General features: G+C 38.2%; 1 protein-coding gene and 2 long non-coding RNA genes across 13 annotated transcripts; 1 reads left to right on the plus strand and 2 right to left on the minus strand.

Annotated features, from left to right (window-relative positions):
- Nucleotides 1-21,682: 21,682 nt before the first annotated feature.
- Nucleotides 21,683-23,464, minus strand: LOC122242058. Its single transcript, XR_006222221.1, has 3 exons — nucleotides 23,409-23,464; nucleotides 22,634-22,708; nucleotides 21,683-21,880 (listed from the first exon to the last, which is right to left on the minus strand). It is a non-coding gene; the product is annotated as an uncharacterized LOC122242058 (long non-coding RNA).
- A 15-nt stretch (nucleotides 23,465-23,479) lies between these two features.
- Nucleotides 23,480-231,988, minus strand: LEKR1 (leucine, glutamate and lysine rich 1). 11 transcript variants are annotated; one of them, XR_006222220.1, is made up of 16 exons: nucleotides 231,251-231,896; nucleotides 230,527-230,633; nucleotides 228,172-228,261; nucleotides 214,228-214,442; nucleotides 157,879-157,998; nucleotides 152,745-152,920; nucleotides 144,240-144,425; nucleotides 109,404-109,485; nucleotides 100,408-100,485; nucleotides 99,870-100,073; nucleotides 79,155-79,248; nucleotides 66,619-66,783; nucleotides 63,399-63,698; nucleotides 49,216-49,915; nucleotides 35,677-35,775; nucleotides 23,480-23,527 (listed from the first exon to the last, which is right to left on the minus strand). XR_006222220.1 is itself a non-coding variant. In XM_007086270.3 (14 exons), the coding sequence occupies exons 3-14, from the start codon at nucleotides 228,217-228,219 to the stop codon at nucleotides 49,502-49,504; spliced, it is 2,082 nt and encodes a 693-aa protein (XP_007086332.2). In that variant the 5' UTR covers nucleotides 228,220-228,261; nucleotides 230,527-230,633; nucleotides 231,907-231,974; the 3' UTR covers nucleotides 49,125-49,501. The 11 variants fall into 11 exon arrangements, 9 of the variants coding, with proteins under 9 accessions (XP_007086332.2, XP_042855158.1, XP_042855154.1 ...); XR_006222219.1 differs by lacking the exon at nucleotides 23,480-23,527 and adding an exon at nucleotides 32,457-32,663; XM_007086270.3 differs by lacking the exons at nucleotides 23,480-23,527; nucleotides 35,677-35,775; nucleotides 231,251-231,896 and adding an exon at nucleotides 231,907-231,974 and having other exon boundaries at nucleotides 49,125-49,915.
- Nucleotides 231,989-234,859: 2,871 nt separating this feature from the next.
- LOC122242055 lies at nucleotides 234,860-238,595 on the plus strand. The gene is made up of 3 exons (XR_006222214.1): nucleotides 234,860-234,907; nucleotides 236,193-236,275; nucleotides 238,073-238,595. It is a non-coding gene; the product is annotated as an uncharacterized LOC122242055 (long non-coding RNA).
- The last annotated feature ends 49,763 nt before the right edge of the window (nucleotides 238,596-288,358 follow it).

Here is a 288,358-nt window from a genome sequence, read left to right on the forward strand (position 1 = left end):
TCTTGTCTCTGTAGTGCCAGGTCCCGTAACCCTGTGTAAGTCTCGCCCAGTACCGCACTGGGGAAAGTACCTTCCCTCTTGTTCTGCCTGACTTCCGTCTGGAAATGAGTATCATGTTTGTCTCATGAACGCCTATGTGCCTAGCACTTTTACCTCTCAAAATATTGCACGAACATTTATTTGAATGCCTTCCACGTGCAGTGACCATGCTAAGCAATGTGCACCTTATCTCATTTAAACTCTGCAACCTAGCAGTAAGTCCTGTTTTATCTCCTTTTTTGCAGACCGGGGAACTACAACTTAGAGACCTTAGCCAAGTATCACTAAGGCCATCCAGCTAGTGGTGTAGTCCTGCAAATCATCAAATCAAAGCCAGGTCTGTCTCATTCTATGCCCAAGTCTGGAGCAGGCATGGTTACACTGCTTCTGATGCATTCGTGGCTCTCTTTCATACAATGCATACGTTTAGTATATAGTATCCAGGAGCTTGATAAATGCTTAAGTACCTAAAGCAGGCCAATAAGAGCTGGATCTGGTCGCAGGTGCCAGAATTCAGAAATGCAGCTTTGGTCACTTCCCATCGCCTCTTTGGCTCTATTTCCTCATCTGTAAAATGGAGGCATGAAACAGATACTCTCTAAGGAGCTCTAAGCATTCTGTGGCTCTCTTCCAATGCTGCAGTGTCCCTGAGGTGCTGCCAGGAAACAGACAAGGGCCTAAACCAGAGGAGCTCCAATCTCCGCGGACAGCCCCCGGCCCCAAGGCTGGCTGGCGCATGCGCCGCCACAGGCCGCCAGCGCCCGGAGCCTCTCCACGCATGCGCTAGCTCTGGTCGCCGGGGAGGCTGTGCAGGGATCGTCCGCGACTCCCCCCCCCCCCCCCCCCGAAGGAATCAGTGTACCCCGCGGGGACGGGGTGCGCCTGCCTGGACCGAGCCCACAGGGGAGGCGCCTGGCCCTCATTAGGAAAGGCCAGAGCCTCTCCCCAGGCCCCTGGGAAAGCTGTGCCCCGTGCGGGAGGGCGTGTTCCGGCCCGGACGCCCTCGCGCTGGACGTGCCGGGAGGCACAGAGAGGCCGTTATGTCCGAGCACAGATGGAACCGCTCTCGCGGCGCTGGGGCCTAGGGCGTGGAGGAGGGGAGCTCCCGCCCCGCCGACGCGGAAAGCGGGGCGGGTTTTCTTCTCCATTAAAATGAAAATTTCTAACGTCACGGAAGACTTTTATCTGGCGAGGGGTGGGGACTGGGAGTCGTGAGGCGTCACCTGATAGTACAAGCTACTCAAGGGCAGCAGGCAGTGCAGGGAGAAGCCCGCCCATCATTCCTGCTTACGGATGAATAACAAAACCCAGGCAGCTATTTTTACACACTGGTTGAAGCGGTGTTGGGGTGACAGGGGACAGGACGTGGGGGAGAGAACACGTGCAGCCTTTTCCCTACTCATCCTGTGATCTTATTCCTCTTCCTGCTGCAGAGTCCCTCCTCAGAACTTAAGAATTTTTAGGGGTTTTTTTTTTGTTTGTTTTTTGTTTTTTGAAATCAGAGAAGGAAAAAGGATGCGAATCCAAAAGTTACCTGCACGGCGAAAACAAATGAGATATCAGCATTTTGATTTTGCCCTTGTTGATCCCCTCCGTCCTTCCTGCACTTTGCTAACTTTTGATGTCCAAGTCGGAGGTTATCTGGCCTCTAGGCCAGTTGCAGGTGGGATGGCCTCTAGGAGGTTTGGATCAGTGGGCTGGAGGGGGCAAGAAAGTGGGGCCCTTCCACCAACTGGCTCTTCAAGTTGTCACTGTTAAGTGAATGACTTTGTCCTGCTAGGACTTAAAAGTCCTGCCTCCCCAGACAGGAATTTTCAGGCCATGCTAAGTGCTGGAAAGGCAGAAAGTTGTCCAGAAAGGGTGGTTGCCTTGGATTTTCAGCTGGTCTGAGCCAGCCAGAGTCTGTGTGTTCGCTCTGCTCTGTCAGAATAAATGCAGTGCTGAGCTCACTACTCCCGGGGGATGTGATGTGGGAGAGAGCTGCTTGCGGAATCGCTGCTGACATCAATTCATTTCAGATTACTCAGTTTACTTTGATTTCGTTTAACTTCATTCTATTTTCTGGAAGTCTGGAAAAGGAGATACTAAAAATAATTTTAAAAGTTAAACTGGGCATGAAATAACCCCTAAAATTAAAGCAAGGTTGTAGAGGTTTGCTTAGGTGACTTAGTTTTCTGTTAAAGAATTATGGAGACAAAAAAAAAAAAAAAAAGCAAAAGAAAACCTTCATGGAGGAGGAGAGGATACCTGGAAACCTCTTTGTTTAATCTGTCACTTCTAAGATTCACCAGATCAGAATAAGTATATAGGGTGAGAATGTGTGGAGCTGGTGAAAGGGGGTGGGGGTTAGTTTTAAATGTGCTTCATCTGTGACTAACTAATGTCTCCAACAACGGGAAGAAAGTACTCTTTGCCCTTCTGCAAAGGGAAGTTAGAATTCAAAGTTATGGAGAAGCCACCTCCCCTGAAAGCCTCCACCGCCTCCTAGGTTCCAGCACAGCTGGGCTCTTTGATATCCGTCCACATCTTCCAATGGCAGGTTCTTCCTTGACAGGAAGATGGTGTTTTATTAAGGAGATAATACAGTTCAGGGCTCTTTTGTAACAGAAAACCCCCAAACACCCACATTATCTGCATGCCAGTTCCTTCTTAGACAAGTTTGAGGGGAGACCCTCGAGGTATCATTATTACTGTTTTCACGTATGTGTGTTAATTTTGTTTTTGAAAATCATAGGAGAACTTCCATATTTGAATGGATGCAGAATGGGGTGCCTTGGGTGGCTCAGTTGGTTGAGCAGTCAACTTCGGTTCAGGTCATGATCTCGCGGTTCATGAATCCGAGCCCCGTGTCCAGCTGTGTGCTGACAGCTCAGAGCCTGGAGCTTGCTTCGGTTTCTGTGTCTCCTCTCTCTGCTCCTCCCCTGCTCACATTCTGTCTCTTTCTCAAACACAGAGTGAAAAAATTAAAAAAAAAAAATTAGATGGATGCAGGCCTGAGAGCTTTCAGATGACCAAAAAAACTGGGAGCAAAGCCATCCACATATATCTCAGGGCAAAATTCTCTGCTAGCCCTCTCTCCTCCACCATGCACTCTACTTCAAATGTGGGCAAGTTGCTCTCCTCTCTAGTCCCTTTTACCAGCCTGTCACTCTGTCCATAACAATTAAACCGAGGTCTGCAACTCAGGAAACCAGGCTTCTGAAAAGATTAGGTCTCCCGAGAGGTTAGTGTCAGTAATCTGCCCTTGTGGAGAGTCTGTCGGATATCGCATTTATTTGTAAGAAAGGAAACACAATCTAAACCGTCAGAGTTAAAAAAGCAGTTTCTGTTTTGCAATATAGTACCGGAGAAAAGGGTTCCGGAAGTGGCAATTTAATTTGTGTCTAATTTCAGCCAAGTAATTGCAGACTGCTTCCAGCTTGAATGAACAGTGAGGTATAGCTCCCAGTAGTTACTTATTTTAGTGGCACTCCCTCAGGATGAATGTTAGTTATTTTCAGTTGCGTGTGGGAAAACCAAGGTCCGCGGCCAAGCTGTGGCAAGTTGGCTCCGCGTGTGTGAGCTGTCAACCACGATACTTAGTTCCACTCAGATTCATTTCTAATTTTCAGTTGGCGTGTGACCTTTTTCTTGTTCATTCTGGGGTCCCGATCACTTCCTCTCTCTGCCTCCCCACCTTCCCACCTCTCTCTACCCACACAGGCAGCTTTGGGCTGAATCCACGTAATAATAACGGCGTGAGTGCCAAGTGGGTTGTACAAAATCCTTAGGGAGAGATGTGAAATGAAGCACATTGTTCTTCAGGGCTCTTCGGGACCAGAGTGTACCCATCAACAAAAACAACCTCATAGGCAGTGAAATTGTATGTCTCTCTCTATAATTTATGCAGAATGGGATGATGCTGGGATTGTGTCTTAAATAGCTCTCATGTATGTGGTAGGCAGCCTCTAAAATGACCCCAGTGATCATCACCTGCGAGTATTCACACCCTGTGTAAACCCCCTCACCTGTGGGCATGTGGGCTGGACCTGGTGAGTCTCTTTCAACAGAATGAACAAAAGTGATGGGATGTCATTTCTGAGATTAGATTACAAAAAGACCGTGTCTTTCTCTCGACCTCTCTCCCTGTTTCTCTGTCTCTGTCATCTGTCTTTCTCTCTCTCTCTTTCTCTCTCTCTCTGCCAGCTGCCAAGTTGTGAGCTGCCCTATGGAGAGGCCCATGTGGCAAGGAACTGATGTCTCTAGCAAGCAGCCAGCGAGGACCTGAGATTGGCCGACGGCCAGGCAAGTGAGCCTGGAAGGTGATCCTCCCCCAGTCGAACCTTGAGGTAACTGCAGCCCTGGCTGATACCTGGATTGCAGCCCGTGAGACCTTGAGTCAGAGGACTGCTAAACCATGCCTGGATTCCTGACCCGCAGGAATGGTGAGAGAATACATGTTTGTTGTTTTAAGCACCTAAGTTTTGGGGTGATTTGTCATGCAGGAAGAGAACCTCTAATACTAACACCAGTACCCAAAGCAGGTAGTGAAGGGCCTACGTGACCCACCAGTGGCGTCTCCAGTCTCACCTCCTGCTATAGCTCCACCATCACCCGTGGGCCATTACTTTTTGGTCACACCTTATTCTTAGGTGTCTTCGTGTCTCTGTATAAGCTACTTTTTTCTGCCCGAAACAACCAGTCTCCTCTTCTCCAGATAAATTCTTGCTTACCCCTTGACACCTGGCTTAGATGTGCCTCCTGGAAACCCTTCCTGATTCAGTCAGGCAGAGCTCCTGTCCCTTGCCTTGGGGACACGGCACCTTGCCCCTGCCTGTGCTGTAGCACACCGCACTGTGCTATCCTGATTGATGGGCCTGCTAGGCTGCAACTCCTGGGGGGAAGGACACTTTCCTTCACCTTCCGGTCCCTAGTGCCTAGCATAGCATGGTGATAAAACACCGCTCCTGAGATGGGCCAGTGGCTGTTTTGTAGAAGCCACGATCCCAGCAGGAGGGCATCTGGTAGCTAACTGAATTCCTAGCTGATGCGGGAATCTTATAATAGCGTCCCCCAAGTGTGTAGTAAAAGAATATGTGGATTAATCGGACAATACCTGAATTTTGAGCACTCAGCACATCCAATGCTATGGCAGCTCACAGTGTTGTTAAGCCCTCTTGGTCTTGTCCCAACCCTTCAGCCCTTCAGTTAAGGTCATGGGAGCTTGGAAGTTGACAATCCTGTAATCTGAGTTGTTAATCACATTTCAACTCATGACCTTTGAATTGATATGTTCCAGGCATCATGGACGTTCCTCCACTTCATTTTTAGAGAAAGCTAGAGAGAAATCATGAAGGCATCCATAGGGACAAACCTGAAAAAGAGAACGTTGTATTTGTATCTCAGAGAGTAATCTAGCCCATGAAGAGAGGGCTTATTGCTGGGGAGGTTGTTGGAAGATCGTACACGTGTGGAATACACTGTAAGCCTATCTGTTCCATCACCACGTTGTGACAATTGTTGGTCCTAAATAGAATTTTGCCCCTTTCTCTCCTTCATTGCTCTCCTCCTAGTCTTGAACTCACCTGTAATGGCTTCCTAACTGGTCTTATGACATCCACTTAGGACCCTTTCCAAGTTTTTCTCTACAGGGCAGCATTTTGAAATGCATATTTGATCACATTGCCCATCCACTTAAACACTTCGGCACCTCCCCTGGCCAGCTCTGCCTTGAGCCCAGCCTTGTGGTGTATCCTGCCCGCCTTGCTGTCTGTGCTCTGGTCACACTTGAGTCTTTTCATGGCTTTGAAGACACAGACACCATCCCACCGCAGGGAGACCCAGGACCCACCTGGCCTAGTTAATCCTATTGTTCCTTCAGATTTTACTTCACTCATCATGTCCTCAGAGATTTCCCTGACATCTCTTATGAAACCAAACCCCTTATTACAGTCTCACATTGCAATGTCACATTAATTCGTGTAGGTATTTGATCAAGGTTTCTCCTTTTCTATTGTGGAAGTTCCATGAGGGCAGGGACCATGTCTGTTTTTGCTGACACCGTATTTTTGGTAGCTGGCCTGACCCGGCAAAGGGCAGGCGTTCAGTTAGTATGTGTTGAGTGAAGAAATGAATTACGAGTGCTACTGAGGGTGGGATATGGGGGAAATGCGGGGCAAATGGGCATTTAATGGAACCTAAAGCTGGGGCACAGGAAGAGAATTTGAATGTACACCATCCTAAAAGAGGATGTTGGAGTTTCTTTAGACTAATTATAAAATTTGCAGAGTGCACAACATCTGTAGTTGTGTGTAACTCCCCTTCCCCCTAGGCCGAAACAGCCTCAGGGAAAACCACAGATTTCAGGTCAGTCCTCGCGCCCTCCAGCCACACTGCTCTGCCTCTGGGGGTGGGGGGGGGGGTGAGGGGGGGGTGGCATTCGTGCCAGCTCTCCTTTGCCAAGGGGGAAGGGCTGACTTGGGCAGAGACCTGTCAGGCCCCCTTTCTTAGGGGCTCCAGTGTTTGCACCCTTTCTTGAGTGGCATCTCTCCTAGCACATTGGTAGCAGGTAAAGTCCCTTCACCTTATTCCTGAATCTTCAACTGACAAGCGTAGGGCCTGCCAGTGGTTTCATTTCCCAACTCCTGTTTCTTCCAGAGCCCAGGCAGCTTGACAGGACTCACTCAGGGCGGCAGCCATTCTTCCGACAAATATTTACTGCCAGAGAGAGAGAGAGAGACAGAGACAGAGAGACAGAGAGGGAGAGAGAGAGAGGAACAAGATGATGCCCTCACCCCAGGAGCTTGTCATCTTCTGGGTTCTTTTCAGCTACCTTCACCTCGGCTGTCAGGCCCGGGCTGAGAATTTGTCTTCTCTACACTAATTTTTGCCAAGAGGCAGGAGTTTAGAAGAACATTAATCTGTTTTCCTTCCAGCTTTGCCTACACAGATGACAATATTATTACTCTCAGGCTTTTAAAGTGAAAGTCAACACAGAGATCACAGAGTCCAGGAGGGCTCCTGAATCATTTGAGATAATTATTTTATTTTATTTTTTTTCTTCTTAGGTCCTCCATATCTGTGAATCAGCGATGTGGGAAATGGGGGCTTCAGAAAAATTAAGGGAGGCTTGAAGTGAGCAAAGCTGAGCAGAGTGTGGGCAGCAGCCGAGGGCTGCCACAGTGGGAAAATCAGGCAGTGCGTCATGTGAGGGAGCTCCTGGCGGTGTCTGCCTCTTTTAGCAGCATCCACATAGGCTGGGACAGTCAGATCACTGTGCCTTGGGCAGGGATGAAAACACCCAGCACTGCCAGAGTACTCCAGAGGGGTGTGGTATCAGGATGGCCTGTGTCAGCCTCATTTATTTGCCTCAGTCATTTGAACAAAGCAGTTGCTGGACTAACTGTGCTGTGGCAAAAACCCACGACAAATCCAAATGTCTCTTTCCTACTGCCTTTGCTCCCACAGCACAGCGCTGATACCTTTTTAGTGGAATGGACCTCATCCCATGGCAATTGATGGATGAGCTGTCCCTTCCCTGGGCTGGGGGTTCCTCCAGGCAGGAATCTTGGCTTGGTTTCTTCCATGTCTCCAGAGCCCGGCACAGGGCCGGGAGTCTAGTAAGTTTCTGATGAATAAATGAATGGCTGTATGGACATATGGGATGCACATGAGGCTCCTGTAGTGGGAACATGTTTCATAGTACAGTAATCTGTTGGTTCCCTACAGCGTGTAGGACCCAAAGAATGAACAATTTGTCCTTTCTAGGAAAGGCATGTTTCCTGTGGGGACTGCATAAGGGAAGGTGACTGCAAGTTGAGGATCAGGGCGAGCAGAGGTAGACAAAGGCCCCTGGAAAATGGCACAGAAATGGAGGAGGTGTTCATCCCAGGGAGACTCCAGGGCATCCAGGCGGAGCTCTGATTCTCCAAGAAATCCACAGACAGTGCCTGGGAACAGGGCTGGGGGAGGCGGGTTCTCAGGGAGCCATATTTCAGTCTCCACAAAGACCCCCAGGTGGACTCCCACGCTTTCCCTCGTCTTTCCACTAGGGGGCAGGCAGAGGCAGGAGAAGAGGTGAGATGGTGGCCAGTCGGCTCCCAGGCTGGGCTCATCAGGCAGCAGTACTCCCAGGCTCACGTCCAACACACTGGGCTGTTTGTATTACTCAGACAACAAGGCCAGGCCTCTCTTCCTGCCTGTCGTGGCCTCTGTGATTTTATATGATGTGGCTTGTGACATCAGATACCACGCGACCATGGTAACCAAAATATACAGCCTTGGTGTGAATGTTAATAAACAGGAGAAAAAGTGATCCCCGGTTTACTTCTTTTACTGACCATTTGTGGTTTTTCTACTCATGTCTCATGTATCCTTTATTATCCAGAACAATCAAGGTGTACCTGAATTCCACCACTTTTTAAAATGAAAGGGTAAATGAGGAAAATGTGCCCTGGTCTCCTGTTCATCTAGCCTTGAAAATAGCAACTCATTTCCTCATGTGTGAGCGACCACTTCCTCTTGATATCCTGCCCAGCCCTCCTCTTGTATACCAACACACCATTTCAAGGGAAAATTATTTTCTTGATAATTCCCACATGCCTTGGAAAGTCACTTCCTCCTAAGAAATTCCAGGTGATGGGAACCCTTAATTGGTTTAAGTTTTTTCTAATCACCAAGGATTCAATAAAAACACAACTTTCCTTCTACACAAATCATCCTCTCATAGAAATTAGTGGGTCCATAGATACGGGCCTACAATAACCAAACTGAGCATAAAGGAATACACATTTCACCAGGCCAGACCATAGAAATGAGAGTCTCTGTGTAGAAAGGAGAGTTGCTTCATACAAAACCGGAGGATTTCATAGTAGCATTCTCCTGCCTGCAGAGAATGTCTGATTAGAAGCCCACCAGTGCCGGATAACCTTAATAGAAAGCTTTGCTTTAACGAAGTTAAAGACTCTTCAGTGAATCGCATCTTTAATTGGAATGAGAACAAACCAACCATGAGCCAAGGCGAATGGAAGAACTGGCCTAAAAGCAATGGTTTTCCAGTGGAGTCAGAATTCTTCTGCAAACCTTTCATGCTGCAGTCTTTTTTGAATGCTACCCCTGATTTCATTCCGATAGTAATCACAGTTGAGAGATATCTTCTGAAGATAAAGCATGATGCCGAGTTACTTTAATGGTTTGCAAACTGCTCTCAAGAATTACGTAAAAAATATGCACTTCCAACGATACCATGGATTAGTTCATCTAAAATTGTTGGATTTCCAATTAAAAACATAAACAGGCTTGGATATATTTGGACACAGATGTTGCTGGAGTTTCCAGATTCCATTGTTTAAAGGTATTCCATAAATATGACAAAAAGAGTGGAGAAGGCATCCATCTGATTGGGTATTCAGGCTTACAAAGAAAGTAATTACAAGGCCAGAGCCTGGGAGTTGGCCCCCATTCATCTAAATTCCCTTTCACATATCAACATAGCTTGACCTTGATTTTTTAAATGTAAGTAAGGGACATTGATGTAGCCTGAATAAACCAGTCTTTCAAATATTCTGAGGAGTCTGGAATCAGGAATGACATACACTTGAAGGAATACTCTTAAGTAAATATGGTGGTTTTAAAAATAATGTCTTCCCTTCCTACTGAGCTAAATTTTGATCTTCTTTCTAGGGAACTTTTGTTTGCCAGGTCCTTTGGAGAGTGCTGGCTCTCCCTGCCCTCCTGTTTCTGAGTCTTCCTACTGACCTTCCCACCAGGCCCTTGGTGTCTCCACGGTGGCCTCTCTGGTCTGCCACCATCTCTGCTGCCCAGGCGACCTCCAGCCTTCCTCGCCTTTCTCTGAGGGCAGGGGCCTCTCTACTCTTCCTGACAAAGCACTTTCAGTCAACTCTTGGATTTCTTCACGGGTGATTAAACTGTCTGTGTGTATTCAGGACCCTTCTCCTCTTTCTGTGTCCGGTTGCTGACCTCTCTCTGAGTTCATTGTCAGAGGAGAAAGTGCACAGGGCAGTCCATCTGACTACTTGTTAGTAGCTCTGGTAAAGATTTGGTCCTGGAGAACATTTGGGCTGTTGAAATATTAGTACATCTTCAAAGCATCTGACTTTTCGCCTGGGTAGTTTTCTGAGTCGCTGTTACCGAGTGAGGCAGACGCACCGGAGAGGAAACAACACCTGATAGCCTGTGGGTTGTAACCACTAGCATCTGCCTGGAACCTCGCCAATGTGGGTAGTTTCGCCATTAAGCTCCACAGGGCTCCTCATAGCCCGTGATTCCTCATAAGAGTAGGTATGGTCTTTTTGCTTGGAAATAGGAAAGAGAGAAAAATGAAGCACAGGGGGTTTTGTTCAGTGACCAGAAGACAAGCCAGGACTAACGCTTTAAGCCCAAACCCTCTTTACAGAGATTTTGGCCGCAGGACACCTAACCCCCCTGTAACTCTGGACTCCCGGGGCAAACTCACCTCCCACCGCAGGGCGCATGCTCCAAGGCCCAGGTCACGTGAGAGTTCTGCCGCATGCAGGCATCACCCCTTTCACCGAACATTGTTGCACGTGCCTGCTGTGCCTCTCAAAATGACATTTTCGTCATTTGCTTATTTGTGCACAATTCCTAGCACTCTCACGTGACTGCAGGTGTTTGGAGCACGGGGATGGTGCCTTCTGTGTCTGCATGCCCCGAAGCACGGGACACGGTGAGAGTTTTAGTGAAAGTACGAGGAAAGGGAGGCGTGATGGATGCTTTCCTCGCCTTCTCTTACATCCTTTGGATGCCACCTTACTTACCTATGATAACTGTATCTCCCCCTCCCCAACTCCCCCCCTCCCCCAGCATTTCTCAGCATTATGCTCAGCTTCCGCCTGTTCCATAATGTACCATTGGTGTGGCCTGTATTTCGGTTTTGCTTTTTGTGCATCTAACCTTTAAATGGCTGCTGGGTCAGGGCGCCTGGGTGGCTCAGTCGGTTGAACAGCTGACTCTTGATTTCCGCTCAGGTCATGATCCCAAGGTCACATTCGGCGTGGTGCCTGCTTGAGATTCATTCTCTCTCTTCTCTCTCTCCCCCTCCCTAAAATTAAAAAAAAAAAAAAAAAAAAAGGATCTAGCTAGCTAGCTAGCTGCCCTGTCTTTGCTATCTGTCTCATTCTGTAAACTCTTAGGGGACCGAGGTTCCATGGAACTCCCTTGACCTATATCACTGGACAATAAAACCACCAGTGGCTGGACTCTTGAGGGACTTCTGGAGATGGTGGTCTTCTTTCCTGGTGGTCAGAAAAGTGAATCACTCACTACAGCTGATCGTTGATCCTCTTAGAACTCACGGTTACCGGTCTGGGAATTTGTGTTTGTTCCCAGACTACTGCACCCTCCCTCGTTATGAATCGCCCACGTACATTTTGAATGGTGTGGCTGCAAGTGGGTTGCCGAGAGACCAGAGAATCATTCTCTGCAGGCGAGGTTTCTCAACAGGGGCACTTGGAATGCTTTGAGCCTGATGACTTAGTCGTGGTGGCTGCGGTGCATGTGTTCTGGAAGCTGGTTAGCAGCAGGCCTCGTCTCCACCCTCAAGATGCCCCACAAGCGTCCCCCAGTGCAGCCACTGAACGTGTCTCCAGGCTTGTCAAAGGTCCCCTTTGGGAGGGGAGCAAACACGCTGGTTAGGAGCCAGTACTATGTGGGATGAGGACTGGAGGGAAGGGAATGAGCATCATAACCAGGGGTTCTTCCTCTCTTCCCAGTTTTTATTGGTTTGTTTTTGCTTCTGTTTTTTAATGTAACCAGCGTGATGTTCTGCCCTAGTCATTTTGGGGCGAGTCTCCCAAATGCATTTAAATTTTACACTACTTCACCACTTTGTCCCCTTTTTCCCCCTAAGGGCCTTTTTTTTTCTCCCCCCCCCCCCCCCCCACTATTACCACTGGGCTGAGTCCTGCTTTCTGTGGCTCAGTCCCATCTTGTTTGGGGAATTCCAGTGGCTTTCAGAAAACTTTGAGGGGCACATGAGAAACTGTTAGGAGGGACAGCTAGTCGGAGGTGGCAGGGCCACCTGCTGTCCCAGAGCCTGGGGGGCACTGTGCCTGGGGGTCTGCTCCTCCACTTCCCCCATCCATGAACTAGATTTCTGTCTCTTCCCTGGCATTAATAAGCTGTTGGGGCAATAATTCACACAAACTGAACTTACCAGAAACTAGGCTTACAAGCCAGACAATAGTACTGCTTTAAAATGTGCATCTTTCTGGAGCTGTGACTGGGGTTTGGAATGCAGGGCGGGCAGCATGAGATGTGGTCCAGAGTGCACGTGGGGCCCCGGGGCCAGTGGGCTCCAGGCCCTGGCTGAGTGTCTGGCCCCTTCTGTCTGCCTCAGCTGCCAAGGAGATGACCCCTGTGGGCTGGCTGGAGAGAGAGCTGGCAGGCGGGGATCTGAGAGGAGAGAGAATGGAGAGACAGCATGATCTTTAGAAATCATTTACAGTTTCTGCTCCATTTAAATGTCAGTGTCCTGAGGCCCAGTGCCTGTTGCCTGTCCTGAGTGGACACCTTCCCAGCATTGCCTCCAGTTACCAGGATGACCAGGAAACTGCAATAGGTCTGGCAAATGTGACATTAGCACAGAGGGAGTGGAGTGGGGCAATCTCCTGAGATATTCTCTCTGGGCTGTGGAAAAACCTGATGAAATCGCCTGGCTTCTGAGAAAAGCTCATCTCCCCAGAGATGGGAATTGCCCCTTGCTGCCCTGAGAGAGCTGCTTTCTTGCCGAAGGGGGCTGAGTGCCCCGGCAGGCTCTAGTTCCTCAGACTCCCCTGCCCTCCTTCCCTTTCGGATCCCCCTCTTCCATCCTCACACAATTTACTCGGGGGTCTTGTCACCCACACTTGCTAACACTGAGTCTCCCCGGAGTGCCTCTTGGCATTCTGTGCTCGCTTAGCATAGCTTCTAGAACTCAGTGATCGGTAGGGACTTCTAGCCACGCAGCTCCAGGCTCATGGCTGCCCTGAGCAATAACCCAGATTGGGTTTGTTCTCCAGGCTTGTCGGCTGGCCGTACCCTGCGGGATACCCCTTCTTTGGAGAGGTCTTCTCCTTGATTGGTGTCAAACTTTGATAGATATTTCTTCTAAGTGGACGGCGAATGCCTTTGTAAATTTGTCATTTCCCCTAACAGAGAGGAAAAAGTAAGGAACGTTGTGGCCTCCATGTTTTCAAGCGATGAAAGCAGAACACCGTCTCTTCTTCCATGCTGTCAAGGTTCCTGGTGCTGCCTTTTGAGTTCTGTCCATCAGAGGCTGCTCTGGCTCGAGTTCGGGTAAGAGTGCAGCCCCCGTAGGCCTGATGGCCGGCCCTCAGGGTGTGGAAAAGCATCGGCTCAACCAGCTTTCCTGTCATGAACCAAGCGGGGCCATAAACTAGCCACACCGAGAAGGCCTTCTTGCCACTGAGTCATTCTGGCTCCCATTGCTAGGCCTTTGTCAGACTCCTTTGTCACTTTTGAAACTGTTATTTCTTTGGAAATAAAAGAACAGCGTGGCCATGGTTAGTGTTGCTGGTAAGTTCTATTACTAGAGGCACATTTACTGTAATAGAAAAATATGAATCTGATCAGTGTGTTACGAAGCCTATTACTGCCACAACCGTCATCTTTGTCCCCGAACACCACGGTACCTGCACTTCAAAAGCATGTTCTTCAAAAGCCATTGTGCTGGGGAAACAGGATGAACAGTGCTTATATGACGCTGATTTCCTTTAAAAAGGAAAGAGAAGAGAATGAAAAACAGCCGTGCAGTTCCAACAGGGCTCTCTGCGAGCATTTGCACACTGGTCTGCTTCCTGGTTGGTTTTGGTCAGGGATGCTCCATATTTTCTCTGTGTGTTTAATTCACATGGTTTCATGTGAATTGTTCAGCCCTAAGTCAACAGTCTTCATGTCTGTTTAGGTTAAATGTGCCTTTGCCTCCTTACAAGTGTCTCTGCTTTGGGGGCCTTCCATATTTGGTATGAATATCCTCTAAGGACACGAAAAAATGTGGGATAGGGGCCCGGCAGTGGGGTCTTGGATCCCTAGGATCAACATGGAGCAGCTTTGTGGATCACTAATTTTACTCACAGACTTTTGGGAAATGTTTTTGTATTAAATAGTGATGTAACAATGGAGTAGAGCACTCCGTTTCATGAATTTAAAGGTAATGCACAACGCTTCAAAGACACGTTATGCTATGGCTGATGCCATTAGGTACCCCATCAGGGTCCTGCAGTGGGTAGTGTTATGGGTTGAATTGAACCCCACCAAATCTGTTGAAGTCCTAAACCCTACTACCTCAGAATGTGAACCAATTTGGGCAAGAGGGTCATGGCAGGTGTAATTAGTTTAGGGGGGTCATACTGGAGTAGCGTAGGTCCTTACAAAAAGGGGGAAATTTGGACATAGACACGCACACAGGGAGAATGCCATGTGAAGATGGAGGCAGAGATGCGGATGATGTGTTTACAAGCCAAAGAGTGCCAAAGATTGCCAGCAAACCCCCAGAAGCTGGGGAAGGGGCCTGGAATATATTCTTTCTCATAGGCTCATGAGGAACCAACGGAGTCAACACATTGATTTCAGACTTCTGGCCTCCGGAACTGTGAGACAATCCATTTCCATGGTCGAAGCCACTCAGTTTGTAGTACTTTGTTGTGGGAGCTCCGGACAAACAAATCCAAGGTATTTTAGTCTTTCCTCTTGCTGAAGATGCTGCACTGGCAGAGTCTGAGAAGTGCTGAACTGAGTTGTGGAAAGAGCTCAATGTTAGGGTCTGCTAGATCCAGCTTTGGACTCTGGCCACACCACCCACAAGTCACGTGGCCTGGGGCATGGATCCCAATGTCCTATTGTGAGCATTACATGCGAGGCCTCATGTAATAATACCAGCGATGCGACCGGGCAGCTCATTGGGTTCTTAGTAGATGTTATTCTTGTTTGCCCTTTCCACTTTGCCCTTCCTGCCCCCAGGGGTCATTTTGTCTGAGAGATGAGGAGCTCGACTTGTCTCCAGCCACACCGTGAGCTAGTGCAAGGCTGGGCATCAAATTCCAGGCCACTCGACTCCGTATGTGCACTGTGGTTCCCCTTGATGTTGTCTTTCAGGTCTCCCTCCAATAATAAACATTCTCTGCACATTGTCTCCCACAAACAGTTGCAAAGGTGATGAAATGGGTCAGCTTCTAGGCCCGGATGCTCTTTATACCATCTGGTGAGAAGTACCTTATATGGGAAGGTTCTCACACCACCCAGAAAGCCTTCTTAACAGGAGAAATGCCTCTGCTTTATTTTATTCTCTCTACATATTAACATGTAATGGTTAGCATGAGGTAATGACTACCTCATGAAAAGATTATATTTTGTTCAACAGTGTTTTGCAACATTCATTACAGGATAAAAGGGCTTGAGCCTTTTAAGAAGAAACCAATTAGGATCCGAGGGCTGATCCAAGTTGTAACAACTGTGGAGGCCTGTCCTGCAGGAACTCCAATGGTCCCTTTTAATAAGGATTGATAAGCAAGGGATTAGAGCAAATTAGTTGGTGGTGACTAGTTCCTGATGCAAAACGGCCTGAGTTACATTGTCCTGATGGAACAAAGGCATTGGGGACAAATCGCTTTGCGGATCTAGGAAGGTTGCCTAAGTTATGATTCAGTATGGATAAAGATCAAGGTCTGGAGTCAAACCTGCATGGGCCTTGCTCGCTCCAAGGAAGTTGGACACCATCTGGAAAAGCTACAGGGCCCCTTCCCAGAGCATGCCCCAGTGCTGCAAACATTTGTGGGACATTCAGTTTTCCCCTTCCACTCACTCTTAGGTCCTCCCACCCCAGGGGAAGAGACATCACTTTCTACCTTATCGGCCCTTAAAAAGAAAGCTAGCTTCAAGGAGTGTTCATGACTTCTTTTCTGCTTAATGACCAGAGCTCACTTGGGAAAAAATTATGTGGCTGGAGTGAAGAATACTTACCGGTATAGTCGTACTGGTGGGGGAAACTAAAAATCAGGGCTTACTGAATGCAAAGCACAGTCAGAGTCGGAAAGCCCTGCTGGGTTTTAGGCTGCCAGTGCATGGTCATGGGGTTTGAGTTAGTCACTGGGCTTCTCCCAGCCTCAGTGTCCTTGTGAGCACCCGTGGAAGTAATGGTGCCTACCTCACCGCTGCCTCGTGAACAGTGACAGAGATAACACCCTCCAGCTTCGTGCCCTGTGGAAACCGTCCTAGGAATAGAAGGCGATGTTAATATGATAAATTAATGTAGTGACAAAAATACCTAAGCATTTATATCTTTAGAACTTTGTTCTGAATTTTTGAAAATTTTAATGCATTCTAATAAAAAGTGCATTTCATGAACAACAACAAAAAAAAGGGGGTCCCGTTCTAGTCTGTGTTTGAATTTTCGTATCTAGCAGAAAGCCTAACCTATAAATTGCAAACCAGCTCACAAACGTGTTATTTCACCTGCAGGGTATTAAACAAGTTTTGTTTTGTTTGTGTTTTGCTTTTTTTTTTTAGTTTTTTTTTTTTTTTTTGAGAGAGAGAGAGAGAGAGGGGGGGGGGGAGGGGCAGAAAGAAAGGGAGAGAGAGAGAGAGAGAGGAAGAGAATCCCAAGCAGGCTTCTCACTGTCAGCGCAGAGCCTGACACAGGGATCGAACTCACGAACCAAGGGATCATGACCTGAGCCAAAATCAAGAGTCAGATGCTAACCTACTGAGCCCCCTAGGCGCCCCTGTTTTGTTTGTTTTTAAAATCAACTGTCAACATGTAAAACTAGAGGATTTCCCATAAAAAAAAAAAAAAACCCACTAAACCAAATCCTAGATTTCAGCTTTTCTTGGGGAAATAGAAGAAGAATTACTGGCACAGCTGATTGGCATTTCCCGCAGCCCACTGCTCCCCACCACCCGCTGGCTGTTTACCACCCCAGGCCAGCCACGCTCAAGGTTTCCATTTCCCTGGTGGCATCTTCCCACTGGGAGGCCTAGCATTTCAAATAGCAACATCCTTGAAAAATCAAACCAGTCAGAGAGCAAATGCTTGATGGATGCTCAAACGGGGTTGGGGAGTGAGGGTATTTGGTCTCTTATCCTAAGCTGGTCTACCTGGCCCAGGTGTGGTGAAGTGGAGTTTCTGTCTTACAAAACGAGCACAGGATCCTTGTGAGGACTCAATCAGGTGACATAATTAAACCTTGCAAGAGTCGACACTTGGTAAATGCTAGCTCTGAGCAGGACATCCCAGGCCGCTTGGGGCACTTCTGACAAACATCTGTAGTTTAAACTCACAGTCCAGGGGCGCCTGGGTGGCTCAGTCGGTTAAGCGTCCGACTTCGGCTCAGGTCATGATCTCACGGTCCGTGAGTTTGAGCCCCACGTCGGGCTCTGTGCTCAGAGCCTGGAGCCTGCTTCAGATTCTGTGTCTCCCTCTCTCTCTAACCCTCCCCTGTTCATGCTCTGTCTCTCTCTGTCTCAAAAATAAATAAACATTAAAAAAATTTTTTTTAAACTCACAGTCCAACATGAGGTCCCTGTAAGCCGCCAAGCACCTTCAAAGGATCAGGCTCAGGAAGAAAGGAAAACAAGGACGCAGGCTGCTCCCCACAAGACTGGAAACCCAAGGTGGACACAGATCCTCAGCATAACACGGACACTGTTTATTTTTGGTGAATCACTCCTGTGTCACCAGGAGTGCTAGAAAGCTGGGGTAAATGTGATATGCCAAGAGATGTCTCTTTGTTTTGACAAGGCCACACGTAGCAGATTTGATGGGTACCTGTGTCTGCTCCAAAGAAACATGAACCAGCGACAGCCCAGTGCATCTGCCTGAGTGCTCACCTCCAGTGCAAATACACAGCCAGCATCCTGCAGACAGCCAGCGACCGGGAGCCTGAAAACCTATAGGAAGGCCTGAGTTTCTCAGGGGTGGGAGGGAGGCAGCCGTCCAGCACCACTGTGACCCAGATTGGGGCTATCTCTAAGGATATCACCAATCCCTAGGAGCCATGCCCGGGAAAGATCTCACTGCTTTCTTCTCCCTGCCAAGGGTTCCGCCCAAGGCGGTTTTATAGGAAGGTGTCTTTCTTCTGAGAAGGAGACTATCCCCGGGTCCAGCAAAAGATGAGTAAATGATTACTGGATGCTGTAAAAGGATCTTATGAAGTATTTCTGTTGTCCAACAAAAAGGATCTGGTTTTTACACATCTGTCTTTTTAGTTCATTTGTTGCAGATAGAAGGCTGCAAACGCCTTTTAAGGACCAAGGGTAGGGCTTACTTTGGGAAATGGGGTGGCTAAGGATTTGGGATTTCCCCACTGTTTGTTTCCTCCATCTCATGACCTGACAAAAGCAACCGTCTGAGTCACACAGTGAGTGGACTTGCATTAAGGAAATAATCCATTTGCTATTATAAACTAGGGAGGCCCTTAGGAAGAAAACCAGGCTGTTTCCTGGGTAGGCCTGCCCTAAAGTGGGGCAAATGATACAGCACTGGGGATGTTGAAATGAAGAGGGGTGCATCTTTGACGGGGGAACTTGAGGTCATTTAGGCTTAAGCTGTAACCAAGGCAGAGATTCTGAACCAGGGTGGGAGGGTCCCCAGGGAGCTGTGGATTCAGGGAAGTTAGGGCTGGATCTCCAGATGTGTGTGTATATGCCACAGATTACTTGGAATGTTGTATGAAAGTAGGAGTGGCTGACTTGATGTCAGGGTTTCTCAACTTCAGCACAAGTGACATTTGGGCTGGATCATTCTTTGCTGTGGAGGGCTGTCCTGTGTGCTGTAGGGGGGTTAGCAGAATCCCTGGCCTCTACACACTGGACGCTGGTAGCACTCCCCTGCCTCCCAAGTTGTGACGGCCAAGAATATCACCACCGTCACTGTCCCCTGGGGGCAGAACTGTCCCTGGTCGAGAACCACTGAGATAGGAGAGTCCCTGAGGAGGCAGAGAGGAAGTATGAGGTGAGCCGCTCCCTGGTGAGGCTCCCTCACAGACCTACCCCTTGTTCCTATAAGTCATCACTGTTTTCATACCTCAGCATCAGGCAGCTACTTATATGTTCTGGCCAAATGTTTTGTCCTGACAGCTAGTCAAACATTGGAATTTTCTCTTTTTTTTTTTAAGTCTTTTTTTTTTTAATGTTTATTTTTGAAAGAGAGAGAGAGAGAGAGAGAGAACAAGTGGGGGAGGGGGGGCAGAGAGAGAAGGAGACACAGAATCCAAAGCAGGGCTCAGGCTCTAAGCTGTCAGGGCAGAGCCCGACACAGGGCTGGAACCCATGAACTGGGAGATCATGACCTGAGCCGAAGAAGTCAGATGCTTAACCGACTGAGCCACCCAGACACCCCAAACACTGGAATTTTCTTCAGTGAGGTGGGGAAACAGATAAGTGGGTAAGGCTCTTCCTCTGAGAAATATGAGTATCTTTTGGGGGGAGGTTGTAGCCTTGGAGACAGCACAACAGCTACTAGGAGGAGCCTGGGGTCATACCAGCAAGAGCACAAAGGAGAAAGGTAACACAAAATGAAACAAAAGACATATTTTTCCTTAGCGGGTTGTGTTCACTGCTTAATAAGCGAACACATCCAAACTCAGGAGAGGTGCACACCTATTCTGGGACAAGCCCCGGAGCCGTGGGTAGAGGTGGTTGAACAATTTGGTGTGCAGGGAGGTAACCCCCGTGTATGACCACCGGGCCTCTGGGTGCTGGGGCCATCCACCAGTCACAGAGCCGCCGGCAGACAGGTGGAGCTGTGAAGAAGTGCATTTGCTCAAACACGGCAAACGGTGTTGGAACAAGCCACCACTTTCTGAAGCTATTACACTCTGTCAAGTCAGGAGCTGAGTCTGGGGGATGCCCAGGTGGCCAGAATTCACTCACGGTCCAGGGCCTGGAGGAGCTGTGGGATTGTTGTTTTCCCTCATCGAGGCAGTAAAGATTGATTTTGGATGTGGTGACTGAGGCCCAGCGCGTTAATGACCGCAGAGGGACGTTCCTTTCCCACGCTGCACTGCACGCAGACAGTAGAACGTAACGTAAGGCCCCTTCGGGCATGACTCCTTCCTCATCACATCATTTACCGGCTGGGGCCCCGGGGCCCGTGGAGGGTGGACGGCTGAGCAAAGGCCTGGGGTTTGGCACAGGGCCTCTCAGGCCCAGAGATGAGAAGGTCTGCCTGCTACAGGAATAGCCCCTACCTGCTCTCACATTTGACGTCCTGCATTTGGCTTGGGGGAGCCGGCTGGGGACCTCTGATAAGCAAGTCAAAGATTCGAGGCAACAAGCAGCTTGTTGATATCCCACCCTCCTCTCTGACACCAGGAGAGAAACTCACTGGCAAGGGATGCAGCTGGCCTTTGCAAGGCACTGTTCCATTAGAAGCCAGACATCCTAACAAAAGCAAGAATGACAGGAATGAAAGTTTCTGCGCTGACGCACAGATACTGACTGAAGAGGTATTTCTCATGTTGGCTTTGCACTTCTGAGGGCAAATCTGCCAAACAGATATCAAAGGAGATGGGGACCCCAGGCGAGGAGGCACGCACTCTGCACTCAGAGCAGAGAGACTGAAGGAGTCTCTCTCCCAGCTTCACTTTTCCCACCTGCAAGGCACAGGTCATAATGCCCGTGGCAGCTGCCTTGCAGCATGGTTGAAAGAACCAGTTTAAACAGAGGCTCTTGTTTTGTTTTGTTTTTTAATGTTTATTTACTTTTGGGAGAGGAGAGAGACAGAGCATGAGCAGGGAAGGGGCAGAGAGAGAGGCACACAGAATCTGAAGCAGGCTCCAGGCTCTGAGCTGTTAGCATAGAACCCAATGCGGGGCTTGAACCCAGGAACCGTGAGATCATGACCTGAGCCGAAGTCATACGGTTAACCGACCAAGCCACCCAGGTGCCCCCAAACAGCAGCTCTTAGCTTAGTCAACTGCTGGGCAGGTTTCAGTGGAGCTGTAAAGCCCTGAAATTACTAGCACAAGCATTTTGCTTCTACATGATTATGTGCATCTTCCTGGGGAGAGGGTCACCGCTTTCACAATATTCTCAAGAAATATGATTACCCTGGAAAGATTAGAACCATTGGTCTGGATAATGCGTGAATGTGATATATAACTGTTATCAGCAAAGGTTTTGGAGGAGAAAGGGACACAGAGGAGCACCTACTCTGTGTCAGGATGTGTGGGGGACACACAGAGAAGTAAGAAAACATGATTCCTGGCCTCATGGAACATATGACAGATTTTAGACAGAAGACTAAAACATGAAAAATCAAAAAGAAAAGGTAACTACCAGCAAAGCAGCTGAGAGGTCGGAAGAACTTAAGTGCCACGTAAATTCAGAAGTGGGAATGGTCTGGGCAGGAAGGAGGGCAGGGTTGGGCTCAGGCAAAGGCAGAGAAGGGCCTCCGTGGAGGAAGGCTGGCCCCAGGAGAGCCCAGGCCCCAGAGCTTGAAGGGTGAGTGTAGAACACTCTGGCCGTGGGGCCCCCTGAGTGGGACTAAGGGTCTCAGAGCAGAGGTTCTGGGTGATAGTCTATCCCAGATGCCTCTTCAGATATCTAGCCAGTTCTTGGTCCTTCAGCCTTTGCCTCCTCAGAAGGGGCTGAGGGCTTCCCCTGGAGAATCCCCATGGGGGACACAGAGCCTGTCCAGGATGGACATTTTCTTCCCTGGGGAGATATCCTGGTGACTCACATGTGCCAGGCAGGAAACGCTTCATGTCTAGACTTACTTCTTGCTGTGATATATCCAGGCTGCCTCCTCACAGTTAGCAAAATCCCACTGGTCAGGCCTCATGGGGCCAGCACTTAGTTACCCCAAACACACAAAGCAAATAAAACACTGGAACATGGAGAAAAAAAATTAGAGATAATTTGGCATTTCAGAAAAAAATACTGAAGTGTTCCTCATGAGAAAAATCAGAACCTAAATGTCTTTGCACTTATCCTATGGTGTGGCAGTTTCTAAATTCTCCATATGGCAGGGCCACCATAACCCCTCCTATCCCCAGGGCTCCCTCTGGTCCTGCTGTGACCCTGGTCCCACTGACTGACTAGGCCACCCCTCCCCAAATCAGCAAGGCTGTCCCACAAATGACATCTCCCCACTCTCCTCAAAGGGGCTGAAAAGGTTTTCTCGGGAACTCTTGAGATCTTGCCACTGCCCTGCAGATGTAAAGATCCTATAGTTTTGTTTTTGTTTTTTTAAATATGCTTTTGAACATAGAAGTTGACTCTGGCAACCAGTATAGGACCACTCTCCCCACCTTGTACCCTAATACCCATGTCAAGGGAGCAGCTAATTATCTACCTTCCTGATGATGCAAAGGGAATATTTTAAGAAATCTGATCTGTCACACCCTAAGATGATTCCCCCAGTAAGGGAAGCAATGGGGATCTGAGACCAAGCAAGGCTCTTGGCCTCTTTCCAGAAAGAGTGGACTCTGCCATTTCCTGACCATCCTCCTTTCTTCATGGGTACCTCTTCCCCTTTATGACACTCTCCCATCCTAGGAACTCCTCCCTGACCCTGACTTTTCATATCCCCCAAGTGCAATCAGACTTGTGTTACTTTGCTTCTGTCCTTAAAACTTACCTGTCCCCTTTGTCATGCTGTCACTGCCTGGCTTGATGATGGAGGTATCTGTGGAAGGAATCTGTTCTCTTCTTCCTGTTCCCAAATACCAGAGGTAACTTCAGGGCCAATGGCCTCATTTTTATCCACTGTTAGCTAGCAGGAATAACAAGACTGGGAGATATTGCCCTAAGGGGTGTCCTCTTGGGGATAGCCAGCCTCCTAACATGACACCATGTCCTGATCCATGTTTGGCATCCCCCTCAAACAAAGCTAGGTGACAATCTCTTTTGGCTTCTCTCTTCTGCATAGGGCTTACCAGGCAGAAGGGGATCTCTAGCCTAGACGAAGGCAGTGTGCAGGGCCTGGTTCTGGCCCTCTATTGAGACTCCTTCCAGTCTGCTTGTTTCCTGGTTGCCTTTAATCAGGCAAAGACTGATTAACAAACAAAAAAGAAGTGGGGAGGGGAATAGGCTAATACTCTGGTAGCCTCTCAAGGTAGAACAGGATTATTTGTTTTAATTATTTATTCATCCTGCCTGCAAGCACCATGCATTATGGCTCATACTTACAACTTCCCGTTTGACCTTTAACCAAAGTCTAATAGTCCCTGGGTCTCTTGTCATTCCCACAGATTCCTACTTCGGTGTGGTGGGGTGTGGTGGGGTGGAGTGGAGTAGGAAGGCAGAGGTGGGAAATGTATTTGGGTTCAGGGTTAGGTATTGGTGTTCCCCCCCACCAGGTGACATGGTATCGTAGATAGTTTTTGGTTTGGGCTGGCTGTGCCCTGATTTACCTCTGGTAATTACCTCTCCCACACATGGGAAGCTGTTTAGTCAAGGTGCCTTCCTGTCCCTGGCCCCAGGGCAAGCGCTTGAACCTGGTGAGGTTGGTTGGATTTGCCTTCCCTGGAATCTGAAATTTGAGCCAAGTCATCAAAAGACGGAAACCAATTGGAGCTTATTCATTATTCACAGCAGTGTACCCAGGTGACCCTGCTAAGAGGTCATGTGTCTTAGACCCTCGATTTTATGCTGCTTCCTGCCCACTGAGTTTCCCAGTTCCTGTCCATTATGTTCTGGTTTTTGAGCCTGATTTCCCAGTCATTGAGAAATCAACTGTTTTTCCAGTAAATTCCCTTTGGGTTTAGCTTAGCCAGGGTTGGCTTCTGTCGCTTACCTCCTAAGGAGACCTAACTCACACCCACAATGAACCTAGGTTTCTGAGTGTCCCTGAAGTCACACTTGGTTTCAGAACATCACCCCAAAGCTGTGCTAGAAGCCGATGAAGCCTTTACATTTACCCTGACTCTGCAGTAATCATTTCCCAGAATTTATCTTCTTAGCTGCCAAGCCCATGCTACTTATTAGTTGACTGTGGTTTATAACCCGCCTCTGGTTTCCTTCAGTATTTTTTAGTTTAATTCAGACTGGGCCAAATCTCTCTACCCCATACCTAGAGAACAGGCTTGCTTTCCACATGGTCTTCTGCTTGACGCTCCTCCAACTTATGCTAGGGAAATGTAAACCAGGACAGCATTTTTGCAAACCCAATTGGAAAACTATAGTCAAGAGCTTCTAAAACCTTCTTTCTGAAATAGTAATTCAACTAATTTTGAGATTTATCCTATGAAAGTTATCAGAGGATCATAAAGATGAGTAAGCATGTTTATTACGGTATTATTTTGTAGTAGCAAAAACTTGAAGACAATCTGAATGTCCAGCAGCAGAGAAATGGTTAAATAAACAATGGTCTATTCATATGGTATATGCTACGTTCATTCAGGATCAATCACAGTTTTGCAGGATATTTAATACCACGAGGAAAATTCCCATACTATCTTGTGTATCAGGGGGAAACAAACAAACCAGGACACAAAAATGTATGTGCAGGATAATCTCAATTTGTTTTATTCAAATTGGGAAGGATTGAACCAACATATTAGTTGTGGTACCTCTTGATGGGGTGAGTATGTTTGGCTTAGTAGGCTGTAAACTCTTTGAGAGTAGGAATTATTTCTTACTTCTTATTATAGCTCTAATTTCTACCGACCTCAGGCACATAGCTTGCCTATCGAAATAATAAATGAGTTTCCTTATATTTTTCCATGGTTTTCTTTTCTTTTCTTAATGTTTATTTATTTTTGAGAAAGAGAGAGAGAGAGACAGAGAGAGACAGAGACAGAGAACCAGTGGGGGAGGGGCAGAGAGAGAGGGAGACACAGAATCTGTAGCAGGCTCCAGGCTCTGAGCTGTCAGCACAGAGCCCAACACAGGACTTGAACTCATGAACCATGAGATCATGACCTGTGCTGAATTTGGATGCTTAACCAACTGAGCCACCCAGGTGCCCCTCTTTTCTTTCTTTCTTTCTTTCTTTCTTTCTTTCTTTCTTTCTTTCTTTCTTTCTTTCTTTCTTTCCTTTCTCTTTCTTTCTTTCTTTTTTCTTTTCTTTTCTTCCTTCCTTTTCTTTTCTTTTCTAAAAAATTTATATCCAAGGTAGTTAGCATGTAGTGCAATCTGATTTCAGGAGTAGAATCCAGCGATTCATTCCCTACATAGAACACCCAGTGCTGATCCCAACAAGTGTCTTCCTTAATGCTCCTTGCCCATTTAGCCCATCCCCCTACTCAAAACCCCTCCAGCAACCCTCAGTTTGTTCTCTATATTTAAGAGTCTCTTATGTTTTGTCCTCTCCCCTGTTTTTATATTATTTTTGCTTCCCTTCCCTTATGTTCATCTGTTTTGTGTCTTAAATTCCACATATGAATTAAGTCATATGATATTTGTCTTTCTCTAATTTTGCTTAACATAATGCCCTCTAGTTCCATCCACATTGTTGCAAATGGCAAGATTTCATTCTTTTTGACTGCAGAGTAATATTCCTGTGTGTGTGTGTGTGTGTGTGTGTGTGTGTGTGTGTATGCCACATCTTCTTTATCCATTTATCTGTTGATGGACATTTGTGCCCCTCTTTTCTTTTAAATAATGAAAGTGCATTCCATGTGAAATCAGAAAAAAATTTTAGCCAATAAAATTTTGGTACATGAGGTTTGTTGAAATCCTGGTCATGCTTCGAGGTCGTGACAGTTTTAAAATGTGGCAACAATATTTGATTATTCCTTCCACAGAGAGGTGGAGTCTGTGTCCTGTCCTTTTAAATGAAACTGCTTCCACCAATGAGCACAGCAGAAATGTTCCTATGTGATTTCTAAGGGAAGGCCATAAAAGGCCACGCAGTCTCTGCCTTGTGTGCTAGGAGCACCAGATATGGAAGCCCTGGACCTCAGTGTAAGAGGTCAACCACCCTGAGGCTGCAGCACTGGAGAGGTCATCTGGGGGTACTATGGTTGACATTCTAGCTGAACCTGTCCTTCATTCCAGGTATGCGGCACAGGAAGCCATCCTAGAAGTGGATGCTTCCAGCACTCTGTTGTTTGAGTCACTCCCAGCCAACTGGGGTTCCGACAGTATGGAGAAGAGACTGCCCACATTGTGTTCTATCCAAATTCCTGACCCACAGACTCTCTAAGTGGCATAAATTGGTGGTTTTTCATGCCAGTAGTCTGGGGTGCTTTGTTAGACACCGATAGATACCAAAACAGTTTTCCTCAAACTTCTTCCTCTTTCTGAAACCTTCCCTGCTCCTTTCTGTCCTTCCCACAATTCTGACCCCCAAATTAAACTATTCATTCTTGTCTCCAAAAGCCCTTTCTTATAGCCTGTATCAGAGTACTGACTCATCTTGTCTTTCTCCAGATGATGAGAATTAAGGGCAGAAGCTCTGTGAGTCACTTTTGCCTTTTCAGAGCACCTAACAGCCTGAATCTAATGGATGGTTCTTTTATGCCTTGTGCTATTAGTATAATGCACAAGAGAGATGGAAATTGACAGAGAGGTCAATTTTGGTGTGTATGTCAGACTTCCATGGAATTCTGGCCTTTTCCTTGATCCGGGGCTACAACTCAATACCATAGTGGGATGGCATTATATCTGTAAAGTGTCCCAATGTCTTAGTTTATTTGGGCTGCCATAACAAAATACCACAGACTGGGTGGCTTAAACCACAGGAACTTATTTCTTCACAGCTCTAAAGGCTGCAAGTTCAAGATCAAGGTGTTGGCAGACTTGGTCTCTCTGAGGTCTCTCTCCTTGGCTTGCAGACTGCTGCCTTCTGTGGCCTCACATGGTCTTTCCTCTATGCATACAAACCACTGGTGTCTCTTCCTCTTCTTATAAGGACACCAATTCTATTGCATTTAGGGTCTCATCCTTAGGAACTCATTTAACTTTACCTCTTAGAAGGTTCTATCTCCAAATACAGTCATAGGAGGAAGTAGGGCTTCAACATATGAACTTGAGAGGTATGCAATTCAGCCATAACACCAAAGGATACAATGGATTCTTAGTTATTATTTGCACTCCCTGTAGTTGTAGGTGTCACTGAAAAGAAATAATGAACTCACGGATCCAAACTCGTTCCATAAACACTTTCCTCGTTTTAAGTTCCAGGCTTATACCATGCTTACTCTCATACCCTTTCAAATAATGACCTGGTGAGGTGATAGCTGTCTATGCTAACTTGTCCTTCTCCACGTCCAGTGACAAGATTTGATTTCATGGAGGTTTTATTTATTTGCTTGTAATTTTGTTTGATGCCCAAGGGAACCTCCAACAAATCTTCAGTATCACTGTCAGCCGCAAAACAGCGCAGATTGCGAAGGCATCCCCCACACTCTGCTGTGTGTAAGTGGGTGTCCTTCCGTTGCAACCCTGTCAGTTCACTGAAGCTGAATAAAGTGCATCAGTGAAGAGGCTGGGGAAAGAAACTGCTGAGAGTGATCCGAGAATGATTTAAGGAAATGCAGGAACGCCAGGAGCTATAGTGACTAGCAACTACTTTTTGGAATTTTTCTTCTTAAATTAATTCCATGCAACTTCCTTTTTGGTCAGCCCCTGTTTTTTGTGTTTTTTTTTTTTTTAATTGTTTTATATCATATTCCAAAAGTGAGTGTGAGAGAGAGAAGAGAGTGAGAACACAATCTTCCCTGAGTTGAACTGGATTTGGGACAATTTTATATCCCTCTGTGAACTACAGGTGCTGAATATTCAACATCACACATTTACCCTTTGCAATTCAAATTAAAGTGCACCTATCTGGCCATTTTCACCCTTGTTTTCAGCTGGTCTTTGTCACAGTACCTCATTGTCATTCCTCAGGCCTGGCCCACCTTCCTTTCACCACTTAAGGAATGAGAAGGCGGTTTTTGTTCTGATTCATACTATCACTAAAGCTCCACAAGAATCAATGGGCTCTCATTTTCACACAATGCGGCATGTTTACACAGTTACCACCCTGCCTGTATGGAGGGCTGGAATACTAAAAAGTTCTTTATGTGAACGTTGGTTCTGAAATGCATTTTATCTGCCCGTTGAAGCTGGTAAGAATTTTGTTCAATCTGTAAGAAGGCTTTATCCTTGCTCTACACTATCAAGCTCTCAAGATTTTATCTTTCTTGAATTGCCTACAGGTAGGATGAGATTCAATTTGCTAAGAGTCCTTGTTTTTGACACAAAGACAAATATGCACTCCTGTGCTACTTCACGAAGCAATGATTCATTTAAAACAAAAAAACAAAAAAACCTCTCAGGATCAGGAATTCTCCAGATAGAGAGAGTGAAGCCAAGTCATGCTTTCCTTATTAATTTCAGTATGCTCTCTCTCTACTGGTTCACTTCAGAAAAGAGGTATAATTACTCTCTTTATGAGTCAGACTCATAGCCCAGCACCTGTTAGAAAATTTAAAAAAATATTTTCCCCACATCACATTACAAAGGGAGGCCCATTGTTTTTGCGCAGTTGCTGGTATTTGCTCCTTTGCCAAAATGACTATTTTGGAGGCTTTAAAAGCCAGAGTGTGATAATGAAAAACAATGACTAGAGACATTTCCAAATGGCAATACATAAAGATAGTAACATGAACTTGATAAACTCTGATTTTCATTCCTTCTAAATTGTTCATAGATTAATAAGGGAGAGTCTGTTTCTCCCAGGCATGGCAAAGTGGCAGATACAGGCAGTTCAGAGCTGTTTCCTAAAAACACACCCCAGGTAGTTACTTATGCATTAGGTATGGAATTCAGTCAGTGCCAACTGTGGAAGGAGACTCCACACATTTGAGTATATTATGGGCATAAAAATTAAAGAATAATTGTAAGTAAGTAAAACGGATATCATGGCATAAAAATTATCTAGCTCAGGGAGGGGTAGGGTGTGATAAAAAATCTTTACAGTCCATTTCTTGACTAAATGTTGTATAAAGAGATAAAGGTCAAAATATTATTGTTGTGCAGATGATAGATGGACTGCTTGATCCTGATGCCAAACAAAAGACAGAGGGTTGACTCTCTCCACTTTGTCATGCTTCCCCAGCAACATCAAAGGGTGTCTCCGTACAAGACTAACTTGAAATTTACTTTCAACAAGAAATGCATGCTGCACAGTTCCTTATCACCTGGGCTACTGCAGGGAGAGCTCTCCCAAGCCTTGCACCCTGCCCAAAGCACAGGTAACATTTCCAGGCCTCTGCCATGTGCATAGTGGGGAAAAGCAAACAGAGCAGAGGCCGTGTGGTATGTGCCCTTGGCCAATGATGACAGTAAGTAAAATGCAAAGAGCTCGGATATGGATAAAACTTTTTGTCCTGTTTACTTAGGCTTTTTTGATTAATGTCATTTTTTTATATTCCTTTCCTTTTCCTGAAGCCATGAATCAACATTGAATGAATTAGTGAATTATTGGTTGAACAGGCAATATGTTCTTCATCTCTTGAAGAAATTTCTTATTTCATCTATTTCTTTACAAAATAATTATGAGGTCAACAGTTTATTAATGACAAGGTCGATGGAGCACCTGGGATTCATTCAACTGGAGAATTATTTAGGAACAATCTGAAACCAGGCCAAGAAACATTTTATGGTCAAATACTGAATTGTGATCTGTAGAAAAACAGGGTTTTTATCTCCCTAAATTTTTTTTTTTTACAGTATTTAGTAAAAGAAAATTAACCATCTGGTAAAGATGTTTCTTAATTCACTACCTGAGCATAATGACTGGAACAAAGAGCTTCATAAATGTTTGTTCAAGGAATAAATAAATGAACAGACACTGATACAAAATTAAAAATTACCGACAACCATTTTGTTTAAAAGTCAGCATTATTCTTCAGGATTAATTTTAGATAGCAATGTTTGTTATAATTTACTATGGACTAAAATTAACCAAAGAATCAAAATAAATAAGACATATATCCTGGGTTTCTTCCAAACAGAAAAATATTTTTTTCATTAAACACTCTATAAATTTGCTTCTCCCAGAAACAGATGACTAAAGGAATTCTCTAGCTTTGAATTCTTATATTAGAAAAAAATATATTTAAAATAATTATGCTAAACTTGTACCTTCACAAGCAGCAATGGGAAGAAAATTTAAAAACAAAATAAATAAAAGAAAGGTAATAATAAAGTTAAAACTCAGGTCTCCTGGGAACTAGACACAAGACAGAACTAGAAGTATGTGTAGTTTATTGGGGCAAACTCCTTAAAAGAGAGAAAGAGCAGGGAAAACCTTCAGACTACAGCGCAGGTGAGGCATCTGTGAGCAAGAGAAGACAGTAAGGAGCTTTGGTGGTACAGAAATGAGTAAGTCTCAAGCAGTCAACTGGGAGTCCCCACTGAGCAGTCCTGCACTGGCCAGAAATTACAACAATTCTCAGTTATTGCCCAGGGTCTTCCTGGAAGCATATGGCTTCAGCTTGGAAACCAAGGCAGATCTTGAAGGTTCCAATAGCTGAAGGCTGTTAGTGAACTCTTACCCATTGGAGCAGGTACTTAATTGGAGATGTGAATAACATTCTAATGTGGCTGCCACAGTTTGCTCCTTGTGCCACATGGGTTTACTTGCTTTATACATTTGGGGCACAGATCTGCCAGGGTTCCTGTATTTGTCATCTACTGCTGTGTAACAAGTTATCCCCAAACTTAGCAACTTAAAGAACACAACTATCTCATTCAGTTTCAAAGAGCCAGGAATCTGGGAGTAGCTTAGCTGCATGGTTCTGGTTCAAGGTCTCCCATGAAGTTGTAGTCAAGATGTTGGCCAGAACTGGAGTCATCACAAAACTTGACTGGGGCTAAAGAATCTGGTTCTGAACTCATGTGATTGCTGGCTGGCCTCAGTTTCTTGCTGGCTATTGGCCTGAGGTCTCCATTCTTCTTCACGTGGGCCTCTCTGAAAGCTGCCTGTGTGTCTCATGACCAATTGTAGGTAGCAAGTTGGCAAGTGATGCGAGAGAGAGACTAAAACAGAAGGTGTAGTCTTTTATAACCTAATTTTGGAAGTTACATACCATCCCTTCCATCATATTCTATTGGCTGCACAGACCAACCTTGATCCAGTGTGGGAGGGACCACACAAGGGTATGAATATCAAGAGGCAGGGATCGTTGGGGGCTGTCTTGGGAGCAGGCTACTGCAGTTCCCATGAACTTCTCTTCCTGAGGACAAACTCAGAAAAGGGAAGTAAGTGGGACAAACTAAAGCCCCTGCCACAGCAGTTAGTTTTAGGGTCACAACTGGTACTCATCATCACTCTCCTCCACTGTCCATTCCAAATTTCCCCAGTCACCTGCTATCACCTCTGCTAGTCTTTGTGGTTGCCAGCATGGTGACACCTTTTCTCACCTCCTGCTACCTGGGTGCAGGGAGCACAAAGGATCCCAAAGAGCCTGGTGACAGCTGTAGCTTGTAATTCGGTGGGACTCTCCATGTGTCTTGGGGTGAGAGTGCACCCCCTCTGGAGACTGGGACTGCTGACTCTGCAGGGCCCACAGTTGTAGAAACGAGATGGAAAACTTATGTCAGTGGGCCACTGGAATGACGGTAAGTGGGGCCACTTCTGTGTCCACCTTTTGGTTCCCAGACATCTGTTTGCTTCCAACACAGTGCTTTCCATAGGTCATCAATTCAGCATATACACTGCACTCTGGAGGATTTGGTTGAACTAGATATGCTAAAAGGTTTACCCAATAAAAATAACCAAAATGTCAGATAAAATAACCAAGAAAACACTTTTAAAAGAGATCACTGAGGGGCACCTTGGTGGCTTTGTCGGTTAAGTGTCTGACTTCGACTCAGGTCACGATCTCATGGATCGTTAGTTCAAGCCCTGCATGGGGTTCTCTGCTGTCAGTGCAGAGCCTGCTTTGGATCTTCTGTCCCTGTCTCTCTCTGTCCCTCCCTCGTTCTCTCTCTCTCTCAAAAATAAATAAACATAAAAAAAAAGACATCACTGAGATGGCACAAAAGTAAAGCATCAGCAGAGATCAAAAACAAGATAAAAGTAACAACTTTGGGAGAGGAGAACCAAAGCCAGCTCTCTTTGTGTTAGGCCCACACAAAATTGGAAATCTTTTTTTTTTTTTTTTTGCTACAATATGATTTAACAATTCTATACATACTCAGTGCCCTTAATTCTCTTTATCTATTTCACCACCACCACCCCTGCCACAACATTTGAAATCTTATAGAAGACCCCTACATGAAGCAGGAATCTCAAAGGGCTTTACCTTCAATTAAGGGTGAGTAAAAAACGACTGCTACACAGAAGGGGACAAACCACATCTGATTCTATTTTTATGCTGGGGGAGAGTGGTAGGAAATCTCACTTGGGAATTTAGAACTACAGCTTGGCCCTCACGTGGCTTTTTGCATGAATTTATGTTATACCACCTGTATCTGAAAAACTGAAAGAGAAGAATTTTAATTAAAGCATTCTCAGAATGTTTGTATAATCAACTGGGAGGAGCAAATGTAAATATTTTCTGGAAGAATGCAATCTCAACTGAGGCCTCGAAGAATTCCTATGGATAGAGTTCCAAAGAACATAAGCTCACATAAAACCACGCATAGGTATACTCTGCCTTCTCTCTTCCCCTGCAGGAGAATAAAGCACCGTGAATGAAAACGAGCAGACACAGGCAGCAAAATCAGATCTGTAAAGATGATAAGACACATAATATAAAATAACCATGTTTGGTATGGTGAAGAAATAAATATTTTGTGAGAAAGGAATAAGAGATGGCTTTTTATTTTTTTTTAAAGGTTATTTAATTTATTTTGAGAGAGAGACACACACAAAGAGTGTCTGTGCGTGTGTGTGTGTGTGTGTGTGTGTGTGTGTGTGTGTCTGTACGCAAGTTGGGGAGGGGCAGAGAGAGAGGGCGAGAGAGAATCCTAAGTGGGCTCTGTGGTGTCAGTACAGAGCCTGACTTGGGGCTCAAACTGATGAACCATGAGATCATGACCTGAGCTGAAATCAAGTCTGATGCTTAACTGACTGAGGAGACGGCTTTTTAAAAACATAATCAAACAGACTGATGAAGAATTGAATAAAATTTTCCAAAATGAAAAACTGCTTTATGCAGAAAGATTATGAGACCAAATGGAGGAAGGTCTGCAAGAAGAAACAGTGAGCAAAGAAAGTGATAAATATGTTGGGTATATTGAAATAAACACTGACTACATAATAATAATAATAATAATAATAATAATAATGTCTAATTTGTGAGGTTAAACCAACAAGATAGAATTCAAATACTGGTCAAAGTATAATATAGATTGGAATGGGGTGGAAAACTATAGTTTAAATAATCTAAGGTTCTTGCATTGTTTGGGCAGAGCATCCAGAAATGAAGTAAGTGTGTTAAAATGTCTAGGGTAACTCCTAAAAATAGATACAGAGATAATTAATTCCAAAAGAGAGGTAGGGGGTGGGGTGGTAATAGCAAAAGATGAAAAGAAAAAAGAAAACCTATTCAGAAGATGGCAAGAAAGGAAAAAAAGAGAGAGAAATGGATGGCACATGATAAGATGATAGAAATAAATCAAAGGAAGAAGAGCAAAGACAGTCTCAAGATCCTTTGCCCCAAATCAAAACAGTGGAAGTTTATACACACTCCACAATGATGGGTGTTAATTTCATACTGTGATTAACAATGAAAAATGAGCATAAATGACCTTTGAGAATAAAAGGCTTTATTCTACAAAAGAAACTTTAACTTCTGAAGACCTGTGCCACAAAAATGGACTTTCATAGACAATTTTTATGAGCACTCTTCTGATTACTAATTTTAGAACATGTTTTTATTCTTATAAATTTTGGCCTTTGACTTTATCTGGAGAGTTTTTCTTGTGAACAGCTATATAATTTGTTATATCTCTCTCCTTTTGTACCAGTTTTAACACTCTTTTTCTCCTTTGTCTGTATTTAGAAGGACCTGCTTTTTTTAAGGCTATAGCTAGGACATCATATTCTAGAAATAAATCAGAAAGCACAGGACCTAAAGACCTAATATAGACAATGACACATTTTAAAAAAGGAATGTGAGACCTATAATATTCTGTTTCCACAGGATGCTAAATAGCTTCCTAAAGGGTCCTTATAAGATTCTGCAATAGATCTTTTTCATAGATCTGTTTTGTCTTCTTTTTTTCCTATATGGTTTTCCCTTGTTTTATAATTTTTTCCCATAGTTTCTAAGCACCTTCTCTCTTTTCTTTTTTTTCTCTCTCTCTCTTCTCTCTCTCTCTCTCTTGCTTCTTGAATGTTCACCCTCAAATGAGGCTAGACTGTTATGTCAACAGAGTATAGAGACGTCACTCAAGTTTGCTCTGAAGTGAGGGTCCCATCCCTTTTCAGAGACACAAATGGAGGCAAGACAATGTGCTTGGTCCCCAGTCCAATTCCCAGTTTACATTGTCTATTTGCCGATCCAGACTTTGCCACTTATAAGCTGTGTGACTTTGGGTGAGCTGCTTAACCTCTCTGTGCCTTAGTTTTCTCCCCTGTGAAAGGAAGTTGATAAATATACCAACTTCACAGAGTTCTTAGGAGAATTAAATGAAATACTTCCAAAGCTCTTGGCACTATGGACTGCCCATCATAAACAACAAATATAACTAGCATTATCATTGTTACTCCTGCCATACTGTTGCTGTTACCGCTGCCACTACCTGCTCTGTAGGCAACCACGCTCTTCTGACAGGGCACACTCTTCCACCTGTGCTGAGTGTCCCGTGTGCTGACCCACGGCTGTACGGGAGAGAATTCCCCTTTCTGAGATCTAATGCACCACTGCCCATCTCTCCCTCCCTACTGCCACTCACACAAGCTGCTTCTTTAGCCTTTTTTCCCCCCAGGAGTTTGCATCTCAGAATGTTCCCTACAAAGTGGCCCAGGTGCTTTGAAGGGCAGCACCCATGTGGCCCAGCAGTGGGGGGTGGGGGGCGGTGGCAGGTTCTTGTGATTCTGTTGCCTGTGTGCTTTTCTTTTCCATCACGGTTTTTAACGGGATACTGGAAGGGACTGCATCAATGCCTGCTGGCCAGGTATCATACCATCTTACACCAGATATCTAGTTCCTGCTTTTAAACGGAACACAAAGTGAAGGCACAGCCTGATGTTTGTGTAGACGGCCCTTTCAGCAGGCAAGGTGTCCATGCCTTTTTTATTCATGCTTTTTCAGTAATGCAAGAAAATCTCTCTGACCTGCAGTGAGACCTTGATTTTAACCTGAGATGGATAAGGGAGTATAATAGATCCCTTTTTACACACATTTAGGTAAGTTAGAAGATCCGAGGTTAAATTTTCTCAGGAGTGCTAAGACTAAATGTAAAGATGGCCTAGGAAAACTGCTAAGACAGTATCCTGATCATGTTCCCAGGAAAATGCAGAACCTTTATGAGAAGATCTGTGTACTGAAACCCGTGGCATTACATTTGGAATGAGGTTTGTATAAGTCACCTGTAGTGACTGAGTTTCAATAATGTATGAGTCCACAGTTTCTTCATTAAAAATTTGGCTGCTTTTACAGTAAGAAAGGCCAGAAGAGGCATACATAATAACAACAAATAAATGAACAGCTCATAAAGTTCTTGTGGTTGAAATACAATCAGTATCATACACTCAATCAGGTCACATGCCCTCAGGCCCAGTTGGACACCTACCTTTCCCTGTGTCCTTCGAGAGCTGTCCTAATTCTGGAGGGGTGGGGATGGTTGCAGAAACTCTGGGTATCTGGGGGCCATTGAGAGTTAAGAATGTACCTATGAAGTAAGCATTAGAAACATTTAGGACATTGTAACTAAAATAAGAACAGCGATAGAGACTCTACACACATATGCTACTGAGATGCATCAAGCCCAATTTAAAGCACGAAATTACAGACAATTTGACAAACATTTCTAAGGCCTTTAATACACAAGCAAAACAAACTCTGATATTGGTTGTATAATTATATCTGACTCATGGATAATAACATCAAAACATGGAAAAACATCTCTTTCCATCCACCAGGGACATCTCTCCCTACCAGCATACTATGTCCAGGGCACAAATGGTAAAAATAAGCTCTTTCTCCACTTCCACATGAGTCATGCAGATACCAAGAATTTGATGACATTAAATAATTAGTGGAGCAGAATTCCAACCATGTTATTTACAGAAAATTTAAGCCCCAAACTTGATCCTAATGGCTCATATTCCTCTTTACTACTTCTTCTATTATTGCCAGGGACTGGAAAATTAAAGAACTTTCTTCCTGGAGATTGCAGTGTGCCTTAGACTGCATAAGGTGAATAGGGTTGGTCAGTTGTGGGGTTCCTTTGGTTAAGAGTGTTATAAAGAGTTCCGTTTGGACACGGTCACAGAGAACCACAGGGACAGCACCCATACTGCACTCAGAAATTTCCCTCTGCTGTGATCTGGGCCCAAGGCCAGAAGAAGTATGAATTGGCTCTCAGGGTCCTCTCCCTGACACTCTGTACCCTGGGTGGAGGCAGACAGAGGGAACGGGGCACAACCTCTGTCTTGGATCAGGAGTCTGGGAGCCCAACCCTCTGATCTGAGGTATTCTACTGAATTTTGCCCAGAAGGTGTAATGTTCTGATGCAGACAGGATTCTGGTTGATTTGATTTGCTAACTTAGAACAGTGGCCTTTGACATGGAGAACTTATACCCCAGGGGTATTTCAAAGGTTTGATAGTCTTAAATTCATAGATACTGTGAACCCGAGATTCTCCTATTTCCTTGACTTATAAATATTGCTATTCAAGCGTCATGCTAGAAATGTAATATTTTAGCACACATTGGGATTTTCTGGTAGATTGCAGAGACGGGAGTTAGGCAATTTTGGACTAATGATTCTCTTCTTCTGTGCCCTGGATTTGTCAAATATCCATGTGAGGGATGGTTTCATGAAAGCAAGGCAAAAATAATGTTAACTAATGTTGAGTAAGAAAGGTTGATTATTGAAAATGCCCCCTCCTGCAATGCATTTAAATATAAGCAGCTCTTTTCAGCTCTTCTCAATATTTATCCCTCAGACACATTATTTGCTAGAAAAAACTCCAGACCTTATATAGCAAAGCAGTATAGGTGAGTGTCCCTAATATTTTCAAATGTAATTAGAATGTTTTCTTAGACTATTAACCTTTTCAAGATATACTAAAGTTCTACGAGATCTTTCCACTTGGCACTTATTCTTCAACCAAGTAGTTAAAACAATTTTTATTAAATACTGCTTGAAATGTGGATTGCAATACAGTATAATCCTCATCTTCTTTCATCATAAAATGTTTAGTGTTTTCTACCTCCTGTTAATAAAAAGCAAACGATATCCTATGTACAAATTCTTTTAACGTCACCCATTTTATTTTTCATTAAATGTAAAAGGAAACATTATGGATTCACCTCATCAAGAAATGCATTGTCAATAAAATTGAACTTTCATGCTTAATAATTATTTAACAAAATTTGTAATATATTTATGTTGTTTACTTTTTGTATTTTTTTAAAGTTTATTTATTTATTTTGACAGAGAGAGCGAGCGGGGGAAGGGCAGAGAGACAGGGAGAGAGAATCCCAAGTAGGCTCCTCACTGTCGGTGCAGAGCCCAATGCAGGGCTCAAACTCACGAAACTGTGAGATCATGACCTGAGCCCAAACCAAGAGTCAGACACTTAACCGACTAAGCCACCCAGGCACCCCTATGTTAACATATTAATAATAGATCCTGGAAGGATCTTGGGGAGGTAGCGGAGTAAGAGGATACTGAGCTCACCTGTCCCACATTTCCAACTAGATATCATCCATATCCAAGTCAATAAACGGGGCAGCGATCAGAACAAAGACAGGCAGAACAAACTCCAAGACTACTGATAGAGAAGAAGCTGCATCTGAAAGGTTAGGAAGGTCAGAAAGGTGGAGGGAGGCTGCCTGCAGGAGGAAGGCAGCTGCACATGCAGAGAGGGCAGAGAAACGGGCCCTTGCACCAGGGAGCTCACATGGGGAAGATTAATCCCCATAACGTTTGACTTTCAAAACCAGAGGGGCTGAATTCCACGAGTTTGTAAAACCAGTGGGACTGGAGCCAGGAGCTTTAAAACTCAGCTGCCTCAGCACCAGGTGAGCTGGGAGGGCCATAGCTGGGTTGCCGCCCTTAAAGAGACCGCAGCCTGTGTGGAGCGGCAACGTAAAAATGGCAGCTTACACAATGCCAGGGGCAAATGGGACACAGATCTGTTCACAATGATTTCCGAGTATGTTGGGGGACTTCTCAGAAAACGAGGGAGCTAGCAGGTGCCATTTTTCTCCCCTGCCCCCAAGCATAAACACAGAAGTGCCTGTGGGAGGTGGCGCTGCACAGAGACTTGTTACCTAACCTGCTACCAGCGCACCAGGTCTACAAGTTCTCCTGAGGACTTGCCCCTTCTAAGCCTGCTACCCTCAGTCCTGGGCTCAGGGCAAATTTTGGTAAAGTCACGAGTGCACCCCATGCAGCCGCCAGGTGCACAGCTGCCTATGCGTGGTGCACACGTGTACTGCCCCAGGCCCAGCCACGTGCCCCCAGCCACCCTGACGCACAGCGCCCAGCCACGGCAATGCTTCAGGGGGATCCAGCATAGGACCAGTGGCCCAGTACAAATTCTGTTAACACTGTTGCGCCACTCTCAGGTTCACTAGTGGGCATATCCACTCAGAGCTGGCCTGTCTGGGTCCCACTAACACCACAGGGAGCAAGCACAGCCCACAACAGGCAGATGACTGCACTGAAAGGAAAAGTAACTCAGACACAATAGCAGGGCATAAGCAACACACACAGGATGCTCTCCTGAAGTGCCAGGTTCTGGTGAACGGGGGACATTGCACTGTGGGTTCTCCAGTGCCTCTTCATCATAAAGTTACTACTTTCAAGAGCAGAAGGCACAGCTGACTTTCTTAACACAGAGAAACAGACACAGAGAGGCAGACAAAATTAGGAGATAGAGAAATTTACCCCAATTGAAAGAACAGGACAAGACCACAGCCAGACACCTAAGTGAAACAGATAGTTTCACTAAGTAACATACCTGATAGAGAATTTAAAGACTGATCCCAAGGATACTCACTGGACTTGAGAAAAGAGTGGAAGAAATGAATAAGACCCTTAACACAGAGATAAGGAATAACATAGCAGAAATAAAGGGCTCAATAAACAAAATTAAAAACACATTTGATGGAATGAACAGCAGGATGGAAGAACCAGAGAAATGAATTACTTGAATTAGAAGAAAGAGCATGGAAAGTAATCAAGTTGAACAAGGGAGAGACAAAAGAATTATGCAAAATGAGAACTCAGGCTCATTCAAACTCAGACTCATTTAAACTCAGACTCTATCAAACATAATAAGATTTGTATTATAGGAGTCCCAGAAGGAGAGAGAGAAAAGGGGGAAGAAAATTTATTGAAGAAATAGTAGCTGAAAACTTCCTTAATCTGGGGAAGAAAATATATATCCAGATCTAGGAGACACAGGGAACCCTCACCAAATCAACAAAAGGAAACCCACACCATCACATATTGTAATTGAATTTGCAAAACATTGGATAAAGAAAAAAAAAACCATTTAAAGCAGGAAGACAAAGGGATGCCTGGGTGGCTCAGTAGGCTGAATGTCCAACTTCGGCTCAGGTCATGATCTGACCGTCTGTGTGTTCAAGCTCCATCTCGGGCTCTGTGCTGACAGCTCAGAGCCTTGAGCCTGCTTCAGATTCTGTCTCCCTCTCTCTCTGCCCCTCTCCCACTCATGCTCTGTCTCTTTCTCAAAAAATAAACATTAACAATTTAAAAAGAAAATGGATTAAAGACCTAAATATGAGACCTGAAACCATACAAATCTTGGAAGACAGCACAGGAAGTAACTTCCTTGACACTGGCCATAGCAACTTCTTTCTAGATATGTCTCCTAAGGCACGGGAAACAAAAGAGAAAATAAATTATTGGGACTATATGAAAATAAAAAGCTTCTGCACAGTGAAGGAAACAATCAACATAAAAGGCATCCTAGGGAACGGGAGAAGATATTTGCAAATGACATACCTCATAAAAGTTTAGTATCCTACAACTCAACACCCATAAATAATCCAATAAAAAATGGGCAGAAGATATGAGCAGACATTTCTCCAAAGAAGACATACAGATGGCCAACAGACACATGAAAAGATCTTCATCATCACTTAACCATCAGGGAAATGCAAATGAAAACTACCATGAGCTATCACCTCATGCCTGTCAGAATGGCTAAAATCAATAACACAAGAAACAACAGGTGTTGGCGAGGATGTGGGGAAAAAACACTTGCACGCTGTTTCTAGGAATGTAAACTGGTGCAGCCACTCTGGAAAATGGTATGGGGTTTCCTCAAAAAGTTAAAAGTAAAACTACCTTATTATCCAGTAATAACACTATTGGGTATTTGTCCAAGTAATACAAGAACACTAATTCAAAGGGATACAAGCACCCCTATGTTTATAGTGGCATTATTTGCAATAGCCAAGATATGGAAGCATCCCAAGGGTCCATCAATAGGTGAATGGGTAAAGACATGAGATACATATATACATAATATATAATATATATGTATATACATGTGTATATATAGTGTATATATATATAATATATACATAATATATATGTACATATATACAGAATATATATGTACATATATATACATAATGTACATATATATTACATATACATACATTAGATATATATTATATATATAATATATATAATGGAATATTACTCAGCCACAAAAAAGAATGCAACCTTGTCATTTACAAAACATGGATGGAGCTAAAGAGTATAATGCTAAGCAAAATAAGTCAATCAGAGAAAGACAAATACCATATGATTTCACTCATATGTGTAATTTAAGAAATAAAACAAGCGAAGGGAAAAATGAGAGAAATCAAGAAGCAGAGTGCAATTATAGAGAAAAATATGATGGTTATCAGAGGGGAGGGGGGTGTGGAGATAGGTTAAATATGTGTTGGGGATTAAAGAGGGCACTTACTGTGATGACCACATGGTGATGTATGGAAGTGTTGTATTACTATTTTGTGTACCTGAAACTAATAAAATACTCTATGTTAACTAACTGGAATTAAAATAAAAACTTAAAATAAAAAAGTAAATAAAAAGGTAATAAGAGAAATATTAAAAATAAATACTAGTATATTAATAATTAATAACATTAATCCATAAGAATGTTATAAAGTTATGTATATGTTTTGATAGTAATTTAATAACATGGGAGATCAATAAAAATACCTTTTGTAATCATAAAGGTATCTTAAAGTAACAGTTTTATTTTTAAATGCTGATTATCTTTACAACATCCTTTGCCACTATTTAAACTTATAATGAAATATTTTAGATGTCAACTTACAATGTACAATAAATAGTTTTTTTTATTTTTTTAATTTTTTTTTTTAAGTTTATTTGGAGAGAAACAGAGACAGTACAAGTTGGGGGGGAGGGGCAGAGAGAGAGAGAGATAGAGAAAATCCCAAGCAGGTTCCATGCTGCCAGCACAGAGCCCAACATGGGGCTTGAACCAATGAAACTGAGATCATGACCTAAGCCAGAACCAAGAATGGGGCGCTTAACCAACTGAGCCACCCAGGCACCCCTATAGTATTTTAAAATCACATTTTCAGGGTACACAGCTGAAAACACTGACTTAAAATCCTAGAGGGAATGAATCTGTGGATTAGGTCTTTACTTCATCACTTCTATGAAATAAGGTAGTGGATTCTTTTCTCCCTAACTTCATCTTTTCTCATTCACCTCAGTTCTTTACTGAGTACTGTATACCTCTTGGTAAAATAAAAATGATTCTGGTTTTGAGATGCTATGAGATTCCAGCTAAAACCTCAACCATTTGAAAAGTGTAGTAATAGAGAATGGAAATTTGGCCATCCCAGGTTTTAGGAAATTCTGCTTTAAATCAGTGAAAAGTAGTTAATTCAATCTTGGCAGTAACCTTAATTCCCTAGAAATTTAAGGTTCCAGATAGAAAATTACAACTGTAGAACTCATTCAGTCTAAGAAGACAGAAGACAGAAGGCATCTCTTTAGATTAATGTGTTAGACTGTATCAAGCTCACTTGGGAGAAAGTTGGATATATCTGACAATGGTGCACAATGTAAAACCAGATGTTCATACTTTCCAGAAAAAGTATATTTCCAGTGTTAAGTCTTATAAAACATCTATTTTAAAATGCTTCAATATTTTAAATTATATGTCTAATTCTTGGGCTTGAATTATTATTATTTATGAGATTAATGACAATAACAACCATAGAAGCTGAATATCAGCAGTAAGAATGTTAATAAAAGATATTAAAAACTTTTTAATGGCAAATGAAGTCCATCCTTTCATTATTTTCTAAATTCAAAGGTTAAAGAATGTAGCCATCCTGTTATATAATGACATAAGCTGATTTAATATTCACAGGCAAGTGAGCATAATGCCTTATTGCGTCAAGTACAGATTTTGAAACTTCATAATTCTTTTTAATTTTTTTTTTTAATTTGAGAGAGAGAGAGTGAATATGAGTTGGGGGAGGAGGGAGGGAGAGAGAATCTTAAGCAGGCTCCAAGCTCAGCACAGAGCCTGATGCGGGGCTTGAGCCCACAACCCTGGGATCATGACCTGAGTCAAAATCAACAGGCAGATGCTTAACTGACTAAGCCACCCAGGTGCCCCCAGATTTTGAAATTTTAAATATGAATCAAATTCTTATTCAATGCTGTTCTACCTTTAAAATAAATTGATCTAGGTGTATATTGCAAGTTATAGTTTTATACTTAAGTGGTTAAGAACTACTTTCAGGGGGAATAATATTCCAGTATCTCTTCTCATGATTCCAATAAATTATCTAAGTATTCTATGTTTCACAAGCCTCAAAGACAACCAGCAATACCAGATTTCCTTTGGGGAAATAGGTACCATTATGAGATTAAATTTGAGATTACCATTACGAGGTACCATTATGAGATTATGAGATTAAACCAAATATGTACCATTATGAGATTAAAATTTAAGATTATTCAATGAGGGGCACCTGGGTGGCTCAGTCAGTTAAGTGACTGACTCTTGATTTTGACTTAGGTCATAATCTCATGGTGCATGGGATCAAGCCCTGTGTAGGGCTCTGTGCTGACAGCGCAGATCCTGCTTGGGATTCTCTCTCTCCGTCTCTGCCCCTCCCCAATTTATACACACACACACTCTCTCTCAAAATAAATGAATTAACATTTAAAAAAAAAAGATTATTCAATGAGTTGCCAATGATCAAAATGAAAGCATTTCTATTGGGTTTTTTTGTTAATAACAAATCTTTAGTTCTTTGCAGGCTCAGAAACTTGGATCGTGACAAGATTTTATGAATATTGATTAAATATTGATTTCCTTTTACTCACTAGTTTTTCTGGAGAGTTTTCAAGATTCACAATCAATTGATGAAAAAAAAAGAATTTGAGTGCATTGGGAGCTGAGGTATTGAACATGGGGATGGGTGGTCTCTGAGAGCCATTTGTTTCAGATAGGCGTGAGGGAACTGAGTCTAGCAAGATTATTTCCGTTCAATACTAATGTATAGCTCTTAGAGGTGAAATATGCCAGGGCTTTAACATGTATAAGGATCACCTGCGGATCTCATTAAAATCAGATTTTATTCCGTAGGTTTGGGTGTGAGGACTGATAGTCTGCATTTCTAATAAGCTCCCGGGAGACATTGATCCTGCTGGATCACTTTGAGTAGCAAGAATTTAGAGCACTGATACTATTCTTCCAGCCTACAAATGAGATGTTTGGCCAAGATTTGGAGGCCATGGCTTTCTCATCAAGTCAGCTGTTAAGCAGTTATAAGAATTTAAAAGATTATTTAACCTCAAAGGGAACTATTATTTCCTTCTGTAAAATTATAAGTCTGGGCCAGGTGATGTATCAAGTCATTTCAGAACTATAAAACTTAAGGATTTTAAGATAACCCTTATCGTATTTTGGCTACTATCTCCTTTACTTTCCCTCATAAACAGTTAACAGAAGTCAGAAAAGGGTTTATTGTGCCGTATTAGTCCCTAAGGTCACCACTGAGTTGTGCTTTGCATTCTTTGAGGCCAAGATGATAGCTATTTTTTAAATGTCAATTTCCACCTTCCTCCTCCATAATTCTTAGAACACGATTCAGATTTGTATTTTTTTTTAACTTTAAGAATTCTTATAAGTCCTGAGTCTGTGGGATTAGTTTACCTGTTTCCCAAATGAAATGTAGTTCCCACGATTTCACATTTTTCAGACAAGCTGTAATATTCTTAAATAGAAGGGTGATCCTTTAATTGGACCGATCTCATACACGGCACCCCTGCTAAGTGGCAATAACTAGTAACAGTTTTAAAATATATTTAATAGGAAACAGATTCTTTCCCTTCTCTGAATAGAATTCGAGTCAGATCCTTCCTGTTTATTTCCGTTGTCAACATCTTTATTCAGAAACTTCATATAACTCTTGTCTGGACTACTGTACTAATCTACCAACTTGTGTTCCATCTCCAGCCTTTCCACCCCATAATTATTCCTATAAGCCTCTGCCAGATTTCAACAAAACGCATGCCTCTTTTAGTCAAAATGCTGCAATGGCCTTTATTCAACACCTCCATGCTATGGGGTCAGGTTCCCACTACTTCCCTTCACCAAGTATTTTCTACACTTCCCATGCCTGTACCTCTTTATACATCTCTTCCATCTGGTATACCTTCTTCTATAAAACCCTACCAATTTTTTAAGATCTATTATAAATGCCAGTTCTTGCTAAAAATGCTCCCTGATTTTTCCAGCAAGAAGATGAACTCGTGTAACACTTTGCTTTTGATTCTCTCCTCAGCATCTACTACCTGACATTATAATTTCTGTATATACGTCCTCTTGCTCTCTACTATACAATTCTCGGGAAACTGTAGTATGTCTTCATTTTTATAGCTCTCACAGTGCTTTTTCAATTCTCTGTATCTGTTGAAGAAATGAGTGAATGTATAATATAGCTTCACTGTTCTACAGATCAAGATGCTCAGAAACTGCAGAAGTTTAAAAATTATTCCTTGGTCTTAATCAGTATTCATTTCCAGGTAAATTAATCTCTGTGACACAGTATCCTCTTGTATATTTTGGGGTGGAGGTAAGGGATGTCTAGTAAATTTTTTTACTCAATGGATATAAAACATCATGCTGTATAAATGCTGGAGAAGAAGGAAATATTTTGACTTTCTGGATCATGGTAAATATTGTCATAGGATATGTGTGTGTTTCAGATTCAACTACAGTGTTATGAAGAAAATTTTATGTGTGAAAAAGATTATACAAAGATGACATAATTTATATTTAAGATTTTAAAGAGGCAACCCAACTATATTGGCTTCACAATTTATTACTATATGGGGTTAATATTTTCAAAAGGAAAAGTAGAATTTCTTCCTTAAGATACCATAGACAACACCTTAGGAATGCGACCATTATTGTCTATCATGGCTTGAGGACCATTAAAGGTGTTCTGAACAAGATATATTATTTTACTAAAACATGTAAGTGAAGGGGCACCTGAGTGGCTCAGTCAGTTAAGCGTCCAGCTCTTGGTTTAGGCTCAGGTCATGATCTCATGGTTCATAGTTCTAATCCTGTGTTGTTGGGCTCTGTGCTGACAGAGCACAGCCTGCTTGAGATTCACTCATTCCTTCTCTCTCTGCCCCTCCCCTGCTCATGCACTTTCTCTCTCTCAGAATAAATAAATTAAAAAAATAAACCATGAAAGTGGAAAAGTAAAAAATATATATCTATAATCATTGTAGGATTTGTGAACTTTGGACACATATTAAATTGATTTCCTGTGCTCCATAAGATACAAAATGATGGTCAGGAATTTTGAGCTCCAGTGCATTAACCCTCTCAGGATACTAGGTTGCTTTATCAGTGCAATACAGCAATTTTAAGAACCTTAAAAGATCCAGCTTGAGAAAACTTGTTCCACAATCAAAGCAATTAGCTATAATTGATCTGTAATACTACAAAAACTTTTTGAACTAATAGAACATTTTAAAAAATCTTAGTTTTACATAATTTTCTTTTTTTAAAGTTTCTTTTTGAAAGAGACAGAGCATGAGTGGGGGAGAGCAGAGAGAGAGAGAGAGAGAGAGAGAGAGAGAGAGAAATCTGAAACAGGCTCTAGGCTCTGAGCGGTCAGCACAGAGCCTGACATGGAGCTCAAACTCATGAACCATGATATCATGACCTGAGCTGAAGTTGGAGCCTCAACCAACTGAGCCACCCAGGTACCCCTGCATAATTTTCAACATTAACATCTCTTCCAGTCAATTCCATTGCCAGAAAATATAACTTTTAAGTAATTCTGACTAACTATAAATACAGTAATTGCATTCAAAAAGACTTTGAAAAAATCACTTGAAAAATCTATGTTAACTATAGAATTCTCCCATCTTTGTCTACCAATATTAAATTGAGAAGAAAAAAAAACCAGGGTTATAATTATTTGAGGAATATTTTCTGTGATATTCTTTTCTTTTTGCACCTACGAATCCTTCCATTGAGGTCATGGAAAACAGATGTATATAGAGAAATTAAAACTAATAGATTTATTTTATTTATTTATTTTTTAATATATGAAATTTATTGTCAAATTGGTTTCCATACAACACCCAGTGCTCATCCCAAAAGGTGTCCTCCTCAATACCCATCACCCACCCTCCCCCTCCCTCCCACCTCCCATCAACCCTCAGTTTGTTCTCAGTAAAACTAATAGATTTAAATTAGTATCCATTATATGCATTTGAGAGCTCTCTTTTGCCATAGTATTCACTGCCTCCCTAACACTCTTGATATGATACTGTTTCATGCCAGGAGTTATCTCATCAGTGAGAAAATCAAGGGAAGTTTATGTTCTTAACCCCCAGGTTACATACTCTAATGCGATTCTCTTTTCTTTAAGTGTCTTCCTCTAAAAAATCCCAGCACATAGCTTAGATGGCACCATTCAAGTGGTCTAGCTTGATACAAATGTCAATATTGTCTCTGTCGTGTATCCACGGAATAACCTCTCTAATATACTTGTGGAATATAACACAGTCTTACCGTGATTCTATTCTCAGAGAGATTATTTACATAATGACTTGTTATAAAGTGAGAGTATAACAAACCAAGAAACCAGATTTGCACTGATAGTTTTTATCACTTTAGAAAAGCTTACACGTGACCTTCTTTACAAATTTAAATGTGTTCATAATTTAGGGAAAAAAATGTATCCCCATGGTTCCTGAAGAGAGAGCTGAAATTGGGAGACTGTGGAAAAGCGTGTATCATATGATGGCAAAGAACCGCTGCCCCGAATTTTCCTGTAGGCTTTTTTTAAAGTTTTCTCTAGCTTCTGCCATCTACCTCACGTCACGAGTACTTGTAATTTAAACATCCAAATACCAGGTCAGAAACATTGAGGTCTGGTCCAGTAGTTCCCAGAGGGTGGCACGGGTACTACTGTCATTGTACACGATGATTTTAGGGGGTACACCAACCAACATTTTGTAATTTTAACAGATACATGTTGATTTTCAAGTATTAGCAAAAATATACCTATCAAATCAAACTCGTTACTCTACAATTATTCTTTCTTGGGCCAAGCTTTCTTTTTACATAACTTTAAGTTTAAAAAGCAAGGGCATTTAAAGAAAATATTAGGTAAATACTATGTGGGGCTTCTGACAAAAGTCCTGATGGAGGCTGGGGAAACTCTGATGAGTGGGAAAGTGAGTGGAGTGGTTGGGGTCGGTTAACGGTCTGGTTTTAGCTCTGTCACTAGCTGTACCTCTTTAGCAAGTCGGACTTATTTGGGTATCTATTCCTTATTTGTAAAGAAATGGTTGGGGTGACCTCTAAGGTTCACTCCAGCACCACCATTCTATTGTTTTGTTCTCTTGTCAAATGCCATTATAAGGAACATCGATCTCTGTAAAGTGAAACTAAGCATTCTAAGCCTTAACACAAGATGTGCTCACTTAAACTAGTCAGGGAAATCGGCAGAGCTAATGTGGAATTTTTTTTTTTTTTTTGAAGTTAAAACACACGATTGGTAGATTAGACTAATCCTTTTAAAGATTAGAGATAAACTTGAATTTACTTAGCAGCTTTACTTTTTTTTTTTTGCACATGGGAGGGATTCCAATTACCTTTGGATTCTCTCATGAACATAATAGCCAGACAGAGGAGAGTTTTATGTGCCATATTTGACATGTGCTACTAACATTCTCATCTGGGATTAAAAAGCTTGGATGTCCCTGATACAGTCAGATGAAGCATTTAAGTAAAGTCAGTGTTGGAAAAAAAAAATGCAGTTCAACTTGAAGGGGAAAAAAGATGGACAATCACTAGCTTAAGGTAAAGACTTACATTTTAAGAAACAGGAGAAGCCTGAAGCTTTATAACTTAAAATAGCTGGTTTGGTTTCTGGTTTTAATTGTTCACTATGAAAATAGAAAATATGTTAACCAATTGGCCATTTTAAGAGGTAATAAAACGTGAACCCCCAAATTAGCACTATGTGCCTCTATGAGACTGTCTTGAATTAGTTCTTTTCCCAATGGCTCAAATCAAAATCTAATCGTGATTACTAAAAACCATTCAATGTAGAAAAACTACCTCTACCAAGTAATATTTACATGGTCAGCCAGACTGTTTTTAAAAATAATCTCTAAAGTTTGAAAAGTAAACCCCCTTGTCCTTGAATTGGAGTTGGTGTCCCTTTTTCTAGAAGGTCCCAGGTTCACAGGAAAGACTTCTTGAAGGGTACCTACCATTACTTCCGGCCTAAAAAGAAATTGTATTAACCAATTAAATTGCAAGATGAAAAGAGAAGGTTTCTATGATGATGTTGAATTCTGTGAATATTTGAACTAAATATTTTGGAAGTTATCAAATTTAGGACTAACGTACTTCTATTTTCTATTTGGAATACTAATCACATCTATTTAATCTATTCAGCTCAACAAACAAATGAACAAACACCAACAAAACCAACACAATCTATTTTTGGTGGAAATATATCTGCTTGTAAAGGTGCAAAAAAAAATAGCAAAGATGCTATGGGTGAAAAATTGTACCTGTGATCTCAAAAAGGGAATATTCAGAGAACACATCTAAACATCCAATATAGACACATAGAAATTGGCCCTCTGGAATACCACCAACTTCATTATCTGTTGCAACTTCAAAGGCCTCTTGGAAAATATGGCTTCACGATTCCTAGTTTTTCCAACTATCCTATTAAAAATATCTATAACCATGCATTCTTGATCTGTGATAATAATTTGACCTCTGTCATCCTCAGTTACACTTGGTCTGGGAAGTACCAAGTGTCCTGCTTGGAGCTGCTCCTGGCTGGATCAGTCACTGCTGATTTAGTCTCCTCCTCAGAATGGCAGTCAGTCTTTGTCTGGTCTCATTTATGGAAGATGCTCGACCCCTGGGAGGATGGGGTTGGGGGAAAGTAGGCAAACTTGAGCTGTTGACCCTCTTGGGTTGAACTGAGGTTGGGGCAGTGGTGGGTTTTGACACTCCATGCAGGCTGGGGATTTTGATTCCTTTTCCAGAGTTCAGTCTTGTAAGGCTTCTCTCTCCCTGGCTGCTGACCACTGCAGCAGAGGAGGTTAGGCTGCCCTGGTTAAGGGAACACGGCGACAAAGGTAAACTTCCACTGAGCTTCCTGAGCTCCAGAAGCTGTTCTCTGGCTTGGCTCAAAGCCTCTGTCAGTTCAAAGCGTTCTTCACACTCCCTGCGCACTGTTTCCTGAAGAAAAGTGTTCTGAAATGAGAAAAGGTGGGGGGAGAAGCATCCCTAGCTTTAAACTGTACATTTGGATGGTAATTGGCAATATAAATGGAGAACTGAAATGGAAATCAGAGGCCCGTCTTTGACTGTCTTTGTGGCTACTCTACCACATGGGACAGACAAGTCAAAAACGCAAATGATTTGTGAAGCTGGAAAGAACTTTGAGAGGACATCTGGTTCAACCCTTGCAGTTTGCAGAATAGGAACCAAGAGCCAGTATCACTCAGATGGGTAGTGAGGGGCTGGCGCTGGAACCCAGAACTTCTAATGCTTACTTTAGTGGGGTTTCAGCTCATTGGCACATGTGATGCCTAACACTTAACATCTGCAGGGGCAAGTATGTTAGTTTATAACGAAGGTAAGCTGCAATACACAAGACAAGTAAAATTGCTTGAATTATAAGATTGAAAGAATAAAACATATCAGGTACAGCGCTTAAACAATAGAATCAGCTACTTTATATGACGCTTTCTCAACGGGACTTAAATATACTGATCGTTTGTTATTTTGTAAGATATATATCAAAATAAAGAGGAACGTTATTTGCTTTTAACTCCATTTGGCAATCATGTATCAAGTCGCCAGAAGCTGTAGTGGATACAATACCTGCCCTCAATAAGTTTGCAGCCTCATGAGTTTGAGCAGAGCTGTTTTTTATGTCTCGGTAGAAGTTATGTAGTTGAAGATAAGGAAGAACTTTTTAAAAGCCAGACTGTCTGGAGGATACCCTGAAGGGTTAAATCTCACTTGACTGGGATTGACTGGAGCAAACTTAAACTTCAAATGGGTGACTGAACTAGAGATCACTAAGGTCCCTTCAAATTCCGAGACTATAGTTTTAGTTAAAGAAGTTACTCATCTTTCGTCTATGGAATTCATCCAAATTATTTCAACGTCCATGGTAAGAATTAGCTCTTGGATCTTTCTAACCTCCTGACATGTCTGTAGAATGTCAAAAAAGAGGTTGAAAAGCAAACAATTCAAAGTAGTAAACAAATAAGGAAACAATTAAAATGATTGTGCTAGACCCAGCAATAGCACTGCTAGGAATTTACCCAAGGGATACAGGAGTACTGATGCATAGGGGCACTTGTACCCCAATGTTTATAGCAGCACTCTCAACGATAGCCAAATTATGGAAAGAGCCTAAATGTCCATCAACTGATGAATGGATAAAAAAATTGTGGTGTATATACACAATGGAGTACTACGTGGCAATGAGAAAGAATGAAATATGGCCCTTTGTAGCAACATGGATGGAACTGGAGAGTGTGATGCTAAGTGAAATAAGCCATACAGAGAAAGACAGATACCATATGGTTTCACTCTTATGTGGATCCTGAGAAACTTAACAGAAACCCATGGGGGAGGGGAAGGAAAAAAAAAAAGAGGTTAGAGTGGAAGAGAGCCAAAGCATAAGAGACTCATAAAAACTGAGAACAAACTGAGGGTTGATGGGAGGTGGGAGGGAGGGGAGGGTGGGTGATGGGTATTGAGGAGGGCAGCTTTTGGGATGAGCACTGGGTATTGTATGGAAACCAATTTGACAATAAACTTCATATATTGAAATAAAATAAAATAAAATAAAATAAAATGATTGTGCTATAGGATTCTCCGACTAAAAATGAATTTCCATCAGGTTAGTTTGTAAAACTACCCAAGGCATTGCCCAATCTGTCAGTGGGAAGTGTCTTCCCAAGGCTTTTCCTGACTAATCTGCTGTCAGTGGAACTAAGTAACAAAGCATCAGAGAAAGTAGCATCTTCCTGTATTTGAGTTTCTTGTAATTACGATCAGAACTCTATTCAATTCCAAATTTGGTCAGAATTGAAGAATATGGCACAATTCCAGATGGACAGTTGTTCTATAATTTTCTATAAAATCAGCAGCACGTCTGGGTCAAACAAAGCTTCATCGCTTTCATATATTATTAACATACATATGGGTCCATATAAGCATGTATATTTTTTTAAATAATGAGGGTTAAGTACTTGCTTCTAGTTAGGTGCTTTTGTTTTCTTGTTATTGTTTTTGTTTTTGTTTTGAGAAACTGGAGACCAAGGATGGTGTTTGTGGCTTTATCATCTGGTTTTCATTAATCCTACCTGAAATACTTGTTGAAAGGCAAGAGAGGAAGGGCCAGGGAAGAATATTAGTAAGTTGCTCTGTTAGATGTCATTTCATCTCCTGTTCTGACAAAGAAAAACTGTGAAGCCCTACTGCTTATGTGACCTGCTGAAAGCAGCCCAGCCCTGAATTGGTAGGTCCTGCTCCCAGCTGCCCATGCCTAAATGAATTGTCTAATTATATCAAGCATGCAGGGACTGCTTTGTTTCTGGACACAGAAGCAATTAAAAAAAAAAAAAAAGACACTTCATCTAGCTTTGCCCAAGTTTTCTAAACTTAATCTAAACTTTATTTTAAGTGGCACACCATCAATGCATTATTTCCTATTAATAGAGTTAGCTGGCAAAATATGTTGAAGTGATTAGATTCAAGGGGCTTTCAATAACTTAGTATAAAAAATTCCCTTGATTAAGAAAGTTATGAGAAAGAGTTAAGTTTATTTGAATATATAAAAGAAAAGAATGGATAGCAGTTAACTGATGAGGTCAATAAATTGCTGACATGAATAACAGGTGCACCAATATGGAAGGATAACGTAATGGGTGATGTGATGACAAGGGCTCTCATTAAAATAAAAATAAAATTCAATCCATTCACTAAAATTAAATTCACGTCTGAAAGGAAAGGAGTGGTGTTCTATGGAAAACATCCGTAAAGCAAGTCACCTAAAAGCTATTTTAGGCAAGTGACATTGCACTAAAGGAGGAAATGAAAAGGTGGAGTGAACTCAAAGATGTCCCCATAGCAAGTATAATGGGAACAAAGTGCCGGCCAACTCCAGACTGGACTTTGGAAGGGCTGCTGATCATCTTGGTCTGGGGCCCACTGCTCTGGAACTCATCCTTTTTCAAGCTATTAGCTTCCAGTACAAAGGACTATTTCTCTTTCTTCTGTTATTTCAAATCAGGAGGACCTCTGAACTGAAAACAGGCTCCAGAATTAGGACTTCTATTTTTGTATTTGCCATAAACACTGTGAAATCTCAGGTGAATCTCACAATATCTGCATATCCTCTGCTACCATTACCTCCTGTTTTAAAATTGAGATTATAACTCAGTTTTGTACAACAGGCAATTCAGATGTTATAATTTATTCAACCATGGAGTAACAAAATGGAAATAGAACACATCAAGTTTAGAGGATTGCTATTTCGAGGGTGGGGTGTGTGTGACAGGGCATGACAAGAGCACACATGGATGTGGCCAGAGCCAGTAAGGGAAAATTCCATCATGTGTGGAAAAGAATCACTCACTTGTGATTAGATTGTTTTCAGTGATTTAGGCAAAATATCTATCTTTTGGGGCTGTTTTTTTTTGAAGGTTGTTTCTTTGGAAGAATTTTAATGTGTGTTTTCACTGAACAACGTAGGAAAATGTGTAAGATGGAAATTCAGTAAGATTGAAAATCCTGGGCAAACATGAGACTAATCAGTGAAGCCCTAGCATTCTAAACGTTTCAGGTAAAATTATCTTTGGTCATATTTTAGCATGGTAAAATGGTAAAGAAGGGGCAGTGGGGTTTTCCAGGCCAAATGGGCAGTGAGTGCAAATGGCTGGTAGTGACAGTGGAAGAGGCACATCTTGGGATGACACATGGCTTAGTATGACTTGGATGCAGAATGAACAGGCAGGGAAGAGTGAGCAGGGTCTGATCGAAGATGACTTTAATAACATGCTAAATATTAGAGTTTTAACTTAATTATGAGGGTCATATGGAGTCGTTGAAAGGTTTATTTCAAGCATGGGGCTGGCATGGTCAAATTTGCATTGAAGGAAGATCCCTTTGCCAGCTCTATGGAAAATGGCCCCAAGTGGGGCAAGAAAGGAAACAGGGAGGATCATAAGAGACCAACATTTTCACAGAGGAGGTTCCTATCCCCTGCACCCCTTGATTAGGGTGGTCTGGGCACAGGAGAATTAGTGTTTCTGGGTCCTAAAGTTCTGTTGATGGTGAAGAGCATTACCAGTAGAATATGTCTATAACATTTTCAGATGAAGGCCACTTTGGGCTTAAAATATGGCTTAATCACACTCCCACTGGGTAAGTAAATGTCAAAATGAAAATATAAATTAGCTCTCCATCTGTTTGAAATTTCTAATATTAAAAAAATGGCCAATTTGCCCCACTCTTTACAATGTAAAAGTAGTTTATTTTTGTGTTTGTTTTCATTTTTTTTCCTTAGAGACAGCTGGATGGTTTTCAATTCCAAAGACAGTGGAAGAAGCAGGAGAAGGCTTTGCTGGGTAACCTGATCATTCTGAAGATGAAAATCCCATTTGTGATGGCAATCACTTGAATTTGGCAATTTGGGGGGAACATGCCAGGAAAGCAAGTCCTCAGTGAAGGATAACCACAGATGGGTGTCTTTTTTATGCTTTATGTCCAATGAGGTCTGAACCAGTCATGGAATGATCAGATTATAGTTTCTACCCACCCAAACGAGATATATCCCAGGGTGAGTAGATGACTGGACAACTGGGTGGGGAGCCGAGGCAAAGGGAAACTGGAAAAGGTGTGGAAACCAGAAAGATGAGTAGGAGCTAGCAAAGGATGTGCCCAAACTTCCATTTATGGCTTCTGTTCAACTAATCTGATCAGCCCAAAACACTGCAGAAAAACAGAAGAGATGGCCCTTTGGTAAGACAGGAATGAGAATCTGAATAGATTTCCAGGAAAGAAGTAAGATGGATGGTAGGCAGGCTGTTCTAAAATTGTATTTCTGTGCTCACAGATAATGGACACTGTGAAATAACTACTGCAGATATATTGAAACAGAAGTAGAAATGGGGAAAAATAAACAACCCCTAGGACTAATATGCCTCAAGAGCAGATTTTCAGAATGGGGAGGAAGAGCCCTTGAAGGCACAGTGTTCAGGATTCATTTGTCTAAGTCAATAATCTAAGATTTAATTAGTATTAATTAAATACAATGGAAACAATTTCTCCCTATTTTTTCTCATTCTGTCAATTTTCTGGCATCTATACTCTGCATCCGGGCAAACTGTCTCCAGCATGTAAAAGGCGGTCTTGCTTAGCTCTCCCTCTGCACTGCTGAAGCCTCTCAGTCTGACTGCCTCACTCCTGTCTGCCCCATGCCTCATGGTTAAGGTTCTCAGGTTATTTGTTCACCCATCCTCCCTGCCAACCAACCCTAGGAGTAGCCCATGGTCACTAAAAGCTTTCCCAGTTCTCTCTCTGCTCCCTGTGGAGCCAGAGGTTAGAGAAGAGATTCATATGTTCTAATTTTATTTGGTCCCTAAATTGAGAACTAAGTGGTTCCACTAATTAACTAACTTAATTCACTAACCGGTGCTTTGTTTTCTCATAAATGGAATTACCAGAGAAATGTGTGCCATTTTATCTATATCAATTAAATATGTAAATATAGAAAATGTATATCCTTGGAGTGGCTCAGTGGGTTAAGTGACTGACTTTGGCTCAGGTCATGATCTCATGGTTTGTGGGTTCAAGCCCCGCATCGGGCTCTGTGCTAACAGCTCAGAGCCTAGAGCCTGCTTTGGATTCTGTGTCTCCTTCTCTCTCTGCCCTTCTTCTGCTTGTGCTCTGTCTCTCTCTCAAAAATAAAAAATTTTTACAAAATGCATATCCTAAAACTAAGCAAATCCCTCCTGCCAAAAAAAAAAAAAAAAAAAAAGCTCTTTGCAAACACCATATCTTCCTCAAATTTAATCTTTGACTTCACACAAATCCATCCTTGCCAGATTTATTAGTAAGCTTTCCTAAATAAATGGGTTTTCTTTTTTTTTTCTTAAATAGATTTTACATTTGAAAAATATTAGCCCCACATTGGGCTCTGCTATGAACATGGAGCCTGCTTGAGATGAAAAAAAAAAAAAAAAAAAAAGCACTCCTTCACACTTCCAAGTTCTACCTCCAGGGAATAACTATTTTCAGGTTTTTAAGCTGTTTCTTGCGATATTTATTTCCATATTTCTATGTAATAACATTATGCAGTTATCTCATGGTTTTTCAATTTTGAAGTCATTATCTAATGGCTTCATAGGATAGAAGATGAGGATTCAGCTTCCCATTCCAACTCCTAGCAGGTGTTTCTCTTTTCCCCATGAGCAGATATTCCTGTTCCCTGGGAGAAATTTCTATCACAATTTTGTTGAAAAATCTTCCCAATTTCCATCACAATTTTCATTTTGCTTTATATGATTATAGTATATAATATTATGTAGACCTGAGCCATGCAGTGTACTATGATTACATTTCCTTTCTGGCATGGCTTCCTTTCACAGTTAATTATTGTCCCACTATTTATCTGCTTAGGTTTCCGGGTTGTTGATTACTTATTTTTCACCAAATCTACTTATAGAAGTGTAAATATCCTTTCAGCATGTTCGAACACTCCATGTAATCTATCAGCTTCTCTTATATTGGAGACATACTTCTAAAAACCCTCCATTCTGCTGAACCCAGCCTGGTTGTTCTCTAAATCTGTTGCCCTGCTGTAATTCTCAGATTTCATCCTTTCTCCCTCTCTGACCTGAAAACTTCCTAAGAACTTATGTTTATCCTTAAGGTATAGATACTTCATGATGAAATGCTTTGGTGGAATGGCTTTACCATTCATTATGGTGAGTGGACCCTTCTTCCAATATAGAAGTGTATGTCCTTCAGTACTTAGAAATGTTCTTGATTAGTTTCTGCACTAATCTTTCCTCCACTTTCTCTGTTCTCTCTTTCCAGAACTCCTCTAATTTTCTTTTCTTCTCTCCATCTCTTTGTTTTTCTCTTCTACTTTCTGGGAGATTTATTCATCTTTATCATCTAACCCAAATATTGAATTTTTTACTTCAGCTCTTATATTTTAATATTTATTCTTGTTCTTTATTCATAGCCTCTGCTTATGTTCCATGGATGCAATATCTTTTCTTTTCTCTCTCAGGACATTAATTGTACTCTTTTTTGAAGCTCCCTGCATGCATTATTTTGTATCTTTTTCTTCTGAGTTGCTTTTTTTTTCCTTCTGAGTTTTACTTTGATCCTAGCTTCTGTCTCGTATTTGAGGTGTTTCTAAAACATTTGATGATCTTTGGCTGTTGACATTTAAAAAGGAGTCTCCTAAATGTTACTGGAAGCTCTGTGTGTCTAGGTGAGGGCTTAATGACTGGTATACTTCTTAATGGGTAGATTAGACATGACTATTGCCATTTCACTGGGAGACCCCAATTGTCAGTATCCATAGATCTTTTTCCTCTCCTCTCCTCCTCTCTCCCCTCCCCTCCCACTCCCATTCCCATTCTCCTCTCCTCTCCTCTCCTCTCCTCTCCTCTCCTCTCCTCTCCTCTCCTCTCCTCTCCTCTCCTCTCTTCTCCTCTCCTCTCCTGTCCTCTTCTCTTCTCTTTTCTCTTCCTGCATTTCTCCAGAGAAGATACTTCCAATTTCCTAGCTGTTGATATATAAACCTAGTTGTCTATTCTGGGAAGTAAGTGGGTAAAGTGGTTCAAGAGGTCTCACTCTGAGGTACAGACTTTCATTCTAGCCTTATCCCACAATCTGCTCTTCTGTATCCTCAACTCCAAAGCCTCTTAAATTCAGGTTTTTCTAGAGTATAAACCTTTGGTATACTGCCAGGATGGTGGGTGAAGTTGCTTAGGGGTTAGTGAGGGCATCCGAGGATCTGTCTGTTCCTTTCACAATTATTCAAACAATCCTGTTTTCAGATCCACTCCTCTCCCTCTTTCAGAAGTATCTGGTGTCTCCAATCACTGAGTCTTTCCAGCATTGTGTCACATAATTGGATTTGTTCCTTTTAGGGTTCCACCTCACTTCCCCAATCCCCACAGGCATCAGGTTTCAATATCATACAGTCTACTAATTACCTCTCAACACTGCTTTCTCAATTTTCAAAATTTGGTCAATGTCTCTTTCATCTAGTGTCAACTCCTTCCTCTCCTGTTCTCTTTTCCTTATGGATATATTCACTTTTTATTAATTTACTGTAATTTTAGTGATGTTTTGGGATTGCATAGATAAACATACATATTCAATTCTCCATGTTTAACCAAGAGCATTATTATTATTATTATTATTATTATTATTATTAGTTTTACTGTTTTTATTTATTTTTGAGAGAGAGACGGAGTGCAAGCAGGAGAGGGGCAGAGAGGCAGACACAGAATCCAAAGCACGCTCCAGGCTCTGAGCTGACAGTACAGAGCCAACGCGAGGCTCAAACTCACAAAATGTGAGATTATGACCTGGGCCAAAGTCAGACGCTCAACCCTCTGAGCCACCCAGGTGCCCCAAGAGCATTCTTTTTTCTTTTTGAATGTCTTTCATCTTCATTAGATGGCTACAGAAACTGATATTTTAAAATTTCTGTCCCACTGTTTTCCTTACTGATAATCTTAAGACAACAAAAATATTGAGCTTCCTTTGGTAGTTCCTTTCTGTTTTTGTTTTGGGTTCCTTTTGGATTTGCCACATTCTTCCGCTGAATTACTGAATTACAACACGTAATTCTCTGTCAGTGCAGCTGGGCCACACTGTCTTGACAGGACTCACATGAAGCTAGTAGGAAGGAAAACTGGCAGCAAGAAGCATGTGACTATTTTAATCTGTTGTTAAATGATGTTCTATTCCCTAATATATTATATTTCTTTTTGAATTCTTTCTTCTTTTAAAAAAATATTCCCTTTTTTTAGGCGTGTCTTTTCCCTATGAAGGATTTTCATGGGCCCCCTTTCAACATTCACATTTCCCATACAGCTCTGCTTTCCATTTTCTCCCCTTTCACCTGCATCTTTTGTTGCTAAACCTTCTTGATCCTGGTGTTCCTGTGGATGCTCTCCAATAATCCGGCTCCATGCAGGAATGCCCATTTGCCCTTTAGAGGCTCTGGCTTTCCTCCTATCCTTGAGAACATTCTTCATACAATTAAAAACAAAGTCTACCCATTCTCTGGCCTCTTGAAAGAGAGCAGGGCTTTCCTGTCTTTAATTAGCCTCTTTATTAGACCAAAAATTTATCTTCATTCTAATGACAATTTGTCCTTCACTTTGTCCTTTTTTCTCCAGAACCTGACAAATTTCAAGTATCTGAAATGTGTGATCAAAATAATAGTGTTTTTCACTGTATAAGCTACAGCCCCTATTCTTTCTGGCTCATAAATCCTACCCCTTTTATTGTCTCATTCCCTATTTTTATAGGAATATTCTGGATTTTGGTATGCTTAACCAGAGAAGCAGCCTTAATTATTTATTCTTATAGTTGAGTGTCAATTATTTAACTTCAAAAGGAAAATCTAATCTACCTCCCCTCCTCCCACCCCAGCTAAAGGAAGTCTGTCCCTAGGCATGTCCTTAGGTAACTTTACTTTTGGAATGATCTCTTTCTATTCCCCAGTACTGATCAATGATCATTTAAGTGCCAACCCAGTGTTTTGTATATCTCAAAAGTCTACATTAAAGAAAAAATAAAACTTCATCTCTAAGTAGTTTCCTTTTACAACTACTGAGCAGAAAGAGCTCCACATGTAGCTCCTTTTGTCTGAAAAAGAAATTCATTCTTCACTTTTAATCTAGGGTCTCTTGCCAAAATTACCTCTAGTGGCCCGGCCCTGAGACTGGCAGCCTCTAGGATGGCCCCCAGTTATCCCCACCCTCTTGCTTATTCACATCCTTGTGCAATCTCTTTGCTTTGAATGTGAGCTGGACTTACTGACTCATTTATAATGAATAGAATTTAGCAGAGGCAATGGGATGTCACTTCTGAGATTATGTTACAAAGACTGTAGCTTCTATCTTAGACACCTCTCTTGCACTCTCATTCTTCCTCACTTGGTGCTCTGAGCCAATCCAGCTGTTGTTGTTCTACGTAGAAGTCCTTGTTGTAAGGAACTAAGGGAGTCCTCCGACCAACAGCCAGCAAGGTGCTAAGGCTCTCAGCCCAACAGCCATAATAAAATAACTCCTGCTAACAACCACAAAGTGAGTCTGAAAACAAATCTTCCTCTAGTTGAGCCTTTAGACAAAACTGTATGCCTGACTCCCTGACACCAACCTCACAAAAGGTCTTAAGCCAAAAGTACCTAGCTAAGTCAAATTCAGAGCCCTGGCCCACAGAAACTGTGAGATAGTAAATGCTTGTTGTTTGAGAACACTGAATTTGAGAATAGTGGATTGTTCAACAAGGGATAACCAATATAGGCCCTTAAAGCCAATTTTTAAGATTTCAGTCTATGCTTTTTATATAAGTTTCTGTTTAGGGGCGCCTGGGTGGCTCAGTCGGTTGAGCATCCGACTTCAGCTCAGGTCATGATCTCACACTCCGTGAGTTCTAGCCCTACGTCTGGCTCTGTGCTGACAGCTCAGAGCCTGGAGCCTACTTTGGATTCTTTGTCTCCCTCTCTCTCTGCCCCTCCCCTGCTCATGCTCTGTCTCTCTCTGTCTCAAAAATAAAACAAAAACAAAAACAAAAACAAAACATATATAAGTTTCTGTTTAGGTCATTCTTTCCTCTGGATGTCAATGTAATTACTCATATAAGATTTTCTTTTGGCACAAAAACAGACACATAGGCCAATGGAATAGAATAGAAACCCCAGAACTAGACCCACAAACGTATGGCCAACTAATCTTTGACAAAGCAGGAAAGAATATCCAATGGAAAAAAGACAGTCTCTTTAACAAATGGTGCTGGGAGAATTGGACAGCAACATGCAGAAGGTTGAAACTAGACCACTTTCTCACACCATTCACAAAAATAAACTCAAAATGGATAAAGGACCTGAATGTGAGACAGGAAACCATCAAAACCCTAGAGGAGAAAGCAGGAAAAGACCTCTCTGACCTCAGCCGCAGCAATTTCTTACTTGACACATCCCCAAAGGCAAGGGAATTAAAAGCAAAAATGAACTACTGGGACCTTATGAAGATAAAAAGCTTCTGCACAGCCAAGGAAACAACCAACAAAACTAAAAGGCAACCAACGGAATGGGAAAAGATATTTGCAAATGACATATTGGACAAAGGGCTAGTATCCAAAATCTATAAAGAGCTCACCAAACTCCACACCCGAAAAACGAATAACCCAGTGAAGAAATGGGCAGAAAACACGAATAGACACTTCTCTAAAGAAGACACCCGGATGGCCAACAGGCACATGAAAAGATGCTCAATGTCGCTCCTCATCAGGGAAATACAAATCAAAACCACACTTACATATCACCTCACGCCAGTCAGAGTGGCCAAAATGAACAAATCAGGAGACTATAGATGCTGGAGAGGATGTGGAGAAACGGGAACCCTCTTGCACTGTTGGTGGGAATGCAAATTGGTGCAGCCACTCTGGAAAACAGTGTGGAGGTTCCTCAAAAAATTAAAAATAGACCTACCCTATGACCCAGCAATAGCACTGCTAGGAATTTACCCAAGGGATACAGGAGTACTGATGCATAGGGGCACTTGTACCCCAATGTTTATAGCAGCACTCTCAACAATTGCCAAATTATGGAGAGAGCCTAAATGTCCATCAACTGATGAATGGATAAAAAAAAAATTGTGGTTTATATACACAATGGAGTACTACGTGGCAATGAGAAAGAATGAAATATGGCCCTTTGTAGCAACATGGATGGAAATGGAGAGTGTGATGCTAAGTGAAATAAGCCATACAGAGAAAGACAGATACCATATGGTTTCACTCTTATGTGGATCCTGAGAAACTTAACAGAAACCCATGGGGGAGGGGAAGGAAAAAAAAAAAAAAAGAGGTTAGAGTGGAAGAGAGCCAAAGCATAAGAGACTCTTAAAAACTGAGAACAAACTGAGGGTTGATGGGGGGTGGGAGGGAGGGGAGGGTGGGTGATGGGTACTGAGGAGGGCACCTTTTGGGATGAGCACTGGGTGTTGTATGGAAACCAATTTGACAATAAACTTCATATATTGAAAAAAAAAAAGATTTTCTTTAAATTCTTCTTTGAGAGCAGGTAATGGCAGCTGTCAGTCTTGTTCCTAATTGCATATATAGGGCCTAGCACCTGGGCCCTGGATAGATGCTCAATATATATTTATTGGATTCAACACTTCTATTTTTTTTTACATGTCCTAGTGTATAGGTTACTCCTCAGTTTCCATATTGCCATGTCTTTGGATATTTAAGAGTTAGAAAACCTGCCAGTCTAACTGCCTTGATCTCTCTTTCCTTTAACCAGTTGACCCTCCTTTAGAACTTAAACACTCCTGTCTCATTTGAAGCAACTCTGTATCACCTCTCTCCTTTGGGTTTTTCCAGCAGAACCAAGTCCATATGTGCTATCCTTTCCTACTCATGCCAGGACTGGTGGAAGCAGCAACCTTGATGAGGGAGGCTATGCTATTGTGTGTTGGCAGGAGATGCTCAATCAGCTGACTCCCTAAACATCTGGAGAAGCAAGTAGCATGTTTATTGGTATTTTGAAACAAAGAAAAAAGAAAGAAAGAAAGAGTAAAAGAAAGAAAGAAAGAAAGAAAGAAAGAAAGAAAGAAAGAGAGAAAGAGAGAGAAAGAAAGAAAGAAAGAAAGAAAGAAAGAAAGAAAGAAAGAGGGAAAGAAAGAAAACGAACAAAGGAGGGAAGGAAGGAAATGAAGCCTGGCGATGTTGAGTGCTAAGCCTGAGGGTCACTTTGAAACTTAGAAGCAGAATCACTAGAACTCAGGTTTCCTGAAACAGGAAACATCATATCATGGAGATTCAAATAGAATCTTGGCTCTGCCATGCTGTATGACCTCAACTGCTTAGCAGTTCTGAAATAAGAATTCATTAGAAAACAATTTCAAATCAAAATAATTCTATTTCAGTTTAAACAAAAATATTGCTGAAATAATCATGCATACATACGAAAGAAGACCAACTCATGTACATTATGCTATAGTTTAGGTTGACAGAAAGATAAAGCCCTAAAGAGAAATTACTTTCAGAATATATTGTCCAAATTATTTTTTGAACGTAAGCAGCAAGTGCTCTAAAAGTTTCTTTGGCAAAGACTGAATGTCAAAACCAGTAAGACATAAATATGCAAAGATTTCTAGTCTTAGAAGTTTTAAATGGTTTTTGCAACACAGTAGAACTGGGTGCTGAGGAAACCATAGAGATCTTGTAGTTCAGTGAATTTCATTTTACAGAAAAGGAAGCCAGGTGAAGAGAGGTTAAATGACTGCCTAGTTAAGGACACAGCCAGGATGTAATTCCAGGTTCCTGACTAACAGTCCTCGACTGCATGACACCAAGCTATCTTTGATGTTTGTTTGTTTGTCTACTTTTTGAAAGAGTGTGTGCTCTTTCACTAATCACAGCGGCACCATCGTCTGCTTCCTACCTGTTCCTGGGACTGGTTAAACTGCTGCATCAGTTGTGTTTGTGCCAGCATTACTCTATCTAGCTCATCTGACTTCAGCTTCATTTCCTTCCTCAAGTCCTCTGAAATGGAATCGTTACTGTCAGTTTCTTTCTTCAGGCGGGCTTCAAATTCTGCAACCAAATTTTTAAGGTTTTCAATTTCTTTCTCCTTTGATTCAGAATCTTCAGTATGTCGGATACAAGATTCATGGAGTTTTTCTTCAAGGGTGGCCACTTCCAGCTTTAGATCTCTAGTAGCACTTGCGATTAAATCAGATATCTGTAAGATAAATCTTGTATTAGTTTGTAGGCAATATCTTTAGGCAACCAAAGAGTCCTTATGGCTTTAGGAGGTTTATTCTAAATAATCAGTGTGCTCTTCTTATCAAATGAAAACAAATCCTATGACACTATGTAGGCCTCCAAAATTTTCTTTTTAAAAGTTAAGACTAAAACCTATTTTTACCACCTTAAATGGAATTGCATTAATCACTTGGGCATCCTTGGAAATATATAAATCTTTGTGTCCAGATTGAGCTACCAAGGACAGCTCAAGTCTTGATCCACGTACCTGTCTGGATTCAGTGTGGGGTGGCTTTGGGACCTAGAAATGCCTGATGTTTGGGGATGCACATAGAGGAGCACCACAGTTTTATTCTATTCATGCTATAATTATAGTAAGTTTTGTTTTGACATATATTTTTTCTTTCTTATATATGATGACTGGAGATGCCCTCAGGTACTATACCTCTAGATCAACAATGCCCAGTAGAACTCTCTGTGATGACACAAATAGTCTGTGATGTCCAATACGGTAGCCACTAGCCACCTGTACCTACTGACAGTAGTATGTCAGTAAATGTTTAGCAACTGATGCACACACACACAAAAAGCCAGATTTGTATCTAGTCTCCATGTAGACTCCGTGTGGACTGGGTGTAAATACTCTCACCACGGCCAATTCCAAGGTACCAAGGTGACATAACCAATTGCTGAGTTGGGAAGAGAGGCCAACAAAAGGCTCTGGCTTGCCAGTACTGGCTAGTGAGCATTTAAAATGTGGCTAATGTGGTTGAGGAACTGAACTTTAAATTTAAATTTTAATTACTTGAAATTTAAGTAGCCACATATGGCTAACATATTAGATTGTACAGCTCTAGAGAATACCAGAATACTTTGCAAATATACTATCTCTCAGGTGGTACTTCTAGATAAAGAGATGAGAGAATGAGAGATAAAGAGAGAAGATGAGAAGCTTTTCCTTAGAGTCATGAAAGTCTTTAGAAGGGAAAAGACTGCTTGTTTTCTTTCTCCTTAAAAAACAAAGAATAGAAAACAAACCAGGAAGAGCAAAGTTGCTTCTGATGAAACATATCCTTATTATTTGTGCTACAGATATTGTCCCATTATAAATATTAGTACAACAAGAAACCAGTCCATGAAGAATCTGGAAAACATTCATAGACCAAAGTTCCAAGGATTCTATGAACTATTATTTATGAGTAATGCATCCAAAATTTGTTTCAAATGTTAAATTTACATTAAGAATAACTTTTGCAAGAAATCTATTCACACTTAGTAACTTGAAAAATTAAATTAATATTCCATTATATTCAATTAATCCAGGAAGGAAGAGGATCATTGCTAGGTCTGAGCAGTCGTTTCTATCATCCAAAGGAGAGCTGACACTGAAATAGAGCAGGTTATCTTTGGGACAGGAGACTCACAAAGCCACAAATATGTTTTGATTTTTTCAAAACGGGAGTCAGCATTTACAAATCAAGAGAATTCAATTAGAAAATCTGGATTTATGACTTCTTTTAAAAAACTATAACTCTTGGCAAGTTGGGGCCTGCCTTAATAGGCTTCTTCTGGAAGAAAACTAGTATAGGAGAGGTAGAAACTTGGGTGAGCTGACATTCTAAGCTTTCAGCTATCAGCTTGGAATCTCTCAAGTGTACCATTGTCCCAACAGGATTTCACTTACAAAACACAAATTCAAAGATAAAGTTATTAAGAGTTTCAAGACAACATTTGGAGAGCATTAAACCCAAGAGGTATGAGGCATTTCTGACTGTGGGCCCTGTGACACTGGACTTGTCATATACTCACATAGCTGGCCCTGCCTATTGTTCACAGTGCTCTTGAAAAGGCTGTACCATATCTCCTGTTCACTGAAGTAGAGGCCATTAAGTCTCATTTGATGCCTAATCTACACAGACTGTTAATGAGTTTATTCAAAGTATGGTTTCCCCACTGGGTCTTGGTTAATATACACACACATATACATACACACAAACACATATGTATATACACAAACACATGTATATATATATATGGTGTTCAGGTCTTATAATAACAGGACAACCTTAACAAAACCTTAAATTATGTTTAGGGGGCACCTGGCTGGCTCAGTCAGAAAAGATGCTACTCTTGATCTGAGATTATGAGTTCAAGCACCACACTAGGTGTAGAGGTTACTTAAAAACAAAATCTTCAAAAAAATTATGTTTAGCACATACTGTTTCAGAAATTATGGAGGTAGATTACATTTTTAAATATTTCCCTTCAGGGGCGCCTGGGTGGCGCAGTCGGTTAAGCGTCCGACTTCAGCCAGGTCACGATCTCGTGGTCCATGAGTTCGAGCCCTGCGTCAGGCTCTGGGCTGATGGCTCGGAGCCTGGAGCCTGTTTCCGATTCTGTGTCTCCCTCTCTCTCTGCCCCTCCCCCATTCATGCTCTGTCTCTCTCTGTCCCAAAAATAAATAAAAAACGTTGAAAAAAAAATTAAAAAAAAAAAAAATAAATAAATATTTCCCTTCATTCAAAATGTCTAGAATTGAAAATATTTGCAATTAAAGGAGATAGGCTTTAGTTGTTGGGAAAATATTAATTACGTAAAACATCTCCTTATCATTTAATGTTGGATATTTGAAGTGCTGGAATATTTAGTCATGCTAATTATTAGTTATAAATTTATGCTGCCTAAAAAATAAGTTTATTATATGCTGATATGATTTATTTCAGCTACTTATTCTGGAAAATAGCCAAACCATTCTACCCATGTAGCTAAAACCAAGGCATAGTGACTATGAGGAAAGCTACTTGAGTTATAAATATTGTACAGTGTTCTTACAAGGAAATAACCAACATCTATAGTTTGAAACCCATTAAATAATAATGAACATCATAATGACAGACCTTCATTTTTAGTTCTTCTTGTTCTTTCTTATATTTACAGATTATTTCTTGATGTTTTTCCTTTTCAATATCAAGTTCCAGTTTAGCTTCTGCTTTAAAAAGCAGAGCTTGCTCCTCAAACTCAACTAAATGCTGGGCTCTTTCCTTGGCAAGTTCAGCTTCAATCTAGAAAATAGTATTTACCACACATTTAAAACCATTTGACCTTAAGATAAGGAAATTAAGCTTATTTTCAGACTTTAATTAAAACTTTTTAATTCTAATATTAATTATTTTATTAATTGAATTTTTTAATTCTAATATTTAAAAAGAATCTGACTCACAACTTAACCCAGAAAAAAAATGACCTTGGGTCAAATATTTCAAGATCTTCTAAGACCTTCTAAGCTTTTAAAATGAGTAGAGAAGTTAAAACAATATATTCTGACAGTTTTCAGAAATACTAAAGCTTAGTGTTCTGTACCTTTGTATTATAAACCCAGTCCTTGCCAGAAACCCTATAAGAAAAAAATAAAAAGATTTTGAGCCCTTTAGACTGAGGTCTACTGAAAGCTCAGAGGAGATATAAAATAGAAATGTTGAGTTTTTAAATGATCTTTTCTTGATGAGACCCCAGAAAGTTCTGGAGTCACAGATTATCATTTTAATGTGACTGAGGCCAGAAGGATGATTAAGGTAAAACACAGTCAAGTCAGTGATGCCTGTATCCATATTGGACCCAGATAGAACCATAGCACTGGAAGGGACCGTAGAAATCCCCTGGTTCCATTTCTCAAGCTTCCATGAATTGTGGAAAGAATCAGCAAGGGTTTTGGATTCAGATGGAACTGAGTTTAAATCCTGGCTCTAAACCCTTGGCTCTGCCACTTTCTAGCTGTATAATCTTAAATTGTGACTGTAACCTCTCCTGGTGGAGTTACAACCAGTTCCCTTGGGAATCATTATGAAGATTAAATGGGACAAAACATCTGTGTAAAGTTCTAGCATGAGCAGGGATTAGTCAGTGAAGATTACTCCTGTGCTGTGACCCTTCAATCTCTATCACAGAATCTACACTAACCATTGTCTGCTCTGTGCCTCAACACCCCTAGAAACCATAACTCACTCCTTCCCAGCAAGCATTTCCATTTTCAGACAGCACTAAGCATTAGGCAGTTTTTCCTTTAGTTGAGCCAACATCTCTCTCCTTGTGGTTTTTAACCATTGGTTTTGGCTCTGCCTACTGGAGCAAGAGAGAGAACAAACCTATGAGTACTGGAGTCATTCTGGCCTAGTCGTTCATCTAGTGAGATTAGAGAATCCCAGTGACAGGCTGGCTCTAGATTTACATTGTGCCATGATTATAAATTCTTAGAAGGAGTAAATGCCAGATAACTTAGGAGAAAAACTGTCAAATCTGACTTACTGTGACTCTGTGATTCAGACCACTATACAAGGAAGACAGAGGTCAACATGAATTTCTCAGGGAAATACTGAAACCCGGGTACCAGGAAACAGAAAATTTGCTAAGAAAGTTAACAGAAAGTCCTTTAAATTAAATAAAATGCAGATAGAAGACTAGCCCCAGTGTGGGGTCAGTTGAGTTTATTGCACTGGTTAGAGGGCTGAGCATTTCCTTTAAGGAAAAACAATTATGTTTATACTCAATGCAAGGAGTTATTCTGGTTCTCTCAAAGTAAGTTTGTGGGTTGTTTGGGGAAAAGGATGCTAAGGATCATTTAGTAACGTGATAGAATTGCTCATTTGTGTTGTGTTCACACTTCTAAAGACAAGGAAAGCCTCAGAGTCTCTCAAAAAAAGAACAGATGTTTTTCTGAATTCCAGGTACTTACATCCACCTGCCTCCTGCTAGCCAATATCTCAATGAGATATACCAGAGGTGTCTCAGATAAACTGAAGCAGAAACCTTTTTTTTTCATATATGAAATTTATTCTCAAATTGGTTTCCATACAACACCCAGTGCTCATCCCAAAAGATGCCCTCTTCAATACCCATCACCTACCTCCGCCCCACCCCCATCAACCCTCAGTTTGTTCTCAGTTTTTAAGAGTCTCTTATGCTTTGTCTCTCTCCCACTCTAACCTCTTTTATTTTTCCTTCCCCTCTCCCATGGGTTTCTGTTAAGTTTCTCAGGATCCACATAAGAGTGAAATCTATGGTATCTGTCTTTCTCTGTATGGCTTATTTCACTTAGCATCACACTCTCCAGTTCCATCCACGTTGCTACGAAGGGCCATCTGAAGCAGAAACCTTAATACAACTGTCTCCCCCTGCCCCCGTTTCTTCCCCAGTCCGAACACAGTAACCACAATCCATCTAGTTATTCAGGTCAGTAACTGGGGCATCATTTTTATCTTTCACACCTAACTCGACACCAAGTCCTATTCACCTCCAAAAGATGCCTTGAATTCATTCATTTCTTTTCATTTCCACTCCCGATGCTCTAGTCCTGGCCACTATCACCTCTTCGCTGGCTTCCTTACTGCCACTCCTGCCTCTCTCCAATCTATGACACACACAGCAGGGTGTTCTTTACAAACTATAAACTGGATTATTTTATTCCCTTTTAGTGGTTTCTCAATGCATTACTATAAAATCAAAACTCCTATACATGATTTTTCCACTGGGCCACCACCAGCCCATGCAACACTTTTTTGTGAATTGACAAAGCACCCCTTCCTCAGAGGAACACAACCTCATGCTGAGCAGAGCACTTGGTGAGCAGAGCACTGGCTGGATTCCAGCTCTCTTCTCTCCCTTGGCCTGTACTACTGTGCTGGGCACAAGGCAAACACTGTTTATGGCAGCCCTGAACTTCTCCAACCTGACTTTCACTTTCCCCATTTGATCATAGCCCCGTGCTCCAACCATGTTGGAATAGATGAGTCAAGAGCACATGAAAGGAGGATATCAAGTGCAAAACATTTGAAAAACTCGCAAGGTGTAACTTTAAGAGTTAATAGCTCACAAGATGCCTTGATACTATTTAAAAAAAAAACAACTAAATAAACACGTTTTGAGAAGCTGAAGAAAAATGTGTGCCAAGGTACTAAAATAGCAAGTGTTCAAAAAATTCCTTGTGTGGCTAACTGGTAGAGTTGAATTGTTATTTTAGGACAAAAAGACATCTTTCATAATAAGGACTGATTGCTCAAATTAAGAGAACAAAAAGATATCCAGACTAGGTGGGACAGGACAAACTATAAATTAGATGACAGAAAGACTTTAGGACTTTTAAAAAAATTATTTAAATTAATTATGGGAAAGAGGTCATTTAGGAAACCAGTAGAGTCCCTTGATGAAGATGGAGCATTAAGTACTCAGGGAAGAAAAGAAGGCAGCTGGTGGATTGAATGAGTAGAATGTTCTGTTCTGAGGCAGGTAGCAGGGAGATCTTCTTGCTCCTGAACTATTCCTTGGAATGAATACTTATAGGTAAAGAGAGAGAGAGAGAGAGGGAGAGAGAAAGGAAGAAGGGAAAGAAAGAGCATGAAGATAGAAGAGAGCAGAGTGATTTTACTATCACTGATTTGATTTTTAGTTTGCACAACCAGAGAGAGAGAAGCACAGTGACGAGCTTCAGGAGGGATTTCTAAACGTTTAAGGAAGCTTCAAGGCCATCTGAAAGTTTTGACACTGTAGCATAGAGAGATGATACTATTGGTTCCTTCATAATCTGAATAGTTTGAACAAAATGAGAAGCCCACAAACACAAGGATTTTCTTAAGCCAGTATATTGTCATTGAGAAGATGAATTCATGCCAAATTATCACGTTTATATTTTTTACATATTGATAGAAGCTGTTTAAAATATCCTAGATGAGAGGTGCCTGGGTGGCTCAGTCGGTTGAGTGTCAGACTTCAGCTCAGGTCATGATCTCACTGTGCCTGAGTTCAGGCCCCACGTCAGGCTTTGTGCTGACAGCTCAGAGCCTGGAGCCTGTTTCAGATTCTGTGTCTTCCTCTGACTCTGCCCTCTCCCCACTCATGCTCTATCTCTGTCTCTCTTTCTCTCTCTCTCTCTCAAAAATAATAAGCATTAAAAAAATTAAAATATACTAGATGAAAATAAATAAATAAATAAATAAATAAATAAATAAATAAATAAAATCTCTTAGATGAAAGAACTTATGCTTATACAAAATAAATGAATTTGGTGATGGTGCTTATATAAAATACAAACTACTTTATATAATAACTAATAGTAATTTTCATAATCACGGGGAAATTCTGATTTCTAAAACAATAGCACTGCTGGGGATTCACTCAAGGGATACAGGAGTGTTGATGCGTAGGGGCACTTGCACCCCAATGTTTATAGCAGCACTTTCAACAATAGCCAAATTATGGGAAGAGCCTAAATGTCCATCAATTTATGAATGGATAAAGAAGATGTGGTTTATATATACAATGGAATACTACTTGGCAATGAGATCTGGCCATTTGTAGCAACATGGATGGAACTGGAGAGTATTATGCTAAGTGAAATAAGTCAGTCAGAGAAAGACAGATACCATATGTTTTCACTCATATGTGGATCCTGAGAAAATTAACAGAAGGCCAGAGGGGGAGGGGAAGGGGGAAAAAAAAAAGTTACAGAGAGGGAAGGAGGCAAACCATAGGAGACTCTTAAATACTGAGAACAAACTGAGGGTTGATGGGGGTGGAGGAGAGGGGAAAGTGGGTGATGGGCATTGAGGAGGGCACCTGTTGGGATGAGCACTGGGTGTTGTATGGAAACCAATTTGACAATAAATTATATAAAAAAATAAAATAAAACAAAACCATGAGTAATATATGAACTCAAGAGTTACACAAAGAAAATAAATTGCTATCTGTGTAAACATTACAGGTTTGAGTTTTTCTGCTTTTTATTTATCCATATCCCCCGTTAGCTCAAACTCTGTCTCCTTGGTGAAGGCTTCCTGATGATTCCAGGGGCTTCCCGATGATTCCATTCTGAGTATGTTGTTTTTAAATTCCTTTTGTATTTGTGTTGATATGCATTATTAGTATAACACCTGTGTCTAATACTGATGTTCAAAATACCATCTTTTCACTATTTTCCAAGTGAGTTACTTGTGGTTGATTCTGAGATAATTTTCCGTCAATGGAGCCAAATAGCATATTGTAACATAATCACTCATTACTGACAATCCCTATAAAAGCAAGGGAATTTCAGATGCCAAAGTAGAAATTAGGTCATTTGTTTATATTTGATGTATCTACATAATTTTTAAAAATATATCTCCTATAAATAAATTTTACTATGTTCTAAAAGTTAAAACAAATGCTGGTTGAAAACTAATAATTCATTATTTATGAACTGACTACTGAGTAAATATATTGTAAAAGTAGATGATTATTCAAATACCCAGACTTTGCAGTAAAAAAACAATGCTAAGGAATAGAATATATATTGAAGCCCTGTCAGAAACTGTAAACTCAGGATGAAAGGAGGGAATATTCTCTTAGCACCAATACAAGGTAGGAAGGCTACTTATATTAGCTCATTTAATTCTTGCAACATATAATAATAATAACATAATAATTATTATTCCCACTATCTAGATTACAAAATAGATTCAGAGAGGTTAAGAACCATCACCAAGATCATAGAGTTACTACAAAGGTGGAGAGGTATGCACACTTATTTATTTCTGGTAGACCCCATGGTTCAGCATGTTTTGTTTTTCCATGTAGCCTGTCTCCCCACACATCTACATAGTGTAGTGATAAAGGGAATGGACTTGGTATTTATTTAGTTTTGAAATATTTGGTGATCTTTCCAGATAACTTTTTGTTAATAAATTCTAATTTAATTCCACTGTGGTCAGAAAAAATACTTTGTATGTTTTGAATCTTTTTAAAGTTACTGAGAGTTATTTATGCTCCAGAATATGATCTATTTTAATAAATGCCCTATGTGCACTGGAGAAGAATATGTATTCTGTTGTTAAGTGAAGAATTTTATAAAAATCAATTAGGTCATGTTTATTAAAAGTGTTGTTCAATATATCTCTTAAAAATAAATAATTATAAAAATTATTATACTACTTTACATACTATATATCTTTACTAATTTTCTAGATATTTTTATATCAATTATTATTGAGAGAGGGCTATCATTGACATCTCTTATCTAATTTTGGATTTGTCTATTTCTCCTTGCTGTTCTGTCAAATTTTTCTTAATTTTAAAATTAATTTAAAAATTATTAGGTGAATAAATATCTGGGATTATTATGTCCTCTTGGTGAACTGACGATCTGTTTAATAATATGAAATCAACTTCATAATCCCTGCTAATATTCAAAATATTCTAATATCTTTGCTTTGAAATTTACTTCATAAATATAATACATATATTTACATATATGTAATATACATAAATAAATATAAGCAGATACATAAATATAAACATAGTTCTAGCTTTCTTTTAATTTGTGTTAGCATATATTTTATTTGTGTTATGCATCCTTTATTTTAACTTACTTGTTAAGACATTTCTTTGTATTAAAGTGTATTTTGTTGGAGGGAAAATACAGTAGAGTCTTGCATTTTTATCAAACGTGACAATCCTATCATGTAATGGGGATAGTTAGACCAGGGCTCTGCAAACTATGGCCCACTGACTAAATTCAGCCATGCCCATTCATTTGTATATTGTCTATGGCTGTTTTTAAGCAACAATGGGCAGAGTTGAGCGGTCGCAACAGACAGCCTATGCCCCACAAAGCAAAGATATTTATTAACCAGTCCTTTATAGAAAAAGTTTGCACCCAGTTTAGATGACTTACATTTAACTTGATTATTGATATGATTAGCTTTAAATCTATTTTGTTATATGCTATTTGGCCCATCTCATCTCTTTTCCTTTTCCTTTTTTTTTTTTTTTTTTTGTCTTCTTCTGACTTAAGGTTTTTTTTTTTTTTAATTCAATTTTATTTCCTTTGCTGGTTTGTTGGCTATAATTCTTTTTCTACTTCTGTGGTTGCTTTAGAATTTATAGAATACATCTTTAACTTAATGCAGTCTATCTTCTAGTGATTTATCATGTCATGTATTGAATTAAGAATCTCACAACAGTATACTTCCATTTTTCCCTTCTTAGACATTGTGTTATTTTTGTAATATATGTTGCTTCTACGTGTTATAACTCTCACATAAGGTTGTTAATATTTTTGTTTCAAAGTTAATTATATTTTAAAGAAATTCATATAATTAAAAGACTCATATATTTATCCACATTAGAAGGTCCAATCTGCCATCAATACCGTTTCTGATATACTGCATTCCTTTGTGTGGATCCATATTTCCATGTGGTATAATTTTTCTTTTGACCAAAGGCCTTCTTTTAACATTTCTCATAGTGTGGGTGTGCTGGTGATATATTTGCTCAGCTTTTTCATTTCTGAAAGTCTATTTCATCCTCATATTTGAAAGATATTTTCACTTTGTTTGGAATTCTAGATTGGCAGCATGCACCCCCAGGCCCCTCATTCTTCCAGTACTTTCAATCCCACCTTCCTCTTGCTTATATTGTCTTTGATGAAAAAACTGCTGTAATACTCACCTTTGTTCCTCTCTATATAATATGTCTATTATTCTCTGGTTGTTTTTAAGATTTTCTTTTTATCACTATTTTGAGCAATTAGATTATAATGTTCCTTGGTGTGCTTGAGGTTTGTTGAGCTTCTTGCATGTGTGGGTTTATAGTTTTCATTAACTCTTAAATTTTTCAGCCATTTCTTCAAATATTTTTTCTGTCCTTTCTTCTCTTTCTTGTCCTTTGGGGATTCCAAATATGCATATATTAGTCCATTTAAATTTGTCTCATAGCTCCCTGATGTTCTTGTTTGTTTGTTTTGAGTTTTCAATTTTTGTTTCAATTGCTGTGTGTTCAATTTCACTAAACTTTTCTTTTGAAAGGTCTAATCTGATATTAATCCCATCTAGTGTACTTTTCATCTTAGATATTGTTCTTTTCATCTCTAGAGGTTCATTTTAGATCTTTTTTATATCTCCCATATCTCTACTTAACATGATCAATTTTTCCCCCAGATTTTGGACAAATGGAATCCTGTTATCATAACTGTTTTAATGTCTTTGTCTGCTAATTCTAATACCTGTGCCTTTCTAAGTCAGTTTTTATTAATTGATTTTTCTCTCATTATGAGTTACTCTCATTATGAGTTTTCCTGTTTTGTTTGTTTTGTTTTGTTTTGAATGGCAACTTTTGATTGAATGCCACGCATTGTAAATTTTACCTCATTAGATGCTGAATATTTCTGTATTCCTATGAATATTATTGAACTCTGTTGTGGGATGCAGTTAAGTTTATTGGAATCACCGTGAGTTTTTTAGTTCTTCCTTTGAAAATTGTTAGGCAGGATCAGCTCAGCATTTAGTCTAGGGCTAATTTTTCCTTACTGCTGATGCAAAACTCTTCTGAGAACTTTACCCAGTGCCCTATAAATTATAAGTTTTCCAGTCTGGCCATGTGTGAGCATTTGGTACTCCCCTTTAGTCCCCTTTTCATGGGTCTTTCTCTGCCTTTGAGTAGTTTCCCCACACATATGCATTAACCATGCATATACTTTATGGGAACTCTTCGTAGATCTCCAGCATTATTTCTGTGTGCAGCTTTCCCCTGAGAACACTACCCTGTGAATTCTAGCCACCTTGATCTCTCAGGTCTCCTCAACTCGAAGAATCTGCCAAACTACCTAGATTCACACTTCCTGTATTGTGGCCTTAAATTTCTTTCAAGGAACGAAGTCTGGGCAATCACAGAATTCACCTCATTTGTCTCTCATCTATAAGAATCATTGTTTGATATCTAGTGTCTTCAAACCATTGTTTTCTATCTTGTTCCCAATGGTTTACTTGTTTAGGAGGGAGGGTAAATCTGGTTCCTGCTAGTTCATATATGTCAAATGCAGAAGTTTTTGCATTTTGTATTTAGCTCTCATCCCCCACCCTGCCCAGGTTTCTATTGGTTCTCATTTCCTGGCTATATAACCTTGGCAACTTACATAAATTCTCTGAGCCTTATTTTTTTCCATGTGCAAATGGGAATAATAATTTTATAATAATTAAAATTACATTTATGGAAAGCATTGAGCACCAGGCCTAGCATATAGTAAACACTCTAATTAATGGAGACTATTTTTATTATCCTGATTAAAGGTTTAAGTCATATGATATTTGCAGGCTATTCCAGATCTAAAATTTTATGATTTCATTAATTCAATTTTGAAAATTACACGGTATAATTTTAAAAATTAAAGTGTGCTCTCACTATTGTTTTTAGTCATATATTTATAACACATAAATGAAAATTGATATTTTTACGACAAGCTCATCCGTGTACATTTTGTTATTTTATAAGCGATCCTTTTAAATTTCATTAATAGTACACAAAAACACATTAGGAATTATTCAGCCATTTGGCTCTTCTATTTGAAGAACTTGATATTTTTTTGGTTTGCCTCCTTTGATGCTGGAATCGCCTACTTCTTGAGGTAAACTACCCCCCTCCCTTGGGTTTTCACTATTAATCCAGTTGCTCAGCCAGGAGGTAAGGTTCTGTTTGTTTGTTTTAATATTGGGTTATATCAAGTTCTTATTCAAAACAGACGAGCCAAATGGCTGAATAATTCCTAATGTGTTTTAGTGTACTACGAATGAAATTTAAAAGGATAGCTTATAAAATAACAAAATGTACAGGGATGAACTTGTCATAAAATATTGGGTTTTAAATGCTTTATGTACTATTTAAAATGAGGTCAATGGTAATACAATTCTAAAATGTTCCTAAATGTGATGATATCTTAGTAATAATCTAAGAAAATATTTGGTTGGAATTTGTTTATTGCACTACAAAGTAATAGTCAATACATGACTATCACTTAATGTCAGCACTCTGGCTATAGGAAATTTCTTAATTACAAAAGTTTTAACTGAAAAGTAACAACACTGTTAACTTGGAACCAATTTTAAATGTTCACCATACACAATAATTTATTTTCTTCACATCAAAGAATACTTGAAATAAACAAAAATCTATGGCAATTGGTAAATATACAGTTATTTTAAAATGTGCCATCTTTGTTGCATAGCAACTATTGATTCTATTATGTGCTTTTTACATACTCTAAAATAATTAAGCAGAGGCACAAATTGCTATCTACTCTTTTTGAATGCTAAAAGCACTTAAGTTATGAAGTTTATTCTAATATGTGTATTATATATTTGTAAAGGGAACATTTCATTCCTACACAAAGGCACAGTGACCCAAGAAAGAGATGACAGTGTCATAGCAGTGATTCTCCTTTCTCATGAGAGGACTTTTAGGGAACTTTTTATTCATAGTCTCAATAACTAACACAGCCAAGACCTAATTATCATTCCTTGGCTTTACTGGTCTGGATCTGGATTTACTGCCAAGCTAAATTATAAGATTTATTAATAAGAAGTCATGTCCTCTCAACAAAATGAAATGCCCATTTATATCATAGAAAATTATACATGCCAAAATATGTCTATGATACAATTAATTTATGAGAATGATATCATGGTCTCAGTAGGAACTTAGAAAATCTTACATAGGTTTATTTGCATCATCAAATTAACAGCATGAAGCAAGATCATAATACTTTTTTATATGATCAGATGCTAACACTAACTTGGTCTACTTGTGTTAGCACCTCATGGATAGGGTACAGTAAGAAGCAGTATAAGAAGAGATCATAAATGCAGAGACTTCTACAGTATATTGTATTTGAAAGTCCTTCAGGGGTGTGACCAAGGAGATAAAGAACTTCTATACAAGCAAAGGCTGGAAGTTTCACTCTATCGGTCTAAGAGGAGCTCAGGCATTTGAGGGAAGGGAAGAATCTGTGACTCTCTATTCACACTAATTCCGTCAGTGAAAGTTCTGCAACAAAAGATGAGATGTTTACAATATCTCTTCATACATACTGCCAAATTGCTCCCAAAGGGTTGCTGTAACTTTCAGCCCGTTGAACAGTGAGTATGAAAGATTACCTTACTAGACTTTGCCACAATGCCAAAACCGCTCTGTCAACTGGATGGGTAAAAAAATAATCTCTCATTGTTTTAATTTGCCTTTTTTGGATTGCTGGTTAGGTTGATCATCTTTTTTGTATTTTTAAACATGGGTTGGTAAGGATGGAGGAAGTGACTAAGAATAGCCAATTGAGTACCCCAAGACTAATAAAAATTCAAAAAATGTGGGCTTTAGGAGATGGAAAAGAAAAAGCCCATACTTCAAAATAAGAATGAGCCACTTAGAGCAATCATTAGGCCATTCTTAAGTTTTAATTGTTGCCTCTATGGAGCTGTTGTTCTAGTGATCATTTCTCTTACAGCCTGAGTGTGCTATCCCTGAGGGACAAGGGAAGTGAGATTCATATGTAGAGGGCCAGTAATGCCTGTGTATGGCCAACTGAGTAAATATTGGAAATGAAAGTGAAAAATTTAGATCTCATCTGAGCCAGCAACGATATCTAAAGGGTCTAAGTTTGGTGGATGGTAGAGTGAAGAGTCCAGGTGGAGATGTTAGTTTGAATGTAGTCACTGCTTTTATTGCTTGAGGTTACAAGTTATAGGGTCTGGTCACCAAAGAGAAGAATCTGATATAACCAAACAGGTTGTCGGGGCTTAAGTCAAGCAATCTGAATTTCAGTAGCTAGCTCTAGTACTAGATGCAAATTTATAATGGTATCAAAAAACCAAGGATGAAGGCTAGTGCTAGGGATAGGTATCAGTTGGGCAAGAGAAAGAGTTGGAAAGGCTTCAGGACATTGTTCAGGATAAGGTCCAGGGATCAATCAAGGAGTATCAGAAGTTTATGACAGGGAGATCATGGTTATAGTCTCAATGACTAGAGTTGTACATGGCCTGAGAAGATAGGGACCAACAATTTTTAGAATATTATTTGAATTCCTTAAAATTATTAAATACATATTTATTACTGAAACTTTGAAAAATTTAGAGAAGTCCAAAGCCAACAATCAATGCATTTTTCAATCCTCTAAGAGAAAATATTTTCCTTATAAAGAGTGAGCTAAATACTTTCCTTTTACTTTGCCAAAAGTTCATAACTGAGTAATCCTGTCATTTTCCATTCTCTTACATTATCTTCTTAAAAGCAGAGAAATTACAAGAATGAATTAATATTCCCCTGCTTTTAAGGATGTGGTCAAAGGCAGATTCTGTCACTTTACAGGAAAAAGGTAAATATTTGAAAATAAAAATTAAACTTTTACATGAGAACTAGGGGCCATCTTAATTTTACAAGTTTTAAAATTCTGTTCTTACCTTTTTATTTCCTATTATGTTGTCTAGTATTATGGAAAAGACACACATTATAAGTATGTTTGGCCTAGGAAATTCCAGAAGGAATCAAAATGTGCATAGAAGCAAAGATATCCGGAATAGTCTCCTGGCAAACAGAATTTTGAAAAAGCAAATAAGACACATGCTGATGAAAGTTACATTATCATTACCTTCTCTCTCCAGTTATCATCATTCAGCAGCTTCTGTCTAAGGGTTTCCTGCAGCTGCTCGATGCTTTTCTGATGTGAAATCAGCATTAATTCCCTGAAAACCATAAACCCAACAAATGAATCAAGACTCACCCTGACACTCTTCCTAAATTGCAGTTCCTGGCTCAGAGAATAGTATTTCACAACTTAGTCTGTTTATTCTCTTTAACAATATAAATACTACCATTAGATAATATTTTAACCATTCACAGAAATTTACAAACACTGCATACAAGGTAAGTATTTTATCAGTATTTTTCTCCTAATTTTTGCTTAATAAGTTATGTTATTATTTTTGCATGAAATAGTAACAACATATGTGGAGTCATAAATATAATAAAACATCACACATCATGGTTCCAAAGTTCATGACTAAATTCTAACACTAGACGATATTTTGTTTCCTTAAAAAAAGAAAATATGTTGGGATATGCCATAAAATCAACACAGGTTGGTAGTTCTTGCTAGATTTATTTTTCTTTTACCTGTCTCAAGTACTGATAGGAACAAACCAAATTAAGGAGAGGGTAGTGTTTGAGAACTGGTATAGTACAAAACATATTAGAAAATTGGAAACAAAAAACATTTTAATATTTTAATCCATATAAATGGACCTTTTAAAAAAAAATTATTAGAGAGTGAGCGAGCAGAGAAGGTGGCAGAGAGAGAGGGAGACAGAGAATCCCAAGCAGGCTCCATGCTGTCAGCACAAAGCCCAACGTGGGGACTGAACCCATGAACCATGAGATCATGACCCAAGTGGAAACCAAGAGTCGTACACTTAACCAACTGAGCCACCTAGGCGCCCCCATATGAATGGATCTTAAAGCTTAGTTCATAATCCTCTGGGTGGAGGTAAGAGCAAAAGATTCATAAGAGCTTTTTTTTTTTTTTTTTAATGTTTATTCTTGAGAAAGAGACAGAGTATGAGCAGAGGAGGGGCAGAGAGAGAGGGAGACACAGAACTGGAAGCAGGCTCCAGGCTCTGAGCTGTCAGCACAAAGCCTGATGTGGGGCTCAAACCCAGGAACCATGAGATCATGACCTGAGCCGAAGTCGGACGCTTAACTGACTGAGCCACTCAGGTGCCCCATAAGAGCATTTCACAGGGAGGGGCACTGAAATTAAGTCTTTGGATATCACTAGTGGCAAAACTGCACCTGTTGATTAGGGTTCCTTCCCTTTTCTATAATCATGACCTTCCTTAGTTTCCGTACAGGTGATTCTTCTCCATTGCTTATTCCTCTTTCTAATCTCTTTGTTTTCCATCATCACCCTGTTCCTTTTAGTTCTGACTCCTTTCTCAAAACTGTGACTTTCATTTATTATTACCTGTTGGACATTGCCACACTAATGATCCATTAACACCAGATACATCAAAAAAACAAATTCACCATCACCTGCTGCAATCTTGCTTTTCTTTTTGACTTCTGAAAATCTTCAGGAGTCCAAATCTTTGGTTTGAAATCTCTGAGTTCTCTCTAACTCTTGCTTCTCCATGTTCTACTACATCCGTTCAAGACCAAATTCTATATTTTACTTCCTGAGCGCACCTCAAACTATTTCCTCTCTTCCTTTCCCACCAACAACTGCCTTAAGGTTCTTGACTTTATCTCTCACCTATAGTATTATTACAGACCTTCAATCTATGTCTTGTTTTCTTTTCTAGTCTCACTCTTACAATATTATCACACGTTTTTTACCATAATAAAAATAGTGCCTACATTTCCAGGCTAGAAAATTTTAAGGACACAAGCATAAGAAGACATGTTTGACTTGGTAACCAGGATAATGAGTATCATTTAAGGGAAGCAGATTGAAAAAAAAAAAAAAGCTCCCAGACTTCTCTTTCCAGAAGTATGTTGGACTAGGTAACTTGACAACTTTCCTACTTAAAATAAGTAAACATTTTTTGAGGTAGGGGGCACAAGTGGGTGAGGGGGCAGAGAGAGAATCCCATGAGAGGCAGAGGGAGAATCCCACAAGGGGCATGGAGAGCAGGGGGGAGAGAGAGAGAGAGAGAGAGAGAGAGAGAAGCGGGGTTCACCCAAAATGGGGCTCATGGTTTTTTTTTTCCTGAAACAGGGCTCGTGCTCACCCAAAGTGGGGCTTGTGTTCACCTGAAGCAGGGCCCAAGCTCACCCAATGCAGGACTCAAACTCACAACTGTGAGATCATGACCTGAGCTGAAGTCAGATGCTTAACCAACTGAGCCACCCAGGCGCCCAATTAAACATTTTTTAACTTCTGAAAAAATCTTTAAATTCATCAGTGAGCCGGACAAAATGTGGGAAGGATGCAAAGAACAAAACTCAAGTGAAAGAACAGAAGGATATGAGTAGAAACCTATTGAAATATGAATAAACTGTAGTTTAGTTAATTATCAACAATTAGCTAAATGTATTACACCAATGTTAGTTTCTTAGTTTTTACAGATGTGTCATGGTTATAAAAAATGGGCCAAGGAGAAACATAAACCCTCTCTGTACTGTCTTTGTAACTTTTCTATAAATATAAAACTATTCCAAACTAAACCTTAAAAAAGTGAAGCAAAAGGAAGAACCTCCAACTATAAGTAGAGCATTGAAAGCAACTCTCACCTTGAAGGTACTTTCCGAATCTGATGAACTTGAGCTTTAAATTTCACAACCATGAAGGGCTCAAGAGAGAAGAGTCTACCAGTAAACTCACCTGCATAAATCTCAAAGAGCTGCATGTGTAACATATGTGTGAAATTCACACCTAGCATGTGTAAAATTCAAATAACATCTCTCAAGGTACAAAAGGAAAATTACTGGTTTTGAATATGGGTGCTAGGTAGAGGGAAAGATATATATCTCTCACAAGAATCTGTAAACACACACTAACCCTAATGCAGGTTTGTATTGTGAATTCACACTACCTGAGTGGCTCAAAGAGCTTCACGTTGAAAAGATATTTTATAGTGGTAATAGGTTAACTTTGCCTCCAGATGCCTGGTAGGAAAAACAGGTAGGAAAAACACTGATATTTTCAGGAGCAATCTATCTTCAATCTGGGACTCAAAGATTTTCTACAGATAAAGAGTCAAAATCTATGAGATAATAATTTTTTTTAAAAAAATCACAAAACTGTAAAAGAAAAAAAAAGCCAGTAAGAGAAAGAATAAGACATAATGACAGCATAATTAAACTCATACTTTCTAAAGTTTTGAATTTTCAGATAGAATATAAAATCAGATGTTCAAAGAAATAAAGGATTGATTTAAATGACTAATGAAATATGAAAAAGAACCCAATCCAACTTGCAGAAATTAAAAATATAATAATCAAAATGAAAAACAGTGCATGGTCCTATAGCAGATTATTCACAGCTAAAAAAAATGAAGTAATACACTAAAAGGGAGATTTAAAGAAATTATATAGAGTGCAGTACAGGAAGTGGAAAATATAAAAGAGAAGTTGATATATGGTGGAGAGAGTGAAGGATCTAATATGTATCTATTCATTATTCAGAAAGAGAGAAAAGGGGGAAGAAGCAATATTTGAGGGGAATATTCCAGATTGATGAAAAACACTAACTCACAAATCTAGGAAGCTCAATGGATTCCAAGCAAGATAAATAAAAATAAATCTCCCATCTGGGCATCTGGTAGTGCACTTGAAGAACATCAAAGTTAAAGAGATCTTAAAAGAAGCGAGAGAAAAAAAATCCATTATCTTCAAAGGAGCCCATTCTCCAACACAAACAAAGGAAGTCAGACAGCAAAATAATATGTTCAAAATCTTATGAGAAAAGAACCACCAACTAAAGTTGGGTACCCAGCAAAGCTATCTTTCAGAATGAGACTGAAATAAAATATGCTCAGACAAAATTGGAGGGTTTACTACCAGCTAAAGGACCTTTAACTAAAGAACCTTCTAAAGAATATGCTTTACAGGAAGAGATAAGATCTCAGAAGGAAGGTGAGGTATGCAAGAAGAGATGGTAAGCAAAGAAACTGGCAAACTCAGATGCAAGGAAGACTTCTTGGGCACGTGATCAAGACGGTTGTACAGGGCCCAATTTCAGAAGGGGGTCCTGTGCTTCGGATTTAATGCTTTATGGTCACTCTCAAGAAATTCTTAATAATTTTATCTTTTAATTTTTTTTTATGTGAGGTCTGATGGGACAACTGAGCATGTACCAAGGTCATGGAGCTTTGGCTCACATATAGTTGTACCTCCTGCCACCTCCCTGCCTCTCCGGAATGGTTCTCCAGCCCCTGCTCCTCAGCCTTTGCCCAGAATCTGCTGCCTTCCTCTGCTTTGAGTGTGGGCCCAGGTTGAGGCACTGGTATGGGGAGAGTGGGGGTTGGCCACCCTGGGCACAGGGTGCTTATGAAAGCCTGCATCCACTCCACGATTCCCCCATGCCCAAGGGAGCACAACATTCACTAGTCATCAAGAAAACACCATGTCAGATTGAAAGAGAGACTGTGAAGGCAGGGACAAAGCTTCTTTGTAGCTTTTTGAACAAGAGCCCCACATTTTCATTTTGTACTGGGTCCTGAAAATTATGTAGCCAGCCTTGCGTGTAGGTAATTGTAAGCAAATATCTATATAAAAATAATAGTTTTGAATATGTATAATTAGTGGGGCTAACAAAAGGATAGAATTAGAACACTAGACAAAACTACATACTGTATGTCAGGATTCCAACAGTAAGAACTCAAGTGTTCTTTGGTCTTTGCATGATTCAAGGGGAGTTTGAGATATTAATTTTAGACTTTATTAAGTATGTATGGTAAAATTTCAAAAGTAAACACTAAAAGAATAGAAATAGAATATACCATTAGATGAAAAGCACAAAGAAAATAAACAAAACTCCAACAATACCCCTCCATCCAAAGGCCCCAAAGGTAGAAACAGTGCAGAAAAAAAAGTGAAAAGATGAAACTTTAAAGTAACAATGATAGTAACGGTAAATAAATTAAACTCGTAAGTTAAAAAAGAGAAACAGACTTGATCAACAAACAAACCTGAGCTATATGTTCTTTATAAGAGACATTCCTAAAACATAAGGACATGGAAAGATTTCCTTATTATTATTATTATTGTTTTGGAAAAGATGTAACAGGGAAATATTAAAAGAAAAGAAGTATGCAATTATATTGATATCAGACAGGGTAAACTTTAAGACAAAATCATTCTGGGCTTATAATAATAACAGGTTAATTCACCATAAATAGTCTAAATTTATATGCACCTGTTAAAACAACCTCAAAATATATAAAGCAAAATTTATAGGACTGTAAGGAGAAATTGTCAAAACCATACTATAGTGGTAGATTTCAATACAGGTCCATCAGACTGTAAGTCTGTCTCTGGGACCATCATAAAAAGCCACGGAAATGTATACCACACAACTCCAGGCTATTATGTGAGTGGCCTTCCTGTAATGTGTAATGCAGCAACCCAAGGTCAAGCAGAAAAATAATTCAATAAAAATAGAGGATTTTAACAATGCAAATAAGATTGGTTTAAGGTGTGTGTGTGTATATATATATATATATATATATATACACACACACACCCAATTAGTAGAAAAACACACAATTATTTTCCAGCTCACATGGAATTGATTACATCCATCCTAGGCCAGAAAGTAAATTGCAGCAAATTTCAAACAATTGTTGCCCGATTAACCTGATATAGTCCAATATGGTAGCCACTTGCCAGATGTAGCTTCTAAGCACTTAAAGTGTAACTGGTTCAAATAAGGATGTACCTAAACTTAAAATGCACACCAGATTTGAAATCTATGATATCTGTGATAATTTTTAAAGATGATTACATATTTAAACTATAATTTGGATATAGTGAGCTAAGTAAAATATATTAAGATAGATTTTACCTGTTTTTCCTTTAATGTGGTAATTAAAGTTTTAAATTACATATGTGTTTCACTTTATACTACTGAACAGCACTGTTACAATCCATATTCTCAGAAAACAAACCCCCATAACAAAATATATGTAAAATATGTCCACGTATTTGACAATTAAAAAATGTATTTCTGAATTACCCATGGGTCAAGTAAAAAATCATAACTGATATTTCAAAATACTTAGAATTGGACAATAATGAAATTGCTATATATCAGAACTTACAGAATACAGGTAAAACAGGAAGGATACTGTGGTATACTTTAGAATACAGATGCAGAAATGAATGCTTTTCAACTACATGTACCATAATGGACAAATCCTAGAAACATAACCTTGAGCACAAAGAAAAAAAAAACATTGGGTAATACATGATTTTATTTCTATGAAGATAAAATATATGCAAAGTCTAACTTTTTAAAGGAATATAAACATACTATGTTACTTGGTAAAAGTATAAAGTGAAGCAAAGAAACATCAGGTTTTATCTGTAGGTTTTTATAGATGTTCTTTATCCATTTGAGGAAGTTCCCTTCTATGCCTAGTTTGTTGAGAACCACAAAATCCAAGTTGGTGTTTTCCGCTGGGGAATGGGGCACTGTAAGTGGAATTGGGGAGAAGCACAAAGGGACTTCAAAGCTAACGGTAAGGTTCTTTTTCCTAAACTGTGAGTGGTTGATACATAGATGTTCATTGTATTACTTCTTTATACTTTATACCTATGTTAACCTTCTTTGTAGCTACTCAATATTTATAAAAACACTATTAGTGATAAAGCCTGAGCACAGCGTAGATTCAGTATGCAGAGGAAAAGGAATCAAAGGGAAAGACTAAGGTGAAGGAACGGGCAGGTGACTAGTAGGGTGAGGTTTACTATCAGCTATGCACACTAGGGACAAGGGACAGAGGTGAATTAGGAAGGCAGGATCCCTGTCCAAATGGTGCTCAAAATCCAGTAATGTAAAAGGAAGATTTATCTTTCAAAGTGTGGGGTGCACCCAGAAGATTCTGATGCTTGCTTAGCAATCTCTAAGCTGAAGCAGAAGAAACAAAGAATGAGGACAGCAAAAGATTACATTAAAAAGGTCATTTGTTCTCAGTCCTTAAGAGTCTCTTATGGTTTGCCTCCCTCTCTGTACCTTTTTTTTTTTTTTTGGTGATGGGAATTGAGGAGAGCACTTGTTGGGATGAGCACTGTGAGGTGGTGTATGGAAACCAATTTGACAATAAATCATATTTTAAAAAAATAAATAAAATATCTGGAAAGCTAAAAAAAAAACAAAAAAAACAAAAAAAAAAACAGCTCAATTGTGGCTTTCTTCCAAATATGTGGACATTCCTGTCTCCCTTACAGACTCATCTTCCTGTACTTGTCATTTAAATGTTCGTGTTCCTCAGCACTTTTTCCTCTCAATTCTTTCCCTACATGATCTTATCCATTCATATGCTTGAAATGCAGTCTAGATGCTGACAATTCCCCAATTTTATCTGTTGCTCACATCTATTCTCTGAGTATCTGACTCATGAATCCAACTCACCATCTGACTACTCTATATTTCAGAGACATCTCAAACATATCTGTAACTCAGAGGCTTAAAGTACTAGAGTATATTTTTTGCTCATGTTATGTGTCATCTGCTACTCTGCTCCACCTGGTTTGTTCCAGGATATAGTGCAAGAAACAACTCTTAACCCAGGAATGCTATTTTTCATGGCAGATGGAAAAGAAAAATCTCCAAAACATTGGATTTGTTAAGTCTTCTACTCAGAATTGGTGCATTCTCTCACATTTCAGTGGCAAAAACAAGTTAAGTGGCCAAGTCTGGTGGCAGTCAGGCGTGGATAGTATAGACCTCCCACTGGGAGGTGCACACGGGGTAGAGCCTCTCCATCACAACTCGGAAATCCCCCTGGAAGCCACTGTGAGGATCTCTACCCTGGAGGTGGGCATATCCCTTCTTAGATGGTGGTTCATTTTTACTGCTGAATAGTATTTTATTGTATTGATACACCACAATTTTAGATTTTAAATTTAGATCTATGATATATTTCAGATTTATACATATTTCATAGTATGAAGCAAATTTCATTTTTTTGTACATGCATATACAATTGTTCCAGCACCAACAGTTTCAAAATACTATCCTTTCTCCAATGAACTGTTTTGGTAGACATGTAGTAAACCAATTAACCATATATGTGTGCCTATTTCTGGGTTCTCTATTCTGTTCCACTGATGTATTTGTCTTTCTTAAGACTAATACCACACTGTCTTGAGTATATTTGTAGCTTTACAAGAAGTCTTGAAGTCAGACACTGACTTTGATCTTTTGACTATTCAGTTTTTTTTTTCAAAGTTGATTTGGTTATTCCATGTGAATGTTGGTGCATTTCCATGTGAATTTTAGAATTAGCTTGTTAGCTTCTACAAAAAGTTCTGCTAGTGTTTTTATTGTGATTGCATTGAGTCTATAAATTAATTTGGTGATAACTACCCTTTTAATAATATTGGAGTCTTCTGTTCCATGAACATTATATATCTCCCCATTTATTTAGGTCCTCTTTAATTTCCCTCAGCAATGTTTGTAGTTTTCAGTGTACAGGTCTTGCCCATCTCTTGTTGGATTCATCCCTGAGTATTTCATGTGTTTTGAATTATTTTTGTAGATATTGCTTTTTAATTTCAATTGTTATCTGCAAATATATGGAAATTAACTTGACTTTGGGTATTTGTCTTTTTTCTTGAAACCTTACTAAGCTCACTTATCAGTTCTAGTGACTTCTTTTGTAGATTTCATAGTTGTTTTTTTTTTTAAATGTTAGTGAGCACATCCTCTGTGAATAGACAATTTTATTCTTTCTTTCCAGTCTGATGCCTTTTTTTTTTCTTACCTGATTGTACTGACTTAGAACCTTCAGCACAATCTTGAATAGAAGTGCTAACAGTGGATATTTTTCTTGATCCTGATCTTAAGAAGAGAGCATTTAGTCTTTCACCATTAAGTATGATGTTATCTGTAGGTTTTTTTAGATGCCTTGTATCACTTTGCTGAGATTTAAAAAAAATCAGGAATAAGTGTGTTGTCAATTGTTCTTTTTTTTTTTTTGCTTCTATTGGCATAATAATTTTTCTTTTTTAGTATAATATATTAAATAACAGTGATTTGAGTTTTGATTGTTAACCCAATCTTGAATTCCTGGGATAATCCCCACATATTCACAATTTATTTTTTTATACATTGCTGGATTAAATTTGCTAAAATTTTGTTTAGAATTTTTGCATTTATGCTCATAAAGGATATTGACTTATTAGTTTTCCTGTAATGTTTTTGTTAGGTTTTATTATCAGGGTAATATTGGCCTCATAAAATATATTAAGAACTATTCTTTCCCTTTCGATTTTCTGGAAAAGTTTAAGTAGAAGTAGTATTATTTCTTCATTAATGCTTGGTAAAATTCACCAATGAAGCTTTCTGGGCTAGAAGTTTTCTTTGTGGGAAAATTTTAAACTATAAATTCAGGTTATCTATTTCTTCTTCAGTGAACATTGGTAGTTTATGTTTAAAAATCTTCTGTTTCACCAGAGTTGTCAAAAGTAGTGGCATAAAGTTGTTTCTAATATTCTTTTATTATTATATTAATATATGAAGAATATATGGTAATGTTGCCTCTCCATTCCTCATACCAGTAAATTCTGTTTTTTTCCTGATCAATCTGGATTGAGATTTATTAAGTTTATAGATCTCAAAGGAACTAATTTTTTATATTCTATATTGTTTTTGTTTTCTAGGTCATTGATTTCTGCTCTGCTATTTATTATTTAACTTTCTTATTTTGGATTTTGTTTGCTCTTCTTTTTGCAGTTTCTTAGGTGGGAGCTGAGACCTTTTTTTTCTTTTTTCACATTTATTGCTATAAACTTGCTCCCCAAAGTTTTGCTTTAGTGACATCCTACAAATGTTGATATTTCCATTTAGTTTAAAATGCTTTGTAATTTCCCTTCCAATATTTTCTTTTCCTATGTCTTATTTAGAATTGTGTTATAAAGTGTGCAAACATTTGGGGGATTTCCCAGACACTTTTCTGTTCTTTCTTTTTTTTTTTAGTGTTTATTTATTTTGAGAGAGAGAGACAGGGTGGGAGAAGGGTAGAATGAGAGGAAGAGAGAGAATTCCAAGCAGGGAGAAGGATAGAAAGAGAGGGAGAGAAGAATTCCAAGCAGGGTCCATGGTCAGCATGGAGCTGGATGCAGGGATTGATCTCAGGACTTTGAGATCACAACCTGAACTGATATCAACAGTCAGATGCTTAACTGACTGAGTCACCCAGGTACCCCTCTATTATTTATTTCTAAGTTAACTACATTGTGACCAGAGAACACATTCTGTATGATTTGATTTCTTTTAAACTTTAGTTTTGCTTCATTGCCCAACCATATCTTGGTGAATATCTGTATGCCTTTGGGGAAAAAATATATATATTCTGCTGTTGTTGGGTGGGATGTTGTATAAATGTCAATTAGATTAAGTTGATTGTAAAGCTTAAGTATTCTATAGCCTTACTGATTTTTCTACCTGTTTTATCTATTGTTGTGAGAGGCTATTGGAATATCTAACAATGATCATGAACTTGTCTACTCCTTTCAGTTCTATCAGTTTTTGCTGCATGTATTTTTAAGCTCTGTTATTGTATGCATAAACATTTAGGATTGTTATGGCCTCCTGATGGATTAACTTACCATTATGAAATGAATTTCTTTATTCCTGGTAATATTCTTTGTTCTAAAATCTACTTCATATGATATTAAAGCATTTCAGCTTTCTTTAGATTAGTGTCAGCCTGGTGTATATTTTTTTCATTCTTTTACTTTTAACTTGTGTCTTTACATCTAAAAGAAATTTCCTATAGGCAGTTTATAGTTGAATCTTACTTTTTTAAATACAACCTGATAATCTTTGGCTTTTAATTGGATTGTTTAGACAATTTACATTTAATTGAGTTGTTGATATGCTTATATCTATTGCCTTGCTCTTTGTTTCCTATTTGTCTCATCTGCTGTGTCCTTTTCCTTCCTTTTCTGCCTTCTTGTGGATTTTGCGTATGTCTTAGGATTCTATTTTATCTACTTTTTTGTCTTATTAGCTATAAATTTTTGTTTAGGTTTATTTTAGTGGCTCCTAAGGGGTTAAAATAGCCATCTTTAACTTACCACAGTTGTAGTAGACTGAAAACTGCTTTCAATCCTGATCCACAGAGTCTGTAAACACATTACTTTATATGCCAAGAGGGACTTTGCAGATGTGATTAAATTAAGGGTCTTGCGATGGGGAGATTATCCTGGATTATCTGGTTGTGCCCTAAATGTAATTACCAAGGTCTTTATAAGAGAAAGGCAAGATCACTAACATGGGGGAAGGTGATGATGTGACAAAGGAAGCAGAGATTAGATTCATGAGGCTAGGATCCAAAGAATGCCAGCAGCCTCTAAAAGCTGGAAGAGGCAAGGAATGGGGTCTCCCCTCTAGCCTCCAGAAAGAACCAACCCTAGTGACACCTTGATTTTAGTTCCTTAACACTCATTTGGACTTCTGACTGTAAGATAATAAGTTTGTGATGTTTTAAGCCACTAAATTGGAGGTTGTTATAGCAGCAATAGAAAACCAATGCCATAGTCTACCTTCAAGTGATATTATACAAGTTTAGGTATGAGATTAGAATCTGATAATAGTAAACTTAATCAAATAAGGAGCAGTAGCAAAGGAAACTGAAGCAGTACTTGACCTGGTTTTCAAAATGCCAGTATACAGAATGGATGTGGCTGGCCATCCACTTGTTAGAAGTAGCAGACAGCACAGTCTTGACAATTCACTCCATTTTATTTCTTAAGCCAGGTTTCCCATTTGAGAAGAGGTCTTACTGATTAGAAAATTCCAACGAACATTTCCAGATGGGTGCCTGTTAGTACACTAGAAGTTACCTTTATTGTAAAATGGGTGGTGCTGAGTATTTGAGATGCTCAAATTTCAGTCTCTCTGGAGACACTTATAATTTAGATACCACCAAAAGCAGAATCTATTTCATATACATTCCTCTGATGGACCCAGTACAAAACACCGGTGCTGTTATGTTTCCTTTCAGAACAAAAACTGAGAAAGTCTGGTAAATTACAGACGCTAAAAAATAACAGGCCAAGGTTTAAACAATGTTAATGAAGTGCTAATTATTCACTGAATTTTCATAGTTATGAAGTTCCCTATGACATTTCCAGAAAATACAAGATGTTTTCAGTGAACTCTTAGAAAAATTATGAACTTAAAGTCTGAAGTGGTAAGTTTGTTTGATATTTATGGCTATAGGAATGAGAAAGACTTTCAGATCTCTTTGATTCCTGCTGAACCTCTGATCCAGACTCTAAGAACCCTTGTATGATTCTTTAGTGGGACAAGGCAGAAAGAATAATCGTATATGACTGTACAAACACTTACTGCCCTTGGTTAGCATGAAACAGGCACTGACTAATGTATACGGAGATGATTACATGCGTGAAAAAGATAATTCTGATTCCAAAAATAAAAACCACAATTATGTGGTATACATGGAAGAGCTTATACATTGTTTAGGAATACAAACCCATTTTAAGACACTGATGAGGAAAAGACAAGCTTGTGTTGAAAGAAACTAAAAAGGATCAACTTTGACTCTCATGAGCTTTTTTGCTAGAAAACTAGCGGAATGATAAGAAATAAAACATTGTTAGATGCATATTCCATATTTTCCCATGTTATAAAAAGCTGCAAATGTGTAGCCATCTAATTTCTTCTTCAGAACCAGTTCTAGAGATAAAGATACTTTAGAGTTACAGGAAACAATGCAGATTTAGGTCCTAAATTTAGATTTTACTAAGAATCCAATAAAGAAGATTATCACTAGAACCCAGCTGTTTGGACTGTATTCCCACCTCTGATTTTGGAGAAGTCAGAAGTTCTCTGGACCTGAGAGAAACACTGGGTGCTTTTGGGCTTTAAATCCTGCAATCAGGGGCTCAGTTGGTTAAGCATCTGACTCTTGATTTTGGCTCAGGTAATGATCTCACAGTTTGTGAGTTCGAGCCCTGTGTCAGGCTCTGTGCTGACAGTGAGGAGCCTGCTTGGGATTCTCTCTCTCCCTCTCTCTCTGTCCCTTCCCTGCTTGCACACATATTTTCTTACTTAGAAATAAATACATAAACTTAGAAAAAAATCCTGCAATCAGTGGTTTAGTTGGGGTTAAATTAATTCTCATCCATACATCCATCTATCCAGCAAATATTTATTGAGTGTCTATTATGTATCAGGCACTGTTTTAGTCTCTGGTGAAGCAGTAGTTCTTTCTTGCCATTTTTTGATAATACATGAAGGCAATTCCCTAAGTTTTAGAAGAAACAAGATCCTGAAGTAGTAAATGACTATCTAAAGTGACACAAATCACAAGAGGCAATGCCAGCTCAAGCTCGTACCAGCCTTGAGCTCCCTGCAGTATGTTATGCTGCCTTTGCTCTTCATATTGGAGAGAGAGGTGTGGCTATCTGTAGCATTCTACCCTGCAATTTCATGAAATATTGTTTAAAAATAACATCTCCGGAGTTGGCACAATAGGCAAATTAGGATCTCTAGCAATTAAGAGCATTTATTTTTAAAATTTTAACTTTAAAATTCTTAGACCCAAAAGAAAATGAGAATCTAATTTCATATATACATGCAAAAATCTAGATTCCCTTAATTGCAGTTAAAAACGTAACTGCAAACAAATGTCAAACCATAATGCCAAACGACAGCTTTAAATTCTATTTCACAAGTTGTTCTTTTAGAGATGTCTTCACATTGTCAATCAAAGAGATAATTTTGATTTTGCCACAACTCTTGCCTTAGTTAAAAGCAGTTAAGTCTGTGGTATCATAAAAAGTTTGGCAAGCCTCTTGTTCTAAGAGCTGCCGATAAGAAATCAGAGAAAGAGGGGAATCTCGGGAGAAAAGCATGACAAGGTTTATTATTTTAGAATGTTATTACTTAAAACATTTTGTTTCATAATACTTTAAACTAATAGGATAGCATCCAAATTGAATCACTCCATGGACTAATCTTTACAACTTGAAGAGTAAAGCAGATAATATTGAATTCAATAGACATTTAATAAATACCTACAGCACTGGTGCAGGGTATAAACATTAATAAGATATGATGCTTTAACGGGTTATCAACATAAGGAAGAATGAAAGAGAGGGAAATCGTTTTCTGAGCCCTTACAACCTACCAGGTATAATACGAGATGCTTCAATCTTCATGAGAAGATGGTTATCATTACTATCCTCATTTTACAGGTAAAGAAAAAGCCTTAAAGTGGCTAAGCTGTCCAAACTTATCACTGGTAAAGTTGAGATTTAAACCTAAGTTTGCCTAACTCTAAAGTCCATTCTTTTATAGTAAGCCACAGTACCATGAAGTAACAGACCCTTTAAACACTCACTGCTCCTGAATCCTTTTTTTATATTCTATATTTCTCATTTTTTAACCTTCATGAAAATATGACAAGACTCATTAAGTAAACACTAAGTTTCTTGTCTTCTAAAATGTGTTGTGAGATGTTATTATTCTATTTTCATTTTGAAGATACAGCTCCACTTCTGATTTTGCCAAGACACTAGAGAATAGAAGACAAAAGTCACCATCTAATATTTACTGAGTGATTGGAAGAATCCTGAAAGATTGGAGGGTGGGGTAAGTGAGGAGAGGGGGTGAGGAGACACAAAGGGAGCACTCTGGGCTCTCCTGCTTTCTCCAAGGCTGGGAGTCCCCCGAAGGCTCAGTGTTACAAGATGAGAAAGAAGTCACACAGAGAGAAGTGACAAAACAGCCCTTCGAGACAGATGCTGAGGGAACTACGGGAAGTATAGTGGAGATGGTTAATAAGGTGAGACACAATGAGCTTGATTTCTGTCTTTGCCAATTATGTGACCCTGAGTGAGAGATATAGCCTTGCTTACTCTTTCCTCATATGGAAACTGTGGAAAATGATACCTGCTTCACAGGTGAAGGCCCCAGCTCTGCTAGCCAGTGCCTTTGGGCAAATTTGGAAATGACCTCCCCTCTGGGAATTAGAGGTGAATTGGAAACCATACTCCCTCTGGGTGGGGACAGACCTAGAGACTGAAGGCTTGGTAAGGGGAGAGGGGAATGGCATACTTACTTACGCAAAAAAGCTGAGCTCCTTCCCCTGTGGCAAGTGGCTAGGACAGCAGAGTCCAGATTGGTTTTCAGATCCCTTACTCCTTCCACGGAGTGCCACATAACACTGCACAGCATCTCGCTCAGGACATGATAACAGAAGCCCTTAGAGGGCTCCCCACAACTGTGATAACTATGGATTGTGTGTGAGAGAGTTTGAGAGGGAGGAAGGGAGAGGACAGGACGGGGAGAGGAAGAAAAGGAGGAGAGAGGGGAGAAAGAACATGAGGAAGCATCCATGTTTAATCGTGGGGTCAGTCATTTACAGAAAAGTCGGAAACTCCATGAAACTACCCCCCTCCAAAATGTGCTAGATTTTGTGTATACTCTTCTGGGGAGAGGGTTTCTAGCTTTCAATTAAAAATGAACAAACAAACACCAAAGACAAAGAGAGAAAGGAGAGAACCCAGGAATTGTAAAGAAGTTAAGGTTACATGTGTGGGGGAGGGGGAATAAAACCCTTCCCTATAGCCTAAAAGATACCTGTCTGGAGGAACAAGGAACACTTAAATAAACTTCGCTTAAAATAGATAAAGAGCTAGATAAAGAGATACAGACCTATTTATTTCACGGAAGAATTTACACGTAAGCAACCTCCACCTAACTTTGGTTGAAACTAAGCTTTTCCTTCAACAATGTTCTTCACTAATCCCATCCTGTTACTGGCAAGTCAATCACAGGAAGTATTTTTCTATTTTTGCTCTTGGAACTTACCAAGATGGTGCTAATACAGCTCTTGGGACTGCATAGAGAGCTGTTATAGACAGCTGCGAGTTTCAGCAGTATGGTTGTAGCCCACATGTTAGTGCATAAATTTTTCTAAGTGTTATATGTGGGCAGTCTCCAAGCTTAAACACATATGTCCTTATAGAACGTATCTGTAAGCTGGTTATAGGGAATTCCAAACACATTTTACTGTAGAAATAAAATAAAATTCTATAAAATGGAATTAGGCCTACAGGCCGGCCCACAGAACCCTACTTGATCCACTATGGTCCCGAGGCAGTGTCACAAATGGATGGCTCTGGGCAGAGTTCTGGGTCTGGCTGATAAGACCTTGTAACCCAGAAGCATGAGAGCACAGAGCTGCCTTTGTACAGAATTTAGAAAACAGCTGTACTTTTCTCTGGTGCTGCCCACTGTGCCTTGCTGCCTTCTTCCTCTTCCACAAAGGAGACCTCTCTCTCCAGCCTCAGTGTGTCTGTGACCAAGCTGGCCAGACCTCTACCCTCAGCATCTGTGATCTTGAAGCACCCACTTCTCTTCCTTCCAGTGGAGGCTCTTCTCCTAACAAAGCCTCCTCAGCTGAGTGGAGGGAAGGGGAAGAAAGCAGTACCTCATTAAATAGATTTGTCCTCTCCATCAACTATTTCCTAGTCACCAACTCCTTTCTTGTCTCAAATTCAGTTCTACCAATTTTTTTCTAGGGTCAGTTTTGGCTTTTTACCCCTTCCTTTTCTCCTCTGCTGAAGCTACATAGCTTCTGAATTGCACGTTTTTCATAGTGGTCCTAGGGGAGTTCTGGCAGAGCTTCTGATATCAGTGGGGTGAGGGAGGAAGGGTAGCACATACGTGAGACCGCCTGAGTCTACGGAAGCACACGCTGTCACTGGGAGCAACCTGGGCTTTGGCCTTCGGAGAGCACATCTGGCAGCCTGGTTGGCTGCAGTCCTTCCATGACGGTGGTTTGGGACGTTGCTGTGCAGCCCATTTCCAGACACCGCCCAGTACTACTGAACAAGAAGCTCTGTGAGTGTTATCAAGCACTTCTATTTTAAAAGTTTTTCCTGAGCCCAGCTTCTTGTTTTGGAAGGACTTTCACATCTCCAACTGCTTAGGGACACCTCTATATAGAGGTCCCACTGGCACTTCAAATCAAAGCTTTAAGAGAAAATGTGCTCAGCTGAGAGACAGTTTACTACTGAAGGGAAGAAAGTGGACAGTGGAAAACCAAGTTCATACATGAACCTTAAGGAATATCTGCTGTCAGGGGATCAGAGGAGGGAATGGGAAAGAACCAAAACAGAGACAGAAAAGGGGCAGGTTAACAGGTTGGCCCTGTAGTCAAAGGAAGACCAAGTTTCAAGGCAGGTTTGGACAGCAGTGTCAAAAGCTTTCAAAAGGTCATTTTTCTTCAAGATAGGCTCTTCACGGGGCTTTCATGTGTCTACCCTTTGGCTCAACACAGAGTAAGCTCTGGCTGTTTTGCCATCATCCATTTGGTACAGACATTTAAATAACCCAGCAGAAACTAGCAGGGTGTGGGAGCTGAAGGCTTTCATTTTTCTCATGTCTGTTAGGTTTAACTATACATAAAATCCTTTTATTAATATAAAAACAGTAAATTACCTGCCTTGCACCCACTGCTCAATTGCCACACCTCCACTCAGGACCCGAATGACTTTTCCACAGTGTCACTCCTCTGCTTAAATCCCTTCAATGGTTTCTTTTCATTGCATTGTAAATAATAGCCAAATCCATAAAGGCCAGAGAGATTCTGTCTGATTTGGCTCTCACCTGCCTCACTCACACTTGCTAGGCCTCCAGTCATACTGCCATTTCTGAGAACTCACCAAGCTTGTTCTTTGCTTATAAAGCTCTTCCTGGCTTTTGGCCTGGTAACTTTCACTTGGCTTCCTTTATATATCATCTCAGAAGTCACTTTTATGACTCCTTTTACAAATCAGGCCCTTTTTCTATCAGTCTCAGCTACAATACCCTTTTCCTTACTTTATTTCCATTGTCACAATCTGTAATTATTCTAGTTAGCACTTCACTTTTCCTTTTACTATGTGTCTCATTAGAATGCAAGCTTCTTGAGGACAGGGATGTTTCAGACTTATTGTTATATCCCCAGAGTACATAGTACCTGGCATATAGTCAATGCTTAACAAACAACTGTTGACTAAATTACCCAAAGCAAGCCATTCATTCTATTTATTGAGTGGATATGTGTCATACTCTGAGGATACAACAGAGGACAAGGAAGACAAAATTTGAAGGTGGCCTAGGACAAAGAAAAAGGACATTTATGTCTAGGAGTAATCCTATGATAATGTTAACTTACTGATCTATAAGCACATTTTTATTTCTGTTTTTAAAACACAGAAAAACATATACATCCAGGTGATTGTGTATTTCAAAGCAATCCCCCAAGAAAGTTCTATATTTAGTCTAATGATGCCGTCAATCCTCAAAACATTCATAAGACTGCCGTCTTCAAATTCCAGCCAGAGATAATTTAGTAAGCATAGAAAAAAAATTTAATTTTGATCCTACATGGTATTTCCCAGATCTTCCCTCCGTAGTCACTCAACGTGCTTTCACTGAACATACTTATATGGTTTTAAAAAATCAAATTCATCCCTAAAGGGCAAAGATACATCATACAGAGAATATTCTAAAATATTTGCACTTAAGTCAGTCCTCAGAAAAGTGTTCCAGAGACGTCTGAACAAAGACAGGGTCTTTTCAATGACCACTATAAAGAAGATAGCAGTCATTCAGATAAGCAATGAAATCTAATTAATCGGACATCATTAGAAATGGGGTATTTTAGATGATACAGGGATATAAGAAAATTATTCAGATAACCAAAGTTATGAACAGAAGATTTAAACATTTTTTATTTATTTCATGGTATCTTAGGATATATGATTCTGTACTTTTTAAGTAGAGTATATGGCTGATTTTTATCTTTATCACTCACGGTTATCACGATGGTCATCAGTTATAAACCCATGTTATAAATATAGAAACAATTACAAATGTGTGTAGGGTTGTTTCTATCGTATATTGGGTCAAATTGCAATGCTTTTAAAATTTTAGTCTGCACTTATAGTTTTTTTCTCTTCTATGCATGGTCAATCTTTCAGCTGCCATTCCTTCTTGTTATTAGTAAACCTGGCTCTTACAAATTCCCTGCTTATGAAATTGCTGCTTCTAACATGCTATGGGCTGAGCAACTATGTAATTGTGAAATGGTAGAGGTGGTGGGGTGGAATGAAGAGTCATTTAACTATAAGGTATATGATATTTGCAAGAAGCAGATTATTGGTATGGTTGAATCAGGAAGAAATGCTGGGTAGCAATCAGCACTGCAGGTGTTCATCTTATCCTGGGATGGACCAGAGATAAGAATTATTCCCCTGTGAACTGGACAGACTCCTCCTAGCCTGAAGCAGAGACAGATAGGACCCAGGGCAAAGAGTTAATGAGAAAGTTCTGAGACAATTAACTTAATTCTAAGCTGCTTGCTAGCCACTCCCAGACTCTTCCTCTGGGGGCAAATTGCTATCCTTGTAAAGAACAACAACAACAACAAAATTATAAATCTTCTAAGTTAGAAACCCAATATGCATAAAATGAAATTAGCAAAACAAAAAATAAACCAAAAAAATTATAGGAAGAATGGAAAACAAACAGCCAATTTTGCCTTTTGTGCACAGAGAATAATACAAGACAAAAATTCTTGCCCTTATGGAACTTGTGTTCTTTTGGAATATAATAGTTATATCAATAAATGTAAATGGGATAATATCTCCCATTAGACTTCTATATTTGATAAAACCTAATAAAATAAAGCCCCAAAATGTATGTTATATTATCAGATATACATTTAAAACAAAAGAATTCAAAAAGAATGAGTACAGACATACCAGGCAAATAAAAACAAAAAGAAAGAAAGAAAGCAGGGTTGAGATACGAAATACAAATAAGGTTAATTTAAAGACAAATTGGGGTGCCTGGGTGGCTCAGTCAGTTAAGCGGCCGACTTCGGCTCAGGTCATGATCTCGCGGTCCGTGAGTTCGAGCCCCGCGTCGGGCTCTGTGCTGACAGCTCAGAACCTGGAGCCTGTTTCAGATTCTGTGTCTCCCTCTCTCTCTGCCCCTCCCCTGTTCATGCTCTGTCTCTCTCTGTCTCAAAAATAAATAAACGTTAAAAAAAATTATAAAAAAAAAAAAAGACAAATTAACTGAGCAACAATATCCAGGATGACTAAATGAACATGCTTTTTAGTATCCCTTCACTACTTGAACACCAGATAACCAGAGTTATGTTTGTGGAGAGCCCTCAAGAAGAGGTACTGATAAATAACAGAGAAGAAAAGTAGGAGCTAATAAAAGGAAAAAGTGATACAAAAAGATGTTTCTGTGTCGCAAAGTGATAGAATCCACCAATTATTGGTCCAGGTGAAATTCGGTAGTATAAGTATCATACATGGTCTTTTCACACATTGATTCTTTTCAATAAAAATCTAACACTAAATACAATGTGGATTCCATCTCTATTTTCACTAGCTATATGACTTTAAGCATGTTCTTTAACCAATTGGGGCTTTAGTTTAATCACTAAAGGAGGTGGTTGGATGTGATGGCCTTTCATGTGAAATATTTCTTTAATCCTGTGATTCTACTGTTATTAGTATATGTAAGACTTTGATATTTCAAATATATGTGGAACATTGACTTAAACAAAATATTTTTGGAAGAAATTATTGTTGACTGCACCTTTCACTTTTCAGCATTACAACCTCTTCCTTTGTCTGATGCAGAAGAGTTTTGGTTATCTGTAGTTCATTTTCTGCAAAGTTAATTCTTCTTTTTATGTCTTCTTCTTGTCTTTCTTTCACAGTCAGTTCTTCCTGTAAAGTTTTATATATTTGTTGACAAGCTATTAAAGAATCCTCTTTCTCTTTAAGCAATCTGGTATGCCTAAAATGGAATAGGAAAAAAAATACACATTAGACACTATATTTTTATGTTTATCAAAGATATATGAAAATCTCATTTGAAACTAAAGACTATAATTTTAACTTAAAAATTTTTTTTTCACACTAAGAAAATGGAGAGTTTTGTGGTATTAAAACTTTCCCATCTAGAAAGAGGCAAAATCAATGAACTTCAAGATATTATAAACTTAAATTAGGTACTCAATGTGTAAATAATACAGTAAGAAAAACTAAGTACATTTCAAATAAAATGTTATTTAAAACATGATTTCAAATTTAATTATTAAAAATATTAATTTAAAATTTGCAGTGTATACCGTGACTCAGAAATAATGGATTCAAACTTCAGTTTTCTAAGTTCTCTTTGACAGTCATCAGCTTCATTGGATTTATTCCTAAAATAATATGAAAGAAGTTCAAATATTTTATTTCAAAATAGTTCAAGTATAAATGTTTCCCTTTTTAAAAAACATGTTTTTCCTTTATTAATTTTCTTATTATCTTTATATCCTATTTGTGGTTATATATGCATACTTCCTTGAAGTTAGAAATATATAGTAAGGGTTTTTTTTTCTTTGCCAAAAAAATTACCTGTAGTCCAACAATGTGTTTTTCTATATCATTTTATTTATCCATAAAAAGAAATTTCTTAGCATATTTATATTATTATTTCTTTAAAGAAATAAATATTCAGGCCACTGCTATAATTGCTAAGTAGGCTCCTATCAGACTGATCTGCACATAAATAAAAAGTCTAAGCTTTGGACAACATTAAAAAGAAAAGCCCCTATTTGAAAGCATTGAAAAGTGAACAAAAGCAAGAAGATTCTGGAGGGAAGTTGACACCTTGAATGAGGTGACAGCATGGGGGTCAGATTTTCAAACCTGAGTCCCCAGTCTGCACCATGCAGAGGAACTGACATTCTGATAGAAAACACACTCAATCTGGCCTAAAGAAGGAGAGTACAGTGTTAGGGTCAACCATAATTGCTAGAAAGTTAGGAGTGAATCAAAATAGGAGAGAGCCAAAGACAGAGAGTCCCAATACTGCATAAAGATGCTACCCACACATCTGGCTGAGCCCTGAACTAAAAATGCACAGGGCAGATCCAAGCAGCCTAAGATAAAAAAAAATTAGAGATTTGAGCTGTTGCCCTAGAGACAGAGTTTACAGTCTAAAGCCAATCAAATTAACTGCCTGCTTAAAGCAACACTACTCCTACTCCCACCTTTAATAGTATTTGGAGAAATATAACAGAATCTAGAATTTCTATAACATAATATTCAGAATGCCCGAATATAATGAAAATTACTCAACGCAGGAAGAAATAGAAAAGCATGACCTATTCCCAGGAGAAAAGACAGTTAATAGGGACTACCTCTGAGATGACCCAGATACTGAAATTAGCAGGCAGGGATTTTTCAAAGAGCAGTCACAACTCTGCTTAAAGACATAAAGAAAAATCCACTCTAATTAGTGAAAAGATGATAAATCTCAGCAGAAAAACAAACCATTAAAATGAACCAAATGGAAATTCCAAAACGGAAATAAACATATGTCTTCATTGTATATAATTGGGTTTTATAACAATACTCAAAAAGTTAATATATTAAGAAAGAGTAATATCCCAGTTTAAGTTTGTGTAGGCTGCTTATTAATAAGTCATTATCTGAATGTACCTTAAAATAGCCTATAAACTGTACAATGAAGTATGTTTGTTAGATTGTCAATAAGTTTGCCCTACTTGCAGAGTGACTTTAATTTCTAATAAGTAATTGTTTGTATCATGAACATAACAACATTAATTTATTTTTAAACCACTTTTATTATAAATATGATAAAATTATAAGCAATAGAGAACTGCATGAAATAATTACATAATAAATTGTTATAAGGAGAAAACTCCTATAACTACCATTCATGTAAAAACATAAAACCTGACCAGCTACCGTAGAAGCTTCATGTCCCTGGTTCCAATCATAGCTAACTCCCTCCTCTCCAAAATATCCATTTTCATGAATTTTGTGGTAATCACTTTGATTTTCTTTGGAGTTTTATTACCCAAGTTTTATCTTTGAGCACTATATTTTAGTTTTACTTTTTCTTTTGTAAAAATGTCTTTTTAAAACATTTTATTTCCTTTATTACCTGTTTTTGAAAACTAGATTAAGGTATTGTATTGACATACAATTAAGTGCATATACTTTGATATGTCTGACATATGTGTTAAGGCCATGAAACCATTACCAGAATCAAGCAGCACATGAGCATATGAGCATACTCGGAACTTACATCTTGGTCTCTAAGGCCATTCCTATACAAAGGAAACAGGGCTACTCAGAGAATGGCTGATTCCAAGGCTGGAGCAGAGTAAGTATATCTGAAATATCTTGTTATGCCACAAAGTAAGGAAGTGCTCATAAAAGATGATGAAACCAGGTTCCATTGTCACAGGAGGCAGCTTGAAGGGGCTCCTACTGGCTAAGCCTAGACAATATGTGTATCAAAATAATTAAGTACAGTAATAAATTATAAACCATTGAAAAAAATGAATGAATGAATAAATAAATATATTAATTATAAGAAGAGAGGCTCTTGTTTAAAATAGGATGCTGAGGACTAATAAATGGAGAGGGATGGCTGGAGTCAGAAAAATCATCATTTAGAAATCACTGTGGTAAAGTTTAGATAAGGCAAAAGTCATTAATGGATGCTACATCTAGGGATACATTTTGGTGAGGAGGAGAGTATTTATATGTATTTAAGATGTCTCTTATAGACACTTACTAACTGGAAGGGAACAAAAAAAACCCAGGAATAATACACTGAACAAAGTGAGCAATACCTTCACCAGGTGATCAAAATTAACATCACCAAATGAGGAGCAGGCAGACATTCATACCCTGAGAAGGACACCTCCCCACGTATGTCATTTTCTGGCTGAGAGTACATATTTTTAATCCAATCAAGAGGAAACATTACACCAATGTAAATGAAATTTTTTTATTTAAAAAAAGTTTGACAGGTTCTGCATTCTTCAAAAAAAATGTCAGTGTCATAAAAAGACAAAGATAGACTAGAAATATTCCAGAATTAAGGAGGTTCAAGAGACATGCCAAATAGGTTGACTCTACCTGGTCTTGTACTAGAGGAGAAAATGCTATAAAGACCAACTAATAAAATTAGAATATGGGTGGTAGATTAAAGTATGTAAATTTATGACACGGGATAACTGTCCTTATGTAAAGTATCACTGAAAGTGAGGCTGGAAAGGCAGACTGAAGTATTTAGAGGTAAAGGGTCATGTTGTATGTAATTTATCCTCAAATGGTTCAGGAAAGACAATTGTGTGTGTGTGTGTGTGTGTGTGTGTGTGTGTGTAGAGAGAGAGAGAGAGAGAGAGAGAAGGAAGGGGGGCAAGGAAAGGTGAGGAAGAAAGCAAATGGGTTAAAATGTTAATCTGGATAAAGGTCATTTGGGTCCTCTTTGTAATACCATTATGTTTATAACTTTTTGTTAAGTTTGAAGTTATTTCTGAATAAAACATTAGAAAAGAAAGAATAAGGAAAAGATTGACATGCCATTAGAAAGTGGGCAAAGATGATGATCAGGTGAGTCACAAAGGAAAGAACACAGAGTAGAATATGCAGGAGTACAATTTTTCATCAAACTAGTATTTTTTAAACTTATTATACCCACTATGAGCTAGGAAGAGGAGAAATGGTTATTTACAAACACTGCTGAGAATAAAATTAGTATAATCTTATTGGAAGGCAATGAATCATTAAGCACTAAAAGCCTTAACATTATTTAAGTTTGATTCAAGCAAAATTATCCAAAGGAAATACATGTGAGTAGAAAGATTTACCTATATGAATTTCAAAGTACCCTATTTATAAAAGTGAAAAATTTAGAAATTTTAAAAAACAAAAGCTTAGTAAGCAAGTTATAATTCATCCATAGATTGGAATACTATACAGCCATTTAATAGTTATCTATAAATGTGGGGTGCCTGGGTCGCTCAGTTGGTTAAGTGCCCAACTCTTGATTTTGGCTCAGGTCACAATGGTTTGGGAGATGGAGCCCCATGTTGGGCTCTGTGCTGACAGCACCGAGCCTGCTTAGGATTCTCTCTCTCATTCTCTCTCTCTGCCCCTCCCCTGCTCACATGTGCGCTCTCTCTCTCTCTCTCTCTCTCTCAATAAATAAATAAATAAATAAATAAATAAATAAAGGAAAAATTATAAAAAAAATAGTTCTCTACAAATGTATTGTGTAATGACATGGGTATATCACTAAATGAAAACATGTTAAAAATATACATTACTTAGAAAAAGTAGACTTTAAGAAAAAGTCCTTAGAAAAAAGGACTATAAGGATTTATCAAAATACAACTATGATTTTCGTTTTTGTATATTCCTGTCTTTTCCAATTTTTATATATTTGCTTTGAAAAAAAACAAAAATGTTTCTTTAAAAAATGCTTTGAGCACAGGGTAATGTATGGAAGTGCTGAATCACCGTATCTACACCTGAAACTAATGTAACACTCTATGTTAACTAACTGGAATTAAAATTAAAACTTTAAAAAATTCTTTGAGGTTCAGCAGCCCCACCATGAGATTCACTCTATGTTCAGACTCATGTACAATTTTTCAAATCCAGAGGCAAGGATAGTAGTTCTTTCAATGGTTATTTTGCTAACTCCGTGGACAATTAATCTAGGGAGCCTACCATCCCAAGGACTCCCCTCACCATGATCAGCTCTCATCCCCATGCCAGTTAAACCATTCTTTCTACGGTCCATCCTTCACAACATAATTGTTCTCTTCATCTCATTAGGATGGGGAGAGGGAGAATTGGAGGGAATAGAAAGAAAGCCTACATCTCTTTAAACACTGCATTCCTTCTGTTAATCCTTTCTCTTAAACTGCTTTGAATAAGCCTTTAGAAAGGCTTCTGCTACCCCCGTCAATCAACGTAAAGGAAATAAGGTGAAATTATTGTATATTTTTCTTGATTTGAAAGGCAAGTTTCCATACCATTCCACTGCTTCATATGAAACAGCCATTCTCAAACTGTTTCCTTGATACTTGCACTTTGCTGTCCAAAAAGCATTCCAAATCTAATACATCAAAAGCATAGTTTTTCTTATCTCCCTCACCCCATACCTATTTCTTTTACAGATTATTCCACTTCAACAAACGATACCAACACAATAGTGATATTAAAAGGGTAGCACTTATGTATCTCAGGCTACCTCAAGGCAGCCCTTACTTCTTTGTTACAGTTGAGAAAAGAGACTAGAGAGAGAAATAACATGCCCAAAGTAACATAGCTACTAGGTAGTAATGCTGGAAGCAGTCTGGATCCGGAGTCTAGGCTCTTAGTCACTACACTCTACTGTCCCTCAATTGTCTACCCTAATGTTGAAAAATCCCCAAATCTCACCCTTTATTCTTTCCTTCCCAGTCCTCTTGCTCCCCAGTCACATGCACTCCACCAATAAATCCTGGTAGATTAAGCCAACATATATTTCTCTCCATCTCCACACTATAGCCTTACAGTCAACCAGTCACTTCTCACTTGCGCGAACGTGCGCCATCCCACCTAGTCTCACTGATTACTCTCGTACCCCCACTCCAGTCCTCTCTCCAGGTTGCTGCCATGTCCACCTTTTAAAACAAATCACATCAGTTCACTCTCCTGCCAAACATCTTCTAATAGTTTCCCATCGCCCTCCACATAAATCCAAAATCCTCACTAGGCTCTGAACACACTGGTGTATTATTTTCTTATTGTTGCTGTAACAAATTGCCACAACCTTAGTGGTTTAAAACAACACAAACTGATTATCTTACAGTTTTCAGGTAAGAAGTCCTAACATCAAGACATCACAAGGGCTGTGTTCCTTCTGGTGGTTCCAGGGGAAAATGTGTGTCCTTGACTTTTCTAGCTTCTAGACACCACCATACTTCCTTGGCTTCTGCTCCCTTAGTCTACCTGCAAATCACAACATTTCAAATATTGCTTCCATCTTCACATCTACTTTTGTGACTTTGACCGTCTTGTTTTCCTCTTATAAGGACTTTTGCAATGACATCTGGCTTGCCTGAATAATCTAGGATAATCTCCCTCTCTCAAAATCCTTAATTTAATCACAGGTGCAAAGTTCCTTTTGTCATGTAGAGTAACATGCTCACAGATGAGGACATGAAAATCTTTGGGAGCCATTATTCTGTCCACCACAACTGGCCCTCCTCATGTCTTGAACTTGGCCATCAAGTTCACCTGGCCTTCCTCATGTCATCAGCTTTTAAAGCCTCATTAACACTCTATCACTTTAGCAAGCATTACTGACTACCTTCTGGACATGACTACAGTTTTCTTCCTGGCCATAGAGCCCATTATCATCTTCTTTCAGGATAAATCTTGCTTGGTCTAAACTAATTGTGGTAGTCTTGTTCCCCTTGCCAGTGATTATTTAGGAGAGGGGATGCAAAGGGTTCAGCCAAAGAGCTGTAAAGAGAGGGCTGTTTGATGGCTCCTGGGAAAATTTTTTTCTCACTTCTAAGGAGACACCAGAAAAACAGGCCCTTCCTGCCTCTGGGCTGGTTACATTTGGATGTGGTACCTGGAACTGCAGTCATCTCATAATCACAAGGGACTTAGGCTTGAAGTGAAGCCAGTGCTAACGACAGCAGGATGGAGACAGAAAGAACATCAAGATCCAAGATGATTTAGCCACTCAATCGACTAAACCTGAAACCACTCTACCTCTTGTTACTTGTAGCTCAACATCTTTACTGATTAAATCTGTTTTCAAATATATAACAAGTTCTTACAAACCTTGGAAAATATTTTCTTATAAATCTTAGGAAAAAAAGAACTTGTAAGTTCATCCATTTAAAAACTGCCTCTTTCCCTTAAGTAAAAATCCACAAAACTGATATCCAAACATTTAAAAATCCTGAAACAAAAAAACTATCCTAAGTTGGATAGGTGAAAATCATCTCCACTTCTAGCCCCCACAAAGGAGAGGATTAAAAATTTAAAGAAACTTTATTTCACAGCACCTCCAATTTTTGGAAGTTCAAAAAGGTTTGGATATAGATAGTAAATCTCCAATTTATTAACAAATTGTACATGGAAAATTTTGAGTGAATTATTTTGACTTCTGGACACCTCCTGAGCTCTGAGCTGAACAGTCTTAGCTCTGATCCTACATGCCCACCCGACTCTATCCTCATAGTAAAGGAGGGTAGATGGAGTAGAGATGGAAAAGCCAGATACAGCCAGCATAAAGAAAGGTCTCCCACAACTGGGGCCATTTAAGCAGTTCTTTCATAACTCAATTTTTAAAAAATGAATACTCTGCCCATTTTCTAATTTTAAGAAGCTCTTATAGGGGCACCTGGGTGGCTTAATCGGTTGAACATCTGACTCTTGATTTCTGCTTGGGTCATGATCCCAGGGTTGTGGGATCAAGTCTCGTGTCAGGCTCCACGCTAAGAGTGGAGCCTGAGATTCTTTCCCTCTCTCCTTCTGCCTCTCTCCCCTGCTTGTGTGCTCTCTCTCTCTCTCATTCTCTCTCTCTCTCTGTCTCTCAAATTAAAACAAAAAAGTTCTTATATCAGCAGGAAGCATCAGTTTTAGAAACTGAAACAAAAGTATCAGCATTTCTGCAATTGTATAGTGATTTCCTCCAGGTAATTTATTTGATGGACTTTAGTGAGATGGTATTTCTCACTCCAACTCCAATCTACTCTGACTCTTATTTCTCAGCACTTACATTATAAATTATGTTAAAAATATAATTAATAAAAAAACCACAAAGCATGTGTCAATATTAAATGGGAATGTTCCTTATATATATAGAAAATTCTGTGCCAATTTATCCAGTAAAAATCAATTCATGTCACAACCCATGAGCTTTATTCTTTTTCCTCAGTATGCTTATTTCTGTAGTTAGCTTCTCTCCCAACTTGCCAGGACTCCGTTCCATATGCTGAGTCTTGATGGGTCCATAAATTCCCTTTTAATTTAGTTAGGTACGAGCCCAACTTTTCTATTCCTGGAATGTGCCTTCGTCACTTATTGAGCTACAAGAAGCCAAAGTCACACAGTAGCTGTGGCCTGAGTAGGCTGTCCTCCACATGAGGCATCCATATGGCCAAAGCCCTTCCTAATGTTACTAGAGGGTGGGGAAGAATGATTTTTTTTTCTTTCTTTCTTTCTTTTTTTTTTTTTTTTTTTTTTTTTTTGCAATCACCATCTTGCTTCTCTTTTTTATGCTTGTTCTCATCCAGAAAGTTGCTTCCTGGGCTCAGTGAGTCATCCAAGGACCTCCTGTCACTCATTCCTTCAACCCTAGCCATCATATACAGATGGCAAAACTACTATATTTACTGTACTATTAACCACAGTGTTATAAAGCTTGAATATTTGCTTTTTCTTGTTTTTCAAAACCAAATTATTTTGCTACAAATAATTCACATATACATCACTTTGGTAGGGTATTTTCGAATTTGTTCTTCCTTGTGCTGCTAAGAATTTTATTAAACACATTGTTCTTAGGAGTAGTTCATAGTGAACACAACAGTTGGTTGCTAAGCATTCTAAATATTTATATTTCTTACGAGATTCATTCTTCCAAAATATAGGAACTGAAAACCAGAGCTATCAGATTATATACCACAAAGAAAACAAAATCTATTTTTCAAAGATTACACAAATTCTATCTTAGTGCTATAATTATAGATGTATGATATTTATACCATAAAGTAATTTTTGAAACTTCTGTTCTAAAAAAGTTAGTTCTCTGGATATTTTACAAGGGCATTTTCTTATCAGTTGTTTTCCAATATTTTCTTTCTCATTTATATAAAGTGTAAGTACTCCAGCATTTCAAAGATACTCAAAGATACTTCTTCACAAAATACTATCTTTTTGAACTTAAAATTGGTAATTTTAAGAAACAACTTAAAAGTTGTTTCTTCTGGATAGATAAGAGAAAGAAAATGTGAAGAGACAAAAGTTAGAGAATATTTCACATTAAGTTACGTTTGAACAACCAGGGAAACCTTTAATACAAGAATAAGTTAAGTCTCTTACTGAGGGAAAGAAACATTTCATGTATTTAAAAATATTTATAGATCCTTTAATATACAACATACGCCAGAAAAGTACCTGAGAAAAGCAGGAGACCATATTCACACAACTAAATTACTGCCAAAGAGTCACAGAGAACACGTGGTAGGTGTGGGGGAGGATCTTTCTAAAAATTTTACAGGTTGTTCAATGTTCATCTTACATGAGCTTTTCTTTATAGTTGTCAATCTCTGTCACTGCCTTCTGATGTTTTAGCCCAAGTGCCTCTACTTGACATTCTAAACCTGAAATGACACAATATATTCATCTGATTAGCATATTCTAAATGTCCAGATATTTTCATAGTGTAAACCATATTCTTTGAGAATTGCCACTCAGCTCCTACAGCATACTGCCGCTGTTAACTCCACTTTGCCTGGGTATGCAGCTCATCTCTTCTCTGAAACCCCAAGGAATTAATAGTTTTTGACAGAGCCAATTTATTGGCCTCTTTCTGCCCCCATCATCTTGCTAATTTTCAAACACCCAATGGCCTAAATTTTACTGATGTTTTGAAAGGAAATGTATGTAGCTGACACACCTATGTTGATGTGATCATGTGGCTCATCTCTGAAACACCTGACTGCCTGAGCTTGCTTTTGTGGTCTGGAACTGAGAAGTATCACTGAGGCCTGCTGGAAGAACTGAAATAGACAAACCATGTGCATTGCTCCCGGTAAAGAATTTGTTAACTCTGGGTAGCATCTAATAGGCATTTTAATGACTTTCAAAGCCAAGATATACAAGCAGGAAATTGGCTTCCATAGTCTGGGGAATTCAAGCAGCGTTTGAGGAAGATTATTCACACAGCGGTGTCTGACGTGTGTGGATGCAGAACTGAAACTAAAGCAGAAAGAATAAATGGCTTGCATGAAGTGGGTCTTGCCATTAGCCTGTGTGTGGGAACTATGATCTGAACCCCCAATGCAATGACAGCCCTTGTCGGCACTCTTTTTGAGTAGGGTAGAAAACACACTGACACAAATGGACTAACTGGTTTCTATGGAGAAGATAATTTAGCACACTGGAATTATAAAATTTCTATGTTATAGCTGCTCAGATGTTTTAATAACATATTTTTAATAGTAAACTTTAAAATCTTTATGCATCCATACATTTCTCTATATATCCTCAATCTGCCTTCTTTGTTTTATGAAGAAAAGCTTAAAGCAGAAAACAAATTCACACTAAATGAATGTTTTAATTAAGTATTTTCCAGACATGAGTATAAATCTTTATGTTTATCCAGTACTTTCACATACATTATTTAATTTTATCTCTCAAACTTCTCTCTGGTGCAATAAGCCCCATTTTTCAAATGAGAATAAAAGGAGAGCTTCTCTGATTCTCTTGCCTGGTATCTTCCAATGAATAAATGCATTAGCCAACAGTTTAGACTGAAGGTTTTTAACTCAGCCTAAGTGATCAATTTGAGAGGATAACCCCTCAAAGTAAGATTTAATATGGACTTACATGGTAGATAATATTTGTGGGGTACACCTTTCCCAGTGATTGAGTGATTATATGAAGGAAAAGATAACATACAGATAATTTATTTTTGAGTACAACCTTCTGGAACAAAGCAATTTCTCATGAATGCTACACAATGTATTGCTTTGTTATTAAGTCCATATGGATTTGCAGAGAGGTTCTATTCACAACGACACAGCCAAAAGATTTCAACCAAATCCTCTGAAGAATAAGGAGGGAGGAAGGTTAATGTTTGTTGATACGCACTATGTGGCACTAGGAAAAATGCTTTCTCCCATATCATTTCATTCATAGTCACAGCTACCATGAAAAACAGGCACACATTTTATTTTTACCAGTGAAGACTCTAAGGACCTGAGTAACTAACTTATCAAAGGTCACATAACTAGTTAGAAGTGATCCTGTGATTCAAACTCAGGTTGAACTCATCCCAAAGTCCTTATCTTTCTAACTCTCCTACATGGACTCTCAAACTATAAAAGCTGCAAGGGGATATGATATTTGTTCATGAAAGTATGGTTAGTGTAGCTATAGATCTATTTAACATATCTGAGAATCTTCCAAGAGAGATACTTAACAAATGAAAAGTATTATTTTGCATAAAATACATAGTAAATTAGAATATCTAACCCCAGGAGGTGGTTTAGATTTAATTTAAAAAAAATTTTTTTTAACGTTTATTTATTTTTGAGACAGAGAGAGACAGAGTATGAACGGGGGAGGGGCAGAGAGAGAGGGAGACACAGAACCGGAAGCAGGCTCCAAGCTCTGAGCCATCAGCCCAGAGCCGACGCGGGGCTCGATCTCACGGACCCTGAGATCATGACCTAAGCTGAAGTCGGACGCTTAACCGACTAAGCCACCCAGGTGCCCCAGATTTAATTTTTGGAAATTCAAAATTTTAAAACACTTTTTAAAAAAAAAATTTTTTTAACCTTTATTTATTTTTGAGACAGAGGGAGACAGCATGAACGGGGGGGGGGGAAGGTCAGAGAGAGAGGGAGACACAGAATCTGAAACAGGCTCCAGGCTCTGAGCTGTCATCAGCACAGAGCCCGACGCGGGACTCAAACTCACAGTCCGCGAGATCATGACCTGAGCTGAAGTCGGATGGTTAACCAACTGAGCCACCCAGGCACCCCTGAAAATTCAAAATTTAATATAATTAATGAAAGATATTAAGACAAATATGGTATCATTGTGACCAATTTTATGTGTCTGACACCAGAGAGAACTATTATGCCTTCTTATTAATGTCCTTTGGTGCTTCTGTCAGGACATAAACTAGATAAAGCATGGGTCTGAGCTCATCTAATAAACTTCATGCTATCACTCCTAAGTACAGCTATTATTAAGAGGAAGAATTGATTATCTTGAAAACAAACTCCAGGTAATTGGTATAGATATGTGAATTTTATCCAGTTCCCAATTACCTGCTAATTAGTAGAACAGTAGATAGTAAAAATGACAGCATGTTTACAGCACTGGAAAGTTTTCTTAAGATTACATTTGAATATACTTGTGCATCATAGTTCCAGAATTTACTAAGTTTAAGGGAAAAAAAACTACAGTCATGACCCACTATACTTTCCAGTATTATTTTCTCTGCATACCCACCCGAATCTCCCTTTCTCCCTGTTTCAAGATAAGCATAGACAGCTTAGTCTAATTCACAGTGCCTGATGAGCAAAGAAGCCACTTCCTTTAGAAAATTTACTGTGTATTTACAGCATCTTTGAGTCAAAACAGGGAAAAGAAATAAATATTTTACTCTACAACACAGAAACTATAGAAGGTTGCCATGTGAAGTAAGTAGAAACAGAAAATACAAGTAGTGTCAACAAAGAAATCACTTTATATAAACAGAGAAGATACACATAGAATTGAGGAAAGAAAAGGATTCATTATGAATAATCCCTAATGTAAACAGACCAGCAGTGTATAATTAAGAGTTAATATATTTTCATGGATGTTTTTTGTTGTTATTGTTGTTGCTTGGTTTTTACTTTTGGTTACATTTTCTCTAATAAAGAAGTTCTAAGAATAATTTTGAAAACGCACAGAACCTGTCTTCACTGTTCCGAATGAGAAATAAACATACTATTAGTTTATTATTGGTTCTGGTAGACTAGTAGGGTTGTTTTGTTTTTGGAAGCAGAGTCCCCAGTTCCTGTCCTTAATAAAGGAGCACAGTTAGGATAAGAACCAGAAACATTAAGCCACCTGCACAAGACCGCTCCTTCAGTTCCTGAGGCAAGGAGTTCTTAAATAAGTGTATTGTTCTGTGCAGTCCTTCTCTATAGTGAAATAAATTCAACTTCAATTTTCTGTCATTCAGCATGACATTGGATTATGAGGCAAAAGGCCCTAAATGCCTACAAAAAGAAAGGAAGCATTGGCTTTAAACACCATGCAGATGTAAGGCGGAACCCATGGAAACAATCCAAAATTTACAACAGCAAATTCTACTATGATGTGACTGCGTTCTTTAGAGATATTAAATAAGAAGCAAATGATTTTAAATGAACAAGACAAAAAAGAGCTCTTAGCCTCTCTTCATACGAAGCCAGCTGCTTGCTGGATAGCATTACACAGGCATCAGATTTGGGGTAATTAGTCATTTAAGAGAATGCTGTTATTCCAAAAGGTTTCTAGAAACTACAAATACAAAAGGTATTCATAGTTATTTTATAGAAGGATAGAAAACATTACAGTCACTTGGGAGAGTATATTCAGTATAACGTTTGAGAAAACAATAAATAGAACCTTCATAATGGAAAGATATTTCAAGTTTAAAGCTTTCTGGATAAATACAAAAAAAAATCTGGTTCAAAGTGGAGGAAACTGAGTCTAGGTTCAAGAAGCAGAATGACATGGGCCTGGGTTGCTCAGTCAGTTAAGCATCCAACTTTGGCTCAGGTCATGATCTCACAGTTTGTGGGTTCAAGCCCCGCGATGGGCTCTGTGCTGACAGCTTGGAGCCTGGAGCTTGGAGCCTGCTTCGGATTCTGTATCTCCTTCTCTCTCTGCCCCTCCCCCACTTATGTTCTGTCTCTCTCTGTCTCTCAAAAATAAATAAATGAAGAAGAAGAAGAAGAAGAGGAAGAGAAAAAAGAAGAAGAAAAATGAAAAAACAAATAAGCAGAAGAATTGGCTCCCAGAGATCCAGATCTAGGGGAATTTTTTTTAATGAGAAATTGAAGGCTGTGTAATTTTTTTTTTTTAAATGGTAGAGATAACTGAAGGAAAGGAAAAACAGAAGTTTATCATTGTTTATACACTCTTTTGATAGGGTAACATAAAAGTGTAGAGCATGACCTCTAAAGCCAGACTGCCTATTTTCAAATCCTGGCTCTGTTTCTATGAGCTGTGTGACTTTAGGTACTTTAGTTTCCTTACCTAGAAAACAGTTACTGCAGCACAGGAGTGAGAATTAAGACTTAATTAATATATGTAAACAGGAGAACAGTAGCAGGCACATAGTGAGCACTCCTGAACTGCTATCTCTTATCATTGGTGGTACCAGTGAGACCATCTGGCCCCCAACCTCACTTCCACTCTGAATCTCATCACTTTTCACCTTGAGGACCTTGTCCTTGCAGGTGTCATCAGTGGTTATCCTTGGATGGAGAAGGGTAAAAATGAAGGTTTTATAACAACCTACAGAGTTACTACGGCCATATGTTAAAACTTGTTAAATGTGGGTGACAGATTCACTCACATTTGTTATATTATTCTCTGTATTTTTGACATATGTAATGTTATTTATACATATAAATATATATAATTTAAATATTTTAAATATATAACATTTAAATATTTGTATATATAAATATAAATATACATATAATCTATATAGTGCTGTTATATTATTCTGTTTTTTTGTTTGACATACATAATGTCATTTATATATGTAATGTCTATATATATGTGTGTATATATATGTATATATGTGTATATATATATACATATATATATGTATATATATATATATATATATATATATATATATATATATATATATATATAGTGCTGCATATATAGTTTAGAGACAGGTCTTGCTTGTATGGTCAAGGATGATAGCATGCTCTGTACGAAGGAGTCTAATCAACTCAGTTCTGGGTGTTCAAGGTAGGAAAGAAAACAAAGATTAGAGATCTTGATATGGAAGTGGGGGATAAGGTTGAAACTAAAGACAACTCATTGGATTCTTTGAATAGCTGGAGGGATATATAGTAACAAGGGGGTTGTTAATTTCATTTTCTTTAAAGATATTTGGATTGGGGCACCTGGGTGGCTGAGTCGGTTAAGCGTACGACTTTGACTCAGATCATGATCTCACAGTTTGTGGGTTCAAGCCCCACATCGGGCTCTGTGCTGACAGCTCAGAGCCTGGAGCCTGCTTCGATTCTGTGTCTCCCTCTCTCTCTCTGCCCCTCGCCTGCTCACACTCTGTCTCTCTCTCTCAAAAATAAACATAAAAAATTAAAAAAAAAGATATTTGGATATATTATTTGGATTTGGGAATAATCCATTCTAAAGGGAACCATTCTACAGTGCTTGTGAATTTAATGTACGCTTTCTAACTTGCTCCTTATGTGTGAAAAAATTGTACTCTTTGCAGGTGTTTTTAAAAACTACACAAGTGGTGTTAAGCTATAAATCTCATTTTAATTCTTACTTGTCTTCACTACACATTGTTTTTGAGATCTACCCATGTAGCCACACACAGATATGATTCACTCCTTTCTGTCATATAATGTCTAATCCGTGCACATACATATTTTACTGATCTACTCCCATAGTGATGGAACCTACTTGCTTGCAACTTTGTGTCACCACAAGTAATCCTGCAACAAAAGCTTTTTACCCGTTTTCCTGTGTACTTATAGGGGAATTTTTCTGCAGTAAGAGGTCACAGGCATACACATACATCACTAATGCCAAATGGTTCCCAGGATGGAGCACCAATGTATACTACTACCTCACTAAATGAAGGGCCCTGCTTTCCTCTCCTTATTAAAAAGAGCTATTTAGGAGCACCTGGGTGGCTCAGTCAGTTAAGTGGCTGACTTAGGCTCAAGTCATGATCTCACTGGTTCGTGAGTTCAAGCCCCGCGTTGGGCTTTGTGCTGACAGCTCAGAGCCTGGGGTCTGCTTCAGATTCTGTGACTCCCTCTCTCTCTGCCGATCCCCCACTCACACTCTGTCTCAAAAATAAATGTTAAAAAAAGGAACTATTTACAATTGTTTTTTGCCAATCCACAGGGTGCAAAGTAGTGTCTCAGTGTTGGCTTAATCTGCAGTTCTCTGCTTACTACTGAAGCTAATCATCTCATCTTACACATCTTAGTCATTCCTGTCTTTTTCATGATTTGCCTTTTCCCCAGTCTCTTTTCTATCTACTCTAATCAAGTTTTTTTCTTCACTCTTCCACAGGAATAGCTATTTTCAAAATTATGAATGACATGCTACCCTGGCAAGCCCAAAATTCAATTCCCTGCTGTTACATAATTCAAACTTCTAGCAGCATTTGACACAATTGTTTGCTTCCTCTTTGAAACACGCTTCTTGTGTCCATTACACTATATTCTCTGGTTTCCTCCTACCTCATTGGCTATTGTTTTCTCAGTCTCTATTGATGGTCCTTATTCTTAGATACACTCTAAATATTAGGAAGCACCAGAGTTCAGTTCATAGCCCTTTTATCTACCTGCATTTTCTCTGTAGCAGATCTCATCTAGTCTCATGGCTTTGAATAGCATATATATAAAGGTGTCTTCCATCATCATTATCACAACTAATAAGTGTTGAGTCCTTACTATGTACCAAGCACTATGTTCTGACTGCATTATAGTAATTTAATCTTCACAAGGTAAACTACCTAGAATGTAAATTCCATGACAGCAGAAGCCTTATGTTATATTCACAGTGTTTGAGACATGGAAAGTACTCAAAAATATAATTGTTGAATGAATGAATGAAATTTTGTAGATAATGGAAATAAGGATGCTAGCAAGTGTCTAAAATTATGTACCTAAGGTTAAAAGACATGGAACAGAAAGAGTTGTACAGTTTTCATTGATAATACCTAATATGTATCTTGGCATTGAAATGCAACTTTCTTATTAATAGGTCACTCTACTTCAATAGGCACTTATTGAGTGTCTACTCTGTTTTAGGTAGGGCCATGCAAACTGGAATCAGTGTATAAATATCAATAAGATATACTCCCTTGTCACCAGAGAAATTATAACCAAGTTCCTCATTTTGCCTTCAAGAATGATGACTTAGGTTTTAAATAACAAATCAACTCCTTTAAACTTAAACCTGTTCTATTTTTCCAATATTTTAAATGATTATATTTAGGTAGATAGTTAATTATGTGGCTGAAATTGTGGGATTTCTGATCAGATATAAGTGATGTGAATGAACACAATCAGTATGCTGCATTCAGATAACATTTATATGTATATATTATATCACAGTTTGATGAGCTTAGACCTTTACAAAAGTAATGTTTCACTTAATTTTTTTAAATGAGCATTAACAGAAGAAACCTTTGCAGATGTAAGAATATATGCAAATAATAGAAGAAAGTTCTATAATGAGTATTCAACTATATCCATTGCAAATTAACATATTTTAACTTTAACAAACATTTTACAAAGCTCAGAAAATTCATTTCATTTTACGGTTTATATTTCAGAGGTTTGATTCACATCTATTTTGAAACAAGTATACTTGAAGTACATTAACATTTTCCACATAATGCCAGGAAGGACTGAAATAACATTTGGAGATTTTAATACATCAGATGCTAGAACAGGTGTGGATATACAGCAAAAAATTGCAATTCAGTCCAGATGTAGTTATATTAAGACCAGAAAGTTATTTAGCTAGGTATGTGTGGGGAAGGGGGAGTAGGGATATTCATTAAATCAAGCTAAGGAGATAATGAGATATTTAAAATTTGGGAGTGAATTATATTCTGATATTTAAAAAAAATTTTTTTTTAGTGTTTATTTTTGAGAGAGACAGACAAAGCATGAGCAGGGGAGGGGCAGACACAGAGGGAGACACAGAATCCTAAGCAGGTTCCAGGCTCTGAACTGTCAGGACAGAGCCCGAATTCACGAACTATGAGATCATGACCTGAGCTGAAGTTGGTTGCTTAACCGACTGAGCCACCCAGGTGCCCCAATTATATTCTGATATTAAGAATCAAGAATTTACTCCAGAATGAAAAAAAACAAAAACAAAAAACAAAAAAAGCTTCTAAACGTTCACTGGAGTTAATTCTGAACATTAAACCAACCCAATATAACATGAATATAATTGTAACTTATGGTGGGGCTTATGAAATATTACAAATTATGGATAGATAAGACACAAGGAGCCTTAAATTCAATTTTTTATTAGTATAGTTAAAACTACTCTTTCTCAACTGGCAAAACAGAAATAATACATCATCTATATCATAGAAACAATCCTGATGGATTTAGAAACTTCTGAATACTGTAGAACAGTACTTTATTTTCTGACAAATTTGTACATATAAATTCACAAGCCATACACATATATATTATAATGAGATTTTTCAAGACTGAAAAATACTAGTAATGGATATGGACAGGGACCTATAACAAACAGAGTATTAGCTAAAAACATTTGTGGGATAAAAAGAAAAATACTTAGGGTTAATAATAAAGTAAATGAATAAATGGAAGATAGAGAAGTTTAGATCTAAAAATGTTTAAGATATTTTCAAATAAAGTCACATAATCATACAAACATCAGTTTCTTTAATAAATTACTGTGTTTTTTAAAATTTTTTTAATGTTTATTTATTTTTGAGAGGGGTGGGGGGACTGAGCGTGAGTGGGGGAAGGGCAGAGTGGAAGAGAGACACAGAATCAAAACAGGCTCCAGGCTCTGAACTGTCAGCACAAAGCCCCACACGGGGCTCAAACGGGAACAGCAAGATCATGACCTAGGCTGAAGACGGATGCTTAACCGACTGAGACACCCAGATGCCCCTAATTTAGTGTATTTTATAATCAGAATGCTTGCAGAGATTCCTATATACAGGATAACTTTATGCGAAACCGTGAAGGAGATGAAGCACATCTTTAGCCACAGAGAGTTCTGATTTTTCCCTTTCCCCTTGTTGTGCTAGGATGGCAGTAAAATAGGTAAAGGTCAATAATTTCTTCAGAAGTTTGTTTTCATGCTACAAAATTACTCTGTGCTAATTGCATTAAAAATTATACCACACAATTATATAATTTAAAGGTGTCAAGCAAAAAAACAAAAAAATATATATATATAATTTGAAGACTAAAGAGATCATAAGGCAACACTAACAGATATGTGAAAAGATTTAGCTAGGAGGAAGTTTATCACAATATCATTTTAACAGAAAAAAAAGTGAAAACAATTGTCCAAACCTGGGATGCAATGAAATAATGATTCACACTAAATGAAAAAAACTATGAATATTTTTGACATGGAAAAATTTCATAAAGGGGAAATGGGTTGGAGATGATAAAATTCTATTATTCCATTTTACCCCTACCCATCTCATAACCCATCCCATAACCCATCAGTAATTCCCATACCTTGTCACCAGATATCTACTGTCCTCCAGATCTCTCCTGCCTTCCCCTTATGGAAACTTGTGCTTACTACCAGTACTGGAAGTGGTCTGGCACAGTAGCTCTCCTGAAGTTTAAATTAATGATAACAATATATATGTTTTAATGCTCCCAGGCACTGGAGTTTAAGGGTTAAGAGCCCCAATTTTGGCAGCCCAAATCTGGACACAGGTTCCAATTCTGCTGATTAGTAGCCATGTAGCTTTGGGCAAATGACTTAATTCCCTAAACCTCAGTAATCTCATCTGTAAACTAGAGATAATAAAAGTGATTAATCTAGGAGGACAGGACGGTAAAAAGTGAGTACACCATGGCTACATTGTGCCTGGCATGTGGTTAACACTTGGTGAATGTTAGCTGTTATTTAGGCTGCAGTGGGAAAGCTACCTGAACTCATGGGAATGATTTTTTTTTTTTTTTTTTTTTTAATGATGTCAGGATAGTATTAGCGGTTAGCAAGTAGGAGAGAGATGCTGGTAAGAGATGAGAGACATTGGACACAGGGCACATGGGGTGGTCACTTTTTTCTCATTCAGATAGTGTTGTCATTACTCATGCAATCGGCCCAGAAATGCGGATGTAGATGAAGAGTAAGTGTGTTGTGTACCTGAGTGAGTCCATATATGAAAGAGTGACTCGTTGTGAGTATAGGCAGGAGTGTGTCCATATGGGTGTTAGGGACATGGTAGATGAACCCTCTTTCTCTCCATTGCTTGGGTGGAGTTGTCCTGAAGATTTAGCATGCTTTAAGTAGAAGTCATGTATATGACACAGATCTGTTCCTGACTAAGCCTAGATTTTGTCACATGATAGGTACCTAATTAATATTACTAAATGACCAAATTAATTGGTGATTGGTGACTGAATGGGCAGAAGAGAACTTACATTAAGGGGGGGGGGAGGGGAACACAGTCACATTAGGCCACAAGTATATAGAATGGAAGAAATAATTAAAGGGGCAAATAAGCCCATCAGATTAAAAAACAGAAGAAAAGATAAAGTCTAAAATTTACCCTAAAGTCTTGAGGCGGATGGTGCAGTCAAAGAAAAGGCAGAGAAAGTAGCAAGTCTACTAACGTTAAAAGAGGAAAACCATGCTGGATTGAAAGAATGAAGAAGCAATGGCATAGGTGAAAAAATGACTAGAGAATAAACCAGAATTACAGCTATCTCAAAGGAAAGAAAGGAGTCTCAGAGGAGAGACATCCATCCTAAGTTGTGGCTGCCTAAGGTCATTGTTGAAAATTCCTCTAGGATTCAAACATTTGTAAAACAGAAATAATATGTAGAGATAACTTTATTTGAAAGTTCAAAGTTGGGAACAAATAAAAAACATAATTTTTTAAGACTCCACTGATCAAAAATCAAGTGGCTTCCACAGAAGACCCCTTTATTAGACTTCACATTCCAGTGGTGACCTGGTTCAGTAAAAAACCAACCAACCAACCAACCAACCAACCAACCAACCAACCAACAAAACCTCTCTGGGTTCCAGTGAGGACTATCTGGCTTGAACTTGTGTACAGACCCTAGGAAAACAGTATTTTGTGTTTCCCTCTGCTTTGGGGTATACAAGTAGCCCACAGTATCCCAATATCAAGCTGGTCTCTTTCAGAATCTGTTAGATTTAGTTATAACGAAGGGTCACTATAAACCTTGGTTTTCTGTTTGTAAAATCAGTATTTCTCCCCTTTTATTGGAAGCCAAGGGTGCATTATTCATAATGGAATCCAAGGGTTCAAAGGAATCATAAAGGCTGGTCAATTCACCATTGTGAGTGTCCTTTGAACATCAAACCTTGCAGGAAAGGTCACGGTGGAATTCTGTTCATTGACTCTTCCATCCACCATACAACAGTTGACTCTTGAATTAATTGTAGCCACTTCCTTCTTCAGCAACCTGTTGTATTACTGTTAAAGCTAACCAAGGCTGACTAGAAGATAAATTAGTGGAGGCAAATGGACCTTTGGGCAAATAGGAATTAAAATTTACAGTTTCCCTTTGTTATTAAAGGAGTATTTTTTAAATTCTAATACTTTATCCCAAATAGAATAATTTGGTTTGCTATTATACCAGGAAAACCAATTTAAAATGCAATTTACTATTCTATACTTGTATAGTCTTTAAGGGTTTCTACAGTTGATTTTGTTAATTTTGCTAATGCTCTAAGATGGGTAAGAAACACTATCATATGTCCATTTCACAGATAAAGTAATTGAGTCAAAGAAATTAGTAACTTGTCCAAAGGCCATAAAAGGCACAAAGAGAGCCAGAAGGTAGAAGTATTTGACTGTTGGATCACTATTTTTTTTTTTTCAACTAAACTGCACTGCTCATTTGATAATTTTTTACTTTAATAGAGAATCTACCAATTAAGGAATGTAGTTCTTATATATGCTACAAAATGGATGAAAGTCAAAAATATTATGCTAAGTCAAAGAAGTCAGACATGAAAGATTGCATATTATATGGTTCTATTTAAATGAAATGTCAAGAACAGGGAAATCTACAGAGACAGAAAGCAGACTAATGATTGATGGGGGAAGGGCAGAAAGGTGAGGGGAGTGGCAGTTAATGACCGTGATGTTTCTTTTCAAGGTGATAGAAATGCTCTAGATTGTGGTGGTGGTTGTATACCTCTACAAATACCCTAAAAACAATGAAAGTGTACTCTTAGAATGGGTGAATTTTATGATATTTAAATTATTTCTCAATACAGCTATTTTTAAAAAATGCAACAAAGATATTAAAATATATGAAAAATAATTTTATTAAAATATTTCTGTATTATTTATAGTATCACAAGCTCCCTAAAAAAATTTTAAGTTTTTTTTTTTTTACTTGGAATACATTTGAAATTTGGTCAAATAAATTTTAGCAAAGACATTAATGCTAACATGATATATCTGAACTCTGTCTTCCAATATTTGTGACTACTGACAAAAAGTAAAGGACACTTTATTCTGCCAGGTGAAAGGAAAATCATTTAAGTGGACTGATTTGTGGGTCACAAAGACCTCTGAGAGGAGTATTATCAATTGAGATAAATTGTGCATTTGAAGGTTGTATTAGTGTAAGCTAAACAGAAAATTACAAAAGTTATGTTAATAAATCTTTAAAAAAGAACCAAGAATTTAGTCTTCAAATTTTTCTATGATCGCTTTCTAATGAAAAAGCTAAATTGTCATTAAGAATTAGGCTGCTATTAACAGCTTATTATTTATTCTTTAGCCACTGTTAAACTATATGGATCAGAGCTATCACTGGAATTTAAATTTTTGAATGTCTATATTTTAAAAGACAAATAAAGGGAAAATGTGGAAAAAACAAGTTTTTATGTAGAAAAATAATGATCATAAAAAACTATATATGTGAATCAAGGTTGAAATTGTTTAATGGTGATTTAAAAGAAGAAAATTACAGCTATCTCAAAGGAAAGAAAGGAGTCTCAGAAGAGAAGAGTCAGAGGACCTCAGGGTCATGAGTTCAAGCCGCACATGGGGTGTAGAGATTACATAAATCAATAAAATGTTTAAAAAGAAAGAAAAAAAATCAAAATGTAAAAATAAGAACATTTATTTAACTTTGGAAACAAGCAAATGGCGCCAGAGTTAGAATCAGATTACAGCACACTATAGCCCAAAGGAACCTCTAAGGCTTTAGTCCAACCCATCCACTGCCTAGATGTGGACACATACTCATCAGGGAGAAATGGCATTTCAGAGTCACCTGGCTAATGTATGGACAGTCATCATCTGATTCTTAGCCTTCAATGCTTTTGTTTAATATCACATTACTGGGGAATGTTCGGTGGAAGGTAGGTAGACAGACACAACAAAGAGATAGTTATATAGCTAAAAATGGAGAAAGGTAAGCTTGTTCTAAAGGTGAATTCTAAAAATAAGAGAATTGGGAATATAAAGTATTAGAATGATTTTAGAATGTATTTTTAAGGAAACACAATAATGACATAGTAGTGAGGTCTAAGTCTAAAGTTGCAAGTATAAAGAAATGTATTTCTCTAAATTCCTCTTATTAGGCCAGCATTACCCTAACATCAACCAGACAAGGACATTATGAAAAAAGAAAGTTACAGGCCAATATCCCTGATGAACATAGATGCAAAAATCCTCAATAAAATTATCAGCAAACCAAATTCAACAATACATTAAAAAGGATCATATGCCCCAATCAAGTGGGATTTAGTCCAGGGATGCAAGGATGGTTCAATAATCCACAAATCAATCAATATGAGATACCATATTAACAAAATAAAAGATAAAAATCATATCATCATCTCAGAAAATACAGAAACAGCATTTGACACAATTCAACATCTATTTATGATAAAAATTCTCAATAAAGTGGGTTTAGTGGGAAAGTACCTCAACACAGTAAACCCATATATGACCACAGTTAACATGACACTTAATGATGAAACACTGAAAGTTTTTCCTCTAAGATCAGGAACAAGACAAAGATGCCTACTGTTGCTACTTTTATTCAGCATAGTATTGGATGTCCTAACCAGAGCAATTAGGCAAGAAAAAGAAATAGGAATCCAAATTGAAAAGGAAAAGTAAAACTGTTACTATATGCAGATGACATATTATATATAGGAAACCCTAGACTGAAAAACTTTTAGAATAAATGAAATCAGTAAAGTTGCAGGACATAAAATCAATAAACAACAATCTGTTGTATTTCTCACTAGTAACAAACTATCAGAAAGAGAAATTAGGAAGACAATCTAATTTGCAATTGCATTAAAAAAAATACCTAGGAATAAATTGGACCAAGGAGGAAAAAGACCTGTACACTGAAAACTGTACAGTGTTAATGAAAGAAACTGAAGGAGACACAAATAAATGAAAAGATATTCTGTGTTCATGGATTGGGAGAATTAATATTGTTAAAATGCCCATACTACCCCCAAAAAACTGCATCAATGCAATCCCTATTAAAATTCCAATGACATTTTTCACATACGTAGAACAAATAACCTAAAATTTATATGGAACCATAAAAGATTCTGAATAGCCAAAGTAATCTTGAGAAGGAGGATCAAAGCTGGAAGCATCATGCTCTCTAATTTCAAAATTTCTTACAGAGCTATAGTAATCAAAACAGTATTGTACTGACATAAAAACAAACAGAATCAAGAGCCCAGAAATAAACCCACACACTACGGTCAATTAATTTATAACAAAAGAACCAAGAATATATAATAGGGAAAGGACAGTCTCTTCAATAAATGGTGTTTGGAAAACTGGATAGCTACATGCAAAAGAATGAAACTGGACCACTACCTTCCACCATACACAAAAATTAACTCAAAATGGATTAAAGACTTCAATGTGAGACCTGCAACTGTAACACTCCTAGAAGGTTTCTTTGAACCTTTGAACATTTTGATCATCAGTTTTGATGATGATGTTTTTTATTTGATACCAAACACAAAGGCAATAAAAGCAAAAAATCAACAAGTGGGACTACATCTTTCTGCACAGCAAAGGAAACCATCAACAAAATTTAAAAGCAATCTACCAAGTGGGAGAAAATACTGCAATCATATATCTGATAAGGGATTAATACCTAAAATACATAGAGAACTCATACAACTCAATAGCCATAGAACAATCAGATTAAAACAATGGATGGAAGATCCGAATAGACATTTTTCCAAAAAAGAAATACAGATGGGCAACAAGTACATGAAAAAGTGCTCAACATCACTAATCATTAGGGAAATGCAAATCAAAACGGCACTGAGTTATCACTTCACACCTGTTAAATGGTTACTATCAAAAGACAAGAGATAACAAGTGTTGGTGAGAATACAGAGAAAAGGGAACCCTTGTGAACTGTTGATGGGAATGTAAAGTGGTACAGCTACTATGGAAAACAGTATGGACATTCATGAAACATTTAAGAATAGAACCATCACATGGCCCAGCAATTCCACTTCTAGGTATTTATCTGAAGGAAATGAGAACACTAACTTGAAAAAATATATGCACTCCAATGTTCACTGCAGCATTATTTATAATAGCTAAGATATGGAAGCAACCTAAGTACCCATTCATGGATGATTGGATAAAGAAAATGTGGTATGTACATATATGTGTGTGTGTGTGTGTATATATATATATATATATATATACACACACACACACATATACACACACATACATACATATATATACTGTGATATCATTTGGTCATAAAAAAAAGAATGAAATCTTAATCTTTCCATGGATAGACCTTAAGGGCATCATGCTAAGTGAAATGAATCATACAGAGAAAGACAAATAATGTATGATTTCACTTATGTGTAGAATCTAAAATATATTCAAATACATAAATATATTTAGTCAGTCAAAAAAGTACAATTGACCCTTGAACAACATGAGGGTTACAAGTGCCAACCTCCTGCTCAGTTGAAAATCCACATATAACTTTTGACTCCCCAAAATTTAATTACTAATAGTCTATCGTTGAACAGAAGACATATTAATAACATAAACAGGCAATTAACACATATTTTGTATTTTATATATATTATATGTAGTATTATTTAATTTTTTTTAACATTTATTTATTTTTCAGGGAGAGAGAGAGAGAGCGCGCGCATGAATGGGGGAGGGGCAGAGAGGAAGGGAGACACAGAATCTAAAGCAGGTTCCGGTCTCTGAGCTTTCAGCACAGAGCCTGATGCGTGGCTTGAACTCACAAACTGTGAGATCATGACCTGAGCCGAAGTTGGATGCTTAACTGACTGAGCCACCCACGCACCCCTATATACAGTATTCTTACAATAAAGTAAGCTAGAGAAAAAAATAGCAAGGAAATCATAAGGAAGAGAAAATACATTTATAATACTGTACTATATTTACTGATACCATAAGTTTACATTATCAGTTTACAAGATGAATCATTTGTCAGTACCCACCTCAATATTTTCTTATATGATACAAAACACCATAGACATTACATGTTACTAATACTAGACATCAAAAATGAAAAGAGTATGGTCTGTAAGTATTTGTATGTGCAAGTGTGATAAATTTTAACTTTTTATAATAGATTTGTGTATATTTTATGGTAGTAATAAAGTTGACTAGTAACTACATAACTACATATATATCTACATATATATTATGCATTCGTGACATAACTTTTTCTTATTTTTTTGCAATATTTCTAGGCTACACAGTTTGTCTGAGTGTTTTCAAATTGGCACAAATCTCCAAAAATGTGTCCAAAATATTTGCTGAAAAAAAAAATCTGTACCCATGGAGTTCAAACCTGTTGTTCAAATGTCAACTGTATAACATGTTAACTCATTTACTAAGAGAATCTAAGAGAGAATAATAAACAATTAAGAGCATGGATAATAACAAGCAGGTTCCGAATAACTGAGAATATATAGTATAGTGCTTGAATGAATGCTCTGAAGGAAATAATGAGAGGCAGACAGTAAGGCAGAGAACTAGGCAAGGAAAACAGAAGGGAAGTTGTTCAACTAGTTTTAGAAAATAAGCCTTATTGTGATTCTTATCACTTAATGCTGGTTCTGCAACTATGGAGAACCTGGTAAAATGGTTCATAGGAAGGGGTATAGACCATGCAAGTGCTTAGAATTTAAGATTATAAATGATAATAAACCATTAACAAAACTCAGGTGAAAAATGAATTAAAAACACTATTGTGTTCTTTGAGCAAATAATTATGTTTCTTAAAAATAAGGTACAGAAAAAGTTATGAGTGGTATATTGGTCTGCCCTTATTCTTATTTGCCCAAAGAAAATCTAAAATGCTATGCCCAGTTATGTTGACCCAGTCATTTATCTGGGGAGAAGATATTCACTGTGATATATTGGTTTTTTTCTCTTCTCAAATGGTTGACATGATTTCTTTTTTTGACATGATTTCTGAAAAGACATTAATAAGTTGGAAAAGCTACAGATGATGACGATCAAGATAGCAGAAAATCTTAAGGACATTAATTGGTTAGTAATGGCAATATTAGGCATACATTTAAAATAAAGCAGAATAAAAAGTAAGAGTGTTGAAGTTCATGAAAATTATGAAAGCAAATGCCATGTGATGGCAGAAAAAGCATAACTAAAAATAATTTGAATGACAACAAAATTGGAGCTAAGGAAATTTGCAGACTATTTTTAATAGAGAGGACAAAAATATCTGTCAAGAATGGCTAAAGTTAAGAGTGTCAGCACATACACCAGTGTGGAGTTAGGCTGTCAGAAGTCCTATGACCACCCATGAAGAGCTGGAGAACATATGAACACCAGAAGTCAAAGCACAGATGAGGCCAGTTGGCCACATGTGGTCGATGTCCAATAAACACTTGTTGAAAAAATGAAGTTAAACTCAGGGCCTGGTCAGCCCAGAGCCAACAGATAGGAACAGATGAGGGAAGAGGCTAATGACTGGGTTCACGGACAGTGTGCAGAAGTAAAAGTAGATTATAAGAAGTTGAAAACAGGTAGTGTGAGGAAGGGAGTAGAAGGGCAGGTGTGGACCACTGGAGGTGGGAACACCTGAGAAAATCTGCAGATCCCACAGGGGAGATGAAAGTATACCAAATTTGGGATACAACACTGCTAACACCTGAGACAGAAACTCTGCTGTCTCTCCTGCACTTTTAGTTTTCCGAAACCACTGTAACCATTTTGGTGAAATGAATTAGAAAGGATACATTAGTGCAATCAGTTCACCAGGAGGATATTTGTGGATAAAGCAAGAGGTACATTTATGAACATTTTTCTAAATGTTCTGTCAATTTCCATACTGAGACCCTAACATGGGTATAAGATTGTTGTGGGGTAAAAACAAACAAACAAACAAACAAAACCCCCACCCCCACCCCCACCCCGCCCCAAACCCAGTACCCTTCATAGCTAGGTTCACAGGAAGTGCTATTTGTCATCACTAGTTGAGATCACTGGTGCCATCACTGGCTTTAATGATCCTGTTCATACTGACTTTCTGCCAACCAAGAGAAATTTAACAGCCTTTTAAAATGCTTTCTCTCTGTGTTAACATAGTTTGGGTGTTACCCATGGAGTGAACCTATTCAACAGCAGCAGCAAAATTGAAACGCTAATTTAGTCTTGAAATTATGTGCCACTTTGCTCTGCAATTACACTGTCCTTTGGATGAGTCTATATTGCATTTATAACTATACAGCCTCTATATAAAGTGCTGAGTAGATCAGTCTCCAGCTGCACTTTTGATTTCAATATAGCTATACTTAATAAAGGTGAGATCTTAATGAGTATAAAAACTGTGACTAATTAGTACTACGGAGTTTTGGTGAGGTTTTTTATTATAGGAAGTGGAATGTGAGCTAAATCTTAAAGATGTGTAACACTTTTTTTTCTTTTTTAAAGAAAGTTTATCAAAATAACACCAGAAAAAATTTTGAAAGAGGGAAAAAATCACTCATATCTCTATCACCCTAAAACTCATTTGCATATTTTCATGTTGCCTTCTGGTTCCTATTCATAAATATATGTGTCTGGACATAATTGTAATTGTAAGGTACATACAATTTTGTGAGTTCTTTTACTATGTAATATTACAATTATAGTATTTTTCCATGTTGATAGTCCATGTTCATATTGTCATTTTAAAGGCTGAATAATGTTCCAGGTGATGGTATATATTGATTTATTACCCATATCATTAATGCTGGGGATAAATTACTTCTAATCATTCACTATTCAAAATATGACCATGACATATAAATAATTTTTCATCTTCTGCTATTTCCCCAGCATCGATTCCCAAGAAAGAGGTTACTTGATCACAAACATTTCTATGGGTTAGAAAAATACAATAATTTTAATCATCAAATGAAGGGGAAATTATTGAAATCTTTGTACTAATTTATTAAGGAGATGAATTGTTTTTATTATTTATTAGTGATGAAGCATTCTGGCCTTGTTTATTATTATATTTCCTGTGTTACCTGTTTTTTGTTTTTCAACCATTTGCCTGCTTGGGATCTTGGCAAGTTTCACACATAGTTGAATAAAATCTTTATATTGTATGGATAGTAACCTTTTGCTTATGATAGATGCTATACATGTTTTTGTCCATCTTCTATTTTTAGGTTATTTGGCAGTTTTTAAAGCCAGAGATTCTATATTTTATAGGCAAAATCCATCCTACGCTTTGTAATTTTTAAAGTGCTGCTTTATCCCTCCATGATTAGGATAAGTTCTATCTCCCTTATTGTACTAGTATTGTACAATACTAGTAAAACTGTATTGTAACAGTTTTAAAAAAACCTGTTATTTTTTCTTACTTAATTTGAGGTTTATTTTAGAGTATTTGATATATTTTGTTTTAGTAATCTGAACATCACTTGTCACATAATTTTGCTTTCTTCCATTTGTTAGAGATCCTTACTTTAAAATCTGATTCACCTTTGGAATTTGTATTCAGTTCTAAACATATACGTTGCCATTTTTTACAACTGCAACACACCCTTATAATAACATATTCTAAATATGCTAGGGCTAGGTGGCCAAACATGTTTCTTACTTTTCAGACTATTTTTAAAATGTATTTTCCCCAAGATATGACCAAAGAACAACACCAAGCAAAAGGCACCTGGGTGGCTCAGTCGGTTAAGTGTCAACTTTGGCTCAGGTCATGATCTCACATCTTTTGAGTTCAAGCCCTGTGTCAGGCTCTGTGCTGACCGCTCAGAGTCTGGAGCCTGCTTCAGATTCTGTGACTCCCTTTCTCTTTCTGCCCCACCCCTGCTCATGCTCACTCTCTCTCTCTCTCAAAAAATAAAATAAAACATTAAAAAAAAAAAAAGCAGTCACGAATTCATGCCAACACCAACCAGTATTCAGGACCAGAGGAGGAGTTAGGGGGATCAGGGAATATTATATATATTATAGTTTCTTAAAAGAATATAAGATATCATGTTCTCCAATGTTTTACTGTTCTTCGAGGAAACCATAATATTCAAAGAAACTGCTTTTTAAATTTTTTTAATTAAAAAAATTTTTAATGTTTTTATTTATTTTTGAGACAGAGACAGAGCATGAGAAGGGGAGGGGCAGAGAGAGGGAGACACAGAATCTGAAGCAAGCTCCAGGTTCTGAGCTATCAGCACAGAGCCCAACACGGGGCTTGAACTCACAGACTGTGAGATCATGACCTGAGCTGAAGTCAGATGCCCAACCAACTGAGCCACACAGGTGCTCCTGAAACTTCATTTTTTCTAAGCCATATTAAAAGAATGAAATATTAGAGAAACCAGAATGATAATCTTTGTTTTAAAGGAAAACTTGCATTTTGAACAAAGTTATTTACAAGTGTGAAGTGCATATTTTAGCAAAGCTGTTTTAAATTTGTCCTCCTGGGTCTAAAATAAATAGCTTGGCATTCATAGTTTTATTTATAACTTTATTTAGTTTTCTAAATAGGTAATACACTCAGGTGGATCAAAATATTTCTCAAAATATCAAACATACATTAACATTCTTACATTGATATTCATAATATAAAAAGACCTATAATATTCCTTTTAATATCTTTGTCTGATTTTGGTAACAGAGTTGCCTTGGACTTGTAGACTGAGTCTGGAAACAGTCCCCAGTTTTCAACTGCTTAGAAAACACTGTAAGAGGGAGCCAAGATGGCAGAACAGCATGGAAGTTTTTTGTGTGTCTCACATCCATGAAATACAGCCAGACCAAAACTAAGCCATCCTGCACACCTAGAAAACTTATCTGAGGATTAACACAACAATCTGTACAACCTGAACCAAAGAATTCAGCAGAAAGAGAAAAAATTCGTTTTTATTTTCAGTTTTTATTAAAAATATTTTTCTTTAATGTTTTTTTACTATATTTTTTACTTTTGTGTAAATTTTTTCAAATTCTATTTTACCTCCATCATTTGTATACTTCAGTGTATTCACTTTTTCAAATTTTTAAATGATTTCCTTTTTTTCTTTATCTTTTTTCTTTTTCATTTCTTTTCTCTTTCTTGAATACAGAAAGAGAAAAAATTCATTCTTATTTTTGATTTTTACTAAAAATATTTTTCTTTAATTTTTTACTATATTTTTTACTTTCATGTAAAATTTTCAAATTCTATTTTACTTCCACCATTTTATTTTACTCTACTAAAGTGTATTCACTGTTTCAAATTTTCAAATTATTTCCTTTTTTTTTTTAATATTTATTTTTGAGAGAGAGAGAGAGAGACAGAGCACGAGTGGGGGAGGAGCAGAGAGAGAGGGAGACACAGAATCCGAAACAGGCTCCAGTCTCTGAGCTGTCAGCACAGAGTCCGACACGGGGCTTGAACTCACAAGATGTGAGATCATGACCTAAGCCAAAGCTGACACTTAACCGACTGAGCCACCCAGGCACCCCAAACAATTTCCTTTTTTTTTTTCTTTTTTCTCTTTTTCATTTCTTTTCTTTTTCTTGAATATAGAAAGAAAAAATTCATTTTTTATTTTTAATTTTTATTAGAAATACTTTTAAATTTTTTCTACTATATTCTTTACTTTTGTGTAAATTTTCAAATTCTAGTTTACTTCCATCATTTCATTTTAGTCTAATTCAGTGTATTCATTTTTTCAAATTTGCAATCAAATTCCTTTTTCCACCCCCCCTTTTTTTCTCTAATCTATCAAGCCACTTTCAACACCCAGACCAAGACACACCTAGGATCTAGCATCATTTATTCGATTTGTGTGTGTGTTTGTGTTTAATGTTTTACTTTTAATATTTTTTTAATTTTAATTTTTTCTACCTTATCATTAATTCCTTTTTTCCCTTCAAAATGATGAAACAAAGGAATTCACCCCAAAAGAAAGAGCAGGAAGAAACGACAGCCAGGGATTTAACCAAAACAGACATAAACAAGATGTCTGAACCAGAATTTAGAATCATGATAATAAGAATATTAGCTGGAGTGGAAAATAGATTAGAATCCCTTTCTGTGGAGATTAAAGAAGTAAAACTAGTCAGGATGAAATAAAAAAATGCTATAACTGAGCTGCAATCACGGATTGATGCCACGGCGGCAAGGATGGATGAGGCAGAACAGAGAATTAGCGATACAGAGGACAAACTGATGGAGAATAATGAAACAGAAAAAAAAAGGGACATTAAGGAAAAGAGCATAATTTAAGAATTAGAGAAATCAGTGACTCATTAAAAAGGAACAACATCAGAACCATAGGGGTCCCAGAAGAGGAAGAGAGAGACATAGGGGTAGAAGGGTTATGTGAGCAAATCATAAGCGAAAACTTTCCTAACCTGGGGAAAGACACAGACATCAAAATCCAGGAAGCACAGAGGAACCCCATTAGATTCAACAAAAACTGACCATCAACAAGGCATATCATAGTCAAATTCACAAAAGACTCAGGCAAGGAGAGAATCATGAAAGCAGCAAGGAAAAAAAAAAGTCCCTAAGCTACAAGGGAAGACAGATCAGGTTTGCAGCAGACCTATCCACAGAAATTTGGCATGTCAGAAGGGAATGGCAGGATATATTCAATGTGCTGAATTAGAAAAATATGCAGCCAAGAATTCTTTACCCAGCAAGGCCGTCATTCAAAATAGAAGGTGAGATAAAGTTTCCCAGACAAACAAAAATTAAAGGAGTCTGTGACCACTAAACCAGCCCTGCAAGAAATTTTAAGGGGGACTCTCTGAGGGGAGAAAAGAAGAAAATATTAAATAAATAAATAAATAAATAAATAAATAAATAAATACCAAAAGCAACAAAGATTAGAAAGGGCCAGAGAACACCACCAGAAACTCCAACTCTACAAACAACATAATGGCAATAAATTCATATCTTTCAGTACTCATTATAAATGTCAATGGACTCAATGCTCCAATCAAAAGACATAGGGTAACAGAATGGATAAGAAAACAAGATCCATCTGTATGCTGCTTACAAGAGACCCACTTGAGACCTAAAGACACCTTCAGATTGAAAGAAAGGGGATGGAGAACCATCTATCATGCTAATGGTCAACAAAAGAAAGCCAGAGTAGCCATACTTATAACAGACAATCCAGACTTTAAAATAAAGACTGTGTCAAGAGATGCAGAAGGGCATTATATCATAATCAAGGGGTCTATCCACCAAGACCTAACAATTGTAAACATTGATGCACCAAATGTGGAAGAACCTAAATATATAAATCAATTAATCACAAACATAAAGAAATTCATTGAAAATACCATAATAGTAGGAGATTTCAAAACCACACTCACAGCAATGGACAGATCATCTGATCAAAAAATCAACAAAGAAATAATGGCTTTAAATGACATACTGGACCAGGTGGACTTAACAGATATATTCAGAACATTTCATCCTAAAGCAGCAGAATATACATTCTTCTCCAGTGCACATGGAACATTCTCCAGAATAGACCACATACTGGGACACAAATCAGCTCTCAGCAAGTACAAAAAGATCAAGATCATACTGTGCATATTTTCAGACCACAATGCTATGAAACTTGAAATCAACCACGAGAAAAAATTTGGAAAGGTAACAAATACTTGGAGACTGAAAAACATCCTACTAAAGAATGAATGGGCTAACCGAGAAGTTAAAGAGGAAATTAGAAAGTATATGGAAGCCAATGAAAATGATAACACCACAACCCAAAACCTTGGGGACACAGCAAAGGCGGTCATAAGAGGAAAGCATATACCAATCCAGGCCTTCCTAAAGAAGGAAAAAAGATCTCAGGTATACAACCTAACCTTACACCTTGAAGAGCTTGAAAAAAAACCAGCAAATAAAACCCTAAACCAGCAGAAGACAGGAAATAATAAAGATCAGAGCAGAAATTAATGCTATCGAAACCAAACCAACACAAAACAAGACAAAAACAAAAACAAACAAACAAACAAACAAAACAGTAGAACAGATGAATGAAACCAGAAGCTGGTTGTTTGAAAGAATTAACAAAATTTATAAAACCACTAGCCAGTTTGATCAAAAAGAAAAAGGAAAGGACCCAAATAAATAAAATCAAGAATGAAAGAGGAGAGATCATAACCAACACAGCAGAAATAAAAACAATAATAAGAGAATATTATGAGCAATTATATGCCAATAAAATGGGCAATCTGGAAGAAATGGACAAATTCCTAGAAAAATATATACTACCAAAACTGAAACAGGAAGAAATAGAAAATTTGAACAGACCCATAACCAGTAAGGAAATTGAATTAGTAATCAAAAATCTCCCAAAAAACAAGGGTCCAGGGCCAGATGGCTTTCCAGGGGAATTCTACCAAACATTTAAGGAAGAGTTAGCACCTATTCTCTTGAAGCAGTTCCAAAAAATAGAAATGGAAGGAAAACTTCCAAACTCTATGAACCCAGGATTACCTTGATTCCAAAACCAGAGACCCCACTAAAAAGGAGAACTTTAGACCAATTTCCCTGATGAACATGGATTCAAAAATCCTCAACAAGATATTAGCCAACCAGATCAAACAATACATTAAAAAAATTATTCACCACGATCAAGCGGGATTTATACCTGGGATGCAGGGCTGGTTCAATATCCGCAAAACAATTAATATGATTCATCACATTAGTAAAAGAAAGGACAAGAACCATATGATCCTCTCAATAGATGCAGAGAAAGCATTTGACAAAATACAGCATCCTTTCTTGACAAAAACCCTCAAGAAAGTAGGTATAGAAGGATCACACCTCGAAATCATAAAAGCCATATATGAATGACCCAATGTTAATATCATCCTCAATGGGGAAAAACTGAGAGCTTTCCCCCTAAGGTCAGGAGCAAGACAGGGATGTCCACTCTCACCACTGTTATTCAACATAGTATTGGAAGTCTTAGCCTCAGCAATCAGACAACACAAAAAATAAAAGGTATCCAAATCGGCCAGGAAGAGGTCAAACTTTCACTCTTCACAGATGACCTGATACTCTATATGTAAAACCCTAACGATTCCACCAAAAAACTGCTAGAACTGATTCATGAATTCAGCAAAGCAGCAGGATATAAAATCAACTCACAGAAATCGGTTGCATTCCTATTCACCAACAATGAAGCAACAGAAAGAGAAATCAAGGAATCGATCCCATTTACAATTGCACCAAAACCATAAAATACCTAGGAATAAATCTAACCAAAGAGGTGAAAAATCTGTACACTGTAAACTACAGAAAGCTTATGAAAGAAATTGAAGAAGACACACACCAAAAAAAAAAAATGGAAAAAGATTCCATGCTCCTGGATAGGAAGAACAAATATTGTTAAAATGTTGACACTACCCAAAGAATCTACACAGTCAATGCAATCCCTATCAAAAAAACATCAGCATTCTTCAGAGAGCTAGCACAAATAATCCTAAAATTTGTTTGGATCCAGAAAAGATCCCAAATAGCCAAAGCAATCTTGAAAGAGAAAAACAAAGCAGGAGGCATCACAATCCCGGACTTCAGCTATACTACAAAGCTGTAATCATCAAGACAGTATGGTACTGGCACAAGAACAGACACTCAGATCAATGGAACAGAATAGAGAACCCAGAAATAGACCCACAAACATATGGCCAACTAATCTTTGACAAAGCAAGAAAGAATATCCTATGGAATAAAGACAGTCTCTTCAGCAAGTGGTGCTGTGAAAACTGGACAGAGACATGCAGAATAATGAACCTGGACCACTTTCTTACACCATACACAAAAATAAACTCAAAATGGACAAAAGACCTAAATGTAAGACAGGAAGCCACCAAATTCCTCAAGGAGAAAGAAGGCAAAAACCTCTTTTATCTTGGCCACAGGAACTTCTTACTCAACATGTCTCTGGAGGCATGGGAAACAAAAGCAAAAATGAACTATTGGGACCTCATCAAAATAAAAAGCTTCTGCACAGCAAAGGAAACAATCAGCAAAACTAAAAGGCAACCGATGGAATGGGAGAAGATATTTGCAAATGACATATCAGATAAAGGGTTAGTATCCAAAATCTATAAGAACTTCTCAAACTCAACACCCAAAAAACAAATAATCCAGTGAAGAAATGGGCAAAAGACATGAATAGACACTTTTCCAAAGAAGACATCCAGATGGCCAACCGACACACAAAAAGATGCTCAACATCACTCATCCTCAGGGAAATACAAATCAAAACCACAACGAGATACCACCTTACACCTGTTGGAACGGCTAACATTAACAACTCAGGCAACAACATATGTTGGCAAGGATGAGGAGAAAGAGTATCTCTTGCACTCTTGGTTGCAATGCAAGCTGGTGCAGCCATTCTGGAAAACAGTATGGAGGTTCCTCAAAAAACTAAAAATAGAACCACCCTACAACCCAGCAATGGCACTACTAGGTATTTATCCAAGGGATACAGGTATGCTGTTTCGAAGGGACACATGCACCCCAATGTTTACACCAGCACTATCAACAATAGTCAAAGTATGGAAAGAGCCCAAAGGTCCATCAATGGATGAATGGATAAAGAAGAGGTGGTATATATATACAATGGAGTATTACTTGGCAATCAAAAAGAATGAAATCTTGCCATTTGCAACTATGTGGATGGAACTAGAGGGTATTATGCTAAGTGAAACTAATCAGTCAGAGAAAGACAAATACCATATTACTTCACTCACATGAGGACTTTAAGAGACAAAACAGATATAAGGGAAGGGAAGCAAAAATAACATTAAAAACAGGGAGGGGGACAAAACATAAGAGACTCATAAATATGGAGAACAAACAGGGTTACTGGAGGGGTTCTGGGAGAAGGGATGGGCTAAATGGGTAAGGGGCACTAAGGAATCTACTCCTGAAATCATTGTTGTACTATATGCTAACTAATTTGGATGTAAATTAAAAAAAAATTAATTAATTAAAAATTTTTAAAAAAGGAAAGAAAATACTGTATAACATTAAGACCTTTGTTCCCTGAAAGTTGGTAGAACTTGCTTGTTAAAAAATTTGTTTTTTTCTTTGTGAGAAGACATTGCTCCAATCTCTTTAATAGTTATAGGGCCATTTAATTTTTTTGAGTAAGTCTTGGTAAGATATAGTTTTCTAATAGTATATCCATTTCATCTAAGACTTCACAGTTGTTGGCATAAGATTGTTGACAGCATCCACTTTTATTATTATTTTTTTACCCTTTATCTGTAGTAACTGCCCCTCTTTCATTACTCACATTTTACATTTGTATTTTCTCTCATCTTCTGATTAAACTTGCCAAAGTTCTACTTTGTTGGTTTTTTAAAAAAATATCAATGCTTTGTTTTGCTGGTCTTCTTTATCATCGCTTTTCTATTTCACTCACTGCTGGTATTATTTTTATTATTTTTCTTCTGTTATTTGAGTTTGTTCTTTCCTTCTTTTTTCTTTTTTTTTTTAAATTTTAGAGAGAGTGAGAGAGCATGTGAGTGGGGGGGGGGGAGAGGAGAGGGGGGTGGGATGGGGGGAGAGAGAGAAAGAGAGAATCTTAAGCAGATTCCAAATCACAACCTGAGCTGAAATCGAGTTGATGCTCAACCAACTGAGCCACTCAGGTGTCCCTGTCCTTTCCTTCTTATATGACTTCTAAAGCTATACATCTCCCTGAAAACACTTCTTTGGCTGTATTCCCCAAGTTTTGATATATAGTGCTTTTAATATCATTCTCTAGATACTTTACATTCATTATAATTTCTGCTTAAAACCAAAAGTTATTCAGCAGTGTATTTTTTTAAACTGTGAATGAGATAAGGATGCCCACTATTATTATTATATTCAAGATTGTACATGAAGTCCCAGCCAGTACATATGTGTCATGAACCAAGGATTATGAGTGATCCAACTAAAGCCCAATGAAGAAAGAGAGAAAAAAAAAAAACAAGAGAAATAAAAATCTAACAAGTTTTCAGGCTAAAGAATGAAGTACCTTTAAAGGAAAAAGAATCAGAGCTGCAGTAACATTTGCAACACTGAAAGCTAGAAGACAGAGCATCCACAGTGTACTGAGAGAAAAGAACTCAAGAATCCTATAATCAGCTGAGATACCATTATAACCATGAAGCTGAGAATTACATTTTGTATTTTTAAGGAATATCTATAGCACTAGATCATGTATTCAACATACAGGAGAGCTCCACAAATTCAAAAAGGTATTATAAGTCACATTATTTAGTCAGCATACTCTCACGTTAAATACATAATAAGAAAGTAACTCCTTCCCCAAATAATTAACTACATACTTAGAAATTCAGAAATATACTCCTAGATAACCCTTTCACCAAAGAAAAAATTAGAAATTACACAGTACTTAGACAGTATTAAAAAGGAGAATAATTCACATTGAATATATAAGACATAGATAAAATTTTACTCATAGGAAAACTCATTCCTTCAAATGCCTCTATCATTGAACAAAAAAAAGATGAGAAATAAAAGAACTAAGTATTCCCTTCAGAAGTCTGAAAAATAAAAACAAAAAATAAAAAGAAACTAGGAATAGGAAATTAATAAATATAGAGATGGGAAGTAATGTTATAGAAAATAAAAGTAATAGCATAAAAAATACAAAGGCTAGTTCTTTGAAAAGACTAAAAAATGAAGGCCTTGCAAGCCTGATAAATAATAAAAGATAAACGAAAAATAGACAAGATTAAAAATCAGATATCAGGCCTAATCACAGACAGAGGGAATATTTTAAAATAAGAGTATTGCATTCCATATTATGGGTATAAATTTGAAATCTTAGAGAAAATTGAATAATTTACCATCCAAATATAAAGAATCAAAACTGATGTGAGAAGAGCTGAATATTCAAATAGTCAATTGCCACAGACAACTCTGAAAATACTAAATACCATTCAAAGATGTACTGAAATCAAAGGAGTTCATAACTGAATTTTACCTAATGATATGTGGTTCAGGTCAAGTTTTATCTAACTTTAAAAAACAGATAATTCATCTGATTAAACCTGTTTATGATGTTCACTTAATTTTAATGCAAAGCTCTGATAAAATTAGTACTTGCTAGTAAAAAAAACCCTTATAAACCAATCTCATTTATTAATATATATGCACAAAATTTACAAATAAAATATATACATGTAGCAAATGATATATTCAAAAAGTAAATGATTCATGGCTTATTCCATGAAAGCAAAGACACTTCAACATCAAGAAATTCAATAATACTAGTCCATTTTACCAGTTGGTTAAAGGGGAAAAAACACTATTATATCAATAGATGCTGAGAGGCACTTAACAAAATCCAACAGCATTTCATTTAAAACATCTAACTAAAATTGGAATACAAGTAAAATAGTTAATTAAAAATAAATATTTACTAAAAACATCAAACATAATTCCAAGTGGCAAAGCACCAAATAATTTCAATTAAAATCAGTAAGTAGATATGGATGTTCAGTGTCATTATTATTTAACAAAGTCTGAGGGGTTCAAATGAATTTCATAAGATATTAACAAGATAAGAAAATAAAATAACAGATATAAACACTGGAAAAAAATAGATGAACTCTTTTTGGGGGGGTATTGAGCAGGTGATACAATTGTAGAACTAGATAATCCAAGAGATACTAGTAAAAAAACTACTAGAATTAATATGAGGATTTTATAAAGTTGATGGATATAAGACAAATACACAAAAATCAATAACCTTTCCTTATTCTATCAACAAATATGAAGATTTCAATTTTCTTCCATTCTTTTAACTAAAACTGTCCTTTTTCCTAAAACACTGAAAACTGATGCTGGACAACTTGAGTTCAGCTTTAGAGAAATTGCCACAAAACTTGTGTATAGACAATCTTTGTGCCTGCTCTATGGGTCAAAATGATCACCAGAGACACTTAAATTACAAACCAGAAAAACTCATCTGATTCCTGCTGCCTGTTCCCACACCATATGAGAATGCTTCAAGCCTGACATCTGAAAATCTTTCACTAGGAGCACTCAAGACCCAGACACTGGGTTTGTAATTTGCTCCAACCATTAACCTATATTTTTCTTTTGTTTCTGTAGAAGTGTCTCTTATTAATTACCTGATTGCTTGCTAAACAAAACAGAGTCTATATCATGGCTAACACCACCTGCTACACGATTAAGGCCTTATGTGACTCTCAAATAGCATTACAATATTAAACACTGAAATAACTCATTCATAAAGCAGTTCTACAAAATAAAACGGTATTAGATGTTTTAACTGCAGCATGGGTGGAACATGTGCCATCATAAACACTGAATGCTATATATATATTCCAGATTATCACTAAAATGTAACAGGATTGCTAATTGTGCTCAAATTGGCACTTCTTAAAATTTTTTTAATGTTTTATTTAAAAAAATTTTTTAAATGTTTACTTTTGAGAGAGAGAGACGGCGCAGGGGAGGGGCAGAGAGCTAGGGAGTCACAGAATTCAAAGCTGACTCCAGGCTCCCAGCTGCCAGCACAGAGCCTGATGTGGGGCTCAAACTCACAGGCCTATAGATCATGACCTGAGCTGAAGTCGGCAACCTAATCGACTGAACCACCCAAGCGCCCCAATGTTCTATTTATTTTTTGAGAAAGAGAGAGAGGGAAGGTGGAGAAAGAGTAAAACACAGAATCCGAAGTAGACTCCAAGCCCCGAGCTGTCAGCACAGAGCCCAACGCGAGGCTTAAACCCACGAACCGTGAGATCACTACCTGAGCCAAAGCCAGATGCCCAACCGACTGAGCCACCCAGGTGCCCCTCAAATTGCCACTTTAAACAATCTCTCCCTCTCCTTTAATAATTGGTTAAACTCCTGAACTGGAGGATTTTGGTCAACTATCAAAGGTCTCTTTATTGGGCTTCTTTTTCTCATAATAATTTCAATCGTGTTTTGCTGTCTTTTAAATGTCTCTCCACCTGGTGCCCAGACTCCCTCAGTGGCATAACTTCAAGTGGACAGATAATCCTTTCTACTCAAGGAGATTCATATATGTTGTCTACCTTGGATTTGGCTGCCTCTGCTTTTAACAATTCCTATAACCCCAAATGATCAATGCCCCTATTCAGCAGCAAAAAGTTACAGAAGATAAGACCTTCCACCCTCAGCAACCTTAAAGATTTAAAGGTCAAGTAATTCAGGGGGTAAATGATGAAGAGAACAAAGGTAAGAGAAATGGGGCTAAAATCATCTCTTTACAACTTGCAACCCCCCACTTATAAATTCCTGAGACATGCAGAGTGTGACATTCCTCAAGGAACTCATGGCTACTTTACTGTTGATGTTTCATTAAAGACTAAAAGCAACCTTATCTTAACAACAGCCCTCCAAGATCCTGGAGACCTTGCTTTTTAACATGCTCAAATTCCTTAGAGACTTACCTTATCCCTAACCCCCACGAACTAAAAAGTATATAACCAGTTACTCCTCACAATCCCAGTGCAACTCTTTCTGCCTACTTGTCCTGTCTCTGTGCTATAATAAAAGCACGTTTTGGCACCAAAACAAAAACAAAATACCAAGAGACTGAAATAGTGAAAAAAGTCCACTTATAGTAGATGCAAAAACATGACAGTCATCAATTTAACAAGAAGGAAAAAGTAATATAGCCAAATAAAACTAAGAAATCATAATTAAAAACAGAAAAAGTTTAAAGAAATGAAAGGACATACTATAGTCTTGAATGAGAAGACTTTTACAATATTGAGACTTAATATCACTAAAAACGCCAATTCTCCAAAATTTAATATGTAAATATAATGCAATTCCAGCTAGAATCTCTGTTGGGATTAGAATTAAATGAAATTACCTTAACTTCATGTGGAAGAATAACTTCTTGTAAATATAAATATGTAAGAAAAGAATAAAGACTGGAGGAGAAAAACTTTACTAAGTATCAATTAGTCTTTGGATTAGAAGTAAATACAGGATCTTAAAAAATTCAAATTGAAGACTAGCTCCTCCACGTATATATTTGAAAAGTAAGAACAGTAGAAAGAGAAAGGATTTACCAGCTGTGAGATTATGCTATTAAGTCACTATATTCAAATGAATATGTATGAATGGTATATCAAATAAATTTGTGGAACAAAAGAGAACACAGTAATCAATGTTAACATATATAAAATTTTAACATATGACAAATAGTTCTATTCAGTGTAAAAGGATGGATTATTTAATATACAATACTGATACAACTGGTTATCCATTTGGAAAGAATAAAACTAATCCCCCATATCTCATACCATATAAAAAATAAATCTTACACGGATTAATGACTTAAATGTAAAAAAAAACCTCAAGAGACTATCTGTACAATTTAAGAATGTTTTAACCAAAACTAACCAAAAACAATACAAGACATATCATTTGATCACATCAAAATGAAAAATTTTGGTAGTAAAATTTACCATAAAAAGTCAACAAATTATACATTAGAAAAAAACCGAATATAGATTATAATTACTACATTATACAAACTGCTCTTAAAAATTATCAAGGAGAATTCCAATAATGCAATAGAAAATTGGCAAAATCTATAAATAGGTAATTCACAGAAGGGAAAATTAAAATATTTGATATCTGCTCCAACTTCACGTAACGAGTCCTTATTTTCCATCCCAGCACCACTTTCTCTCCAGATTTCCTAGTCTGTGGTGTGCTCCCATCATTAAATACTCTCAAGAAAAGAGGTTCAGAGTCCTCTGTGACTTCCTTCTCTCCCTGTCTACTTAGCCAGATATCCACCTCTCTAATCCTGGGTAGTCTGCTCAGTCTTGATTCTATCTTGGTTTTCCCATTGTGGCCACGGAGATGACCAAGGAGACACAGTGCGATGAGCACGAGTCTTGGAATCTGAACTCTTTCACTCCCTACCATTTACCAGCTATGTGAAAACAGGCTTGTTACCTTTCTAGGCTTTGATTGTCTTCTCTGCAAGATGGGATAATTATACCTGTTTTTCATGATCCCTGTGGCAATTGACAGAAGTAATTTACATACAGTGCATATTAGGACCCAAAAAATGTAGTTCCCTTCCTATTTCAGTTTGTTACAGTTAGTCTAGGGCCTGGGTTATCAGCAAAGACATTTTTTAAATGGCTACCTAGCTCCAATTTCTTGATTATTTGGAACACCCCCAATCATTGTAATAACTTAATTTTGCTAAAACACTGCTTGTATTAGAGCATTCTCCTTGAATGAAAATTGATTACGAATTTTCAAGGATTCCTACTGCCTTTAGGGAAAAGTACAAATTCCATTGTCTTAGTGCCAAGACACTCATTCCTCTGAGGTAGAAATTTAAAACCTTTGCCCATAGTGCCCCAAACACAGGGTTTTTTTAAATTTTTTTTTAACATTTATTTATTTTTGAGACAGAGAGAGAGAGCATGAACCGGGGAGGGTCAGAGAAAGAGGGAGACACAGAATCTGAAATAGGCTCTGTCAGCACAGAGCCGACACGGGGCTCGAACCCACCGACCACGAGATCATGACCTGAGCCGAAGTCGGACGCTTAACCGACTGAGCCACCCAGGCGCCCCACCAAACACAGTTTTTAATTTTTCCTTGGGAAAATGAAGGAATATATTCACTTAAGTGTGAATGGCATTCACTCTCAATGGCAGAATCAGAAGGGATGATAGTAAATATTGATCACAGACACAGTTATTGACTTAGTTACTAGTAATTAGCCGTATTTGCAACACTAATTAAAACAAGATTTTGTTGTGATTATAAAAGAAATCAAAATGTAAATACTTCTTTGTTATGGCCAGTTGCTAACAACAGCAAATAAAATCATTCTCTTTTACCTAGTACTTCTTTTTCCAAGTCATGGCATCTGGTTTGCAAGTTTACTTCCTGTTGTTTGGATGTCTGAATCTGCTGAGACCTCAGTATGGCTGCATCTGACAACAATTTCAGATTTTTCATTTCCTCTTCAAGGCACATCTTATTTCTCTGGGACACTGTCAAACTTTTCTTTAGTATCTCTATTTCTGTATAGAAAAGTCAAAGTTTGCAAATAGACAAAATTGAATCATAAATCATTTCCCTGTAGAATGATTATTTTCTTCTAGACAATCAATAGTTGAAAGTCAAGATAACTTTTCTGTCAGTAGAATGACACCTAACCAAAAAATTTAAATTTAGTAGTTATTCTGAAAAAGAAAGAAGGATTGCATTGCTAAATGATGCATGAAAAGTTTTAGTAGGTTAGCCTTTAAATTGTATTAAATGGCAATCCATCTTGCTTTTTAAATGCTCACATAAATGAATAACACAATATCTGCATAATGTTCTGAGTTTTATTGAAATTAAATTGTTTTCTTGGCAACATGATTCAGAAAAGTACATTTAAATGTGCTAGCGTGAGCTGGTTGGGTGGCATTTCTAGGAGAGTAATTAGGGTACATTCTATACAAATTATGAAGAAAGACAGTAGGGGTGGAGAGGAATAAAAGGATTCAGTGTCTAAAACTAATAAATTTATGGGCAGAAAGTATTAGTTAATAGAGCTTAATGATTCTAATAATACTTTGTCCACTCAAAATGAGACCAGAATTTTATCATAGCAATCACTTGTCATTATTCTATCTACTTAGATTAAGTTTAATAAAAATATGCCTTCACAGCGTTATGTAGATTTAAATGTGCTAATTTTATATAATTTTGTGAGAAATGCATGGAACATATTATCCTTCAGAATAATCATCAAGCTCTCCCTTAAGCAGTCTCTTCAGCACTGTCTTAAACCACCACTAAAATATAAAAATACACACACAATAATGATAAAATACTATAAAATTTGTACAACCGCAATTAATTTGAATTGATGAGGAGGTGATCTATGTGAAAATCTGGACAGTCTGCTTTTCCAGATCGTTCACTTGGCATCCCCTTTCTTGTTTAGCTTATCCTGGGCCATGTGATAGGTGTAGCATGTGATTGGGGATCAGAAGAGACTGGCTTGGTCTTGGGGGCACCACAGCACCAGATAGGCTAGTGAAGACCTGAAGCAAAGAGCCAGAAGACAGACATGGCATCAGAGGCAATAGGGCTGGTAAGTGGTTAAAGGAGAAGTAAAGTGGTTGGCTAGACAGAGCACAGAGAAGAGAACATGCCTTAAAGGATGGTGAAGAATAGAATTAGGAATGTGGTCCAAGGAGAGAAAGTAAAATGTCTTTCTGTGGGTGATGAGTATGTCCGAAAGAAAATGTGACCGTTAAGACAGATTTAGGGGTGACCACAAGGAGTCTGGCACCTACTTCACTTCTAATTGTTGCTCAAAATGGAAAACCTGGAGAAATAAATTGGCAGGGACCAAGTAAGTGAGGTTCTACTATATTCAAACAATTACTTAAATGGGAATATTTTTCCTAAGAATAACTATGTGCTTCTAAATACTTACGGATATGCACCCATTTGTGTAAAGAAAACTGCTAACACACTAGTGTGTAAAATTTTAAAAGAATAGAGTTTAAAAAATATGGAGGTTGCAGTTTTTCTTTAGGCCCAATTTTTCTCTAGTATTTCTGTATCCATAAAGGTGGCTCCTTCTGCTGAATAAACTGTATCATATCCTAATCATATCTGTGTTTAAGTCAGAATGACAGTGCAGAGGAATCCACACATGCTGTCACCTATTTTTCATTTGCCAGAATGATGCTGCTTAGGTTAGCAGGATGACTCTGTAAGCGTACACTACTATCTGTCTCTAAAATAACTACTCATGTCAACATGACTTTCTATCTGACATTAGAAGAATAAGAATCTGCAATACAAATTCAGTTGTGAAATATATTCTAATACATGGAAAAGTACAGCAAGATTTCCAAACTAATAGGAGCTATATTTCTAATGTGAAATTAGAAGACTAAAACTCAATGAAGGGGAATTAACTCACCCTCGACAAGTGACACATTCCCTGTACCTACGGCAATCCTGATGTCAAATATTGGGTCCTACCTTCATCATTCTACAGCATCATATCTTTCAGTCACGTGTTCCAATTTGGAGTTCAGAAGTTATGATTTCCACCACGTTAACCTATTCTGGTTGTTGTACCCACCTTGGTTTCCCTTATCTCAGCACCCCCTATGAAGAAGGTCCTTCTAACTTCATTCATTTGGCTTGCTATTGCTCATATGCTACCATGGCCTGGCAATCTTTTCTGACCCAATCTGGAAGTGACCTGGATCTTCCTAGAACTCATACCAATTTACACCATTTTTACTGCACTGATAATATGTATACATGTGATCTATTATTGGACTGTAAGTTACTTAGGCCAGAGATCATATATTAGTCATTTTTTATTCCACCCACAATTTTTACCATGATGTCCTAGAAATAACAGGAGCTCAATACATACCTACCAAATGAGTAAAGGCTTTATTGAGCAAAACTTCTAAATAGTTTCTGATATACTAGTTGAATACAGTATCCTGAATATTTTTTGTCTTATCTTGCCCTTTACTTCAGAGGCAAGCATTTTGAGTCACAAATTCTTTAATGTCAGGCTAGGTAAGGTAGTAAAAACAAGCAGCTAACATTTTTAATAGGATGAGAAAATAGGCCTATTTCATCCCTAATTTCTTCAATTTTATGAAAATGTGTGGACTACATTTCCAAGCCTAATTTGGAACTTGAATTTTAAAAATTCAGGAGCTATCCAATAGTTATTTTGAGAGTGGAAACAAACTGATTCTACACTTAAAATAATCTACCTTGGCAAAAATATTTTTTCCTGAAATTTCTCTTATTAAAATAGGTATGCTCTACTTTAATAAAACCTAATCTATGCTAGCTCTCTCTCTCTCTCTCAAAAAATAAATAAACCTCAAAAAAACTTAAAAAAAAAATGGGTGCCTGGGTGGTTTAGTCAGTTGAGCGTCCGACTTCAGCTCAGGTCATGATCTCACAGACTGAGTTCGAGCCCCGCATTGGGCTCTGTGCTGACAGCTCAGAGCCTGGAGTCTGCTTTGGGTTCTGTGTCTCCCTCTCTGCCCCTCCCCCCTTGCACTCTGTCTCTCTCTCTATCAAAAAATAAATAAACCTCAAAAAAAATTTTTTTAAAGTAATACAAGAAAAAAAAAACCCTAATCTATGAATATTTGAGCTTAAAAACATTGATTATATAAAGAGATAGCCACTCATTAGAGGGGTAGGAAATATTTTACTCATATCCGCTATTCAATAATCAACATACTTGTCAGCAAGAAAATATTAAGCAAAGCCTTTTCTAGGAATGTTGTTTCTGTTCTGGACTTTGATTTTAAGCCTAAATTTTAATGTGCAAAACTTTTAAAGTATCTCAAATAATGTCGTGAATTTGTATGGGGTTCACTATATTTATGAGTTTGCTAGGGCTGCTGTAACAAAGTAGCAGAGACCGGGTAGCTTAAGGGACAGAGATTGATTTTTTCACAATTCTGGAGGCTAAGAAGTCTGAGATTAAGGTATCAGCTAGGTTGGTTTCTTTCAAGGGCCATGAAGGACAGATCTGTTCCAGGCCTCTCTACTTGGCTTATAAAAGGCCATCTTCTTCCTGTGTCTTCAAGACTCTTTCTTCTGTATGTTTCTGTTTCCTCTGTTTTTATAAGGAACACCAATCATATTAGATTAGAGCCCACCCATTTAAATGTATTTCTTTAAGAACCCTAGGGGCGCCTAGGTGGCTCAGTCGGTTGGGAGTCCGACTTCGGCTCAGGTCATGATCTCACAGTTGGTGGGTTCGAGCCCCACGTCGGGCTCTGTGCTGATAGCTCAGAGCCTGGAGCCTGCTTCAAATTCTGTGTCTCCTCTTCTGTCTGCCCCTCCCATGCTCATGCTCTGTCTCGCTCTGTCTCTCAATAATAATAATATAATAAAATTTTCTCAATAAAAAAAAATTTAAAAAAAAGAACCCTCACTCCAAATACAGATATATTCTGAGGTGCTGGGGATTGGAACTTTAACATATGAATAGGGGGGTGCAGTGACATAATTCAGCCAATAACATATTTTAGAACATTTACTGGCATTTAAATTGTGATTATAAATATGGAAAAAAATAGATGAGCATGTGTTGGACTAGAAGATAAAATGGGAAAATGAAAACAACTATGTTAGGATAAAGGAATTAGGGTTTGTCTTACTTCTTATAAAAATGTTTCCATTGTTCTTTTTATATCAACTTTTCTAGTTTAACTTTTTTTTCCATTTATTTTCATTTCATTTATTTTCATTTCATTTTCATTTATTTCATTATTTTTGAGAAACAGAGAGAGCACAAGTGGGGAGGGGCAGACAGAGAAGGAGACAGAATCCAAAGCAGACTCCAGGCTCTGAGCTGTCAGCACAGAGCCCAACGCAGGGCTTGAACTCACAGACTGTGAGATCATGACCTGAGCCAAAGTCAGACAGTTAACCGACTGAGCCACCCAGGAGTCCTTTATATCAACTTTTCAATTGAAGAACTGTGTCATGCAGAATCAACTCACACCCTAAGAATATATCCACATAGATCATAAATAAAAGCTGGTATTAAAAAAGTATTTGTCATTTAAAATGTTTATAATATTGTCAAAGTTTATAGCTAATACAGCTTTTTTTAGCCGTTAGAATAAGTATCATATAATGCTAGCTAATGTAAATACAATTATTAGTATTAATCTTACATAATTTCTTTATCTTAATAAGATTTTTCTGTTGTTCTTAGTCCTATTAGCTTAATCATATGGACTTAAAATTATGTCTCTAGGAAATCTTTACAATTTTAGACATTCTAATAGATGTGTAGTAGTATTTCATTACTGTTATAATTTGCATTTCCCTAATTGGGTAATGTTGAACAATTTTTCATATGCTTTATTATTCCATCTGCATAACCTCTATGGTGAAATTTTTGCTCACATATTTTGCCCATTTCCTAATTAAACTGTTTATTTAAAATGTAGAGTCTTGAGAGTTTTTCATCTATTCCAGATAAAAGTCCTTTGTGTGGTCCACAAATACTTTCTCCTAAGCTGTAATTTGTCTTTTCATCCTCTTGACAGGGTCTTTCACAGAATAAAAGTTCTTAATTTTGTTGAGGTTCTTATTTACCAAGTTTTCCTTTTATGTATCATGCTTTTAGTTCAAGTCTGAGAATCCTAAGTCCCAAAGATTTTCTAGTTTTCTATTTTCAATTTAGGTCTATGATCCATTATGAATTAATTTTTGCATAAGGTGCAAGGTTTTGGTCAAGGTTCTTTTTATTTATTTTTATGCCTATGGATAACCAGTTACTCCAGTCACTCCATTGCCTCCATTATTATTTTCAGTTTGTTAAAAAACAACAATAAAAAGGCTAGCCTATCTTGCTCACCCTTGTCAAAAATCAGTTCTGCATATTTACATGGGTCTACATTTTTACATATATTTAATATATTAGCTATATATTAATAAAAATATTTAAACTATAAGAGCATTAATTTTGCTCCCTTATTTAAGGGTACTAGCCTGACACAATGAACACTTCTTTAGGATATATGTATGGACATATGTTTTCATGGCAGGGAGAGCACATAAATACCAAAGAAGAATTTCAGGGTCATTGGGTAGGTGTATCTTTAGTTTTGTTAAACAACAACAACAACAACAACTGTCAGATCTTTTTTCAAAGTGGTTGTAGCATTTTATACTCTCACCAATTTGCATAAGAATTCCAGTTGCTTTTCTTCCTAACATTTGCTGTTGTCAATCTTTTTCATTTTAACAAGTATAGTGGGTATGTACTGTTGACATTTGCATTTCCCTTTTGACCAATAATGTTCAGCACTTTTTCATGTCATGTTGGTCAATTGTATATGTTTCCTTGTAAAGTGTCTGCTCAAATCTTTTAGCCATTGTTGACTGGATTGTTTGTCCTTTCATTACTGACTTGTTGGTGCTCTTTATGTAATCCAGGCAGCAATTCTTTGTTTTTCAAACGTTTTTTTAAAAAATATTTTCTCTGTCTGTGGCTTACCTATTCATTTTCTTAATAGCATCTCTTGATGAACAGAAATTTTTAATTTTGATAGTCTAACACATCAATTTTTGGGTCTTTTTCCATCCAAGAAAACTTCATTTACTACCAATTCATGAAGATATTTTCCTCTATTTCTTCTTTGATAGTTTTAGCTTTTATATTTAGTTCTATGATTTATCTTGAATTAGCTTCATGTACAATGTAATGTAGGACTTGAGGTATATTTTCCCATATGGGTATTCTACTGTTCGTTCTAGCACAATTTGTTGAAAGACTTTCTTGTTTCCCATTTGATTGTTTTGGCACATTTGTGAAAAGTGAAATAATCATACAAACAGGGATCATTTACCAGGCTATTGTTCCATGTATCTATTGATGATCCATATGCCATAATACATAATAAATCTTAGAGACAGATGATAGTAATTCTCCATTGTTTGGATACTTTTAAAAGAGTTATTTTTTTAGTTTATTTATTACCTCTGTAGCTTTATCATTTTGTATTTATTTTTTAGTGGTTGCTCTATGAATTATACATCATTTTTACATCCTTTTAGAGTCCTGGGATTCTGTTCATCTTTTTTCAATGTTATTTAGTTTTCTTCTTCAAAATGAATGAAGTTCGCTGATTCTTTTTTCTGTAATCACAATATGCTATAGAAGTCCATCCAGTAAATTTTTATTTCAGATACTATATTTTTCTAATCTTGACTATCCAATTTTTAATAGTTTCTTGCTGAGATAGTCTATCTCTTTTCATTCATTACTAGCTTATTTTCTTTTATGTCATTGAACATAGTTAACAGCTAATTTGAAATCCTGGTTAGTTAATTATATCATCTGGATCAACTCAGCATTGGTCTCTGTTGTCTGTTCTCTTGAGTATGATCCATGCTTTCCTGTTTCTTCCCAGTTCAAGGAATTGGGGATTGCATCTTGAACATTGGGGATGTTATGCTAAGGAGACCTTGAATTCTGTTATATTCCTCCAAAGGGTAGTGATTTTTGGTATTGTTTTATTTTAATAAGCAGCTAACTTGTCTGAACTCAAACTGTAAAATATGTCTACCCTTGGGTGACAGCTAAAATATCAGTTATTTCGGCCTTTGGTGGGCTGTTTAAAGTCTTCCCTGTGCACGTGCATTGTAGAAGTAGGACAGAGATTTGGAAAAAGCTTATATGCAAACTCTGAACTCTCCCTCGCTGATTATCTCTTTTCTGGGATATTCTCTTATTTCTCAGAGGCTGCCTTGATCTATGTCCTCCAGTCTTCAAGCCAAAAAGACTATAGATTTCTTCAGAGTTTTAGCTTCCCTGCGTAGAACACACTATACTCTGCCCTCAACCTATTAGCCTTAAACAAACAAAAATAAAAACAAAACCCCAGGGAATTCACCCAGTGCCATTTTCTTCTTTTACTTAAAAAAAAAAATAGGCTTTAAAAAATATCAGTTTTAGGCTCATAGGAAAATTAAGCAGGAAGTACAGAGATTCCCATATAACTTCTGCCTGCACACATGCATAGCCTCTCCCATCATCAACATCCTACACCAGAGTGAGACATTTCTTAAAATCAATAAACCTACACTCACACATCACAAACACCCCCAAATCCTTAGTTTATATTAGGATTCACTCTTGGTGCTTACATTCTGAGCTTTGACAAATGTATAATGACATGTGTCCACCATTTTAGTATCATACAAAGTATTTTGATTGCCTTAAAAATCCTTTGTGCCCAATCTATTCATCCTTCTCCCCCCCCCCCCCCCACCTCGCCCCCCGGCAAACAAAGACTTTTTTTTACTATATCCATAGTTTTGCCCTTTTCAGAATATCATTTAGTTGGAATCATATAGTATGTAGCCTTTCAGTCTGGCTTCTTTCACTTAGTAATATGCTTTTTTTCAGTTTTTGGACATTCTCTCTGCTATGTGCTTGATTTTGGTCACTCTCCAGGTGTTTTTAGGTAGTTACTTTGTCTAGAAATTATCAGTTATCTATGGAAGGCTGATTCAACATGAGATACTCAGCCATTAACAGAAAAAAAAGTTTAAAAAGTCAAATTGGCACACTTAACAGTAATAAACAGACTTCTGGTCACAGCTTTAGATAGATGTGTCATGGTTAATTTCAGATCAGCCTACAATTATTGAATTTCAGGGTTCAAATAGGTCATAATGGCCACCTAGTTTACCAACAAACAATAATTTTAAAAGTTAGTCATACGTCCCATCACATCAAATATCATTATTTCATTACTTATTATGTATGATATACCAAAAGGAAAAAGATGATTACATTCTAAATATACATAACAAACCTGTCAAGGCTGTTTCACTTATGGATTTAATTTGTAGAAAAACTTCTCCTTTCAGTGAAGTCCAGTTTTGAAAATTGTCATATACTTCATTTTTAATACTGGTTAGCTCCCTTTTAGTAAAAGTAAGTAATGAAAGAGTCTTATTCCACAAATATTTGTACTCCACCAATCTTTGACTGTAAAATAGTTTTAAAAATTAGGATTTTAAAAGTAGCAAGCATAATAACAAATATTTCTTTGAAAAAATGGTTTTCTTTGAAAAATGGTTTGAAAATGACCATATAATCTACTGTCTAAATGGAGACCATTTTGAAAGTAAAAGGAGGTGATATCTGTATTTTGCTGAGATGACAGATATAAACTAGGAATATCCCAGGAACACTGAAGTATATGGTCAGCCCAACTCATTTTCATTATATTATTTCAACTATAAAGAAATAGAGCTAATTTTTTCATACATATTTATTCTACTAACCTTTTAAATTAATTCAAGAGAACAGTGGAGAAAATTAGGTCACAGTGACTTAATCATAGACCAAAATGGGAATCTCAGATTCTTAGACAGTATTCTTGCTACATACCATGCTTCTCCAGACAGTGTAAAACCCAAGGTAATAATAAAGAATACCTTTTAAAGTGAATGATGTAGTGCTTTTGCTTCATCAAGTGACACAGTTCAAAGAAATCACACATTTTTTGCAATCTCAGTGATTTATTACTTCAGATGTCCTGCCTATAATTTACCCAATAATTAGACAAGATCTGAAAGTTATCAGCAAAATAAATAAGTAAGTAAGTAAGTAAGTAAGTAAGTAAGTAATGACTGAAGCCATGGAAGTGTATAATTGGTTAATATATATCTTCCTGAATAGACTAGATCTATGATGCAGAGACTATATCTGTCTTATTCATCACAGTTTCCCAAGCACCTAGCATAGTACCTATCACATAGTATATGCTTAAATACTGACAAATAAATGAATGAGTAAAAATAATAGATCACCCAGTTGGAGGACTGAAGAAGTGAGAAATGCTGGGAATAAAACACTGGATAACATTAACATTTATAGGACTACAGCAGAAAAGAATCCCTCAAAAAAAGACCAGGGAGCCAAAAGAATAATATCAGAAATTCAGGAAATAGGAAATGTAAACAAAAAATAGTGGTCAGTGTTTAAAGCCTCAGTTAAAGGCTGAACAGAGTCCACTGTATCTGGTATTAAGGAGGCCTCTGAAGATCTGAGAGAGAGGCATTAGGTAGGAAAGGACAGAGTAGTAAAGCAGAAGTGATACTAGCAGTCAAGAACCTTGACTTAAATAGCAAGGAGAGGAAGAGGAAAATGCAGAGTAGAATGGTTTGTTGAGAAAGGAGACACCTGAATGTGCACACAGCTGAGCAACAATACGAGCAGTCAGAGGCTAAAAACACAGACAAGAGATACAGTCAATTTCTTGTGCAAAGTCCTAGAAAGGCCAGATACAGGCCAGGGGCTAAAAGATTAGCCTTTGCCAGGAAAAAGGGTGATGACATTCTATATGGTAACTAATGTCCACTTGAGTGACCAGAAGCCACAGAGGATACCTCAAACAGCATGCAGAGCTAGGAGCTAAGAGAGATGCTAATTTCAAAAAGCAGAGAAAGAGTCCAAATAGATCACTAAATCAAGGGGGCCAAAAGTGAGGATGAGAAGTCTGAATGTGGAACCAGAAACTGGTGGTAAGAAAGGGAGATCAGAGCTATGAACTAAGTCAAGGTCAAGGGGCTAATGGTTTTGGTGTAAGGCAGCTGCCGGGAATAAACCATGTACAAAGGGGTCAGGGTATAGAAGGATATTTAACAGGAAAAAAGACTGGATGTGGATTCAGGTGCTTCTTTAGGGAGAAAGGCAAGAAATAGAAAATTCAAGCTTGTTAGCCAAGACCAGATCCATGCTTTGTGGAGCCTAAATCTTATACCATTAGTGGTGAGTGAGAGGAAGACTTTCTTGGAAAAAAAAGAAAAAGGAACACAAAAATGTCCACAAAATTAGGTTTAAAAGTGTGTGCTTATCTATAGAATGAGAAAAATCATTACAAATGAAAATTGTAAAGTTGATAAATTCCACCAATATCACAAAATACAGGAAAATAATGTAACTTGCTAATAGTAACGGCTCTACAATATTTTTTTTGCTTGTAATTTTTGTCCACATGTTCTTCAACCACTTCTGCATATGAGAACCATTTTATAATAATGCATTATGTGGAGAGAATATAAAAATTATATAGCCTTTCATCTAACATGGCCATTAGTTTTTTATTATTGGTAGTTTCAAAATATTCTTTCAGCTTTACGATTCATTATTGATAACACTGTGTAAATATTACACATTGTCCAATTTGGAAAAACACTTATCTAGTTTTCTTATATGATTATAAGAATTGGAGCATTTCAAGTTTTCTTGGAAAATGACTAGACTTAAATTGTCTTTGAAATGATGAAACTCATAAAACAGTTTATCTTAAATGTCCTTGAAGTGGTGTGATTTTTATGTTGTATTCAGTGATGTTAGTAGCTTTTGTAAATTGGCAAAACATTTAAATCTTTCTCCAATGTATTTAAATAATTTACTCTATTTCATTGAATGGATTATTTCATAATCCAAGAGCTTTTTTTGAAAATATATCTTTCTCTTAATGAATTCACTTGTAATATAATCTGAAAAAAGAGTTATAATTTTCTATGCTAGAATAGTTTATATTGCTTAAATTGATATTTATTGTTTTTATTCCATTAATTTTTAAAAATTCATACACAACCAAATTTTTAGTTTGCAATCCTTACTTGTATTATTGAAGCATTCTACAATGTTTTCCCAAATGTCAGTTATAATCGTGTATTCCCAACTCAATTTTCCCTTACTCAGATTCCACAAATGCTTGTGACTACTCCAATGGCATAGCAACATCAGAAGTTTAAGAGAGGGGAAACCAGTGCCTGGGTGGCTCCATGGGTTAAGCATCCAATTTCGGCTCAGGTCATGATCTCATGGTTTATGGGTTTGAGCCCCACATTGGGCTCTGTGCTGACAGCTCGGAGCCTGGAGCCTGCTTCAGATTCGGTGTCTCCCTCTCTTCCCCTCCCTCACGCACACTCTGTCTCTCTGTCTCTCTCTCTCTCTCAAAAATAAACAAACATTAAAGAAAGAGGAAACCAGACTAGAAAAAGAAAGAATATTAATCAGTTACAATTAAACCATCTTACTTCTGCTAGACAATAAATAGTACAAATATGCCTCAGTTTTGTCAATAATTTACAATGCTACAAATCACATGCAAAATGTGAATAGTGAAAATTGACCATATCAGTCCATAATATCCTGAAGCAGCATTAATTATTTAAGCTAGTCCTGGTCTACTTTTTAAAAATTTTTTAAATGTTTATTTATTTTTGAGAGAGAGCACGAGCATGAGCACGAGCAGGGAAGGGTCAGAGAGGATCTGAAGCAGGCTCCAGGCTCTGAGCTGTCAGCACAGAGCCTGATGCAGGGCTCAAAATCACAGACCGTGAGATCATGACGTGAGCTGAAGTCAGACACTTAACTTACTGAGCCACCCAGGCACCCCACGGTCTAATGTTTTTTTAAATGTTTATTTATTCTTGAAAGATAGAGACAGAGCATGAGCAGGGGAGGGGCAGAGAGAGAGAGAGGGGGACACAGAATCCAAAGCAGGCTCCAGGCCTTGAGCTGTCAGCACAGAGCTGGACAAGGGCTCAAATGAACTGACCACAAGATCATGACCTGGGCCCAAGTTGGACACCTAACCGACTGAGCCACCCAGGTGCCCCTAGTCCTGGTTTAACCTTAAAATTTAACCAATCCTACCACTCATGATGGCATTAATGGATGAAACAAATGGGACTTCCTTAACAGACCTGAGCCAAAGCTATTGGAAAAGCCAAGCTTGAACACCAGTGGGGATGATCAAAGTGGAGAACTGAAATCACCTGCTGGTTCAATACCAGATTTCTAGGAAAGGGCAAGGATTTCTGATGATAAAAACTATCATCTGTTTTATGAGTAGACTCCTTCATTCATTCAAAAATTATTTATTGAGCATCAGTTATGTGCAAGGCATTTATGAAAGGTACTTGGCCAACAGGTGATCACCAGCTAGTATATTAAAAACTTGTTAGCCTAGGAAATTTCTTTTAAGTTTATTTATTTCTTTCTGAGAGAGCAGAGAGAGAGAGAAGTGCAGAGAGAGAAGGAGAGAGAGAATCCCAAGCAGGCTCCGCACTGTCAGCACAGAGCCCAATGTGGAGCTCGATCTCATGAACCATGAGATCATGACCTGAGCCAAAATCAAGAGTTGGACACTTATGTGACTGAACCACCCAGGCACCCCACCCAGGCAATATTTTTAACAGAACAATGTTTCTGGCAACAACTAGTAGATTGGAAAAAAAGGAAAAGAAAAAGAAAAGAAAAGAAAGAAACCTAACATTCAAAATATTCATCCAACATATTTTTTTTAAGTCACCCAGAATCCGTGTCTATTTGTAATGCTCATTTAACTATTTCCCTTTTCTAGCAGCTAAATTACTCAGTTTTGAAAAGAATCATTTTTTTCTGATATTCTCAATAATTTAATTCCAATTTTATTTAAAAAAAATGAACTTCCTTGTTGCTGTAGAACACTGGGGTTTTTACCTTCAGGTATGATAAACCCTCCAAAGATGATATAAAAGCAGAATTAACACCATTTTTGTTGGAGATTTCTAAATTTAGAAGGTCTATTACTATCATTTAGAAATGTACCCTATTCTATGACTTTTTGTATCACTGGACTATCTGGCAGGGAATCAAATACACCAAGAAATACTCATCAAGAGAGAAATGAATTAGCTAATATTCTTTCATTCTAAATGTTACTGCAAAATAAAAGCAAGGTGTTTGCCTGATTTAAATGTTATTGGTAAAACTATTCAGTTGAAATAATGATTTAAAAAGAAAATAAGTAAAGTTGTTTTGTTTCAACCACACTGAATATAGAAACTATATTACTAAAACGTGTTTGAATGTTTATAAAGTTAGTTTTAAATGTACTTTTTCAATCTTCATGATTTTCAATTCTTTAAAGATAATCTTACCTGAATGCTTGTGATTGTCTCTGTTTAATATTTAATTCATGTTGCAAATGACTCAATTCTTTCTGTACTCTCTGAAATTCATTTTGTTGACTTTTTAACTGCATACTTACATCCCAAATTCTAAAAATATAAACAAAAAACATCCATTACAAGTTTAAATAATCCTTCATGAGAGCTTTATTAAATTAAAATTTAAATACACTTTTAATAAAAATAAATTCTAAAAAACTATGCATCTTTATATATGCTAAATGAATGTACAGAAAAAGTATGGAGAGACACAAATCAAACACCATTAACACTGGGAAGGAGAGTGGAACCAATTGGCAGGGGAAAGGCAAGGAAGGGCACTGAAGGGAGGCAAAACTTTTTCTCTGTATCTTTTGTATTGTTCAAATTTTTACAACAAACATTTTTTTACTTGAATTGCTAATTAAAATATAACTTAAAAACATCAATTTAATTTTTATTAAAGTAATATGTGTATGTAATTTCAAATGTCAAATATTACTAAAAGAGTTGTAAGAAAAAAAACAGAAATCATTTTCTTTTACCTCAATTCCCACTGCCCAAAACAACTTTCAACGTTTTTCCTGATTCCTCTAGTATTTACTTCTATATTACTAAATGACATGCTTATATTATTATTCCTTAATATTTCAGTATAGATATTACCTAGTAAATTACAAATTACAGTTAAGATCTGATTCTGCTACATATAACTGAGACCTGAATATGATAGCTTAAATATACAAGAGTATATTATATCGCATAAAACAAATGTATTATTAGCCAATCTAATGCTGATGTAATAGCTTTATAGAGTCATCAGGTCCCCAGGATACTTCCAACTCTCTGGTCTACTATCTTTGGTATATGTCTTTTATTTTCATTGACCATGATAATGGCAGAAACTGCAACAATTCTTTTCCCATTCCAGACTAGCAACAAGAGGAGAATAATGGCTCACTCTCTTATAAGGAAACTTCCTAGAAGTACCACTAACTACTTCTGCTGAACTTAGACACATGGCTGTACCTACTGTAAGTAAAGCTGGGAAACGTAGTCTTTTAATTGGAAAGATTAGCTCCCAGGTATATCCACAGTTCTATTACTAACAGAGAAGGAAGAATGGTGTTATAGTAGGTAGCTAGCAGTCTCTATCACAATCCTAGTAAGAACTGACCCTCCTCCACATACCTATACTCTTAAACGTACAAACACACCACCCTCCCCATCTTACCCTCCCAGTTAAGTTACATCAGTCTTTTTATTCAGTATTTACATTATTCTTCACTAGTGAGCTATCTGTTATGTTATGATCACATTTCTTTTCTTGTACAACTTTTTGGTGTCCCTGGATTGAAAACCCATCTCCTTTTCTTCTTAGTTTTCTGTATACCTATCTTTGATACATCTTCCAAATCTGACAGAGGTCTAATTCTGCTTTCTCGGTATCTTCAGACACAGCGGAAAACTCTTCCATATCATTTCTTTTCCAGGAAACATCCTTCCCAGAGCTCTCTATTCCCATGCTCCTGTCTGGGTATTCTCCAGTTTGACTAAACAACTGTCACCCTGTGACTTGCCTTTCTTACCATTTCAGGAACTGTCCTTAGCTCTCTTTCATGTCTGTACCCTGTACCCTGGCTCTAAAGTCTTCCTCCTTCTTGGTGTTCTCCTTTTGGTGGAATAAATCCTCCAGGAGTTTGTTTTTTGTTTTTGTTTGTTTTTTGTTTTTTGTTTTGTACGTGAGAGGTAATTTTAAGAACTTGAATACGTGAAAATGTATTATATCTCAGACTGGACAGTTTAGCTAAATATAGAATCATAGATGAGAAAAAATATTCTTCATCTGAAAATTAGGGCACTTTTCCTCTGTTTCCTAACATATGGTGCTGTTTCTGAAAAGTCCAATGCCGGTCTAATTTCTACTTCTTTGTATGATACATGGTAGGTTCTCCTCACTCTGCCCCTGCCCTGGTTCAGAAGCTTTAAGATTTTTCTCTTTTCACTTAGTATTCTTAAATTTCATCACAATATATTATTGTATCAGTCTTTTGTCATTCTCTTTGCTGGGCACATGATATTTTGAAAACTGGTGTTCTTTAGTTCCAGGAATTTTACCCTAAGGAAAATGATTCTTTCCCCTTCATTTTCTATGTTTTTTTTTTTTTCTTTTCTTTTCTGGAACATCTTTCTGTTTAGATGTGGGACCTTCTGAAGAGATTTTCTAATTTTCTTAAATTTTTGCCATCTTACTACTTTGGACATTTTGTTTATCTTCCATCCTGTCTACAAAATTTTTAATTTCTGTTAAATTTTAATTACCAAGAATTCTTTCTTATTCTTCAAAAGTCTACAAGAATTCTTTCTTGTTCTTATTTCATGATTACAATTTCTTTTCTTATTTTTTGAAGGTATCAATTACTGTGTGTTTTACCGTTTATTTTTTATTTTTTTAATTTATTATTTTTGAGAAAGAGAGAGAGTGTGAGCAGGCGAGGGGAAGAGGGAGAGAGGGAGACACAGAATCTGAAACAGGCTCCAGGCTCTGAGCTGTCAGCACAGAGCCCAATGCAGGGCTTGAACTCACAAACTGTGAGATCATGACCTGAGCTGAAGTTGGATGATTAACCAACTAAGCCACCCAGGGACCCCAATTATGGTGTATTTTAAAGTTTTCTTCAGCTTACTTCATAGCTTCTGTTCCTCTGGCTTTTTAAATTTTTTCTTTGTTTTGCTTCCCTTCTTTCACATTTGAAGCCTTCCTTACAAGTCTGGAGATCCTTTGTTATCTATTCATATTTACAAATGAGGACAATTGGTCCCATTTCTATAAGTTACTAATGATGGAGAAAAGAGGGAGTGGCTTTTCTAGATAAAAGAGAAGTAACAAAAGTGACAATCAAATGTGACATGTAAACCTTGTGTAGAACCAGATTCAAACAAATAAACTACAATTTTTGTTTAATATTGAGGAAATTTGATTATGAACTGGGAATTAGAAAATACTGAGGAACTATTGCTAATTTGGGAATAATAATACTGTTGTTGTATAAGAAAATGGCATATCACACTGAAGTAAATGGAGGTGAAACTAGCATGCAGTCTTGGATTTTCCTTAAATTGCTTCAACAACAAAAAAAAATGGGACAGATGAAACACATAAGACAAAATTGTGGTAATTTTTGAATCTGTGTTAATGTATATTATACTATTTTCACCTAGAAAAAAAAAAAACTAACAAACGAGGCAGTGAAATTCTGTCTTAAGGTTCTGTGGTGTGTGCAGGAATTATTAAATGATGGCCTTCAACTGTGCGGAGATCACATGGGGAATTAGCTATTTTGCTAGTACCTATGCCATCTGCCAGAGTCAGGGCAAGGTAATTAAAAGCCTTTGAGGAGACAGAGTGGGAGAGAGGTTCTGAAAGCCTAAATGCACTTTTAAAATATTTTTCATAAATTCTCCTATTTTCAGCCTCACTTTGTACCCTGACAAGTATTTCTCTTGGCATACTGAGAGAAAGAAATTAGCCAAGTGTTTTCAGGAGTCACATCTAAAAAAATAAATAAATAAATAAAAATTAAAGAAATGTAGAAAATAAAAGGTTAGAAAAATATATACCAGATGCTTTAAAAATGACAAAAGATATATATTAATATTAATAACTACTAATAAAGGGAACAACCTTAAGTTTTGATAAAAGTCTAATCCACCAAGAAAAATAATAATCATGAACTTTTACATACCCAAAATATAAAGAAATATCTGTTAAAAATCAAATGAGAATAAATTACTAATCATAATGGGAGGTAGGAACACATTTCTCACAGGAATGGAATGGTCACAATGACATGAAAAATAGTAAAGATATTGAGGCTATGAATAACAATTAATAAACCTGATGCACGGATATAATTAGAGGATATATCTAATAATCATTCTTCCAAATATGTGGTATAATCACAAAAACTGACCACGTAATCAGCCACGATTGAAATTTTAATATATTCTTTTTTTCATTTTTATTTATTTACTTATTTTAATTTACATCCCTCCCTCCCTTCCTTCCTTCCTTTTCTTTTCTTTTTAAAAAAATTACATCCAAGGTAGTTAGCATATAGGGCAATCATGATTTCAGGAGTAGAATCCAATGATTCATCCCCTACATATAACACCCAGTGCTCATCCCAAGTGTCTTCTTTAATGCCCCTTGCCCATTTAGCCATCCCCTAACCAAAACCCCTCCAGCAACCCTTAGTTTGTCCTCTATATTTAAGAGTCTCTTATGTTTTGTCCTCCTCCCTGTTTTTATATTATTTTTGCTTCTCTTCCCTCATGTTCATCTGTTTTATATCTTAAATTCCACATATGCGTGAAGTCATATGATATTTGCCTTTTTCTGACTTAGCATAATACACTCTAGTGCCATCCACATTGTTGCAAATGGCAAGATTTCATTCTTTTTGATTGCCGAGTAGTACTCCACTGGATATGTATGTATGTATGTGTATACATATATATATACACACTACATCTTTAACCATTCATCTGTCGATGGACATTTGGGCTCTTTCCATACTTAGGCTATTGTTGATAACACTGCTATAAACATTGGGGTGCATGTGCCTTTTCCAATCAGCACTTTTGTATCCTTTGGATAAATATCTAGTAGTGCAATTGCTGGGTCATAGGGTAGTTCTATTTTTAATTTTTTGAGGAACCTCCATACTGTTTTCCAGAGTGGCTTCACCAGTTTGCATTCTCACCAGGAGTGCAAAAGAGTTTCCCTTTCTCTGCATCCTTGCCAACATCTGTTATTGCCTGGGTGGTTAATTTTAGCCATTCTGACTGGTGTGAGGTGGTATCTCATTGTGGTTTTGATTTCTATTTCCCTGATGACAAGTGATGTTGAGCATTTTTTCATGTGGTCCCAATAGTTCATTTTTGCTTTTGTTTCCCTTGGCCCTGGAGACGTGTTGAGTAAGAAGTTGCTGTGGCTGAAGTCAAAGAGGTTTTTGCCTGCTTTCTCCTGTAAGATTTTGATGGCTTCCTGTCTTACGTTTAGGTCTTTCATCTATTTTGAGTTTATTTTTTTGTATGGTGTAAGCAACTGGTCCAGGTTCATGTCATTGTCCAGTTTTCCCAACACCATTTGCTGAAGAGCCTGTCTTTATTCCATTGGATATTCTTTCCTGCTTTGTCAAAGATTAGTTGGCCATACATTTATGGGTCCATTTCTAGGTTTCCTATTCTGTTCCATTGATCTAAGTGTCTGGTTTTGTGCCAGTACCATACTGTCTTGATGATTACAGCTTTGTAATACAGCTTGAAATCCAGGATTGTGATGCCTTTGGTTTTCTTTTTCACCATTGCTTTGGTTATTCATGGTCTTTTCTGGTTCCATACAAATTTTAGGATTGCTTGTTCTAGCTCTGTGAAGAATACTGGTGATATTTTGATAGGGATTGCAAAATTTTAATATGTTCTTAAAAAGAAAATCATATACCCACATTCATTGTCTACAGTAAAATTACACAAAACATTTACAACAAAAAGTCCACTAAAAATCTACATATATGGAAACTTAAACATACATCTAATGAACTTTGAGTCAAAAAGGAAGTAAAAATAAAAATTATCAACTATTTAGAAACAAATGATAATGCATTTATTAAAAAAAACCAATGAATGGGCATTCTGAATGTCATGATCTAAGAGGAAGTATAAATGACAAAAAAAAATTTATTCTCAGAAATAAGGGTACCCCAGTAGCAATAAGCATACCCAATTCTTACATCTTGGTTTCTAAATACTATTTCCAACAAAATAAACCAAAGCATCTTAGAGAACTGGTTGATTCCAGGGGTGAGGCAGGTAAAATCTAAGGTGAGCCTAGAATATTTTGTGGTGCCAGAAAGTAAGGAAGAGCTCAAGGAAGATAGGACACGTTGAAAGGGCACAGGTGCCACCTGACAGCTCCTAATAACCAAAACTGGAACCGCTGATAAACAAAAAGAATAACTATAGTATTTGAGTATAACCCACAAAATAAAAATGAATGATTACATACTGATACTAATAAGTAACTGAATAAATAAATGGAAGAGAAGGAACAGTCCTTCCCTCACAAAGAAATTCCAATTAATAAATGTAGAAGGAATAAGAAAAGTATTTACAACAAAATATGTATAATTGCAAAGGGAAAAATAATAATTTTACAATGGAGGAACCTGGCAAACCCCACCTTAGCCAAGTGATCAAGGTAAACATCATCTGTAAGAAGACATATTAACATCATGATACACTAATAAGGACATATCACTTCTGTGGTATTCTTGCGAAAAAAGAATAATCTCAACAAAATTATGAGTAAACAGACAAACCCAAATTAAGGGATATTCTACAAATAACTGAACAGTACTCTTGAAAAGCCTTGGGTCATGAAAGGCTAAGATTAAGGAACTGTCACAGACCAAAGAAGACTAGGACAGTATAAGCTCTAAATGCAATGTGTGATTCAAGATTGAAGCCTGAACTGGAAAAGAAGATGCTAGTGGAAAAACTGATACAATACCAATGTTAATTTCTTAGTTTTTTGGTTTTTTTAACTGTCCATAGTTATGTAAGGTGTTAACATCAGGAGAAGCTAGGCATATGGAAACTGTACTATTTTTTTTTTTTTGCAACTTTCTGTAAGTCTAAAATTATTTCAAAATAAAAAGTTCTTAAAAATCACTTGCACATATACAATGAGTAATTTGTACATGTTAAATATATCTGTAGTATAAATTATGTAAAAAGGTGGGTGCTTTTTAGGGGCACCAGGGCGTCTCAATCGGTTAAGTGTCTGACTTCAGCTCTGTGCTGACAGCTCAGAGCCTGGAGCCTGCCTTGGATTCTGTGACTGCCTTCCTCTCTGCCCCTTCCCCACACATGTGCTGTCTCTCTCTCTCTCTCTCTCTCTCTCTCTCTCAAAAATAAACATTAAAAAAAAGGCAGGTGCATCTTAAATTTTGGAGGTTATAAAATATTTTTAATAGCAAAAATAAAAGGAAAAAACCTTCATGGTCAATAGTACAGGAACTTTAAACAACCTATATTCCTATGCAATACTATACAAAAAATAAAAAAAGAATGAAATAGATCTCTATGTCCTGGCATAGAAAGAATACCAAGACCAATTATCGAGAAAAAAGAAAAGCTGTAATTTACAGATGAGTAAAAGTTTTCAAACATGCCTAGTAGGAATGCAAATTAACACAACTACTTTGAATAAATAATTGGATCTATAAACCAGGCCATATGTATAAGGCCAAGACCCAGAACTTCCACACCTAGTACATATCCAACAGAAATGTGCTCATATTTTCACCAAAGACATGCACATGAATGCTCATGGCACCGCTGATTATAATAGCCCTGAACTGAAAACAGCCCAAATACCCAACCATAGCAGAGTAGATAAATCCACTGTGGCATATTCAGACCATGGAAAACTGAAGAGCAACAGGAATGAACAAAAAGCTGCCACCCAAAACAACACAGACGCATCTCACAAACATCAGGAAACCAGACAAGAGAATATACAGTATATGATTCCATTTACATAAAGTTCAAAAAAAGGCAACATTAATCTTTGGTGTTATAAGCCAAGATAGTAAGTAAATTCCTCTGGATGGGTGATAATAAAAGAGGTAAAGAGAGCTTCTGGAAGGATGTTGTACTCTGTTTCATGATCTGGGTGCTGATTACATGGGAAATTCACTGTGTGAAATTTAATTTAGCTGTACATATTTATGCATTCTTCTCTATTTTATACTTCAATAAAAATTTATAAAAATAAAATTAAAATTAAACACCTAGACAGCTTATTACTTGTATGTAAGCATATAGAGATTGATAAATGTGGAAAAATCCAGAAATATTAGAAGAAAATTTAAGCTACACTTAAAAGTTAAGTTTATACTGCTGGATTAAATGGCTTTTTTATTAAACATTCCTTAATTATAGCCCACTCCAACTATTAAGATTTACCCAGAAAAGAATTCGAAGCTTGTATTTTTACAAATTATTTTCCTTTTCATAATTAAAAAAAATACACATGAAAACACTTTCCAACTTTAATTCTTTTAATACACTCCCCAGCTGAATGTTACATATAAATAGCATCTCAAGCCCTTTAATACTCCTTGAGAAGTTAGGCCACATTATTTCAATCTGTTCTGGCTGTGTAAGTTGACTTCACTTCTTTCAAATCAAACTGATAAGGTTATAAATGTCATGCCTGGAAAGGCACTAATGTTCACTTTTACATATTTTATCGACTTTATGAAATAAACAATTCACATAATATTGCAATAAAGTATGTACTGTGCAAGTACATATTTTTCTCTAGCGGTCATAATTCTGCATTAAAGTTGAATACTATGTTGATATGAGGACATGTTGTTGTCTAGCGAGAGGGTGTTCCTGAAAATAGGGACTAACAGCATGTTCTAGTGGAGAGAGTCCCGTGCTGGAAGTTAGATGATTTGTATTATAAACCTCTTGCCAATGCACCCATGAGAACAACACATTTATTACTCTTACATACTTCCCAGCTTTTCTCTTAGCTAACTTGATTAAAATGAATCGTGTGAGAATCACAGAGTTGTAAAACAAAGTTGGGAAAGGTATTATAGTCTCTTAATTATTTTCATTCGGATCATCTACTAATATTACTCATAATGAAAATATTCTTAAATTGAAAATACTTTAAAAACACCCCTTTAGCTTCCCTCCAGTCTATAATCAAACACTTCAGAAAACACAATAAGGAAGCTAATCATATCCCTAGGGATTCTACCACCTGTAACCTATATTCTTTTATGTCCAGCTCCTGGCTCTAAAGATTCCTTTATTTTTAGTATTTCCTTCAAACTGGTTTTACAGCAATCTAAGATGATAGGTGGAAGTTCAGGGTCCACAGAAATTAGGTGGCAGATTTTCAGGACTGTGGCCTATCATGGCAGGCAAAGGCATCCAATTATCAAGGGGTAAATTAGGACTGCAACAAAGAAATCAATCAAAACAAGTTAGTGCTTCAAGAATTCTTGGGAAACAGATTTCAGAAATTAACATGCAGCTAACTGCCAATCACAAAATGTGGCTTCTCTGGAATTAACCACTGCCTAAATGCATCCAGAAAATTAAATTACCTTTCAAGAAAGTAGGGAGTGTGAGGTGGGAAGGCCAAGTGTATAGGTAGATAAATCATTCAGGACTCAATAAAACCAGAAAGAATTCTTATTTTGCAGAGAAAAGTCATAAACACTTTGTGAAACTCTGGAGATAGAAACCAAACTTCTTTACCTATTATCAGGAGTATGGCAACTTCAAAAATGTCAACTGGAGAATGCCCAGGACCAGAAATGTCACTAACATACAATTGCACAGAATAATAGCAATATTTATAACAAAATTATTTGTGAATGCAACAATTTCCTTTTGAGTGATATCCTATTGCTTTTATTTATAAAATCATTATGATACTTATTTATGTCTTCCTACAAAAGTTCTAGCTTAGTTATTAAAACATATCCTTTTCTGAGGTAGTTAATTTTATCCCAGTCATTATTGTATACAGTACCAATGTACTTTCAGTGTATTGGTAACAAATGTACTCCTTAATAGTTTGACTCCTTCTAAACAGTGATTGCCCTATTGACGGAAGGTTCTAACATGTAGAGGTCTCAAAAGTCGAACAATGGTAAGCCATTGTCTTGACTTTGATACCACACATTCATATTCATTCCCTCGCCTCTTCTCTCTCCTCTCTCCCCTGTCTCTCCCCACTCTTTCCCAACAATATGAGAATGGTACTTTCCATTGGACTGAATCAACACTGCTTTTTAAATGAACTTCATTTAATTGGTCTCATTTGAGCTTTATTCAGTCCCTGATTTTTCCCTGGGTCTCTTTAATTTTTTTAATGGATAAGTACCTAGAACATATAATCTCCCAAAACTGAAGCAGGAAGAAATAGAAAATTTGAACAGACTGAACACCAGCAGTGAAATTGAATCAGTAATCAAAAAATTCCCCTGGTTTCTTTAATGTAGAGAATCTACTAAATAGATCTTCCTTTGACTAAATATGATACTCTTAAGCTTTACTAGTACAGAAACAGAAGTTAAAAATCTTAACCTTGACTTAATAAATAACCAAACACATAATTCTGTATTGTAGGTTTGATGTATATTTTCACAAAATGGAGGTGAAAGTTTTGCTGTATTTTCCTTGAAGGCAAGGGGATAGATGGAAGATAATTTGGGGAAAAATGGAAATTTCCATTGTTTTAAAGTGCTCTTAGGGGCACCTGGGTGGCTCAGTCGGCTGGGCGTCCGACTTCGACTCAGGTCATGATCTCCCAGTTCGTGGGTTCGAGCCCCACGTCGGGCTCTGGGCTAACATCTGTGAGCCTGGAGCCTGCTTCAAATTCTATGTCTCCCTCTCTCTCTGCTCCTCCCCTGCTCATGCTCAGTCTCTCTCTCCTTCAAAAATAAATAAAAGCATTTAAAAAAATTAAAAAATAAATAAATAAAAATAAAGTGCTCTTAATAAAATCACATTGTTATAAAAAAAACTGTTTTAAATATTGCTACCATCATTCTAAGTTACCTTTTTACTTTTGTTAAGTTATTTATTTATTTATTTTGAGAGAGACACAGAGAATGTAAGCAAGGGAGGGACAAAGAGAGAGGGAGAGAGAGAATTCCCCAGCAGGCTCTGCACCTTCAGCAGAGTCCAACACTTGAACTCAAAAAACCATGAGACCATGACCTGAGCCAAAATCAGGAGTTTGACGCTTAACCGACTGAGCCACCCAGGTGCCCCAAAGTACACTTAACAATTACATTATTTATTCTTTAGTGCAAGAATTTACGATTCTTACTTCCCTAATTGTTCTGTCCCAGTTTTGGTAACATAGAAGGCATTGGTGAATATTCTTTTGATTAACTCTAAAGAATGGAAAGCATATAAAATCCCTGGATATTCTTTTTCATGTAATGGTTAGCTACTGTTTTGTCCACCCAGTACGATTCCCTTTATGTGAAATCATCAACTCTTTATGCAAAGAATTATTTTTTCCACCCGAACCTTAAAGATCCAACCATTCATATGACTACTGCCACAGAAGTTTCCATGTTCTAGGACTCAAACTCCACTGGCTCAGTGGATGAAACACCTGCCCCAAACTAGGTCAACCAGAGCTCTTCTCTAGGATTTTTTTCCCCTTGCAACAAGAGAAAAGAGCAGGCAGTTCTTCTCAGGTGGCAGTAGATCTAGGAACTAAAACTTAGGCATTGTAGGCAACTGCTTTTCCTTCTAAAAGGAGAAAGTAAATCTGCAGCTTAAGAGAATAAAGCCAGTATGCAACGAAAAGCGAAGATGAAAGACAAAAAGAAAATCTTAGGGGTGGTCATGTCCTTTGTTCAGGTTATTCCTGAGGGCTAGCTCCCATGGTTCAATTTTTTCTTTGAAATCTGCGATCCATTAATTTTTTTAAATTTTGTGTCCAAGCTAGTTCAAGCTAGATTTTAGTCACTTACAATTAAGAGTTTTAACTAACAGTGTATGACCCAGGATCCATCATACAGCAAACTTAAAATTAACTTCTAAGGTTAGTTTGAAGATAAAATGCTTTCTAATAATCCTTAAAAAATGGAAAACATTTAGTGAAATAAGCTCATGACAATAAATAGGCAATTCGGAGAAAAGCAATATTGAGTAAAATTTTTATGAATATAAGCTAGATATCGTTCAATAGGTTAATAGGGAACATGATCTGCATTCTAAAGACTGCACTGTTGTTCGTGAAAAGCTGATCTCTGTGAAAGTGCTAGCACCTTAAGTACAGGGACAAAAGCCATTGTTCTCCAAATGTGAGAACACTAGCTATCCCGTGTAAGGGGCTCCCTGCTCAGCTGACCTTGGGTCTGTGTTTTTACTCTTGGTGGTTACGACATGTATAATAATTTCTAGAAACCCAATTTTAGTACAGTCTTACATATTGTTCAGGAACTCCTCAGTGATATTTTGGATATACGCTTGCCCTTTTAGCTAAACTACATGTATTTGTATTCCTTTTACCCTGTAGTAGTAAAATAGCTATATAGGATTATTCTTTTAAAAAAAAAACTTTTATTAACATTCTTATAGAAAAAGTAACTTATTTTGATTGTGAAACAGCTTCTAATCTCTTTTTCTCATTAAAAATACTTTTTAAAATGTGATTTTTGAGGCTCTTAGGGTAATAAAATGAACACGTGAAAATTTTTTTAACGTTTATTTATTTTTGAGAAAGAGGGCAGGAGGAGGGGCAGAGAGAGAGAGGGAGACACAGAAGCAGGCTCCAGGCTCTGAGCTGTCAGCACTGAGTCGACATGGGGCTCGAACTCACAGACCACTCACAGAGTACAAGATCATGACCTGAGCTGAAGTTGGACGCTTAACCGACTGAGCCACCCAGGTGCCCCTAAAATGAATACATTTTAAAAGAAGAGACTGGAGGGTGCCTGAGTAGTGCAGTTGGTTAAACGTCCAACTCTTGATCTCGGCTCAGGTCATGATCTCACTGTTAATGAGTTTAAGTCCTGAGTCGGGTGCTGTGCTGATGGTGCAGAGCCTGCTCAGGATTCTCCCTCCTTCTCTCTAATCCTCCCCTGCTTGTGCTCTCTCTCTTTCTCTCTCAAAATAAATAAATAAACTTAAAAAAATTTTTTTTAAAAAGAAGAGACTGACACCAAAAAGTAAATATCAGTTATCTCAGAAAGTGACATTAAAGGCAATCTTTTTCATCAAACTTTCTACTTTTCAAATATTCCATAATGTGCACAGTAAAAGAGACTTAATTTCTGTGAAAAAAATAGATAATAGCAAATAATTTATAAATTAATGTTTGAAGCAATAAAAAATTAGTGCATTTGAAACCCAATATGATAGCCCATTTACTAATGCACGCCAAAATGTCATTAGATTAGTTGTTTTAAACACTAATTTATACATCTGTTCTTTAAAAAGGTTCAAGAGAGCTACATGTGAGCTTCTAGAAATAATGCATAGAATTGTAAGATATTCAAAGAATCATTAAAATTTGAGGCTTCCTTTCCTCCCATTTTTAGGTTTGAAGCAAAAGTAAATCTGGTTCAAAGGAAAAGAGTATATGTGACAGCTTCAGGTCACTATTTTTTAATATTGTGATAAAACTGTAATTACACTAGAGAGGAAAAACAAAAATAGAAACCACTCACTCAAAAATATGTATGACATGCCCACTATGTACATGGTACCACACCCAGCACCATTAAAGATTGGGAAATAAAGGAATAGTATCTGTCTTCTGGTGACTCTGAGTTAGATGTGGGAGAGAATAAAAGTGAAGAGCTACATTACAGTGTGATGCAGATGGTTAAAGGAAGAAGGCAGTGAGAGAAGGCAGAGAGGAAAGTAACCAGCTTCTCTTTGTGTGTCCTTGAAAATATGAAGATTAGAGAATGCTCTGACTGATCAGGAGTACTGTTGAAAACTGGCAAGGAGGAAGAGAAGAATAAAAGAGGGAAGAGGCTGCCCAGGTGTAATGGAGGGAAGAAAAGAAAATTTATTAGGAAGTCCTTTTCAAAATATTTAGGGGCGCCTGGGTGGCTCAGTCGCTTGTGTCCAACTTCAGTTCAGGTCATGATGTTGTGGTTCATGAAGCCCCGCGTCAGGCTATGTGCTGACAGCCTGGAGCCTGCTTGGGATTCTCTCTCTTTTCCTCTCTCTCTTCCCTCCTCAACTCTCTCTCTCTCCCTCTCTTTCAAAATAAATAAATAAACAAAAAAGTTTAATAATTACAGAAAAAGCTATGAGTTATTATGGCTACTTCCAAATGAAAGACCATTCAAAGAGTTTCATTAATACTGTAGTGACATTTAAAAATGCCCAAAGAGGGGCGCCTGGGTGGCTCAGTCGGTTAAGCGTCCGACTTCAGCTCAGGTCACGATCTCACTGTCCGTGGGTTCGAGCCCCGCGTCGGGCTCTGTGCTGACTGCTCAGAGCCTGAAGCCTGTTTCGGATTCTGTGTCTCCCTCTCTCTCTCTGACCCTCCCCCGTTCATGCTCTGTCTCTCTCTGTCTCAAAAATAAATAAATGTTAAAAAAAATTTTTAAAAAATAAAAATGCCCAAAGAATCTTTCTGACAAGATATTACATACACTTCATTTTACTATTCAAAGAGAATAAGAAAAAGAAATGTAGTAATATTTGTTCAAAATTCAACTTATTGCCTGCCATATTCTGAGGAAATAAAGCTATGAAATTGTCTCCAACTACAAATCGTTAAAACACATAAAAATATTAAAGCCAAATATTCTTACAGTTAAGAAACCTATTTTATTTTTGGACATTTTTTCTGCTATTGGTGTTTTACTAAATATTTTCTAACTCAAATCCTATATGCTTACACTGAAAGTTTCTAATTGCAATGCCTTAGGAAAGGTAATGTGACTTTTGTAAATCATCAAATAATGGCACTGTGCTCTCAAATTAATTTAAAGCAGATGTTTATAGGGGTCACAGAAAACACCTCTGTTAGAGGGTGACATGAGAATCATGATACTATCTCTTGGTAGGGGTTCAGTGATAAGCAGGACCCAGAGCCGAGCTGGTATGATGACTCACTCAGGTTCCTCTGTGTGCAGTCTTACTTTTGTCCAGTTTTGAAGCTGCAAATCAGTCCGTGAACACTCTTTATTTGACTTGACTTTTCATGAGTACCACCATTTAAAATTTCAGGGATTTTACATAAAGATCCAGATTACCTACTTTTCTTTAAAAATCAAGTAATTCAGAAACAACAGGCCCACATCCCCCCCCACCAAAACAATCTCCTGTACCTGCTGTCTCCTTTAATGAGCATGCATCCTCTGGCTTCCTGTAGTTCACACCTAGCCTGTCTCACTCGCTGAAACAAACTCACAATCAGTGAGTTTTGGATACCTGCTTTGCCCATAGGCATTTAAGTTTGCCATTCTAAATTCTAATTCCAGAGATTCACTAGATGGATTTTAGATGTTTTTATAAGCCATTTAAAGCCCATCCAAATGAGCTTTGGCTACCTCAAATATTTTTTCTCTGAAAATTACATAAGTTGGTTGCCTACCATTTACTTGGGGAATTCTATAAATTAAATGAATTCCATTTTTATTTTGCATAATAAAAAAATAGAGAGAGAGAGACAGAGGCAGAGACAGAGAAACAGAAAAAGAAAGAGAATGGCAAAACCGTAGAGAAAAATCAGAATTTATACTGACAGCTACCAAGATACTAAGACTTGAAGGCAAGGAGAAATCATGACTGTCCGCTCCAAAGTTGCAGTGGGATCCTTAGTTTAAAGATTGACTGATACCTACCCTACCGACAGCAACTTGTCTCTCACAAAACTGGCAAGAATAAACCTTTTCTATCTCATTTCCCATTAAACAACAACAAACAAACAACAAACAACAACAGCAAAAGACAACAGCAGCAATAAATGACCCAGCACCAACCATGCAAAAGGTCCAATGCAACATAAGTTACAGGTGTTTTCTCATTTAAACCTTTTGGGGAATCCTAGCTCCAGTTTCTCAATTTCCTTTTGGTCCCAGTTAAGGGATTTTTGCCTGATTTTTAACAGTTTCTTTTTCATATCAAATGTTTTATTAACCCTTATTTTAGTGTTGTCAAACTATGTTCCACAGTAAGCCCCAGCGCACTCCAAAAAATGGTTTCATAGTAAAATAAAATTGGAAATAACAGGTTTTTTATACTGTAAAACTTCTTAGGGTTTTTACTGTGCTAATATGTAAAGTGAATCACCAAGAGAAGATAGATGAGTATGTTCCAAACTTAAAATTTGACCATAGGATAGTTTTTCAATAACATTTCTTACAAATCCCTTGGAACACACTTTGAGGAGCAATGTTCTATTTTTAGTATTAATCTTATAATCATTCTATGTAATTGCTTTTATTTAAAGTGGTGTTCATTTCAATATGGTATCAGAAAGTATCAGCAGAAGGCAGAAAGCTGAGCAGATGGCAGGTACTTCCAACAAGAATAGAGGTTCCTCTTTTCCTAGTGAATCTTGCAGAGGCTCTATCTGGCCAAATGAGCTATTCCCTTTACGGGGACTCCTGTTCAGAATGGAGCTGGCTCCATCAAAGACTCCTTCTCACACAATTTCAGGCGTTGTCTCAAGTTCTGCCCTACAAACTTACTTGAATCATCAAACTGTTTCCAACTCCTAACCTTTTACTTCTGTCCCTCTCAGTTCCCCCTTGGCCCACTGCTTTCAACTTGGAAGACTCCTTGGACATCCCAATGTACCTGATCCTTTGCCCACCCTGGAAGGGGTAGTTGGGGCATGTTAACTAACCCCAAACCAATTTTCTATCCCAGACTCAGACATTTTCTTTGACTATGGGAGAAGATTGATAGTAGCATACCTAAGGATGCTGTTCCTATCATCTTGGTAAAAGTGAATGTTAGCATTTTCCTTCTTAAAGATCAGTAAGGCCAATCTAAAAGACACATGAAGGGAGCTAATGAGAGCAGTGTTTTCTTATACTCACAGCTTGTCAAAAGGCCAAACAAGCAAAGAGTCTGACCTATTTGATCTTCAGATATTTGCCAAATAGCCTACACCATGGACTTTAAAAGCCAGGGATAAAAATTATAGCTAGGAAAGATCTTTCCAGTGCCATTTCTCCACCAGGATCTTAAAGACAGAAATGATATTTCTTTTAGGTTTCTCTACTCTCCAAAATATAGAACCTAAAACTTCCCATGACAGCAAAGTCATAACTAGAATTCCAGAGGCCCTCAATAGCAGAGATTCTCCTATATATCCTGACCTTGTAAGGCACCAGTATCCTACAAAAGGCTCTATTGAGAAACAGAAGCCAGCTAAGGAAGATATCTTATAAGTTTTTGGATGGCTCCTTCACTGTAAATAGGAAGCTATCATTAGTAGGTCTGAGGTACTTCAAACAAACTAACCATCAAACTGGACTAAATCTTAGCAATAATTCTCTCCACTCAAAGTTTCATCTGAGTCATACATTTATTCATTCACTGAAGAATTTCAGTTAATGCAGAAGACTGGTTGGTTGGTCAACCAGCACTAAAGGTTAAGTACTATAACAGCAGGCATGCACAGAGTTTTATGTGAGCTCATAGGAAGTTGGTCAAGAAAGCTGAGTGGTAAAGGATGAGTTTGGGTCAGTGTGAAGCAGGGAAGGCATAACAAGGAAGGAGTTCCAGAAGGTCATTAGCCAAAGCACAGAAGTTTGAGAGAAGATGGCATATTCTGGTTAATTCTTAGTGGTTCACATGGAGTGACAAGAATTGAAGGCAAATTAAAGATCATGTGAACCATGTTATGGAATTTGCACTTTTCCCTTAGTACTATGGGGCCCCTAGAGGATTTGAAGCAGGAGTCAGATTTGCATTTTTGAAAGATGGCTCTACCAGAAATTACCTAAGAAAATGCCACTGAGACATAGGTGTATATTTGTTTCATTCAACCTCCCCCTCCTCTCCAGGATCTTATTTCTCCTATAAAGCTCAATTTATACATGGTCTTGTTGATTGATAACATCAGTCAGCTTTTATTTTATTGTGATCACAGCTGCTGCCATATGATTTCCCCACTTAAGAGTCTCAACCTCCTGCCTTCATGCCTTTTTCCTTCTCCTCCCTTCTTTCCTGCTTGTTAGGACCAATTCTGACTTCAGACCTAAGTTCAACAGCCCTGCCCACCTCTCCACACCTATTCATTTTTGTTGCTCATTCCTTTATCCTCCTTTAATAAATAGGCTTGTATCTCACTTTCTTGTAATCTTGTCTTCTATTTATTGGTAACCTCACTTAAGACTAGATCCTTAATGATTCTCTTTCCAGGCCAGGACCACAATTTGGCAATTCAGCTTCTCTATCACTGAGTGAGTGATCAGACTTTTGGATTTATCAACATGAGCCCTGCTATTTGTTGGGGCAAGCTAGTAGCTATTAGTACTTTGCCTTGAACTTCTCTCATCAACTGCATATCCAGATACATCAACCCTCCTAGAAATTCAAGGAGGGTGTGTATGTGGCAGTGGAAGACCTACACAGTGCATAATAAGGCTAAGGTTGTGTTCCCTAGCCCCTGATATAGCCAATGGATAGGTCCCACCCCCTTCTAGTAAGCTATATATTTGTCTTAAGAAACTGAGCCAAGCTCAGTTGAGTTCAGGGAGGTGACAAATACCATTTATTTTAACTGTTCACTGAGATGATAACCTGGCCCCTTAGATGATCCTCACTGACACCCAATCTTATGTTGCATGCCATAAAAAAATCACCTTATGCTTCTCCCTCACTAGCCCATTAAGCCTTTCTCTCCCTTATTTAGATTAAAAAGTTCATAATCCCTTCAATTCTTCCACTCTGTCCAGAAATGAGACAGTACTGGGCCTTCCCTATAGTACTAATAATTTATTAAGTATGGAATCATGTAACCTCAAGAGGAAACTGTGTATACTTTTCTCTCACGCTTAAGTAATCTTGGATTGCATTTCCCCAAATTAAAATTCTTCTGGAGTCTAACAGTGCAAACAAACAGAAAATTGCTTCTCTGGCTTCCCATAAATACTTTAATCCTCTCTGTTAAAAAGAAGCATGGCTGTTAAAAAATAGCCACCTATACCCAAGTTGCAGCCTCTTTTCTCACCCACCCTTCTGTCAAGTAAGGCTGGCAGAGTGTCACTTCGGAGTAATCTCACAGTGCTGATCTCAATTAACAGCACAGAGAGGCCTTAGAGTTGCTCTGTAAATGTAATGCTAAATTACAATTTGATTCCAAATAAACAGGGAATTTCTGATAGTTCGAACAAAAGGCTGGGCTGAAGTTTGTCTGCATTATTTAAGATGGACATATTAACATAATACCTGCTTTTAAACTTCAGAAAAAATACTTAAATATGAACTGCTGATATTTAGAAATAAGTAAAAATTGTAACATTAGGTTTGGGGGATTACTAAAGCTCATCAATGAAGTATTAAATCACACAGTACTTTGTTGTCCTGCTTTTATCAGTTACATGTACTTAAATAAATTAAAACTGAGCACTTATAAAATAGTGTATCATTTAGATATTTACTAATTTGGATTGCTCTTGGCAAACATCTGTATGGTGAGGTCACACATTATATATTGGGCCAGTTATAACTTCTCAGATTTCACTTCTCTTCATTTTGGCATTCAAGTAAATGAGTTAGTTCAGCATGCTGCTTTAAATGCGGGCATATTATTGATATCAAAATGTTTATTTTTCAAAATCATATTTTCCTACAGTAAGGTAAATATTCATAATAAGGATAAAAATAAAAAGAAACAATAAAGGACACTACTGAGCACTTACCAAGTGCCAGATATTGCACTTAAAGTTCCCATCAGCTATCATATTCAAACATGACAATACTCCTATGAGGTAGATCCACTATCAGCCCCACTTGACAGATAAGGAAATGGAGAGGCAGAGAGATAAACAAAGCTGCAATAGGGCACACAACCAGCAAGTGACCAAGCTGGGATTTGAACCCACGCACCCTGACTCTTATCCTGCTACTAATATATAGTGGACTGTACTTTGCTCTGATTTTGTACTTTTGATTATTGCTTTGCATATCATTTTAGAAGATGGATTTTTATTTGCATACTGTACTTTGCATTCTGCTTTAATTAAATTAATACTTACTAACAATTGACGGGAACTAATGAGTGGGAAATGGCATTACCAAAAAAGGAAAGTGAGCAACAGCTAAGAACCACAAATGTTATGCACATGAAAAAAAGTTAAGCACAAGGATAAATTTACACGTATTTCCAAAAGGACGTCTTTTTAAAATCCCCTTATGAAACCCAGAGGTTGACAGAGGGAAAGAGTTCAGTGGTAATTTCCACAGACATTTGTTTTCATGGGCATAAAATGTTTTCAGAATCAATCCTAGTTAGTCTCTGTCCTTCTGCATGGTAAGAATTTGGCATGCTACTCCTTTCTTCCTGAGAGAGAAATCTAAATGCTTGCCAAAGCACTTAATATTCTAGCTTCCACAGCAAATCGCTTTCATCTTCTTCTAGCCGCCTCCAAACTGACTTCAGATTTGTGTAAAAGAAAGAAAAGCATTGGAGGAAAGAGGCACAGGGGTGGTGGTTGTTGTTCATATATTTTCCACTGCGACAAACAAGACAGGTTTATAATTATGTGAAATATAATTTTTTTAGTATAATTCTTATCAACCCTAGAAAGCCCTCTAATTGTAGTCTTCCTTCCCTCATCGCATAAAATGCCAGGCCAATATAATAGTGTAAATGAGGTACTAAATGACTGGCTTATAGCTCGCTGACAATTTTGAGTTTTACTTCAATAGCCAACTCTTCTTCCCTTTAAAAGAGGATAGGAAATGGAGAAAATTATAACCTATTCTTCTAGATACAAAGATATGAATGAATAAAATGTCTAGCCAAAGAAAATAAAATTAAAAAGAAGTCTATGATTTAGCATTTACAAGAAAATAAAACTTTCCTTTTTAGAAAATAAGAGCTATAAAACAGGTTACGCTAAAGTTAATTTTCAAAGGCATAAACATAATATGTTTTCAGCTCATGCTCTAATTAGTTTTACATTAAGTTAAACAAAGAAAAAAAAGACAGGCTTGTGTTTGGACTGCAATGCTGGTGAGAGAGATCTAAGAACATTGGACAAAATCTAACACAGAACAATGGTGATAAATATTCCCAGAAAATGCTGCTTTTCACAGACACAATTTACAAAAATAAAGACAGGCTAAAAGCAAAAGGTTAGAGAAAAAGGAAACAAACTTAAGCCATTCTCTTTCCTTGGATTAGCAGCCCCTCAAATTTGCTGGACATTCTTACCAGGTATTTTCAATCTTTAATTTTTGTTCCTCATTCTGTGCCTCTCCAAAATCTTCTGGTTTAATATTAGAAGAGCATTAACTTCATTTTACAAAATTATTTTGCAAAAACACAGTTATTAACAAAAGGATAAGGAAAACTTAAATCACAGAGCTATGAATGGCTTAGTGAGAGAGTGTTGTGAATGTGGCCTTAGTTCTTCTACTTAGCAATGCTATACTTCCAGTCTAAGCTTGAGTCTTGAGATATTCTGCTGTTTAGATTGGTCATAAATACTACTATGTTTCCCTACTGTACATTTGCTTTTTACCAGAAGTGTTGACCAACTGCTTTGTTTTACTTTTTTTGTTTCTTCCCTATCCAGATCCTGTTCCCACTCCTAACTCTCCCACCTTCTTTGACCATCTCTTATGCAGTCACATTAAACTAGATAGTTTCATTAGACATAGTGAAGAGGTATGTGAACTGTGACCACACACTTGACAGAATTACATATTGAAAACAGGGACATTCTTTCCATTCCCTGATTATATCATCATGTTTATTGTCATCACAACTTTATTTGCATGTTAATGATAGAATTTGGACTAAACTACTCTCTTGAGATTGTCAAAATAATAACAGAATGATGCAAAACACATACAAATGAACATTCAAACGTCCTTCTCAAGATATACCATCTGGAAAAAATTAGAAAATGGTAGTCATTCATGAATAAATGAATGAATGAATGAGTTAACCTAAATCTTTGTCTATAGGATTTTTACAAATGGCAGACAGTTGGGGAAGGGGGGGGCGGAGCGGCGGCAGAAGGATTACCGTGATCCCAGCACAATAATTATGTCCCATTTTTAAGTTTTTTAATTTCTAATAAAAATAATTCTAAATTAGATAAATAATAGGATTAAAGCTCATATAGCGATAGGAGTTGCTGTTTGATTGCTCTTTCCTGAGCAATTACCAGGGGACCTCCACTAATATACCAATAAAGCAGAATGTATAAACTAATCATTCAAATATTTTTCAACAGAGAATTGAGAATTGAAAACTACTATTCTGATGGCTGCATAAAATATTAAAAAGATCCATAATATTTATGAACATGCTTCTAAGTATGAATGAAGTCTTGTTCCCTGAAAAAAAACTATTATTTTACTAATAAAAAAATGTGAAAAAAAGTACTCTGTGAAAAAAAATGTAATTTCTTGTATCCTTATCTTGTGTACAGTATGACTCTCTTGAACACAAAGGGTTCTGAAGGGGAAAAAAAGCTTTAAAAATATTTGTTAAGCTCATCTACATAATTATTGACACAAAAATGTATAATTATTACAAAGTAAATGTTTTTCTCTTCTGGGCCTTGATTAACTAGAAGCTAATACCACTTTTAAGTATGCATTATCCTTCTTCCCAGCCTCTCCACCATACGCTACCCCTAACATGGGCAAAGAAAATGTTGTAAAGCATTTTCCATTTTTCCCCTCTCTCTGTTTCTCTGCTCCCCTTTCTAAGCTCAGGCACAGACACTGCACACGGTGCCTACTGGCTGGCAGCAGATGAAAAAAAAAAAACCCTCCTCTTTTGAGGGCAGACGATGACAAAACCCAGGAGTAATCATATATGGGCAACAAAACTCAATATAAAAACTCATGTCCATTAAAAGAAGAAACAGAATATAAATTCTAGGAAATTATGATGATTCAATATTTTAAATTATATCTGAACGATACACTTTCCAATGTGTCACTGACATTCATCTGAAACCATGTAGAAGCAAAGAAAGAATATCTTTCACAGCTCTCTAAGCATTTATCTGGATACAAATATTAGAAAATTCAGCGTGAGTGAGGCTGCCTGCTGAGAACAGAAACTGAAATGCCAGGAGGCATATTAAAAGCCAATGTAAATGATGCAATTCATGGCAGAGAGCCATCTATAGGCCTACATGCATTTAATGTTAATAGAAAACAGAAGTGGCAGCAAGAGATATACTGTTCCATATCAATCCCTTCTTGGCATGGATATCATTTACAATACAGGACAACAACACATTAGCTTGAGTGCATTTCAAGAGATGTGTAAACATTCCCAGGTTTTGTAGAGTGGTAAAATCAAAATGAAATGTAATATGAAAACCTTAGCTTCGTGATTCATTTCATACATTCCAATCACTGGGCAAATTAGCAAATACCTATTATTATGCACCCACCATTGTGCTAGGTCCCATGGGTATTACAAAGGAAAATAAAGACAGTTACTGTTCTCAAGAATTTTGACATGCAAAAAAGGCAAGACTGAAGAACAAGCACCAAAAAAAAACAAAAAACAAAAAAAAAACACCCAACAAGACAGCACATACTCAACTGCCAAACGGTTTGTTTAAAAATATAAGTGCTATATGGTATCAAAAGAGATCATTATGGGCTAGAGTAACTGTAGGTAACACCATAAAAAAGAAGGATCTTGAAGAATCCAAATAATCTAACCATAAAGAAAATAATAAAATGGGTAATTTGTTTTGGCCAGGGGAAAAACATGTGCAAACACATTGAAGTGAGAATGGCCTCATAGTTTTATGCTAACTCAAATCTATATCAAAATCATTGATTTTTTAACATATATAAATGAATTATTTTCTCAAAATTAGTCATAAGTCCTAGGGCAGTTCCAGTTTAAGCTTATTATTCAAGAATAGTTATTGAGGGTAAGAAAACCTGAACTGTAATTGATAAATTGCTGGAGACTCACTGTGGATAACTCTAAGAGTTAAAAACTGCAGGAGAACCCAGTCATAGTGCAGTGTCCACAATATTGTGAGATTTACCTTTAGGAACTTGATCAGGTTCCCATAGCAAATATCAAAGAAAAATCCCCTTATGATTCCAGAAGGAGGAAGGCAAAAGGAATATGCCAGATCACTCTGTTCTCTTAACAAAAGGCCTGCTCTCCAGGGAAACTAGTTAACCAGAGCTAGCTGCATAAGTATTATTAGATACTAACTGGCTTGGCAAAGGGAAATATCCAGTTCCAATCTACTCCAGCCATCCTGTCTTACCTAAGGGCTGGAGGCAGAGGGGGTGGGGATGAGCAGAGGCAGAACTGAGAATCTTATGAAGTTCACAGTCCAGAGGCTCCCTACAGGACTGAGACTTAATCACAGGACTACAGATTGCTTCCTGTTCCCCTACCCCTCACTACCATATTACTGAAGGCCGTTGACAGCAGTTCCCTTTACACAGTAAATCATGCCTGGCTATCAGGAAAAAATTACAAGGCATACCAAAAGGCAAAAAAACACAATCTGAAGGGATAGAACAAGCATCAGAACAGATATGCCAGCAATGTGGGAATTATCAGACAGTGAATTTACAACAACTATGATTAATATGCTAAGGGCACTAATGGATAAAGTAGAGAGCATGCAAGAACAGATGGGCAATGTAGGCAGAAAGATGAAAATCCTAAGAAAGAACCAAAAAGAAATGCCAGAGATCAGAAACACTGTTACAGAATAAAGAATGCCTTTACTGGGCTTGGTAGACAACGTGGCTAAGAAAAGGATCTCTGAGCTAGAGGATATATTAATAGAATCTTTGAAATCTAAAAAATCAAAGAGAAGACTTAAAAAAACAGAACATAATATCCAAGTATTATGGGACAACTACAAAAGGTGTAACACATGCATATTGGGAATACCAGAAGAAGAAAAAGAGAAGGAACAGAGGAAATAATGGAAACAATAATGACCGGGAATTTCCCAAATTAATGTCAGACACTAAAGCACAGACCCAGGAACCTCAGAAAACACCAAGCAAGATAAATGCCCACACTTAGGCATATCACCAAACTAAGAAAATCAGATAAAGAAAAAATTCAGAGGGCAAAAACACCTTACCTATACAAGAACAAAGATAAGAACTACATCTGACTTTTCCTCAAAAACCAAGCAAACAAGAAGAGAGTGTGGCGAAATATTCAAAGTGTTTAGTGTAAGAAAAAAAACACACCAAACTAGAATTCTGTATGCTGCAAAATTATCCTTTAAAAGTGAAGAAGAAATAATGATTTCCTCAGACTAATAAAAATTGATGGAATTTGTTGCCAATATATAGTATATATAGTATACTATTTAGTACACCTGCCTAATAAGAAATATTAAAGAAGTTCTTTAGAGAGAAGGAAAACCAGTCATAAACATGGACCTATTTAAAGAAGAAAAGAGCATCAAAGAAGGAATAAGTGGAAGTAAAAAAAAAAAACTTTTATTTTTCTTATTCTTTAAAAAAAATTTTTTTTAATGTTTATTTATTTTTGAGACAGAGAGAAACAGAGCATGAGTGGAGGAGGGGTAGAGAGAGAGGGAGACTGAGAATCCAAAGCAGGCTCCAGGCTCTGAGCTATCGGCACAGAGCCCGATGCGGGGCTCGAACTCACAAGCTGTGAGATCATGACCTGAGCCAAAGTCGGACGCTCAACTGACTGAGCCACCCAGGCGCCCCAATTTTTCTTATTCTTAATTCATCATAGCAGCAATGTACTTATTTATTCTTATGTATATGTATACTTATATATGATTTCGTTATTTTTTTAAATTTTTATTAATTTTTGATAGAGAGACAGAGTCCAAGCAGGGGATGAACAGAGAGAGAGGGAGACACAGAATCTGAAGCAGTCCCCAGGCTCTGGGCTGTCAGCACAGAGCCTGATGCGGGGCTCAAGCTCATGAACCACAAGATCACGACCTGAGCCAAAGTCAGACACTTAACTGACTGAGCCATCCAGGTGTCCCATGTATGCTTTTACATAAGTGAAATGAATGACAGCAATGACACAAGGGACAAGAGAAAGGAACATGGATTATTTTGTTATTATAAGATACACACAATATTACCTGTGATGTGTCTAGTGTTATATGAAAGTCAACTTGGATTAGTTGTAAATGTCTATTACAAACTCTAGGGTAATCACTAAAAAAGAAAAAAAAAGTATAACTGACATGCTAATAAAGGAGAGAAAGCAGAATCATATAAAATGCTCAACTACAAAAGACAGAGAAAGGGTAGAAGACGAAAATAAGAACAAAACCAAGGGTAATAAATAGAAAACAGTATGAAGTATAGTAGATATTAATCCAACTATATCAATATCATTTTAAATGTCAAAGGTCTTAGTGCACCAGTTAAAAGACAGAGATTATCAGAGTGAATTCAAAACACAAACCAACTCTATATTGTCTGCTAGAACCCCACTTTATTTTTTTTTTTAATTTTTTTTTTAACGTTTATTTATTTTTGAGACAGAGAGAGACAGAGCATGAACGGGGGAGGGTCAGAGAGAGAGGGAGACACAGAATCCGAAACAGGCTCCAGGCTCTGAGCAGTCAGCACAGAGCCCGACACGGGGCTCGAACTCACGGACCACGAGATCGTGACCTGAGCCGAAGTCGGACACTTAACTGACTGAGCCACCCAGGCGCCCCTAGAACCCCACTTTAAATATAAAGACACATATAGACCAAAAGTAAATAGATAAAGGGAAAAAAACCATTTTGATTAACTAACAATAATCATAAGAAAACAGGAATAACCATATTAACTTCAGACAGAACAAACTTTTTAATGTTTATTAATTTTTGACAGAGAGAGACAAACAGAGCATGAGTGGGGGGAGGGCAGAGAGAGAGGGAGTCACAGAATCTGAAACAGGCTCCAGGCTCTGAGCTGTCAGCACAGAGCCCGATGCAGGGCTCGAACTCACGGACTGCAAGATCATGACCTGAGCTGAAGATGGACGCTCAACCGACTGAGCCACCCAGGTGCCCCATAGACAGAACAAACTTTAAAGGAAGAAAAGTTATCAGGGACAAGGAAGGGAATTATTTAATGATAAAGTGGTCAATTCTCCAAGAAGATATAAGAAGTCAAACAACCTGCAACAAAAATTGATAGAACAGCAAGGAGAAATACATGCATCCACACTATAGCTGGAAACTTCAACACCCCTGTATAATAAATGGACAGATGCAGTAGGGAGAAAATCAGTAAGGACATATTTGAACTCAATAATACCACTACAGTTGATATAACTGACATCAATAGACCACATCCAACAAGAGCAGAATATACATTCTTCTAAAGCTCACATGGAACATTCACCAAGAAAGACTACCTTGTGGGTCATGAAACACATCTTAACAAATTTAAAAGAACAGAAATCATCCACTATTTGCTCTCTCAGATCACAATGGAATTAAACTAGAAATCAATAATAGAAAGATATCTGGAAAATCCCCCAAAGTATGGAGAATAAATAACATCTAAATAATACATGAGTCAGAGAAGAATTCTCAAAAGAAACTAAAGAATATTTGAACTAAATGAAAATAAAAACATAAAACTTACCAAAATTTGTGGGATGCAGGAAAAAATACAGTGTTTAGAGAAGTCATAGTATCGAATGCATAGATTAGAAAAGAATAAAGATAAATTATCAATAATCTAAGCTAACTTAGAAAACTGGAAAAAGCAGAGCAAATTAAATACAAAGTAAGCAGAAGAAAAGAAACAAGAATTAGAGCAGAAATCAATGAAACTTAAAACAGGAAATCCATTGAGAAAATCAACAAAACCAAAAGCTGTTCCTTTGAAAAAAAATCAATAAAATGGAAAATTTTCTAACCAGGCTATTTAGAAAAAGAGAGAGAGGACACACATTATTAACAACATAAATGAAAGAGGAAAGACATCACTACAAATACTATGAACAATAAAAGGATAAGAAAGGAATGCTATGAACAACTCTATGCCCACAAATTTGATAACTTAGATAAAATGGACCAATTTCTTGAAAGAACTCACACAGGAATAGACAATCTGAATCAGATTATATTTATTTTAAAGATTGCATAAATCATTAATAACCTTCCAAACAGGAAGCCAAACCCAAATGAGTTCATTGGTGAATTCTAACATTTAAGGTTAAGTTATACCAATTCTCTACAATCTCTTTCAAAGAGTAGAAACATAAGAAATACTTCCTAATTCATTCAATGACAGAGGCATTTCCCTAATTGCAAAACCAGACAAAGTCATTACAAGAAAAGAAAACTCAGATTATTATCTCTTATGAGGATAGATGCAAAAATTGTCAACCAAATATTAGCATATCAAATCCACAAACATTTTTTTTTGAAAGATTTATATACCCTTACTAAGTGGGATCTAACCCAGGTGTGCAAGGCTGGTGCAACATTCAAAACTTAAGTGATATAATCCATCACATTGACAGTATCAGAAAGAAAAATTACAAGATCATATGAACAGATGCAAAAAAAAAAAAAACACTTGACAGAATCTAATATCCATTCATGAATAAAATCTCACAGTAAACTAGCAATAAAATGGAACTTTCACAACTTAATAAAGACTATCTTTTTAAAAAAAAGTAAACTAGAAACATACTTAATGGTGAAAAATCAAAGCTTTCCTACTAATATCAGGCACAAGTTAAGGATATCCCCTCCCACCACTCTTTTTCAACATTGTACAAGAAGTCCTTGTAATGCAATAAGGCAAGAAAAGGAAATAAAAAGTATATAGATTGGGAAGGAAGACATAAAACTGTCTTTGTTCCCAGGTGACATGATTATCTATGCAGAAAATTTGAAAGAATCAACAAAAACACTTCTGGAACTAATAAGCAGTCAAAGCAATGTTGCAGGACACAAGGTTAATATACAAAAAGTAAATCACTTTCCTATATATGTACCAGCAAAGAACATATGAAATTTTAAATTAAACAACACGTTAGCATTTACCTTAGCATCCCTCAAAATGAAATACTTATGTATAAATCTAACAAATATATACAAGATCTATACAAGATTCATTTACTAAATAAACTGAAGGATATTCCATCTTTATAGACAGGAAGACTCAATACTGTCAAAATGTCAGTTTTTCCCAAGTTGATCTACAGACTCAATTCAATGCCAATGAAAACCCCACAACTTATTTAATGGATATTGATAAACTGATTCTGAAGTTTATATAGAAAGGCAAAAGAGCCAGAAGAGCCAACACAAATGGAAGAACAAAGTTGGAAGACTGATGCTACCTGACTTTACTTGAAAACCACAGTTGTCAAGATAGTGTGGTAATGGTGAAAGAACAAAGAAATCAATGGAAAGAAGATAAAGTCCAAAAATAGACCCATATAAATATTGCTGGACAATTAGACATCCACATGAAAAAAAAAAAAAGAATCCAGACACAGACCTTATAGTCCTTACAAAAATTAATTCAAAATGGATCATAAACCTAAATGCAAAGTACAAAACTATAAAACTCCTTCAAGATAACGGAGGAGAAAACCTAGATGACCTTGGGTATGGTGATGCATTTTTAGATACACCAAAGACATGATCCATGAAAGAATGAATTGATAAGCTAAGCTTTATCAAAATTAAAAAGCTTCTGCTCTACAAAAAACAATACTAAGAGAATTAGAAGAAAATCCAGACTAGAAGAAAAAATTTGCAAAAGACACATCTGATAAAGGACTATTACTTAAAATGTAAGAAGAACTCTTGGGACACCTGGGTGGCTCTGTTGGTTGAGCATCTGACTCTTTTAAAAATTTCAGCTCAGGTCATGATCTCATGGTTTGTGGGATTGAGCCCTGTGTTGGGCTCTACACTGACAGCAAGGAGCCTACTTGGGATTTTCTCTCCTCTCTTGCTTCTGCGCTCTCTTCCAAAATAAATAAACAAACATTTTACAAATAAAAGAAAATAAATGAAGAACTCTTAAAACCCAACAATAAGAATACAAATGACACATTTAAAAAATGGACCACACAGGTCGCCTGGATGGCTCAGTCAGTTGAGCGTCTGACTTCGTCTCAGGTCATGATCTTGCAGTTTGTGAGTTCAAAGCCCCACATCGGGCTCTGTGCTAACAGCTCAGAGCCTGGAGCCTGCTTCAGATTCTGTGCCTCCCTCTCTCTCTGCCCCTCCCCTGCTCATGCTTGCTCTCTCTCTCTCTCTCTCTCTCTCTCAAAAATAAAAAATATTAAAGATAATTTTTTAAAAATGGACCAAACATCTCAATAGTTCGCCAAAGAAGATATACAAGGCAAATAAGCAAATAAAAATATGTTCCACAGCATATGTCATCAGGTAAATACAAACCAGAACAACAATGAAATACCACTATACTCTGCATGGCCAAAAGTCGGATCACTGACAACACCAAATGCTGGGAAGGATGTAGAGCAACAGGAACTATCTTGCATTGCTGGTAGATATGCATAAAATACAGCCACTTTGGAAGACAGTTTGGCAGTTCTTACAAAACCAAATATACTCTTACCATATGACCCAGCAATCCTGTTCCTTGGCATTTACCCAAAGGAGTTCAAAACCTATGTCCACAAAAACTTGCATGTGGATATTTAGAACAGCTTAATTCATAATTGTCAAAACTTGGAAGCAACCAAGATGTCCTTCAGTAAAGAAATAGATAAACCGTGGTATATATAGACAATAAGATATTATTTGGCACTAAAAAGAAATGAGCTATCAAGTCATAAAAAGACTTGGAAGAACCTTAAATGCATGTTATTAAGTAAAAAAAAAAAAAGGCAATCTGATAAGGTTACATATTTGTATGATTCCAACCATATGACATTCTGGAAACAGTAAAACTATGGAGACAATTGAAATATCAGTAGTTTGGGGGTGGAGAGATGAAGAGGCGTAACACAGAGGATTTTTAGGACAGTGTACCTATTCTGTATGATACAAGAAATGGAAACATGTCACAATACATTTTTCCAAACCTATAAAATATAACAATAAAAGGGAACCCTAAGGTAAACCAGGGACTTTAGGTGACCATGATTTGTCAAGGTAGGTTCATCCTTGATTAAAAACATGTCTACTTCAGGTGAGTGATGTTGGTAAGGGGCAAGCAATGCATGTGTGGTGGCAGGGAGGATATAGAAAATCTTGATACCTCCTTTTTAATTTTGTTATAAACCTAAAATTGTTCTTAAAAAGTCTTTAAAAAGAATAATTCTTAATAACACCTCCTTTTACTCTCAAAAAGTTCCCAATATGGACTACAAATATTATGGTCATCTTATTCATAATGTGCAATCTTTGTAGAGAATTATGCGACTTGATATCCTTCCATTTAATAAAGGTTGTTTTGTTTTAAACACCTTTGAGGACATCTGCCAAGATGTCTTGATTCTAACTTTTATAAATATACTTGGTTTTCTAAATTATCAGGGACATACCGAAGATTAACCCAAATGCGTATGAGACTCTAGATTGTGAAAGTCCAGAAGCTACCCTCTTAGGGGATTTCATTTTTAGAATCCAAATTAAACCTATAACTCAGAGCCTTCTTTAATGAAATAATGTCTTCAATCCATAATCAGCATCATTGTCAATAAGTATTTGTTGGGCATCTAGGATATGCAGGATAGTGCTGAGGGTGGATAGAGCTGGGTGAGGAAGGGGTGATACAAATATAGATAATGTGGTCTTAATGCTCTAGTAGTTTATAATCTAGTGGTTGCTACTCATTCACCCATCTGATCTACGCCCCTACCCCACCCATCCATCTATCCATCCATTCATCCATCCACCCACTATCATAAAATAGCTCATGCTAGGTACTAAATAAGTGATGTAGGTTATTAAGTTTATGTATCAGGAATTTTATCTGGTTACATATAACACAAACCAGACAACAGTATATATTAACCATACAGAGGTTAATTATTCTAACATAACAACAAGTCTTGAGAGAAACATTTCAGGGCTGGTAAAAGGGCACCAAGATGTTATCAATGACCCAGGCTTCTTCTGTCTTAGAATGTCATGTTCAAAAGCAGGAAAAAAATATCCAGTGGAAAAAAGAAAGTCTCTTTAACAAATGGTGCTGGGAAAACTGGATGGCAACATGAAGAATGAAACTGAACCACTTTCTTACACTGTACACAAAAATTAATTCAAAATTGATTAAAGACCTAAATGTGAGACAGGAAGCCATCAAAATCCTAGAGGAGAATGCAGCAACCTCTTGGACCTCAGCTGGAGCAACTTCTTACTTGATATGTCACCAAAAGCAAGGAAAACAAAAGCAAACACGAACTATTGGGACTTCATCAAGATAAAATGCTTCTGCACAGCAAAGGAAACAATAAAACTAACAGGCAGCCTATGGAATGGGAGGAGACATTTGCAAATGGCATATCTGATAAACAGCTAGTATTCAAAATCTGTAAAGAATTTATCAAACTCAACACCCAAAACACAAATAATCCAGTTATGAATTGGCAGAAGACATGAATAGACATTTTTCCAAAGACATCCAGATGGCTAATAGACACATGAAAAGATGCTCAATATCATTCATTATGAGGGAAATACAAATCAAAGCCACAATGGGATACCACCTTACACCTGTCAGAATGGCTACAATTATCAACACAAGAAACAATAGGTGTTGGCAAGGATGTGGACAAAGGGGGACCCTCTTGCACTGTTGGTGGGAATGCAAACTGGTGCAGCTACTCTGGAGAACAGTATGGGGGTTCCTCAAAATACTAAAAATAGAACCCTATGATCCAGCAATTATACATTAGGTATTTACCCAAAGGATACAAAAATATAGATTCGAAGGGATACATGCACCAAAATATTTACAGCAGCATTATCAACAAGAGCCAAACTATAGAGACAGCACAAATGTCCATCAACTAATAAAGAAGATGCGGTATATATATGCAATTGAATATAACTCAGCCATCAAAAAGAATGAAATCTTGCCATTTGCAATGATGTGGATGGAACTAGAATGTATTATGCTAAGTGAAATAAGTCAGAGAAAGACAAATACCATAATGGTTTCACTCATACTTGGAATTTAAGAAACAGATGAACATATGGGGCAGGGAAGGAGAGAGGGAAACAAACCACAAGAGACTCTTAATGATGGAGAATGAACTGAGGGTTAATGGAGGGAGGTGGGTGGGAGATGGGCTAGATGTGTGGCAGGTATTAAATAGGGCACTGGGTATTGTATGTAAGTGATGAATCACTGAATTCTACTCCTGAAACCAATATTGTACTGTATGTTAACTAACTAAAATTTAAATTAAAAAAAAAAGAATGTCATGTTCATCCTCACAAGAAACTCAACATTGCAAAAAATGCTGATCTGCCTCAACTCTGTCCTCTGAATTTCATATAGAAAGAATAAGAAGGAAGCAATAAGAGGAGTGATGCAAAATTTCCCACAACCCCCCATCAGAATTTTACCTACATCTAATTTTATAGAACTGTCAGAGAAAGTCATCCTTAATTGCAAATAAGGCTGAGCAAGTAAGTGTCTGGCCTTTTCAACATCTACAGGGAAAGGCCTTGTACTGCTTACAAGAATCAAAGAGTGGAAAATTTCTCAAACAAGAAGCCACCATATACATTCTTCATATTTGCTTATAAATTAATCAATCCAACAAATATTTGGCAACATTACTATATGACAGACCCTGTGTTAGGTGCTTGGGATAGATCAAGCAAAGAATAAGACTGGTTTCCATGGAATTTACATGACAGCCAGAAATACAAACATTAAATAATTGTAAGTGTGAAGAACATTATAGTATGGGGAGGAGGGGGGAAGAATGTCATGGAACCCCCATCAGGGGTCATGGAATACCTTCCTGAGGATTTGACATGTTATCTAAGACTAGCAAAAAAGGGGAGAGAAAAGATGGTGGAAGGGAGAGGAATCCCCAGCAGATGTTACAGTACATTTAAAGGGTCAGAGGTGAGAGCACGGTACCTTTTAGGAACTGCAAAAGACAAAAAGAAAAAAAGAAAAAAAGAAAGAAAAAGTCTAAGGTGACTGGAACATAGATAGTGAGGCTAGAGGGATAAGCAAGAGCCAGAGATCACACAAAGTCTCAAACCATAAAGAGGATTTTAGACTTTATTCTAAAAACAGTACAAACCCATGGCAGGTACAGTGGTAAAGTGCAATGGTGAGGTATGTATCTGACCTAGGTTTCAGAGTAAAGAATGGATTGGAAAGAGGCAATAGGTCATGTAAGGAGACTAATGCAGATGTCCAAACAGAGAATGGACCAGGATGGTGGCTATATGGTTTGAGAGGAATAGGGGCAGATTCAAGAGATACTCAGGAATAAGGTAATAAAATAGGAAGAATTAAGTTAAGAATGATGCCTAGGATTGATGATAAACATAATTATAGTTTGTTATATAAGTAATTCATGTATTTTATAAATTTACATATATACATATACCTTACAAAACCCTACTTAATACTCAGAATAATCCTGCGATATGGGCAGCATTATTACTCTCATTTTAAAGAGTAGGAAGCTAAGACAAAGAGTATTTTATTTAAGCAATTTACCCAAGTCCACACCACTCATAACGTGGGATGCCAAGATTCAAACCCAGGCAGTCAGTCTGACTGTAGGACACAAGACTCTGAACAATATTAATGCTGCATGGTGATAATGAGGGTAACATTTTCTTAACTTAGAAACTCAAGTGTATTGACCAGCTCACTTTGGGGCACTGTTGAAGCTGTGATGCCTCCAAGTGGAGATGTTGAATGAAAAGTTGAATAGATTAATCTGGAGCTCAGAGGAGAAGTTAGAAGTGGAAGTAGAGATTCATAAACCTACAACCCAAAGAGGGTAATTGAGGTGTTGGGATGGGATAAGATAAACTGGAAAGTAAAGAGAGAATATAGAATAAAAATAGAAGAGAGCTATGGACAAAGCCCTGAAAATCTTCCAGAACAGGAAGAAGTGAAGAGGCCATGAAAGGATAATGAGAAGTAACAGTTACAAGAAGCAACATAAAAACCAAAAGAATATGATATCATGGAAGTAAAAGAAGAGTATTTTGAATAGAACAAGTCAAATACTGCGTCAATGCTGGCTAGCAAGTCCAGAAAAATTATGAACTAGCATAATCTTTTAGATTTAGTAACATAGAAGTAACTGTTTCCTGAATTAGAACATATTCTTTGAAATGGTGCCAGGTGAAGCCAGGTTATGGTAAGCCAAGGTGTGTGTGGAAATAAGAAAATGGAGACAATAAGTTCAGATAATTTATTTAATAAGACTAGCATTAAAAGGAAGAAGGGGCTAAGGCAGTTGCTGGAAGAAGCCTCAGACTGAGTGAAGTTTTCCTTTGTTTGGAGAGTCCTAAGGAATGCTGTTGGAAAGGAAGGAGTTTGTAGAAAAAGAGAAAGTAAAAAGTACTCTAGAAAGAGGAAATAATAGGTAGTATCGGGTTCCTGGCAGCTAGGATACCAGTGTGTGGTAGCTGGAGTAATCCACAGTAGGGGTTTTCCAGGCTGATATAAGGATAATGGGACAATGGACTTTAACTTATTGTCAGAGGAACAGCTGACATCACAGACTATGGAAGCTAAGTTGAATAGGAAAAATGGGATAACATAAAGAGACAGAGAAGGTAGAGATAGCAATAGACCTCAGACCTCAATGAAACTGACCACGTTGGAAGGTGAAGACGCTATAAACAAAGAATGGATGTCCAAATTAGTCATTTCAGATGTGGAGTCACTCTGGCTAATAAAAGCGTTTTCAATTTTCATCACATTTTCAGTTTACTTTTTAAAAAGGCATGTAATACATGAAGATTTCTTGTTGAGTTCTTCACATTGTTTCCAGGGACAGCTTTCCTAATAGATCTGCCAACTCAACCAACCCATTTCTTGCTAATACTGGATGGCTTTCTATACAGTGGGTTTCTTTAGTACAACAAGGCAAGACTCAAGAACTGGTGTGCCCTGTCCCTTCAAAACAAGTCTCCAATGACAGTATCTTCATGCTATCGTTTGCCATAGCTATATTTTTTTGGTTTCTTCAACTAATCCAAATGGTAATACAGAAAAGACAAAGTAGTTAATCTGCTGTGTGACACTATTATTTAATCTTTTTATTTGTTTATCCATCCTCAAAATGGATATAATAGGAGTTGTTGATCATATACCTCACTCAATGAGTTAATTCATTGTTCACTAATTTCAAACTGTTCCTCTTTAGAAAAATGTAAAATAAAGGATCTTAGAAGAAATCAAATTGCACACTTTTTGGAAGATACATTAATTCAAATCTGTAACAAATAAAAACCAGCCTATTCCTAAGCTAAAATAACATGATCTGACTTGTGTGTTCAGGCCTGGTGGTAACTGAAGCAGTAGGAGTTGGGCAGAGAGATGAAGAGCTAAAGAAAGCTAACAGAAAGGTAAACTGGGGCTGCATTCTTTAGAAAAGTTCTGCTGCCTCCTTAGTGAACAGGAGCATTAGTAGGGCAGCCACCTGTCACTACCAGGACTGGCTTCAAGTTACACAGATAGTGTAGGTTCTCACTAGGGTCTAACTGCCCTCCTAGTTATTTCCTGTGGACTTCTTATAGATTTCTTCCAGTGCTAAGTCAGCCTTGCTTAAATTAATTAATTAATTAATTAATTAAATAAAAACCACTTCTCCAATCCCTACTCTACTCTTTTTCCTACAAAAAGACTATGTAAGATCCCTGAAACTCAGGTAAAAGGATTTGCAGGAAAGCTACACTCAACTGTTGACCCTCAGGGTTCACTTATTTTGTTTCTTAGTTTTTATACAACACCTTCCTCTCTTTTTTTCTGGCAAGTTGTTAATTTTATTATGTCTTTTTATAACACCTCACTATGCATTTGGAAATAAAAGAGTATAATAAATAAAAGTAACAATTAAGTTCTAAAGTCATGGTTTCTACAAAATCTCAAAGTTGGGCTAGGCATTTTAAGTCACCATTTAAAAAGGAATTCATTGTTTTAGTATAGCTGAGATTGAGATATTTCCTGCCATAAGAACTTCCCTTATAATATTAGGTAACGTTCAGATATCCAAGGTAGGTGGGAATGAGATGATATCTACGGAGGAATAACTGTATGCTATGAACCTGAGTTTAAAAAAAAAAACAAACAAAAAAAAAAAAAAAACAAGGAAAGGAAAAAAAGGAAGATGAGAGGAGACATAACTGAATTCCTGCCAGGCAGAGTAAAGTGTACATCATTCCTATGAAGTAGCTGGTTCTTTGACCATTTTCTAGATGAAGAAACAAAAGTATGAAAAGATTACAAGGCAAGGTCATGGGGCTAGGAAATAGCAGAGACTTAACTGTTTACACCATCTAATACACGGTTTCTCTTCATTCATTCTTATAACTCCCACTAGGCTTTAGTCCAATAAAAAATGCATTTTATAATGAAAAATAACTAATTTAAGCAAGGGAAATTCAAGCGGAAAAAATAAATAGAAAGAATACTGAATGTCTAGAACCAAAATTCTACACTGCTGATTAAAAAGCTGGGGGAAAAAGAGACCTCCTTTAAAAAAACAAAGCAGAAAAATGTACCTTATTTTGGTAACTACATTGTTATAATGATAACACAATGGTACACAGAAGAGCTTTCAAAGTTATAGTGGTTATAAAAGATATACATGTATACATAGGTCTAGCAACATTGTTGAATAAATATCAATCTCCATAACCTTGCTAGATCTAGTAACAAGAAACCCATGTAGGCATTATTTATACCAATAGTAAAAACACCTGTCAACTTCTATTTACCGTTTGCACATGTCCACAGAGAGAAGGAATAAAGGAAAACAGTACACTGCATACCCAAGGATTTTGGTCGGGAACACAATCTAGTAGTGGTGAACAATGAAAAGACAACAAAAAGACTAGCTGGTCTTAGAACTAAATGATGTGAATAAAATTTGTTTAGGTTTCTGAAAGTTTAAGTAATGCATAGTACAAATATTAATATAATAAATTCATATCTATATACCTAGACAAAAAAATGATATGAACTTCTAAGTTTAAATTATTTGTTAATGACACTGTGTCTATTTAAGAGCCATTTTTCAGTGCCTGAAAAAGAATAAATATCCAATGGAATGCAACCTGATTTTTCCTGCCTTCCCCATGTTCATATACCCAACCACCCTCCCATCAATACTAGCTCTTATTTCACTGCAGATAGTCTCACTCTGCCCCCAAGGGACAAATCAGGATCTTAGAAGAGAAGTGAAGGTTTGAAAAGTCCCAGAGATTTGAAGTGATTCCCTAGGAAGTGCTCTACCCCATGAGAACTGTAGTTGTGCATCAGTACTTTATACTGATCAGTACTTCTATAAAATCTTAATTATTCAAAATCAGTTGTCACACACATTTTTAATGTATGTCTCTTAACACTACTTCCACAAACCCCAGAGAATACTGCAAATGTAGAAAAAGCAGAGCCTCAACAAGACATGTACAGAAGACAAGATCTTTTTAAAAAGGGAATTCTGGATATATTTCTTTCCTTGAGATACTATTTTTCTCCCACCCAAGGAACTAAAATAAACATGCACACATTACTTTCTGGAGGAAGATGTAACGGTACAGTGAGGCAGGCCCTGCTAGTGTCTTCTTCCTTACAACGGAACTTGATATTTCAGCAAGCAATGAGCCAACTCCCTGCAGTCAGTTGCCAGAACCCCTGCAGTTATAGGGAAGCTTTTGATCTTCTAATATAGGCATTTCCCCTTAGTGCTTTACCCCTCATATTCCTGCCTAGAAATGAACATGATGTCTGGCAATGTAGAAGCCATCTTGAGATCACAAGAAGACCAGCATGAGGCTCTCTACTCACTGAGAAAGAGTGAGAGATGGAAAGGGGCTAGCTCCCTGGTGACATTACTGAGCTGCCTATACCCCTTACTCTTGATTCAAGAAACAAATTAAAGCCACTTGCTGCAGAATGCATTCCTAACTGATATAACTAGTCTATGTGGAAGGTAGATTTGGCAGGGGAAGATAATTCACAAAATCTGCCTCATTTGCCAAATCACGCTCTACTCTATCCAGGTACACCTATTTCCTCCCATTCTCTTCATTTATAACCTCAGAGATACTCTCTGTATTAGTTTTTTAAATTTTTTAAATGTTTATTTATTTTTGAGAGAGAGAGAGAAAGAGACAGAGCACAAGTGGGGGAGGGGCAGAGAGAGAGGGAGACACAGAATCTGAAGTGGGCTCCAGGCTCTAAGCTGTCAGCACAGAGCCCGACGCCAGGCTCAAACTCACAAACTGTGAGATCATGACCTGAGCCAAACTGGCACGCTTAACCGACTGAGCTACCCAGGTGCCCCAATTTTGATCCCAAACTGTGAGCTCAGTCTGGCTCTCTGAACCCTTGGTACCTACTACCTATGCCCATTTCTCTGGCTGACTGCTTTAGGCTTTTACTTACATGGCTCACCTGACTGGTGAGAACAGCCACCTATGCTCAATAGAACTCTTAAGTCTGGTTCCTCATACACAGGCCTATTGTATAGCTGCTTATATCTTCATGCCAGAGTCTTAACCTAGCATGAGCAGAAGAGAAGTCAAAGAAGAAATGTTTAGCAGACACATAGAAAACACATTTATAAAACTACTGACTTTTGTGAACTAGCTATTGACTAGCTATTTTGTGACTATTTATTGACTAGCTACTTTGTGACTAGTGTGACAATTTAATCCATTACTTAAAAAAAGTTTTTAGTTATTCAAAGCAATATTTAATTTGGCTAAAATATCAACCCAAGATCAAAACCAAGATCACAACCTGTTGCTCTCAGGTCCTCCCTCTTATAATTAAAAAACCCTGATCATAACACACACATGTATATGAAGACTCTGAAAGGTGGAAATAAGGCAGATGGGCTAGAAATCTCAGAACTTGAGAAATACCAAGGCAATGAGATCGCTGAGTTTCCTTATTATATCCATATATCCCAGACAGGGTGCTGAAATCTCCAACCCAGAATCACCAACAATCACAAACCAAAAAAGAAAAAGAAAAAAAAAAAAAAACCTCCAAGACAAATCTGATCTACTTAACTGATGAGGAATAGGGTCACTAAACAACAAAAACATTCTTGGCAATATCCACCCTCTCAAACTAGACATCAACTGTACAACTGTACCTCCCTACCCCAGAATTTCAGTAGGCCTGGGATCAAGTAGAAAGTTGATCTTTCACACCACGCCATCCCTACCCCCATAGAGGCAGGTAGTGTATTCCAATTCACCTGACAGGTGCAGTGTCAATGGGATGATCTGGGAGTTGATCTTCCATTTCCCACTTGCAGAAGCTAAGATATGCTCTAACTCCTCCACCAGGGCAGTAACAGCAGGGCCAGGGGAAAGCTGAGCCTCCACTCCCACCCTGCACCAAGTCTGAACAAAGTGTAAGTCCGTAGTAGTGACCACTTCACTTCCCATCTACTCCTGGTGTCAGTGAGGCCTAGTGGGAAACTAAACCTCCATATCAAGCAACAGCAAAGAGATCGAATGAAGCAGTTAAAAACACTACTAGCAGCACTCCTGCTCTTGCTCGCCATCCAGATTCCATGTCACGGGGTCCCAATTAGGAGCCTCCAGCCCCACTCAACACCAATGAGGTAGAATAAGGTAGTATGAGACCAACTAGTCAACACTCCGCTTCCTTTCCTCTGGTGCCAGTGGGACCAGGTTGCTGAGCCTCCCTCCCAGCTGCCGTCAACAAAGCAGAATCAAGTGATGGGAAGCAGGGCTGGGTGGCACTCTACTTCTCCCATCCCTTGGTGTCAGTGGGGCACAAAGTGGAGCCAAGCTTCTGCCTCCTGCTGCAACGAAGCAGTGTGTGTCAGCCCTCTGATTCACACTCTCTGGTGACAGTGACTTCAGCAGCAGGGAGCTAACGTTATAACCCAAGCAGAGATACAAGGCAGTGCAAGTTGGTGACCCACTTTAGCCAGAAAAGTGTGAAGGGGACCAAAGAGGGTAGGTGAAGTTCCACTCTACCAGACTGATACAGTATGAGTCAAAACCCATTTTTACTGGAGTGGTGTCAGTGAACTCAGCAGGAAGCTGAACAAATATGCCCATCTGGCTTTCATGCTATACCTCAACAGGGGGAGTGCCTGCTTAAAAAAAAAAAAAAGATGAAATAGGATCCAGAGCCTCACAGTATAACCTCAAAAATAATCAGGACTCGATGGAAAATCACTTATCATGCCAGAAGCAGGAAAATCATAACATTAACAAGAAAAGATAAACAATAGACCCAACACTGAGATAAATCAATTGTTGGAATTATCTGACAAGGATTATAAAGCAGCCAGAATAAAAATTATTTTAAAAACAATTTAAAATTCTATTGAAATAAAAAATAAAGAATCTCAACAAATAAATAGAAGTTACAAAAAAATAACCAAATAGAAATTACAGAAATGAAAAAATATAATAACTGAAAGAAAAAACTCACTAGATGGGCAGAAGACAGAATCAATAAACTTTAGGATAGATCAACAGTATTCACCCAATCTGAACAGAGAGAAAATGGGGGGAAAATAACTAACAAAGTCTCAGAGACATGTAAGACAATAGCAAAAGAGCTAACATTCATGATTAGAATCTAAGGAGAAGAAAGTCAGAAAGTAGGGCTAAATAATATTCAAAGAAATAATGGCTGAAAACTTTCTAAATATGGCAAGACATATATAAACCTATAGATTCAACAAGTTGTAGGGAAGATCTTATTCTACCCAAATAGAATAAACTCAAAGAAGTCCATGTAAGACATATCATAATTAGACCACAGACTATAAGTCATGTGTCTACACTGCAATAACTAGAGCATCCACTAAGAAACCCATGCAGAGCAATATACATATATCACTATAAACATATCAGGATATAATCCTTAAAATGTTCAAGAAACCAACAGAAAGGTAAGAAAAGAGAAACAAAGAAAAGAGAACCAGAGGAAACAAACTGAACACAAATAATAAAATGGCATACCAATAATTACCTTAAGTGTAAATAGTCTAAATACATGAATTAAAAGAGGTTGGCAGAGTGGATTAAAAAAAAAAAAAACTACATGGTTCAACAATATGCTGTCTACAAAACTCACTTAAAATATAATAACATAGGTAGATTAAGAGCAAAAGAATAGAAACAATATACCATGTAAATCATTTAAAAAAAACAATAGTGTCTATATTATCAGATAAAGTAGACTTCCGAGCAAATAAAATTACTATAGAGAAATAAGGACATCACATAATGATAAATGGATCAATCCACCAGGAAGACATAACCGTCCTAAAGGTGTACATGTCAAACAACAGAACCACAAAATATGTGAAGCCAAAATTATAGAACTCAAAGAATAACAGACAAATCTACAACTAGAGTTGGGGACTTTCAGAATTACACTTTCAGTAACAGACAGAATTAGACAGAAAATCAGCAAGGAAATGAAAGAACTCAACAAAACTACTAACCATCAGATTTTAATTGCCATATATAAAAAAACTCCACCCAATAATAGAAGTATACACATTTCTTTTTCAAGCACCCACATAACAGTCATCAAGGCAGAGCTTATACTAGGCCATAAAATCAATTTCAACAAATCTTTAGAAGGTGAAATTATACAAAATACATTCTCTGAGCGCAATGGAATCAAGCTAGAAATCAATAACAAAGATGACAAGAAAATCTACAAACACTTGGAAACCAAACAGCAAACTTCTAAACAATGCATATGTCACATAATGCACGCATTATGTCAGGGGCGCCTGGGTGGCTCAGTTGGTTGAGCGTCCAACTTCAGCTCAGGTCATGATCTCACATTCCGTGAGTTTGAGCCCTGTGTTGGGCTCTGTGCTGACAGCTCAGAGCCTGGAGCCCGCTTCAGATTCTGTGTCTCCCCCTCTCTCTGCCCCTCCCCTGCTCATGTTCTGTCTCTCTCTGTCTCAAAAATAAATAAAAACATTAAAAAAATTTTTTAAAATAAAAAAATAATAAACAATGCATATGTCAAAGAAGTCTCAAAAGAAATTTTAAAAATTATACATACACACAAGCCCACACATAGAGAACTGAAATGAAGATGAAAGTACAGCATATCAAAATACGTGAAACGCAACTAAAGTAGTGAAGAGAGTTAAATTTATGAGTAAAACATTAAGTGCTTCCATTAGAAAAGAGATAAGTGCTTCCACCAAAAAAGGGAGTTTTCAAATAAATAATCTAAGACTTGCTACTTTGTATACCTGAAACTAACATTATACTGTATGTTAACTAACTGGAATGTAAATAAAATTTTTTTAAAAAATTGGGGCGCCTGGGTGGCTCGGTAGGTTAAGCGTCCGACTTCACCTCAGGTCATGATCTCACGGTCTGTGAGTTCGAGCCCCGCATCGGGCTCTGTGCTGACAGCTCGGAGCCTGGAGCCTGTTTCAGATTCTGTGTCTCCCTCTCTCTCTGCCCCTCCCCTGTTCATGCTCTGTCTCTCTCTGTCTCAAAAATAAATAAACATAAAAAAAAAAAAATCTAAGCTCCTACCTCAAGAAATTAGAAAAAGAATGGTAAAATAAACCCAAAGCAAGCAAAAGAAAAAAAATACCAAAGATAAAAGAAGAAATCAATTAAATTGAAAACAGGAAAATAATAGAGAAAATCAATGAAACGAAAACCTGACTCTTTAAAAACATCAACAAAATTTATAAATCTACAGGAAGAATTAAAAGAACAAAAAGAGACAAAGATCAACAACATCAGGAATGAAAGACGGCATATCACTGCAGATCCTGTAGTCATCAAAAGGATAGTAAGGTATGACTATAAACAACACTCTAAAAAATTTGACAACTTGGGATAGAATTGCTTGAAAACCATGAACTACCAAAACTCAACCAAGATGAAATAAATAACCTGAGTAGTCTTATAACCATTAAAGACATGGATCTGTGATTTAAAAGCTATCAGCAAGGGGCAATCCAGTGGCTCAGTCAGTTAAGCGTCTGACTTCAGCTCAGGCCATGATCTCATGGTTCATGGGTTCAAGCCCCATGTCAGGCTCTGTGCTGACAGCTCAGAGTCTGGAGCCTGTTTCAGAGTCTTTGTCTCCCTCTCTCTCTGCCCTTCCTCCTGACAAAAAATGAAAAAACATTTTAAAAAATGCAACCAACGACAAAAAAGTCTCCAGGTTCAGATGGTTTCACTGGAGAATTCTACCAGACATTTAAAGATGAATTAATCGGGGCGCCTGGGTGCCTCAGTCGGTTAAATGTCCGACTTCAGCTCAGGTCATGATCTCGCGGTCCGTGACTTCGAGCCCCGCGTCGGGCTCTGGGCTGATGGCTCAGAGCCTGGAGCCTGCTTCGGATTCTGTGTCTCCCTCTCTCTCTGCCCCTCCCCCATTCATGCTCTGTCTCTGTCTCAAAAATAAATAAACGTTAAAATAAATAAATAAATAAATAAATAAATAAATATGAATTAATCAATCTCTTTCAGAAGATTCCATCAACATAATACTAACACCAGACAAAAACATCATAAAAAAAATGAAACTGCACACCATTATCTCTCAATAATTTAGACACAAAAACCCTCAACAAAATATTAGCAAATCAGATCCAGTATATGTATACAATACACCATGACCAAGTGGGATTTATTCTAGGTATACAAGTCTGGTTCAATATTTTTAAATTAATCAATATATTTCACCATATCCACAGGATTAAGGGGAGCAATTATATGATTATATCAAAGGACAAAGAAAAACCATTTAACAAAATCCATCATTTATTCATGATAAAAACTCAGCCAACTATGAAGAGAAGTGGACTTCTTCAACTTGATAGAACATCTACAAAAAACCTATAGCTGACATCACACTAATGCAGTGAAAGAGTGAATGTTTTCCCCCTAAGACTGGGAATAAGGCAAGGATGTACACTCTCACTGTATGTATGTATGTATGTATGTATGTATGTATGTATGTATTTATTTTCCAATATATGAAATTTATTGTCAAATTGGTTTCCATACAACACCCAGTGCTCATCCCAAAAGGTGCCCTCCTCAATACCCATCACCCACCCTCCACTCCCTCCCACCCCCCATCAACTCTCAGTTTGTTCTCAGTTTTTAAGAGTCTCTTATGCTTTGGCTCTCTCCCACTCTAACCTCTTTTTTTTTTTTCCTTCCCCTCCTCCATGGGTTTCTGTTAAGTTTCTCAGGATCCACATAAGAGTGAAACCATATGGTATCTGTCTTTCTCTGTATGGCTTATTTCACTTAGCATCACACTCTCCAGTTCCATCCACGTTGCTACAAAGGGCCATATTTCGTTCTTTCTCATTGCCATGTAGTACTCCATTGTGTATATAAACCACAATTTCTTTATCCATTCATCAGTTGATGGACATTTAGGCTCTTTCCACAATTTGGCTATTGTTGAGAGTGCTGCTATAAACATTGGGGTACAAGTGCCCCTATGCATCAGTACTCCTGTATCCCTTGGGTAAATTCCTAGCAGTGCTATTGCTGGGTCATAGGGTAGGTCTATTTTTAATTTTCTGAGGAACCTCCACACTGCTTTCCAGAGTGGCTGCACCAATTTGCATTCCCACCAACAGTGCAAGAGGGTTCCCGTTTCTCCACATCCTCGCCAGCATCTATAGCCTCCTGATTTGTTCATTTTGGCCACTCTGACTGGCGTGTACTCTCACTATATTTAATCAACATATTACTGGAAGTTCTAGTCACTGTAGCAAAGCAAAAAAAAAAAAAAAAAAGATATAAATAGCAAAGAAAAAGAAAACTATCCATATTTGCAGACACCATTGTCTTCATTTCTATATGCTAACAATGCATTTGTATATACTAAAAACAAGCATGTGGAAACCAAAATTAAAAACACAATACCATTTACAAACACTCCAAAGAAAATAAAATACTTGAGTATAAATTAACAAAACATGTACAAGCTCTGTATGCTGATAATTACAAAATGCTGATGAAAGAAATCACATAAGATCTAAATAAATGCAGAGATATATTGTGTTCATGGATTCGAAGACTCAACATAGTAAAGATGTCAATTTTCCCCAAACTGATACACAGGTTAATGTAATTGCTATCAAAATCCGAGCAAGATGTTTTGTAGACACAAACCAATTCTTAATTTTATATGGCAAGGTAAAGAAACTAAACTAAAACAATCTTTAAAAAGAAGAATAAAATAGGAGGAATCACTCTACCTTTAACATAAAGGTCTACCAATTTACTACAGTAATCGAAACTGTGTGGGACTGGTGGAAAAACAGACACATAGATAAATGGAACAGAATACAGAACCCCCAAATAAACCAATACAAATGTGCTCAACTGATTTTTGACAAATGTGCAGAAGCAGTTCTATGAAGGGGAGGTAGTCTTAAATAAACGGTGCTGGAGCAGTAGAACATTTACAGGCAAGAAATGAACTTTGACCTAAGTCCTACGCCTTATTTAAAAAATTAAGACAAATTGAAATATGTCTTAAGTACAAAACATAAAAACTTCTAGAAAAATGACAGTGGAAAATCTTCAGGATCTATGGCTAGGCAAAGAGTTCTTAGACTTAGCAAAAGTATGATCTATAGAAAGATAAACCAATAAATTAAATCTCATCAAATGTAAAAAAAAAAGTTTTGGTCTGCAAGAGACCTTGTGAAGAGGACTGGGAGATAATATTTACAAATCAAAAAAGGCTTAGTGTTGAGAGTATATAAAAAAAATTCTAAAAACTCAACAGTAAAAAAGTCAGTATTTCAATTAGAAAATGGGCAAAAGATATGAGTAGACATTTCACAGCAGAGAATATACAGAAAACAAATAAGCACACTGTTAAGGGCTGAATATGTGCCTTCAAACTCCAAATGTTGAAGCCCTAACCCCCAATGTGACTGTATTTGAAGACAGGGCCTTTCAGGAGGCAATCAAGGTTAAAACACATTATGAGGGTGAGGCCCTCATCCCACAGCACTGGTATCCACAAAAGAAAATGAGGAGACTCAGAGATCTCTCTCTCTTCAAACATACAAACATGTCAGAAATCAAGCACCTTGAACTTGGACATCTAGCCTCCAAAACTGTGAGAAAATAAATTTCTGGTGTCTAAGCCATTCAGTCTGTAGTATTTTGTTATGGTAGCCCCGGTAAACTAATACACACATGAAAAGAGGTTTAACATCGTGAGTCATTAGGATGCAAAGTAAAATCATGATGAGGTACCACTACACACCAATCAGAACAGCTAAATTAAAAAATAGTCGACAACATCAAATGCTGGTGAGGATGTGGAAAAACTGGATGACTCATATATTCCTGGTGAAAATGCAAAAGGGTATAACCACATTGCAACACTATCTGGAAGTTTCTTATAAAATCAAACATGCAGTTACCCTAAAATCCAGCAACTGCACTCCGAACATTTGTAGAAGTGAAACAAAACTCATGTTCAAACACAACCTGTATATAAACATTCATAGCAGCTTCCTTTGCAATAGAGAAAGCTGAACAACTAACATGCCCTTCTGTGAATGATTAATGTAAATGATTAAACAAAATATGGTACATCAATACAATGAATACAACGTAATACTATTCAGTAATAAAAAAGAATGAACTATTAATACACACTACTTGAATGCATCTCCAAAGAATTATGCTGGATGAAAAGCCTATCCCAAAAAGACTAATATTCTATGATTCCATCTATATGACATTCTTGAAATGACAAAATTATAGAAATGGTGGTTGCCAGGGGTCATGATTGGAGGAGGGAGAGGGTAACTGTGGCTATAAAGAGCAACATGAGGAATCCTGTGGTAATGAAACTGTTCTGCATCTTGACTATATCAATGTCAATATCCTCACTATGATATTATACTAGTTTTACAAGCTGTTACCAACAGGGGAAACTGGGTAAATAGTACACAGGATCTCCATTATTTCTTACACTGCATGTGTCTATAATTACCTCAAAATTAAAGTTTAATGTAAAAATTCCATTCAATTCTAAATGCAAATATTTCTGACCAGTAATCTGCCATTATGGTTCTTGAATTCTCTGAAGTAAACACCCAGCTGTGATCAGTGTGCTACTCTGTTATGACTTTTATAAAAGGTAAAATTTTCTATATGTCATTCTGACCAGCTGGTGAGCATCATAAGCTTAAACTAAGAGTTTCAATAAGCTTATATCCATAGAACAGTCTAGTAGCTATAATAATGATATATTTATCTATACAGTATCAATCTACCTGCAAACATAGAATTTCCTTGTGGCTACTCAAATGAAGTCCTTTCCAGAGGAACTCTGGAGTAGACCTCCCAAGGAGCCCCAAAAGATATTTCTGCCACAATGTCAAGTTGGCAGCTCAATACTAGTCTATGACAGACACCAAAGGAATTGATATAGAAGTAGTAACACTAACCTATTATAGCAAGAAAGTCAAGGTTAGAAAATGTTATTTGAGGGTGCCTGGGTGGTTTAGTCGGTTAAGCATCCGACTTTGGCTCAGGTCATGATCTCACAGTCTGTGGATTTGAGCCCTGCGTTGGGCTCTATGCTGACAGCTCAGAGCCTGGAGCCTACTTACCTCTCTCTCTGCCCCTCCCCTACTCATGCTCTGTCTGTCTGCCTGTCTCTCGCAAAAAATAAATAAACATTAAAAATTTGTAATAAAAAAATAAAGAAAGAAAATGTTATTTGAAATCCATTCTTTCTTTAAGTTTTAGGCACTCATATTTTTCTGCTTATTTCCTTTGTCCACCATGTTCTATTCTTTCTCTTGGGCTATCTATACTTTGATTCAGGTTTCATGAGGCTTAATGAGTACAGTTATAAACACTTATAGCACATGAAAAAAATAAAAATGTTTAAAGTATTAAGTCATTTTTTAAAATGTCAGCATAAGACTTCTGGTTTCCAATCAGATGTGTAAGGAGCTTAGAAGTCACTATGCTATCCTAACAATAGGTGAAAAAGATGAACAAAGTGAAAAATGAACAACTCTTGCTAGATCTGTTAGAGAAGTAAGGTCACAGGGCAAACCACTGCCCCCTAAATTAGAGACAGATAAGGTGGATACAGAGAATCAGAACTTCTCAGAGCAGAAACCCACAAGAGAAACCTTCATGGGAACCAATGCATGGAAAGAAAAACCTGAATTGTAATTGGCAAATGACTGGAAGCTCACTGTGGACATCAATCTGAGAGATAAAAACTATAGGGGGAGAGGGAAACCACACTTTTGTGAGTTTTATATCCAGGAGCCTTACCAGGTCTTCACAGTAAAGATTAGAGAAAAATCCACTTGTGCTTCTGACAAGGAGAGGGGAAACATATTTCAAATATGATGAAATATACCAGAGCTTTCTATTCTGTTTAAGAGGCCTGCTCTCAGGAAAAACTATTTTATCAGAGTTTAAACTACTGGGGTTTTATCAGGGCTCAACTGACCTGGCAAAGGGAAATACCCAACTTCAGCCCACCCCAGCCATCCTGTCCTACCTAGGGTGGGAGTGGGGAGGGGTAAGAGGCTGGCAACTGAGAAACATCTGTGAAGTTCACAGTCTAGAGGCACAGGCTCACTGCAAGACTGGGACCTAATCCCAGGACTACTGAATACCTCTCCTACACTCCCACCCACCAGATTAGACTGAATTACTAAAGACCCATTAACTGCAATTCCTTTCACCTAGAACATCATGTTCTCCTTCCAAAAAATTGGAAGGCACACTAAAAGGCAAAAAACAAAAACAAAAACAAAAACAAAAACAAAAACAAAAACCCAGTTTGAAATGACTAAGCAAACATCAGAACCAGAGGCAGATATGGCAGGAATGTCAGAATTACCAGACTAGGAATTTGCAATTAGTATGAAAAGAGCTTTAATGGAAAAAGTAGACAATATTCAAAAATACATGGGTAAGTAAGCAGAGATATGAAACTTCTAATAAAGAATCAAAAATAAATGCTAGAGATCAAAAACACTATAACAAGATGAAGAATGCCTTTAATGGGTTTATTAGTAGACAAGACATCATTGAGGAAAGAATTCTCTGAGCTTGAGGATATGACAATAGAATTGAAAAGCTGCTAAAACTGAAAAGCAAAGGGAAAAAATGAAAAAAAAAGAGGGAGAGAGGGAGAGACTCTAAGAACTTTGGGACAACTATAAAGGGTGCAACATATGTATAACAAGAATACCAAAAGAAAAAAGAAAAGAAACAGTATTTGAAACAACGACTGAGAATTTCCTCTAAATTAATGTCAGACACCAAACCACAGATCCAGAAACCTCAGAGAATACCAAGCAAGATGATTACCACCCTGCCCTGCAAAAAACCCCACAGTTAGGTATACCATCTTTAAACTACAGAAAATCATGACTAAAGAAACAAATCATGCAAATCCTGATGGTGAATATTTACGTACTCTTACTTAAAGTGAAATGAATGACAGCAATGATGCAAGAAATAGGAGGGAAGAATCAGGAATATTTTGTTATTATAAGGTACTTACACTACCCATGAAGCAGCACAGTGTTATTTGAAAGTAGACTTGGATTAGCTATAAATATATAATGCAAATTATACAACAACAACTAAAAAAAAAAAGTAAAAAACAAGTAGAGCTGATATTCTAAGAATGAGAAAATGTAATTATTTAAAATGCTCAAATACACAAAAGGCAGAAAAAGTGTGAAAGACAAACATAAGAATAAAAATAAGAACAAGGGCAACAAATAGAAAACAGTAATAAAAATGGTGATAGTGATCCAACTACATCAATCTTTGCAGTAAAACTTTGATTTGTGAGTATAATTTGTTCTGAAAACATGCTTGTAATCCAAAGCACCCATATATCAAAGGGAATTTCAAGAACTATTGGCTCAGTTGTGATCATGTGACATTAGGAATCACGTACTACTCATATTTCAAGACATCGTTCATTTATCAAGTTCAAATTTATTAGAAGTGCTTGCTTGTCTTGTGGAACAGTCACAGAACAAGTGACTCACAATCCAAGGTTTTACTGTACTTTGAATGTTAATGATTGAAATCATTAACAGAGTGTATCAAAAAATGAGATCCAAGTACATGTTGTCTGCAAGAAACCCATTTTAAATATAAAGACACATGTAGATTAAAAATAAAGCAGTGGAGAAAGATATATCATGCTAACACTAATCAAAAGAAGTGAGAATGTCTGTATTCATTTCAGACAGAGAAGACTTTGGAGCAATGACAGTTATCAGAGTTGAAAAGGGGTATTATGTAATGATAAAGGAGTCAATACTCCAAGAAGACATAATAATCCTTAACAACAGATCCTAACAACAGAGCATCAAAATATGTGAGGCAAAAGCTTATAGAATTACAAGGAGAAATAAATAAATCCACTAGCATGGTTGAAGACTTTAATACAAAAATGGACAGATACAACAGGTGGAAAATCAGTAAGGTCTTAGTTGAACTCAATAGTATCATTAATCAATTGATATAATTGACATCTATGGACTATTTCATCCAAGAATAGCAGAACATACATTTTTCTCAAGCTCACATGGAACATTCACCAAGTTAGGCCACATTCAGGGCCATAAAATACACTCTAACAATTTTAAAAAATTAAAATCATACAATGTCTGGTTCCACGAGGAAATTAAACTACAAATGAAACAGAAGAGCTGAGAAATCCCCAAATACTGGGAAATAAAAAAAGACACTTATGAATAACATATGGGTCAAAGAAGTCACAACAGAAGTTTAAAAATACTTTGAACTAAATGAAAATGAAAATACAACTTGCTGAAATGTATAGTATGCAAATCTATATGATCACCTATGTAGAAAATACATAACAAAATACATAACATACAAAAGTCAATAAATTTCCTATATACTATAACTACATGGAATTTGAAATTAAAAACAGATTACCATTTACATTAGCAACCCCCCCAAAAAATTAAATACGTAGGTATAACCGTGAAAAACTCTTAACAAAATATGTATAAGATCTATATAAGAAAATGAAATGTAGATGAAAGAAAACAAAGAATAACTAAATAAATTGAGAGTTATTCCGTGTGTGGATAGGAAGGCTCAATATTGTCAAGATATCAATTCTTCCCAACTTGATGTATAGATTTAATTCAGTATCAATCAAAATCCCACAAGTTATTTTGTGGATATGAACACACAGATTCTGAAGTTTATATGGAGAGACAAAAGACCCAGAATAGCCAACTCAATATTGAAGGAGAAAAACAAATTTGGAGGACTGACACTACCTGGCTTCAAGACTTACTACAAAACTACAATAATCAAGATAATGTAGTACCAGTAAAAACAAAACAAAACAAAACAAAACAAAACAAAACAAAACAAAACAAAACAGACAAAGATACTAATGGAACAGAATACAGAGTCCAGAAATAGATCCACATGAGGGCGCCTGGGTGGCTCAGTCGGTTGAGCGTCCGACTTCAGCTCAGGTCATGATCTCGTGGTTTCGGGAGTTTGAGCCCTTCATCAAGCTCTGTGCTAACAGTGCAGAGCCTGCTTGGGATTCTCACTCTGTTCCTCCCCCACTCACACTGCCTCTCTCTCAAAATAAATAAATAAACTTTAAGAAAAAAAGAAATAGATCCACATAAATACTACAGTCAACTGCTCTTCAACAAAGGAGCAAAGGCAATACAATTGAGCAAAGATGATCTCTTTAACATATCACGCTGGGAGCAACGATAAGACATCCAAGTGCAAAAAAAAAAAAAAAAAAAAGTAAAGAAAAAAGAAAAAAAAAGAATATAAGTACAGAGTTTACAACCTTCACAAAAATTAACTCAAATGTATCATGGATATAAATATAAAATGCAAAAGTATAAAATTCCTAGAAAATAACAGAAGAAAAATTAGGTATGTGCAAAAGACACATCCAATAAAGGACTATTATCCAAAATATACAAAGAATTCTTAAATCTCAACAATAAGAAAATAATCAATCTAATTTAAAAATAGGCAAAACATCTGAATAAACACTTCAGCAAAGATATACAGATACCAAGCATATGAAAAGATGTTCAACATCATATGTCATCAGGGAAATGAAAATTAAAACAAGATACCAATACACACTTATAAGAATGGCCAAAATCCAAAATACCAACAACACCAAATTCTGGTGAGTATGTGGTAACAGGAACTCTCACTCATTCATTGTCGCCAGGAATGCAAAATGATAGAGCCACTTTAGAAGACAACTTGGAGGTTTCTTACAAAATTATCCATACTCTTACTGTATGATCCAGCAATCACACTTGGATATTTATCTAAAGGAGTTGAAAATGTATCTGCATACAAAAACCTGCACATGAATACTTATGGCAGCTTTATTCATAACTACCAAAACGTGGAAACAATCAAGGTGCTCTTCAGTAGATGAATGGATAAACTGTGGAACATCCAGGCAATGGAATATTATTCAATGCTAAAAAGAAGTAAGCTCTCAAGCCATGAAAAGACATGCAAGAAACTCAAATGCATATTACTAAGTAAGAGAACTTGAAAAAGCTACATATGATTCCAACTATACAACATTCTGGATAAAACAAAACTATGAAGACAGCAAATGGATCAGTGGTTGCCAGTCTTTAAAAGGGACGAAAAGATGAATAGGCATAGCACATAGAATTTTTATCCTCAAGAATGAGATTAGTGTACTTATAAAAGAAACCTGGAAGAGCTCCCTTGCTTCTTCCACCATGTGAGGACATAGCGAAAACACCAAACCAGGAAAGAGTAGGAGGGAGGAACCCTTCCAAATATGCCAGCACCGTGGGACTTCCCAGCCTGCAAAACTGTCAGAAACAAATAAATAATGTTTATAACCACCCAGTCTATGGTACTTTGTTATAGCAGCCCAAATGGACTAAGACACCCACTGATAAGCAATAGATCAATAGCATAAAACAGAGTCCAGAAATAGACTAGCATAGAAATTACTAGGTGGCATTTCAAATCAAAGGAGAAAGAATGAAAATTTAATGAATGATATTGAGACAAGCCATACATTTCAAAAAGAATAAATATGAAATTATAAATCCACCAGACAAAATTAATTCCAAATAGATTAAAAAGTTAACTAAAACAGCAGTACTATAAAAGTTTTAAACATATGTTGTGCTTTCAACCTGCCTGAATCTAGGTTAGTGTTAGCCAGAGTGAGTTTCTGTTGTTTGCAATCAAAAGAACTTGACACAGAACCTGGACCAGAATTTGGCATGAAATATTAAAAAAATAAAAAATCAACACAGAAAAACACAATAAACAAAAAGACAGGCAAACATGAGGAAATATTAGCAACATATATAAACCAAACATAATGTCCATATTTTATTAAAAACTCCTATAAATAAACAAAAATAAACAAATAACCCAATAGAAATTTTGACAACAGATATGAACAAGTACTTAGTAGAGGAAAAAACAGAAATGTCTAATAAACATGAAAAAATGTTCGACCTCACTAGCAACAAAGAAACACAAATTAAACAACAATGAAAACTCAAGAAAAAAGTAAATTATTTGAAAAAAATTGAAAAACTCTAATATGAACATGTAGGAAAATGGTCTTATAAACTATTGGTCAAATTAACACTATCTTCTCAAAGGACAATTTGGTATACATTTATCAGAATTTTATTTTTTTTAATGTTTATTTATTTATTTTCAAGGGGGGATGGGGCAGAGAGAGGTAAAGAATCCCAAGCAGGCTCCACACTGTCAGCACAAAGCCCAACACTAGGCTCAATCTCATGAACCGTGAGACTATGATCCGAGACTAAATCAAGAGTCGGATACATAGCTGACTGACTGAGCTACCCAGGCACCCCTATTTATCAGAATTTTAAGTTGGCATTTCCTTTCTTTCAGCAATTTCACTTCTAGGAATTTATCCCATGAAAAACACATGTACACAAGAATATAAATATCAATACTATCTGTAAAAAAAATAATACCTGTAATAAGAAGTATTGGAAATAATCTAAATGTTGAAAAGAAAAATAAGTAAATTATGGCATATTCTTAAGAAGGAAAGTGTAACAGTTAAAAACAAGATTGCTCTATACACACTAACATGGAACAATTTCCAATGTATGTAATTAAGTGGCTCATATATGATATATTAGATATTTTAAAGAAATATATCTATAATAAAAGAAAAGGCACAATAAAGGATCTAGAAAGATATACACCAAACCATTAAAAGTGGTTTTCTCTCCAGTAAGAAGAAAGTAATCAGAATAAAAAGGGAATTCTTTGCCTTTACTTCTGTTTACTTCTTTTATTTTGTGTGTTCATATGACTTATATAATGCAATATTTTATTAAAGAAAGTAAAATGTGAATACCCCAAACAAAAGAATCTCTGCTCTGATAGGCAAAACCCTCCAAATCTAAAATTTTAAGCTGAATACTTCAAGCTTCTTATTTTTCTACTCAAACATTATGAAATAATTTATTATTCAAATTTGAAATTAAAGACACTGTAAGAAAATTTTCTTAGTAAAGGTCTAACAAATATCAGGTTCAACTGAGATTTAATGTAATTATAAAAGCTTATAACAAAATGTAATAGAAGCACTTAATCCTAGGAGATTTAACAAAGTTCCTACTTTTACAAAGACATGATATTCACTAAATTCATTAATTCAAAGTTTACTAACATCAACTGTCGATATTTTAAATGGAGAAATATTCACTTATAGGAAAAAGGAAAAGCCATAAAATACCAGCAAAAACCCTTCTATAGAAGTGTCTGTATAAACATACTGAAGTGTCGTTAGGCAGACTAAATTGCTGATTAGATTCAGCAGCAATTAGGAACCCAATCTTTAATTTTATTCCAATTTCAGTGACTTAGAATCATGTACCAATTTTAATGTTTTGGCATCCTTTCAAAACATGAAAACCTTATGCTATAAATCTAAATATTCAAGGCCATTTAAAAACAAATGTTAAGTCGCAAAACAACCAAAATTCACCTGATTTTGATAGACAAATCTTTCTAATGATAAATTAAGATATATATCTGGGGAAAAATATAACTTGACCCTTCCCAACTATGACTACTGAATGAACTAGTTTCTAATTATTCAAATAGTAAATATTATGCCTCAAAAGAAATGCTCAAACTATAATAATTAGGTTTAACAATTAGTAATAATTAATGAACAAACATAGGTGTATTAAAGTGTAAGTTATACCTGATATAGAGAAATTCCAGAAAAACATTCAAAGTCTATTTCCTGTACTTTCCTTTCGAACTAAATAAATGACAGAAAAGAATAATATACCTTTCTGTTTTGGATTCATTGTCAATTTTGTACTGTTCAAAATCTTGACTAAGAGACCGTAGCTTTTCTTGAAGTCTCTTTTCACGATCTACACTTCCTTGATAAAATTTCATCTCTTTTTCCATAGCTTTCATTTTTTCTTCCATAGCTTTAAACTCGTGAAGAATTAGATAGCTGACTCCACAGTACTTACAAACTTTTTCTTCAGGGGACATCTAGAAAATAGACATATATACATACATACATTGAAATGATATTTTTAAATTTCTGGCAAAGTTCCACTGAAGATGTTATTGCAACCACGCTGGTCAAATGAAGTAAATGCACAATGGACTATGCCATGGAGTAATAATTATGATGTTGCTGACATCTGGATAAAATTTTAAAAACTGGCATGACATTGACTCTGACACAGAATCTTGGAATTAAAAAAGGGTCTTTCAGAGTGATTGCTTCTCCATAGTATCTCTAAGAAAGATTTACTCTTGAAATATTTTCCATAAAATAAAACAAAAAATGATGAAAACATCTTTATAATTCTTGTTTTAAGATGAGTTTTCCATGAAGTGGAGAGAAATCGCTGGCCTTTCACTGCCAGCTGCACTGTGATCCTGGAGATGCCTCTTGGCTTTTTCAGATCTTATTTTTCCTCATTTATAAAATTATGGCATTGGACCAAATGAACTCTTAAGTTCCTGTTCAGTTTTAATATTTTATGATTTTTACAGAATTTACAACAGAATTCTCTCATATAACCATAAATAGCAAAAACATTTTAAACCCAATCTCTTCTAACTCTGTTCTTTTCCCTTCAGGTAGGTATGGTTATACCCATTTTATAGATAAGGAAATGGAAACCACTGAAGTTAAATAACCAGTTGGTATATGGAGACATTGGGATTAAACCCAGGTCTATCTAAAACCTACCCCCTGTAACCATTTGTGTCATATTTTTCTGCTATGGGTGAGTCAGCTTAACCCTCTTACTTCTTAAATAAATAAGAAGTTCATATATCTCTGGCCAGCATAAGGGCAGTGAAAAATGGAATTCCAGCAAAGTGAAGAGAGAGGTAATTCTTTTTTCTGTCTCAAGTATATAAATATTCCTCAAGTAGACTACTCGTCCTGCTATTCACAAAGGCTAAGAGATGGCTTCATTAAATATTTGCCCCAGGGCACTAAAATGAAAGCAACACTTGTATTCAAGGGGTACTTACTCTTAATGAAAACTCCCTTAAGACTGTAGAAACTGCTCCCACAACTAAGAGTGACACACTTCACCCACCTGTCAATGCCATTACACAAGAGTCAGTTGAAACAAATAACAAATCTTTACATAGTATCATTTTGTTCATCTAAAGTTCAATAACAAAAATTTCAAATTAAAAACTGCAATACTGTGGGATACAGGTGAATGACCACATCAACCATCTAACTGCCAGAGATACCAAATTTACAGATTTGTAAAACAACAAGTTTGAAACAAATCATAAAAGTAACTTGCATACAATCTACTCTAACCTGGATAAGAAGTTATCCAGATTCTATTTCAACCTCCCAAATGATGGGAAACTAGTTTGTAAAGCAGCCTGTTCTATCCTCTGACAGCTTCTCATGCTGACCCCAAATCTGCCTCCCTGGTAAGCGCACTGGCCCTAAATCTCCCAGTAACCATGTGGAACAACCCTAGACCTCGTTCTAATATTTAAAGACAGCTATCAGGAGCACTCCATATCTTCTCTTCTCCAGGTCAAAACTTCCAATTCCTTCAGCTGTTTCCCATATGACATGGTTTTGAATTTCTTCCTTATTCTGAATAATTTTCTCTGAACCTGTTCCAATGTTCTATACATGTTTCAAAGTTTGGTCCCCAGAATTTAATACTCCAGCACGGTTGGTCTCACTAAAACAGAGTAAGAGAGGGCTCAAACTTCCCTCATTCTAATATCTCATAAGTAATATCATTGGTAGTATCTTCTAATGCAACCTTCGTTCACAACAGTCTTTTCTATTTTTTATACGTTGATATTATATATTATTACTTGCTTTTGTGTTAAATAAAGCACCTATTAAAAAAATGCTTCAGTGTGAAACCATCTTTCATTATATTAAATATACCAATCTATTCCTTCTCACCTATGTTTGCTTTTTTAGAGAATTCACCTTCTACAGTCCTGGCTGCTCTGGTAATGTGACTAAATCTCCCTCCACCCATCAACCGTAGCCATGGCTGACTGGGGGATGAGGACTGGATATCAGACCTAGAAGAACCAAGCCCTAGGCTGGGATGAGCCAACCAGACTTGTAAGTGTTGAAGACCCAGGTATTTGGGACACCTTTAGGGCAGCCTGAATGGAGACGGATCTTCCACACAGAGTTAGCCACATTACTGGAATGAGAGAGAAGGGTGAGCAGACATACACAGACAAGATGAGACAAAGATAATCTGGATCCAAAGTAAGAAAGGAAAAAAGGAACCAATGACCTTCAAATTCCTCACTTCAGTTACTCGTGCAACCTAGCTTCCCTACCTGTCCTTTGGGATCCATGCCCAATCTTCCTGCACTATTCTCTTTCCTCCTTATGCTACCTATTTCTTGCAACCAATAACCCTCATTCTATTGTGTATCTGGTTTTTCAGATTGAAGTGCAGAAAATTAAATTATAATTATAATGTAAGTAAATTAATAACATATATATCTGCACATACATATCTTAGACACACATATATCTTTTTCTTTTTTTTTAAGTTTTATTTTTATTTTGAGAGAGAGAGAGTGGGGATGGGGCAGAGAAAGAGGGAGATACAGAATCCAAAGCAGGCTCCAGGCTGTGAGCTGTCAGCAGAGGTCAAAGTGGGGCTCGAACCTACGAACCACAAGATCATGACCTGAGCTGAAGTCGGAAACTTGACCAAATGAGCCACCCAGGTGCCTCTGACACACATGTATCTTAAAGATATGTATGTGTTAGACTCCCTTTATGTATTGACTTGGTGTGCAGGAAATTCTAAGCTTTGTGTCTCTTTGAAAATTGATCCTTATAAGCTGTTTTCTCCATCTAATTCATTGATTTAAAATGTTGAATATGACAAAACTGAGGAAAGAACTCCATAGCATGTCATATCTACTTGGTTGATACTGATCTATTACTCAGCACATTTGAAGAGTTGAAGGTACAACTTTTCAATTGATTATTAATCTATCCAATTATTTTTATAATCAGCCTATATTTACCCATATTGTCTTCAGGAATATTATGGCAAACTCAGTCAAATGTCTTCATAAATTCTATACATTCTATAGCTACTATAGGTCTTGGACCTAGTAACTGTATACAGCATCCACATGCTGATTCTCTTAATAAACATAAAATTGGCTCAAGGGTTACTGTTTTCTCTAGTATATCCTCACAAACCATCTTTTAATAAATACGTTCTAGTATATTGTCTGGAACTGAAATTGAGTTCACTGGTTATAATTTATGGCCATTTTATACCTGGAATGGCATTTGTATGTTATCCTCTTACTCTCTATGTGTTCTCAAAGATCACCAAGAGTAGCTCCACAATCCCATTCAAAGGTACTATCAGTCCCTGGGAATATAACTTATCTAGGTCAAGAGACCTGAACTAATTCAGAACAGATGGGTATTTTCTTATAATCCCTTTGGTCTTGTGAGTTTTGGTTCCTTCTCATCAATTTGAAAATTATATTGCTTACTTGAAGGCACTTTCATTCCTAACCTTATGCCTATTAATCACAGTTCTTGCCCAGATTCTGGCAAAATGCTTTATCTTCATTCTAAAGAAAACTCTTGCTAGGTGGAGCTCATCTGCAGCCTGATGTACAAAACAGAAACAGTATAAACTTCACAGCTACAAAAGCTATTAGAATGTTATTCTAATATTCTAAACAGCAATCAAGGCAGGGGCAGGTAGAGCAGAAATACATAAAGTAATACATTTTATAGAATAGGTATTCTAGAAGTTCAGCAAAGAATACCCAAAAAATGATATCATGAGCTAGAAAACAAGACAATCAAATTACAAAAGAATAAGTCCATAAGAAGAGTCTCCAGAATTCACCTAGTACGATCTAAATTACTGAATGATCTATGTTAGATAAGTATATTGAACAAAAGTTTTCAGTATTATTAACTTGTAAACAATTTTCCATAAGCAAAAATACAACAGAAAAAAAATGCAATAACACTTTCAAATTCTTAGTGTTTGTATGGGCTAATTACTTAGGATATTTCTGTGAAGCTTGAAAAATTATGAAATACTATAATTAGATTCCCACATGAAGTAAGTAAAAGTTATCTGTTTTTTGTGAAATATAATTTGTGCTTCACTCTTATAACTTGGCATTATGTCATCATTTTCTAAGTAAAATAATGACATGCTGTCGTTCTTGACAAAAGACCTATATCATGAGCAGGATATTTTTGCTTTCTACAAGACATGCTTTGGAGGAGGCATCAACAAATGCAGTATATTAAACAAATGTAGAGTCATTTAAAAATAAATTACAGGGGTGTCTGGGTAGACCAGTCAGTTAAGTATCTGACTCTTGATTTTGGTTCAGGTCATGGCTCATGGTTTGTGAGATCAAGCCCCATTTCTGCACTGTCAGTGCAAAGCCTGCTTGGGATTCTCTCTCTCCCTCTCTCTCTCTGTCCCTCCCCGACTTGCACTCTCTTTTTCTCTCCCAAATAAACATTTTTTAATAAAATTTTAAAAATTATAAACTTCTCAAATGTGGTATTTGTACTTTTAAAATTATAGTTACAGTAACACCTTAGATTGTGAGTAACATGTTCTGCAAACAGGCAAACATTTCTAATAAATTTTAACTTGATAAACGAGTGATGTCTTACAATATGAGTAGTACGTGACACCGAACATCATATAATCACAACTGAGCCAATGGTTCTCTCTCTCTGTCACTGCAGGATTGCAGGTGATCATCTCCCATGCTCAGATGCTCAGTCTCAGGTCACTCTGTTTGGCACAAACCAGTGATTTTTTTCAAACCGTTGGAAGGTGCCCACAACTGGCATCAGGGTATTTTTTGTTACTTCAAAGCACCTATGGACAGTCTTTTGCTTTTCTACACAAGAATAAGCTTAGGAAGGCTTTGCTTCATTCTAGGTCAGGCTGTCTGCAGATGGAGACCCTTTCCTCTGTGGCCTTATTACCAGTTACATTAAACACAGTATATGACAAGAGTTTATTAATGCCATACTGTAGTCAACATCTGTGCCAGCGTATACAATGGCACCCCACGTAGAGAAAGGTTGAAAAGAAAGGTGGTAAGAAGGAGTTAATTGCAGTGGAAGTTAAGAAGGAAATCATCGAGAAGTATGAACAAGGTATGCAAGTGGCCAAAATTACAACATTTTGTAAGCAGTGTATGTCTACAGAGAAGAACATTTATTACAACATTTTGTAAGCATCTCGTCTACAGAGAAGAAAAAGGCAGAGGAATCCCTCACTTCAAATGAGATTAGGGAGATGTGTAAAATCTGGGAAATAGTGTAAAATTTTGTAGAAAAGCACCACTCAAATAAGGCTATAGCAGTGCAAGCAATGAAATTGTTCAATGACAATGCAATGTCACATTTCTGCGAAATCCTCGAAAGGAAGCAAGAGCAAGTGTCATTGGATAGGTTCCTTGTTAAAACTGCACAAAAAGAAAAAGATTCCATTGAGCCAATAGATAGCAGTGATTCCCTTAGTGATACTGGAAGTTGTCCTACACAATAACCCTCCTCTCTCTTGTCTCCCTCACACCAGCCATGAAGGTTTTCAAAGGTAAGTACAGGTTAATTTATTTTTCTTTATATTTTGTATTTTATTTATTATTTTGCATTATATTACCATACTGTAATCATTTTTATATGAATATTTTGGGGTTGCAGAATGAATCATCTGAGTTTCCATTATTTTTTATTGGGAAATTTGCTTTGATATACAAGTGCTTTGAATTACAAGCATGTTTCTGAAATGACTTGTGCTTGCAAACCAAGGTTTTACTGTATTTAATATAGAAGTGATGCAAGTTTTTTAAAAGGTTAAATTAGGCTTCAAATCCTTTTCAAAGCTCCTGTCTGTGCTTGAACTAGAAAAGGCACTCCAGTAACCTCCTGCAGCCCGGCTGAACTATTCTCTGCTCTAAAACTATTCCTCCTTTCTTCTCCCACCCATCCCATGCTTGTTGTACTTGGATAAGGAGGAAAGAAACAGATAAACTATTCTATAAAGGAGGAAAGAAACAGATAAACTATTCCATAACACAGTATAAAATGTGACCCCTTCTAAGAGGTTCTCCACTTAAAAAGATGCAAAGAGGGTCTAGCCAGTGAATTTCATTTGGTTTGGGAGAAACATTTTAAGACAGAACAGTGGACCTTTTGAATCACCAGTTATACAGGCCACCTGACCATTTCATAAGGCCATCAGGACCCTTCCTTATCAATAAGTCAATTTGCTATACAACCAATTTAAAGATCAATTTTGTATAGAACATCTACAAAAACCCCTATAGCAACATAGGAGCAATAGTGAAAAAGTGAGTGTTTTTTTCACCTATTATCAGGAATAAGGCAAGGATATATATTTATTCTCTCTGCTCATATTCATCATAATGCTGCAAGTTCTAGCCAGAGCAAGAAGGCAAGAAGTAAATGCCAATAAAGAAAAGAAAAGAAAAGAAAAGAAAAGAAAAGAAAAGAAAAGAAAAGAAAAGAAAAGAAAAGAAAAGAAAAGAAAAGAAAAGAAAAGAAAAGAAAAGGAGGGAAGGAGGATGGAATGAAGGAAGGAAGGAAACTGTCCCTAATTTGAGCCGACATGGTTGCCTACATAGAAAATCCTGAAGAATCTACAATAAAACTCCTAGAACAAATAAGTTCAGCAAGGTCAATGATTGAAGATAAACATAAGAAAAACAATTGTATTTGTATACACTGCCAGTGAACACACGGACAGTGAAATTAAAAATACAACACCAATAATGATTGCTCAAAAAAATGAAATGCTTAGGCTTAAATCTAACAAAACATGTACAGTAGTTGTATGCTAAAAACTATAAAATGCTGATGAAAAAATCAAAGAAGATCTAAATAAACAGAGAGACATACTGAAGACTCAAAATATTAAAGATAGCAATTATCCCCAAATTTATAGGCTTAATGTAATTCTTATCAAAATTTCAGCAAGATTTTTTCTTAAGATATAGACAGGATTCTCAAATTTATATGGAAAGGCAAAGAAACTAGAAGAACCAGAACAATCTTAAAAAAAATAAAGTGGAAAGAATCATTTTATCTGATTTCAATACATACCGTATTGTTACAGTAATAAGACTGTGTGGTATTAACAAAGGGACAGACACAGAGATCAATGGAATAGAATAATGAACCCAGAAAAAGATCTGCATAAATATGCCAAATTGATTTTCTGCAATGATGCAAAAGCAATTCAGTGAAGGAAAGATTGTCTTTTCAATAAATGGTGCTGGAACAATTGGATACCCATAAGTTAAAAGGAAGAAGGGAAGGAGGGATGGAAGGAAGGAACTTAAACTAAACCTCATACCCTATATAAAATTAACTCAAAATGATTATGGACTTAAATGTAAAACATAAAAATATGATTTTAGAAGGAAAAAAAACCTAGGAGATTATCTTCAGGATTTTCTAGGCAAAGAGTTCTTATACTTGATACCAAAAGCATGATCCATAAATGGAAAAATTGGTAAGTTGGATTTCATCAAAATGTGAAACTTGTGCTCTGAAAAGGACCCTGTGAAGAGGAGAAAAATACAAGCTACAGATTGGGAAAAAAATATTTACAAACCACATATCTGACAAAGGACTATTATCTAGATTACACAAAGAACTCTCAAAACTCAACAATTTAAGGAAATCCAATTAGAAAACACATGGTCAAGGGGCGCCTGGGTGGCTCAGTCAGTTAAGCGTCTGACTTGGGTTCAGGTCATGATCTCAACGGTTCATTAGCTTGAGCCCCCATCGGGCTCTGCTGTCAGAGCAGCCCTCTTCGGATCCTCTGTCTCTCTCTCTCTCTGCCCCTCCGCTGCTGGTGCCACACACACTTTCACAAACAACTGCGCTCTCTCTCACTCTCTCTCAAAAAATAAAATAAACACTAAAAAAATTTTTTTAACTAAAAGAAAGAAAACACATGGTCGAAAGACATGAAGAAACATTTCACCTAAGAGGATACAGATTCCAAATAAGCACATGAAAAGATACTCATTGTTAGCCATTAGGAAAATGCAAGTTAACACCAAAATGAGTTATCACCATATACCTATCAGAAAAGCTAACATAAACACTAATGGCAACATCAAATTCTGGTAAAGATGCAGAGAAGCTAGCTCACTCATGCATCGCTGGCGAGAATGTAAAATGGGACAGCCCAAACTGGAAAAGTTTGACAGTGTCTTAAAAAACTAAACATGCAATGCAACTACTGTACAACCTAGCAATTGCACTCTTGGGCATTTATTCCAGGAAAATGAAAACATATGTTCGCATAAAAACATACACATGAACACTTACAGCAGCTTTATACATAATAGGCAAAAACTGGAAAAAAACCAGATGTCCCTCAATAGGTTAAACAAACTGTGCAGTACCTTTAGATTGTGGAATACCTCTCAGCAACAGAAAGAAATAAACTACTGATACATGCAACAACCTGAATAAAGCTCCAGAGAATTACACTGAGTGAAAAATCTAATCCCAAAGGGTTATATATTGCATTATTCAATTTAGATAACATCTTGAAATGATATAATTACTGGAGATCGATGGTTCCCAAGGGTCATGAATTGGGGATGGGAGGTGAGGTAATGGAGGTATGTGAAGAGGTAGGCTGAGGTAAATGCGACTATAAAAGGGAAACATGCGCAATTCTTGTTGTGATAGAACTGTTCTACATCCTGACTGTATCAATGTCAATATCCTGGTTGTGAGAGTGTAGTATGGTTTTGCCAGATGTTACCACTGGAGGCCATGGGGGAAGACGGGGAAGATGGGGAAGATGAGGAGGATGGGGAGGATGGGGAGGATGGGGAAGATGGGGAAGATGGGGAAGAAAAAGCTGGCATCTCTTAGTATGATTTCTTGCAACTTCATGTGAATCTACAATAATCTCGAAATAAGAAGTTTACTTGTAAAACAATAAAAATAAAAATAAATCAATCTGGGACTAAAATACAGAGATTAATCCATAAAGAAATTTTATTGAACAATGTTAAGAAATGTTGGCTTCAGACATAAATTATATATGACACACTTATGTTTATATAAATATGCTTCTAAAGTGTATTTCCTTCAATACCTATTTTTCCACTGGGAAACCTCACCTTAGTAGACTCCATGACCCTCTGTGGCCTGCCAACAGAAGTATTTTAGACTCAAAAAAAAAAAAAAAAGAAAAAGAAAAGGATTCTGGACTACAAATTGACAACTGCAGATTTTTCAAGATTTTAGGTCACAATATTAACAGAATAGTTTCTCCAAAAATCACATAGCTTCCTATTCCTTTTGTCATTAGACTTTAAGACTAAAATTGCTTCAAAACACAACACACATACCCACGCCCACACATAAATATCACTACTTTTCCAGGATGCTAGTGCTAACATTTCTATGACCATATTCTCTTTGTTTTTCCTTTAACTCAACACAAAATCTGACCCTAGCCACAGTGGCCCAAAATGACCTGGAAAATTACGTTTATTTTTTCTGGCAATGACAATCTGTGCTTGGAAATATAAAACTGTTATTCTGAATAAATTTCAAAGTTCCAAAGTACTAAAATTACTTTACTGAAACAGGACGAAATGAGCTGTTACTGCTAGGGAAAGGGATTGTTATCCCAGAAAGAACAGTGTGCACTCCAGCCTGCACCACCACTTGTGTTTTGTAAAATAAACAACTCTGGTCTCTTTATTTTACTTTGTGTTCTGTGGTAATAAATATCTCCTGAAGCTAAAAATCCTATTACAAGTGTTCATTTTGTCACCATTTTAAAAAAAAAAAACAAGAGATCAGTTTTACTTTTTGCAAAGTAACTAGTTTTTCCACAGTTTGTTGGAGTTGTTTTGACTTCTGCATATGTCCCCTGGTGAAAACAGCAAAAGGAAAGTTGTTGGTTGCTTTGTTTCTAAAAAGAGAACTCCGTATGTCTATAATATCAGTTGATATTCAGGAGGGGAATAAATATAGAATTATTACTTTGCTGATCTATAAGTACTGTTCAAGTTTTAAATCATGGCAATAAAGTCCTAAACTTAGAACAAGTTCATTCTGCTTCCAGAATGTTGGATGACAATTCTAGCAAAGCTGTTGGATACTGGAGGTCAGAGACAAGTAAGAGTTAGTTCAGTCTAGAGAGAGTAGATTCAGAGATATAGTCTAAGTACACACAGAAGTGAACTGTAGAGTCTAGCAGCAGACAAAGCGGGCAAGTGTGGTCCTGCTCTCCAGTACACAAGCCTGTTTTATATTTTCTGCCACTTAGGGATATGGAAGTCTGAGGCATGTCTGATGCTTGGTCAGAAACTGTGACAAAAAGCAAAAAGATTTAAGAATGAGAGTCAAAAGATTACTTTATTCTTTCTTCTCTAAGATTTCCTAAGAAATGAGACCAGGGGGAAGTAATTTAACATTAGGCTTCTAATCAGGCAATGGATTCTTTCAATATAACTGAATGTCATCAGCATTCTTCTCCCTACTTTCCCCACCACCTTTACTTTTTCTTGCAACTCTATTACTACCTGTTTTGCTATTAATAATAGAGTGTAATACACCTTCACATTCCTTACCATGTATCTTTCATGTGATTAATTGACCATCTATTTCCAGATCATACAGCAAAAGTATAGAAAGAAATAAACAAGAAAGGCTCACCTTCTCTTCTACACTAACTTTCCTTGCCTAGACACAGAAAAGAAAAAGAAAAAAGTAAAGAAAGAAACACAGCAGAAGCTTTTCTAGAAAGAAGAGCCACATAAGAACTAATATAGGGGCGCCTGGGTGGCTCAGTCGGTTAAGCGTCCGACTTCGGCTCAGGTCATGGTCTCACGGTCCGTGAGTTCGAGCCCCGCGTCGGGCTCTGTGCTGACAGCTCAGGGCCTGGAGCCTGTTTCGGATTCTGGGTCTCCCTCTCTCTGACCCTTCCCCGTTCATGCTCTGTCTCTCTCTGTCTCAAAAATAAATAAACGTTAAAAAAAATATTTAAAAAAAAAAAAAAAAAAGAACTAATATAAAAAGTTAACAGAAGAACAATTAAAAAAAAAAAAAAAAGCCTTTGAAAGACCTGTCACCACCTACTGACCTACACACCTCAGTTATTTGTTCATCCAATAGAGAAATGAGCACAATTCAAAGTCATGTGGGAAAAATGATTTGTTTTCTTCATCTTAATAATGCAGTGGTTCTAATCTGAGGTATTCCTATTAGCATTATAAGCTATATACCTATTTAACATGATTCTGTATGAAATGATGTATGCAAGTTGACTAAATAGATATACTGCCTGATCAGTAAGCAATTTAACAAGTTACATAATGGACAATCTAGATGAATCAAACATAGGTAAGAAGTTGTGAAAAAGAAATAACTGACTTATTCTTGGACTGTGCTTTAATAGGCTGTGGCTACATGTACACATTTTTGTTGCTTTATAATCAAGCCCAAAACAGTGCCTAGCACATAATATGCACTTGATAAATATTTGTGGTATAAATGTATCTAACTTGAGTCTGAAAAAGTGCAGAGCTGCATTTTACATTCTAAACATTCAGCAGGACCAGGGCTACAATCAGCATAATTGTCCAGGGACTTAGGCAGCTGAGTCTTTCCTGATGTCCCTCCTCTGCACTGTATGGACAACTGTCTGCCATTCCTGCCTTGAGAATAGAACTGTAGATTCGTGAAAGGTTTGGTTTTTATCATTTTTAAACGATTTACTTATATAGCACCTTAAACATGAGAAAACGGCATTTTACAATTCTCATAAAAATCTTGTCAAAATAAATACATACCTAACTTGGCCAGCTTTTTTTCACCAGTAAGTTTCTGTTACGTTGGCCTAGGATGCCCTATTCCCCGTCTGTATATAGAAATACTCAGCTTTCAAGGGCCAATCCCAATTCTGTCACCCACATAAAGCTCCTCCCTTGACCATCCTCCCCCACCTGTCCATATCAAAGAAGATACTACCTTGTATGATATTTAAATCATATACTGTTTTTTACAGTTATTTTTAAAAAATTTTTAATGTTTATTTTTGAGAGACAAACAGACAGAATGTGAGCAGGGGAGGGGTAGTGAGAGAGGGAGACACAGAATCTGAAACAGGCCCCAGGCTCTGAACTGTCAGCACAGAGCCCAATGCGGGGCTCAAACTCACAGACCGTGAGATCATAACCTGAGCCGAAGTCGGACGCTCAACCGACTGAGCCACCCAGGCACCCCTGTTTTTTAGAGTTATTTTTTCATGTCATTATATATCCTCTTCCTTGGGATCTGCAGTATGGATATTGTTTCTTCCAGACTGTTTTGTTTTGTGTCTTTTAATCTCTACCATACCAGCTTAGTATTTGCAAGGAACTCAGTTGAGGGAGAGAGGAAGGATATTCCATGTCTTCAAACACATATAAGCACCATTTCTCAGATAAGCATAGCATAGTTAAGCTCTCTCTGTGCTTACTATCTCTTATGTCCAATTTAAAAGGCGAAGCAAATTAAATGCAATGGTTTAAAAGGTCTTTTTCTGGGCTTTTCCTTTCCAGTGCCTGCTAGGTTGCATTTTACATAAATCTGAGGGACATGCAGTAACATTAAGCATTAAGTTAAATCAATGGCATGATTAATGCTAACAGGCAGCCCAAAGCAACATGCACAAAGGATAAAAGCATATCTGAGGGATGACTACAATTTTTAATTAAAAAGTAACGGATTGGTGGCTAATTAAGAGTTGACTGTAGATTTACTGAAAACCCTCAATGATTAATGATAGTTAATGTTTGAGGTTTTAATTCACAATCTGTCAATCAGTTTCAAAGAGACGTTTTAAACATTATACTGTTAACAATGTATGCATTGCCAAACTAAATACAGGATAAATGCTTCTGCCTGAGGACAGATATGAACTCACAGGGAGGAGAGCAGGATAGAAACTGAAAAATTCTTAACCAGATTCAATGAGTTGATATATATGAAAGGGTTTAAAACAGTGCCTGGTACATGATAAGTGGGAAGAATTGAGGTGAAATTGAAACAGACCCTTATATGGAGAGAGACACAAAAATTTAGCATATCACAAAATGTTACAAACTAACTGTAGCTGCTATAATGTTTTACTACTAATTATTTGCTACTAATTATTTGTTTTTGCAAATAGGGGGATCGCTTAAAATTTTAAACAGACCCGTTTATTTCCATTTTTCAAGCAAGTTTTTTTTTTTTCTGAAAAGCTGCCAAAAAAATATATATCTAACTATAGTATTTGGACATTCCTGAGGCCCTCTTTTCACAAGAGCTCCACAAACAGCTGGTCAAATACTGTGCTGAAATTATAGATGTCTTCCTTCACAGGTCAAACATTCTTTGCACTGAATTGAATTCTACAATCTGGCCATTATGATTGTTCCCCTTATACTCTATGAATTAATTGCAGATCCCCTGGCCAAAATAAATACAAAACCTCTGAAATCACTCCCCCAGGTTTTATTACTATCTACCTTTTTTTTATATATAAATTTTTTAAATGTTTTTCATTTATTTTTGAGACAGAGAGAGAGAGAGCATGAGCAGGGGAGGGGCAGAGAGAGGGGGAGATATTACTATCTACCTTAAAATGCTCTCAATGTTATGCTTTAATAACACAATATAATACCATACCTTTTGGATTTCTTCAGGTAACGCGTGCATGGGGATGTGACGATCCATAATTTCTCAAAATACGCAGAGGGAGTTCTGAAGTAAAATAATCTAAAAACATTGATGGCAATGGTCAGAATTGAAATTGTGAATAAAATTCAAATTAAAAGCTATAAATTCTTGGAGTAATGAGAGATAAATGGTGATAACTTTTAACAGTTATTTCATCAACTCAGTATTAAAAGGTACAACTGGACCTTTTCAATTAGCTATTACGCCAATAGAACAGGAAAGATAACAGATGACTAAGTCAGAAATATTTTCTTCCTTTAGAACTTTATAGTCTAATTGTAATTTCTCTGGTGGTTTATTACTAATTACTTGTTTTGCAAATACAGAATGAATGTTAATTTTTTTTTAATTGTTGTTAATGTTCATTTATTTTTGAGAGAGACAGAGTGTGAGTGTAGGAGGGGCAGAGAAAGGAGACACAGAATCCAAAGCAGGCTCCAAGTTGTCAGCCCAGAGCCTGACGCCGGGTTTGAACTCACCAACCGTGAGATCATGACCTGAGCTGAAGTTGGACACTTAACCGACTGAGCCTCCCAGGCACCCCTAAATGTCACTTAAAATTTTAAATAGACTCATTTATTTCTGTTTTCTTTTTTTAAAGGGTTTTTTCCAAAAAGCTAATAGAAAAATATCTAGGGGCGCCTGGGTGGCCCAGTCAGTTAAGCGGCCGACTTCGGCTCAGGGCATGATCTCGCAGTCCATGAGTTCGAGCCCCGCGTCGGGCTCTGTGCTGACCGCTCAGAGCCTGGAGCCTGTTTCGGGTTCTGTGTCTCCCTCTCTCTGACCCTCCCCTGTTCGTGCTCTGTCTCTCCGTGTCTCAAAAATAAATAAAACGGTAAAAAAAAAAAAAAAAGAAAAGAAAAATATCTAAATATAGTATTTTAGTTCAGCAGATAAGAAAAACAATTGTGACATGAATGCTGGTTTAAAGGATGAAGTACAAAAAATATTTAGAGTTATCAGATTAAATATGATATGCAGACACTGAAAAGTCATGAAACTATGAGACGTGCTAATTTTACTCAAGATGAACATTTATATAATTTTATGCAGATATTTTACCTAAATAAATTTTCATTTCTAATATAACAATTCAACATAAAATCCTATTACTACTTTCATAAAACCACACAAGATGAATGGAAGGAACACTTTTGGTTCTTTTTTTTTAAGTTTATTTATTTATTTTGAGAGAGAGAGAGAGAGAGAGAGAGAGAGTGAGTATGAGAACGGGGAAGGGGCAGAGAGAGAGGGAGGGAGAGAAAATCCCAAGTAGGCTTCGCACGGTCAGTGTGGAGCCTAATGCGGGGCTCGAACTCAAGAACCAGGAGATCATGACCTGAGCTGAAATCAAGAGTCAGAAACCAACTGAGCCACCCAGGTGCCCCTGGTTTTTTTGTTTGTTTGTTTGTTTGTTTGTTTGTTTGTTTTTTTATCTTTCCCAAATATGGAGAAAGAATACACAGTCCAGTTTCATGAGAGATGCTTATATATTCATCTAAGGACTTGAGGGGCAGAAAGGAGGCAGCAGAGAGGATACAGGCACAATTCCACAGCAATGAAGAAAGTCTGAGGGCTGGGAGTGGTAGACTAGGAACAACCAAGGAGTTCAGCAAAGAAAGATGTCTTATCTTTCTGGTGGGAGTGGCGAATTAGGGAAGGCTTCCTGAAGCTGTTTGCTTTTGATCAGAGCAGGATTTTGACACAAAGATAGACTAAAGAGGCACAGTACTCTATCAGAGACAGCAACTCAGGCACAGCGAGGTGTCAGGGAAATTGTAGTTAACATAAGTTCCTGGAGCGGCAGTTTTTGGTTTTTTTTTTTTTTTAAGTCGTGCAACCATTGGTGGAAAGGAAATTCCCCATCCCCTTGTGTTAGCACAAAGCCTGTTGTTTTAATGAGCTGCTGTTTAGAACAAATAACTAATGAGCTGTCTTCCCATATAAACATAATATGTATGTTTGGTAAAGTTAACTAGAGTTAACTATGGGCGTAAAGTTAACTGCCATAGCTAACATAGGCCCACACAGTCAAGTACATAATAATCTGACGTTTGGCAGACTGTGATATGGCAAGAGCTCGTTATTCACAGAAGGCTCATTATTCTCTCTTCTGCCATTTTACAATGGACTTACCATCAGTAAATAAGATGGCATTATCTTAATTAAACTCTACTGGGAGTACAATTTTTCCTAAAATTGCCAACTAAATCTCCTTTTTAAATTCCACCCATAAAATTATTTGAGAGCATGGATCTAGTGACAGCATAAACAAAGGACCAGTGGAACATATTTGTTTAGTACCTTCTTTATCTGTAAAGGTATTCCAACTTTGGGTCCTTCTTATATAGCAAGTAGGAAAATTTGGCAGGTTCTGATTGAAGAAAATACTGCCAACCCAGAAAATCTCTCTACAATGCAGAAAGAAAACAATTTTATTATTGAGTAAGCATTTAACTAGACTGTGATGCACATCAGAGCCAATCTGCTAACGAGACTACAAAGACAGAAAGCTCACTTTTTTTTATATACAGCCATGTAGATACAATCCATTACATATACGTTCTCAAGAGAAAAGGTAACTCGTCCTCAACACAGTGGGCTACACACTTTCATAGTTCGTTTCCAATTCACCTAGTGATTGAAGTAGCTATCTGCACTGGTTAATTGCGATTGTTCTAAGGAATACAAATCCCTGTGATAGAATCCGTGGTTTCTAAAGGAAGGAGTCGAGGGAGAAAGTACCAAAGGTGATAAGGAAATAGGGACGCCGTCTTCCTTGATGTTTACATTTTAAAGAGATGGTTCCCACGTCCTCAAGAAAAACATTCTGGGTCTTTAAAAAGATTTGCATACGTATTAAAGGAATAGAGGCATTCACAAATTTACGGAATTTCTCAAGGAAAGAAAAAAGTCTTTCACCCACGGCAACACGTAGGTGGAAAAATTTTTAATTTTTTTACTTTACTCTTACATTATTTTGTATGTTTTATCAAACTAGTTTCTTTTATCCTTTCACATTACATACATGTAGACTGCCCTTCAGCGAGAAGTGCGGTGAAACTGGCAGCAGCCACGTAAGTATTTGTGGACCTGCTCTCTTAACAGGATCGTGAAGAAGATGTCGAAAACACAGAAACGTCCTTGACTGTTCACTTCCGATTCCCTTCCCTCACAGCAGTGTCACGCTGGGCCATTAACTCACGTCCAGCTTTCAGGCCCTTCCGTAAAGAACTATTCCCCTGGCGTGAATCACCCGCAAATGAGCAGATCAGCGTCAGGTGAAACGGAGTTCACGCTCTAAGACATTCCTGAAGAGGCGGGATTTTCCGAATAGAAACCAACTGCAAGGCCAGCCAAAACTGCTTGGATGGGTTTTGAAACCCGTCCCTTCCTAACCCCGCTCCCTCGGGACCTGCTGTGGCAGGAAGAGGAGGAGGAGGGTGCGGGGGTGAGGCCGAGCGGCGCTCTCAGAGGGAGTAGAGGACTGGCGGGCTGGCGGAAGCTGTGCCGGGGCCGCAGAGAGGGGCGGAGGGGACGCTCGGAAGCCCCAGCCCTTCGCCGCGGCGCCTCGTCTCAGCTTTCCTGCCCTCTCCCCCGGTGCCAGCACGCCTCCGCTCCGGAACTGCGTCCCGGGGGGCTGGGTAGGCGGGGGACTCAAGGAAGTCATTCATTGTCTCTCACCTAGACCTCGACTCCGAGTGCGAACGGCTTTCCCGGTCTCCCGGGAGACCGTGCTACACGTCTGCCCGACGTCAGGGCGCGGTGACGTCACGGCCCACGCCCCTCGCCAACTCGGAGGGGCCTCCCTTGCCCCGCCCTGGGCCACACGCGCCGGGCGGAAGCGGGAAAGCTGGCGGTGGGGTTGAGAGGAAAAGGCTTGTTTTTATGCTGAGCGCTGTGTGAGAGAAGGGAGGGTCGCAAAGGGCAAGGCAGAGGAGGGCGGGCTGGAGTCGCGGTAGAGGCTGCTGGGAAGGAGGGAGATGTCCCTAGCCCCAAGACTAGATTAGAGAGAGAGACACTGCCTGCGGTGGAGGCCCAAGTCCGTGTACCTCTGACCCCAGGCTCTAGAGCCCGTGTGGCGGAGACAGCAGTGGGCAATCATTGTTCTTGAGCGGAAAGAAGAGAAGCCTGTAGAGGTCATGGGTGTAAAGGGAAGCGCTGGGCATTGCAGTGAAGGCAATTGAGAAGGCGTTAAAATTTTCATTCTAGCCCCAAAGTAGTCAAGATGTAAGGCTTAGTTCAGAAGGTATCTTCAGACCGCCTACTCACAAGTTGTTTATTTATAGAAGGCTGGTCACGTTTGCAAGTGACTTACTTTCCTTCCTTCATAAAGCAAGTATTTACTGACATACTACTAAGAGATGAGCACTGCATACCAGAATGGGGTGATGCTCTGTAACTAACCCAGGTAGGGGCAGCTATTGGTATGATTTTCAAGTGACTCATTAATAACCCCAATCTCTCCTGAATACATGAAGTCAAAAATGCAGCTCTGGGGCGACTGGGTGGCTCAGTCGGTTAAAGCGCCAACTCTTCATTTGGGCTCAGGTCATGATATCACCGTCATGGGATCAAGCCCCACCTGGGGCTCTGTGCTGAGGGTGGAGCCTCCTTGAGATTCTCTCGCTCTCTCTCTCTCTCTCCCCCCCCCTTTCTCCTTGCCCCTCCCCTGCTTGTGCATGTGCTCTCTCTCAAAATAAATAAACATTAAAAAAAGAAAAGAAATTGCAGCTCTGATACGAAAAAATATCAATGGCTTACCAGCAGGGAAAGAAACTTGTTACCATTGAATGAAGTACAAAGAAAATTAATTAAAACCTATAGATTTAGAGGTGATCGAATGATGCAGAGCAGTGCTGAAACAGTAGTCAAACTGCTGATGATAGCTGTTTGTTAATGAAAATGACAGGACGAAGTACTGACCACTCCTAAAAGCCTTGTCCTCAAAGCACTGAAAGTCTTGGAGATAGATGTACCCTGTACCTGTACCCTAGCTGATATTTTGCCTGCCTGCCAACGACTTTCAGTTTCCACCGCTCAAAGAGCATTTTTCTTCATCTGAGAAAGATAAACAATAATTAGAGGATTGAAGAGAGGATTAGGAGAGGGGAGCCAATGAAGTGGTCAGGGACAGCATGCTTATCAGAAGCATAAAGAACTTTCACAACTATTCACGTTCAGTATGTTTCTTTGAGGGACAATGAAAATAGGACTGTTCTTAACAATGGGGAGTTTAGACATAGGTCACACACACAAAAAAGCAGTTCATCTCGATCGACTGAGTGCTTTATCTGGAACAGAAATTGCACATCTAAAGCAAGATGATTCTTAGTCTAGTTTGGCTAGTAGTATGACTATTAGCATTAATATTTATTATTTAGTGTATATAAGGAAAGGAAACACTTCAAGGATAGGAGAAAATACTGCAGAAAGGCTGTTAATTCATTCTGAGTTAATTTCATCTGTCCTTAGTCATCTCTACATTGGCCTTGAGACCGATTTTCCTTCCACCATAAATGTCCACACCATAAATGTCCCTTAGACCTGCACTGCCCAATAAGATAGCCACATGTGACTGTACAATTTAGTTAAAACAAAATAAAAAATTCCATTCCTTTATTGCACTAGCCACAGTTGAAGTTCTCAGTAGTCACATGTTGCCACGGCATCACACAGCCCATATATAGAACATTCTCCTCATCAGAGAAAATTCTACTGAACAGTTGCAGGCCCAGTAAGAATTTCAAGGATAAAGAGCATTGATAGATTGCGAGGAATAGCTTTTGTTAAAAAGTAGCAGTGAAAGGTGTTATTCCTGAGGACCACAGCACAGATGAAGAGTTGTGACAGGGTGTTATGAAATAGATTTTTTAAAAAAGTAATCCTATAAACCTTCTCCCCGGGTTCTTGTGTGTTTATTCTTGGCTGTTCATGATCTCAATCTCTCCTTCTCTCCCTCCCTCTCTCTGGGCTCTTTCCTTGTCTTTTTTGTTTTTCCACTACTCTAACTCGCCCCATTATTGGCCATACTGGAACTTATATAGAATTTAAAATGTTCCCATCATTGGCCATATTGAATAAAGTTTTGTGTTATTCAGTTATTAAATTTAATTTTTTTTTCCTTTAGAGAAAGAGAAAGCATGGGAGAGGGGCAGAGGGGGGGAGAGAGAGAGAGAGAGAGAGAGAGAGAGAGAGAGAGAGAGAGAGAGAGAGAATCCCAAGCAGGCTCCATGCTCAGTGAGGAGCCCAACACAGGGCTCAATCCCACCACCCTGGGATCATGACCTGAGCCAAAATCAAGCGTCTGATCATGCTCAACTGACTGAGCCACCCAGGTGCCCCTTGTTATTAAATTTTAAATCAGCTAAGTTTCACTTTTTACTGTGACTTTTAAAAGTAATCTGGTGGTAACCAAATTAAGTTCCTTTTCACCTCCTCTGTGACCTTTTTTTATTCTTTTTCCCCTGTGGGTCAATGACCCCTGAAAGAAAAAGTATAGTCCCTAGTTTTGGGAGAAGAACCTCTGTAAAGTGACTAAATGAGGGCTTTCCACAATGTCTGCAGACCTTTGTGATGTAGTATTAACATTTATGAGAACACAGTGTCTGTGCTTTTGTTTCTGTTATGAGTTTACCTAAGATATTGAACCAGCAGGGCGTTGTCACTCATCCCATTCATTTTGGTAAGTAATATTATTTCCCTTCCCCTTCCCCTTCCCTTCCGCCTCCCCCCATAAGAGGCATGTGGAAAAATGCGTACTTTGTTGGCAAGTCTGATAAAAACATCAGGAAGTCTACCCAAAATTGCTAATTTCAAAGTGAGTTCAGAACTGTAGCAAGGGAGCATGGCAAAATTATACTTAGCCCAACTTTATTTTTATCCTGTGAACCAGAACATAGTACCACACTATTCCCTCAAAAGTTTGAATAAAATGGTTGCAGACAGGCCTCCCAGGTTGGAAGCAACCTTCACTGCTATTTCTGAGTTCTATCCCATTCAACTACAGAATTTTTAAAAAGCTAACATTTATTGGGCTCTTTCTGTTTGCCAAACACTGGATACACAATATCTCATTTATTGAGAACGCTTCCAAATCATAACTCGGTCAGATCGTACTTACTGTTTACTTTTACCCAAATGATGGAAGTGGCCAAGGGCATGGCCCAACAACACATGAGCACTGAAGTGTACTTGGACTGAAAGTATAAGCAGAAGCACCTGGGCCTCATGTATTATGTCAGTTGACTCTGCCAGCCAGTCAGTGACCAAAAGGCATCAGCCTACTGTAGATTAGTAACATATGTAAATACTCAAAAAGCATTGAATTCTGGAAACTTAACTTTGTTTTAGACTTACCATTTTCCAAACTTTTCTGTTACAGCTTCCAGTTTTCAAAAAAGTGGTCAGCTACAAGTGACGATTTGCTTTGTTTTACTCACCCCAACACATTTTATTCCCACCAAGATGTGGATTAGATTTTTTTCATAATACTGTTTTTTTAACTGCTAATCAACATTTAAAGTTGTAGACTCCTTTGTAAAGCTACTTTGTATATTTTGGATTTTTTGGGTTTTTTTTTAATGTTTTATTTTTATTTATGTTGAGAAAGAGAGAGAAAGAGGGAGGGAGAGAGCACAAGTGGGGGGAGGGGAAGAGAGAGAGAGGGAGAGAATCCCAAGCAGGCCCATGACCTGAGCCATGACAAGAGGCAGAATCTTAACCGACCAAGCCACCCAGACTCCCCTACTTTGTATATTTTGAATTCCAAATAACCAATCTAAAGGTGGCTTTGGCCACAAAATACTATTTGTGGGGTTTTGCTCTGTATATTTTTGAATCCATCCCATGTGTAGTATAAACTTTAAGTATGTAATAAAATAAATGTCACACTGTTTAGCATCTCTCTCTAGGAGTTCAAATGTGTTGTGATCTGTGCAATAATAAGTTCTATACTGAATTCTTTTTAGCCCTAAGAATGTAATTGTTGAACAAAATTCCCAATGAGACATCAGGCCTTTCAGTGATAAATGTCAACTCTCAAATATTAAAAGTAAGTCAGACACTACAGTGAAACCTTTAATGATTATAAATGTATTCTCTTGTGGTCTGTTCACTACTGATAAGAGTTTTAGCCAAAAATGTACTGTTTGCCAAATATAGTTTAATATTTGTTACATGAATATATTTCTTTTTGAGACATAATTGATATATCACATTATATTAGTTCCAGGTATACAACATAATGAGTCAATATTTATTTATATATATTGTGAAATAATCACTACAGTAAGCCTAGTTAACATTCATCACCACACATAATTACAAATTTTTTTCTTGTGATGATAGCTTTTAGGATCTATCTTCTTAGCAACTTTTCAAATATACGATACAGTCACTATGCTGTACATTATATCTCAAGGATACATTTACTCTCATGAACATATTTAAAAACAAAAAGAATAAAGCTCTCATGGCACTGAGTTAAAACTCTTGTAATGAATTTGATACTCAAATATATGGCACTGATAGTTCTTTAAACTCTTAGCGTCCAATACACAGCCTATAATAAATGTTAATGAATTCAAAGACTGAAAATTGAGAACTGCCTTATATGTTTAAAAAACAGCTTTTGTAGAATTTGCTTGTTTAATGAAATTATAGCTCATTTCTGAGATTTCCATAGGATTCTAATGAAGCATCTGAGAGTCTAATTCATATGTGTTTTGATAAGTGATTGGCAGAAGTGATTTCATTCTACCTTTGTAAAGATGAAATTCATGTTTTGGTACCTATAATTTTAGCTAGCAGTGGAATTTATATGAATCAAATTATAGCAACTTTCTTGTCATTTTGTTATATCTCTATTAACAGAATGATTTGATTCTATTAAATAAGGAGTTTTGAATCATCTTAAAGATATTTTCTTATGAATTATTGATAAAAAATATATCAAATAATATTACCAAACCTATAAAACAGAAGAAAAAGATTAAAACACTTATAGTAGCCCTGGTTTGCAAGGGTTTAGAACAATAGCATTCTTAAACATTGCTTTTAGGGTCAAAAATTTTAGGGTAATACATTTATTATGTTGTAAACACCCTGAAATATTCAAAACTATTGTAGTAGACATTTGAACCCCCTTTTTCCTTTTGTTCAACAATCCAAACCTCTTCACCCTCCCCTTTCCCTCCCCTCAAGCACAAGTGAAACAGCCCAACTCCAGGAATCAGCTCAGAATAGGTCAATTCTGCTAGCCCCTTCCCCTTAACCAGTGGTTTAAATCAGAAATGGGCTTATGACCCAATTCTGATCAAACAGGCCCCAAGAGAAGCCTGCTAGAAGCTTTTGGGAGGCTTATTTCTTATTAGTACATATATTTAGTGTTCATGACAGTCTCCTTTATAAATAATGTTTAAAAGCTGGAAAAGCCAAAACATGAAATAAATACATATATCAAATATCAAGATTGTGCACCTGATGATAGGGGCACCTGGGTGGCTCAGTCCGTTAAGTGGCCGACTTCGGCTCAGGTCACGATCTCGCGGTCCGTGAGTTCGAGCCCCGCGTCGGGCTCTGTGCTGACAACTCAGAGCCTGGAGCCTGTTTCAGATTCTGTGTCTCCCTCTCTCTGACCTTCCCCTGTTCATGCTCTGTCTCTCCCTGTCTCAAAAATAAATAAAAACGTTAAAAAAATTAAAAAAAAAAAAAGAAATGATGATATAGTTCTTTGGTGATTAATGTCCCAAGCAAGTTAAAAATAATATTATAAATCCCCCAAAAAAGTATTCCAAATAGCATTCTAAATATACATTTTGTTATTTATGTCTATAAATATATATTTTAGGATACCAGAGCACTTCACAGAATCAACAGAAGAGCTGAATAACCAAGCTTCAAGAAAGCAGGAAATAAGCCTGCTTTGAGAACTTCAGATATGAACTCTTGAACTATAAAAAGTCATGGAGTCTCAGCCCTTTAAATCTACCACTTAATGATGGTTGGTCCATTCTCTTACAGTCTCTGCACATGGCCGACAGTCTGGTTTTGTCACCAAAAGGAAAAGAGGAGGTTTCTGTTCCCGACCTCCAGTTAGAAAAATGCTGGGAAGTGACTCTGGCACACCTTAAGTTATACAACAATCCCTTGATCAAACTGCTGAAGCTAGGAGGTATCAGGTACATGCTTCCTGACCAGTTGTGAGGATCATGTAGGCAAAGCCACACATGATGAACCTCCCTTTCTAATTATAGGCCTAGAAGAGTAGAGGGGCAGTTCTGTAGCAGATGAGTGCTGGGCATACAAAATAAACATCCCCACATACACTTAAGAATTAGTTAGCTGGGAAAACATGCTAAAACTAAACAGTGACTTTTGCTCTAAGAGAGAAGTGGGGAGGTACATATGTGTATTTTGAAAAATACTTCCTAGGACTTTATGGTAGGTATCCTAACCCAGCAGAATCCCTTCTTCAATAATAGTATGTTACCTGTATAACAAAAATAAATGTGTGTGTGTGTGTGTGTGTGTGTGTGTGTGTGTGTGTAACTAGGCACCTTAGGTCTAAGGGTAATCGTAATAGTGAAATAAATGAGAGCTTAGATCCACCAAATTAAAGTGTAATTAATAGCAAATAAGCTAATGTTGAATTTGAAAAACTTTTAGTCCAGGGGAATGGTTTTGTGTGTTAAAATGTTTTGGTGTTAATAGGTTTGATTTGCCCTCCAAACTTGATTTATCTGGAAATCTACAAACATACAAGTAACAATAAATAGATATCTGAGCAAAAAACACTTTTGATTACATGATCTTGACAAGGCGTCTTATTACGTCTGTAACCTTTTCTTTTCATTTTTAAATGCTCTTGGGACTCTTGAGTCGCCGTACACAAGAGGTCTCTCCAGTCAGTCTGCCAGGGAAATCAGGTACTTCTGATTTAAAAAAAAAAAAAAAAAAAAAAAAACGCTGGAAAGAACACTTTTAGGAGGAATGACAGCGTGCACAGAATCCCGACTATGTTATTTCATTTTTGTGCAGAGTGGACAAAATTGCCTCCCAAAGCCGCCATCCTTGCTTTGTTCCTTTCTGTGTAAGCATGTCACACGAACCGCACCTGTGCGCCCTACCTCTTAAAGTTTTCTTTGTAAAGTTTCCTCGGCGTGATTGCTTATTGATTAAGCAGCTCTGGTTCCCAGTTTGTCTAATAACATCCTGTGTGAGCGGGTTTTATTACCGAATGTTACCGACGTTCTGATAACAAGGAGACGCGTGTCCTCCCCGGTGAACTCACTCCCTTCCCCAGAAATATAGCGTGACTCCATTCCCGGCTGGGGTTGTAAAAGTGGAAACCCGGCGCCGCCCTCCGGCACCTGCGTCTCCCGCCCCGCGGCGGCGGCGACCGGCCAGGCTGCAGAGGGCAGCCACCGGCACGAAGTGCGTGCGGCCGCCGGCCGGCAGGTCACGCAACCCCGGCGGCGGCGGCCCCGCCCCCGCCGCCTGCTCTCGGCGCTTCCGTGCTCGCTCAAGGCTTCCTGGCGGGCATCGAGCTCTCCTTGCGTGCCGACCCGGCCGAGTAATCCGGCAAGGAATCCCTGATTCCGCCTGGCTGTCGGCACACCGCGCCCTCCGCCGACTTTAGCCCGAGAGGGTGATGCCCTCAACTTAAAGCCAGAAAGTTTCCATCTCCGCTGCTGGAAAGCAAACACCTCGGGCGGCGGAGGGAAGAAGAGCAACGCCGGCGAGGAATCGGTCTCGCCCCGCGGACCCCTCTCGGTTTCCTTAGCAGGAGTGGCGCCTGCTCGGCGCCTTCCAAGCTTGGCGGCTCCGTGGTGGGGGGTCTCGGGTCACAGCGGCATGGGGGTGGGAGGGGTGGGGGCTCCCGCCCTGCCCGTATTAAGCGGAAGGGAGTCGGGCGGCCCGCCCAAGGCAGGGAGACCCGAGAAGGGGCCCCCACGGCGCCCCGACTGCCGGGAACCCGGCGCGCGCTGACGCCCGGGGCGCGCGGGAGGCGAGCTGCGTTGCCGGGCGACTGACCCCGGCGACCTGGCGCCTACTCCAGAACTCCAGTGGGTGGCAGCTGTGCCTCAGGGGGCCCGCTGAGGCCTAAAAGGGCGAAGGCCAACGCTTGGGAGGTTAAGTTATTTGTGGACGTCCGGGGACCATTTTCTGGAAAGAGAATGGTGGCGTTACTAGAAGTAGTAGGGACTTCCTGCATCGCGGGCCTCGAAGGGGCCACCGGGGCGCGTCTCCCTGAAGACTCAGGGGTGAGCAAGCCGGCTGCCCCCGGGGCCTCTCACGCTACGCCTGGTGCAAGCGAGGAAGCGCGTGTCGTGACGACCGGCGATGAGATCAGTTTGCATTACCACAGCGTCGGGGCTGGCGAGTGCAGCCTGTCACGCAGCCGCTGCCTGGCCCAGACGCGGCTCTGCCCTGGTGGCCGTGGCTGCGACCGCCCCTCGCGTCGGCTCCGGCAGAGGGAGCTGGGGGTGAATCAGCCCCCTCCAGGCGGTCGCGCGGGAAGCGTCAGAACTATTCCCGGAGGCGGCAAGGGGGTGGGGAGACCGAGAAGAAAACCGTGCGAAATGCAACTTGCGCAGTCTGGGGTGCTGGACTCCGAACAGCCCTGTTGGCATACTGAAAATAACCTCTGTGAATCGGTGTCTTACAAGTGCCCAGTAGGTAACTGTCTAAAAACCACTACAAGACGGAACTCAAGCGTCATTAAAATGTGCCTTTAATTTGTTTATATTACTTCGTTTAACAGTGCACATGGCTTGCAAATGCGTGCGTAAAATTTAATTTATAGAGTCAAGTCTGTAGGCATGGTTTGGCAAGAGGAATAATTGCAAATTCGGTTAGAGAGGGCACAAACAGATTACTTAAAAGGATAAATGAACTGAAAAAAAAAATTCAGACCATGACACGAGGAAGCCATTACATTCATCTTTTCATGGTTTTGAACATCTTGTACCAACTCAACCATAGTCCGAGATGGAAACTTCTAATTAGACACAGAAAACGCAAGTATTTAGCTGTACAAGGCAAACTTTTTTTTTAAGTCCTGTGTTATAGATACGTGATTGACATCCATAACGTGGAGAAGTAGATCTTTAAATTTTTTTGTATTTCAGTCATTTCCTTAGTGAGTCAATGGTAGGTATGTCACTATGAAACGATTAGGATTAATCACAATGTGTAGAAAAATCTCGGCTCTGAATTTAAACATCCGTTATGAGATTTTTTTTTAAAGATTGTAATGTTTATACAGTGTGAGTTCAGTAAGGAGGTAGGGACTTGACCCTAAGTGCTTAGGAAGCTGCATTAAATGAATATTTTCAAGGAAGGAAGAAATGAGTGAATGAATGAACATATAGGCAGTACTCTGATAAAGCTGTGAATTAAAGTGTCATGAGTAATGGCAGCCCTACCTCTGCTTCATGACTCATCCGTGATCCTCCTATGATGGAAATAATGCTCACAGCATAGGTACTTCACCAGAGGTGTGGGGAGGAGTGTTCCTTACTCACAAAAGGTGCTTTGAGATCTTTGGAGGAAGGTGATACATTCAGGTATTATAAATAATACACTGCTGTTATGACAACCCATATGTAAAATTACAAGAGTATAAAGTAATGTTTGAGTACAACTATGCCACCAATTTTGCTTTGTGCTTAGTTCATCAAGTACTGAGCTACAGTGTGGGAGGCTTCATCCTTACATGAACTAGTTGGCTTATAGATGTTTCCCTGTCAGTTAACAAGTATGTGCAAGGAAAGTTTTAAATACGCATTGAGTTGTATTTGTGGTGATGGTTTTTTATACGAAACCTGAGACTTCTGGCCTGTGAAGTGCCTAGGAGAAAACTAATTTTTGATGACTCTTCATAATTTGATCTGTGGAATCTTGAAGATGAGAGATCTTCTTGGTTTAATTTCCTATTGCTCAATGACTGTCTTGGATTAGAGATTTACTCAACATATTAAGGGACCTACTGCATGTCAGACATGGTGCTAGGGGTTAGGGATAGAGCAGTAAACAGACAAAACTGAAGGATTACCTAATATTTCAGTGTTTTCGATCTCTAGGTAAATGCAGATCACCTTAGAAATAGTAATACATGACACATATCTTTGTGTCAATGTAAAACCTGTTCCTGGTCTCAGCTTTTACAAGAGATCTCTAGAGAGGGAAAGGAAAAGTCAAAACCATACAAAACAATACTGCTATTTTCCATCATCCTGCATATCAAAGTTCCATCATCTTTCTTAATACCCTCTGCCATCATTTGAAGGCTTACCCATGCCCTTTTTGCCAAGGCACCACACACTTGTGCAGTTTGTTGACTGTATGATGGTGACTTGCAGAGGAGGTGGGTAGGCATTGAATTCCAGCCCCTACCTTTACCTGCTAAGACGTGTATTGTATCCACCTGACAAAGGAGTATCCTTTTCTAGCTTTTGTTTTGTTTCTTTTTTTTTTTAGAAAGAGAGGGTGGGGGAGGGGCAGAGAGAGAGAGAGAGAGAGAGAGAGAGAGACAGAATCTTAAGCAGCTCTATGCCCAGCGCGGAGCCCGATGTGCGGCTCAATCTCACAACCAGGAGATTGTGACCTGAGCCAGAATCAAGAGTCAGATGCTTAACCGACTGAGCCACCCAGGCACCCCTCTTTTTCTAATTTGATCATAGCACTGTAGGGCCACAGTGGCTCTCTTGGTTCTTCAGAGTTCTCAGGCAGCTAGTTCCCATCTGCCCCTTGACATGTATTTTCATGTTGTGTTGAATAGCACTGCTCTGAGCTGCAAGACAGGGAACATTGGGGGATGGGGAGAAGCCAAGGCTGAAGAAGTGAACCAACAACCCCTATCAGCTTCTAAGATATTTAAATAATAATCAGATAAATGAAAACTAGCTGAGGCATGATGCCGTGTGAAATGTTCTGCAGCAAAAAGGAAGCAATGGTAGAGCAACAAAACTGCCTTTTCAGTTTTAGTAAACTGGAAGAACTGTCAACTCACAACAGGTTGCCTCAGTATTGCATTGCAACTGAAGAACATGATACAGTCGGACCACACGGCTCAACCTTTTGGCAGAGCTCATTTGTGGGATTTGATATCAGATGATTTGATATAGGATAGATGTCCTGCTGAACCCTAGGGATGGCTTTGGGTATTAAAGTGTTTTCCTTTTGCCGTTGCTAACTTCTCTGTGGTCTGTTGACATTACGTCATGTTGCAAACAATGAGTGGTAGAGACTGCAGTGTCAGGATGTAGTGACCTGATTAGTCCAAACTCCTGCAGGGGAGACGGGCAAATGGATGAGCCCCAACAGGACCTGAAGAACCATGTCGTTTTGAAATCCTGGGTGGATGGGCCACGCCCTGTGTACACCTTAAATCTCTTGGTGCTCTGAAGGTATAATCGTTGCTCAACAACTCCCAGGACGGAGTAAATTAGTTCTTTATATGATTTGATGATGATAAAAGTTTAAATGTAACTTATTAAAATGTGCAAATGTGGGCATAATAAAAATATATTTTCAAACTTGGAATTAGTATTATATGAGAACATGAAAATGACCCAACTGCATTAACACCTTTTTACAATATATTCTCTTTCTGACAGTAGTTAAGCAGTTAGATTTGTGGCTTAACACACAGCCCTAAAGCAAATGTAACATATGAAGGAATATGATTACTTTATACTGCACAATTTATCATTTTACTTAGCAAGTAAAGATTCCTAGGGTATTTCTTAAATTGATTAATGATTATTGTTTCAAAAACCTTTGGAGAATATTGCTTTGAATTTTATTGAAATCAAGAATATTGCTTTTCAGTTTTCAAGTTGGGGAAACAAAGAGATTAAGTAAAACATGCCATGAATCCTATACCCACCAAAGATGAGAATTAAAGCAATTGTGGAGCTTTACACGCAGAGCATACCTGGTAAATGTAGTTTATTGCTATAAACCGATTAATGTAATTCCCACTCTTGCAATAATAAATGTTGCATGTAGTAGATTGTTTTCTGTTTGAGAACAGATACTGCCACTTGTTGATATTTACATTGCTAGTACCCTGCAATCGATGATGATTGAATGAATCAATTAATGAACGAGTATGAGAGAAAACCCCTAAGAACTGACCTCCAAGCACTCCATTCGAATCCCTAGACTCTCCCAGTTTCTCTCTTGCTCAGTGCCTTCCCAGATCATTGATGCTTTACTTGAGCAATCAGGAAAAAGGAAGCAATCCAGATGGGAGGCTAGCTGTGGTCAGATGCCTCTGAAATGAAAAAAAGTATTTGCAGATGTTTCAACAAGTGCAGGGGTTGAGCTGAGTCTAGACCACAGGAAACAACTTCCACACCTTGGGGCTACTACAATAAAGGTATCATCACTCACCAGCACAGGGTTCTGTTGGAAACTTGAAAAGGCCCTCAGGATCGGAATGCTGCATGAATCCAGACTTGCCTCAGGAATGCCGCAAGTGATCAGAACTAAGTACAGAAATTAATATGATTTGTAAAAATGGCAATAAAGATCATAGTTACCTGGGAATCAAATCCTTTAATCACTTTAGACAAAGCTAATGAAACTAAAAGAAACCGTCATTGATTTTGAGAGTCTCCTTCTAAATTAGTTGGCCTTTGGCTTTTAGAGAGCAAAGTTCAAATTCCAATTCCTGTCTGACAGGAAAATAAGTCAGATACAAAGTAGATAGATAGTCTTTAAGCCTCCAAACTGGAATAGCAGTGCATAAAGATCTGAATCTTGAAGAGACTTTGTTTTTAGAGTTGCTGAATTCATTCATCTACTCTGATATTTTCCACTGTGCCTTTTGAGGCTGTTCACTAGATTTATGATATGTGCCTGTGTTAGCTGATCTGTTCAAATGTAAATAAATTTTAGACTTTTTAATGAAAAGTGCTAAATTCTATTCTGTGCATGCCCTCTTCCTGAGCACATTAGCTTTTTAGCTGCACAGCGGATGGTGAAGCACATGGTCGTAAGTACCAATTGCTTAATAAGATACTAATAAAACACAAAGGCACTTTAAAAAATGCTCAGAACTAAGCTCAGCCATTTACTATTTTTATGCCCTGGTCATATTATTACCTGAGCCTATTTTCTCATCTTTCTCTCTTTTTTAAGTTTATTTATTTATTTTGCGAGGAAGAGAGAAAGAAGGAGAGAGGATGTGTAAGAGGTGGAGAAGCAAAGAGAGGGCAGGTGACAGAGAATCCCAAGCAGGCTTCCTCTTATCAGCACAGAGCCCACCCTGGGCTCAGTCTCATGAACCCTGAGAAGACTGAGCCGACCAGGTACCCCTCCTCTCTCTATAATGTAACAGCTGAAGAATGGTATTTTGGTTTTGGCTCAGGGAACAAGGGAGAGATTTTCTAAAACAGTGATCGGAATACTTGGCAACATTGGATTTGTTCCATAAAATCCTAAACATTTAATTGAGAAGAACTGATAGTAGCATAGCTAGCTATAGACACTTGACTAATGGAGATCAGCTTTTCATCAACCCAAAATGAAGTTTTTAGAAAATTACAAGGAATGCAAGAAAATGCTGGCACTATTATTAAAATTGATCAGGGTATTTGGGGGGATGGAGAAAAATTAATTAGCCCTAACATTATTAGAGAATTATGCATATGTTGCTATTCTTAGCAAACTGCCTTTTGTGAATATTGGAATTCAAAATGCAAAAAACTAAATGAGAATGCTGGCAGCAAATCCTTTTGTTGTCGCTTAAAAAAAAAAAACCTCAGAGGTATATCAGATGTGCCGAGATTCTTTGTTATAGAATTGGATCATTAGAATAAGGAAGAAATTTAAATGTCAAGATCAAATTCCTCATTTTATAGATGAGAAAGCATATTCTCATATTAAAAACATTATTACTGTCATTATCATCATCATCTTTACAGGTGCCACTCAAGGCACCCACATCTGTTCTGGGAATCCAGCAGTGAACAAGACAGATGTGGTCTCCTGCCCTGAATCACTTAGTTAATGGAGGAGCTAGCACCAGAAATGAGTCTGTGGGTTTCTAATTAAAAGAGCTTCCATTAATCAAGTACTGACTCTAGACCAGGCCCTAAGTGTTTCACCTACATTAAGTCACGTAATCTTCACTAATTTACAGTAGGGTGGAGCTTGTCTTCCCACTGCTGACGTCTCCTTCCCTGTGAAGGGAGCTCCATTAACGCAATAATCCTGGCTTCTCTCCCTGCCTTATTTACTCTGCCCAAGGGGAGATTAAGTGACATCTGAGTTTGGAAAGAGTAACGGTGCATGAGTAGCCCAGCCCCTTCTCTTCTCTTAGGACAGAGGTGCCTAAAGGGAACATTTGTTCTTTGCTCTTCTGGGCCCAGAGAGGAACAAAGCCAAAAAAGGCCTCTTCAGGTCTTATGAGTGGGGAGATAAGTCCCATAATGGGGTTTTATATTAGGAAGCCCACTTTCCCATAGATATCAGCTTTCTCATCAATAAAATCTGTGTGTGTGTGTATGCAAGAGAGAAGCATTTTGTAAAAATAAAAGAGCAAATAAGCAAGTGTGTACTATCATATCTGAATCATCCCAAACCAGCCAAATTCTATCCGGTGTGCATGTCTGTACCTCACATCCTGACCCCACCTGCTACAGCACTGAGGAAGTAGCATCTTAAAATAATTTCAATATAGCCTTCTGGGATCATATGCCCAAGCACTGAGAAGCTTGCACAGCAGGCTGGACCTGTTGCAGATGGCACGTAAAATTAACCATCATACCTTCTAAACAGATTTGGTCCAGTTTTCCCAAATTCTAAAACTGTGTTTGCTGTTGGGCTTCTTAGGAGACAAAGTGGTAAGATGAAAAGAGCTGGGGATTTATAGAATTGGAAGACCCAGATTTGAGTCCACCCTGAGTAAGTCTCTCTAACTTTGAACCTCTGTTTTTTCCTCTAAATAACAACACAGATTGCCTTAATGAGCTTACATAGTTGTTTGAGGCCCACAGAGGAAAATGCATGTGCAAGAGCTTTGTAAATTGTAAAGAAAGATAAAAATGTCAGTTGTTTTACAGACTTAAAGATACAGACTCTAGATAATAGTTCTCATGTTAACGACAGGTTTTAAGCTTGACTTTGTACAAAGATGTTTGTATGGTTGGGTGGCTGATAGTGGCCTAGGTGCTTATTATTTAAAGACTAAGAACCACTTCACCAACTAAGCTCTCCCCTCTCCCAACCAACATTACTTACTTAGTATAATTAAAAAATAAAAACCTCTCTTCCATTGCTGTCTACATTTTTGCCATTAATCTTCGGCCCTAGGTGATACCTCTCTCAATGACCTGTGGATTCTGAGCAGGATTATAAAATGCTTTTACACTAAGAAGAAGCAGCAGCAAATGTGAGAAGTGGGGTCAAGGTAGGGAGGATGATAGAGAGGCTGAAGGCAGGTGAAAGGCATAGAAGAGTCTAGGCTTTTCAACCAAAAGTTCTGATAAAGAAACTGAGGAGGGAGCAGAAGGTAGCCAGGAACAAGGGAACATTGTGTCAATGTGGCACCTTTTCCATAAGTTATTTTAAGGTTTGCTCCCTCTGATCGTCAACACTATCTCAACCTGAAAAAAATGGATTTCAGCCCTGTGTCTCTGACCATCCAGCTGTGTGACCTTGGGTATGTGACTTTGCCTCCCTGGGTCTCATTTTCCTTATCTGTAAAGTGAAAGCTTTGGATAAATATTCTCTAAAGTCATTTCCACAACAAATATTCTGTAATTCTAGCAAAGAGCCTGTGAATTTCCTCCTCTTTCAACATTTAAATCATATCTTCCCGGGGCGCCTGGGTGGCTCAGTCGGTTAAGCGTCAGACTTTGGCTTAGGTCATGATCTCCCAGTTTGTGGGTTCAAGCCCTGCGTTGGGCTCTGTGCTGACAGCTTGGAGCCTGGAGCCTGCTTCTGATTCTGTGTCTCCCTCTCTCTCTGCCCCTCTCCTGCTCACACTCTGTCTCTCTGTGTCTTTCAAAAATAAATAAAATGAGAAAAAAAATTTAAATCGTATCTTCTAGGGTGGTGGGGGGGATTATCTTAGAAATGTGTGAAGAAGCAGGTTGTGTGTGTCTGTGTGTCTGTATGTCTATGTGTTTGCATATGTGTGTAGACATCAACGGTAAAGTTAGAACACCATAGGCCAGAGAGAAGCATTTCATGAAAATTAAAACAGAAATTAGGCAATCGTACTCTATACAGTTAGGAAATTGTAACCATTTCTCTTATAAGCAAAGAAACTCCCCCAAGAAGTTGTTCCAATTATAGTTGTATTCAGACACATTCACAGTTCAGTTAAAACACTGTTGGGCCTTACAAATCATACTTGAAAGATTAAAGAATACATACTGGCATTTAAAGCAGGCCACCAGCCTAAAAGCAGACAGGCTTCTTGATAATTGCTCTAAGTCACTAAGAGAACAAATGAATAGTTGTTAAATTCTCGAAACGATACATTTTTTTCCTGTGTGTGGAGAACAGATTCCCATGTTTTTCTGCATGGTGATAATTCTGTTCACTGTGTAAGTAGGATTAAGCAAAAGAATAACAGAAAGAGATCAGTCATATGACCACAGGCATTAAAAGAAAAACAGAAAAATTTGGGGAGAGGGATTCATCAATTCAGTATTAATCATTCAGAATCTGTGGAAAGGCATTTTCTGTGTCTTTCATGTACTTCAATAAACTATTAATAACTGCCATCTATTAAATAAAATTCCACCCTCAGAAACAATAAAGAGATAGGAATACTATTGTCATGTTTCTTGTTTATATAGATGACCTATCTACTTACTCTTCCCTATCAAACATGACTACTGCTTCTAGAACTGAAGATCATAAATAAGCATTATTACAAGGCTAGAGATGGGAAAGTCTCTTTGAACTGAGACTTGCACTCAAATCCCAGTTCCACTAAATCTAGAATTTGATTTTTCTCATCTGTAAAATGGGCCTTACAGTTGTGAAAAACCACAGTACTGCATGGGAAGCACCTAATAGGCACTCAGTACACAGTAGACGTTATCATTTTTCCTTTGTTAATAATATCTCAGTGGGGCAAATAACTTGGTTCTTCCTGATTTAAATTTGAAATCATGCTCCTTCCAGGTCTTAACTCCTATGTAACTATGCCGTTTCAGAAAAGTTATGTAATATTCCTAAGACTACCTGGAAAAATGATGGTTTTCAGAATATAATCTATCTTCTGACATTAAAAAAAGAAGAAAGAAAAGAAAAAGAGGAAAAAACAGGAAGAGGAAGGAAAGAAGAGGGATTAAAAACAAATCGATAAGAAGTCCAAAGTAGAAGATGAAGAGATACAAAAAGAAAAAGGAAAGAGACTTAGGTCTTTGCACCAGCCTATAGCCACATTCAGGAGTTCCTTAAGTCCCCTGAATGGTGTTCATGAAAATCCCAAGGCTTCTCTTGCTTGGCTCGCCCAATTGTAATTGTCCTTTGAGTTGAAATACCTTTTTTTTCAGACTTTTTCCAGACTATCAAATTTCTGTTCATCTTCAAGGCTCTCACTGTATCTCACTGGAGAACCAGCATAGGGGGGCCTGGGTGGCTCAGTCGGTTAAGTGTCCGACTTTGGCTCAGGTCATGATCTCACAGTCTGTGAGTTCGAGCCCCGCATCGGGCTCTGTGCTGATGTCTCAGAGCCTGGAGCCTGCTTCCGATTCTGTGTCTCCCTCTCTCTCTGCCCCTTCCCTGCTCATGCTCTGTCTCTCTCTGTCTCAAAAATAAATAAAAACATCAAAAAAAAAAAAAAAAAAAAGAACCAGCATTTGTAAAGCATATACCAAATGCCCAGCATCTTGTTAGGTGACTTATTTGAGTTGCATCATTTATAAGGAGCAGTAGCCCTGAAAGGTGGATATTAATCCTTTACACAAGGAGGCAATGAAGAATTAAGTCAATTATCCAGAAAAAGAGTCAAGCCAGGATTGGACCCTAGGACTATAAGATACAAAAGCCTTCATTTTTGTTCCTTTGCATCACAATGCATATAACCCTGATCCTCTCTATCAGAATTAATGGGCCCTTCTTCCACTCTCTTTCAGCACTTAGCTTATCCCTTTATCATAACAGTTATTTCACTGCGTTTTGTTTTGTTTTGTTTTGTTTTGTTTTGTTTTATGATTTTATTTCTTTAAGTAATCTCTACACCCAACATGGGACTTGGGCTTGCAACCCAGAGATCAAGAGTCATGTGTTCTACTGACTAAGCCAGCCAGGAGCCCCTCACTCCATTTTGTTTTAATTTGTTAGTTTCATTCTCTCTTCTGCCAATTCTATTCCATTTATTAAACATTTGTTGAGCATCATCTATGGGTAAAACACTGAATTATATTCAGGCTCTAAGTAGACTGTAATTTTTTGTTTTGTTTGGTTCTTATTTATGATTTCCTTGTTTTTTAAATTGTGGCAAAAAAACACGTCACATAAAATTTGCCATCTTAACCATTTTTAAGTGTACAGTTCAGTAGTGTTAAGTATATTCACATTTTGTGCAACTGTAAATTATTTCATTAATGTCTGTAATTCCCATACTGCATAGCACATGTTTGCTGAATAGCCGGGACTTTCCCACCCATTCCCAAAACTTCCAGTCTCCAAATCCCAATGTTCCTGAGTCCACTGTGCCCAAAGGGATCGTGGGTGGCCCTGTGGCCAAAGAGAGAGATAATATTTCTAAGCCCCTACCTAAGAGCTTGTCATACATCCCAGATCTTTAATTTTATTTACTAATTTTCAAAATAGGTCATAAACCCACATGGTTCAAAATTCAACAAGTATAAAAGAGTGTACAATGAAAATGCTCTAATTCACTCCCCAGCCATCCAATTTCTCTCCCTAGAGGCAATCTTTAGTATCCTTATTATTTTATGCATATACAAGCAAACACACACACACACACACACACACATTTCCTCTGCGTACCTTTTATACAAATTGTAGCATACTATTTATATATGCTTATATGTGGATATGTAACTTATTAATAAGTTCTCGATCAACATTTAGTGGTTTTAGGGGGCCAGGCTTTTGCTAGTAAAATGTTACTGCAATGAATATATCATTTTGCAAGTGTACAAGCATACCAGTCTAAGTTTCTAGACTTGGAATTACTTGGTCAGGGGTGTGTACATTTGTGGTTTTAGCAGACATTGCTGGAGATTTTTATATTACCGTTTCCCCTCCCCACTCCCTAGTAGTTGAGAATTGTAGTGTAATGAACAGATGTTACTTACCGACAATGACAGTGTGTATTCAACACGTTAATAGTGCGGTGACAGAAGAAATAGAATCATTACCCCCTGGCTTCTTTTGGTCAGTATTTCCAATTCATGAAAGAATCTGCTTGACTAGGTTTGTCATGTCCAGCCAGGCCTCATCAAGGTCTCCTGGAGTCACTAACCTAGGACTATTTATCACTCTGGGGTCACATACTCAACTGGATTTCAGGCTAGTGGCGTGGGATCAGCCTGAAGAGCCAGGGACTGCCTCTCTAGTGGGGGCTATGGACAGAACAGGATCCCTTCGGAGGGGCCTCGGCAGGCAAACACTGAGATTGGGATATGTATAGGGTGACTAGAATTTCAGTTTTCCCAGGATGGCCCCAGGTTATGTCTGTTGTCTGGCATAATTACCAATAGTGCTCCCTTTCGTGCTTTCATGCTCAAAAGCGTCCCAGTTTGGAGTACAACATGCTAACAGTGGCTAAGGTAGGGCAGTGCTGTTCATGCTGTATTGTAAGGAGCCCTTGGATTTATAAAGGTGACTGAGGAGAGACTTTCGGAGGAAAAGAGAAGGCCAAGCAGGTGGGATTTGCACCCCATTACCACTGTCTAATGTGACTAAGAGGAGATTAAGTTTATAATAACGAACACATTTCTATCTAATGGGAGTTAGATGTTTCTCAAAACTTTTAAGTCAGATGCACTTGTCCCCTCTCTAATGACATATAAGTACTGTTGGGCATTTCCTCCACCAAAATAGATCACTGAAAATCTCTTGAGGTGGTAATCCCTTGACCTCAGCAGATATAGCATCTGGATTTAGCACTCATTTGACAGTGCAGATGGGGTTAGGCCTTGAACTAATGGACCACTTGTGGCTTTTAACAAGAGCTTTCCCGAATGCACTTCTACTCCATGACAGTCAGATCATGGAATCTGGTCTAGGTGAGAGAATGGTCAAGAATGACATTCTGAGTTCAGCTCAAAGATGCTGCACTTTGATTTATGTCCAAAGCAGCATGTAAGCAGTGCAAAGGATAGACATGAGGTAAGGCAGACACGGCTGCCTGTTGCCTCCTTTATTCTTCACAGAGACACATAAATTTGGTGGTCTTGGCAGCTTGAAGAGAGTGAGATGTCTGGGAGGTCAGAGAAGCCCAGAAGTACGAGCTCAATATCTTTCATACCTCCAGCCACATCAGCAACAAGAAACAATTTATGCTACCATATAAGGCAAAAATGTAGTTATTCAGCAAGCTGAATAATGTCCATATTTCAGACCTTGAAATGGATGCTGTGCCCAGCCTGGGGCAGTCTCTCCTTATCTACACCTGGGCGGCAGGGTGTAGGAGTTTCCACTTATTTTGCAGGCTGGCTTGGCCTTGGTCTACCACAAACATATTTGAACCTTTAAGTTCGCAAACAAACCCCTGGCCTTCTCCTGAATTAACACGGGCTAAAGGACATCTGTGTTGATTGTGATTCTCTAACTCCGTGGGCCACGCTTTCCATTTTGTTAATCACTTTGCCTCATCTCTTGCTGATTACTCTTGATTGCAAAAGCCCAGCTCTTCAATTGCTGCCTGATTCTCTTTGTCCTTCAGAACTATTCCTTCTGTGAAACAATTCATCCCTTACACACATGCAACACTCATCCTTTTCTCCTCATTTAAAATGTTTACTCTCTCCACTTTTGTTTCCATCATAGCCATATGTGTCTTCTTATTAGCTCTTCCAACAGCCTCACAGCCCTTGTACTTTCTGGGACACCAAGGAGGCAAGAGTGTTCCTAAAGTACCCCCAAATCTGTGCACAGTCACAGCAAACATGGCCAGTGACTAAAAACGGCCACCACCAACAGCTGGTAATATCATTCATTAATCAGTGCCAAACAGGACAGAGGAACATTTCCTCTGGAATATAGTTTTGTTCAAATCTATGGAAGCACATTGTTTTAAAGTCCTTAAATAAAGTAACTTATTGTCCTCCTTCTTGTTTCACTTCTTTTTTTCCTTTTCTCAATCTCTCAATCAAAGATGGCTTAAGATCATTTATAGAGTCCAAAGAAGCTGATTATGGCTTGAATGACAGGAAGAAAATGGGTAGAGGGGCCAAAGAAAACAGGAAGGCTGCAAAAGTGAAAAGAGAAAAGTGGAGAAGATCACTACTAACTTGGAGCTCCCAGATGCCCGTTGAGTTAGAGTTTAATTTGTATCAGTTTGCAAAAACAAATAGGAGTCCAGCTCCTCTCTAGCAGCCCCTCCCAACAAGGGAGGATGATTTGTAGGAGAGATTGTATTAAGAGACTACACTTCCCACACACCAATACTAGGTCTGGGCTTCTGATTTGCTTTGGCTAAGGAAACATGAGTAGAAAGACATGTGACACTTCCTAGAAGAAGCTTTAAAAACCATTGCATGGTTCTGCCATTGCTTTTCTCTCTGTTATAAAAGGACCAATGCGTCACAGGTGGGGATTGCTCCTTCAGTCCAAGTCCCAAAATAAAGATGCCATGGAACAGAAGCTGATCAGTCATTAACATGAGTGAGAAAATAAATCAGAAAACAACTTTTGTTGTTTTAAACCACTAACATTTCAGGTTCACTTGTTATCGCAGCATAATGTAGCTTGACCTGACTGATAAAGCCACTTAATTCCAGAAAGCAGAGAGAGAGAGAGAGAGCAGCAGTAGAGATGTTTGGGAGAAGGGAAAGAGTGGGTATTGTGGCACAATGACACAGGAGATTTAGGGAGCCATTCAAATGTCAACAAAACCTCCAAAGGGAACAATACAAGCTCTGACAAGAAGAGCCAGGATCAGGAGAAACTTACACAAGGATTCTTTCAGGAAATGGGAGGGGAGAAAAGGGACACAACTGAGACTGAATTAAAGAACAAAAGTACCTTATTCTTAGTTGTCTATAGAGTAGAAATGAAATAGTATTGGGTGTGGGGAGGACTAAGAAAAGCCAATATTTTTCTTTCCTCTGGGCCAAGTCTGACTGCCTGCTGTATGATGGAAAGCTTCGGATGGAATTCCTAAGGTATCCCACACACATCTCCATGAAGAAGGTACTGTTTTAGAGAGCGCGTGGATATTGTGGTAATCCAGGTCCCGCCTTCTGCCTGGGCTGACTCCTATGATTAGACTCAATCTAGGGATGGATGCAGAATCCCATCTAAGGAAACGAGGCCCTGGGCTGGCACAGAGCTCCAGGGGAGGTGTTTTTAGGGCAATTTCCTACTTTTCTATATTCTTTGTTTTATCTGTGCTTTGGATCCAATTGATGTTGAAAGCCAGGATTCTAATCTTCTCTCTGGAGCTGAGAGAAGTTGTAATCAGAGGTGGGTTTTCCCCACAGGTTGAGCATGTTGTCTTCATCATTCACATTGTTGCAGATACGGATGACTCCTTGTCTGTGCCAGGTGCAGAGTATGAGGTCAGAGTCATACGTACTGCCTAGGTCTCGGGGATGCATGAGGCCAGTGGTTACCTCGAAGAGTGGCCCTTGGAGCATCAGCATCACCTGGAAACATGCTAGAATGCAAAGTCTTGGGCCTTATCCAACACCTACTGAACCAAAATTCTGGGAGCCGGGCCCAGCAAGCAATCTGTGCTTCAACAAGCCCTCCCTGGGATTCTGAGGCACGCTTCAATTTGAGAATCACTGCATGAGGGGCATCTGTGAACAACAAATATGTGTCTCTTTCTCAAGGCATGTCATGACCCTAGGCTAAGGATCAACTCCACACCCTCCTCTTAGTTTATTAAATGATCATCCACTCCAGTTGCCAGCAGGGCCTCCCTATCTTCACAGCACATCTCAAGGCGGAAGAGGCAATGAGAAGGCTTCAGGCCTTCTTGTGGTGCCAGATTGAGCACCTGCAGCAGCACCTCCTGGCCAAGCCAGCTCAGATCCAGGCCAGCTTCGGGAGCCACAGACGAGTAAACCTCCACGGCTCTCGTCTCCCTTCACAGCAGGTCCGTGTGAGACAGAAGAGGCTACTGCTGAAATCCACCCTGTGAGGTTGGTATTATCTCCACTTTACACACGAGAAACCTGATGAGAGACTTAAATAACTTGTCGTAATCATAAAATGAGTAAATGGCAGAGCTGGGATTGAAATCCAGTCAGCCTATCTTCAGAATCCACTGGGAAATTGTTTGCAACATTCCCAGATACACGGTTTGAGAATCCTGCTGAGAAAAATGTGACTGGATTTGACAGCACGTGTCAAAAGGGTCCCCTCATGTCAACCTGCTGCCACTAGTCACTTGCTTTCCAAACTGAGGCAGTTGATCCGAACGTTAGCAAATGAAAGTATAATTCTAATTTCGAGATAGATGTATTGTTATTTCCCTTAAACGATTTGCTCTTTAAACTCTTCTCCAAACCTAGCGCCAAGAGATGGGGACCTCCCTGAACTCCAAGCCCTGCACGCCTCTGCTGGGGTATCTCACAGGCATCTCTCACTGGGCACGTGCCGGTAGCATTCATTCCTCATTCATTCAGCCCACTCCTCCCCTGGCCTTCCCTGTCTCAGGGGACACACCACAGTGCTCTAGCCAAAATCTTTTTTTTTTAATGTTTATTTATTTTTTGAAAGAGACAGAGACAGAATGCGAGTGGGTTAGGGGCAGAGAGAGAGGGAGACACAGAAACTGAAGCAGGCTCCAGGCTCCGAGCTGTCAGCACAGAGCCCGACGCGGGGGCTCGAACTCACAAACCCTGAGATCATGACCTGAGCCGCAGTCGGACGCTCAACTGACTGAGCCACCCAGGCGCCCCTGCTCAAGCCAAAATCTGAAGAGCCATTTCTTATTCCTTCCTTTCCTCTTTCTCCCATATCTATCTACTTGACTTCATCAGTAAGTCCTGGTAGTTGTCCTTCCAAATTGTATTCCAAGTCGGTTCACTTTTTCCCACTTCTGCTACCATCCAGGCCAAGCTGCCATCACCTCTCACAGACTACTGTATTCACCTCCCAACCAGACTTACTGTATTTACCATCTCACCTCCTAAGATCTGTTCTCCACACATATTCTGAGTGAGCTTTTAAAAATAAACTGGCTATGTCACTCTCCTGTTTAAGTCCTCCAGTAGTTCCCCGTTACATTTAGAATAAGATCCAAATTCCTTCCTAGGGCCCACAGAAGCCCCAGAGGAGCCAGACCCTGACTAATCCCTGGGCTCAGCACCTTCACTTACCCTGGCTCACCTCTCCGCACTCCCTCTAGCCTTCTTTCTGTTCTTTAGCAGGACAGGCTGGCTCATTGCTGCCGAAGGGTAGCAATGCTATTCCCTCTGCCTACAAACTGCTTTCTTGGGATCTTGAATTGACTGTCCAAGATATCATCTGTTAGTTCTCAGAGCAAATGCATTTCCTAAGAAATATCTTCCCTAACCACTCTATTTAAACTAGTATATAGCCTCACCCCATCATAGTACCATTTATTGCCTTCATAGTGAGGGGATCAGAAAAGGCACCCCAAATATGCTGTTTTGGCATACTGATTTGAGCAGACACAGGAAGGGTCCTCTGCCCTTTCCCCTTTCTACCTAAAAGCAGGGTGTAAATTTCCTATAAGAAAGATGCCCCCTGTACCAAAAAGAATAGAAAATTCTTATCATTGGAGATGGGAGTTAATGCCAAGTTGAGCCTGCACAAACAAATGTTACTAAAATAACCTTTATCTTCCATTTGTTTCCCCCATACATTTCCTAGTCACTTTCCCAAAATTTACCACCACTAGAGGCCCGAACCTCCTCCCTTCATCTAACTACTTTTTCACAATTTATCACCTTTTGTTAGAATGGCATAAAAGCCCCCACATCTAATTACTTCTTCAAAGGGTTTTACCTCTTTCCTGTGAAGTCCCTTGTGCCGTGTAAAAATACTAACATCAAATAAAATGCATACACTTTTCTCCTCTTTGAATTTTTTTTAAAGTTTATTTATTCTTGAGAGAGAGAGAGAGAGACAGAGACAGAGACAGAGACAGAGTGCGAGAGGGAGGTGGGGCAGAGAGAAAGGGAGAGACAAAATCCAAAGCAGGCTCCAGGCTCTGAGCTGTCAGCACAGAGCCTGACCCAGGTCTCGAACCCATGGATCTCAAGATCATGACCTGAACCAAAGTTGGACGCTTAACAGACTGAGCCACCCAACCACCCTACTTTCTTCCTCTTTAATCTTTCATCTTTCAGCTTAATTTGCAAGTCCTAGCGACAGAAATAAGAGAGTTAGAGAGAAACTTTTCTTTCCCTACACTGTCATTTACCTATCAAAATTTATATTGTGTATCCTTTTATTTACCATTTTTTATTTTATTTAAAAAATTTTTTCAAAACATTTATTTATTGCTGAGAGACAGAGAGAGACAGAGCATGAGCAGGGGAGGGGTAGAGAGAGAGGGAGACACAGAATTTGAAGCAGGCTGCAGGCTCTGAGCTGTCAGTACAGAGCCCCACGTGGGCTCAAACCCACCAACTGCGAGATCTTGACCGGAGCCCAAGTCAGATGCTTAACCGACTGAGCCACCCAGGCGCCCCTATTTACCGTTTTTTAAAATGCCCTCTGCTTGGGGTGCCTGGGTGGCTCAGTCGGTTAAGCATCCGATTTCAGCTCAGGTCATGATCTCATGGTTCATGGGTTTGAGCCCTGTGTTGGGCTCTGTGCTAAGAGCTCAGAGCCTGAAGCCAGCTTCAGATTCTGTGTCTCACTCTCTCTGCCCCTTCCCTGATTGTTCTCTCTCTCTCTCTCTCTCTCTCTCTCTCTCTCAAAAATAAATAAACAAAAAAATAAATTAATTAAAAATATAAATAAATAAATAAAATGCCCCCCACTCTAAAATGTAAACTCAGTAAAGCTAAGAAGAGTATTTGTCCTATTCACCACCATATCTACAGGCCTGGCACAGAGTCAGTCCTCAGTAAATATTTGTTGAGCAGCTGAATCTGCCCAGAGGCAATGTAGTTAAAGCCCCAGGGAGAACAAGGTATCTGAGACAATGTCAACAGAGAAGCCTCCTTAACTGACCACCATTGATAGAATTATTTGTTTCAGGTCCCACACACAGTACCACCTTAACTGGGCATTTCTTAAATGCAATTGAAGGTAACAGATCTTCCAGTTTAAAGAGAAAGGAAGAAAAGTATGAAGATTTGAAGAAAGGAAAAGTAAACTACCATAAAAGGGCATTGTGAATAGCACACAGCAAGAAGTCTAAATGTAGAGCAGATATCAAATCCTAAATGCCTGGTTTTAAAAAGCAGTTTTAGCAGAATCCTGGGGAGAGAAAATGGATAGAAGTGTGGGGGTCATGGATAGAAAGCAAGAGATGCAGAGACACAGAGAGAGACAGGGACCAAGAGACATTAGATTATAAGCTATATTCTGCTAAGCAGTGGATTCAAACTAACTCCACCAAATGATGTGTGTGTGTGTGTGTGTGTGTGTGTACACACACACACACACACACACATTCACTGGGGAGGAGAGTAATCAAAAGAGTATTTTATTATATACAGGGAGAAGGAAACCAAGTGTGGAGACGTTTGCCAACGTGACAGTGGTAACAACCCTCCAACAACAGTGGGTTTGCCAGTGACATCACAGCCTCTGCTGGCCATGATGACCTCTCCCGGTCTCATGTGCTACATGATCTTTCCCATGAAAAGTTTGCTGTGGGGGGTCTGATGTGCTGCTACCAGAGTAAGAACTTTCCAGTGTGTGCAGTGCGACAGTATACTCTCCCCTGCAATCAATAGTTTATTAGCCAAGAAGTACAAATAAAGTGTTATTGTAGGGAAATGCCAAAGCAGAAAACTAAATGATTTTTTAAAACACAAACGTCTTAAAATGCAAGAGGTGTTACGTATCCTCACACACTCACACACACATTCTTTTATATACCAAGAGAGCTTCATGAAGGGGTTTGTAAATTTAGATTATTTTAAATAATCATAATACGATTTGGGGCCATTTCTGATTCAAGCTAATATTACAGGAAATGTTTTTTTTTTTGTGACTCCTTTTTAAAAAAATTGGTATTTAAAAAAAGGAATACCATGAGGGAAATTATAAATGTAAAGTAATGCAAAAATAAATTTGATGAGAAGTACTCCCCTTGTCAAAGTAGGTCTGTGATAGACAGGAAATGAATTTGAAGAGATTTTTAATGGCATCATCTTTTTCTCTCTAATCCATTTGCACACCATTTGGTGTCACTGATGTCCGTTTATTATCAGTGTAGTGGTCGAGGCAGAGTCAGACAGCCCCGGATTCAAATTCCAGCTCTAGCATGCCCTGGCTCGGTGAGTCACTTAATCTCCCCCAAACTTTTCTCATCTACAAAACGGGGGTCATGGGATTGTTGTAAAGATAAAATAAAATAATGTACGTAAAACTTCTGGTACAAAATAATATGCAGTGTACAGTCCTAGTAATTATTATGAATTAAATTAATTCCATAAATATTTATCATGTGCCTTTGGCATGGTAGGCATTGATCTAGGTGCCGGGAGTGGACATCAGGGCTGCCTGTAGGATGGTACAGGTTGTGCACAAAGCAAATCCACAGGCAGCCATTTGTATCATCATCTGAAGGAACAATGCAACCTGAAGCCAGTAGGATACAATCTGTGAGTCATACTTTGTTGCCCTTACAGTGGAAAGTAAAATGAGTAAAGCTTACATTCTAATGAAAGGAATAACATTCATTATTATGACTTGACACTTAATAAAAACCCTATCATTCCACATAAGAGTAGCTAAGTAGTGAACCAAGAAGTACCATTTAAGCCTTTGGCAAACATTCAACGCTATGCTAGATGGAGTAGGCAGTATAGAAGTAAGGGATTTGCCTTGACTTATTTCTGTAATTAAGCAGTTTAAAATCCAGTTGGAGTCGAAATATACAAAATGGGGACAAAATGTACGTCAGGGCTAATCTGCATGATATAATTAAGTACAGGCAGACCTCATTTTGCATGGCAATGTGGGACCATAAAAATGACCTATGCAAGCTAAAGCCACACAAAGTAATCTTAATAATCAATAGGGAAAATTGGGATTATTCCAAGATCTTTAAACACTTTTGAGAAACCATTCAAGATTCTCTTAAGGTCAGTTATAAATATATTGGGAAATGAAAAAAAAAATAGTAAAAACTAACAGTCAGTAAGCTAAAATTTAATACATTTAAAAAATTGAGAATTAAAGTATTTTAGTTCCTTGTGAAAAAACATCAAGAAGAGTTCCAACAGGACTTGCTTTCTTCTCACCATATAACTTACTACACATCTTTTCTATGCCTCGGCAAAATCGTCATATTCCTTTCTAAATCTGGATTCACTTGCGACACTGTATCCTCTCCACATTCAGTGTCATGAAATATCTCCAAGAGTTTCTTTAATGTGAAGTATTTTCCCGCAGTCACTTCCTTGGGGACGCCGTCATCCTTTTCCTCACAGCCACTTCCCCCTCTGAGGTCAATACGTCTGCCTTTGCCAGGCGCCTGGCGGCATAAACAGAGGGGCTCACGCTGTACCGGTGTCCGCACAGCCATGAGCAACGATTTCTTCTCTCACTCCATTTACATTGCGTTGAGATTTGGCTTCCGGTGTTTCACTTTTCATTTCTCTGCTGCACTTTCATCTTTGTTGGTCAGTTCCCTCCTTTGATTAACCTTTTCTGTAAAATGGCACAGAGGTGCCTCACTGGGAGACGAGAAGGCAACCGCACACTTTGCTGTCTGCGGGGTGAACTAAAGAACAGATGCGAGGTGACTTTCAAGGAAGTGATTGGTCATGGATCACGATTCACATCTGTTATTTACATAGTGGTTTGTGGACTGAAGTGCTAGGATCAAAGTTTATACTTTATGCAAATAACAGTAAAGAGACCGTATAGCATGGTAACGAAAATTTGAACTGTGTTATTGGGGCACTTGTGGTATTTAACTACAATGTAGTGACTTGAATTCATGCACATTAGGGCCATGCACAGGACTGCCTAGCCTACATTATCTTTGTTAGTTTTTAGCAATGTATTCATAGAAAATATGTCCTCATGATAGAAAGCTATCGTATCTATTATAAGTGAATTGCATTAAACTAGAAGGTTAACAAAATAACACCTCAAATGAAGTGTTTTAAACATGTATCTTAGCATAACATAAACAAAGCTAATAAACACCTACTAAATCACCAAGACTAGTACGCCTACTATACAATAGCATGGCACAAGAAGCCAAAGTCCAATGGCTTCGAGTGTTTTCTGACACTTTAATCCATCTTTTTTCCCTTCTATTTTTGCCTTTTTCCCTTCCTATTGAAATTCAGATACAGTTAAATGTAATATATTTTGTTAAAAATAGCACCACAGAACTTGACTTTTATGACAGTATTTCTCTATTTCCCTGCTCCTTTTTTACCCTTCTATCTGTGTGTGCATATGCAAAGAAAGTATCCAGATAATGCTTTCCTACTCTTAATGATGATAATATCATTATGAAGTGGTAGAAAATGAGATGCTTTTTCTTCATGTTCATATTTGCACTGTGTGTGTGGCTTGAATGTTTCATGATGAGCATTGATGTACACGTTTAGCGTTTACAAAAGCAATGGCAATTTTCCTCAAAACGACAACAAAATTTGGACACCTTTAAAAATAATTGAAAGAAATCTTTCAAATTTTTCTAAATGGCCTAATTTTCTCAGAATTTCCTCAAGGAAGGTAACATTTGGCATTTTGAATGGCTGACTTGGTCCCTGATCGTTTTCTCTAACTCAGCTTGATTCTTCTTTCTAAAAGGAACTGACAATGGCCAAGGGTCTCCCACAAAAAAACCAACTGCCTATTCTTTGACCCCTACTGTGTGCTCTACTAAAATAGTTATTCCTCTACTATTGGAGATCTTACCAAATTCTATATTTGTTGATGAAATTGAAAGCTCCATGAGAGCAGGGACCATATCTTCATTCTTGTGCACAGGCACTCCATAAATATGTGTGCATATGAAATTTTTTTTTAATTTTTGTTGAAAGATAAAATTAATGCTTTGCTACGTAAAGAATAAAGGGTTCGTTTAAAACTCTTCCTGAAATTTTGTTTTGTTTTGAGATTCAGAGCTTTCAAGTTCAAGACCATCAGCCTTTCTAGACTATATAGAGGCTGCAGGTTCTAGGAAAACACTCAGGTTTACATTCAAATATTATGTAATCATCAACAGTAAGTAAAACTTAGAAGGCTCCCAAGCAAGTCTAAATTTTATGTTTTTAAATTTTGCTTCGAATAACAACTTTCTTATAGTAAAACATATTAGTATTTATTACATTTTGGTAGAAAAACCGTGTGCTTCTTTTTTAATTATTTTATTTTAGAGAGCGCCAGCTGGGGAGAGGGGCAGAGGGTGAAAGAGAAAGAATCATAAGCAGGCTCCATGCTGAGTGTGGAGCTAACGTGGGGCTCAATCCCACCACCCTGGGATCATGACCTGAGCCAAACTCAAGAGTCGGACACTAACCTATTGAGCCACCTGGGCGCCCCAACTGCCTGCTTATAACACGTATTTTTTTTTTTTAATTCGAGTTGACAAAGGGGCTATGTTCTTTGTTTCTTTGCATGAACAGATCAATTTAAAAAGCAAAACAGGGGCACCTGGATGGCCCAGTCGGTTATGCCTCAGACTCTTGGTTTAGGCTCAGGTCATTGTGAGTTCGAGCCCCATGTCAGGCTCTGGGCTGACAGTGTAGAGCCTGCTTGGGATTCTCTCTCTCTCCCTCTCTCTCTCTCCCTCCTGGCTCATGCTGCCTTGGTCTCTCTCAAAATAAATAAATAAACTTAAAAAAAAAAGCAAAACAGAACAAACACCTAGGTACCCTGTACTTTCAGCCTTGCTGTGGATGTAATCAGGGTTCAGTTTTTTGACCTGTTTCTCTTCTTTCCATTACTTTCTATGAATTCTGCTTCTCTGTTTTCCTCAAGTTCCATTGATACAAAGAGTAGTTCTAAATCTCTCTCCTGCCCTGAACTGTCACCCCCAAGGCCTCTCTAATTTTGTATTTCTAATTGCTTATAATGTTATCATATAATCCACCGAGAATTGATGTCTTGATAGAATTCTCTCCTATCTAAGTTATCAAGGCTGCTTCCAAAGTGGCCTCCAACTCTGAAACTTGAGAGTTCTTGACAACAGTTTTCCTCTCTGGTTGTTCTGCCTTACATCAACTCATTCTGTTTAGTGTTCATGATCCTTGTTCTCCATTTCCATCCTTCCTGTTCCTGACTGAATCCTAATCCTCCCTTATACCTGGACTTGAACAACAGCCTTTATGCAGAGCTCCTGCTCTCAACCTATTCTGCATTCAGCAGACAGAACAGACTCTCCTCCACCATTTTTATCACTGTTCTTCTACCCACTGGAATCTACAGCATTTCCCCAAGATTAACTGTATTTTGTGAATTCAGCTTCCATTCAAGAACTTCCATTATCTACCTCCTTTTGTTATGAAATTATGCTACTTGCTTTTCAGAACCGGCCTATTTATAATCAAATTATGCAGCTTCCCTGTGGGAAACCTCATTTCATTCCAGACTCCTTACCAAAGGCTAATGAGTGTCTGCCAATCTTTCTGACCTTTTTTCCTATCATCCTTGATACATCTCAATATTTCTTTCTGTTCCTTCCCACCCAAGGCCCATTGTACTAGCTTTCTCCTCTGCCTTGAAAGTTCTTAGTCCAGATCAATGGCTTCTTCTCATCATTTGAGACTTAGTGCAAATGCTATCTCTTCGAAAGCTCTTCCCTAACTATCCTGTCTATGTGCTTTCACATATACTACTCTCATATGTCTTAGTTTTATTCATGATACTTTATATTGTTTTTCACTTGTTTTTTATCTGTGCCACCAGGAAAAAAAAAAGTTCTCTAAAACCCAGACCCGGCTTTCTTGTTCACTGTTATATCTATGGGGCCTAGAATAGTGCCAGGCACACAGATACGGCCTAAGAAATATTTGCTGAATGAATTATAGTGACATAATTTTTACTGCCTGATTAAGCCAAGCCATTCTCGACATTGTCGTACATGTCCATTTGCAACTTCTTGGTTATGTGTTTTCTTCATTCTTTTCTCCCCTAATTCCCTTTACTGTTATTTTTTTTATCAACTTGAATTAGTCACTTCCTTCAAAATCTAGCTCAAATGCCACTTGTAAAACCTTCTTGAATTCTTCCTACCATGAGCATTCTTTTACTTCTCCTCCCCATGAGATTTGCCCCATTGTTTTCATGATATTACTTTGTGCTTTTAAAAAAAAATTTAACAAATTGCTCTATAACTACATTTTTTTCTTATTGAGTCATCTAATTATTTTCTTGTTGAGAGAAGGTGTAGTTAAGTGACAAAAGCCTTGGGCTTAGAGTCCGGGAGAACAATTCCAGACTGTGGAGAGGCTGTTTCCCACATCTGTAAAATGGAAGACTTAGTCTAGACTGCACGTTGCAAAATGACAGCCCTCACGTTGAATAAGGCCCACAGATGTGTCTCACTTGGCCTCCGTGAAACTCAAATTAGTGGGCAATGTTTAAAAATTGGGAAATTTTTGGAAAGCTTGGAAATCTACACTCTCTAGAAAAAAAGAGAGAGAGAGAGAGAGAGAGAGAGAGAGAGACCTACATTTCTGCATGGCGATAGATCCACTGAGAAGGAAAGCAATTGTCTTCTAATGTGGGGTAGGGACCCTCTGTTGTGACATGATGCCCAAGCAGCCTGCACTCTTCACTTGTTTATGTTAATTCTTTGTGGGAGTTTGAATATATACCCCCAAGACTGCATCATTTCTGGGTCCCTTCTAACTCTACATATCTATGATTCTGGACAAATATATTTTATCTCTCTACCCAGACTTAAATTCTAGACGGGCAGTGCCTGGTGCTTTTCTTCTGCTTTTGCAGTTTATACTGTCAGGCATAAAGCAGATGCTTTAAACCTGTTTGTTGAATATTAAATTTAGTTACACAAAAATAGGTGGTGAAAACCATGTTCTACCTAATTAAAAATGTATTGCTTGGTTGGCTTTTATCAAGAAAGACTCCTACCAAAATGGAATTAAAATAGCGAACACAGAGTTTATGTGATATGGAAAATTTAACTCTGGACAGATATCAACCAGATGAAGTTTCATTTGGGCAGCAGAAAAGAAATGTAGTTCCTCGGTTTCTTTTCTCTGTGTGTACCTCCCACTGATGGTTCATTGTAGTCATGCAGGCATATCAATAGCAGAATGTACTCTGCAGATGAAAAATATTGCCATTTGTCCTCCTAAATAATGATCATAGGTTCAGGCAAGCTGGAACTTGCTGAGACCCTCATTTATTACAATACCAATAACTACTTTTGCTATATTCCCACAAAACCACAAACTCTTTGGCAAGTTCAGGACCACCATATTTAAGAAATCCCATTAGAGATTTTGCAACAATTAATTACCTCTTAAGGAGAACACATCACACTAAAATGTTTTCCGTGGATTAACAGCAATAGCTAATAGATTCCACACCCAGGTTGGGCCATGCCTGGTATACCAAAGCGAATGGAGGTCACAGACCTATATAACCCAGGGCAGATTTAGTACCACTAGTGACAAAGACTATAGTCTGAACAATTTCTTCTCCATTTTTCCATTTTCTACTATAAAGAGTACTCATAAATGATATAAATATTTCATGTGAGAAAAGATTGCACTCCTCAAAAACTTTCTACACTAACAGAGGGCATAGCTGATATTATGCCATTCATATTAATACTAGAATAAATCTTTTTAATGAAGTTTGGATAACCGTAATACTTGAAAAACATTCTACAACTTTGTATTTCTTTGGAACATTATATTCTAAAGAATTAAAGGGCAAAGAAGTTAATCTGATTAAAATATTTTAACGTTTAATTTAGACAGTTTCAATTTCTCATTTTTTTTTATAATGTGTGCAGGGACTGAGCTGAAATGTACTTTTGTATTATCTATGAAAAAAGTGGTTTAGTAAGTAAATGCATAGTATAAATAATATTTGAAAGGAAGCATTTACTTACCAAAGAAAATAATTTGTTTTCCAACACTTGAGATTTCCTTTATTTATAAAACACTCTATTCAAAGTGTAGGCAAGACCAGAACTTCTTAAATATGCTAATCATTTTTATCTGTTTACTGAATCTGGGCCTGAACTGCCAGTACTTATTAGTCATTTTTCTGGTTACTGTATGTACTTGAAAGTAATAAAGCTGCAAGTCCTTTGAAATGGCCCAGTTTTCCAGATTAGTGAATTTTTTAATATGTATTTACATTTTGGGTTTGAATAATCATCTTCCACTGATGTCTAACCCACTACAAATTATACAGTTTGCCTATTAAGGAAATCTAGTCATGACTAACAGTGAAAACTAGGTAGAAGACATCTTTCTGCAAGCTGTGGGATCTTAACCTTGCAGAGCCTCAGTTTTCTCATGTATAAAACGGGGATGAAGGTGGGCTCCTGGGTGGCTCAGTCGGTTAAGCGTCAGACTTCAGCTCAGGTCATGATCTCACAGTTGATGGGTTTGAGCCCCGCATCGGGTTCTGTGCTGGCAGCTCAGAGCCTGGAGCCTACTTCGGATTCTGTGTCTCCCTCTCTTTCTCTGCCACTCCCCCGCTCAAGCTGTCTCTCTCTTCCCCCCCCCCCAAAATAAACAGTAAAAAAAAATTTTTTTTAATAAAAAAAATGAGGATGAAGGGAGAGTAATAGAGAACAAGCAAGCATTCTCTCAGTAAACAAAATCTATATCATCTTTCCTAATATGTGTCAAAGATCCTACGTAATTAATTACACATTTTCTAATTTACACTGCATTATCCCTATTTTGTAGAGAAAGCCACTGAGGCTCAGAGAATTAAGAAACTTGTCCCAGATCATACATGTTAAGGAACCATCTTCCTGTTTCTGCTTGTAAACTGGCTCTGGGCAGGGCACTATTTTTCTACAAAAGCAATCTTGGAAATTAGAGTCAGTGATCATCTATGACTAGTGACTGCAGTTCTGAGACTGGTTTTCATATACACTTTGTAGGATCAGCCTCACTGTTTGGAGGTTGTACCCTGTGCAGGAACTTGAGTCATCACCTACCCATCCACTCCTCCACACTCTACTGCTCTCCTTTATGAATTAAGTTCTAAGAATTCCTGTCTCATTACTCCCCAAGGGTGTTCAGCCACGGCCATCTCTGACTTGTATTTTCACCCACCTAGTTAATTGCTTTCTTAGAGTCTTCTCTTAGGCTAGGCGATGTCTACCTCAGCAAATAACTTCACATCATTATAGAGGAGCGAGAAATTGTTTGGCTTGTGGAATGGTTTATAAATTTGGCACTTTCCAGTTTATACCACCCCATGACCCAGTAATTGTGGGAGGACATGGTCCAGAGTGCAGAGGAAAGTTCTCATAAAACATGGCTTCCCTGGGTCCTTTGCTCGACTACCTGGTTAATGGAAGGAGGAGCATATGGATGTGGTGGTGACAGTGGTGGTGGTGGTTGTAACGGCAGCGGTGATAACAGTGGTGATGGAAAGATTTTGTTTGATCACATTGGCACCTCACCCAGTCAAATATTGGTATGAATATTGGTACGGTTTCATTCTACTCTGACAATTTGAACTTATTTTGTCAATGTTTCTTAATTTATCTCCATTTTCCTCAAGTGGGATAGATCTTCACATGTACTGTTGTCATTTTTTCCCTTTAAAATTTAAAACATCTGGGGCACCTGGGTGGTTCAGTGGGGTAAGCATCCAACTCTTGATCTTGACTCAGGTCATGATCTCGAGGTTCATGAGATTGAGCCCCAGCTGGGCTCTGTGCTGACAGCACGGAGCCTGCTTGCTTGGGATTCTCTGTCTCTCTGTCTCTTTCTGTCTCTCTTGCAAAATAAATAAACATTTTTTTTAAGTAAAATAAAATTTAAAACACCTTCTACCATTTGCCTAAAGCAAATGCTTTTAACTCAAGACCCAGGGATAAAAGGAAGCCCTGTTATATGGATTCAGATAACTCCTCCCTTCTTGGAAATCTACATGTGACACCCATGCTGACCAAACTGTAAGCTCCCAAATGGATTAGCAGTTTCTTACGGAGAATGACAATAATATACCTGTCATGTTGAAGGACTAAAAAATTTAAAAGAAGAAATGTAATTTTGCACAATACTTTACATCAACAAAGTATTTCTAGTTGTGTTTGTAGATCACAAGGCTGCCCTGCCCAGGAGCAGAAGGTGTTTTAAGTGTGCTCAATCTCAGGATTTAGGGGAGGCAGGCCACAGAGGAGCGTGGGACTACGGCATGTGGAAAAGCCTTGGTGTGGCCTCAAGAAGCCCGGAAAGGACTGAGAGAAGCCTGGGCAGGGTGCAGGGCAGTTTCCTGGGCTCTTTTATGGCTCTGTCTGTTCTTGCAGCCGATGACCTCAGGCACCCTGCAGCCTCCTTCCTGTATCTGTAAAATGGAGGAATGCAACTCCAGGACCTCTGCTCTGCTTTTCTCCCCCGGGGGGCCGGAGACTTCCTGAGCGGCACACTATAAAACTCACAGATCCTTCGCTCTGGGTGTGGTTAAAAGAACAAAATCATTATAATTACTGGGCGTACCTGTAGTCACTCGGCATCACATCTTCCCCTAAATGTGTGTCCTAGGTCTGCATGTCTGTTACCAAGAAAAGAACGCCACTGAGGATACGTGGAGAAGTTCTGCCGAAATGCTGGCTTTTATGCTGTTTTCTAGAGCCTGTCTTAATAATCACCTGCAAAGCTACAATTTGGCAGATATGAGCTGGCGGCCTAACCCAACGTCACCGTGTCTTGGTTTATTGAGGTGTCTCCCCGCGTGCCCGAGCCTGCCACACTCTCTTCCCACTTTCCCCCATGCGTCACCAGCATAGCCCTCTTTCAGCCACCTGAGTCTTCGTGTGCACCACCCGATACAGCAGCCAGGAGCCAGTGTGGCCCTTGAGCAGGCTACAGTGCAAGTCTGAAGTAAGTGTGAAATACACGCTGGATTTCCAAGACCTAGCAGGAGAAAAAGAATGTAAAATATCCCTTAACAACTTTTAATACTGCTTGCAGGTTGAAATGAGAATATTTTGGACATACTGAGTTGAATAAAATATGCCATTACAATTAATTTTACCTGCTTTTTTATTTTTTTTTTAATTTTTTTTTTAACGTTTATTTATTTTTGAGACAGAGAGAGAGACAGAGCATGAACGGGGGAGGAGCAGAGAGAGAGGGAGACACAGAATCAGAAGCAGGCTCCAGGCTCTGAGCCATCAGCCCAGAGCCCGACGTGGGGCTCGAACTCACAGGCCGTGAGATTGCGAGATGGTGACCTGAGCTGAAGTCGGACACTTAACCGACTGAGCCACCCAGGCGCCCCTACCTGCTTTTTTAAAAAATCCTTTTTGAACATGGCTACTGGAAAGTTTAAAATTACAAATGTGGCTTGCATTTGTAGCTCACATTATGTTTGTGTTCTTTAGCAGTCTAAATGGTTTCCAGGCCGTTGCATGAATGTGCTGTATTCAAGAAAAGACATGTCCTTAGACAATACCATCTAAAAATGTTTAGTATTTTTATACAAATATCAACTAGTTTCAAACGAATTATCAGCTAAATGTTGTATTTTTAACTTTTAAGAAGGATGCATTTATGTATCCAAAACAAAGCCCATTGTGATGGAAACTCAAATCTATTAAATCATAGGACAGATACTGGGACAATCTATAATAATACAGAGGCATGTGATAAAAGCAGTGGCACTGATCCTTTTTTATGTCATGGGTCCATATTGCTCACTGAACCAGTATTTATGATTTATCTACTACATCAAGACTATGCCGGGCTCTAGAAATACACCTGATAAATCTGATGAAAGTTTTAGACCCTCTCTGCAGAAAAGAAGCATATATGAACACACTTATGTACTTGCACTCCATTTTAGGTTCTTGTGAATCTTCTGAAGCCTACCATGCGTCCTAAGTTAATAATTTCTAACTTTGAAAAAAGAGCATGGACCTTAGGGCCAGACAGATATGCGTTCAAATGCTGGCTCCACCAGTTTCTGGGGTGATCTTGGGCTGTATTTAACTTCTCTAGGTCCCATTTTTTTCATCTGTAAGTTAGGAGGATATGGACAAATCGTGGAGTATTATGAAGATTAGCTACGAGATATATAAAAGTCTTTTTTGCACATTCCTTCCTAAGCACCTTAGTAGGGGTAACAGATCATAGCTATTATTTCTCATCTTGCGTTATGCAAGGAAGTGGCTCGGAAGGCTAAGTGAGGGAATGGATTCTTTAGTCTGAGTCTTCTTTTCTTTCTTTCTTTTTTTTTTTTTTAATTTTTTTTTCAACTTTTTTTTAAAATTTATTTTGGGGACAGAGCGAGACAGAGCATGAACGGGAGAGGGGCAGAGAGAGAGGGAGACACAGAATCGGAAACAGGCTCCAGGCTCCGAGCCATCAGCCCAGAGCCTGACGCGGGGCTCGAACTCACAGACCGCGAGATCGTGACCTGGCTGAAGTCGGACGCTTAACCGACTGTGCTACCCAGGCACCCCTGAGTCTTCTTTTCTATGTCAAGTTTTAAATCATGAAGTAGCCCTAGAGGTTAGTTGCTGAAAAAAAATAAATAAATAAGAGTTTGATTCTCCAACCAAGCCATGACCTTTTAAATAAGATGTCCAAAAGTGGTGTGCGAGTCGTCTGGGGTATTATGATCGACAGAACTGTGAACACATCTGCCCACACCTTATGAGATGCTCTGTGGTATGTGCATATGCTTTTCTGTGGTTTGAAAACAAATTTGTGTCTGCAAATCTTACCCATGGGTTTCTGTTTTGGGGGGTTATTTGTTTGTTCATTTCTTTAGAAAACCATCCTGGTAGGTGTGTGCTTCTTACAGGCAACCTGAAGGCAACTGCCAGCAGGCACAAGCAAATGTTGGCATGAAAGTAGCCTTCAATGAGTAAGAACTTGGGCTAAGAAGCTAAATGCCATGCCATTTCTGCATTGCTTCTCCTTCCAGTGTCACACTCTGGAATGGTCGTGCCTCCAAATCACTAAGTTAGAGTCAGAGTGATTCACCAACTACCATCAGGTGAGGGTAAGCCAGCCTCGTCATAATTTTACAGACTCCTCTTGCCACTCACGAAAACAAATTATGTATGGTATTTATGTACATCTGGGTTGCTGGGCATTTTCCAAATGCCTCTTGGAGAACATTAAACAGGAAATTGATGCCACAGGGCAAATATTCATTCTTCCCATCCTCTCTCACAAAAACAAGTACAGATTTGCTGTGGCTAGACTGACTTCCTGCAGTGTGCTGTACGTAGCTTATTCGATTTTACACTAGAAGGAAAAAAAATGCGTTCTCTGTTTCAATTTAGGGCATGTTGAAAATGGCTAAAATACATAAACAAAAAGCTTCCCTCATAAGAGCACTGAAGTATAGAAATCAGGGCTTTATGAAATCACAAAATTCAAAGGTTAATGATTGTTCTTCATGCCTTTGGTGAAAGTCAATCCATATTACAATAGACACATCATATTTAGTTTAAACAGCATGTTTTCTAGTTCTCAAATGGAAAACCTTTAAGCATATGGCCGCTGCAGCTTTTCATATAAGGATGGCCTCTTTTTCTAACCTGTTACCGTGGTCTTTGGTTAGTGTCCTCCTCGGGAGGACGCTGTTTTTCTCTTTTCACTTTCTTACCACCCCAGAAACTATTTTGGGATCCATGAGACTCTGGAAGAACTTAATCTACTTCCAGTCCTAGGAATAGAGGATGTGACTTAAGTTAAAGTATTCGATGCATTATCTTTCCTAGACATAGAGATTTGTTCAGAGGCATGTGATCTAAGCTTATCCAATCAAAGTGAATCTTGAGGCTTTTGCTAGGAAAACGTTATTCACTTTTTCCTGGTGGACAAGACCACTGAGGCAGTTGGCAGTCACCTTAGGGTCATAATGGGGACTAACCGAATTTTCTTGAAAAAAGCAAATACCATGGAGGGCAGAATAGAGAAGCTAAAAAAAAAAACGAGGTCATCACTTTACTGCTGGATCAAGCTTTGCCTAAAGATCTATCTCTGGACCATTTAGTAATATAAACCACTAAATCCCCTATATTGCTTAAACTAGCTTGATTCGAGTGTTTTGTAATTTCGACCAAAGCTTCCTAATTGTCATGTCCATCTGTTAGAAAACATTTATAAAAGAAAGGTAAGCAGACAAGGAGATAATCGAATGGGCTACTTTTAAGGTCAATTTCGTAACTAATGATAGAAAAGCAGGACCATTAAGGAAGAAAGAAGTGATTGCTATTGAGAAAAGCATGAGGAAAAAAAATGTCTCCAAATGATAAGTAACTACCACAGCACTGTGGGGTGGGAGGAAAACCAATCCATGTACTTCCCCCTAGGCCCAGGCAGAGCGGGAGGTGGGGTAGGGACTTAGCAGCAGGAATGGTCTACCCTCAGCCAAAGCCATTCTTACTTACTCCCTTTCCTTCAGCTCTCAGATTGAGCTATTCAGCAACATACACAGTCTGCAATTATCAGAGTCGTTTGACCTCCGTCCTCTCTATTGGTCCTTGCCACCTCCCTCTGAAGAATATATATTATAATTATGTCCCATTTTATACATGGAGAAACTGTGGCCCAGAAACCCCAAGTTACATGTACGGGAAACAAGCAATGGAGAATAGAATCAGAGCTCAGGTCTTCCTATTCCAAAGCCTATAATATTTGTCCTACAACATATATCCTTGAAGATTGTCTTTTCATGTTATATTTGGTAGCTGGGGCCATCTAGAGTGAAGCCTGGAGATATGTGACATCTGGCTTCATCCCTACTCTTTCCTTCACCAACAGTAGCCAGAGTTGATTTTGTTGACACAGTCCCCATAATTTCTTTCAGCAGTGTCCCATGCTCTGAAACTATCACCTTTCTACCTTCCTTGACTATCAAAACTCCCATTTCCTCGGTCCCTGAAGACAACAAACTACAAGGAGGGGGTTTTCTTTCTTTTTTTTTTTTTTTTAATTTTTTTAACATTTATTCATTTTTGAAAGGCAGAGAGAGACAGAGCGCGCATGGGGGAAGGGGCAGAGAAAGAGGGAGACACAGAATCCAAAGCAGGCTCCAGGTTCCAAGCTGTCAGCACAGAGCCCGACGCGGGGCTCGAACTCACGGACCGCGAGATCACGACCTGAGCCGAAGTCCACCGCTTAACCGACTGAGCCACCCAGGCGCCCCAAGGAGGGGGTTTTCTGAATGAATGCACACTAAGATGTGAAATACTGATAATTTTAGGTGTTAATTCTATCTCTGAACATAAACACTTTATAAGTGAGTGCTTGGAGAGACAGTGACTTCCACTGAAGAAGTTAATCTCCCACTGTGAATTTCAGGCAGTGTGGCAAATTGGAGGCAAAAACACTTTGGGTAGGGGTCCTTCCTAGTTATCTTGCTACATAAACCCCATCTTCCTTCCCCTACTCAGATAGCTTTGGATACACCTTGATCCTGGTACAGAACTCCTCCTTCACCAGCCTAACATGGACTCAGTTACTCCCAAAGTAATTCCAAAGTGAATCTCAACACTTCACTCAGCAAACACCACTGAGTGCTTACTGTATGACGGCCCTACGCAGTGTCCAGGCACTTCAACAAAGATGGTATGTTATTTAGGCTCTTTTCAAAAGGCAAGGTGCAGGAGATGGAAATTATTAGAAAGACAGCGGGAACATGGAGCTACTAGCTGGCTTACAGAGAATTAGAACACTGCGTAGCATGCAACAAGAGCTTCTGATGCCCTCAGGATACAACAAGAGCCCTGGTCATCAGGTCATCTGGTCATTGCCTCAGGCTTGTTTATTTATTCTTGCTCTAGTGAGTCCACTGATATTGTGACTCAGCTACTATCTACCTTCATTCATTTTCCTTCCTTTCTAACTTTTCCCCTACTTCATAGCTTCTAGTACCTCATTGTTTCTGCTTCTCAGGCTCCAAGAGAGGATCTATTTGAGTCTGTTGGGAAGTGTCTCATCCCAAGCATCGATGTTGGGTTCGTCTCTCAAACAGGCACCCCATGAGTTCCCTATGGACCAGGTACCAACCTCTGAATAAAGCAGCCATAAAGTCGTAAGGACAGCAACCCTTGGCAGGTCCTTGAGACTCTGAAGAATCCACCTGGGAAATTTCTTCTTCTGCTCATTTTAGCAACAATCCTTTCCCCAAAAAGACAAAAACAAAAAGTGAGTCTAGACTAGCCAGAGCAGAATGACAGGTCACTATAGATTTAGTGGTAATTTACAAGAAAAGAACAGAATATTAGAGGGCTAGGGTACTAAGCACAGAAAACAGCATGAGAAAAATAAGGTAGCAAAATTGACTAGGCTACTAAAAAACATGATCTCATTTAATCAAGACCTAAAAGGAGTGTAGTATGTTCCAAATGCACCTTAAGGACAAGATAATGGGAAATTGCAAGGAGAGTTCACAGAAACATGGAATACAAGAGCTGGAGAGTGCATGGCAGGTCACTTGTCCAACCCTCTCATTTCATAACTGGGGGAAGCCCATGAAAGTTAATTGGCCAATTAATTAATTCACAAAATTAGTGGTGGAGCCCCGACTCCTGAATCATGACCAATAAACCACCAGTCTATATTTCTGAGGTAGTAATGGATTTTTCTTCCTAAAGATGGAGTAGATCACATTTAATGCTCAAAGGACCCTACTGATTGTCCTGGTGAATATGGACAAGGGCAAATAACAAAGTTGGGACATAGTAGTTTAAGGTATTCACACAAGATAAAGTCTGTGTTTTCTACAAGAATATAGAATATAATGAGATGTAACAGGAAAAACAAAAGAGTTTGGAATCTGAGATTCAAGCGTCATTCCTGCCACCAGCCAGCTGTGTGTGCATGAACTACCAACCTGTGAGCCTCAGGCTGTTTATCAGTCTAAGGATAAATCAGGCCAGAGAACCACTCAGATCCCAGGTACTCCTGACTCCTCCAGTTCTAATCATTCTGGGAGAGAAAGCACCTACTTTTGGGGGTTAAGCTCAGAGGACCAGGAGTACCAAACCAGCTCAATGCCAATCAACTAAATTGAGAATTTAATAGGTTATTCTCAAAATTATCTAAAGGCAAGTAGACTAAGGAAAGGATGTGGCCTTTCACAGAATCTTGGCTTAGATTTGTTGCCATCTCTGAGAGTACCCAGAAAGGCATTTAAAATCATCACATTGCACATGGGAAAAAAAAAATCTCCATAGTGCACCATATATGGAGACATATTTAAACATGTAGGCACTTTTTCTTTCTAGTGAGCTGAAAATGGAAGAGACATGACAAGCAGCCAGTACACAGAGTGGCATTTTAATACATTCTCTTAGTAATAAATTTGGATGGGTGGAAACTAAAAATGGACCAGGTAGAGAGAAGGGTCTCCCAGTTGGAAGTCTTACTCTGAGAAAGCTAATAAATCTTTAGGCTGCTCACGGGGTCACTGCAGATGGCGAGACCCTAAACAACTCTAAGAGGTGCCAATCATATCAAGTCTATATGGGTCATGCCTTGGGAGTGGTACACAGCACAGGCTCCAAAATGGTCCACAGTGGCCCTAACCATGGGAGTATTAGCCATATCCTTCAGAGTCCCATGGTGTTAAATGATACTTCAGCAGCTGCCTGTGGTACCAGCTCTTCTCATGATATTTCAGAGCAAGCAACTATTCAAGAGAGCAAGCATATGGCAAGCATGTGGAAATCACTTCAATTGGACAAAGAAAACATTTTCATTTACTAACCAACTTTCAATCACCATAACATCCAGTTCTAGTGAACATCCAGTAGCAAGAAACTGCCTGGATTTTAATCTCAGCTTTGGCATCTATTACTAGCTATGCAAGCTTTGGGAATGCCACTTAATCTCTCTGTGCATCAGTTTCCTCAACACATAAAATGGGGATAATAATAGTACTTATGTCATAAGGTTTTTATAATAATTGAATTAAATGGTTTCACATTTAAAGAATTTCATATTTAACTAGGTGTCGGCTAAGCATCCAACTTCAGCTCATATCATGATCTCATGGTTCATGAGTTTGAGTCCTACATCAGGCTCTGTGCTGACAGCTCAGATCCTGGAACCCACTTCGAATTCTGGGTCTCTCCCTCTCTTTCTGCGCCCCCCACTTTTGTGCACATGCTCACTCTCTCTCAAAAATAAATAAATTTTAAAAAATGTAAAAAAAAAAGAATTTAGAACAGTGCGTGGCACATGGTAAGCACTATGTATGGATTTGTTAAATGAATAAGTAAAAACTACAAGTACATATTTATTATCATTTATGACTCTTCCAGCATATTCTAATTGTTGGACAGAATGTCGTAGTAGCCATAGTACATTTTCATTATACACCCAACCAAAACATTACTAAGACAATAATTAAAACTGAAAGAAAAATAACATATTGACAATTGTTTAAACCCCTCCTTCTCCAAAATAGATTAGACATGAAATATATAAGTTAAAGAACTGCATTCTTAACATAAGGTAGTATTTTGGATTTTACAACAAATGTGTAAGTTCAGTATTTGGGGCACAAATTAGACTGTCAGACAAGGTGAAAGAGAACATCCAGATGAACGCTTTCTTATAGGTTTCATTTCTTCTTCCAAAATCATAAATATAAAGTGGTTTAATAAGCTGACTGCAGCCCATCTCATTATAAGAATATATGAACTCAAAGAAGTTAATATTCTCTACGAATTTGGATTTATTACACAAATAGCATAACAACAATAATGGAAGGAAATACCATTAACACACCTTAACACATCAGTTGTTTATAATTTTCTTTGCTTCTTTCTATACCAAGTCCATTTGCCTGCCTGCCTTTTTTTTTTTTTTTTTTTTTTTTTTTTTTTTTGCATAGTGGTTGGGGAAAAAAAAGAGGTAAGATGGTCTATAAGCCTCAGTCATCTGCCCTCTTCCCTTCTTACCCCACACACTCCCTCTGGGAGAAGCTTTTACCCATTCAGTAAATATTTATTGAATACCTCCCACGTGTCAAGTGCTGCTCCAGGTGCCGGGAATATAATGATGAACAAGACAGACAAGGCCCCAGTCCTCAAAGAACTTAATGCTAATCAGAAATAAATATATAAACCAATACATTAACAAAATCATTCCAGACGTTTTGGGATGGGAGAAGTTTCCTCTGGGATATTTGAGCTGAGAGAAGAACGACGAGGTGGTAAGAGCCATGCAATGAGCTGAAGGCATCAGGTGCAGCACATGCAAAAGCCCTGCCATGAGGAAGAGCTTTGAACATTTGCAGAAGCTAACAGGGGCCTATGAGAATGAGATGAGCCAGCAGGGGCATAAGAGGTAGGCAGGAGTCCGCTTCATGAGGCCTTGCAGGCCATGGTGAGGAGTTTGGATTTTATTTTACGTGCAACAGGAAGACTTTGGAGGACTTTAAGCAGAGACAGGACGTGTTCCGACGTAACCCTTAGGTTACTCTTACAGCTTAGTGAAGAGTAAATTAAGATGAGACAAGAACAGAAGGATAGAGACCCATTAGTAGGCTATTGCAGTAGTGAAAACCAGAGAGGATGGTGATGTAGGCTTGGATGATGGCATAAAGTAGATGGATTCAAAATGTATTCTGGAAGTAGCACCTGCAAACTTGCTGATGGATTAGATACAGAGGATGAGAGAAAGAGGACCCCAGAATGATTGGGATCCTTATTCTGGGGGTTAAGCAATTGGGTGTATGATAGAGGTATTTACTTAGAGTGGGATAGGAACATTACTTAGGAGTTCATTTTCATGTACATTTAGTGTACAATACCTATTTGGAGTTCAACTGGAAAAGTCAGTTATGCAACTGGGTCCATGAGTCTGAAGCTCAGGTCAGTTATGTATCAGCAGATAGTAAAAAGCCATATATGTCAGCAGATAGATTGAAAGCCATAGGGCCAGAAGAGAAGTAAGGAGGGAGAATTGAAAACCAGGCCCAGTGACACTCCAACTTTCAGACGTCAAGAAAGGCAAAAAGCCAAATATAAAAACTGAAAATCAGGGAGGAAAATCAGGACAGTGTAATGTTTCTGAAGCCCGGAGCATAAACTGATTCAAAAAAGGAAAGAGTTCTTATCTGACTACCATTCATAGGTCAAGTAAAATGATAATGAAGAAAAATCCATTGGATTGGTAATATGGACAGTTTCAGTGATTTTGGCAAGATCATTGCAGTGGAGTCCTGGAGACTGAAGCCAGAATGGAGTCAGTCAAGCCTGAATGGATTCAATGCAATTCTAGTAAAAATCCAAACAGATTATTTCTTAAAAATTAACAAACTGACTCTAAAAAGCATATAGAAAAGCAAAGGGCCAAGAATGGCCAAATTACTCTTTAAGACCAAATCAAGTTTTTTTCATATCAAGACATGTTACAATTCAAAAGTAGTTATGGAACACTGATATATGAATATGCATAGCCATGCATGGCAGATTATTCAATAAATGGAATAATTGATCATCCATACAGAAAGAGTAAAATTCAATCCCTATGCCATACCATTCTGAAATATGAATTTATAGGTGGATTGAGAATGTAAAATAAATGGCACAATTTAAAAACTTTTAGGAGAAAATTCTATAACCTCAGAGTAGAGAAGAATTTCTTAAATAAGAGATCTAAAGTTTTAACCATTAAAGAAAAGGAAAAGTCTGATAAATTTGACCAAATTAAAATTAAGAACATCTGTTTCTCAAAAGACACTATTAAGAAAGTGAAAACTCATACCACAAACTAAGATAGGAAGTGTGTTCGCAAGCACTGTTACTAGCAAAGGATTAGAATCCAGAATATCTACAGATCTCCTACCAATCAATATCAAAAGACAAGTGACTTGATAGAAAAGGCAAAAGATGTACGAAGGAAGTTCACAGAAGAGAAATCCCTATTGGCAAATAGACACATGAAAAGATGTCTGACCTTAATACGTAAGAAAATGGAAATTAAGATGATAATGGGATAACATTTTACATTCACTAGACTGACAAAATTAAGAAATCAGAAAATACTGGGTAGTGGAAAGAATGTAGTCAACAGAAACTCTTAAAAATACTGCTGAGAATTCAAATTTGTGTAACTAACTTGGAAAACATTATAATTATCTTACAAAACTGAACAATCATATAGCCTAGAGCCCTGCAGTTCCACCTGGGGAATAAACCCTGGATGGATGCCATGTTCATAGCCTCACTGTCCCTAAGAGTAAGAACAAGAAAGGACACAAATATCCATTGACCAGAAAATGGATTAACAAATTATAGAATAGTCTCACAATTCACCACATTTAAATGTAAGTGAATGCACTGCAGCTACATGAAATAATATGGAAAACTTAAGTTCCACACACAGAGTCTACCATTTTGTAAAGCTCATAAGCAAGAAAACCATTCGTTATATTGTTTGGGGATATACTATCCCAGACCCATCTTAAGGTACCTTCATGGCCCCAGGCTAATACCAGGCTTCTGTGTGGAGCAGTTGAACAGGCTGGAGTTGGGGAAATGAGGAATAGACTTTTTGTTCTGGGACTTAGAGTTAAATGTTAAATGTCTCAGGAAGTTCACACACACACACACACACACACACACCCCGCCCTGCCCAGATCTGACCCAGACGTGGGGGGTGAGGAATGAACACAGCAAGAACACTGGAATCTGACATTGCGGTGGGTTCCTCCTCTCTGCTGGTGAAGGCTTTTCTTTTGTCCTGTGGAACACAAACTCGCCTTATATCCTATCCTGTGTATTCTACTCTATGCCTGCTTAGAAGAAACTCTGGTTTCTCGTCTCTTGATAAAGCTTTTGGAGTTTTGAGTCAATCTTTTTCGGTTTGCAAAAAGGCATACTTTTGCAAATCAAAAGGGCTTGTCCTCAGGCTATTTTGTTTCCTTAGGGACTTAAAAACAACTATTCTGAAATTCAAAAATGTAGGCAATGACCCATGTGTTCTGTGCTATATCAAGTACTCCCCTTCCCTACGACAAAAAGCCTCAGATTGAAGGTTATTCTTAGTGACTATGAGGGTTAAAAACAACAAAAATAAAAAACAAGAAAAAAACCTGAATGACTGAAAGGGAAAAATATAGCAAGAGATATTTTAAAAATATTATCCTGCGTTGCTTTTTAGCATGGGATTCCCTGCCCTTTAGACTACCTATGGTCCCTTTCAATCATTCCAGTTGACTGCTCAATACTTTCCCAATGCATTCTGCATTCCAACGACAATGGCTATCAGTACTTGTAATTCCCAAGAGTGCCAAGCCCTTTGATGGCATCATGCCTCAGCACATGTGGTTTCTGTCTACCTGCAGTGCCCTCCATTTAAGCTGGCTTCCTCACTTTATAAGATTTCAACCCTTACACTGGAGACTAAGCTATTTTCTGTCAGCTCCAAACCTACCTTTCTCTTCCCTCTTTTGTGATGTTGGAGTTGAAACTACACAAACCACCTTATTCTTTTGTCAGCCGAATTCCTTTTGGTTTCATCAATAGGGGGGTGCTAACGGGAGCCAGAAGGCACAAGGAAGTTGAATAGACCTGTTCTTTCCTATTTGCTTGCTTTTCCTGTGCTGTCACTGTGCCAGCCCCAGCTGGCCAGTATCCCCTCCTCTGAGGCCTGGGTCCCCTCTCTCTGTCGTACATCGCTAAGCTTCTGAACCTATAACCTCAGTGTCTTCCTTGTTTGCTCAGACCTAGGAGGTGGTTGTTGCTTCCTGAAGTTACTATCTCTATGCAACCTCAGTGTTTCCTTTTTGTATTTTCAATTCTCTCTAAGATCTGGTTAACTGATTCCCTATATTAAACTTTATTGACATTCTTAATGTGTTTTTTGTTTGGTTGTTTTTGTTTGTTTGCTTTGCTTTGTTTTCCTGACTTGTCCTCAGTTAAGTGATGGGTAGCAGAATATGCCACCCCAAAATATTTGATGTAAGGATTATTTTGAGATGAAGGCAACTGAGAAGAAACAGATAGGAAAAAGGTCTCCACCCTCCACCTATTTGCCTAAAAGCAAAATACAAATTTGTTACGGTGTCCCCTCTGCCCCTCTCTAAGGGGAAGGACCGAAGTTAACCACCTAGAGGAATCTACATAACAAACTTTTCTTTTTTTTTTTAATTAAAAAAATTTTTTTTTAATCTTTATCTATTTTTGAGAGAGAGATAGAGCATGAGCAGGGGAGGGAGACACAGAATCCGAAGGAGGTTCCAGGCTTTGAGCTGTCAGCACAGAGCCCGAAGCGTGGCTCGAACTCACAGACTGCAAGATCATGACCTGAGCTGAAGTCGGTTGCCTAACCAACTGAGCCACCCAGGCACCCCTATGTAACAAACTTTTCTACCTATCCTTTGTCATCTGTTAGTCCTTTTCCTTCATCTTGTCACTTTCTTAAAAAGTTATTGTGCTTTGGATAAACAAGATATGGTACAGTTTTTACAGTGGAATATTATTTGACCACAAAAAGGTCAAATTAGTATTTGATACACGCTATAATATGGATGAACTTTGAAAACATCATGCTAAGTGAAAGAAGCCAGACAAAAAGACCACATATCGTATGATTCCATTTATATGAAATGTCCAGAATAGGTAAATTCCTAGAGTCAGAAAGTGGATTAATGATTGCCAGGGGTCAGGGGGCAGCGGAATGGGCAGCGAATGTCAGGGTGTGAGTCGTTTCTTTTTGAGGTGATGGCAATGGTTACACAACTCTGTGGATATACTAAAAACCATTGAATTATACACTTTAAAAGGTGGAACTGGGGCGCCTCGGTGGCTCAGTCGGTTAAGTGTCCGACTTCGGCTCAGGTCATGATCTCACGGTCCGTGAGTTCGAGCCGCGCGTCGGGCTCTGTGCTGACAGCTCAGAGCCTGGAGCCTGTTTTGGATTCTGTGTCTCCCTCTCTCTCTGACCCTCCCCCATTCATGCTCTGTCTCTCTCTGTCTCAAAAATAAACGTTAAAAAAATAAAATAAAAGGTGGAACTTTATCATGTGAATTATCTCAATAAAGCTGATAAACATTTTTAAAAAAATTATGTGCTTTTGTTAAAAATTCTATGAGGGCCAAGTTCTAACCACCCCCCTTTGAGTTATTCATCACAGAGCACTCCTGTGCACATTGGCAATACATGCACTAATAAAATTTTTTCTCTCAATCTCATTTACAGAGCATCAGCCAATAAACCCAAATGGGTAGAGGGAAGCCAGTTTTTCCTCCCTTACAGAGGACGCTTGAGACCATTTCATCCACCCCTTCCCCATCGTAGCATTTACTTTTGTGCGTCCATAGCACCTTGTGGGTGGCTCCTTTGAAGTGCTGATTATCACAGTATTACAATGATTTTCCTGTATGAGAGTGTCTCACCTCTAAGGTTGTTAGCCTCTCAGAGGTAGAGATCATATTTTATTCATCCTTATAACACCTGTGTTTATCACAATGAATGCACTCAACAAGTGATCCTTGAATTAACAAATAATCAAGTGAGTGAATGAATGAATGAATGAATACATGACTATAGTAACATGTATTTTATCCTGCTAAAACTTACAATAACACTTCTTTATCTACAGAATAAACCCCAAGGCCCCCTCAATCTGGCCCATGTCTTCCTCTCCGGCTCCACTCTCCCACCCTGTACCCTCTGCACCCCACCCCCACCTCCGCCTTCCCAGCCGTACTGAATGGCTTATAGCCCTCAGAACACGCATCTCGCCCTCAGTCTTCACAGTCCTTTCTTTTTGAAATGCTTGTCCATGTCTGATTCCTCTACTACAATGTAAGCTATTTGAGGTACTCCTTTATTTCCACTGCCCAGGAGAGTTTTAGAATATAGTAGATAGGCAATGCATAATAATTGAATAAATATTTCCATATTGCTGTAGTTTCCCTAATTATCAACTTGGACTTGTGCACAATACTTTATGTAGGTTATACGCCATGATTTACCTAATCACTACTTTATTATTGGACTTTAAGATAGTTTCCAATGTTCATTATTACAAGTAATGCAGTAGAGCACTTTTTTGAGGAAAGCACTTGTTTTCTTGTAAAGATAGTTATTTTTTTCTTTTTCTTAGAGAAAGGTAGAGTACGAGTTAGCAAAAAAAGGAGTTTTCATTTTTCTCAGTTGGCTTCAGTGATGGTGGGCCTGACTTCTAGGGGATGGTTTTGGGGTCGTCATGTCTTTAGAAATAATTTGACTCACAATAATTTTAAATATTTCCCTAATGACCTGCAAATCAAGACGTTAATATCCAAGTATTCCAGACCCAGTGGACCTGTATGCCTGAAACTTCATTGTCTCCAGCTTCTCATTGAGTATACAGAGGCAGGAAACAAATAGGTGGCATTTGACTTTGAAGATGGGCTGGTTGGGGTTTGAGGAACAGAATAATATATAATGAGCCTGTTGATAGAAATTGAAATCAATTGCAACCATCACCACTGAATCATACCAAAGTTCTTTTCATTCTCTCTATCTGGAAATGTCCCAGAAATAAAGGAATCCCTTAACACACAAAACAGAAACACTCATGAAAATCTAAGTACAAGTCCCCTCTATTGAACTTTGCTTTCCTAATCGGTTTTACATTTTGTAATTGTGGATGTGTCTCCAACTAGAACATGAAGTCCAACCAGATCCTTTCCTAAGCTAAATCAGACCAATGTAGTCTCAAGTAGGTTGAGAATTCCCAACTTAAAGAAGAGAGAGGTAGACAGAAAAGAGATTAAGGGAAAAGTGATGTGAACCTAAAAGTGACTTGACTTCTAGTTTGGGGATGGTCAGTTTCCATGCCAAAAGCTGGACTTGGATCCTCATTTATAAATTGGGTAGCGTATCGTCAAAGCCTTCTCTAACTCTGAATTTCTATGACCTTATGTGTTTTCGTTCTGATAATGTGCAGAAACCTCAACTAAACTCAGATTCGTTTTTGGCTTCCCTCAGTCTCAAGAACAAACAGGGGAGCCTAACTCCCTTGCAGGTGTAACTCATCTTGCATCCCCCTATCCAGATTAAAAAAAAAAAAAATAGCCCAAAGAATGTAACTGCTGTGACTCCTCAGGAAATCTTTCTCTACTTCATTCATTATGATTTGTATGTTCTCCTTCCTCCAGATCTATGTGGAATCTGACTTGAACTCATTTTGCACTCTTTGGTGACGTAGAATTCTGAAATAAATCTCTTCCACCCTGCAAAAGACAACTCTCCCCAATTTAGCTGATCCACAGACCTAATCAGGAGAAATCTAACGGAAATGAATGGCTCCTCCTTACAACTTATCCAGACCGTTTTTAATTTTATATTGTTGTTTTTTAACCTAAAGTTAGAGAAGATCCACTTCAATTTGGAGAAGTTGCTCCGGGCCATCCCACATTCCCTGGGCTTAGTTTGCAGATAATAAAAGACCACTTGTCTCCTCTGCTCCTTCAGGTTTACCCATAATTTATCAGGAGAAAAGGCATCATACAGCTCTGAGTTTCATTTTTTCAGCCAGCCAGCTCCTCCAATTTCCTCTCCAAAAGAACATGCAGCTGTTTATAAAATGCCTCTATTTAGAAGTTCTCCTTCAGAGGCAGAAGGAAACCTCAGGCTTCTGTGGTGTTTCAGCATTTTGCATCTTTGCTTTTAGATAACAAGTGATAACAAGCGAGTAACAAGAATAAATAATATAGTACTGTTCGTGAGGGGGAATAAAAGAGCAAAATCAATGCTTCCACCCCTACCAAGAGGGATGAGTTCTCACCATGGGCCTCTGCTTAGGAAAGGCATTGTTCAAAAGGCAACCAGCCCTCTTTACTGCCAGCTCATTAGCTAGGAGCCAGGACTGCCACAGTCGGGTTTAGCTAACCGGGAGGCGCTGTTTCAAGGTGAGGGGGAGGTCCCTAATTAGGGAAGCCCATATTTGGCCATCTCAGCTTTTAGAAGTGATGCTAGACATTCAAAGTGATGAGAATCAAGCAGGAAGGTTCGGTAAGGGCAGCTGGTCACTATTAGGAAGGCAGATTTGCCCCATATTCTTCTTTGGATGAATTCAAGCGGTCAGTGTTTTGCAGTTTTCAACGGATGTCACGTTGACAGTAAGTCGTGACATAGTGCAATGTGTTTTAAATACAAGTTAGAATTCTTTATTTAATTAGAATGTTGTAAAATGAGTACAATGTTCTTTCATCGGTATTATAGCCTCCAGTTAGTAAAGGGCAGCATTTCACTCCTTTGGATTTGCATTCAAGCAATAGTGCCTTTAACAGTCAACACACTTCTTGAACACCTATTCTCTGCGAATCTGATTCCGATTTAGAATCTTAATTCAGGCCCCATTTACTACATTATTTTTCATGCAAACATTAGAAGTTAAATATTATTATTTAAGTCATGTCCTGAGTCAGTGATCTAATATTCTGTAGGCTGGCAGACAAGAAAATTGCCCTGGCAACTTACGCTATTACAGTAAAGGAAAGAGTCTTAGTCCTAGAGATACAGCCCTGAACAAGAAACAATCCCTGCTCATGTGGGGGTGGGGGGAGGGGTTTCTACAGGGGGAAGCAAACAATAAACAGGTACTTGCAAAAATAATTGTAGATAATTATAATTGCTATTAAAAAAACCAAAATACGATGTGTGAGAGGGAATGACCGGCAAAATAAAGGCTAACTACTTTAAGGTGATCATGGCAGAACCATTGAGGAGGTAACATGTAAACTGAGACCTGAATAATGAGGAAGTCCCATCCATGGAAAGTCTGGGGGAAAAAATCTGAGGAGCATCCAGGGAAACCCAAGGGAAATGCTTGGCATGGTTCAAGGAATAGGAAGAAGGGTAATGTGACTGCAGGGCTGTGACTTAAAAGAGATATAGGACATGAAGTTGTATAGGTAGGTAGAGGCTGGATAAAGCAAGTCCTGTAGGCCATGGTAAAGTAAAACTGGAAAACATTTCAAGATTTCAGGCAATACGTTCATATTATTCGTGTTTTAAAGTTATTATTCTGGCTGCTTTACAGGAAACAGACGAAAGCAAGGAGACCAGCTTAGAGTAGTTGAGGCAAGAGATTGGTGGCTAAATACCGGCAGTGACATGGAATAAAGTGGATGGATTTGAGATATTCTGGAGGCAGAACTTCCAAACTTGCTGAAGACCTAGATATGGGGCGAGGGAAAGGTGGGAAACTAGGAAAACGCTAAGGTTTGAACAATGGAGTGGATGGTAGCATCATGGGATAGGGAATTGGATTCAGGGTGGAGGGGAGGAATAGGCTTAAGGTGAAGGTAGGAAGCGAGAACTCTTTGTAGCTCTCTTATATGGGAGATTTCTGTTGGATGTCGGACTGGAGGCATGAGAGCTGGGGAGATAAAAGTATTTTATGTCATGCGAAATAAAATATGTGATCAGCTTGTGAAAAATATGTAAAGCTATGGGAGGAGAGAAAAGTAGGAAGCCCAGGACCGGGCCATGATGCAGTCTAACATTCGAGGGTCAGGACAGCATGTCATGGAAACAGAGATAGTACCTAACGTGCTGTAAAGGGAGGCCAAACACTGGACATGAAATACATTAGGGAAAGAATCTAAGGTGGCATAAACATGCTGAAAACTGCAGCACTCTGATATGTCAACTTTCCGCTGTGGTGAAAATAAAGATGAAAAGCATTTCATCTGAGTTAGCAAATATTATGGAAAAGTAAATGAGGATCTTTATTCCATGAGGGTATTTATAACAAGTGACTGTCTCCGCATCACTGACACCCTTGTAAGCAGTTCTTCGGGAACTGTGACTTGTCTCAGTGGGGGGTGGGGGGGGCGGTGGGTGCTGCTCTATATCCTGGGACAAATTTGGGGGAATATACAGCACACACCTGTGTTTATTTACCATGTGGAGAGTCCTGTTTGGCAATACTGAGTCATTTCCCCTTAGCTTCTAGAATTTAAAGATGGGGTGGGGATCTTACATCTGTGTGTAAAATCTCTGGATTAGTTCCACGAAGGTGATGGTCCAATCTAGTCAGTTCTCGGTAACCAAGCCTTTAGGAGTCTTCTAGGGACTGCTCTCATATTAACATGATAGGCGAGCCATGCCAACACCAACCAGGACAGAGTCCAGTGGCTCCAGAGGTGACCATGGGCTTTGGAGCCAGGCCCAACTATATTCAAATCCCAGCTCAGCCATTTTCTGCCTGTGTGCCCTGAGATGGGTTACCCAAGTTCTCCACGTCCCAGTTTCCTCATCTATGAAATGATGACAACACTTCACAAGCTTGTTGTGACATTTAATGAGGTACCATGTGCTGAGTGACTAATCCAGTGCCTCAGTGAGTAGTTAGGAGGTGTTCAATAAACCTTGGTCTCCCCTCTCTCTTTTTATCCCAGAGCCTGTGGTAACACACTCTAACCCACAGAAACCCCAGGTCCTCCAGACTCTGGCCCCATTTGCTACCTTACTTTTTGAATGTAAAAATTAAAACTAAAATGTTAAACATTTAGGTCATTTCCTGAGTTAGCGATCCTTTTTGTGAGCTGGCAGAGGGAAAATTACCTTGGCAACTTCTACGGCTATTTCAATATGAGAAAGATTCTCCGTCAATGAGCAGCACTCTTTTTCAGTCTGGCTAATTTCCTCAACATTGCTATGGTGCTAATAACTTCCTATTTAAATTCTAG

Source organism: Panthera tigris, chromosome C2, assembly GCF_018350195.1.
Source record: "Panthera tigris isolate Pti1 chromosome C2, P.tigris_Pti1_mat1.1, whole genome shotgun sequence".
Taxonomy (NCBI): domain Eukaryota; kingdom Metazoa; phylum Chordata; class Mammalia; order Carnivora; family Felidae; genus Panthera; species Panthera tigris.

What these genes read in the sequence shown, in the direction of transcription:
- LEKR1 (XM_042999222.1), bottom strand. Translation starts at nt 228,219, where the DNA reads ATGGATCGTCACATCCCCATGCACGCGTTACCTGAAGAAATCCAAAAG. An exon ending in AGACAATCACAAGCATTCAG is followed by an intron (nt 152,921 to 157,878) that starts GTAAGATTATCT and finishes ACTATTTTACAG; the next exon opens with TCAAAGATTGGTGGAGTACA. An exon ending in AAGTGAAACAGCCTTGACAG is followed by an intron (nt 144,426 to 152,744) that starts GTTTGTTATGTA and finishes TTTTCTATACAG; the next exon opens with AAATAGAGATACTAAAGAAA.